Source organism: Trachurus trachurus, assembly GCF_905171665.1.
Source record: "Trachurus trachurus genome assembly, chromosome: 3".
NCBI lineage: Eukaryota > Metazoa > Chordata > Actinopteri > Carangiformes > Carangidae > Trachurus > Trachurus trachurus.
The window spans coordinates 7,830,017-8,118,374 of record NC_139893.1 but is presented as its reverse complement, the minus strand read 5'-3'; the positions used below and the strand labels follow the sequence as shown (position 1 = coordinate 8,118,374).

The following is a 288,358-nucleotide window of genomic DNA, read 5'->3' as shown; positions in this document are numbered from 1 at the left end:
GCAGTCTCGATATACGTCCATTATTACCCCTTCATGTCGACACAAAAGTCTGCTGTTCCCCTTAAAAGTCAGGTTTTAGCTGCAGGACTATCTTCATTTTATTGATTTGTATGTTACCTTTAATCTGGATGAGCACATAGCCCAGATGTGTGTAGTACATGTACTCCCTTTAATCTGTGAAAAACTCAGAATTTTGGAACAAAGTATAAAATAAAACACACACACAGTACTGCAAGAACTGAATGCAAATGAACTTATCTATGCAAGGTGTTTAAAAAACCTTTGGAAAAACTCCTGTATTGGTGCAAAATAATCATTTTACTACCGAATGTTATAAAAACAAAAAAAAACCTACTTGACGGCTGTGACGACAAAAGTCTAATGTGCAAATTTTTAAGGACCCGCTGCATTTAAAACACATTGGAGTTACGTAATGTTACAACGAGACATTTACAATGTTTGCTCTCTCGCATTGATCACCATCAAGTTGACAGTGAAGATTTCCATGTGATATTAGGCTTGCTGTTTAATTTAAGATTGTCAGGATGCATGTAGATGAATAGTGTGGTTAGTAGTAAACCATTCCACGGGCTACTTTTGAGCATACGTTTTTGTTTTGAGGAAAAGAATTTAGCAGAAGAGTTGGGATGTACATAAAAGTTGAAATGTCTTAATATAATGTATAGTTTGTCCCTTGATTGTGTTTTTATCTTACATTAGATATCTAGCTTCACCGATCATGCACCTACACACATGTATAGTAAAATCAGGAGAAAAATAATGTACCGTAATGATGAGACTTGGTATTGATATTGCACAGTCACACTCTCCACTGAATGTCACTGACCATTGTCTAAGTTAGTTGCAAAATTTTGTGAAGTACCTTTCAACTTTCTACCCGTTTTTCCTTGTCTACATATTGGAATGGCCAATAGAGTATTTTTTATAATAGTTTTCTTTTGATATTTTTCTCAATTTTTATAAGTGGTTTTCCTAAAAAATAAATACCAGGAATGATTGGTACTTCCATTTTGACTGTGCACCGCGGCTACATCAGTGGAGCCTCTCAGAAATGCAGCACATTTCAGAACGGGCTCGTTCGATCTCGTCGTGGCCGTACGAAGTTACAGACTTAAAAAAAAGAAAAAAGAAAAAAAGAGAGGAGCCGTCCGACATCAGTGCTTCTTTTCTGAGATCGGAAATTATCTTCTGTTTCTTTTTAGTACCAAGACCAAACTTGCAACATTTGTGAAAATTTTGATAATGCTTTGAAATGTTTTAGTCGGTGCTTGTTTAGGGTTATTAGACTGTAGATCGTAACGTGTTATTTTTGTGTTCTTTGGTTTGTTAACTAATTTTCTGTGTTACATTGATGTGGAATGTAAAAATGTTGTGATGTAGGACTGGAGGCTAAATAAAACAGTGCTTAAATTTATGACTTTTGGAGTCCTCCTTTAAATTCTTTTACACTCACACACATTTGTTTATTTCGGTTTCCTGCTCGGCAACCGATAAAAGCAGTGGGATGGACAGCAACGACGCCGGGAACACCTGGCAGAATAATGTTGTGGTTTCTGGAAGCCATTAATAAGATATGTATAATTCTAGTTTATAGTAAATAGTAAAAATAATCACCATGAATTCCCCTCTGTATTTTTTTAAAGGGATAGTTCACCCAAAATTCAAATTTCACTCATTATCTACTCACCCTCATGTCGAGAATTTTCAGAGTCCTCCATGCCTTCTCGGAGTTACGGGGGGGGGGGGGGGGGTCCGCGCAGCATTATTTGTCCATATAATGGTTGTGAATGTTGTTTTCTTCGTCCAAAAAGACACACCAAAAAACATCCAAATACCTCCATACTGCTCGTCTGTAATGTCCCTCTTGTATTGAAGCCCCGACATGAGAAATAGTTCCGCCGGTGATTTGCACTGACACAGGAAGAGCAGTGAACTGAGACACTGGGAGCTTCCGTTACAAACAAGCTTAAAATATTGACCCCTTGCACGTGACGTCACGTTCCACTCGCGATAGCTCCGGACGCCATGATGGACGGCAAAAGAACAGTGAACGTCAATGTAATTGAATGGGCGCGTTATAGTTTTGTGACATACCGGGGTTGTAGGGTTTCCCCTCCTTTTCCACTGAGCTGGTTCGAGTGCTGGTTCGGAGCCAGAGCCTGACTAGCACTGGTTCTTTGCTTTTCCACCGCTTAAAAACCGGTTATTGGTCCTTAAAACTGGTCTGAAGCACCAACTCCTTGCTGGGCTAGAGCTAAGAACCGGGGGCTGGCCACTGGCGGCGGGGTTACATGAACAACAGGACCAGTGCGAATATATACAGACACGTTATCGATGCTATTATAAGTTAGTTTATCTACAGTGTATAGTCGATGTAAACACAGTTGAAGCTAACTAGCTGAGCTACATGCTGTGGCTAACAACAGCTAACGCTCCTATTAAACATAGCACCGTCACAACGTAGTTGCCGCCGTCGGATCGCGGCGATTACAACGAAGACGGCTTCCTGTTTTCTTTTATTTGTCAGCCGGGTTTAATCAGAGAATGATCACTAATTATACAGACGTCGGGTCAGGTCTTCAACACCCACGGTCGGACCAGGTTTTAATTTCCAGGTCCGTTAACTGTAGTTAGCAGCAGCAAAGACAGCAGCAGCTGCTGTATGGGGAGTGTGGCACTGACTGACGTTAGCTCCTTAGCAGTGGAAAAAGCACAGAAAACTGAGATATTCTACGGCGAATAACAAAAAAACAAACATATATTGCAACGGATGAGTAGATATTCTATTTTAAATAAGTGATAATGCTGTGAGGTTGTAGTGTGAAGTGATCGAGCCACATTGTTGGACGGCACCGTTAATATAATACATCCATGGACGGCACCCATAGACAGTACATTATCACGGAGCACTTTCTGCCGTCCGTCATGGTGTCGCCTCTCGCGTCACGTTCTAATTGTGACGTAGCTGCAAGGGGTCAATAGACTTATTTAATTTTATTCGGAACAATTTCTCATGTCGGGGCTTCAATACAAGAGGGACATTACAGACGAGCACTATGGAGGTATTTGGATGTTTTTTGGTGTGTCTTTTTGGACGAAGAAAAGTGAGCCCCATTCACAACCATTATATGGACAAATACTGGACCCCCCCGTAACTCAGAGAAGGCACGGAGGACTCTGAAACTTCTCCCAGCCCTTAGTCAACATGAAGGTGAGTAGATAATGAGTGAAATTTGAATTTTGGGTGAACTATCCCTTTAAAGTGGTTTCACCCAGATGCATCCCATCACTCTGTGGATGAGAGGAGCTCAGTGGTAGTTCAGGGCTCGTTGCCTGGAACCAAACTGTGCATGTGACAGCGATTCATTAGAGCCGGTTGTTCTCATTACAGCTTGAGACCAGAGCGCAGCTGCTGGTTTTCTTGAGGTGTGTGTGAACCCTTTTCCACTGCAGAGTCTCTCTCTTACGTGTGGATGGTTCACTATGTCTCTTCTGGCAACTGAAATCAATCACACCCAGGAGCAAAAACACAGCAGCAGCACCGGGAGCTGAGGACGAAAGCAGGAGGCCGAACTGGATCAGGAGCCAAATCAGCAGAAGGTGCAAACAAGGAATAAGGATTGATTCATATTGACGTAGTTATAAGACACACACACACACACACACACACACACACACACACACACAGACACGCTGAGTAGTCAGAGAGGAAGAACATTTATAGATCAAACGTTTCTGGTATTACTGAGAGGTGAGAGTTATAAAAGCACAAACTTCTAATCACAACAAGATGTTAATGAATTCTAAAATACATCCAGTGATGTGGAAGAGAAAACTTCCTTAAAAGGACAACATGTAAAGACCTGAATGATCAGACACAATCTGGAGGAAATGACAAAAATGAATCAGACACATCCCTGTTTTAAAAATAGAGGCTATAGGACGGTAGTTCGGATGTATATTGGATCTTTTTACTCTAAAAAAGAACAATTTCATAAATGGAAGAGAAAAAACACAAAACAGTGAAATAGAAATTCAGCAATTTAATGTCATAAATAGAATTATTACATGAAAACCAAGAAATTAAATGGTCAATTTATGAAAATAGCATATCATTGTTTTGTTTTTTTCCCCCCGGTGACAAATACCATGGGGAAAAATGTAAATTAAAAGAATTCCAGAAACAATTAATTAAACTTTTATCCATGACTTACCCATGTGTATACTCTGTCGGTGCACATATTGTTTCATTTTGTGTTCATGAGTGCAGAACAGCACCACAGCATCCTGAAGTCAACTCAACAAACTAAACTAAACATTTCATTATTTAATCCTGATTTCAGCACATTAGCTTGGATTAGTAGCTTTACTCTATACCAGGGCTGTCAAACGTGCGGCACGGCAGTCCAATCCATCCGGCCCTGATGATCTGCCAAGTGTGAAAATTACATATAAGATAAAAGAGGCATAATATTTTTGAAATTGCACATATTTTTATAGAACAATTTCAGGTTGTTCGTATGCTTTGTAAAAGGATCATTATTACATTACAGTTCATTAAGTGTAAACATCTAAATAATGTAAGGCAAGGCAAGTTTATTTGTATAGCACATTTCCGCAACAAGACAACTCAAGGTGCTTTACATATTAGCAAAATAAGAACATAAAAAGCAAACATTATTTAAAAACAGACAAGAGAAATAATTAAAACAGGTATAAAAAGAAGTAAAACAGAAAGGGAGACAGAACAACTAAAACATAGTAAAAAAAAAAAAAGATATAAAATAACAGAATAATGTTACAGTGCAGTTAATGAAAGGCGTCAGCAAACGAGGGTTCTGGCAGACCTGCAGGTTTCTGGGAGTTTGTTCCAGATAGTGGGTGCATAGAAACTAAATGCTGCCTCACCTTGTTTACCTCTGACTCTAGGTATAGATAGAAGACCAGGACCCCAGGAAGAATAGTCCTTACCAAGGTGAGGACTAATGGGGATCCATAATAAAACTAAACTAAACTAATAGTCAGGTACAAATATGACTTGACCCTAAAAAAATTCTAACAAAAGGTTTCTCAGTTGTTTTTTATAGTATTAGATGTCCTTAATAACATACTAAAAGTTTACCAAAATTTGACCACTAGAAAGGTGTTATTTTCAAGATGGCGTCCAAGATGGATAGGAAGCCTGAGGAGACACCACAGGTGAATAGGGTAAAATGTTTAACTAACAGATATCACCATGAAACTTCCCAAGTTTATCACTTACATTAAGACAAATATTTTTTGTATTACAAGTTTTGTCAAATTGTATGTTTAAATATGTAAATTAGGCAATATCTAATTAAATATGCGCTAATTTGCATATCCGAAATCTGAACAATGGATAAAAGCCACTTTCAAAATTCTTGTTTTATTTTGTTGACATACTAGAGTCAGAAGTTTTTACACAGGGGATTTTGGATATCTCTCTTTATCACTCTGTAAATGAGAAAATACTATAGCCCTAAAAATTCAAATTTCGTCGTGTTTTTAGGAGTAAAATGTTGTATAAGAGCCCGAAATCTCCACTTCAGCAGCACTTACAGACACCAAACCTTCCAGTTTGATCCCTTTCTATATTCTGAAGGTTTTTACAGAGGGGATTGTTGATATATCATTCATAGCCTGATTTATACAACATTTTACTCCTAAAAACACGACGATATTTGAATTTTTAGGGCTATAGTATTTTCTCATTTACAGAGTGATAAAGAGAGATATCCAAAATCCCCTCTGTAAAAACTTCTGACTCTAGTATGTCAACAAAATAAAACAAGAATTTTGAAAGTGGCTTTTATCCATTGTTCAGATATGCAAATTAGCGCATATTTAATGAGATATTGCCTAATTTACATATTTAAACATACAATTTGACAAAACTTGTAATACAAAAAATATTTGTCTTAATGTAAGTGATAAACTTGGGAAGTTTCATGGTGATATCTGTTAGTTAAAAATTTTACCCTATTCACCTGTGGTGTCTCCTCAGGCTTCCTATCCATCTTGGACGCCATCTTGAAAATAACACCTTTCTAGTGGTCAAATTTTGGTAAACTTTTAGTATGTTATTAAGGACATCTAATACTATAAAAAACAGTTGAGAAACCTTTTGTTAGAATTTTTTTAGGGTTAGGTGGTTTTTTTTCATATATGTACCCGCCTATAAACCAGTACCAGATGATCTGAGAGGCCTGGATGGCTCATAGTTGAGCAGGAGACCAGAGATGTAGGTATTTTGGCCCTAAACCACTTAATCCTTTGTAAACCATCAGCAGTATTTTGAAATCTATTCTGTGAGAAACTGGAAGCCAGTGCAGAGATCTGAGGACTGGGGTGATATGGTCCACTGCCTTGCTGTTAGTTAAACAAATGTACTAAAACAAAGGGAAAAATTCAAATTTATTTTTATTTATAGGTTATCATGCTATTATTTTACAGGTCCAATTAGTAAAATGAGTTTGACACCCCTGCTCTGTATTGTAATACCCAGTAGGTGTCATATAGACAGTGAACAGCAGGTGTCGCTGTCGCCCCTTGTTGTGCTGCTCATTTAAGCAAACGAAGAAGAAGAAGAAACGGAGGTTACTTCCGTTTCCGGCCGCTGACGCCTCTTCCTTTCTGTCCGCGCTAACCTCCGAGTGAACACGCGTTCGCCTTTCTAGCTCAAGTGAGTGTCTTTTAATAACGAAATTAACACACAGATCACCGAGAGAATAACCATTTTACCTCGAGAAATATGTAAACTTCTTGTCTTGGCAACTGAAAACACCCGATAGAGCGGCTTTCTGGTGATATTTATCATTTTTACACACCGAGCCGTCACCAGCTAACGGCTAGGCTAGCTGACGTTAGCGGCACCAAGCACACCCCGCCACATGGGTGTTGAAACTGCAGATATATTGTTTTTATTAGCCCCATTTTAACAGATTTATTCGAGTACATGTAACTCTGTTTAACAAGTGAGACTAAGTTTAACAGTTATTTACTCTCACACTGAAAAGATGCGGTTTATACGAGCAGCAAATCGGCACTAAACTGTTTTACATGGTCGAAGACAAATGCAAATCAAAACGTTTGATATTATTGGTGACACTTTGTTTTAAGAAATAATGATACAATATGTGTCCTTATGTTATGTAATGGAAAAAATCGAGTTGGCTCACTTGGTTATCCTTTTCAGTTCACCAAGACTTGATTTCACGCCGTTTACATCTTTACCTCTATAATATAATGTACATCTGAGGACCATAACAAAGATATGATCTCCACATGTTTAAAACAAGATGATGCGGCTGTGATAATGAAATCCTGAATGTTTTTACATCTGATAAGAGTTGCTAAGAAATAAAGCCCAAGACTTTTTTCTTCCTTTTGATTCTTGAAGTAGCCTAATTGTTTAGTCCTGAAGCACAAAACCATATTCTGAGAAATGATGTACACAAACCACATTTGTGATTTTAATGTTTTACCTCAGTTAATCTGAGTGAGTAGGAGTGTCAGGTTTGAATTGTCTATTTTCACCATTTTCAGGATGCGTTACGTTGCTGCTTACCTGCTCGCTGCCCTTGGTGGCAATGAAAACCCCGCGTCCAAGGACATCAAGAAGATCCTGGAAAGCGTTGGCATTGAGGCCGACGACACACGCCTGGACAAGGTATGGGCAGCTCCTTGTTTCCAGATGTTGTGGCTGCTGTTTTGCCCAATGGATGGTCATGAAACACTGTGATGCTCATGTTATATATATTGGTTTCTCTTGACAGGTCATCACTGAGCTCCAGGGCAAGAATGTCAACGAGGTGATCACCACAGGTGAGTTTAACACTGTGCCACTGTTCACAGTGTTACTAATGAAACATGGGCATCAGACAGGAGTTGAACACTGTATATTAGTATACAACTCTTGTCTGGTGTCGATGTTTCATCCCTGAATTCTTCCCAAGTAAAAGTTAACTGAGCACTTAATGATAATTTCACAGTAGGTTTAATTACAGAGGGTGGGTGATGCTTTAAACTGCAACTAAACCCCATTAATTTTAGATTATCAATGCATATAATGTTGCATTGATGTGTAGGTGACAGATATCTGATATTTCAAAATTACGTCAAACTTTATGTCGTTTACCACGCACAATGTCCCTTTTTTCATATTTCATTCTATATTTGAACATATTGTTTACACTTTGGATTGATTGGGTCAAGTATCACAAGTTTTGATAGTAGGCCTTAAGTATTGGTAATAAATATTAATACATTTTATTTCTAATGCACTTTACATTTAAACAATCTCAAAGTGCTATATTAAAGTATTTCAGTATCTGTGACATTGTCATGAATATCAGAAATTTCGCTTTCATGGATGTTTTATTTTAGAAATGATACTTTGTGTTATTCTTTTAATGAATTATTCAGTATATGATGGCCCAGCAGACAGAGGCAGTATCACCTTGGCAAAACACTGTAGAATAGAGGTGAAGGTGTTGTCGCTCTAAGACCAGGAAAGATGATGTCTGTACTAGTATTACTGCAGCTAAATTGGCAAATATCCACAAACAGTTTCTGACCTCTATCTTGTTTCTGGCTGCTGACTTGTCCGTGTTTTCACTGGTGCTTGATGTGTGCCAACTCGTGTCTCCTCAGGTTACAGCAAACTGGCCAGCATGCCAGCAGGCGGTGCCGTTGCAGCCGTTGCCAGCTCTGCAGGTGCTGGATCAGGCGGAGCCGCAGCTCCTGCTGCAGGTGAGCATTGCAGCTTAGCACCTTGTTTGTCCGCATCAGTGACACTTGGCACACGGTGCCGTTACCATGACTTTGTATGAAACATATTTGGCTGATAGAGTTAAATGTTACAAAAACGACACAGTTTAACGTGACTTTAATCTTGTCTTCTGAGATTATGTAAGTAATGTAATCTATATGTATAATTTCTATTCAGTTTGCTTGTTTTTAGAGTGGTAGTTTTGGATAAATTTGTTATTTGCCAAGAGTTATCGTGTTGGGGCTGTTGAATAATCTTTGCTCAATATAGCATCATGAAATAATATCCAGTGCTAATAAGAACATATCCTTTTTAGCTGCTGAGGAGAAGAAGGAAGAGAAGAAGGAGGAGTCTGAGGAGTCCGATGACGACATGGGATTCGGCCTGTTCGACTAAACTTTTTCAAAGGCTGAATAAAATTTATAAAAAACAAAACTTCAACTGTGTTAAGCTGTTTCATTGCATAATGTCCTCATGAAAAGAACTCCTAATGGTATTTAGTAGGATAGAGCAGCGGTGACTGTCCGCTTAATTATAAACTGTGTCAAACATTCAAAGTTGCTTTTTGAGTGATCTAGAATTAGTTTGACTAGTTAAATAACAGTCATCCTTAACACCAGACAGATTTTTGTGAATGAACAAAAAGCAATTTAATTTAATGATCCAGTGTTGTAGATATTTAAGCCAAATTCCATCCTTAAAGTAACAATGCAGACTGTATGATTATTTAAATGTATAGCCTAGCTTATTTATCCCCAAGTTAATTCAAGTGTCTCAAGTAACAGTTCATCATTCTCAGTGAGACAAGACATTGGCTGCAGCTATTTCTTTGACCTGCTAGGATGTTGTGTAGAGGGCGGTTGGTGTTGTCAAGAAGTTCTGCATCTCATTGTGTGTCCCTCAACAACAATTCTACGGTCCAGAGTCAGCATTTTAAAAAAGCTGCTTGTTATCACATTGATTCAGGGATGCAAACAGCGCGCCGAAAAGCGAAACTCGCTTTTTTCATGACCAATTAGGTGACTTGTGTGAATCATTCAGATCCGAAGAGTTTTTGTTTTGAGGGGGGGGGGGGTCTCAGCGTCTCAGCTGGGGTCAGTAAAATGTTTTTCTAACAGGCTGACAGTGACAATCACGTGAAACTGAGGCGAACTCATTCATGGTTTCTGATCATACTGATAACTGCCGACCTCCAATGTTGACGCGCGACGTGCGCGCTCGTTACCCAAAGCGGTGCGTATCCGCGTGCAGTCGGTACGTACATTACTGTGTCAGGCAGGTGTCTCCCACGGAGCTCTGCCCCGTTTCAGAGGTGAAGGAGAGACGTCGCCTCCGCGATGTAGAATGTGTTCAATTAAAGTGAAACTAACACATTATATAGGCTATGTCCATTACACACTTTTAGGCCTTAAAATGTCTTAAATTTGTTGAATTATTGTGTTCAAGTCTTAAATAATTTTAGACAGGTCTTAAATTTTCTTATGCCCACCATGGGCGAGCATTTCACTCGCATTTGCCCCTAAAAAAAAAATACATGTGTGAACCAGGAAAATCACAAAAAAGAAAGAGCACAACCTGCGATTGGTCCAAAACTACAAATCCCACAATTCTCTGGCCTCAACAATAACAGTAGTTAGTGTAAGTAAGGGAGAGTGGAGCTGTAGGTGAAAAGAGGAAACAACGCCACGTCTGGTCCTGTTCTATGTTGTTCGTTCACACCGTCACCGTTTATTCGTTACGTCCGCGGTGTAAAAGGCCGTGACGCAAAGACGCGATTAGGCGCGAGACGCGGTATACGCGACTTTTTTTTTTTGCGACGCAATACACGCGATTCTTTTATGGCGATGGGACCCTCGCGTCTTCGTCTATTTCATCGTGTTTGAGTGGGAAGACCCATAGGGGCTTCCCACTCAAACACGAGGAACGCTTTTTTTTCGCGCGAGCTTTTACGCGCAACCAAACGCGAGATACGCGAGAAATGCGATTTATCGCTCGTTTTCACTCGTTTCAAAAAAAAATTCACGAGCCCGCCAACAACTTTTTTTTTTTTTTCAAAGGAGGTTCAACTGGACTTAGTTATTTGTCTAGGAAGACGTTTCACCTCTCATCCATGAGGCTTCATCAGTTCATGTAGCATCTGACCAGGCTGGGACTGGTCCAACTATCTGGTGTGGAGACTCAGTATAAGTCCAGTTGCTTTCGATTTAACCTCCTTTGAAATACTATGACCTGGACAAATGAGAATATGCACAGGCCTACAACAACATTTCTGCTCTCACCAACCATGGTTGAGGTCACAACGCTGCTGTAGCTGCTCTGGAAGTCCGAGACACTGAGGCCAAACGCCGCCGTCGCTTCTGATCCATGACGGCGAGTTCCGGGCTGATGAGCTACAGAGACTTTAGAGTCAACGAGGAGCAGTGCGTCGCTGTGTCGGACTGTTTGTTTGGATTTAATGAAGAAGCTGCACAGAGTCAGGTGAGCAGAAGCTGCCCCCCCCCCCCCCCCCCCCTCTCACCGTGGAGCCGCTGCTGTCTCACAGCCACCACCGACCCCTAGAATAAAACACCACTAAGCCGTGGACGGTCGCTGCGTGGATAAAATGCTGACGACCAAAACAGCCGCCACCAGGTCACTGACTGGAGAGTTTTAAAGTCGGCACATGAACGCAGCTCAGACCGGCCGGTGCCTCAGCGCGGTGATCAGCAGGACGCTATACCCAGTACCGGCCAGCTCAGTACAGAGGGGGGGGGGACGATAACGTGACGCACAGTATACTGTTATGAGACACATTATGCATCCCAACTGTCTTTTTTTTTTAGAGGATTTTTTTTTACCAAGAATGCGCCCAAAAAAATCATGATCCAGGGGCCAAAATTCGAAACAAATATATATTTTTTAATCATAATTCTCATTATTCTCCTGATGTCGGTTTAATGTAAACAGATTGCGCTGATATGCGTCATGTGACAGCGGGGCAGAGCTGCAGCTGCTGTGCTGTGATGGACCTGATCAGACTGGTGGTGGTCCACAGTCAATCAGTCCCAGATCCTCCACCGTCACCAGATCCCCCGAAAGCCCCCGCAAATAATACATCGACAAGAAGTGGCAAGTTGCACCTTTTCGTCGGTTTATTATTTGCGGATTATTTTTTTTATAGCCTATATAACGTCACTGCAACATGCGGCTCTCAGTGCTTGTCGGTGTTGTGTCTATAAATTGTGAAATAACTTTTCCTCGATAGAAATATGAGACTTGGTCGATAGGTTTCATTCATCCATGTTTTGGCAGACAATACAAATAACCAATGATAATGAGATTTCCACCGCGCCGAACCAATCATGTGGCTGGAATAGAGCCAGTCAACAGTAACATGTGCATTTGTTTGGGTTGCTGCAGATGTGCACATCAGCTGACACCGCCGGTAAAAGAGAGAGAGAGAATGAGTGTTGTCTCGAAAAAAAACAGTAAAGGAGAACTTGGACAAGTGACTGAAAAGACGCGTGGTGCGTAATGGGGACACCAGGCTGGAGCGGACCGTGGTCACGGTGCGGCCGCTCTGCTGCTCACCTCAGTGTGTGCGACAACTCATTCATGGTTGTCTCTGATTACACTGGTAACATCCTTCCTATTCACCTCCAATGTAGACGCGACGTGCGCGCTCGTTACCCAAAGCGGCGCGTATCCGCGTGCATTCGGTGCGACGGCGCCGCCGTTTCCCCCCCCATGCATGTCCGTTGCTGTGTCAGGCAGGTGTCTCCCACGGAGCTCTGCCCCGTTTCTACGGTGAAGGAGAGACGTCGCCTCCGCGATGTAGAATGTGTTCAATTAAAGTGAAACTAACACATTTTATAGGCCTATATGTCCATTACACACTGAATGGGATGTTAAATCCCATGTCTTTATTTCTTCTGTTTATTTTAATAGTATATGACTAACATTCAGTGAAGACCTAAAAATCAGTATCTCCAAAATTGAAATATTGCAATGGTTTTTATTTTTTTAAAGCATTTTTAATCTAGAAATGTTGGCCTTCTGAAAACTATGTCCATCTACTGTATATGCACTCAATACTTGGTTGGGGTTGAACTACTGGAAATTGACTTTTCTGTGATATTGTTAATGGTGAGGCCCCCCCCCGCCCGCCCGCCCGCCAGACAATTCCTCTCTTTTTTGGTCCTGACCCGTTTGCATCCCTGTTGATTGATAAAACAAATAGCATCTCGCCACTGAAGTCAAGGCCTCCTGAGTAAAAGGAGCTGGCTGTTCCTTCCAGTAGGTGGCATCAGTCTTCAGGGACCAGTCCACTGCACAACTTCAATCTTCCTCCCCTGAACGACTGGCTGAAGGATGGACCTAGACCTCTGAAAGTTGATGACCATCTCTTTGGTCTTGAGATATTTTCTTTGAATGAGACACATTCTGCAGGATAATTAAAAATCTGAAAGCAAATGTATCAGATGGAAGACCCTGGGACACCCTGTGGTCTGGAGTCTGATGTAGAGGCCTATGGTAGAGGCCCATAGAGGGCCGGAAAGCAACTATCAGCCAGCTGCCTGCTTTTCATGCATCATGTGATTCAACCATTTAATCAGCAGGTGGCGCTGTTAAACATTTCATGGTCCACACTTACATACAGAAGGCCTCATGTCCTCATGTTTGACACTGTGTTAAAAACAGTATTGATCATCCGTGAAGACATGGACACAGTCATGTTGGCTTGAAAGTGAAAAGAACTCATACATCATAATAAAATGAGATGGAGCAGAGAGAAGCCATGGCCATAGATCAGATATATTCAGGTCAGCTCAGATCATTAAATTAAGGTTCAAGGGGTGAACCAGTTCATCCTCCTGAATGTCAATTATTTACAGCAGCTTAATGATCTATAGATTACACAGGAAATTTTAATAGCACCAAGTTCTTATAACCCTGCATGCCCTCACTTTAGATGAACATGACACAATCAGACTGCACATATGGAAACATCAGACCTTTAATCAGGTTTTAAACCTTTGGTCCACGTGCAGCAGCGTGTTCCACTGACACTGAGCACTATGATCTACAGCAACGTACCACACCATGTCCCCAAACATGTCTGTTCTAATAGAGGAAGACTGAATTACTCAAACCACATTTAACTGTGCGTGCTCACAGACCTGATTACATTATCTAGTTGCTCTGTCCTGAAATAAACACAGTGTTGCACACTTATCTTAGCTTCTAAGTTAACATAATATGGCCCCATGTGTTAGTCTGATATTGTTTCAAAAATTATGCTTCTGAATTTACTTATTTATTCATTCACTTCAAATGTTTTGGCACTTCTGTTTCTGAAATTAAATTAACCTAACATTAGAGCGGTGTACTATCTGACTTTAATTTAGGAATATGTGTATCGTAAGTAAAGTATCAGGGCCTAAAATCTGGTAACAAAGCTGAACCTTCATCATTGTCTGTGGAAACAATGACCCGACCTTCAACTGTGGACTTAAATCAATGCAACGTATGTCTTAATCAGCCAATTAGTCATGACCGGATGTGTGACTTTGAGGCCGTTACTTAATCTCCAACTCTCCAACTAACTTCAATTTGCTAATGTGACTGACACAAAAAACACAGAGCTGAGTCATGTGTTGTGAAAGGTGATAGTCAGCAGAAATCTGTCATGTTCCTGTAAGTCCTGTAAGTCCAGTAATTTTAAAAAGGCCAGTAATTTTAGGCCAAAAAAGGGGTCAACGTTAAACAAATTGCAACAGAAGCAAACTCAACTGATTTTGTATCCTCAGCATCTCCTGAGTGAGGGGAAAAAAGCCCCGAAGAATCCCATAGGGAAAAGTTTCGAAAAACACTCAAACATATCCCATTTAGCTTAGCTATACGCATATAAAAAATTGTTTTCACGTGAATAGGGTAACATTTTAAACCTTGTGTTGTGAAAGGTGATAGTCAGCAGAAATCTGTCATGTTCCTTTATTAAGTCCAGTAATTTTGGGCCAAAAAAGGGGTCAACGTTAAACAAATTGCAACAGAAACAAACTCAACTGATTTTGTATCCTCAGCATCTCCTGAGTGAGGGAAAAAAAGCCCCGAAGAATCCCATTAGGCGAAAGTTTCGAAAAACACCCAAACATATCCCATTTATACGCATATAAAAAAATGTTTTCACGTGAATAGGGTAAAATTTGTAACCTTTAGATATCTCCATGAAAATTACTGAGTTGATTACTTACATTAAGACAAACAAAAAATTTATTACAAGTTTTTTCAAATTCTTTGTTAACATGAGCAAATTTGCATACATTTGCATAAATTCCACCGTTTTGACGGCACATGTATATATGAAGTTGCTATGGTGGTACCGGCATGAAAATTGGAATGAATTGACTCCATCGGTCAACCAACAAGTTGACCACTTTAAATTTCAAGATGACTCTGCAATTTTTCAAGACAGCCACATCCTTAGTAGAGCAGGTATGACATTCTCCGTCTCTATTAATGCTCATGGGTAGCCTAAATTGGTTCCATTCCTTAAGTTTTTTAACTGTAATATGTTAACAAGATTGAACAAGACGTTTTCACCTGCTCTACCCAATGTTTAGATCAGGTGTTGTATGTATGCAAATTAGCCATACGTAATTGGATTATGCACTGTTGGCTCATGTCATACCTGCTCTACTAAGGATGTGGCTGTCTTGAAAAATTGCAGTCATCTTGAAATTTAAAATGGTCAACTTGTCGGTTGACCGATGGAGTCAACTCAATCCAATTTTCATGCCGGTACCACCACAGCAACTTCATATACATGTGAAGTCAAAACGGTGGAATTTATGCAAATCTATGCAAATTTGCTCATGTTAACAAAGAATTTCAAAAAACTTGTAATACATTTTTTGTTTGTCTTAATGTAAGTTATCAACTCAGTAATTTTCATGGTGATATCTAAAGGTTAAAAATGTTACCCTATTCACGTGAAAAAATGTTTTTATATGCATATAAATGGGATATGTTTGGGTGTTTTTCGAAACTTTCCCCTCATGTGATTCTTCTGGGCTTTTTTTTTCCCTCACTCAGGAGATGCTGAGGATACAAAATCAGTTGAGTTTGCTTCTGTTGCAATTTGTTTAACCTTTTCTCGTAAAATGACTGGACAGTCTATGGTTCTGAGACTGTTCTCTGCTATCTCTATGTCATTAACTTTTTTATGATTTTGATTTCAGGCTGTAGAATTAAACTTGATGACTTTCTCAAGCTTTTAAATCCTTTTATTTTGAAATATGCTGACAAAACAAGTGGACAGGTTTTACTGATTCATTATCACGGGACCGGTGTGATGCAATTCTGTGTGATGGGGATTTAAATTCTGTCTATGCCACAGAGCTGCATTTTTATCCAAGGACTTAATGTGTAACCACAGGTATATAACTCATTTAACATTATTCCATTTCTCATCTTTCACTCAGAGTGTCTTCAGAAAATAAAATCATGGATCTTTAATGTTGTAGTTATGATTTTGTTCATTAATTCTTAATTTTACTAAAGTATCATTAGTAACAAAATGTATCCTACTGTGCTTGAGGTTTGAGGCTCTTTTCAGTGTTATATATTTTATATCAAAATAAGTGTTTTAATATTATAGCTATTGTCAAGATGGAATTAAATAATTATCTTAAGTAGCCTACTTTGAGATACCTTACTTGAATCTATCACTTGAGCTGATTTTCTGCAACATAAATATATACCTAATACTTAACATTGCATTTAGCATTTGTGTAGGCCTTCCTACTTATGTACATTTTGTAGGACTGTAAATGATGGGCTTTTATACTTAGCTATAATAATAATAATTATTATATAAAGTATTATCTTTATTATTTGGTACTTTTCATTAAATAAAGTAAAGGATTTGTAACTGGTTAAGAGTCACATTAAATAGAAATACTCCTGTACACAAGCAGAAGTAGGTCAGCACCATGCTGCTGTTGGTTAAAGATTCAGAGTAACTTTCCTCCACTGTGGAAAAAAACCCCTCAAAAACAAACTTGAATGGTCGACCATGATCGACGATACTGCGCAGCCTCGTTACGTCTCTTCCTCCTCCTCCTCCTGCGCGGTGACGTCACGACGCACGGCCGCACGTTTATGTGTAGACGTTTGGCCGCGCGCTGCTGCTGCTCAGTTGATCCTCTCGCTAGCGGACAGTGAAGGTTACCTGCTTCAACAGTGCTTGAACGGCAACCTTTCCCACTGTCTTCAGACAACCACAGGACGGAACTCAGAAGCGCCGATCACTCATATTCAGAACCGGCAACAATCAGCTCAAACTTTAATCATCAGCCAGCGCCGTTATCTTTACCACCACATTAGCGTGACAGCTAGCTAACTGTTTGTTTTGCTAACAACGCGAGCCGCTGCTTTTTCAACCTCCTCACGGGAAAAGAAGACTTTGCCACTGAGACTTGGTAAGAAACCTTTTGTTTTTGTCGTGTTTCTGTTTGTATATATATTACAGGCCTGCCTTGACCGCCGCCTTGTCGTACTGTAGTTGTGGTGTTTGTGTAACGGAGTAGTGAAAACCTCTGCTGCGGTTGTTTATCTTCTCCTCGCCACCACCGCCGCTGCCACAAAGTGTGGCCTTGGCGCAGTTGGCTCTCCAACAACCTCTGCGCACATTTTTGTGCCGTTGCCAAGTGTGCTGACTGCACAACAACAACAACAGTCCTGTATCTGCAGAAATAAAACTGTATTTGACTGAGGTGTCGGATAGCTACAATAACAAACGTATTTCTTAGCCCACCCCACCTCCCAGTCCGTACTTGAATGCGACATTGGAGGCATCCGTCTCCTTGAGTGGAGCATGGTGTAGAAACAAGCTGTAAACTAAATGGTTTTCGGGCTATAGCTATTATTTTTTAGTTTTTCAAATCTTCCTTTACAATGTTGAAAGTACAACAGTGAAGTATACAAACAATCAGACATTTCCATATCGCCATATTTAGTGGTAGAAAAACGTAACTAAGGTATTCTGAGTATTTTTTTTCGGGCAATAGTCACTTCCCTGAAAAGAGATTGCGTCACACAAACCCAGTGAACAATGCTGGGTCATGTACAGCTGTCTAAAGTAGGTCCCATCTCTTTTCATGTTTTTCTCCAGTCTCATTTGAAGTGATTAGTCAATTATTACATAAGTACCAAGCTTCAGCTTCTTATTTGGGAGGATTTGTTTCTTTTTTTTTTCTTTCTATGTCTTACTCAATAAAAGTCTGAATTATCCCTTATTTTGGCCTCTTGCCGGGGCAAAGAATCAATGTAATGAGAAAACAACCCGACCCTTATGAAACTGTTTTCACAACATCATAACATTGTGTACACAGTGATAATTTGACAAATGAGGAACAGACATTTAATTAACTGTCACTAAATTATGTTGTGTAATCATTTAAACTTTAATAAAACAAAGGATCTGTAGTTTTTCAGAATAACTCAAATAGTAGTGCTATTTCCCCCCATTGCGAATACTGAATTTTTTATTATTAAGAGTTTGTTGATATTTAAAATACTCCCAGAGCCCAAAGTGTCATCTTAAATGTCTTCTTTGTTCTTCTCTTTATTTTTTTTGATGGTTCGAAAGTCAACAATTTTAATTTCCAACGTTATAACACAGATGAAAGCTGTACAGGTTTTGTTTGTTGAAGGACTAACATGCTTATTGGGCTCCTCCAATTTTCTGCAAACTGATTGATCAGTTACTCAACTCAAGAGCCTGCCCTAATGTAACACACATTTATAATCTGTATCATTTGAGAGTGAGTCCTACTTGTTGTTTCTATTAAGTTTTTTGTTTGCTGTGTTTCAGAACCATGAGTTCCCAGGTGAGACAGAACTTCCACCAGGACTGCGAGGCAGCAATCAACAGGCAGATCAACCTGGAGCTGTACGCCTCATACGTCTACCTGTCTATGGTGAGAGTCCAGTAACTGAATAATAATAATAGTAATGATAATACATTTTATTTATAAAGCACTTTTCGGGGAACTCAAAGTTGCTTTACAGACAATTAAAACAGCAGATAATACAGGTATAAAATAGAGAGAAGTGTTTAGACAATACAGCAGAAATTAGAGGGAAAATCCTGGAGAGGAACAGATTATAATGTAGGTAGAAGTGGTTAGTGTAAAAGGAACTGAATCACTTTATTCTGGGGGTAAATGTTGTTAATGAGAAGTGATTCTAATTCCTTTTTAAATAGATATTATTGTGGTTTTGTAACGTCTGTGCTGGGGCAGGTTTAGTGCGCTAACATTTTTTAGATGGATGAAAAAGCATGTGGGAGGTTTGGACGAGAGCAGTCAAACAACCTACTGCCATTAAAAATAAAACTCATCCTCAGAGTAGCCTTTTTTCAGAATTAACTCATTAAACATTTAATTTTTAAGGTGTCAGCTTGATTTTATGTGCGTGAACTGAGTTGAAGTGAATATTGTATGGTTATAAAACAAAGGTTGAAGTTCATTCTCAGATTGCTGTATGTACAGAGAAGGTCAGGCGGTGCATTGACTGTCCTTAAAAAGGGCCTCATTCACTGTTATCGATCCCACACATCTGTTTATATAAAAGGTTCTTTGCCCTATGAATGCAAGGCACTTCTGAAGGTTTCTAGTAAATTCAAAAAAATATTTAAACAAGGTTTAAATAAAATATTGATGTAGAAGTTGAGATACTTTAAAAGGTTGTGTATTTAGTTTTAAGATTAGTAACGTTTTCATTGTGTTGGCTCTAAAAGAAGAAGTATTAAACATTTCCTTTCCATTTTAAATAAAAGCATCAGTCATGTGACCCCTTTATGCTTTTGAGTCATTGTCAACCACATGATTCTGTGGAAACTCCATACACACATTATTTTGTCAGTGTTTTCGCAATCATGTTTTGTCTTTTATGACAGAATTTTGTAACACATTAACCTCTGCTGCCACTTGTGTTTTCTTGGGGCATTCTTTTTTGTCTGGAAAACACCGACACTCTCCTCTTTCTTCCTTCCAGGCTTACTACTTTGACCGCGATGACCAGGCATTGAACAACTTTGCCAAGTTCTTCCGTAATCAGTCACACGAGGAGCGCGAGCATGCTGAAAAGCTTATGAAAGTCCAGAACCAGAGGGGGGGAAGGATCTTCCTGCAAGATGTCAGGGTATGGGCTCATATTTGATGTCTTGTGTGTGTGTTTAAAGAAAAATGTGCAGTTTAGTATCTGTTTCAACTGGGTGTGGGATGTCTTGTTCTGTCTTATCGTAATCTCCCATGTTGGGAGGGCAACATGAGGCCAGAGAGATAGACTGGGTGTGATTACGCTGTGCCACTTATCTCTCTCTGTCATACAAACACAACCCCCTGCACTCGAGTAAAACGTTAAACCGTGAACCCACTTTTCAGTTTAGTTTTAATCTGAAAGTTTTGCCGTCTGGCTCGGGCCCTTGACCCCTGGTCGGACCTCTCATTAATAAGTGTCTCACTGAGCTCTTGACCTTCTTTGCATTGCAGAAGCCAGAGAGGGACGAGTGGGGCAGCGGCGTGGAGGCCCTCGAATGCGCCCTGCAGCTGGAGAAGAGCGTGAACCAGTCACTGCTCGACATGCACAAACTGTGCTCAGATCACAATGACCCACATGTGAGTATCAGACAGTGGACTTTTTTTTTCTTTTTCTTTTTCTGTTCCACGTCTCATTTTAGTTTCAGAGAGAACCAAGTCCAGTTCTTGAAATAATCTGATCTGAGCACAAGCACCAAAGACACACGCACACACACACACACCGACTGAACACCTGCTCTGTTCATTGCAAGTCGCTGCAAGTTCCCCAAGTTTCCTCTTCATTTCTTTTGCAGGATGTGAAAACACCTGTCAGAGTTTGATGCGGTTTATATGAAATTTAACTTGCACAGCCGAGGTGTTCTCAAGCAAATTACTAACCTAACTTTTTTTTACATTGACATTTCTTTTAAATCCTGTGGATTTTGAACTTTACATTTGCCAAAAAAAAAGTGTAGCGCCAACTTGTGTGTGACATTTGTGGTACAATAAGTACACACTATTAAGCATTAGTTGAGCATTAAATACTGAGCTCGTCATTTATAACACATGAATACTCTTAGTATACTTAGTATGTAGTTTATAAACATAGTTAAAAATGTTTTACTTATCATTGATAAGCACTTACTGTATTTATAAACTACATACTAATGAGTATTCATGCGTTATAAATGAAGAATTCAGTATTTATTAATGCTTAACTTAACTTGTACTTATTATAAAGTGTTTCTACCTCGTATTTATTTAAAAATATTTGAGCAGGTAATTAAAAAGTTGAGTTCAGCGAGTGTGTGTTGCAGCTCTAATGAGATCCAACTCTTCTCTTCTTCCAGTTGTGCGACTTCATCGAGACACACTACCTGGACGAGCAGGTGAAGTCCATCAAAGAGCTGGCCGACTGGGTGACCAACCTGCGCCGCATGGGAGCTCCACAGAACGGCATGGCCGAATACCTGTTCGACAAACACACCCTGGGCAAAGAAAGCAGCTAAATCCCCCCAGATCACATTTACAAAAGCTTCTATATGTGTATATTTGTATCTTGCTTCCAAGTATTTTGAGATTATAAAGCCATCTGCATGTTAGTGGCCAGTCTTTAAACAAGTATATCCATACTCATGTTGTTTATTGCCATTCCCTCCATATTACAAACGTTATCAGCCCCTGCAACGTTCAAATCCCACTATTTTATCTTGCACTTCTCTTTGCTATCGGCTACAACTATGTCATTACTATGTATCTGCTGTTTTATGCCAGGAGCTGTTAGTCAAACCAAATAAATCGAACCCTCTGGATTCTGAACAGTCTCTCTTTTTTTTCAGTGTTTAGTTCAGGAATGAGCTGAACTGAGCTTCATACTGTAGGTGGCAAACCAGAAACTCCACTGCTCACAGTTGTCCTTTTATAGTGCGTTTCACTTCCACTAACATCACTAATACGTAGCTGTTGCAATTATTAAAATTTCTCAAAAATACCAATATTGAGCAGTGAAATGAACATGAAATGAAGCAACTCCTCTACATTAAATTCCAGTGAAACATTTCTGAATAATAAAGAACAAAACCTTCAGTGGCTGACGGAGGCTCCAAAGGATGGTAATCAAGTATACAATAATAATATTTATCTGAATGTGAATACTATAATTACTGTTTTCTGCAGACCTTGTGGTCTCCAGTAAATATATACCAACAACTGAATAAGTGGCCTGATGTGAACTCAACACAGAAGCAAATTGCAGGTGGTTTTATTTTTGCCTGGGACTGTTATTACGTCGTTGAGGTGACAGTTCCTGAAACTAGTTTTGAAGTTACATTAGGTCGATTTTTCTTGACCATCTGGATGATACAAAAAAAAAAACACAAAAAAATGATTCGGTGATCATGGGATTTCCGGCTCAGATGTGTTTAACAGGAAGTGTGAATGAAGTCTAACGTCACCATGAGTTCAGTTTTGCAATCACTGATATTTGTTTTCTGACTCATTGCTATGCCAGAGGTTTAAACTCGAGTCAATGACAGCAATAGCATTGATGTGTTTGTTTTATATTCAGTGAAATATAAACTTAGATCATTTTGTGTTTTCTTTATTTTTGTATGTCTGCCAGCTTTATTGTAGCCTACTGCACACAGACATACTATATACTGAACTAAAGTATGTTTCCTATTTGGGTTTTATCGAGAAAGATGAAAAAAGTTTGCCATCCTTTAAAATTTTTTTAGCTAATAACACATCAAATATATTTAAATTTTACTTCTGCTCCTTACTTGAAGGTATTTCCATCAATGTAGTGAAAATAAAAGTGTTTTAAAGTATTAAGTGTAAAAATATGTTGTACATTGTTTTATGTTTCAGTATGTTTAGATATTAATACTTCTGCATTTCTATGACCGTTATTTAAATTTATTAACAGTTTAGATATTGAGTGTCTTTTTTTATGTGTTACCAGATGTGATATTGTTCTACTACAGGTGTGTTTCACAATAGTGGAAGTAGTAGTAGTAGACAGTTTAACTCCATCCATTCCATTTAAACTTTAGGGAAACTATGAAATCACAAACCACACTGTAATTTATTCCCAGCAAAAGTCATCACAGAGGCAGAATCAGAAGAACAAAGTTTGAGGCACATTTCTGCAGTGAGAAAATCAAACCCTAAAGTGTCTTAAGGAAAATTATTACAAAAATCACCATTTGTTATGAGCAATAATCAGACTGACATTAGAATATATATATATGTGAGTTATCGGTCCCCATCAGGCGGAGGTGTTCATGCTTCCTCCAGCTCCACCAGCACACCGTCACAGTCTTTAGGATGAAGGAACATCACTGGTTTCCCATGAGCACCTATTCTCGGCTCTGAAGACAGAGTTCTGATGTTCCTGGCTTTCAGGTCGGCGATCGCAGCGTTGATGTTGTCAACCTACGACGGGAGAGCAAGTTTACACAAATATGAACAGCAGAAGAAGTTGTGTATTATATTTTTGTATCTTTAAACTTGTGTCCTAAGCAGAAATCAGTGGACATGTGGTTCAATTTAAAATTTAGGAAAATGAAAAAAATCCGCACACCATAGAAGCTCCCTTTAACAAGGATTTGATAGCATCGTGACGTTTCGAGCAAGACGCTCTTTTTCAAATTGCTGTCTTGCTCGAAATGTCATGATGCTATTAAATCCTTGTTAAAGGGAGCTTCTATGGTGTGCGGATTTTTTTCATTTTCCTAGTGTTCCCTCCTTTGATCCAGCACCCATCCCAACTGGGCCTATTTGATGTGCGTGTTTATTCACAGTTTTTCAACTTAAAATTTGCAAATGTGTCTCAAAATTTAAAAAGGCACATGATCTCCTTCAAAACATAAACACACTCATGTGGCACTTGAAGACCATGATGTGGTACGTTTGGATTGAAGTGGTTATTACCATCATGAGAGTGAATTAGAGGCTGGTTGTTACTGGATTTTCAAAGCGTGTATTGGGTGTGACATTTTAAACTTCACAGATACTGTAAAACTGTGTCACTGCACTCTGGTGGACAAACAAAGTAACACTGACACTGTTTTTAATACTGGTCGACGACGACTGCACACATTTCTTTGACGTGTCTGTGACGTAGCTGCGAGTAGACACTTATAGAGGTTTAAAAAAAAAAAGAAAAAGAAAAGAAAAGCCAGTATTAGTTGTTCTCTCGTTTGGGCTCCTGAATAAATGATTGTCTGTGGTGGTTTAGTTTACAAGGAGAAGTAGCTGGCTGATATCTCATCTCATCAAACACAGGTTTACCGTAGCTAATTAGAAATATGCAGTGGGTACAGTACATTCCATTCAGGGGTGTCAGTGCCACCGCGTTGGCCTTGTTGACGGAAAACACTTTGACATGTCAATGTAGGGAAAGCACAGGTGCAAATAAAAAAATAATGGCACGTTGAACTGTCTTCAGCTCCTTTGGTTTCAGGACTGTGGCTGAGTGCACAGCCAGGGGCTCACCGTCGTCACACTGCCGTGGCTTATTGGGACATCCATGAAAGATTTAACACCTGTGCTTGTCCTAGTGTGACAAGTCAAATTTTCTGCTTAACAGAAAAACAAAACAAACAGAGATCTATTGTGCATCCAGGCTCGTTTGCACTCAGACAAAGAGCAGAGTCATCAGTGATTATTATTAGCTACACCCCTGCTTCTCCTCCTCTAATAACATTTGTCTGCTGTGAGAAAGTTATGTTCAACCTGATCTGATGGTGAAAGTGGCTTCTACCTAATAAAAATACAGCTTTGTTTGCCTTTTAAATTTGATCACATCTGACACAGCCACATCAAGTGCATAAAACACAATAAAGAGCTAAAACTGAATCTGAACAGAATCTGAGATGGTGGTACTAGTAGTAGCTTTTTGTCACTTTTGAAGTATTAATTGTAGGATTGGTAGGATCTGACCTGAATCCATCATGCATAAAAACAAAAATAGTGCACATTATTAGCAATCATATTGGTTTGCCTTTTGAAATGGGAAAATATGAAAATACATTTTTTTGTCACATCTGACTCTGCTCTGGAAAGTTTGTGCAGAAACTCATGTGTTTCTCAATGTGCTGCCTGTGCACATCATTACATATTAAACAGACTGGTTTGGCATTTGGATTTGGTGATAAAATCAATAAAGTATTTGTCTCAGTCCAGTTTTGAACTGACAGTTTTCATTGTCAATTTTGCATTTCTTGGTGAAAGATGTGTTACAGTAAATCATATAGACCCACTACCACCTCCTCTAGACACCCTTTCACCACAACGCACCGGAGTAGGAGTGTTGCATTCAGAGTCTACATGACTGAAGGCTTGTGAAATGTGATTTACTTAGGTTTTCTCTGTGTTTTTCTGGTGGGACAACCATAGATTTTGCATATGGGCTGTATGTAGCTGCCATTTGAATAGGCCAACCTTGCGTCATGTGATAAATTCTGTCTCACCTCAATACAAATGTGGTGCATTCCTCCGGACTTGTTCTTCTGTAGGAAACCAGCGATCGGGCTCTTCTCCCCCAGAGGATGGAGAAGCTCCAGCTTAGTGTTGCCCAGCTCCACAAACACCGTGTAGACTCCGTGCTCGGGCAGGGGCACCTTGTCGCTGACCGTGGCCCCCAGCACGTCCCGATACAGAGCCGTGGCCTTCTCTATGTCTGGGACAGCGATGGCGACGTGGTTCAGCCTCCCCAACTTCCACACTGACCCCGGGATGCCCTGGTGGAGCGGTGCTGTCGTTGAATGTGCTCTCAGGAGCGCCAGGCGGGAACATCTGGACACACCTGCCACTGAAGAAGCAGAGCAAAACAGAATGAGAACAGTATAGAGTATAATATAAACACGGTTTTCCTGTAAGATTTAATCTGTGTCCACACTGTCTGACATTATCAGTAGCAACTTTACACTCTTGTTAAGCTTGATGACTCTTACTTAGTGAGCCAAGTTTGGCTGCATCACTCCATCTAATTGCAATACTATACATTGGGGGTCATTTTGCACAAGTTTTTTAATATCTCAAGCTCAGTCTACAACTAGATTTTTCAATTAATATCTTTTTTTGTGGGGTTTCTGGGTGTTCAACTCGCATTTCATATCTCAATTCAAAATAACATCTGTGAATTTGGTTAATTAAAGTCACATTGAGCTGTATTTTGCACAGTTATCTTTGCATGTTCTGAGATTAGAGACATTCATTCACTTTTAAGACAAAAACATGAAAAGTAGCTCGTACCCACACGCTGCTTCTAATGTACCTCAGGGCTCATTATGTAACGCGAACATGGCAGTAGTGTCACAAATGTTCAACACTGCTGCACTTTTAATAACAAGGTACACACAACACAAAAAAATCAGAGGACGAAGGTGGTCCTGAAAACCTTTCAAACATCATTATTATTGACACAAAAACAAACCTGCAACCTTCAGTACGGTGGACGCCATGTTTGTAGCACGGAACCAAAAAGCAGCGGCGGACGGAAGAGTTTCCCGTCGAGCCTGTTTACCTGCGACACACACGGTTACACATGTGGGGAAGACATGGCTAACGGGGATATGAGGAGCGTGCTAGAGGAGTGTGTGGAGAAGATTAACACCAACACAGCTCAGCTAGAAAACTTTCTGAGGTAACCGTCTGTTGTTTGTGAGATGAAGTTGTTAAAAGGGTGAATTAAATTATTTATCTGCGTCGTTAAAGAGAGTTTGAGCAGAAGTTGCTCAGTTAGCTCATAGCTAACTAAAGCTAACATGAACCACTCAGCTCATTCACTCAGGTCAAAGTAGCATTGTCTGACTCTGTTTTAATACTGTATTACAAGTAGACACTGCTTTAAAATCCTACTCAAACACAGACATGTTATCACACTTCTTGTTATTGCACTTTAATGTCAAAGTTATAAAGTAAATTATCATGTGCAATCAGTGTTGCAGCTGCTAAAGGTGGTGATAGTTTTAACTATTTTTATTTATAGTAGTCAGGGGTCATCCCCCTGATAAACCTGAGGGATTAGTGCGATAACACATTATGGAGGAATTAAGAAGAAACGGCCATTATTTCATTGCCTTTTTGGCCCTAAACTAGATGTTCCTCTATTGTAACGTGTCACTTTAGAAGTGGTTAGTAGTGATCAGTGATTTTATTTTGAGATATGTGCATAGCTCATGCTTTTTGTTTAATGCACACTGATAGTGTTACAGCTGTTAAAGCTGTCAGATAAATGTTATCCAGATGTGGCAGAATATAATTATCAAGTAGCTCAGTGTTTGACTCTATCTGTTAGCAACTCATTACAATAACTACATTTATCAACTATTTAGATGGATGTGTAGAAATTACATAAATAAATTGAGTTGGAAAAGGTGAAGTCCTGTTATCCCTATTGTTCTTCATCAAGTGAAGACTTCCAACAACCAGAGAAAACACAGCAATCCTGCATGTACACCTGACCTTTCTGTCAGTGCACTGTATTTAAACATGTCAACTTTGCAATAAATAGCTATGGGAAAATAATAAAATACCAAATGGTTGTTGAAAATAAATACCAGGGATGCAAACAGCGCGCCGAAAAGCGAAACTCGCTTTTTTCATGACCAATTAGGTGACTTGTGTGAATCGTTCAGATCCGAAGAGTTTTTGTTTTTGAGTTGGGGGGGGGGGGGGGGGGGGGGGTCTCAGCGTCTCAGCTGGGGTCAGTAAAATGTTTTTCTAACAGGCTGACAGTGACAATCACGTGAAACTGAGGCAAACTCATTCATGGTTGTCTCTGATTATACTGGTAACAGCCTTCCTATTCACCTCCAATGTAGACGCGACGTGCGCGCTCGTTACCCAAAGCGGCGTCCAGGTACATGTGTGAACCAGGAAAATCACAAAAAAGAAAGAGCACAACCTGCGATTGGTCAAAAACTACAAATCCCACAATCCTCTGGCCTCAACAATAACAGTAGGAGTGTAAGTAAGGGAGAGTGGAGCTGTAGGTGAAAAGAGGAAACAACGCCACGTCTGGTCCTGTTCTATGTTGTTCGTTCACACCGTCACCGTTTATTCGTTACGTCCGCGGTGTAAAAGGCCGTGACGCAAAGACGCGATTAGGCGCGAGACGCGATTAGGCGCGAGACGCGGTATACGCGACTTTTTTTTTTTGCGACGCAATACACGCGATTCTTTTATGGCTACGGGACCTTCGCGTCTTCGTCCTTTTCATCGTGTTTGGTGGGAAGACCCACGAGGGGCCCCACGAGGGGCTTCCCACCAAACACGAGGAACGCTTTTTTTTCGCTCGAGTTGTGACGCGCGACCAAACGCGAGATACGCGATTTATCGCTCCTTTTGACACGTGTCAAAAAAAAAAAATTCACGAGCCCGCCAACTACTTTTTTTTTTTTTCAAAGGAGGTTCAACTGGACTTAGTTATTTGTCTAGGAAGACGTTTCACCTCTCATCCAAGAGGCTTCATCAGTTCATGTAGCATCTGACCAGGCTGGGACTGGTCCAACTATCTGGTGTGGAGACTCAGTATAAGTCCAGTTGCTTTCGATTTAACCTCCTTTGAAATACTATGACCTGGACAAATGAGAATATGCACAGGCCTACAACAACATTTCTGCTCTCACCAACCATGGTTGAGGTCACAACGCTGCTGTAGCTGCTCTGGAAGTCCGAGACACTGAGGCCAATAACGATAACGTGACGCACAGCGGACCGTGGTCACGGTGCGGCCGCTCTGCTGCTCACCTCTGTGTGCGACAACTCATTCATGGTTGTCTCTGATTATACTGGTAACAGCCTTCCTATTCACCTCCAATGTAGACGCGACGTGCGCGCTCGTTACCCAAAGCGGCGCGTATCCGCGTGCAGTCGGTGCGACGGCGCCGCCGTTTTTCCCCCCGTGCATGTCCGTGGCTGTGTCAGGCAGGTGTCTCCCACGGAGCTCTGCCCCGTTTCAGAGGTGAAGGAGAGACGTCGCCTCCGCGATGTAGAATGTGTTCAATTAAAGTGAAACTAACACATTTTATAGGCCAGGCCTATATGTCCATTACACACTGAATGGGATGTTAAATCCCATGTCTTTATTTATTCAGTTTATTTTAATAGTAATAATTATGACTAACATTCAGTGAAGCCCTAAAATTCAGTATCTCCAAAATTGAAATATTGCAATGGTTTTTATTTTTTAAAGCATTTTTAATATAGAAATGTTGGCCTTCTGAAAACTATGTCCATCTACTGTATATGCACTCAATACTTGGCTGGGGTTGAACTACTGGAAATTGACTTTTCTGTGATATTGTGGTGAGCCCCCCCCCGCCAGACAATTCCTCTCTTTTTTGGTCCTGACCCGTTTGCATCCCTGAAATACAATACTCCTTCAGTCCAATAATTAATCCTGTAAGTAATTCTTGGTACTGCTGTAATTGTGACGTATGACAAATTAATGTTACTTTTAGATGGTTATAGCATTGTACCAACTGCAGCATTAAGGATTGAACTACATAATTGTGTGCCTGACTTTAAAGTAGTCATGTAGACAAAAACAAAACAACAAAAGATTTTAATAATCCTCCAGGAATGCTTTACTGATACTGTTTGTCTCCATCTTTTGCAGCCTTCAGGATGGAGTGGCAGCAGATTTTACCTCTGTCACCAAGAACCTGTATGACCTCCTCAAAGAGCAGGAGCCTGCAGATTGTAAAGGCAGCCTGCTGGCACAGCTGGTGGTGGAAAACTTTGACGAAGAGCAGATCTGGCAGGAGCTGGAGCTGCAGAACAACGCCGTACTGAAACACTTTAAAAGTGCTGTCGACGAGGCTTTGTCAGACGAGGCGTTAACGGTGCTGGCAGAGGAAGAGGATGATGATGATGAGGCAGAGGTAGAGACTGGTGATGAAAATGTTGAAGAAGAGGAAGAAGAAGAAGAAGAAGAGGATGAGGAGGAGAAACCAAGCAAACAGTCTAAGAAAATGGCCGAGGACGGAGCAGAGGGTTACACAGACGAGGACTCTGATTTAGATTTTGATGTGGATGCTCTAGAGAAGAGAGAGAAACAGAAAAAGAAGATGGGAAAGAAAGACTCTAAAACAAAAGTGGTTCCCTCTGAGGTTGATGATACGTTCTTCAAACTGTCCGAGATGGAGTCGTTTCTCGACGACATGGACAAGAGAGAGGGGAAGAAGGACGAGGAAGAGGACGGCGTCGACTATTTCCAGGACCTGCCGTCTGATGATGACGATGAACTCGACTTAAATGAAATACTTTCCGCCAAAAAGAAAACAAAAAAATCTGTATGTATCTACTCACTTGTTATCACTTACTCTGTTGTGTCAAGAAAATATGAAATGTATTGATTAGTGTTTTTGTATCGACAGGCGAAGAGCTCCAGGAATCTGAAGTACAAAGACTTCTTTGACGCTGTTGATGGTGAACCAGCCAAAGCAGAAGACCAGTCAGACGATGAGGGTGACAGCATGGACGAAGGTGAAGATGAGATGGATGACGAAGAGGATGATGGTGATGATGGCGAAGAGGAGGATGACGATGAGTAAGTGTGATTAATATTATGCAGTGTGTGTTGGAGAAGCTTGTTTGGTCTTAAATTTGTTCCTGTGCTTTGCCAGGGATGAAGAGAGAAGTCGGTCCAAAGCATCGCACAAGAAAGTGACCTTCGACCTCCTTGGGGACGAGGACAGCGAGGGAGAAGACGTGGCCGACATATTTGGAGGAAAATCATCAACTTCACAAAAGTCTGAAGTGAAATCATCGTTTGAGAAACGACAAGAAAAGGTAACAAGGTTTTAAATTTTACTGATTTAAGATTATTTTTGTCTTTAACAAATGCAAAGTTCTTAGTAATGTGACAATATATTTTTATGTTTCCCCTAATTTGAATTCTACACTTGCAGAAACACACCTGCTGTTATTAGTTACTATATCCTATTGCCGTCTTACCTAAGATATACTAAAACTGTCAATTTGTTAAAATCAGGGTTGAAAACATTATTTGCTGCAGCTTTCACTTAAAGTCAATACATTATTTTAATTGTCTTAATCATTCTAATTATTAACTATTAATATCTTTAAACCCTCTTTTACTGGATTATTTCTCTCTTTTTCTTTTAAATGTACTTTTATTGTTTGTAATTTTAATGTATTTCTATACCTCTGTAAAGAACTTTGAATTGCCGATGTATGAATTGTGCCGTACAAATATCTTTGCCTTGCAGATGTCGGAGAAGATTGACGAGTTGGAGAAAGCTGCTCTGTCAGAGAAGTCCTGGCAGTTGTCTGGAGAGGTATCGGCTCAGGCTCGTCCAGAGAACAGCATGTTGGAGGAACATGTTGAGTTTGAGCAGACGTCCAGGATGGGTGAGTGACTCGTCTGCATTTCTGTGTGTAATTATGGATTTTGGATAATTTCCCTGTAGTTTTGTTCTGTTATATTTCAAATCTGACTGCAAAGTTTTATTTCCTCTCTTCTAGCCCCGGCTATCACAGAGGAAACCACACTACAGCTTGAAGACATTATCAAACAGAGAATCAAAGACCAGGTGAGTCACAAGAGCTTTGTTTTAACTTTAAAGGTCCAGTGTGTTATAATTGTCAAGGTTTATTGGCAAAATCTGAATATACTACCCATGAATATATTTGTATAAGTGTATAATCGCTATAAAATCAAATTTGTTTGGTTTTCGTAGCCTTATAATTATACTTTTATATAAACATTTAGCAAGGGTCTTGCTTTATGGCTGGTACACACCGTTGCAGACGAAAGATGACCATCGTAGAAGAATCATGGCGAAATCTTTGGTCGTGGCTCTAAATCGGCCGTCTTACGTCGCAGTGTGAGACAGGTTCTAGGACGGCCGTTTTCAGCGTCTTGCGACCAAAGACAACCTGCGATTCAGTAGAACGATCATCATACAATCTGCACACGTCAAACTTGACGTCGTACCAAAGATTATTAGATCCATGTCGCATAGAGTGTCATCCAATAGTCTTATAACACTGCTAAAATCGCACAGTGTGTAGAGGCCATTAGAGAGTGTCGCCATCATGTTTGTATGGCGGCAGCCCGAATGGAAAATCCAGCCAGCCAGAGAGCGCGTTTAGCGAGTTTTGCGTTCATAAATAAACCAACAAAGAAGGAGTAGGAAACAGCAGACATATCGTAAAATGATTTAGATCTTCACCTCATCGCTCCATGCTCCTGAAATACTCCCAGTCGTCCCAGTCGAGGTAAACACATTTTTTCGTCTTCGGAGGCCACCGTCACTTTGCAGATGGGAGGAGTGAGCGCTGCAGTCTAGAATCTGAATGCTATATCATGGTTTTCCCCCCATTTTACACACTGGACCTTTAACCATGTTGTTTAAAAAAATATTTTAATCCTCTGATGATAACACAGTGTCCTGTACTTGTGTCTCTGTCAGGCGTTCGATGATGTGGTTCGCAAGGAGAAACCCAAAGAGGAGGTGTTTGAGTACAAGAAGAGGTTAACGCTGGACCACGAGAAGAGCAAACAGAGTTTAGCAGAAATCTATGAGCAGGAATACATCAAGATGAACCAGGTTTGAGTGTTTTTTTTAATCTTCTCACTGCTACTGTAACACAAGGGTTCTCAAAGTGGGGTTCAGGGATCCCCAGGGGTCCTTGAGAGGGTTCAAGGGGATCCCCAACTTTTTCATGAAATTTTACCACTTTTTTCTAGAATTTTTAGAATTTCTAGAACCCTAACCCTTTTTTTTATTATTATTTGGAGAATTTTTAAGTTATTTTATTTTTTAGAAATGTTACCACTTTTTCTAGAATTTTTCAAAAACTTAAAAAAAAAACTTTTTAAATAGAAATTTTACCACTTTTTTCCCCAGAAATTTCTCTACAATATTTCCAAAAAATTCACACCATTGGCCCTAATTTGAATGTGCATTGACTAAAAACGTTCTTCAGTCTCAGAACAAATATCATATGTAAATATTATATGTAGTATATGTATTTCTGGTGTTTGCTTAAAAATTTTGTCCAATGGTGGTCCGTGGTCTAATTTGTGTCAATTTAGGGGTCCTCGATGTAAGAAAGTTTGAGAACCACTGCTGTAACACATTATGAACCTTTTCCTGATCAGTTTTTGTTTTTCTTGTTTCAGCAAAAGACAGAGGAGGAGAACCCAGCTCATGTAGAAATCCAGAAGCTGATGGACACACTCTTCCTAAAGTTGGACGCTCTCTCCAACTTCCACTTCACTCCTAAACCAGTAAGTTTGGCCTAAATAATAACTGAGGCCTAGTCCACACGAGCCCGGGTATTTTTGAAACCGGAGTTTTGCTCCGCGTCCATACGAGTGGTGTAATAAAAACACTGCGTACACACGCAACCGTGGAATCCGCTACCAAGTGACGCAATGCACGTGTGGAAGGCTGTTTTAACCAATCAAAATACAGTGGAAACCGCTTATGGATCAAAAGGCTTGGGACGGAATCATTTCTATACAAATGCTGTTTAAATAATTCGTTATCAAGAAATCCGCTTATAGTGTTCATTTTTGGTCATTTTATGGATGAAAACATGCGCAAAAACAATTTAAAAACTACGTGTAGCCTATTTATTTTAATTTCGGCGGTGTCCCTTTGACGTGCACTGCTGCAGCAGCCTGCACATGTTGCTGCGCTGTGTCTTGACTCTTGTGCTGTGTGTTGTTGTGTGCTGTGTTGTTGTGCTGTGTGCATCACCTGGCTGCTGAGCCACATGACTGTCGGTGCGGCGCAACTCTTTATCACTGGCTGTTGTGTTGTCTGTCAAAACATGGATGAATGAAACATATCCACTTTATATCGACCGCGGACGTCACGTATACATTTTCGGCTTTTGGCTCGTTCCGTTCATCTCCCCCCCCGTCGTACCCGGTCTGACAGTGACATAGGCTTCATGAAAATCATCCCGAAAAACTCTCAATCAAACAAGGTGGGGAATAAGAAACTGCGGCGCTACTGTAGTAGTTCTGTAATTTTTAAAACACACCGGCAGCCCCCGCTGATCTGTAGCGTCACTCCTACTGTAAATGATGCTGTGTGGAAAAGCAGCTGTGGTCTGTGATTGAGGGTGAGTTTGGAGCTGACAAGAGGATCGCCCTGACGACCGTTTCGTTATATTTTTCTCATCGAAAAACTATACAAATAGCATTTAGATGATGTAAAAAGAAAAAAAGAAAAGTGAAATAATAAAAATCCACTTTGTCACCTCCATTTTTGCGAGCTCACGTCAACTTCTGCAAACAACCTCTGCAGCTGGCAGTGTTTACATCAGCACGTGTGCAGCTATGACGTAAACGAGAAAGACAATAACGGTTGCAGTGTCCACACGCACCCGGTGAAACCAACCCCGGCCGAAAACCCCACCCTGGACTCCGGTTTCAAAAAACCACGGTTTCAGGTTTCCAAAAGCACGGTTGCGTGTGGACAGGACATACAACCGGGAACATATGTTCACGGTTTCAAAAAACCCGGGCTCGTGTGGATAAGGCCTAAGACTGGCTGTCCTTCTGAAATCCCAGGGTGTAACTGCTGGTCACTGACATCTTCAATTTCAGCTGTGTTTCCTGTAGAATGAAAAAGTTTTTGGTATCACCTTTAAAAACATGTTATCTATGAATACAGCATAATTGCACAAAATGGAAATCAAGTAAATCTAAACTAATATGTTGCAGCAAACCAGTGCAGTGATTAAAAACTTTCATGTATTTTTCCACAGCCTGTTCCTGAGGTTAAAGTGGTGTCTAACCTGCCAACCATTACAATGGAGGAGGTGGCTCCAGTCAACACTAGTGATGCAACGCTGCTCGCACCGGAGGAGATCAAGGTTTGTCACGCGTGCATGTTCAAAAATATTCATTTTGATCTTGGTATATTTAGTCACACCGCATGTCTAATATTACCCTCCTCTAAACCAAAGGAGAAGAGCAAAGCTGGAGATATACTTGGTGATACGGAGAAGACGTCAACAGACAAGAAACGTGAGAGACGCCACAAGAAAGCGGTGAAACGTCTCAAGATCAAGGAGAAGGAAAAGAGACAGAAGCTTAAAGAGGCCAGTAAAACCGGAGAGAACAGAAAGCCATCAAAGGCTGAAGTCACAGAAACTGTGAAGAAACTCACAAAAGGAGGAAAAGCCACGATCTTAAAGGTGAGCGTTTGTATCACAGTGTGTCTCATGTTGCTCAGATCACGACCTGTACGGTATGTGTCACAGCTCACAGCAGGAAGTCAGAGTCAGCCTGTTCAAAATTCACAGTTGTTAAAACATCAAGCAGATAAACAGAAAAACTGACTGTCCTCCCAATACTGGCTCTTACTTTCTGTTTATTTAAAAAATGATTATGAATACGTTTTTGTTCTTTTTTTGCATTTTTCCTTTAAGCCACTTGCGTAGAGATCTACTAAATGCGCAATTTTACAGATGAAACCTATGAATATTATAAAATATAATGCATTGTTGCAGATCTTATAACCTAAGAATATATAAAATGGTTAAAAGCATCTTCACAGGACTTTCACATTTACTTGTAATTGAGTACTTTATACATATTGGTACTTTTAGTTACTGAAGGTTATGTGTACTCCCTTCACCCATGACTGAATTAAACAAATTTATGAATCAACAAATCAAACCTATTAGATGAATCAACAAATCAAAGCTAATTAGATGAGTCAGTTGAGCTGGTGCTGTCTCCTGGATGAATTGATGTGTTGGCTTCATATTGCCACCATTAAGTAGGTCATCTATTTTTAAGTTGTCAGACCTGTTGCTCAGTAGACTACCACTTCTACGACCCAGGGTCATCACACCTTTTTAAAACCAAAATATACATTATTATGTGTTTCTGAAGTGTGGTATAACGTGTTTTTTCCCCTGTTTCAGGACGAGGGGAAGGACAAGGCCCTGAAGTCGTCTCAAGCCTTCTTCTCTCAGCTGCAGGACCAAGTCAAAAGCCAGATCAAAGGTGCAAAGGATCAGTCTGCAAAGAAGAAGAAGCACAAAGAGGTTTCTGCCAGCAAACTCAAGTTATAATGACTGTGATGGTTTCTTGTGTAAGATCGACTTTTTATTGTACAGATTCTTTTTTTATGAGAAAGCAGAAATATATTAAATCTGAACGTCCTTGTGTTCAAACCCTTTTCCATTTTCATTCAGATAACTCAAGTGTCCAAAGTTGGTTATGTTTGTTTAGTCCTTTTTTCAACTGCAATAATAAATGTTCAGTCACATCAGATCACTGTCCTTTGTGAGAGATGAATATAAAGTGCCTGTCAGAGGAGCCTCCATTGTTCATGACACTTCCTCATTAGAAGATCATAACAAATTATCACATTTCAATGAGCACTAAGCAGCTTGAATTGAATCCACTTAAAAAATATGCTCAAAGACAAGTGATTTTAGGATTGAAATATCTGTTTTAAGTTCAATGTTACACTGTTTGAAATGTAAGTAAAGGTATGAACAAACTCTACAATGCTAATACAATAATACTTCTGCAGCGTTTAATGTCACCGCTGTCTCAAAGTAAGATTGTCACAATTAAATGTAATATCAATCAGGTATAATATAATGCTGCTAGATAAAAAACTGAGCTTGATTTCATTTAATTTGTGTGTGATATTTCTCACCTGTAGAATTGTACGTGAAGGTTTAAGCAGCTCTGGGAAAATTATTCAGGCTGTTCACTTTAAGTGAAAATAAATAAACACAGCAAATGAGAGTTAAAAAAAAAAAAAAAAAAAAAGTTTCTTTTGCATTCACCTGCTCTTCCATGGAAAATCCCTGAGTAAATGAGTTATTTTTAGACTGAACACAAGACATGTAAAAGATCCACCCACAGATCACAGATGTTAAAAGGATAAGGGGAAGAACAGAGTTTAAAGACTTTTGCACACTCTTCAATTATTGTTTTCAGTTTTCAGTTCATTAATTAGTTAATTAGTTGATGAAATAAAAACCAATAAAAACATTATTTATTAAAAAAAAAGGCTCATTATAACAAGAAGACAGTAACCTATGATTCAAACAAAAACAGTATGATTCAAACACCTGTGCCCTGTGACGACACGTGGCCCCGCCTCCCGAGGGAACATTCCCATGACGTCACGTCAGTGACAATCAACACGGAAGTGAGCCAGGCGACGGAAGACGAGACCAGACAGAAACACAAATAAGTTGGTGTGTGTACGCTTGACCGACATTTACAGGTACGTTACAGTCGCTTTGTTTTACTGTGTCTTTCGCTTTTAAATCACATTGTTTTTCTCAGGCTGCTCATTCGTGTTTGATCGAGATTTTTCTTTATTTTGTTTTCTTTTAGCGCCGAGCTAAGGAAGCTAGCTGAAACAGGGACACAACATAAGACTGCTAACAAAGCACTAGTCAGTTTTGACAACTGAAAGGCAGGTTTTTAAATGATCTAAACGAGTCTTTAACACTTTGGTTTACTCAATCATAAAAAAATTAATACTAAAAATGGGTTGAAGTGTGACGTTATAAGTAGCACGCCTCATGTAGCCTCGTTAGCCGTGTGTGTCGTCATGCTAAAGCTAAGTGTGTCAGTGCTGTGTAGTTGTTTTTCCGCTGGCGACGAGGTAACTTCTTGTTTTCGCGTTGTTTATTTATGGGTTTTGTATTTGTTTTGGTGAAATCTGCGGAGTCATTCCGCTGGCGATGGGTTGGTCATGCTCACATGACTCAGTGAGTCACTGGTTCTGACTTCGGGGTGAGGTGAGATGGATCCACGGCTGGTTTCGGTTTAACGTTTCTGCTGCTTCTCTCTCTTGTGTGCACAGGTAGTAAACATATCACCATCATCATGCTGGGAGGAGGATTCAAAGCAGAGAGGCTAAGAGTGAACCTCCGGTTGGTCATCAACCGACTCAAACTCCTTGAGAAAAAGAAAAGTGAGTCCTGACCTGTGTATTAAAACAACCCTCCTCTCCTGCAGCTAATGAGGAATCAGTGGCCTCTTGTTTGCAAGACAAATGTGTTTTCACCCTGTAATGACTCTTAATCTATCTCCACTCCATTCATAATAAAGCCGAGCTTGCTCAGAAGGCCAGAAAGGAGATCGCTGATTACCTGTCATCAGGGAAGGATGAGCGGGCCCGGATCCGTGTGGAGCACATCATCAGAGAGGACTACCTGGTGGAGGCCATGGAGATCCTGGAGCTCTACTGCGACCTGCTGCTAGCTCGCTTTGGCCTCATTCAGTCTATGAAGTGAGTCCTGCACATATTATCATCTCCAGGCCTTGGCATTAACCCTCTGTCTGCTTGCTCAGTCCCATTAACCCCCCTTTTTCTTTCTCCTCTTAGGGAGCTGGATCCAGGGCTACAGGAGGCCGTGTCCACCCTCATCTGGGCAGCGCCTCGTCTCCAGTCGGAGGTTTCTGAACTCAAAATCGTAAGTGCTGTCTAAACATGACAGTGTGCTAGCAGCATAGCCAAAAAATCTGTCTGTTTATGCTTAGTAGGTCATGATTGACAGTCTCATCTCTAAATGTTTCCCGTAGGTATCTGAACAGCTATGTGCAAAATATAGCAAGGAGTACGGCAAGCTGTGCAGGACAAACCAGATTGGCACAGTAAATGACAGGGTAGGATATTTTTCTTCCATTTCTTGGCCAAGAGCCCTTTTTAACAATGAACACGTTTTTGGCTTGTAAAATCATCTGTGACACCTGAACATTTGTCTGTTGTGTTTAAAGCTGATGCACAAACTGAGTGTGGAGGCGCCTCCCAAGATCTTGGTGGAGCGTTACCTGATAGAGATCGCCAAGAACTACAATGTGCCGTATGAACCCGACGCCATGGTTCGGGTGAGCATTTAAAAGTCACTTATGACTAATTATGAAGAATGAAGATGTGTTTACTTTTAATTAACCGCTCGAACCTCCCCTCTCTCTGGACAGCCCGAGGTCGGCCATGGAGAAGAGGCGGATCTGATCGATGTGGACACTGACAGGAAGTCTGGAGGAGGAGGAGGAGGAGGAGGTGGTGGAGGTTTCAGTGCACCTCCTGCTGCTGCTATGCCTATGCCCATGCCCATGCCTATGCCTATGACCATGCCTATGCCAACAGCTTTCAACTATCCACCTCCCAAAGGAGCCGTAAGGAATTTTATAATATTTTTATATATATATATTTTTTTATTTATATATTTTTAATTTTAACTTTCAGGGATGCAAACAGCGCGCCGAAAAGCGAAACTCGCTTTTTTCATGACCAATTAGGTGACTTGTGTGAATCGTTCAGATCCGAAGAGTTTTTGTTTTTGGGAGGGGGGGGGGGTCTCAGCTGGGGTCAGTAAAATGTTTTTCTAACAGGCTGACAGTGACAATCACGTGAAACTGAGGCGAACTCATTCATGGTTGTCTCTGGTTATAGCACATTATATAGGCCTATATGTCCATTACACACTTTTAGGCCTTAAAATGTCTTAAATTTGTTGAATTATTGTGTTCAAGACTTAAATAAGACAGCTCTTAAATTTTCGTATGCCCACCATGGGCGAGCATTTCGCTCGCATTTGCCCCTAAAAAAAAAAAAACATGTGTGAACCAGGAAAATCACAAAAAAGAAAGAGCACAACCTGCGATTGGTCAAAAACTACAAATCCCACAATCCTCTGGCCTCAACAATAACAGTAGTTAGTGTAAGTAAGGGAGAGTGGAGCTGTCGGTGAAAAGAGGAAACAACGCCACGTCTGGTCCTGTTCTATGTTGTTGGTTCACATCGTCACCGTTTATTCGTTACGTCCGCGGTGTAAAAGGCCGTGACGCAAAGACGCGATTAGGCGCGAGACGCGGTAGACGCGACTTTTTTTTTTGCGACGCAATACACCCGATTCTTTTATGGCGACGGGACCCTCGCGTCTTCGTCTATTTCATCGTGTTTGGTGGGAAGTTAATAGGGGCTTCCCACTCAAACACGAGGAACGCTTTTTTTTCGCGCGAGCTTTTACGCGCAACCAAACGCGAGATACGCGAGATAAGCGAATTAGCGCTCGTTTTCACTCGTTTCAAAAAAAATTCACGAGCCCGCCTATTTTCACTACAACAATTTTTTTTTTTTTTTCAAAGGAGGTTAAATCGAAAGCAACTGGACTTAGTTATTTACTTATTATAACTAAGTCCAGTTGCTTTCGATTTAACCTCCTTTGAAAAAAAAGTCTAGGAAGACGTTTCACCTTCATCCAAGAGGCTTCATCAGTTCATGTAGCATCTGACCAGGCTGGGACTGGTCCAACTATCTGGTGTGGAGACTCAGTATAAGTCCAGTTGCTTTCGATTTAACCTCCTTTGAAATACTATGACCTGGACAAATGAGAATATGCACAGGCCTACAACAACATTTCTGCTCTCACCAACCATGGTAACGACGCACAGTATACTGTTATGAGACACATTATGCATCCCAACTGTCTTTTTTTTAGAGGATTTTTTTTTTTTTTTACCAAGAATGCGCCCAAAAAAATCATGATCCAGGGGCCAAAATTCGAAACAAATATATATTTTTTTTAATCATAATTCTCATTATTCTCCTGATGTCGGTTTAATGTAAACAGATTGCGCTGATATGCGTCATGTGACAGCGGGGCAGAGCTGCAGCTGCTGTGCTGTGATGGACCTGATCAGACTGGTGGTGGTCCACAGTCAATCAGTCCCAGAGCCTTCCTATTCACCTCCAATGTAGACGCGACGTGCGCGCTCGTTACCCAAAGCGGCGCGTATCCGCGTGCATTCGGTGCGACGGCGCCGCCGTTTTCCCCCCCGTGCATGTCCGTTGCTGTGTCAGGCAGGTGTCTCCCACGGAGCTCTGCCCCGTTTCAGAGGTGAAGGAGAGACGTCGCCTCCGCGATGTAGAATGTGTTCAATTAAAGTGAAACTAACACATTATATCGGCCTATATGTCCATTACACACTGAATGCGATGTTAAATCCCATAATAATGTAATAATTATGACTAACATTCAGTGAAGACCTAAAAATCAGTATCTCCAAAATTGAAATATTGCAACGGTTTTTATTTTTTTAAAGCATTTTTAATATAGAAATGTTGGCCTTCTGAAAACTGTCCATCTATATGCACTCAATACTTGGTTGGGGTTGAACTACTGGAAATAGACTTTTCTGTGATATTGTTAATGGTGAGCCCCCCCCCCCACGACAATTCCTCTCTTTTTTGGTCCTGACCCGTTTGCATCCCTGAACTTTATACGTTATGATTTTGTGAGTTACGCTTTAGTGTGCGATTCTTCAATTTCAGTATTAAATCATCACGTCAAACCAGTCATTATGTGCAATAACCTTTACATACAACTGCATCCTCAAGTCAAGTAAAAAAAAGATCTCTGTGGATCAGTTTTGGTATTGTAAACAGCCCTTTTCTGTCATTTAAATGAACATACGCTTTAACAGGTGATCACTTATGATGCATGTCTGAAAATGATGTCTTTAAAGAGTTGAAATGTTTGTTTTTCTGCTGCCAGCTGCCTCCCTCTGACTTTCTGCAGGAACCATTTAATGCTCCCATTGGAAACTACAGCAACTTCCAGCACCCCATGGGAGGAGGGCAGCCCCCCCAGCTGCCCACTTCTCCCCCCACATACGAGTCTGTAAGTGACAGAACCCCTCCCATCCATGCACCCTTCCCGTTCCCACAGATGGACAGACGGACAGGGCAGGGCACCAATCAGGGAAGAGCAGTTCATTTAGTTCGCTTGCCGCTTTGTCCATTGTCTAGTGTCTACACTCTGACCCCATTTCTGAACATAGGCCGTAGAGCATAGACTTCATCTGCTTCATCTGTGTTGGTATAGGATGGACGTGCTAACACTGTAACTAACTACGACTTGGTTGATCTTAGTGGGATTTAATTATTTAATTAAGAGATGGTTAACTGCATTTTAACGGGTGCGTAGCCGAGTCAGGTCCTTAATTCTGTCTTACTTGTTCACGTTAACATCTGCACCGTTGAATGTCTTTTTAATTCCTTCTCTCTACTAACATATAATATGATTATTTTTTTTATCACTGTAATTGTGTCATAAACTCCGGACACATCCTGTGTTTCAGATTGATGACGTGACAGATAAATCCTCTGTTCCTTTCCAGGCAATAGGTGAGTTCTGCCCCAGTCACTTATCAATACGTCTGTTGAAGTGTTTTCTTTCTTTCTCTGCTCCATCTGTTGCACTTAATCCAGGTCACATACGTATGTATAGTTTTATTTATAAAAAACAGTTAAATCATTTCTGAAACCAGCTGGGTGTTGTAGTTTTTAACAGAATGTACCTTTATAACATTAACGGTAAATTTCTATATTAGTATTTTTTATACTTTTTATTGAAGTACAAGCAGATTAAAAAATGTAAACTCAACATGTTCATTGTAATAAAGGCACATATCAGCCACTCTAACTGTGGCTTATTGTCAAATGTTTGTGCCAGTGAAGCCTAACGCCCAAAGTCCTAACGTTCCTGTCGGTCCCACTCTCATGATAAAACACTTCAGGAGAGCAGATGTCTATTTAGACTCAGAGATCAACTGGTTGTTGAAGGTCAAAATATCAAAGTTCAGGTTCAAAACCTCTTGAATGTAATTTCTAAAGACCACCTTAAGGGAATTTCTTCAGATTTGGCACAAACAAAAATGATCATGGCAACAACATTTTCTGCAAAAAATATAACATAAAATCTGGACTTTTACAAAGTCTATTTCCCAAACCCCCTTTGTGAGATACTCATTGTTATTTTTCTTGTGCCAAATTTTCCTCTGCAGCTCACGGACCTTCTCAGCCGTTCGACAGCAACGCTCTCCCAGAACTCCCCTCTGTTCCCGACACGCTGCCCACGTCCTCCTTCGGCGGTCACGCCAACACCTCGGACGACATCGACTTTGACGACTTGACACGGCGGTTTGAGGAGCTGAAGAAGAAGACTTAGATGCTTTATCTCCGGTCTATACACACACACACACAGGCCTGTGTCATCACATAACACGGCTCAGAACAGGAAATTTAAAATGTTTAAGGCTCTGTATCAGATTCGGATAGTTCTCCTCCCCTTTCCATGGTGAAATAATCTTACACGGATATTAAACTTGCATATATTCTTACCTCATTTATATAAACATGACCAGTTAACTGAGGGTGTGGTTGCTCACTCGACCTCGTCACTTATTAGAAATCAAATTTCTGTTGGCAGTACCAGTGAGAACCATATGTTTTAATTTCTTTCTATATCACATACAATCATGTCGGTGTCGACCCCTGTTCTTGTTTAAGATCACATCGACTTTTAACTCTGTCCATTTGTCTGTGTGATACATTATATAATCAACCCTAGATTTTAATTGTTTGATTCTTCCCAGGGTTTCGGGTCTGGCTAAATATTTCCAACACATGCCTTGATTCTACTTTGCACATGTCGTGTCGCTGTGATCTTTACCACTGTGTCGCTGAGTCCTGTAAAACGAGCTCAACTGGTCACCCCACTTTGTGTCGGGAAGGGCGCATTCATGCTAAAAAAAATGTTCAGATTGTTTCCAAGGTGAGGCCGCATTACCTAACGCATTGTTTTCTGAAAGGAATCGGGACAGGTCGAAGCCATATCGTCTGTGTTTGCACAGTCATGTGGCGGAGAAAGACGTTTTTGTCAAACACTCATACCAGAAAACACCATGTTAAATCTGTTCTGTTCATCTGTTACAGCAATGATGGGGCGCAGATGTAAAGTGATAAAACCGTGTATGGAAATGTGTAATATAATATTTACAATAACATAGATAGACCTATTAACATGAACGATTTACCTGTATAGCAAGAAGTTTGGTACCGGGCAGTTGTTCATATTTGACAAATCTGTTTTATATACACTATCTCCAAATAAAGTTTGTTTTTTGTTTTTTGAATGTCAATTTTACCAAATAGCTGCACTTTCTTATCTTTGAAGAACCTAATTTGCAAATAAAATGTGTGCAGGCAGAAGCAGCAGTCACACAAACAACCTAATTTGTTTGAAAGAGATGCAAATATTCACCTGAAGGTTATTACATTTGTGTTGTCCTACTACTGTGCATGTGTCTTATTACTGTTTGTGCGCCACTGCATTTGCCTTAGTTGTCATCGCTCGTCATCAGAGGCCTTTCCAGTCTGTACCAGGATTATGTATTTGTCATCCATCTAAGACTGGATACACTGAGTCCCAGCTGTTGAGATTAGACTTTGCTTGATTCGCTTTAACCTGTAAAACGACTTCCTTAAACCTGTTGAGCTGAAATTTGTGTATTGGATGACAAAAACAACAAGTCTGTACTGGAAGTAGAGGTTTCTATTTCCTGTGGAGAAAGAGGGAGGGTGAGGGTTTCTGTTGTTGTGCAGATGTGACGCATTGCTGCAAGCTTAACACACTGAGCTCTGCTTGCGTAGAGAAATGAACAGAGGCCTTGAATTAAAAATGATTCAGCAAGCTCTGGAGAGCAGATAGAAAAGCTGAACGGTTGACGGACAAAAGTTTATTTAGAGGGTTTTTTTGTTGTTGTTTTTTTGTGTGTTGGAGAAAGTAATGAGAGATTGTTAACACTACCGAACCGTGATCTGCTCACTGTCTTTTCCACGTTGGACTGTTCTTTCATTTTAAACCTTGAGACACTAAAATTGTGTCTTGTTGCAAAAAAAATGAGATTTCCCCCACTGTATACTACAATACTGATTTAATAAACAATTATTTGAACTGGACACACCTTTACCCTCACTGTTTCCAACACTTCCTCTATTTTACAATGCTGTAATATCAAGCACCAACCAGCAGAGGGCCTCAGTGTACAGGTGGAGATTTTATTCTAAGGAAACTGAAGTGAGACTAGATAAAATAGAGTATAAATCATTGTGATTTTTAGTCTTATTCATTTCTGAAAAAAGAAAGAGCAGCAAAGAATTTGTCCAAGAGCAGCAGCTGTTAACATTCAGCCTAAATAAACACAAATCGAGAGCTGAGATACATCAGCATCACACAGGCCTCATTGTGTAATGTGAAAAGTAGCTGAGGCATCTGAACCTGAGAACGTAACATGATATTCACTGGCAGTATAGAGCTGAAGAGATGGTGTCATTTTGCAAAAGGGTTGTGTGTGTCTGTGGACAAATTTTCATTTTGTCCAATCCAACATCCAACAAATCAAGAGTTTTAATTTTTGCAGAAGATTGTGCTTTTTATGTGCTCCTTGCTTTAATAAAATAAATCCTTTGAATTATGTGACCTACATTTGACACTTTTGTCCAAACTACTGTGTAACACTGTAAACAGATGTTTTATATAAATGCTTTGGGTCGACTTGGTAACAGTGGTATACAACCCTGTGTTACATCACAGTTGGGTGTGAATGTGGGTTTCCAGTGATGAGGTTCAGGTTAACGTTGAAGTGGGGTGTTCTGCATGTTATGTCACTATAAACAGCACAGAGCAGAGCTGAAAGGAAGAGTGGATGTGGGTCGAGCTGCTCTGCCGTGAAGAAAGAGGGAGGTCGACCCGACCGAGTGTGAGACCTGAACTGTTGCTAACCTTGACTTAGTTTCTCCTCTGCATTTCCAAAGGTTATTGCAGTGAACGGTGAATCCAGGTGAGGCTTACATCACCTGGTGAATCAGGTCAGACACTTTTTCAGTTATGAATATCAATTTTTTTATCTCTTATTTCATTACTAGTGAGGTGTGTACTTGTTGTGAAAATGATTTCATGACATACAATATTCATTAATTAGCATCTCAAGTTGTCCATGCCACACCCAAAAGGTTTTCAATGTAAAGAGAGTTTACACCTATTGATGCTTCAATTCAATTAAGATAGAGAGAGAAAAACTTGGGTATCTATAATTTGCATAATATATATACAGTATAATATATGTTACAAAGAAATGTATTATATTTCTTTGTATAGCAGGTAACAAAATAGACCTTCGAGTTGAAATCAGAACATGATGGATCCAGTTGCCTTCAATTTCAGCACATAATGACTATGATGACCTGGATGACGGAGAACCTTCACAGAGATATATCCGTAACAGTGGGAAATATTCAGCTACAATGGAATATAAAAATCATTTTCAATAGACTGTTTCTTAAAATTTCTTGCATAATTTGTACTCTGGCCTTCTTGCACTGGTTATAATGGCTTTTGTGATGTGATGTCTGTTGAGTTTTGTGGTTGTCATAGAAAGTTGTCAGTGTTTGGATGTGAGAATGGAAGATAGGCTGCGATTCCAGTTTCGATTGATGGTTTTCAGATGCAAAAGTATTTATTCACTATTTCTTTACTCAAGCTCACACATACAATACGTACAACATCAATAGAAGAAAACCAAATAATCTCTGATAAAATAAAAGCACATGAGGATCAAAGGACCTGTGTGTGTGTGTGTGTTTTCAAACCAAGAGCACAAACTTGACTGTAGTTGGGTTTGTTGGTATAAATCATTCAGAGGCAGGACAGACTGAATCCCACAGAAGCCGGCATATACGATGAAAACTCATGACATGCACCTTCAGCATGCGTTACAGTGATGAAGATGAAATGACAAACTGCGATCAATTAATAATCAGCCCCTATATAAAAGCACCTTCCCACCCACCGTGTGGTTGATGATGGTCGGACGCCACACGCTGTGATGAACAGTCATGTTGACACCAGCAGGCTCAGGTGTTTTCAAAAGATCCAAATAGAAAATTACTTTATAGCAACAATAAATATCAGATTTTAATGATATTTGATATAATAATATAATTTAAATGAGGTATAACAGCCTTTGAAGTTACTATGAAAGAACAAAAAAGATCCACGTACACCCAAATTAGCAAAATCTTTCAATATATTATAGCTGTACAGACATTCAATAACTTTATATCATTACTTATTGATTGTGTTTACTAGTTTTCACTCTCAAAATAACTCAGCTCATGATTGTTTTTACAGTTTTTTGACATCTAAACCCACATGAGTGCTTGTTAAAGCTGTAAACAGACAGGAAATAAACGCTGCATGTGAACAGAAGCTGTTTAAAATAAACAACCATAAGGCGTTTTTTTTTTCTGCAGACATACATGGTCATGGAGAGTAAAAATGACTTTGCAAAATTCAAGAGCAACATTTACCCCGGACTCAGTAAACTTTCCTCAGGCATTGAAACGAATTGCAAAACACCACCAGAGTGTGTTGTGCAATTTTATATATTCAGAAAGTAAAACTTCCAATAAGTGCAAAAGAGTGTTTGAGAAGCGGCGAGGGCGCTGTAGATTGAAGCTGCGCCCATTGGAGAAGACAGATGATCCCGCTAAATGCAGCTTGCTCACAGCGTGTGCCTGCCAGAGAATCGCCTACACCTGTCTTGTTGCTCTGTTAAAGGGAGAAGACAATGCAGTGAGACTCACTAAAGGGTCACTGGTTTAGCGTTGTCAAAGCAAAAAAAAGTGTAAACTATTCATAGGCATCATTACATAAGAGCTCTCTGCAGTCAACTTGAAACAAAAATGAATAGATACGCCTGTCTGCTTCATGAAATATGCAGAGCAGTAAACAATTTATGTGTTCAATTAAATTTAGAGGCTTTTTAAAATTTTTATTCCAAATTATACAACCTCCTTTTAACAATATCCTGTGATGTTTATGCTGCTTTTTCAGTCTCTTTATTAGATATTTGATAAAAGCTTTTTGAAGTGAGAAGCTTGAAAAAGATGAATTTATTTTGTAGCCTTGTTTTTGTTTTTTTCCATCTTCATTTTGTTGCCAGTTGCTGGCAGCAGAAAAAGAGCTGAAACACATCACAGATATACTTAATCATTATTATTATTTTTAAATTGATAAGATTAACACGTTGGCACACATTGAGCAGCTACGGAGAAACAGCTGGAGTCATGTTTGTAGCCGGTTGATAAATAGATAAAAGTCCAGTATTTACTCTCCTCCTTTTAGCTCTGATTTGGTCTCCACATCCTCATGTTGAAAATATCTAGTTTGTTAGCTGCTAAATTCTCCAATATATTCACCTGGCAGCTGCTAAACTGCTGTTTGATGCTTCGCAGGTAGTCAATAGCTTTTATTTATTTTTTAAAAGAGAACAGCTGCATCTACATCTGAAGACAACTGTAATGAGAGTTGGAGGTTGGATTGCACCAATACTATCATATTATTAAAAATATAAATTGCACCAACTTTGAGGATGATGAAAAAGAAAACATTAACAAATGATGAAAAGCTACTCTCCTGGATGAATTGCAGCACTAAACAGTGCAGGTAGCAGCTGAACACAGACAACACAGAAGACAAAGAAGAAGAAGAGCTGCAGACTTCTTACATTATGCATGAAACATCGTTCTCAATGATGCTCCCAACGTTGTTCAAGGGCAAACATGATTTTTCTGACTTCCTTACCAGCCGGGAGCTTGTGCACCTCAACCTGCTCTGGTGACAGATAACACAATGTTTTTTGTTTCTTACCCAACAGCACTTGCTCAATTTCCTCGCTCTCCTCCACAGCCACAGGTTTCAGCAGCAGGGCGAAGAACACAGCGATGCCTACCACCTGAGAACCAGAGCAAACCACAGAAAATAAACACAGAAATACAAAAAATACACAAAAATCTGTTAAAGAAAAGAGAAAAAAATACTATTCTGACTTCCAGTACATAGAGTGAGAAATTGGGAAAATACAGCACAGCTTGTAGTCGAAATACTAAATCAGGGGCCTTTTTCAGTAATCACTTTGATGCAGTTACAGTTTCCCATCTCCACCAACCTTGAGAGGCTGCAGTATAAAGATGCTCTGGAAGAGCGACAGGCCCAGAGACATGACCCACTTGATGGACTTTTCTCTGCCGTACTCGAAGCCGTACAGCAGGGTGAAGAAGGTGGACACTCCGCTGATGGAGAGCAACAGGAACCAGCCCAGAAACACACACCACCAGGGCAGCCAGCAGCCCCCAGACCTCTTCTTCTGCATCCTCACAGGAGGCGGGCTGGGCCACGCAACGGCAAAAGAAGGGAGGAGAAAATGAAGACAACATATAAGATAAAAACAACAAATAAGATAAGAACCCATGATATATAGGGCTGCCCCCAAATAGTCGACCAAAATTTCATTGGTTGATTGGTCGCAGGAAAAACAAACAAACATTTGGAGCCCTGTCTTGTCAAAATTAAAAAAAAACAGTGTATGAAAGGCTATAGGGCTTTTAATTTGAAGGGCCAGATACAGGGAGTCGTGACATTCACTTCCCTGTGATATCACAGTTTTGAGCAGTACTTTCCCGCTAAATCTGCCGACTTTCCAAACCCTCTTAAAGCCTTTTTTTTTGTTGCTGTCAAAAGCGACTTTTCCAATGTTGTTACAGATGTTTCTGGTTTGAGACTCCGACATGAAAGCACGTATCACTGCTGTTTTCAACAAGCAGTGGGTGCTGCCGTGAGCCCCGCACCGTCCCAAAGCACTCACCAGCGGTCAGTAGTGATCGATTAGTCGACTAATCGCCCTAAATTACGACTATTGGTCGACCAAGAAAATCTTTGGTCAAGGGCAGCCCTAAATTTAGATACTTTTGTGTGTGTGTCTATGTGTGTGTTGTGCTGACCAGTAGTTCAAGTGGCTGCTGAAAACCATCTCAGCCTTGCGAACCAGCAGGTTGGTGATGTTGAGGGCGTGCTGGTAATCCTCAGAGCCGGGGAAATGTCTCGCATCCAGTTTTTCCAGGTCCATCAGGAGGTGACAGAGACAAGCCAGGAGGAACCTGCTGCAGTGGACCCAGTGGGTGGTGCTCTCAGCCTCCCCTGTGACACCATCACACACACACACTTGCAGGTGATTACATTTCCCTGCACAGCATGGCCTCTCCAGGTCATAAGGTTTCTTTTCTTTGAGGAGAAACGCTGTCGATGAGGCTTTAAAATCCTAAATCATCAGCTCTGGACAATGAACACGGCCACTGAGACTTATTTTAAGCTGAACTCATACACAACATCCTGCTGCTGTAAATTCTCACTACTACACTATAATTCTCTACAAAATCATGCACCATTTGTTTGGGGAAATGATTTGAGAGTATACTGTATATTTGTGATAGACAAAAAAGAGGAAATAACAAAACAGGTTTAAATCCTTTCGACCTTTCTTGCACTACAACAATCAAGTTGAATTTCTATCACAATTTGCTCATCTGTTTAGTTCAAGCACCACTCAACTGCCTTATTCATCCACTTACCCCATGTTAGCCCCTTTGTGTGTTTCCCTCTGCAGCGCTGTTATCGATAATTGTTTCTTTTTCTTTTTTTTAAAATGCTAATGCTAATCTCTTGTGTTGACATTTTGCCCTAGATTCCACAGTACAGACATTCAATTTTGTTTTTATTCTTTTACAAATCATAACACCAGACGGTACGCATGGTTTGTTCATCTGAGTAAAAAAATAAAAAATCAAGGAATAATTCTATATTAAAAAAACCAACCTTGAATTAAGTGGAGCAGTTCATTCACCCTGTCCAGGGTGTAGTTGAGGTCGGTGGTTGACTCCAGCCTGTACGGCCCTGATAACTTGTTCTTCTGACTTTTGCTCACCAAAAACATCATCTCCTCCACGTCCTGGCAGGAACATACAAACAAACATCAAATGCTACATGCACAGTGAACTATTTGACCAAATGCATAGAGAAGAAAGAATGAATATTATATGGTAAATGGTCAAAATGCTGCTGCTACATAAACTGGATGCAAAATATGTGACCAGTGATGAGAAAATATAAAATTATTATATAAAAGAACAACAAAAAACCTTCAGGATAGTTTGTATGTTGACTTGACGAGGTGCCGAGTTCTCCTTGAATTTGTCTTTTTTAGAGTTTGATTTGTTGCGAGGTCGGATGCTTCGGAAGATGGTGATGATGAGGATGTTAATTGGGAACATGAGGAGACCGCTCTGCACCCCCACCATGATTTCTTGCCAGGTGATTTGCAAAGAACCTGGACAGATGCAAAAAGAAAGAAAAAAAAAAAGCACAAGGATAACAGAGGCTTGTTGAAGCAAGCAAGTGAAAACATCTGCAGCACCTGGAAGCTTGGACCAGTTTGAAATGTTTCATTAAAGCTCTGAAGGTTTCAAATATGCTGTCTTTTAATATCATCTATCTAGTGTTACATTATAGACAGATTTTGTATTTGTATCAGAAAACACCTGTGCCCTACCAGTCCAGGACACATTCAAGTTGAATTTCTGCCATAATTTGTTCGTCTGTTTAGTTCAAGCACCACTTCACTGTCTTACTCATCCACTTGCTCCATCTTATCCCTGTTGTGCAGCTCCAGTCGACCAATGACTCCTATTAATGCTTTTAGAATAAATATCCTGTCTTTTAATATAATCTTTGGGTGAGAAAAATAACTATTTTTGAAGTACAGGCAGATTTTGTGAATACTGTAACCATAAACGTTGTGATTGTTGAAAATATTGATATGATGGCTTGTGATGATTTATTCGTATTTATCCACAGGATGGTTTGATGTTTATGATTTAATCATAGCTCACAGGTCGTACAGGTGTAAAATGTAAAATCTCACTATAACAGTGTTAATGTCTTACTCACTATAATAACAACTTTTTTGTTTTCAAGTGGCTTTATCAGTGTTTTATTGCCCCTAATCTGATAATCAGTAATAGCCCCCTCTAGTGGACAATCTGTGAAGTGGCCAGTTATTTTTAGATGCCTAAAAACCCAATTATTATCAACCATCAACAACACTGAACATAAGAAGTAGTTTTGACTCTTGAATGAAACTTTGCTTTGATCTTAGAAAGTGATTCACCTAATTGAAATAGTACAGGTGATTCCTCGTCCACAGGGATGTTCCAGAAGGCGATGTTGATGGCCATGGTGCAGAGGAGGAGGCTCATGCAGCAGGAAACCCTCTGGGCCCGAGTGAACGGACTACGCGAGGGAGGATCCACTATGGACACCCAGATGTGTTCATCCCTAAAGCCGGTCGATGTTCTGCTCTGGAAAATGTTCCTGAGGGGGAAAAAGGAAGAAACTCGTGATGATGACACTAATGACACAAACTCAGTTAATTTGACTTCAACAGGAGCTGAGTTGGTTCATTTCAGCAGTGTGAGTGTGTGAGTCGGACCTGAAGCTGGCGATCTCATTGGTCTTTGCAGCATTGAACGTTTTCTTGGTCATGCCGTCTCCGCGGTCGTTGCTCAGCCAGCAGCCGCAGAAGAACTGAACCACATGGAGATTTTGGAGGTCTTGTACTGTCACCTTGTTTATATACCTTTATATATAAGGGAAAATGAAGGAGAGAGAAACGTTGTGCTACAAATCATCTTGACTCAGAATCAACCCCTTATTCTCAATGTGGCAAAGGAGTCTATTTTGGGATTTTGTTTAAAGGGATAGTTCAACATTTTGGCAAATTGGCACATTGCCATAATCCCTATAGTCATAGCAGTAGGTTTGTTACCTTTAATTGTCAGTGCAAACTACTTTTAGAACGGCAGAGCAGAGCCGCGAGCTGCTCAGAGCTACGCTACGGAGGCTCATGGGATTTCTTGGTTTCCCTCATCTAACTCATCAAATACACAATCCAACAAGTTGTGACCTGCACATTCACAACACTATGAGATAATAACGTAACGTTACAAGGCCGAGGTAAATGCAGAGACTGCTTGTCGAAAAACTGCCCCCGACTGGAACACGCATCAGCGGTTTTGCATGAATTTACCTCTAAAACAACTCTGTCTAGTAACGTTGATTATTATCTCAAAGCGTGGTGAATGTGCAGGTCACAACTTGTCCACCAGAGCGTTTTGGAGTTGTTGGATTGTGTATCTGATGAGTTTGATGAGGGAAACCAAGAAATCCCATGAGCCTCCGTAGCGTAGCTCTGAGCAGCTCGCGGCTCTGCTCCACCGATCTAAAAATACCTTGCACCGACAATTAAAGGGAACGAACCTACTCCTACTGTAAGACTATTATAGGGATTATGGCAACTGGCCAATTTGCCAAAATGTTGAATTATCCCTTTAACACATTTTTTTCCTATAATATTTTAAACTATAATCCAGATCTAGTTACCACTTAAGTGTGTGTGTGCCATCAGGATTGAGGATTTAAAACACAAAATTTCAATATCATAGGTATGAACTAAAAATAACATTAAACTGCCAATAAACTTGAATATATACATCTAAAAACCAATAGAAAGCTTTGGGAAATTAAAATTAGTAAATATCTGAAAGAAAAAACAGTAAGATAGTGTAGTGCTAAATGTATTGATTGCTGCTAAAGTGTGTGTGTCGTCTCAGCCTCTTCTGGTACCATGACGGGTGACCTCCGGAGTTGTCGTGCTGCAGCCTGACGTTTTGCACTTCGCCCAGAGGGAGAGGTGTGGCCAACAGGAACATATCCACAGCTCCTCTCTCGAACACGGGCTTATCAGGGTCTGTGAGGGTGTACGTTTCGCTCTCTCCGTCTACGCCAATCAGCTTCACCGTGACCTATAGGACAACAGCGCTGGTTTGACACATCTGTGGCATGAACCCGGATTGTATAAGGACCACATGTGTGTGCACTTCACACAACTGTCACGACCCTTTTCTGAACCAAACCACGAAACACCATCGCATGAATGCAGTGGAGGAAGACACTGATTATTAAATCCCTTTTTTAATATTAAAATCCTTTCATTTCTAAAAAAAAGTATGAACATATACTGCTTTATATATACCGTTTTTCATTTGGATTATATTATAAAATATATAAATTCAAAATCTTTTAAAGAAGACACTTACATTTGCAGACGTCCCAGCGTTCTTGCGATGGCCGGTTTGGACACCGATCAGATAGTTGTACTGAGCACCTGGGTGGTTGTCCGCCAGCAGAGTCATCTTCCTCTAATAGTTCAACATAAAATCATTGTGAGGGATGGATATGGATATGTTGGCAGGAAAAGACAGTTTCAAAACAAAATTTCCCCCAAAAAAGATATTATGCAGGATATTATGCAGCAACAGTGAGAAAAGAGTATCTGTGTTTCTAATGTAGTGTTTTTCAACCTTGGGGTCAAGACCCCATGTGGGGTCGCCTGGAATTCAAATGGGGTCACCTGAAATGTTCAGTAATTGATAAAAAAAAATACTTATATATATTTTTTTAATTAATTATTACTCTTTTTAAAATTATAATTAAAAACACCACACACAATCTTAAACAACTGTATTCTATGCTTTCACGTTATCAAATATCAAAATCCATGCTCAGTCTGGGTAACGTAATCATATTTAGTCCGAACGTTTGTAATTGTATGTCTTATAACTGATGTGTATGAAACCATGAATCATGTCCAATCCTTCCGCAATCATGTAAATCTACTTATTTAATACTTGTTATTATTGGTCCTCAGTTTTCATGGACTTCTTGTGTGATGAAATCTAGCAACAGTGCTAAGTCCGGTGTATTTACACTGAGTAATCATATACTCAGTGTCCATTAATATGCATTGCCCTGTCTAAATAAACAAATAAAGAATATAAATTGAGTTGTCAAAATGGGGTCACGAGCCAAAAAAGTTTGGGAATCACTGTTCTAATGTGTCCTGATGAGTTTGTGCTGGCTGAATAATTCCTAGCACTGTGTTTTGACTTTGACATTTTACACTGTTGCCCATAAAGTTGGAATAAAATATCTTTCAAATGTCACTCAGTCACTAATATTGAGTATGGCCACTCCTGACATGGATCCATGCGTTAAGATATCATGTCATACTGTCCATAAGCATGAAATCGTTTCACCTGGATAACTGGGTTGGGACTCAGTATGTAATTATTGCACCTGGTCAAAGGTGATAAATAATGTGTATAAATCCGAATAAAAACAGGAATGTGTCTGAAAACAAACTTATTCAGACTTTACGGGCAGCAGTGTATTTAACATGAGAGTGGTGTGGTGTATGACCTTAGAGCTCGCCCTGCGGTCGGCGTAGCAGGCCCACATCAGCGTGATCAGGTAGAGGCCGAAGAAAGCGCAGAGCAGCGACAGCACCACGTAGTTCTGGGACACGGTGGCGAACAGCTCTGCCGTCTTGCTTATGTCCACGTAGTTCGGCATCACAAAGAAGGAGCTCCCGAACAGCGTGAGGTGGTTGCACAGACACTGTGTGCGCTCTGGGGTGCTCAACTTTCCCACCTTAAACAACAGCAGCACATATTAACTGTCTCAAACACATCTGGAGCAGCTGGAATATTTTACAATTCAAGTTCAGAGTTTATCCGACTTAACTCACCCGGCAACCGTCTGAGCTCCACATCTCCATGTCTGTGTCCCAGTAAAGGCACTTGCTGGCAAAAGAGATGATGTTCAGTGTGAAGCCGGTTTCCCATGAGGAATTAAAGAGCTTGGTCTCAATGAACCAAACTCCAGTAGTTTGCTGTAACATCTCTGGGGTGATCATCCAGCGGTAGTCTCCTGTTGCAAGACAAAAAAAGCCAATAATCACTAATACTATCTATCTATTATCTATTTTCTTTTATTTTACTTTTAGTTGCTCTTGCTTTTAACTCTGTTTTTATTCTGTTTTATGCTTCTCTTTTTTTTAAAATGTTTTGTCTTTATGTAAAGCACATTGAGTTGCCTTGGTATGAAATGCGCTATATAAATAAAGATGCCTTGCCTTGCCTTGCCTAATACTGACTGTGACTGTGGCCACAGCAGACCTGGCAACCCCTGGTGTGAGGTGACAATTACCTGTCGGTCTCAAGATGATGGTCGAGGTGAGCGAGGAGATCGGAGGTGACCCATAAGACAGCGTGAGAATCAGTGACACGTTTAAATTGGGAACTGCATTGAAGATGATGGTCACGTTAGGGTCTGTGACGTTGATTCTGTTCACTGCTTTCATGTTTTCCTCCAGTTCAACGGTGGCATTGATCAGCGATGCAGGATTCGGACGAGGCAGAAAGATCTGGAACAAAGAACATCAGAACCTCAGATAGAAAAAGCAGGGAACTGGCCCGGACTCATTTTACCTGTCAGAAAATATTAAAACAACTTTACTCTGAACCGAGAACCATGATTTCTTCTTCTTTTTCATATTAAGATATGGATATAAGTCCAAACTGTAGTCTAAACATATAGTATTATTAGATGTGGGACAAACTGTGATGCATTTTCTTCCCTAAGACAAAAGTAGAGTGATATTAGTACAGTAGAAGTTTGTTTCTTCCTTCCTCATCACTGATTGGCTCATATTTCACACTCTTCCTCCTCTTAGCTGATTCTGTTCACCTTTTTCACACCGATTTTATTGAAACACATCGCTCTGACTGGGAGTGTGTGTTCCTCCTTCAGGTATAGAAATGCAATCTGCAAGGTTTTAAAAATCAACCTTTGTTTAGAGAATTTCTTCTCTGTGGATTCAGACCCACTTCATTCAGATTCACTTTCATTTTGAACCTTATAATCTACATAAGTATAATATTAGTCACTCTTCCTCCTGATTTGGACGGACAGGTTTTGTGTTTTTCCGGCCCAGCTGACGTAGGAAGGATAAACACAGTAATGTGCTAAGTGCTCTGATAAACAAGGTGTCACAAGCTGCTGTTTTATCACCTGCCAGAGAGCAAAGCTTCACTGTCCACGCTCTGACTCACCTTTGTAATAACACCGGCTTTCATAACATCTCAATCTCACCTCTACCACTTTTTAAAAAATTGCACTGAATGGTCGTTAGGCTGTATGTATGTAAGGCACAAATGGCACAGTTTATTTTTTGTTTGCTTGCTAGCTACCTACCTTCAAATTATTTTAGCACTTTAGTTCAGATAACACAAGAGCCAATGTACCTCTATACTCTCTGACAGGTTCATCAGCTTGATCTCGGAGCCTTTATTGTTGAGTAAAAGGTTGCAGACCGTTCCTGTGATGTTGTCTTCAGAGGGATGGGGATTCCCTGAGAATGTGGTCATCTATGAAGGAGGAGAGCTCAGTTAAACACACTGTAGATGACAACAAAAAAACAAGCACTCATAGACACTATAATAACACAAACACACACCTGAGTGGTGACCGAGACTGCATCTCCGAAATGACCCATTAGAGCTGAGTACGAGGGGAGCCTGATGAACTCACCGTCTTTCTCTGAGCCCAGCACTGCGTTGCCAAGCTCGTCAGGTTTGCGGCTGAGGGGAGGAGATAAATGGGATATTTAGCAGTTTCTAATTGCACAAAAGCTGCAAAGTGATCTTCTGAAGAAAAATATTAAAAAGAAAAATACCAACTTGGTCTGGTAGATGGAGCCTGATTGGTGATTGATGACCACGTCTTCGGCACCTGCACTCAGCAGGATGGAGACTGTGCGAAAGATCTCGAAGATCCGCTCAAACAAAGACTGTACGGGGGCGAGAGAGGCAACATCACCTGACCCGAGTGTGCGACTGCTTGTATGTCACAGTATCACACTCTTGTGAACTTACTGTGGGGTTCGGGTTAGACTCGAGGTCGCATTTTTTCGTCGCGAGCAGGTAGATGGCATTACTGCAGTTGATGATGTGACTCATAGTGTCTCTGTTTTCCAAAGCAAATTTTTCAGTCAGTTTTTTGGTGGCCGCCAACAAAGAGTCAATAAATGCGTCCTGTGAAAGAAAAAACATAGATACACCATGACACACTCAGTGTACACAGACTTATTTGTTGTAATTGCGATTATATAATGAGAGTTTTCATAGGTTCCCACCCTGACTTCGTTTGTTGGCTCCCCTGCTGTTTCTTCGATTCGTTTCAGTTCTTTATCTGCTTCCTGTCTCAGGAAAACAAACACAAAAGGTATCTCACTGCACTATTCAATAGCCTTCATGACTCATAGGTCAAACAGTCTGTATATAAAATGACTGAGGGATCTCTCACCTGGAGGAGTAATTCAATATTATCAATATGTGAAGCCATGTCATCTACACTCCTTCTGAGACCTGGAATCAAAGTGTGTGTGTGTGTGTTTGAGGAGAAGATAAAGACTGTGACTGTCGTCCTTCACATTCACATTTATTATTATGACACTTAATGCTTCAGTGTCACTTACGTGAACTGCTTGCATAACTGGGCCCTGACGTATTCTGCAAAGAAAACATGGGAAAATACTAAGAAGAAGATTCAGTCTGTACTGTACAGTATGTTTATTCACCTTGGTACTGACAGTGTGCAGTTATCTCTTACCTTAGTGTTTGATGAAGGCCCTGAATCTTTAAAACAAGAGTCACATTTAACAAACTGCACATTAGATCAAGTTACATTTTTAAGAAATTAAAAAAAATCCAACTGTAATACACTTTGCTAAGTTGCAAGGAATGCAAGAGAAGAAAGGAAGAAGGGAAGACGTCAGGAAAAAGAAAAGTGGTGATTAGGAAGTTCTTGTTACGTACAGTGGGTGCAGACGAAGCTCCGCCTCTGGCTGCAGTCGGACGTCACAAAGAGCTGAAGAGGAGTCAGAGTCATGTACGTGCAGCTCCTCTCAGAAATGACACCATTTTCTGTTTCAGAGAGAAGTGTGTGTGCACATCGAGACAAACGATTGTGTTACCTCAGACATGATGAAGACAAAAAACATTTGGGCAGCAACTATTTATTAATTTGTCAATTATCTTCCAAACAATTTAGCCTCATAAAATGTCCAACAATAATGCAAAATGTCCATCACAAGTTCCCAGAGCCAAGTTACATCTTCTCTCTCTGTTCTTTTTTCCAAACAAACAACACAGATCTAATAATATGATGCTGACAAATTATCATATTTTGCAAGAAGAAAGAGATGATTTCGTATTTTGGCCTGAGAAATGACTTCAGCCAGACGGTAGAGAGTTTTGTATATAACATATGCTGATGAATTTTACCTCATCTAAACCAACAGTGAAGCCTTTGAACAAAACAAGACAAAACTTTTATTGAGGAAAGTTCTCTAAAATTAAATACTTTTATTTTTTGATTTCCTGGTGTAATAAACAGTCTTCAGTCCAGTGTCACCTGGATACAGCTGTGCCTTATTCAAGATAACCATTGTTTTTGTTGTTATTGTCGTCTCTTTTTAGACTGTGCACCTGTATGTTTTTGTTAAATGTAGGATACGACCAACTGTGTTGTTTTTGCTTTTGACTGTTTTAATTACATAATACATAAAAGCCTAACAAGGGACAGGAGTTACGTAAAGGTTTCTTGCCTTGTTTTGAAACTATGTTACATTATATTATCCCTATAAAATAAAAATAAAAAACAAAGTTACTGGGCAAATTATTTAAAACAACATAGTATATTGAATTTAATTTAATATATAAAACAATAATCCAACAGTTATTCAGTGAAATATAATATATCTTTTTACTTATTTTTGAATCTCTAAAGTGCCAATTTTGTATTGTTTCAATTTTATTTACATCTGATTTAATTTTGATATTGATTATATTGATTAACCTCTATCCACAAGGCCACTGACATAAAATCACAGCAGACAACCTACAAGAAAACATTTTTCCTTGACTACATCTGCAGCCTGTGGAAAAGGGTCTCACATAGACGCTGCTTGCTTTCACAGATCATGATGAAGCAGAAGCCCATTAAACAAAAGACAAAATTGTGATTATTACATATATTTTACTCACCCACGGCAGGTTCTCCTTGCACAGCTTCTCCTAGCCACCATGAGAAGTCGTTTCTCTTTCTGCTGTTGTTCTCCAGGAAACTTTTGACCTCGCTGTCCATCACCTTCAGCAGCTCCCCTCCTTGATTTTCACAGCTGCTCTTGGCTTCAAACCAGGTTTTTGAATCCTCGACAAACTCAAAACAGACATTTCTGACAACAAAATCACAGGTGGCAGGGAAAACATCGCCGGGACAGGCCTCAACCTTCTCAGGTAAAAGCAGAAATCCAGCTGAAATCCACAAAAACACAGCAGTTCGCAGCCACACGTCCATGGTTATTATAATGTACAGAGCCAAAGCACATAGTCCTGTAGGAGCTGAGCAGCAGCAAAAGAGTGAAATCCCTTCAGTCTGTCACATGGAAATCAGGGAACTTTCTCTGGAAAAACCTGCATATGTTGTTGATACATTAGGAAAATCTCTGCAGACACTCAAACAAGATGCAAAGTGAACAAGGCACTTGGCATCAGCAAAGGTCACACAAGATTTACCTTTCATCTGCAACTCACCAAGGCAGAGTTTCTGCTAAATATGAGAAAAAAAAGGAAAAACATATTAAATAACTGTTGTGGATCTTTTATTTTACTAATGTAATAAAATAAATATTGTTTTTATAAATTAAATTACACTTAAATACTCATTATGTTCATATTTTACCTCTTGAGAAACACCTCAGCTCAGATGAATCTCCCTGCATTTCAGCTCCCTGACAATCCCGCGCTCTTTGTGGAAATCTCGCGAGAGGACATGGAGGAAGCAGTTACCACATGTGTTTTGTGTAACATCTTCATGCAGTGAAATGCAAGGGCAGACCTGCGTCCATGGCGGGACATCTGAAGGTAAATTCAGTCACAATCTGGTCCTCTTTTGTTTTACGGTGTCAGGTCGTTTGTCACGGCGCCACGAGGCTCGAAGTCACGGCGCGAGCTCCGGTTTGTCTGCTCCGCGTGAACGTGACTTTCAACCAGGAAACACTGAAACTTAGCTCCTCTGTGTCTTTGCATGAAACCAGAGATACTGTGCCCATTGATAACAGAGACAGACGTTATGATAACAAGACTGATGTTTAGGTTTCTGTTTTTATACATTTTCAGCTCTAATTTACTGTTTTGTGTCCCATATATAAACTATTATTATGGGATATCAGGCCTCTCAGATACAGATTAGAAAGGAGTCATAGCATGACCTTAACTTTAAACTATGTCCTGTCTCTGACCACAGTTGTATCCCCCGTCCTGCATGACTCAAACCCCTCAGATTGAAAGAGATCCTGGTGATAATGACTGTTTTATGTCACATTTTGTGTCTCATTGTTTATAACATGAGAGTACATAGGGGCATCTTTTAATGGTCCTGTCTGTGTCATCTCATGGTTGTTTCAATCATCTTTGTGGTTCTTTTGTGTCTCTCTTTGTGTGTCTTTGAGGTTCTTTTGGGTCTTATTGTGGTTATTTTGTTGTATGTTATTGGGTCAAGTATGGAGTGACCGCTTATTACTGGTCAAGGATATCCCAACATAAATGCTGAATCTGATCCTCAGACCAGAGGATTAATTGGGTTGTCTGATTGATACATATTATGAACTATCATTATCGGCAAAAGTATCGGCTCTGATAGTGGCCGATGGCTGTGCCTGATAATCTGTTGATCCCTACTTGTTTTTATCTCTTTGTGATATTGTGTAGACTAGGTTTTCCACAGGTTGGGATATCAGAGTTTTGCCAATATCTTGATGTGCTGATATTTTCCAACTCATTTTGGCCAATTGCAGATGCTGATATAAAGAGGAGAACACAACCAACCTGTTACTCTTATTGTGATGACATACTTTATACAGACATCTCATTACTGGTACTTTAAATAGTACATGTATTGTCCATTTCAGATAATTGCCTATAGCTTGTTTAGTCCACATTAAGCATTGTCATATGTAGTTAACACAGCAGCACAAATTTTCATATCATAATCGGTGGTGTAGTATTTGTTATAGTGGTTACTTTTTTACACTGTTCATACCTGTACCACATACCTATAGTCTATAGTTTTGTTGTAGTGGATATACTGAAATATTAATGCAGGTTCAGTGGGTAGGCCCTATGTGTATCACATAGACTTTTTAATCTTTTGTTTGATACCAATGTCATGCTGTCATGCTCAATGCTTGTGCCTGGCTTGTTTCACTGGCTCAGTTTTCTATTCGTCTCTGTATTCAGACGTACATGATGTGAAGTGTGAAGGCCACACGCAGCCTCACTGGGTATTAACCTGAATATTAAACAAAAAACTGTATTCAAACTCAGGTTCCTGTGGAAACTGGGTCATTGCAAACTACATGAATTAAACTATTACCTGTATCTGTTCACACTGATGAATCTCTGATGTGATGTGTTTTAATTCTTTCACTTTTCACGCTCTGGTCAACAGAAGCAGTTGAAGGAGGCGGTGAAGATCCTCAGCTCAGGTAGCCTCCTGTTTGCCTCCTACCTCACTGCGGTTGGAGATGAGCGTTTCTACACCAACCAGCTCATGCCCGTCCTGCAAAGGATTGTGGGAGCAGAGACGGCGCACGTCTTGTCGGTGAAGATGATCGGTATGGGCGTGGTTCCTCTGAACCGCTACAAGGACCCTGCATCACTGGTAAATAGTTTTATCACCTCACCTTTCTTTAAAGGGATAGTTCAACATTTTGGCAAATTGGCCTATTGCAATAATCCCTATAGTTTTAGGAGTAGGTTCGTTACCTTTAACTGTCGGTGCGATGGGATTTCTTGGTTTCCCTCATCAAACTCATCAAATACACAATCCAACAAGTTGTGACCTGCACATTCACCACCACGCTATGAGATAATAACAGAACGTTACGAGACGAAGTTGTTTTCGTGTTAAATGCAGAGACTGCTTGCTGAAAAACGGCCCCCGACATGAATGCGCATCAGTGGTTTTGCATGAATTTACCTCTAAAACAACTCTTGTCTGGTAACGTTCTGTTATTATCTCATAGCGTGGTGAATGTGCAGGTCACAACTTGTCCACCAGAGCGTTTCAGAGTTGTTGGATTGTGTATTTGATGAGTTTGATGAGGGAAACCAAGAAATCTCATGAGCCTCCGTAGCGTAGCTCTGAGCAGCTCATAGCTCCGCCGTTCTAAAAATAGCTTGCACCGACAATTAAAGGTAACAAACCTACTGCTATGGGATTATTGCAATGGGCCAATTTGCCAAAATGTTGAACTATCCCTTTAACATCACAGTGAAGCTCAGATCCTGTAAATTGTTCTGTCTCTGCAGGAAGTGAACGTCCTGGGACTAAAGTTCAAAAACCCTGTCGGCATCGCGGCAGGCTTCGACAAGAACGGCGAGGCGGTGGACGGTTTGTACAAACTGGGGTTTGGCTTCGTCGAGGTGGGAACCATCACCCCCAAACCTCAGCCTGGGAACCCCAAACCACGCGTGTTTCGACTCCTTGCAGATAAAGCCGTTATTAACAGGTACGTTTTTTAAAGAGGTTTCACTGCTGTCAACATTGCTGGGTTAATTCATTAGTTTTAGTTCAATCCAGCTCATAAACTGTATGTATTGAAGTATTCTGCATAAAATTAGGCATATTATTTTGCCTGCTAAATTAAAACAATTTATTTTCTTAAAATGTTTCATTGTGTAAAATATTTCCTTATATAATTGATGTTGTTAATGATGTTAAAGATGTTAATGATGCTAAAATATGGCAATATAGTCATACCACTAATATTTTGTTATATTACAATGAAATGAATGCATTAGCAAAGAAAGTGTCTCTGCATTGAAAGTGTATAATGGGTAGTTTCCTATAGATTTATATTGGTCGGGTCTTATAGCTAAAGATATATATGTATATAAAATGTCATAGTGCTTCGTCTGTTCAAAGAGATTGTGCCTCCTACAGGTCTGTTCTCTCTATTTTCTTTGTAGTTTTAATTTGTAATGCAGATTAAAATGAGCTAAATGAGGGGAATCTGTTTTCATCGGCTCTTTTAGATTTTCCTTTCTGTCATCATTATACCCAGAGACACTGGTAATTTATGCTAATTTGTCCTCATGAGATGTTGCAGGAGACAATTTCACCAGCATATTAGCAGCTTTGCCTGTTCATCTAAAACAGAATCTGATTTGAATTAATTCATATTCAATACAAAATCTCAAATGAAGTGTTTGTTATTTAGTGCACTTGATTTTTGTAGGATTGGTTTTATTAATAGACTGGCATTTTAACAAGTTCTACTGTGTGTGTTTGTGTGTCTGTGTGTGTGTGTCCAGATATGGCTTCAACAGCTGTGGTTTGGAAGATGCACAGCAGAGGTTGAAGGCCAGGGAAGAAACACAGCAAGAGCAAAGTAAAGGTTAGCAGCCACTTTGTGTATTCTGGACTGTAAATGTGACATGACTCACTGATCCAGCTAAAAAAAACACTAATACAGAGGTTGTGTCCTTTTCAAAGACATAAATAGTTTAATTTGTATAAACAAAGTATTTGCAGTAAATGGGTTTATGGTTAAATGCACTATTCTGTTGTGTTGTTGTGTTTTAACGATCTTGACCCGTCCTTGTCTCACGTTCTGTTGTGTCTGATCCATACCTGCTCTGCTCACAGCCCATTTAGCACATGAGCAGCTGAGTCACATGTCTGATGATGCAACTTGTGTTTGTATTTGTCTGATCTCTATGTGTGTGTGCATGTGTGTGTGTCTGTGTTTATAGCTGGCCTTCCCCTGGGCATCAACCTGGGGAAGAACAAGTTGTCCCAGGACGCAGGGACAGATTACTTGCAGGGGGTGAAAACGCTGGGCCCGCTGGCCGACTACCTGGTGGTCAACGTCAGCAGTCCTAACACGCCGGGGCTCAGGGACCTGCAGGGGAAGGCTGAGCTCCATCAGCTCCTGCACACGGTACGACTGTGTGAATGTTTAATTAAAAATCAAATTACCGTACTGCAATGGGACCCAACAATGATTTGAAAGCATCATCATCTGGCCCTATTGCTCAGCCTCAGAAGCAATTACTTGGTTTTAAATCATTATTACATAGAATATCTCTATTATAAAAAGTGTCCTATTTAATTTAAAGCAGAAGTAAGCGGAATAGTTTTGTTAATATAAGTCTTAAATAGTTATATCTTCCGACGGCAATCACTTATATAGAGTGTTTGGTCTGAAACACGGGTCTGTCAGTCACTCTGCTCTGCTGTAAGCCGAGGAGAAAACTCAATTTTCTTCGTCCAAAAAGACACACCAAAAAACATCCAAATACCTCCATAGTGCTCGTCTGTAATGTCCCTCTTGTATTGAAGCCCCAACATGAGAAATTGTTCCGAAAAAAATTAAATAAGTCTATATTTTAAGCTTGTTTGTAGCAGAAGCTCCCAGCACTGCTCTTCCCGCGCGATTTGCGCCGGCGTCAGTGCAAATTGCGCGGGATTTGTTGAAGTTGCTCTTTAAATGAAGGACTTATTCTGTATTTTTGTTGAGCTGATCATCTGTCAATTCAAATAAAGCTGATTTTTTTTATTCCCACTCACTCTCAAGGTTTCAGATCTTAAAGCACAATACACAGACTTTGTGTTTAAAAGTTGCATCTCCTGACACACACACACTCACACACTCTCATACACACTTCCTGCAGGTGTTGAAGGAGCGCGATGCCCTGCAGGGAGAACACAAACCTCCGGTCCTGGTGAAGATCGCTCCTGACCTCAGCGCACAGGACAAACAAGACATCGCTGACGTCGTCACTGAGGTTGGAAGTTTGTTTCTAAAAGTCATTTAATTTCCTTATTGAGCCTTTGATTTGATTTTCTAGCCTCCTCTTAACTTAATTTCATCAGCATCCAATTTCATTTCTTTCTAATTTCCCTAACAGCTGTGGTTAATTTCTGCTGGGTTTTGCATTCATGGCAAATAAAAATGTCTGTGCAGATTGAGCTCATATACAGATGGTTTGTATCTTTTCCATGTAGGGAACTAGATTTAATTTGTGGTGGTGTTTGTAAATTGTTAAATCATCCTTTGATCACTTCTCAATAATATAGGTAAAAAACATACAAATGTTACAGAGGGAAAAAATGAATTTAATCTCTGTTCCTGTTCTGATGCTTTTAATCATACACGTCACATGGTCTCATAACGATGCAAGAAGGTGCAGCCATGTTCTTGCTTGCGGTTGCATTGCCAGCCATTTAAATGTGACTTTTCAAATATGTTTTAGTTTTAATCCCAAAAATCTTTAATCCTTGTCGTTATGATAATACTAAAACAAAAATATGCATAAAATCTTTCAAAAGAAAGTTACAAAGTGCATCACAAGGCAAAAAATATTTTACTTAAATGATGAAGTAATATGAAACAAAGTGTACTAAATGAATAAAACAGGGTTTCTTTTGATCAGATATCAGTTTTTAAGACACAAATGTGAAAATCGGCTCCACATTTCAGCTGATTGTTTTTATAGTAGTAATAAGTAAGTAATAAGTTGCAAATTTCCAGCCTCATCAGTGTGATTTTCAGTACAACAGCTGCTCACCACTTCAGCAGGTTACTTTCTCTAAAATCCTCCTGGCGGTGAGGAGGAGACGAACCTTAATGGAGGAGAGGAAGCATTTACTTTCACAGCACTCTGTCCTCTATTTGTCACAGTACACTTCACATCGTAGGTCTGTGAAAGTCAAATGGTCTTTACTCACAGCCACCCACACCAGTCAGTCAGTCAGTCAGTCAGTCAGTGCTCCACTTCACCTGCTTCCTCTCCTCCACTCTGTGTCTGCAGCTGGGAGTGGACGGTTTAATGGTGTCCAACACCACCGTGTCTAGACCCGAGACTCTTCAGGATCCTAATAAGACGGAGGTCGGTGGGTTAAGTGGCCAGCCTCTCAGAGACCTCTCCACTAACGCTGTCAGAGAGATGTACAGCCTCACCAAAGGTACTCGTACAAAACGTCCTGTCCATTTCTCATCGGGTTAAAGTGCCCAATTCAGCTTCTTGAGTGTGGAAATTTTGTGTTTTTTTCTACTTTTAACATCACTGAACTGATTGAATATCTGTGGAAGTTGTGTATATGTGTGTATAAAATAGACTCACTCACTGCTTGTTCATGTTATTGTAGGTAAAGTACCAATCGTGGGAATCGGCGGTGTGGCCAGTGGACAGGACGCTATGGATAAGATCCGTGCTGGTGCTTCACTGGTTCAGCTCTACACTGCTATGACGTATCAGGGTCCACCGGTGGTGACGAAGATCAAACGAGAATTGGAGCAACTTCTAAAGTACGTATGGGAAAGATTTAATCAATCAATCAATATCCTTTATTTAACCAGGTATAAAAACTCATAGAGGTTTTAAAACCTCTTTTCCAAGAGTGACCTGGCCAAGACGGCAGCACAAAAGCAGAATGGTTACACCAAACACACAAGACACAAATAAAATATGATCACACATTACAGGAAAACAAGAGTGGGATTACGTGATGACACAATACAATCACAAGATCCGATTGAGCTCCGATTTCCCCGTCTTTTATAATTGACTTGAATTCCCCCAGAGTTACAAGATGTGTCAATTTCAAGTCCTTCTGCACATCGTTCAGTGTAGACAGGGCAGAAAATTTAAATTAGGTATAATGTCCAAAGAACGCAGGCCATATCGGCTGAGGTTTCTACACATGTGTAAACACAAATATAGATTTATAAATAAAAGTCAGCCAGTGAGAGAGTCTACGGACGTACAAAGATGGACAATGTGCGACAGCATATAAGGAACAGTGATGCACACAATAGCTGCAACCAGTAATAAAACCCAAAGTACAGTGTTATACAGTATCCAATTTCTTTAAAAACAAGAAAGAAAGTCTGATGGCTCACTTTTAACAGTTGATAATTCTGGTTTATCACTAATTGGAAGTTATGTATTTATTCTTTGGTCTTTATTTTATTTTCTGGAAAACAGTATTTCATTCACCAGATTAATTATTGACATCTTGGAGCTTAGTTATTTCTCTAAAAGCTCAAAAAACAGCGGCAGTGAGCCAGGACTGACAAACTTAGCTGGAAGAGAGAAAGGTCCCTCAGGTCAAAGTTATAACTGTGCCAACAAATGAAGTGTTTTATAGAGTTTGGCTGAAAAGATGGATTGTCCCGATAGTGACTGTGTTTCTTTCCCTGTGAAGTTCCTTTTGAGTGATGTTATCTCGAGCACAGAGTTATCACAAAGGGTAGATATGATGGGCAAAGTCACAACCTACTAAAGCTGAGTTGTAGTAGTTATTTGGCTGCGAAGCTGCTAACAACAACTTCACAGTGTACGAGACAGTTCAGGTCAAATCGTTACATGCAGCGTGTTTTCAAGAGATGTGGAGAACGTTCCTGAATTCTAATCCGAGATGTTTCTAATTCAGTACCTTTATCCACTTCCACAGAGATCAAGGTTTCAGCAGCGTGTCGGAGGCGGTTGGAGCAGATCACAGAGCGGCAGAGTGGTCGACTCAGAAGCAGAGCAAGCTGAGAGAGATGGTAAACGTTAACACGGGCACTCGGGGCTTAGCAGCACCTGTGGCTGCCAGCTCGTCCAACTAGACAGTGGGGAAGAGAAACTGCAGCCGATCTCAGCTTTAATGGTGAATCTGTTGATGATGATGATGATGATGATGATGATGATGATGCATTTGCTGCTTTGAGACGCTGAGGTCGGTTTGTGACTTTATTTCAAACGTTCGTCCTTTTGTTACAGTGTAACAGCAGTTAGTATTTCTCAGAGTGCACACCGAGACCAAAGTGCTTGGATTTTTCAAACACTTGCTCCAAAACCAATTTTTACAAATTAATACAACTGTTTTTTTTTTTTTCTTTCTTGTGTGTAAAAAAAAAAAGGAAATATAGTCTGACATGGTAAACTGGCAAAACTTGTTTCTCGTCCACGGTTTTCAGTAAATTATACAGACATGGAATCAATACGTTCACATTGTTGGTTTGTAGTATTCACTGCAGTTTAAATATGGATGTTATTGAAGTTGAAAAATGATGTGTTAAGAATCAGGGTATTTATTTTGTGATGTGTGACGATAGAGGACTTGTAGCATAGTGAGTGTTTATTGAGCTTTTTGTTTCAATCTGTCCGTCAGACCTGGTTTACACTCCAACAGGAAAAACAGACTTGAGTTACAAACAACGACAGAGATGGTAAATGTTTAACGCAGACAACTGGTGGACACCACTGGAACTTAATCTGACATTTGTGGATGATAGATTATAAAATGTATTGGAAAAATTGAATGTTTTTTTCAGTTTCACTGCCATCTGAAGGTGACACTAAGGAAAAGTACATATTTTAGCCGATCAATCAATAATATATCTACTATATAAAAGATATTTATTCCAGCGTGGTAGATTCCCAAATGGATTCAAACTGTTTAACACTGATAACAGTAAAAAAAAATCAATAATGGTCATTTTAATCACAAGCCATATTTTATGATATTAAAATGTAATTTCAAGCGATGCTGTGTTTATTCATGAACCCCAGAGGACGAATTATCACTGATGATTGCTAAATATTATTACTATACTATGTATTAATATTACTATATTCTCAAAATATTCACTTTTACATTTTTACAGTTTTCAAAATCTATCTTAGCCAAAACGTAATCAACATTTCATTTGCTGTTTGCAAAAATTCATTTCATACAATTCACTGAGATCATGCACTCAGATTTTTTTTTGGTCAAGGTGAAGTTGGTTCTTTCGAAACCATTTTCTCTTTCCACCACTGAAAAACCCTGAAACATTGAAAATGACAGGAACATGCACCCACAGCAATTCACATTCATGTTACGCTTCCTTTTCTCACCGTTTTTTTTCTGTATAATTAAAACTCATCGGCTGTGGAATGCAATAAACCCCGAGAGAGGAGGGGCAGAAAAGATGCGCTTGTTCAGGATTTGAATGTACCATCTTTAGAAATTCAGCGAACCTGGTTTTTGATCTTGTGAGCATGTGGAGACACGTGTTCAGGAAGAGTCTTTCACACTTCTCAGACTGTACAAAATCTGCTGCAAGCTATAAAACAAATAAATGAAAACACACAACCAAGGTTCAACTGTGGGAAGATCTGAAGCTGTTTTTTTTTTATTTCAAACAAACGCAGAAATCATTTTCCACGGTCCTCCTCCTGGCTGAACAGAGCGTTAGACAACTGATCATCTGCAGCAACAAACACACTGGAGTTGTGTTGATTTATATACAACATCCAGATTTTAAAACTTAATGGGAAGAGCCCTTCAAGTTCTCCTCTCATTAACTCCCCTCGCGTGTGCTCTTATTAGCTGTGGGCTTCACGGTCTCTCAGCCGGACAGTTTTTTTACTGTTATTCTTGGGTCTTTCCCTCGCTCATTGACACATTGCGATGCCTCTCTCCAGCCAATCACAACACCGCCCGCTCATCCCAGAATAGACAGCGGTCATTAGACACAGCCAGGGAAGGCAGCAGCAGCAGCAGCAGCAGCAGCAGCAGCACTGTGAGGATCAGCTGTGAGCCGCCAAGCGCCTCCTTCTCCGTCTCCTGAGGCCAAGTCCAAACTGGCTTGTATCCCATATGTGGTGTCACAAGGAGGGTGGAGGGGTGGAGGGGTAAAAACTGAAGGCCACTTAGATGTACGTTTTCCTCATATAACTTTGATCATAGCTCAGAGGCTGCACTTATCTGTCCCTGAGTTGCTATTTGTGCCACTTTGATACAGTCTGAAAGCCAACAGGAAGAGAGAGTCCATCCATGCTGGTCATATATATATCACTGTGACTGTGCATTAGCCAGATATTCATTACTGCATATAGCAAATAAGGCACATGAAAATGACTTTGCAGTTATTTAGTCACAAAGTTATTCTGTTATTAAGCATATTTTTGTCTGTCATACTAGTGTGACTAATCAAGCATGTTAATAAACAGCAGATGTCTCGGTGAAACCCAGTGAAGAGGAGGGAATTAGACTTTACTCGGCTGCACAGAGAGAGAAAGAAAGAAGGAAAGAAAAACAGCAGTGAATGAAGAGGGAAAAACATTCTGTGTTTGTAAGACCTGTATGTAAATTGTGTAAACAAAACATGAAAGAACAGATGAGGAAAAGAAAAAGAAAGTCTTCACCGTTTGGCTTTCTACCTCATCGCTCCGCTGGAGCTGCAACTAATCATCGTTTTCATCATGGAATTGTTTAGTTTGTAAAATTGTGCTCATGTTTATAGCAAATTGGTCTCTGATTAGTTCATTTTGTCTGGTCAACAGCCCCAAAAAACAAAGATTTTCAATTTGAAGCGATAGAAAACCCAGAAAAACATGAAGGTTGTTACATCGTTTACATCTTAAACAACTGCACCAGGACCCTTGTTTCCTTTTTCTCTCTAACCTGCTGCTCATGTTCCTGAACTCATACGTATTTGATTTGACATTTAGACACTGATGCAGTGTGTCTTTTCTCTATAGATGACATTTACAGACACATGATTTACCGTATGTGTTGTTTGTTGTTACCTTTGTGTTTTTCTGGAACATCAGATGGCGAAGCTAATGAAGCGTTCTTTAAATCAGAGAGACTCCATTGGAGATTTTATTGGTTTGAAGAAGAGGAGGATGCTCGAAGACTGAAAGAGCTGAGAGACGTCTTCTGGGTCGTCGGTCACAAAACTAGTCAACCCTGAATGTTAGAAGGTAAAGCAAAGACAGTTTCTGGATCATTGTTATAGACTTAAAGAACATGGTTTAAAACCTCACCTCAAAGAAATGTTCAAGAATATAGTATACAAACCTAACTAGTGTCCTTAATGCATTTGACTTTTAATATTTAACCTCAGATCTTTAAATATTCAAAGTAATATTTTGTCCTTATACTCAAAATTAAATCAAAGCAAACCAGTGCTGCGTTATGGATAAGTATAGGAGACAAAACAACCATAATACTGATAAATGCAAACATTTAAAATGATAATTACAAAAAACGGTTAAAAAAACAAAACAAAACATGCTTTGTGTTTATAATACAGGGATGCAAACAGCGCGCCGAAAAGCGAAACTCGCTTTTTTCATGACCAATTAGGTGACTTGTGTGAATCGTTCAGATCCGAAGAGTTTTTGTTTTTGGGAGGGGGGGGGGGGGGGGGTCTCAGCGTCTCAGCTGGGGGGGGGGGGGTCTCAGCTGGGGTCAGTAAAATGTTTTTCTAACAGGCTGACAGTGACAATCACGTGAAACTGAGGCGAACTCATTCATGGTTGTCTCTGGTTATAGCACATTATATAGGCCTATATGTCCATTACACACTTTTAGGCCTTAAAATGTCTTAAATTTGTTGAATTATTGTGTTCAAGACTTAAATAAGACAGCTCTTAAATTTTCGTATGCCCACCATGGGCGAGCATTTCGCTCGCATTTGCCCCTAAAGAAAAAAAAACATGTGTGAACCAGGAAAATCACAAAAAAGAAAGAGCACAACCTGCGATTGGTCAAAAACTACAAATCCCACAATCCTCTGGCCTCAACAATAACAGTAGTTAGTGTAAGTAAGGGAGAGTGGAGCTGTCGGTGAAAAGAGGAAACAACGCCACGTCTGGTCCTGTTCTATGTTGGTGGTTCACACCGTCACCGTTTATTCGTTACGTCCGCGGTGTAAAAGGCCGTGACGCAAAGACGCGATTAGGCGCGAGACGCGGTAGACGCGACTTTTTTTTTTTTGCGACGCTACACCCGATTCTTTTATGGCGACGGGACCCTCGCGTCTTCGTCTATTTCATCGTGTTTGGTGGGAAGACCCAAAGGGGCTTCCCACTCAAACACGAGGAACGCTTTTTTTTCGCGCGAGCTTTTACGCGCAACCAAACGCGAGATACGCGAGATAAGCGAATTAGCGCTCGTTTTCACTCGTTTCAAAAAAAAATTCACGAGCCCGCCTATTTTCACTACAACAATTTTTTTTTTTTTTTTTTTTCAAAGGAGGTTAAATCGAAAGCAACTGGACTTAGTTATTTACTTATTATAACTAAGTCCAGTTGCTTTCGATTTAACCTCCTTTGAAAAAAAAGTCTAGGAAGACGTTTCACCTCTCATCCAAGAGGCTTCATCAGTTCATGTAGCATCTGACCAGGCTGGGACTGGTCCAACTATCTGGTGTGGAGACTCAGTATAAGTCCAGTTGCTTTCGATTTAACCTCCTTTGAAATACTATGACCTGGACAAATGAGAATATGCACAGGCCTACAACAACATTTCTGCTCTCACCAACCATGGTAACGACGCACAGTATACTGTTATGAGACACATTATGCATCCCAACTGTCTTTTTTTTAGAGGATTTTTTTTTTTTTTTTTTTTTACCAAGAATGCGCCCAAAAAAATCATGATCCAGGGGCCAAAATTCGAAACAAATATATATTTTTTTTAATCATAATTCTCATTATTCTCCTGATGTCGGTTTAATGTAAACTGATTGCGCTGATATGCGTCATGTGACAGCGGGGCAGAGCTGCAGCTGCTGTGCTGTGATGGACCTGATCAGACTGGTGGTGGTCCACAGTCAATCAGTCCCAGAGCCTTCCTATTCACCTCCAATGTAGACGCGACGTGCGCGCTCGGTACCCAAAGCGGCGCGTATCCGCGTGCATTCGGTGCGACGGCGCCGCCGTTTTCCCCCCCGTGCATGTCCGTTGCTGTGTCAGGCAGGTGTCTCCCACGGAGCTCTGCCCCGTTTCAGAGGTGAAGGAGAGACGTCGCCTCCGCGATGTAGAATGTGTTCAATTAAAGTGAAACTAACACATTATATAGGCCTATATGTCCATTACACACTGAATGGGATGTTAAATCCCATGTCTTTATTTCTTCAGTTTATTTTAATAGTAATAATTATGACTAACATTCAGTGAAGACCTAAAAATCAGTATCTCCAAAATTGAAATATTGCAATGGTTTTTATTTTTTTAAAGCATTTTTAATATAGAAATGTTGGCCTTCTGAAAACTGTCCATCTATATGCACTCAATACTTGGTTGGGGTTGAACTACTGGAAATAGACTTTTCTGTGATATTGTTAATGGTGAGCCCCCCCCCCCCCCCCCCCCCCCCCCCCCCCACGACAATTCCTCTCTTTTTTGGTCCTGACCCGTTTGCATCCCTGATAATAAGTCATCACAGGTGGATGCTATAAATGCGATAAAACTCACTTTGTAAATTCACTTGAAAATAAGAATTTTGTTCTTAATTTGCTTGCCTGGGTAAATAAAGGTTAAAAATGCACACTAGTATAGATTTAGTATTTCAGTCACTAGTTTTTATAACAGCAGGATTTTCCCCTTTAGTTTTTAACTTTTTGGAAAAAAAACAACAACTTTAATTTACTTCTTATAGAAAGGGAAAATCTGTCATTTTCTCCCAACTGTATTAAAATGGAAATCAAGCCGCCTCAGGTGAGTCACATAAACCGTTATCAAACCTAATTTGTGTCTTTTTTGTCAGTAGGCGTAGATCAAGGGAAGCGTATGCAACACGCTCCCCGGTGGGACATCAGAGGACCTAAACATTTAGACGTGAATAAAACATGAGGATATGAAAACCTTTTGCATGTTTAAAACACTGAAGCAATAAAAAAGGCGAGGCACGCACACTTCATAAAGCATGACACAAAGAGGCGATGGGAGTTTGAAAGCAGCTCGTTGCCCCATCTAACACCTTTCTTTTCCCCCCCGCTGGGAAGCGTGTCTGTGGCGGCGTCATCCTTTGGGGGAGGCTTGTAAGAATCAACAGCACAGTGAATTAAGACGAGTACAGGGGAAATTCTTGAGAGGAAACCGGCTTTGGCTTGCCAAAGACTTAAATCGATAAACCTTTCTAACAGGACCGTGACTGCGAACAAAGAGGAGTTATCAAGAGTGGAAAAGCTTCAGAGCAGCTGCGTGAAAAACCCTGCAGAGGCCTGTGCCAAAGATCCGCCTCAAACCAGGGACAGCCAAACTGAGTGAAACCAAATCTGCTAGGAAGGCAGAAAAAAAAAGAAAGAAAAAACCTCTCATCTACTGTATATGCGCTTTAGCAATTCAGATAAGTCTGCTTTGAGTCAAAATAAGATTTTCTGCTAAATGATCATGTGTGCAAAGTGAGGAATTGAATATTGTTTAGAGACTGATTTGTCGCTTTTCCTCGACGGTTTTCACTCCATGTGCAGCTTTGATTGTGGTTTGCCTGAATCTATACAGGATCTATGCGGCACTTTTTAGAGCTGCGTCTTGTTGAAAGTAGTTCTTACAATGTCTTAAAATGACCTACACTGTAACAGCTATTAAGCTAATACTGTAAGCGGAGGCGTCGCAACAGGGCAGGCAACCCAGGCGATTGCCTAACGCACCCGAGCTGGAAGGGGACTGACACTGGTCCGTATCGATGACAACATGATGTTGCAGTGGCTGCGTACACAGAACATTGTGCATAGTATGCAAAATTGAATCATCAATGGTTTGGGATTTTTGGATTTGGGTGAGGGACCTCCGAGGTGCCTCTTGCCCTGGGCCTCCAGAGTGTCTAGAAACGCCCCTGCTGGCCAGTTGTTTCGTTTAATTTAACCTTTAATTTGAAAATGAATAGAAAATGACACATAATCATGAGGCAAGAACAGTCTTTTTAACCCAATACACCAAGTTAAATTTTATTTTATTAAAAAGATTGAGCAGAAATGACACGTCAAGCACAAACCTCCTATTTCTAAGATGTATTATCTCTTCTTAATCTCCCACTAATCTGTCAATACATTTGTAGACTTAATTTCTGTATTATATAAAAGTTTTAAAAAGTTGAAGTGATATTTTAAGTCCAGATATTCAGAGAAATATATCCAGTGGTGTATAGGTGCATTACAAAGAGTAAATTGGATCAGAGATGATGTGAAAAAGCTGGTCAGATGAGACAGAGGAAGCAGAAGTGGACCATAGTTTCCATCAGTATTTCTGTCCACTCGTCTTTGTTCATCTCAACCAAAGTTACTCATCTGTTTTTATTAAGAACACAAAAAGCGTCTGAGCTGAAAACAAACTTTTCCAATTACTTTAAGTAGACTGCTAGTGCTGCTGGAGACTGCAGATGAATTTGGTGTCTTGAATTAACTTTATTTTCAGAACGTAACAAGGGTTAGCCATGCTTTAAATTGCAGTCTATTCCATTCATCTGACGGACTCCTTTGTCCAAAGCGACTTAGCATTCAAAATATGAACCAGCCTGCATCTCCGTGCTGCAGATTGCGAGTCAGTCTACGGAGGAGCAGCATCATTGACTCCTCAGGCGAGAGGTGCACACAGATGCAACAGCTGTTGGCACTTCTCCAGCTCCTCCTTGATTAACATGAAACCCCATTATCACACTATTTGGTTCCCGTGGCACTTGTACACACTGCACTGAATTAATCTTAAAATGCCATATGGTACTGTATATAACTGAGGCACATGGTCGTTGAGATGTTACAGAGTTGAATGAAAGCAGTGAATCGTGTCAGATTGTGTAAAACATTTTAAACTTATCAATGGACAGTATGGCGGATGTCGAGCAGACATGGTTATGTAAGGTGGAGAGCTGCAGGTGCTGTCTGAGGTGTTTGTTTGCTATAAGGAAGAGGAGGAAGAGGAAGAGTGACAGCTGGGAGCCTGTCAGGTCGGGTCAGGTCAGGTCAATGAAGCAGGGATAAATAAATACTCTTCCTGAATCTCCGTGGTGATGCAATGTTCCTTGAATGCTTGTATTTTAGTATCTTCAGGCAAACATCAGGATAAAATTGGTCAATGGATGATGATGTGGGAGTAGATGTAGTATTTTATATCAGGGATGCACCGATTGCACCGAAATTCTGGGCCGATGCTGATTTAATTAATTATTGTATTTTTATTGAATACAATTTATTTTGAACAGTAGGCCTAAAAAGAAACTGACGACTTCACCACCCGCGGGTCGGACTGGGTCACATTTTACTTTTCAGCAGGAGTGAAGCAGCTTAGAAACTGCTCAAGCGGGCGATCGTATGGGCTTTGAGAGGTTTTGTTCATTCACAAGAACTTGTAGAAAACAGAAAAGACTCGGCTTTTATTTGAGAATTTATGGCCTATTAACAAACACTTGTGATTGAATCTTCTCGTTTCAGATCGGTGTCATTTTGCGTTGTGTCATCTGTATTGAAGTGCAGCACCACGCAGCGCTGAGCTCCTGTGGTAACTTTCATTTATTGTTGACTCTGCGGGTCTATTGTCAGTCTCCTGTTACAGTCTCGTAGGCTACTGCACGAAGTTGTGCATTGTGTAGTGACAGTGAAATGCACATTTTCACTGCAAAAAACCCTCTTAGTCCCGACTGCATTTCAGCAGAGTCACATCCCCCCAAAGAGAGAGAGAGAGAAGAAAAAAAGGCTTCTCCTCCGAGTCTGCACAGTGAGTCAGTCAATGAGGCGAATATCGGCCGATACCGATATATCGTATACTGTATAATCATATATAAATATGCTGAAGTCTAACATTTACTGTGTTTTTAAATGTATATTTGAAGTGTAAATAATAATTTTAAAAAAGTTATCCTCAGGAATCGTTATATTTCCTGGTCAACAGTCGGCCTACAAACCTGACAGATCTGTTAATCCTGTTTCTGTATGTATTGTAGCCTTCATCATAGTTGTTTTTTGCTTTTTGTTTTTTCTTCTATCTGTCCATGGCCCTGATCCCGACTATTTACTATTCAAGGAAGCTCTGTAGAATAGGAATATATGTGAAACATGATTGCAAAGCTTCAGAATAGCTCAGTGACAGCCTTGAACTCTGTGTAATCTCCTCCTCAATATGATAAAGAACATGCACAGCATCTATTCAGCCCGCTGCCAGTTCTGCTCCATTCCTTTCTGCTCTAAAATGTGAGTGGATTTAATGATTCATTTTGTTGCGTATATGTGCAGTAGTTGAATTTTGGGCTATTACTTTTTCTTTATTCAAGAAAAATCTTTTAAATAAAACAAACAAAGCCACAATTTTTCACCACAACATCAGCGTTTTATTTGTGGTGGAGACCCTGACACTGGCCATTCGACCCCGTGTGGTTTGTGGATCCTGTAAAAACCACTGGGCTGTTTTTTCACCGCTCTGACCACGACACAACAGAATAAGCACTGTAGCTCCACACTGGGCATCGCTGTTACTTACCACACCTCCTTTGTATTTTATACATCACTGCACTTTATGCAAACGAGAGGCTGAGAGTCACCAAGCAGACCAGCTCCTATTGAGACCACGAGGCACCAACAACAGCTTTTTTCATTCAATATTAAAGTATTTCCTTTTTAGATCTCACTTATCATGAACTCAGAGGATAAACTTGTGTCTTTCCTGGGGATGCACAGAGGGACAGAACAGGAAAATGTTATCTACATGACAATTTAGACCTGCACATATGAGCCAAAGAGAATAAACACCGCAAAGAAAATGAGTCCAATTTTGTGTAATCTCGTGCAAAACACTATAGCTGACCTGTTTCGTATGAGAAAATTGATAAAAAAATATACATTATAGTGGCGTGAGTTTGAAAAAGCCGTAATGCGTGTTGAGACTGAAGCAGCTTGAGTGCTGCGTGTCTGTAGTCCAGTGTGACTGAAGTCTGCAGCCCAATGTCCTTCTGCAGATGGCTGTTATGAAAGCTGGTGAAGCCTCTGGCTACAGGAAGTCACAGGTGTGATGGAGGCAGACAGAGCCATAAACGACACACTACGCTGCCCGAACCGATTACCGCTGATGGGAGGGTGTGTATACATACAAAACACACATACATGGTAGAGAATCAATACTTAAATATACATATTGTGAGTGCATAAAACATATACATTCCATGGTGTTTTTGATCATATTATCTGTCCTGCAGCTTTTGTTCGATAAATGAAAACAAAAACAATCACTTAGTAGTAACAGTAGTGCTTATGCAACATTACGCTGTGTTGAAACCATTCATAAAATATTTATTATATGCTGCTTATAAAACCAAACTGGAGGCAATTAAACATGCCAAGATTAGACTTAACAAGATTATCTGTCATTGTATAATGATCTGTTGGTCCTTGCACATCAGTAAAAGTAGGGAATGGCATGATTTCCATATAATCCTATAGATAATGTCTTTTATAAAATAAAAACAGCAACACCGCTTTAATTGTAAAATTGTCTCATTCCTTCCAATGATACCACTTAAAATGCAAATGTTACCCATATTTGTGACTTAATAAGAATGAACCGATATTCTGATACCTGCAATTTCATTGTTTTTTTGTTTTTTTTTTAGCATTTCCTACAGTCGTTTGAGGGTTTACGTAACTCCAGCTTCTGATAAAGTAAGCAAACACCCACTCACTCTCAGCCATGCAGTAAAGCCATATGGGGCTTCAGCTCTCATTAGCCCAAAACAGCGTGAAACACACATAGGCTTAAAGGCATCAGAGATAACCATCATTCAACCCCGAGAGTGGTTTCACTACACGCCTTTTACATATCAACCCAGCCCTATACATTACACACAGACACATATAAATAGAAAAATAAGGACTGATCCACTCTGTTGAAAAGTAGGGACCTGCAGTAAAGAGATTTCTTTTTTTTTTTAAATGCAACATATCACTTCCTGTTAGCTGCACTATTTATCTTTATTGAGGCTTTAACTTGAGTACGATTGAAAGGCTTAATTAGGCAGGTGCGCAACATTTTAATTGTGTTTATTTATGAGGACGTGACAGATGGGGATTTGTCAGGATTTTGATTTCCAGAGCAATAAGCTGTTGTGTTATAATACCAGCCTCTCCGAAACACAGTAAAAACCGCTCTACGATAAATATTACAGAGCCACCTCTGGCTGAGGGCAGGCTGCAGTGACAGCACCACTCAGGCTAAGTGCAATAGTGAGTTTATTGAGGAGACTTTGGATGAACTGTGCAGGTGCATGTATTTATAGTGGACAACGTCAGCAGGGACTCCAGGTAGTTCTGACACCACCACCACACCGACAGTCTGTACTTGACTGAGGCTCGGTGCGCGGGGCCCCGGTGGCGTCACTGGGGCCACACTCTGATTATGGGTGAATAATCTAGCTGACATATCTGCGAGGTGTGGGACTGAGCAACATGGACAGAGGGTGATGGAGCTTGTGTTTCTGGACTATCAAAGGAGCTTCTGCTCTTTTCTCGAAGGTGGAAACATCCGAACAGAACAGGCTCGGCACAAACTTTTAAATCATAGCCTACCAGCTGCACACTTTTCTAAATCTCCCCAGTACTCCACACACACACACACGCACAGCACTTCAGCTGTAAAATGAGACTGACTTCTTATGTAATATTTACATGCTGGGGAATTCTAGCAAAGAGAAAAACACCACACTTTGCAGAAGTTTGAAAAAACAAATTACAGCTAAGAGGAGAGTGAGAGTTTACAAGGACTTATATTCACCTTATAGGTAGTCAGCCAAAGATTTCAATCCACATGTGCAGGGTTTAGTCTGTGCATGACTCATGAGCCCACTGCAATATACTCTGAGAAAACACATTTGCACTTGAAGAAGTTTCAGTCTTTTTCATTCTTATCGTCAAACCTCAACAAACATGTTATTCCATGAGTCTGCCTGCTTTCTCCGTCTTATAACACTTGGCTTAAACTGTCAGAGAAGGAAATATGTTTTTCCAGCGGTCGATCGGGATAAAGAGGATAAAGAGATAAGTTGCTCAGTATCATCTTGGAGATTGTTTAGACTCCCGTGAACCGGGAGCGGACATGCCTTGTTGTTGCCCCCGTGGAGGAAACACAGCATCACTCCCAAACCCACCCCTCCCTGTCACCCCTCTCAGCCATCTCTGCCTTTGCCCTTTCCTCTGTCGAGCCAAAAACAGACACCAGCCACAGGTGGTCTCTGTGCTTTATCGGTTCTGACACACATCTCTTGCCTTAAGAGCTTAGCGAGACAATTAAAAATTCATTAGGACAATGAAACGCGAGAGGATGAAAAAGAAATAGGACAGACAACAATGCATAACCTTGCTGAGGCTCCAAAGTGCTCTGACCTATCGTCTGCAGTGTCTCTTGCTGGCGGCGTTATTGTGCGTGTGTGTGGTTGTGTTGTGGTGTAGCTATAGAGATACAGAGCCTGTCTAATACAGGAAACAAGGCTTCCCTGCTGTAACCCTAACAAGTCTGGGTCAACGTGTAGCTGAGGCTGGGTCGTGTGTGCTCAGTGTGCAAAATTTGTAGAACCGCTGAAAACAAAATTCAACAAACACATAAGTAAAAAAAAAAAGCTTTGCTGTTTTTTGTTTTTTTAGATGTATTTACTCTATATTGATTTTCTATAAGGGGACCTTTAAAGGAGAATTCCGGTCATTTTTGACCCCTAAATCATTGTCCTGATGGTCATCCAGTGTTGGGGGGAGCAAACAACACACACAGAAACAAACACTTTTTCTTTGTTGTGATGATTTCTTTACAAAAAATAAACGGTCGAGTAGTGCAGTGGCAATGTCTAAAATATCTCAGACCGTTTATTTTTGTAAAGAAATCATCACAACAAGGAAAAAGTGTTTGTTTCTGTGGTGGGGAGAGCAGGCGCTCTGCGATCAGATAGTAATGTCTTTCCAGGACGTTTCAGAGTTCGGCTATCTGAGGTGAGTGACTACATGCAAAAACACAAAGTTTATACTGTTTATACTGTACACTATATGAGTTCAGTGGTGTGTCATAAGGATTCGAGTCATGTACCATAGATATTTGATTGTTTTTTGAGTGTTTGTTGTGGTTGAAAGAATTGCCCCCATGGGTTAGCGTTGTCGCTATCCCGAGCGCCGGGTAGCCATGGTGTAACTCCAGTTTGCCTGCATCAATTTTAGTCGCGTTTTTTGCTCCCCCCAACACTGGGTGACCATCAGGACAACGATTTAGGAGTCAAAAATAACCGGAATTCTCCTTTAAGGTTCATCCAAACGGTTTCTAGATTTGTAGCTAAAGATTTGTCAGCGTAATAGCAGACGTACACACCAAATTATTTTGAATGAGCTGCAGCCAATTGGACAAGTCTGAACCACGGGGATACTTCATCACTCACTCACTCAGGTGTGGGTGTTCACAGAAGTAGCACTGGACTGTGGTTGGTCCTTATCCATCATTTTTTTTACCAGCCCAGTTTAGACGAAGCCGCGCCCACTTCCATCCATGTCCAAACCCTCCACAGAGCGACTGAAGCTCCTGTCCCTGCGCTAATGACTGCGCAACTTTGTTGTTTCAAATCCTGAAATTCACAACCCGTGCATTTGACTGTTGATGATTCATGTCGAAGTTTCTCTGTACAAAATCTCTCCAGGACTGAGGATGAGCAACGTGACTCAAGCAAGCACACTATCCATCTCCAGACATTTGACCAAAATTTAAATGATTCTGACTAGCAAATAACCATCATGCCTGGTTTTTTGTTTACTTGCAAATCAGTCTTTACTGACAGCCTATAGCTCATGAAGCCCTACTGCGTATTTTTCCTTCTTGAATCCTTCAAAACACGTTTCAACATGTTTCCAGTCACAGGCTGTTACGCATGACATTATCTGCAATTTCACACACTTGTTACGACACAGTCATCACCTCACGACAGAGCCGTGGCAGCCTTTTTTGTTTTCCAATTACATTCAGTATGAAAAGTGGCTTTCTAATGCCTCTGAAGTGGCTGTGTAAGTGCTTAACTGGGTTGGAGTTCTGTGCTTTGTGCCCACGAAATTACAAAACAGCACTGTCATATTATCCATGGACAAGTTCTCCTCACGTCTTACTTCAAACCCTTCCCTGCAGCTTCTTACATGAATGCTAAATGTTTCCTCTTGAAATATGTCTGTCTTTAATTCATAGTCAGTCATGTTATCTGAGTTCTTGAATATCCAGAGTGTGCAGACAGTTTTATTGTGATTTTTCTTGCACTAGACACACCTGCCTGTGCTATATGTATATCACCAGTTTTTTTATACCAGGGCTTTACTTTGCTTTATTAGTTCAGATAGCAGCATAGTTACTCAGGCACATTATGCTAAAACTACCATATGGAGTTTGACCACTAGTAGTGCTATTTAACTATGTTTTTACAAGCAGGTTTCCATCTGTTTGCATTTTGCACACATGTGCAGGAGAACCTGGACATGGAGTCACAACCTGCTTCTGGTTTTAAATGGAGACATGCTGCAAACTGAGATCAAGAGATGAGTTCTGCAGAGTCTGATGTCAGATGTGTATTTGGGCAAGAGAGGTAAATCCAACAGGCCCCGTTCATATGATCATATACTGACCTCATACACTGTAGATATATTGCAATGTATCAATGAACTTGATCATTCATAGTGATCACCGACATTTTGTGTGGTGCCTGGTGCAAAATGGAAATGTTAGAGCTGCTGGTGTGTCTGACAGATGGATGATGTCGGAGGTGGATTCAGCTGGTGCATGAGCAAACAAACAGAATTCAAACTGTTTGATATTGTGTCATTTATATTCATAAACAGTAAATTGCTACCTACAGTTTACCGAACAGGGAAATGAAACATTTTTTTTTCAAATATAACAGCAGCTGCTTCATCATAATCATTGTATCTTTTAATGGCTGGCAGCGTGTGACTAATGCAGGCTCAAACATGTGTATAGCTTTGTCAGGTTGCCCGACTGTAAAAAAAAGAAAAGAAAAAGAAATACGACAAAATATAGAAAGAAAAATAACAATAACTACAGAGGGACTTTGATGGTTTAACACAAATACCCAGACGTGCATGCACGATAAATCTGGGAAAGTTGCCACCGCCCTGCAGCAAAAATTTCAACGCTGTGTGAGTCAGTCTACTACCACAGTGGCTGTGTATGAACGCCTTCAGACAGAGAACAATGCTGTCAGCCATTATTGTCCAGAAGTTCAACAGTGGAGTGTATGATTCATAGGCCTGTTAATGAGAGGTTATAATGTACTGATTCGTGATATTGCCCATACAATAAGGTCGCTGAGATGTGTGCATGAATATATATAGTAATTATAAGTGACGCATAAGATCACTGGTCACATAACTCTATAAGAGGATCCATGATGTGTTCTCTGTCCCTCGTGGTCTCCGTCCCCTCTCCTCTCGTTCTTGGAGGAGGCAAGTGTCAGATCATTTATTTCATGGCGGGGCTGGAGGTGGAGAACGCTTTTATCACATCGCTGCTGACATTAGCCGTCAGCCCTCCATCTAGCTCTCTCCCCGATGTCTTCTCAGGCTCCAACGGAGTAATTGTAAAACACAAACTCTTTCCTCATCCCTGCAAACACACGCACGGTCTCTCCTACTCAATTACAATTTGGGTCACTAGGTCTCAAGATCCTCTCCTCTGTGTCTTTAGGCTTTTAGCTGTGTTTCTTGTTTTAGATTTAGTCTCTGTGAGGAGATAAGACCTCGCTCTGCTTTTCTTACCTGCAGACTATCAAAAGATCCCCACATTCTGGGTATCCAGTGGTATTACTGTAGCTGCTGCTCTCCTTATATTACATAATCCCAGTGGGATCAAGTCAATACTACAGCAGAGTAAATGGAGGAACGCTGAAGTGGTGCTCCTGCAGCTTGTGCAACTGCTGAGGCTGTGAATATTACAGCAGTGAGCCGAGTGCATTACTGTCACACCAAACCCCATTAAACTCACAAATGAAATGTTCCCAAACACATTTATTATTACCAAATCTGATGCAGTCACCATTAATGAATTATGCACTACTGATACAACTCTGTACAGTGATTCAATATCAGCACAATAATAATCATTTGTTTTCTTACACGGAGGCAACGATGATTAGGATGCTGAAGAGTTCAACCTTTTCCATGATTGTGACCGTTTTTTTGTTTTTCTTTTTTGGTGGAAAATGCCAAATGGCTGAAAGTTTGTACAAGATATTCATTCATTCATTCATTCATTCATTCATTCATTCATTCATTCATTCATTCATTCATTCATTCAGTGAAGTTCACACATAATATAAGAGATTTGTTTTCTTCTTGTTGACCATTAAATTCCCTGATGTTTGTTATTGGATCAACTTTGCAGTGCATCACAGCACCTTTTGATATAGAAAAATTACTCCATGAACATGCACTGGATTGTCGATTAGTTGGCTTTAGAGGAATAATTTGACATTTTGGGAATTAATCTTATTTATAGTGTTACTGAGTCGTGTATGATTAATTAATATTATGATTAATATTATGATTAATATGATGTCTGGCAAATACAAACCTGCAGCCAGTGTACAAAAAAGCCAATCTTCTCATGTGACCCTCGGCAAGACAACTAATAAGAGCCATTTCCAAAATGTCAAACTACACCTTTAACGGGCACTTCATGGTAAAAAGGACAACATGTTTTAGTCTTTTAGTGTCACATTGATTGAGCTTTAGGAATAATGTTTGTATATTCACAAAATACATCTGGAAACAATTTAGTAATTCAATGCAAAAAAGAAAAGAAAAACATCTATAATTATTTCCCCCTCTCTATTGTTGATGCATTTGAAGAGTTATTAAAATACTCTCAATGATAGAACTCAATTAAAGCAAAAACATTGTTATGATGAATGAAAATTTAACCATTTAATGCTCTTGAATGCTCCTCATCTTCATTCATATATATATATCATTATACTGTCAAATTGTACAATACAGAATTCCAAACAATACACAAGACTTCTATAGCTGACGCACTGATGAGATCATTTTATGTCACAAATACATTATACCCTGAAAAGATAAGCCGGCACAGTTTGAGGGTCTGCTGTGTGTTGGCATCCCATTCATTAAGTCTATACAGATTTAATAAATACTCAAATCATTCTCTTTAATCTACATTTGCTCAGACACAAAAATGACCAAGATTATGAAATAAAACTTGTACAAAATTAACCTTGTCTGACAAATGGCAGAATGCAAATGGCTCCCTTAGTAACTGATAAAGTGCATTTCTGATACTTGAGGCAGATTATTATCACAAAAGATCGAAATTAGAAGCTCAAAAATAAATATATGTAACACACAATCAAATATATGGTATGAACTGTTTCCTTCACTGAAACATTTGTAATCCGTATTATCCCAAAGAGGAGGCAGTAGCAAGATTTCTAAACACATGATTGCACATAAACATCCCTTGTTAATGAATAGATGACAAACCAAGCACTGACACACTGAAACACAAACTGTGTGGTCGTTGTGGTTGCCAGTGAAGCCCCTGCAGACAGTAGATAAGATCCTGAAGTTATTGAGAGGCTCATAAAAGTTGTCTCATGTGTAAAAAGCTTCAGGAAAGAGGTTTGACGATGGAGGCAGGCGAGACGATGAGAGACCAGAGGAGAGGATGCGGATTGTTGCGGCAGTAGAGTAGCTACAAAGATCTTCAGTTTATTTCAATAACGGCCCTTTTCCTTCAAGACCTGCACCATGTGTGTTTGGTCCGATCCCAGAAGCTGTTCTCATGCATAGATATAGGTTTGTTTGTCCAAATATGACTGTGGATAGAGGTCAAATACTTTAAGTAACACAATTCTCATTTGCAAAGATTTGCAATCCTTTAATTTCTGAATGATCTATTTTAGTTAACTCCACATGTAGTATAAATAGTTGGGACTTTCAAAAGATTGAAACCATTTTCACTGATATAGGCCCTATAGTAAATTTGAACTTGACCCCAACAGAGGTAAGCTTAGCTAGCTTAGCTTAGCACAAAAACTGAAATCAGCTTGAACTGCATAAGTCGACAATCTTTTCCCTCGTCTATTTTTGCAAGAAAGTGAAAGAGCCTAATTCCTTTAAAGTCAATTTACTGGAGTGCAGCCACACACCACATGCCCTTTGCTCCTGAATGAATGAAAGTATCCCTCAAGTCTTCTCGCCATGCGGTGGGGACTGGTCTCGCTGAAAGAGCAGGGTCACACCCTTCCTGAAGCGGTGGTCCCTGACGCTGTAGATGATGACATTACAGCAGCTGTTTCCCGTCAGGATCCAGAAGGCAAAAAAGGAAAAGTTACACCAGGTGTATCCCACCACGTTCCCGAGCACAAACACCGCGATGGGGGAGAAGGATGCTGTGAAGGCGAATGTGAGGATGCCGATTGTCTTGGCGGCTTTAATGTCTGAGAAGGAGGGCCTGTGGGGGCAGCCTCCCCCTCCTCCTCCTCCCCCCGCATCACTCAGACTCCCCTCTGAGAGCAGTTTGCGTTTTCGGGAGTACCTTCGAATGCTAGTGAAAGACACAATGTTAACCGCCAACGTGCCACCGAGCAGCGTGAAGTCAAACGCTGGGAATAACAACAAAATGTTGGCGTCGGGCGGCAGCTGGCTTCCAAACAGCAGCGGGGTGTAGTTGCACATGCGACTGCACTCATTGTACTCCAAAGTGAAGTTCCTGCTGAAGATGAGAGGCGCAAGAGCCAGGAGGAAGCTGGCCGCCCAAGAGAGCAGGATGAGGAGCAGAGTTCGTCGACGGGTCACCAGGGCGTCCTTGTGGAGCGGCCGTAGGATGGCCACGCTTCGCTCCAGCGTCATGAGGAAGATGGTGCTTATGGAGACAAAAGTGCATCCGGCGAACACTGGACCAATCAGCATGCAGGGCTGCCAGGGGCTCACCAGTCCGCCGAGGGAGGAGGAGGAGGCCGGCGAAGTGGAACTACCCTGGTACCAAATGGGAGGAGCGTTCGTCACCATCAGGGATATCTCGGTGTAGACGGAGAAAGGGACGACGAGGACACCGACCATCATGTCTGCTATGGCGAGGGACACTGTCCAAGAGAGAAGAGACAACAGGAATTTATGTTTATATATATATATATTTAAATGGAGCAAAGCCTGCAAGCTAGTTCAGGCAGCCAACTCGAGCACACACCCTCTCAATTTGGTGGTCTATTTAAGATGGGTGACTTATCCATCGTCCTCTTTGCTTGTCTATGACACAGCAGCATCTCACAGCTTTACCCTATTTTCAGCCCCACCACCACCCCAGCATCCACCTGTAGGCTCCGGGTTAAGATAGTCGCTCGTCACCAGAGATGGACAGAGTACTCGACCCCAGTACTTGAGTAAGAGTACAAATACTACTGGTCAAAATTTACTCCGTTACAAGTAAAAGTAGCTCAGTCGACATGTTACTTGAGTAAGAGTAAAAAAGTACTTGCTTTTTAAGGTACTTAAGTATCCAAAAGTACATGCTTTTAAATTTACTTTAAGTAAAAGAAAGAGTAAATTTTTCACATGAATTAATTACTATAATTTTTTCTAAATTAATTTAAGGACCTTTTAACTCTTGTTTCTGAGAATTAACTATTTGAAACCAGCTGCACTGGTGTGCTGCTTTTAGGGGTTAGGGTTTCCTTCTTTGACAAACACAGCTTGCAATAGTATTTTAGAAAAAAAAAAGAGCAGACTGAAAGTAACGAGTACTTTTCAGACTTCCTAGAAGTTAACTCGAGTAAAAGTAAAAATATTTGTCTTGGAAATGTATTCAAGTAAGAGTAGTAAGTGCCAAAGAAATCTAATACTCAAGTACAGTGTTGGGAATGTTACTTTTAAAAAGTAATTAGTTATAGTTACTAATTACTTCTCCCGATAAGTAACTGAGTTAGTAACTCCACTACTTCACTATAATAGTAACTAGTTACCAGGGAAAGTAACTATTGCGTTACTTTTTCTTTCTTTTTTTAAAGTTTAAATATGTCGAAGAATTTGGATTTTTTTTCTCTCATTTTTAAATTGTATTTTATTGTTTTCATATATTTCACTGATCGCAATTATGGAATGCGAGTGTGTGTTTTATTGAAAGCGAGGCTGGTGTGCCTATGAAAATAGGTTACAGTGGGTTTTTTAAGTGCTGTGGCTACAAGCAAATCTCATATTGTCTCTGTACAAAGACAACAAAGACCTTTTTAAATGTGAAAACAGCGGAGACCTATTCAAGATTTGCGTTTAATAACAGGCGAAACATCGAAATTAATTTATTCATGGCCACATTAAGTGAAATTATTAACTTTACCGATTATCCATCTGATTATCTGTCCTGCTGCGAGCGCACAACAGGGTATCTGCGGATCCTTAAAAAGTCTTAAATTCATGTATCTAAAATTAAGGCCTTAAAAAGTATTAAATTTATTAGAAAATTCTAAGATGGTCTTAAATATATAATACACAGCATCATAAAATATGTATGCACTTAAACTTTTATATGAAATAACAGGGTATGCGCGCGGGGTCTTAAAAAGTCTAAAATGTGAAAATCTAAATTTTAGGTCTTAAAATGTCTTAAAGCAGATATCAGCTTCACGGTCGTTTCGGCTAATGCTGCGTTCAAGGCAGGCTTTTGAAACCGTAAGTTACAGCTTCAAGTCACAACTACGACTTGGTAGCGTTCCAGGTAACCCGTAGCTCGTGTTTTTACCATCCTGTTGTCTGTGAAAGTTCCCTATAACGGCCACTCGTAACTTCCGACCCGTGAACTCGTACCAGATCGAACTGGTATGACTTCACAGGAAGGAAAAACACAAAGTACGAGTTTCTTTGAACGCACCATGAGTTAGCAGCCCCCGCCCTTGTCAGGCATCAATTGGTCCTCGTGCTACGTCACCACATTCACGCGCATCCCTTGGCTGCACACACAGCCCTTCATGCCGTTCTCTCTCCTCATTGGATAACACTTGTATCCCACAAGGAAAATTTTCTCCTCGGGTTACAGCAGAGCAGAGTGACGGAGAGACTCGTGTTTAGGCTGAAATACTTCATGTAAGTGATTGCTGACGGAAAATAGGACTATTTAGGACTTATATTAACAAAAACATTCCACTATCTGCTTTAAATTTGTTGAATTGTGTTCAAGTCTTAATAATTTTAGACAGGTCTTACATTTTCTTATGCCCACCATGGGCGAGCATTTCACTTGCATTTGCCCCTAAAAAAAACAAACATGTGTGAACCGGAAAAATCACAAAAAGAAAGAGCACACGATTGGTCAAAAACTACAAATCCCACAATTATCTGGCCTCAACAATAACAGTAGTTAGTGTGAGTAAGGGAGAGTGGAGCTGTAGGTGAAAAGAGGAAACAACGCCACGTCTGGTCCTGTTCTATGTTGTTCGTTCACACCGTCACCGTTTATTGGTTACGTCCGCGGTGTAAAAGGCCGTGACGCAAAGACGCGATTAGGCGCGAGACGCGGTAGACGCAACTTTTTTTTTTTTGCGACGCTACACCCGATTCTTTTATGGCGACGGGACCTTCGCGTCTTCGTCCTTTTCCTTTTCAAAAAAAGCGTTCCTCGTGTTTGGTGGGAAGCCCCTTGCGGGTCTTCCCACCAAACACGAGGAACGCTTTTTTTTCGCTCGAGTTTATACGCGCGACCAAACGCGAGATACGCGAGAAATGCGATTTATCGCTCGTTTTGACTTTGTGTAAATTCGCGTCTTCACGAGCCCGCCCATTTTCACTACAACAACAACATTTCTGCTCTCACCAACCATGGTTGAGGTCACAACGCTGCTGTAGCTGCTCTGGAAGAGTTCCAGCTGATGAGCTACAGAGACTTTGGGGTCAAAGAGGAGCAGTGCGTCGCTGTGTCGGACTGTTTGGATTTAATGAAGAAGCTGCACAGAGTCAGGTGAGCAGAAGCTCAGGACAAACACTTCGCTCCGGGACATAATGTAGCTACACCTCACATGTTCTTGTCTTTTACCTCAGGGAGATTAAAGTAGTGTCTGTTTCCACTTTCCCTCCGATCTCGGCAGCTTCCCTCTGCTAGTCTGTGTGTGTGAGGCTAAACTGCGTGCGTGTGTGGTTTGTGTACAAACTGAACACTGCCTCTGATTGGCTTAGCATGAAACCTTACTCTGCCTCAACCAATCATCATCACTTATGCGGTTGTCTCGTCCCTCCCTCCTCCCCCCTCCCCTCACCAAAGGAGAGGAGGAAAAAACAACAGTTTAGCAGCTTCTGTGTCTGAGATGAGATGAGCCAAGTCGGAGGACAACGGCTTCAAAGTAGTTTGTAACGCGCCTCATTTAATTGTCGGTAACGGTAACGGCGTTGTAACGGTGGAAATAGTAATTAGTTAGATTACTCGTTACTGAAAAAGATAACGCCGTTAGTAACGCCGTTTATTTTAACGCTGTTATTCCCATCACTGCTCAAGTAAAATACAAATCCTCTGGATGTGTATTTAAGTACAGTACTCAAGTAAATTTACTCCGTTACTGTCCACCACTGCTCATCACTCCCCTACTTAAATGAAATCCTATTCTTCCTAGAGTGATGAAGTCGGAGCCTTGACGCCAAACTCAAATGTATAATGAAGCTACAATAAACATTTTAATTGTGAGTTGTCTGACTGAAATAGATAAGTTTGATAATGTGATAAAATGGCTCAGAGCATTTACCTTTCAGGTATCCCTGTGGTGTTCTCGATTGCCTTGTTTGCACAAAGACCGTGAGCGTGACCACATTTCCAACCACGATGGCAAATGCCAGGCTGACCATGAACACCACCGCCAAGGTGCGATTGAGAACGCCACAGCAGCAGAGGGTGCACAGAGGGGCTAGTGACTGACCCGACGCGAGTCCTGCCTGAGTGGCTGCACTAAGGTTAAATGAACAGTCGGTGGTCGGCAGCAGGACCGCCGAACTCCCCAGGACGCTGATGTTGGAAAACAGAGCAGTCATGGCCCAGGATGGACTGGTTTTAAGCTTGTGACGTGTCGGTGGTGGAGCTGCTCAGGAGACCATGTCCTGGACCGAGGATCTGTTCTGTAGAAAAACACAAGGAAATGCATTTAAAATCATCATGAGAGAAATGTAGTGAACACTAGCGTGTCAAACAGGCTTAGCAAATACAGTCAGTCATGCTGTTCTTACAAAGACAAATCCACTGTTATCGACAACCATGTAGGTAAAGCACTGGTCCAAGAAGAACAGCCACTCTGATGGCACAGTTGTCTGCATCCATCACACCCGAGCTACTAACTGTCTTGTCATGACGTCCATCAAAGTCTTTAATTTCATAACCATCATGGACATAGCGAGCGAAAATTGCACATCGACACCGTTGACATGCAAAAGAAAATCCATTATCTTCGTCCCCTTTTCAAGAAACACACTCTGTGGTTTCCTTTCTCCTTCTTTCCTTTTATCCTTTTGTGTTTCATCTTTCACCCCACGTTTGGGTGTGACAGGGTTTTGTCAGTGCTTGAAGAGACAAACCTCTTTGCATAATCAAACTTCACAGTTACATTATCAATCCACACAAAGTTGAAAAACCTCAAAATACTCTTGCAGAAAATGATATAATGGGAGTTGATTACACTTAACAATCTGGGCCCACTAAATATCTGTCTGCTTTTAGCATTTAGCTAGAAAATCCTCAATTATTGGAGAGAATATAGTGTAAAGATCCACATGTATTGATCTACATATCCACAATTAAGAATATCATACATTCTTTATGTAGCCGATGTCAATCTGGCCCTCTGCGTTGGGTTTCTCGGCAGGTGGGGTTCGAACCCCAGTGCTCAATGAGCGTCTGACAGCCAGTTTGCACGTCCTCTATGGGTGAGTGAGTGCACCTCCGTTACATTTACATCTACCTGTTAAAACATATAGCTTTTTTTGGCTGAACGATGATAATCTTTTGGAAATTACATGATTGTTTTGCTGTAATATTGTGCTGGACATCAAGACAAGCATGTAATTGCTTAAAAGGAAGAAAAAAGCAAAGCATACGAAGGGTAGAAAGTCTTTTATTTCCAGCTGAAGTGATGGACAAGTTCTTTTTTTCTTTTTCTTTTTTTTTTGCTTGTGTGTTCTGGTTACATGCTTTTTTTTGTGCCCTGACACTGTTGGAAGCACCTCGATGCTGTCAGAGCCCATGCTCAAACTCTGAGTTCAGTACCAAATGTCTCTCTCAGCTGACAACTAAATACACGGGTCCTTCAATCATTTATGCTGTTCACTGGACTGGAGAGCAGGAAGGTACACACATCTAAGAAAACAAAGGGTAACAGGAATGGACATATTCAGACCAGAGCAAAACCAAACTGAATCCCATGTTCTCACCACGGCCTTGAGCACAGAAAACACAGTCGACGAAACATCACAGCTGTGAGACTTGAAATCCTTAAAACTGTTATCAACAGTGAATAATGAGAGGCAGAAAGAAAACACTTGTTCTTCCTACGACCTGCTTATTGTTCACGGTTTAATTAAGGAATTACATATAAAAGGATGACGAATCATTGTTTGTCCTCACAAATTGTTCACACGTTGGATTGCTTTAACATCCCTTCCACGCATTAAATTCTGTATTTTTAGTCAACTGTAGAAAAGGCTAGCTCAAATTCTTTAATAATAAACCTTTTTAAAATGGTTAGCTTTAAAACTTGACAAATGTGCATTTGTATTTAAACAAAGTGTCAACACCATAGACTGTAAATATTTTAACATGAGACTCTATTGACTTTTTGGTCGGCCATTCAAATAAATGCAGCTTCTGATATACTTCTATATTGGCTTCAAAGAATTTTTTTCAATCATTGTATCGAACCCTAAATAAAAGGCCAATGGCTCACCTTTAACACAGATCAATACGTCAATTATTTCCAAATTTGACTCTGCTTGTAACGGCATCAGTCCTACCACTAGGTGTCACTGTTTGTACCATCAACGCTTACACCAAAGCATTGATTCACAGTCCCCTAGTGGCCACAACCAGCAGGGGCGAGTTAACGCAAAGTGTTTTGTCGTGTTAATATACTGTATGGCACTAGCTTGACTTTACATATAACCAGGTCCAGTTCTGCTCATTCAACATTAAAGTATGAATGTATTTCTATTGAATGGCAATGTCAGTATTTAAATCTGAGGCTGCACTGATTGTGCAAATAGCTGAGGGGTGAGACAACAACACTGCTGAGCAGCATTATGAGGTTTAACCAACAGAAACTGGTGCAGAGATAGAGGACATTGTGAGTTAAACACTAAGATCTTTTGGTTTCTTAAAGAGAAATGTGCCATTGATATGCAGTGTAAAACTAAAGTTAGCTAACACTAATACACATGCAATTAATGAGCTGACTGCTACAGATACAAGGTGATTGCTTATAACTGACAATAGTTAATTCCTTGAATGGGCTTTATGCACAGCTCCACTACTTCCTGAAATACGCCAGTTCCTTTATTTCCTGTTTTACATAATTGGACCAACTGATTAATCCAGGTGTGCCTGACCATTGTTGTGAGGTCAGACACTGGTCCAATAATGTAAGACGGGAAATTAAGGAGCTGGCTTATTTCAGGAAGTAATGGAGCTGTGCATAAAGCCCATTGAAACATGAAAGTGGCCAAATGAATCAACCAGATGTTGAGATTCATTGACTAAATCTAAAGCCAGGATATAGTAGATACTCTCATCATCAGTGTTGGATGTGGGCACCTGGTTTGTACTGAAGTGAGATGATAGTGATGTAATTGCTCTGGTTACAACATGGCCAAGGCGACCAATCATGTGACTATGATCTATTGAGTCTGGGGATGAGTGGATCAGTTTGATGGGGCCGTTTTAGCACTTGTTGGGCTATTCCCACAGGACCTGTGTGGCCATGGCGCTTCTAAATCCAGCCTGGTCACACTCAACGGTTTAAGGTTTTGCAATAAACACACGGTGTGAATGTCAGTCGGCCATGTTTGAAGGAGAAAGTGGCTTGGGGCAGTGATGCTGTCGAATGACTGCCTGATTGATACTATTGTTTGCTGGCTCTGTGCCGTTCTACACGTCGCTGCACTGGCTTGTTATTTACTTGCTCATCATAGTAGCTTTCAGAGCGGACGGCATGAAATTATGTCTTGGATTTTTGTCCAACAGGCTGAGACATCTGTGTACAGTACTATCTTATGTCTGAAGAAGCATATGCTTCAACAGGCACAGCCAAGGCTCCCAAGGAATTAACCGTTTTTAATGGATTTTCTACTTGTACTTCTTCATTATTGGTGCTCACATGGACACTGTCTGAAAATAATAATGAAAATAATTGCAAAATCAATAACCCCCCACCCCCTTAAAATACTGTTTCCTTTCTTTCTGATGTTATAAAACAACTCAGGACAGATTTGAGGTGTTAATCCTCTCTCCTGTCATACATACGACCTCTACCTTTGACGATGGAAGTCATTTTTCTTACATCTGAGATCTAACGTCTTCTCCATCTAGATTAATTTGGAATATGAATGAGATGAGTGCATATAGGTTTAGCGTGTCTCCCATACCAATCCTGAATGAACATCTTTAGCTGTTAAATGCTCCACTATACCGGCTATCAGCCACTAACTGTGGGTTTTAAGAGCTTTGCTGCAAGCAGAAGGTTGCTGCAGCGAAAAATATATATCATGAGACTTAAGTTGTTGCCAAATAGCAAAAAGAAATGAGCTGCCATGCCACACTCTGTGCTGTAGATACAGTTGATGACCATGTGCGGGTTCATCACCTTTCACAATTTCACATCTTTCAAGTAGCTCCAGCTGCATGACCTCAACTAAACATTAACCCTGACTCACTTGCCATGCACATATATTTCCAGGAGTCATTCATTTAACATTTGTATATTCAGATATGCAGTAAATACACATAATCTAGGGGTTTGCCTTCACAATTTTCTATAGTTTTTGAATGTCAGACTGTCAGAGAAACCACCTGCATTCAAGCTTCTTGCTGCTCCTCAGAGTTTACTTTACACCTATTAAATACAGACTCAGTTGCTGCAACACTGACTGAATACAGATTTTTTACCTCTCATAGTAATCAAGGCCAAGCTTCACAACAGAGAAGTCTGTTGATTGTTAACAATATGAAAGAATCTTGTTAATACCTGAAATACTGGGTGAGAGGGAAAGTTGAGATTTTTTCCACATCTTACATAGTTTATCTTTGACTCTGCTTCCTTTCAATTAGTAGATTCTGTTTATCTGACTGATGATTTACTAAATTATTAGGATGATTAAAAACACACAGAGTGAGTGGGCATAAACCTTAATGTTTAAAATCTACACTTGCAAAAAGGGCTGTATTTTTTAAAGCTAACCAGTGGTGCTGGTGATAAAACAAAAGAAAATGTATTTTGGGGGAGGACGGAGGACGAACCTCATTAAAGGGGCTTTTTGCCTTTACCTTGAGTGAAGATGACAGGCGGAAGTCTTCCCTGTGGCAAGACCTCAGGCGCAGAGAGACAAGCAGCTGACAGCAAAGATAGTGCACACACACACACACACACACGCATGCACAGACACACACACAAGGAGACACAATCCCAGCATCTTTGCAATCAGTACAAATTAAGAGATCTACCAGTGGTCTGAGAGAGGCAAGACAAAGTTAAATACCAAGCAGCTCAACATGTCCTACGTCTGTATATTGTCATCTCTGGAATAACAATAGAAAGCAAAGGGCTGAATGACAGTTTATCATTTTTGTGTGTGTGAAAGCTTTTGTGCTTCCATTTGCGTCACAATTTGCGATTCCGTAATAACAAGAAAAAGACGTCTTAATGTTTTCAGATGATAAAGAGGATAGTGTTGCTCTGGAGTCAGTTAATTTCTTGTGTGCTGCAATTTGACCTTTATTAAATCACATTTGTCGATATGTTGGTAAATTGTGTGCCCATTGATGTGGGGAAAAAACACTAGATTTTTAACAGTGAAGAAAATGTAAAAGTGTGATTATTTCAGACATGTTGTGGTGTCATTAGGAGCTTTTCTCACAGTCACATCACTGGATAATCATTGGCCAACAATGGTGGCATTAAAACACTGTGTTTTGGTCAAATACTGTGAATCTGCCTCTGCCAGATTTGGCAAATATGTTAAACAAGTGAGAAAAGAAAACAGGATGATTTATTAAATGTTTTTTTTTTTGTGAGTGATTATGAAACTAGTGTTAAACAAAGCCTGCTGAGACACCTCTATCTTTAAAGAGCCAAAATAAAGTCTGGTGACCATGACTGTATCTACTAAGTTTATTGGGAGTCCATCTAATTGGTATCAAGATAAAAAACAACACATTTTGGCTCAAGAGGAAGAATCAGATGGCATTTAGTATTGATTCCCTGTCTGCAATCCATGTAATAGTTGTCATGATATATCACTCTCAAACTCAAATGCCAACATCAGAGGAAGGGGATCCCCAAAGTATTCACCACCTTGGGACTGTTGATATTCAAGAGATTCAAGATTTGATGGCAGGCGAGATATATCTGTCTTGAACACTGACATCCCTAGAGCCATTTTTGACAATATTTAGCCAGTATGCAGACGTGCACATACAAATCTTACTTCCAACAGGCCTTTCTTTACTGCTTTAGTTATGCTTTCTGTTTGTTGGTCTCTGGAGACCGCTGCACTGGAATAGCTGTGTTTAGGTTTACATTGTTGTACGTGCATGCAGTGAATTCCCTTTGACAGGGCCGTGTCCCTGAGTGACAGGTCAGGCATATGTAGGAAGACTCTGGGGGCTCGGTCAGGGCTCTCAGGCCAGGTCGCCTCATGCACAGAGGGGTCATGTGCAGTAATAACGGACAGGCTGGCTCAGAGCCGCCCCAGGCCGACTGCCATAGCACATGAGCAGAAAGACGACTTTCTCTTCACATCTTGGCCTGTCATTCTGTCTGTGTTTGTTTCCTTTGTGGTTGTCAGAGAAGTGCACCAGCAACACATTCATATACACATACACAAGCAAAAAATGCAAACTTACTTACTTCTGTCTGTTGTTTTACACGTTCACAACATTTATTCTTAGTTCGCCTCCCATGATAGTTTTACTTTATCTATCACTCCAGTTTTAAAATGTATTGCAATTTCAGTACGTTATAACATTGAAACATCACTGATTCCAATTAAAATACTTTCTAAGTCAGGATGTAAGTATTATAAAGGCAACTATTTTCATCATTTTATCACATCTTCGTAAAATTTTAAATTATTCTAGATTATGGATTAGATTACAGTGTCCACATTGTTGTATATTGTATGTGTGAGTGGTGCCAAAGAAATACCATTAGTAAATCAAGAAGTATAGGGAACAAGGAGGCGATAAATCCCCATTTAGCGGAAATTTACTAAAAACTACTTTTTAAATTATCCAGTATGTATTGAAAAGACAGGTTACCAGTGAACTGACCAAGAAACATCAATATAAACTTTAATATACATTGGATATGTTTTATAAATGTTTATATATAACCACAATACTACAGTTCAGAGAGGTTAAACAGTGGAACAGTCTAGTTTACAACCCACATGCTCATTAACTCCACTAAAAAGGTGATGAAGATCAGCGAGGTGAACAACAGAACATTATTTAACAACCCATTGTTTAAAAAACATGAATAAACTTCCCCGTGGGCTGAGTCTCATTGATTGTTCTGTACCTACATGTAGGAATCCATTAAGTATTTCACTGATGCAGAGGTTGCACTGAATAATTGCAGAGGAGCTCACAGGCGGAAATACTAGCAGGTTAGTGTTGAATCGATCGCTGACTCTACTGTATGTGTGTGGGTGTGTGAGTGTATGTGTGGTCTGGTCTCCAATGACTCCCAGTCCAAATTACACACTGCTAATAGACGTCACACCCACCTCGCTTTACTCAGTCAACAGCTGCTGCATGCCTGAATGATCAGGCGCTAATGACAAATACTCTTCACAGTTAAGTGCTGATTTGATTTCTGACTCAGAAATATGAATTTCCTCTTTTTCTGTCGTTTAAACGATCTTAAGTTTAAGAAAAAACTGTTTCTCTAAACTGTGATTTCAAACTTTGAGTTAAATGGTCAGAATATTAAACATTGTTAGTTTTGAAACACTTGTCGTGCACAATTGTTTCAAATAATTTCAAAATGAACAGACCTTCATGGTTTTCAAAATGCACAACGCCAACAGCTGCAACAACTGCTATGAAAACCGAAATTCAACAGCACAGTATCCATGTGCATAGAGGACCGAGAGAGTCGATGTGTGAGTGCGTCAAAAGAGAACAAAATGAAAAATATCCAATCATGTACAGTAGCATTTAGAGAGGAAAGTCATAAATAATATTTTTCCCATTGCGCTCCCACTCATAAGCAAATATGGTTTTCCCATCATTATTACTGAATATGAGTCACTTAATTTAAACATTTTGATGGCCTGAAGTATTTGATTATAATTACATTTGTTTAACTTGACTGGAAAAATGAGGCAGTCAGCTTAAAGCACTTATAGAAACCATTTCCTACAGAAATGCACAGCACTTGCCATTTTAAAATGCCACCAATCACTAATTAATTTAACTCAGGAGAGCACAATGACTTTCAAACAAATCAATTATTCATATGCAAATGAATACGTAAACACAGTCTCACACGTTTTCTGTCAGCGTTCAAACAGAAGTTTAGCAATAAAAACAAACAGATGTTGAAATGTTTTCCCTCCATGTGTGGTGTTTATTGTAGAAACACACACACACTGTGCATCCACAAACATACACACAAATTAAAATAAAGAAAAAGAAAGAGAAGAAATAAAATCTTACCAGCATTTCCACTGTCATGGACCAGAGAGCTCTGTATACAGAGGTTGAGAGCAGGAACACAATCCAGTGTTACAGCTGTGATTTAGAGGAAGTAAAATCCGGTTAGAAATCCTCCAGTGGTGAAGAAGCAGAAGAAGAAAGTGGAGCTGTAGTCCTCTCATCATTCTTCCTCCTGAGCAGCACACATTAAGCACAAAAGCATCTCACTCTCTCTAGCTCTCTGTCCCTGTGATTCAGCCTCTCCCCTCTCTCCCTCGTTCTGTGGAGGACTCCCCCGCTCCTCACCTCCCCCTCCCCCTCTCCCTCTCCATCCCTCTCCCCTCGCCCTCTGCACGGCTTGCAGTCCTTATCACATGCACACGCGCTTCCCCTAGAGCCTCAAGGTAAAGTCCACAGCAGCACTTTACTGTCCTCTTCCATCCTTTTTCCTCCCACGTTCGCCTTCTGACGTCTCTGCTCCATCCTTCTGCTCATCTTCTCCTTTGTTCCTCACCTCTCCAAACATCTCGCATGCTATGTGTCTTGCAGTTTCTCTCTCAGTCCACTCTTCATTATTTAGATGGAATTGAGTTTAAGTATTTTTTCTACTTATTTATATATATATTGTAACCATTTTGTTGAGCTACTTCACAAGATATTTGCTCTTCACTTATACGTACGTCTCATAGAAAAGCCAATAAAAGAGACACACCATGAGTGAAAGAGACAGATGGAAATAGACTAGGCTGCACTGTAATGAATGGTGACTCTATAATGTACAGTATGAGAGGATGTAAAAAAAAATGCATCCATCCACTCGTGGGCATTCGTCTGGCTTTGCCCCCGATGACCTTGGCCCCATGTTGCACTGCTTTGGCACATGGGTCCCCTGCCCTCAGATTTAATTGGAAACCACTGGACAACACAACGTTGCACTGCAGGATGCATCACTTGTTTATTTACAGTTGCCTTGACCCAACCTTTGTAGAACAACAACAATTACAACAACAAAATCTCCCTGAATAAGGTTCAAGCTGTTCATCGATCCATCGTCCATTCGTTCGTCTATCCAGTCCTCCCATTAAGATGGCCTGCTCTCCCTGCCTCCCTTGCCTAACAGAAGCTTCCTCCTTCAGCTGTTGTTAACATTTCCATGTTTGTCACATTCTCTGTTGTAAATTGTTTTCTTCTCTGTAACAACATCTATTGCACGTCTGTCCGTCCTGGGTGAGGGATCCCTCCTCTGTTGCTCACCCTGAGATTTCTCCAATTTTTCCCTGTTAAAGCAGAAGTAAGCGATTGTTTTGGCTAACTTCTTGTCAGCCGATGGAGTTAGCAGTCCCTGCCCTCGTCCCTACGTCACCACATTCACGCGCATCCCTTGGCTGCACACACAGAGAGGACCGCCCCTTTATGCCATTCTCTCTCCTCATTGGATAAAGGTTGTAGGATACAAGGAAAGTTTTCTCCTCGGCTTACAGCAGAGCAGAGTGACTGACAGACCCGTGTTTCAGTCCAAACACTCTATGTAAGTGATTGCTGTCGGAAGATATAACTATTTAAGACTTATATTAACACAAACATTCCGCTTACTTCTGCTTTAAAAGGGTTTTCTATGGAGTTTTTCCTCAGTCGATGTGAGGGTCTAAGGACAGAGGATGTTGTTATGATGCCCATGTGAAGCCCTTTGAGACAAACTGTTTGTAAAAACGGGCTATACAAATAAAATTGCCTTGCCTTGCCTTGCCTTGCCTTGCCTTGCCTTGCCTTGTTCAACATCAAACGCCAGTGCGATTGAAATGGAAAGTTTACATTCCCATAAAAGTGAAAGAAGTGAAAAGTGATGCACATGCTGAGCAGAATTGTATAACTTAATCCTCCAAACCTGATAAATAAATATGAGACATCTTCAATGTTACAGTAGGGGCCATACACATCATTATGCTTGACTCTGCTCCCTGGTGAGACATGACCTAGGTTCTGGTCGATTACATACTAAGGACCCAGTATAGCCTGAGTTACTGGTCTTGTAATGCGTCAGCACGGTCAGATCAATATATGTATAGCCTGCTGCCAAATACTGTGGCATAAGCTCTGACAGAGGCCATGCTGTGAATAGTAACACACAAAAGAAGCAGCATTTACCTGAATGATCTCTCACTGACAGTGACAGAGGTTGCATCATTTATCATGTGAACAGCATGTGTTGTGCAGTGCTCGCTGTGTTCGATGTTGCAGAATTGTGTCCGTGCAGTTTGACAGTAGGAGGTTGTTCAATCTGCTGGAGCCAGGAGAAGTTTTGTCTGTGCTCAGACCTGCAAACACACAACTTTGAAACACCACAATTTGTCTGAAGTGTAGCCTACTGTGGAAACAATTGGTGTGTAAATGAAAAGATGTTGCATATTAATAGACTCTGGTCTTTGGAGGGAGGAAGAAAGGGAATAAGGAAGCACATAAGTCATTTTAGAATTTCTTACTGGGTAACTGAACTTCTTTTAACGCGAAAAACCATATCAGTCACAAATTAATATTCAAAGTGGAGTCTTGCGACAAGGTGGAGGTCGTCTTTAAATATTTAATAGAAATCTACAGCCCATCTGTGAGTGTTATAGATTCAGGGACTTCTGCGCCTGTAGCTGTTGCTGGTCAGCATGCTAACAAGTTCACAACATCAATGCTAACTTGCTGTTGTCTTTATTAATGATTAATGTTACCCATGTTCACCATATGAGGTTTGCACATTAGCATGTTAGCATCAGGGCTAAACACAAAGACATCTTAGTTATGAGAGGAATAGTAAGAAATGTGTTAGTAAAAGTGAATACTATATGAAAAAATTCATCCTCTGGGGAACATGAATTGTGAAAGCTGTGCTTTAGGCTAACATTTGTAGGTTATTGTTGGACAAGCTCAAGAAGTCGACATAAAATTCCATGTTCAATATTAACAGTAGCTATTAATGTGTCTTTGTGTATTTTAAATTAGCAATGACTCTAAGGTCAAAGTGTCAACTATCAGGAGAAAATTAGCCTCTGTTTCAGATAAGGGTGCAGTTGCCTCAGGTCACTAAAGCTTTAGATCTTTAGCTGCCACCATGAAATCACCGTATTTAAATCAGTGTTTGGTTTTCTGGACTCTCATAGTTATGTGCTTAAACTGATTTCCCTCAGGAGATCATAATTTCACAAGAACCCATGTTAAATCCTCCTGCATAATTAAACCCACTTTAAAGTGCGAGATATGAATCTGAAATCTACAAAGTCAGGCTTGTTACATGTGAGCACGTGTCAGTAGTGGAAGTAGTAGTACATATTGTTACAGTATAAAAACACACTCTGCACACACATATTTGTATTTTATCATGTTTTCTAATGAGATTTTTCATGATCATCTGCCCTTTTTTCATGTTTTAATCAGTCACATAGGCCACTTTGTCACTTTGGAACTTAGGTCGTTTCATTATAATCACTGGGAGCTGTTTAAATGGGACCATGCCTATTATGTAACTAATAGTAATATAGCCTACTACCAAAGATTAAACAAAACACTGTCGGTTGTAAGATTGTACTTTAAGCAGTAAATGTAGACACAGAAACATGTGCATACCACTGTTCCTTATGGTAGCACTTTGGTGTAAAATGGTAACTGGTGTTTCACTTCAAACGGGAAAGCAAAAATCTTAATATATATTTATTTTGATGATGATGAAACAAATGTTTCTAAACTCTCTGAGACCTCTTGTAAATACCCAGGGCAGTAATACTGGACTTTCTACCCTGCAGCACATATCTGACTTACTGCTGTTAGCTGCCAGGAATTTGATGAAATGTTGTTTGTTTGTTCCCTGCAGGTTGAGGCAATGTGTGCCCTATTTTCTGTAATAACAAATAAAAAAGCACAGTGTATTACAATGTCAATACCGTCTTGTCCACTAGAGATAAAAACGTTAGAATGACTCAGCAAAGTTTACTGTTTGTAAATTATGATGCAAAACCATGCAAACAGTGCAAGCTGCCTGTGACCATCTTACGTCATATATATTAAAAAACAGCTGAATTGAGCAGAACCTAACTCATGAACATGAACAAGATTTTTCTTTTACAGCACATGTTCAAACTGTTGAATCAGTAGCAAGAAATCTCACAGTTGTTTTGCTGTCATAGGCGGGTTTTTTTATGTCGCTGGGCAATTTTGCAGACCGAGCTGCGTTCACTGTATCAGACGAGAAACCTGTGCCGAATGCTGAGATTTCGCAATCGATTCATTTCAGATTCCAGGAATCAACGTTTTTGTGCCATGCAGGAATTTCCAGGACTCAGCAGATATAAAAGCTCCCGGCTCCAAAATGCACAACACACTGAAGAGCAAAGATTATAAACTCCATCACTGCAGAAGATGAATGCTTCTAACAAAATGTGGTAAGTTGAAATATTCTTTTGTTAGTCATTTCCACATCTCTCTGAACACAGTGAGCCGAGAAGAAAAGGGTTACAGTCTGTAAATCTACAATATTTTATAATATTGTTATAAAAGGTCTCATCTGACATCTTTTCAGACACCTTGCAAACTTGAATTTTCCAGTAATGTTGTGTAAGCTGTTGTACATGAGGTGTCTAAGTGTCTAACTCTACAATTAAGAAACTTAATCCTCAAGTGGACCCAGTTTTATTGTCTCAATTGATGCTGAAGAACAGAGATGTTTCATGTTTATTCATCATGTGTCTCTTGTTATTTGAAGGTTTTCTCTGGCCGTGCTCCTCATGGCTGTGTCGGCCTGTATCGGAGAAGTGTCTCACTCTGGAGACAGGATGAAACACTCGGCATCAGGTAAAACTAACACACACTGACATACAGTATACAGACATGACCATGTTTAAAATGCTGACCATGGAGCCAGTTTCCAGTTTTTCCATTAATATTTGGACATGACCAAAATTCGGCCCTCTAGAGAATATGTGTTGGTACCAGCAAAGCACAACTGGTAGAAATCAACAGCCTGCTAGTCTGCTGGCAGCTGTGGATCGCTCCCCTGCCATGTTTTTTTTTCTATGCTAATATTAGCATGCTGACATACTGACAGTGTCAATGTGCTGATGTTCAGCAGGTACAATGTTCCCCATGTTCACCACCGGCTTATTTTGTGAGTTTGCAAGCTGCAAATTGTGGGAGCTTCATTTATTTTGCAGGTGTTACATCATAAGTTTATTTATTTATGTTTATTTAGCACCTTAAGAAAGTTGCAAAGTGTTGCACAGTAATTACTGGAATAAGCTGAGGGGTAAAAAAAAAAAAAAAAAACCTGTAAAATATACAATTATGTAAATAGCTGTAAGATTAAATCAAGGTGCTGATTTTGGCTCAATTAAATCATTTTACTGGATGGAAAATTAGGAAGTTTTCAGTTTTTACATACTATATGCACTTGAGAGAATTCACTTACCTTTTCTATGGTAACACATTTAATAACTGAGTATAAGAGATCATTAAAGTTTTAGTGGCACATTTTCTGGGAACCATGAATGTTTGATAGATACGTAGATATATTCTAGATATATATTGTATATTTCTATGGCAAGGTGTTTATCGTTTGGTCTTTTACTTAGTAGCTAAATTAATAGAGGAGGCTACTCTGAAATTTGCAAAAACATATCAGAGTGAAAGAATCAGACCTTGAACACATCTGCACATTTGCCCATCCAAACAGCAGCCTTTTACTACAGGACACATTCAAGTGACCAGGGGATCCAATTATCTGATGTTCGCTGCTGTTTTACAATAATACCTCCTTGACGGCCGCCGTTCAGAAAGATAAGTCCTGTGTGTAATGACAGAGGCTTTCCTGCAGGATCTGAAGTCTTGGCTACTATAGGTGATTTAAGATAGTGTTCCCCATCCGTAGCTGTGCTGTATGTCACTGAACTGACTGGAGGCAGGATGAAAAATCATTTGCTGATAAGAGAAGGTTATTCTAAAAAGAAAAGGGAAATGTTAATGTAACAGAGGTAAATAATCACTTTCAATGCCGTCTCTGTAGTGGAACAAATTAATTTTATCATTCTAATTCTAACAGTCGGTTGTTACATTTGCAGAAAGTAGCCATCCCTACTTTGAAGAGATGATCACTTGAAGTACTGTAGCTCTCATGATATCTCAGCCACACAAAAGAACATGGATCAAAGCTTTACAACGAACAAATTAGAGGCCACTGTTTCTGCAGGGAGCCCTAAGAGCATGAAAGCAGCACATTCAGATGACAAAGATCCATTTAACAGCCGATCTCTGGAGGGATATAGACATTACGCTTCGATGGCTCCAATGCATCAACTTCATTGTGAAACCGTGGCGTCAAGAAAATCATGTTTTATAAAATATGTTAAAGTTCTACTAGAGGGAAAACGTGGAAGAGCATATATGCTGTCAACAATGTTTAACACACAGATAAAGGATATTGAAAAGGAATCGGTAATATAAGAGGACAAATTACACATGTACCGGAGAAAAACAAGATGATCCACCCACATCAAGACCCAGATGAACTTACTAAGGCAATCATTAATAATATTTCCAGTGTGTGCTTTTTAAACAGGCATAAACACTGATTCATTCATGTATTGAGTAAAAAGTAGGGGCACTAATATTGATCCCTGTGGGACACACTTCCATCCACATCCATTCAGACGACTTCATTACATCGTGCTACATTCATTTCCCAGGATCCAGGTCAGCGTCACTCCGTGCCAGGCGAATGGTTGGGGGGACCCCGGCCCCTCATGTCCCCTGGCAGGCCATGGTCTTCCTTGCTGACAGTATACTGGACGGAGGCTATGCAGGCGGCGCTCTCATCTCCGACCGCTGGGTTTTGACGGCCGGCAGGAACCTTTTTGTCAGGAAGAGCCGACAGGACATTCAGGGAAAAGAACCCGTAATCCCGAAAGTGTATCTGGGAATCTCTCGACGGGCAGAAGCTAATGCGACAACAGAGGTCGCAGTAGAAAGGGTAAGAAAAAAAAAGGCTAATTAATCTTTACAAACCATCAGCGTCAGTCAATCCCCATCTGCACCATTAATCCAATTTGAAAGAAAATGGGTATCTAGTTGATCACTGACAGTAACTTCCATTTTCTGTTCAATACAATATGACACAACTGTGCTGAAATGTTGAATGGCTCTGCTAAGTATGTAGAATATTATAGAAAATTTGGTTTGTTTCATTTTATCAGGCTTTTCTCTTACCTTTTCTAATGGCTTTAGAAATTCTTTGGATCCTTTGATCTCTTGTAAAACTATGATGAGTGAGGAAAGTCACTCCTCGATCAACCTTCTCACGATTCATGAGAAGCTTTAAGAAACACATGAAACAGTTAGATGAAAAGAAAATATCCACTTTAAAAGAAAGAAATTCTTCCTCCAGAAGATTAAAAGATCTTAACTCTTTCCTTCCTCTCCTGCAGGTGGTTCTCCATCCCGGCTTTCAGAATCACTCAGACTGGGACAACGACCTGGCTCTGATCCAGCTGAAGAAGCCCGTGGTGATGAGTGATAAAGTGACCCCCATCCCGCTGCCTGAGGCCGGTCAGGACTTGGCCGACGTCGCGGGCGGGTTAGGAGTCATCACGGGTTGGGGCTGGGGGATCTTTCTCACCCCTGCTAAGTCACTCAAATACCTTGTACTCCCTCTGGCCGATCACGCGGCATGTAAAGCAGAATATCAACGCACTCCTTTCACGCCAGACGTAGACGACAACATGTTCTGCGTAGGATCTACAAAGTATGAGGAAAACGTTTGTCACGGTGATGCAGGAGGCGCTCTGGCCGTCAGAGATGCTGCAACTGGGGACATTTACGCTGCAGGGATCCTTTCCTATGACAAATCCTGCAACAGGTACAAATATGGAGTCTACATGAAGCTCTCCTCTTATTTACCCTGGATCCACAGCGTCATCAGGGGAGACAGAGAAAACTCATCTGCTCTGCGCTCAAGTACAATGTCTACGATGTATTCCTGGCAGCAGTAGCACTTCAGCCTCTGTTCCTTTAATTTTGCAGAGAAAATCATTGTAGTGTATGGACTCTGAATGTTAATAAATGTTTTCATTGCAACAAAGAGCACAGTCTGGTGTGTTGTGATTGATTGAAGTGCACTTGGATGATTCAGGTAAATAAATCCAGTTTTTGCAGTTCCTGTTTGACGTTACATATGCAAATGGTCCTTATGATTAAGAACAGTGTCGTCAGATGCTTCAGCAAATGGACAAAAATGACATTACGTTTACATTTTAGAAAGAGGGAGTAGTTGAATGTTTTTCTACAGCTTCCTCTTCCATTCTGTATACAACCGTCTCTGGTAATTTTCATGTTTATGAGTGAGTGCAACAGGAGAGAGTGAAAGTGTGCACTATTAACATAGGTTAGCTCCTCATTATCTCCTCACAGTCAGTCAGTTGTTTCTCTTAACCTTGACCATCATTGTTCCCTAATCTTTATTCCAAGCTTAGTTTTTCCAGATTTTTTTTTGTGTGTCAGTTTTGGAGGGCACTGAGAAAAGCTGTCAAAATCTGAGGACAAAAACACATTTTGTCCTCGAATTTGGAGGAGCAAATCTCTGTGCCTCCTGTGTGACTTTTCACAAGAGGAACATGAGAGCTTCAAAGGTTGAGGCTAGGGGCGTATTCACTCGTTTGGTTCAGTTACATGCTACATCCCACCACTCCGACATACCACCATTTAGACATACCACCATTTAGACATCCCACCATTTAGACATACCACCATTCCGACAAGGCTTTCAATATAAGGAAATGTGCGTTACTCAAGAGGTGACTCCCTTCTTTAAGACATTATGATAGAGGAATACCCACATTTGGTTGTGCGTTATTACGCAGCAAAGTGCAGACAGGGACTAAGTAACAGATATCCTAAGCAGCTGTGGGTGGAAGAAGGTATTGGTAAGAATACTTATCTGGACTCTCTCTATCTACAGTATCTAGCCTGTCTAGCCTCTACCTGGTCTTTTTACTAAACTTAACCAACTCCTTTCTTCATTGCATAAACCCAACCAGGGAAAAAATATTTGGGGGAAAAAATAGGCTATTATAGGAATTTTCTGAAAGGCAGAATGTTTAAAAAAAGAAAAAAAATACTGTCATTCCAACCATAGTAGGCAAGAATTGTCGGAATGACGGGACGTTTGATAGAAAATTAAGTGTTGCCATTTAGACAATTAGAGGCCTACGTCGGACTCGTAGGATGTCGGTTTCCCCCTGTTTAGTTTACTGAAATGGACTTTCTCCTTGCTGCAGACCTTTTGGGTAGGTGTGACAAACTACCGGACTCTGTGCGGACCAAACAGGTAAACTGATACCACCTCTTCAGCTGGGACTCGGTTCACTTGTTTGGTCCGCACCAGAGTCCAAAACAAACCCTGGTAGGCTACTATTTGTTTGTGGTGTGAATGCAATCCGAACCTTTTCCGAACCAAATGCAAAATCCAACCGCTGTTTTTGGATTCAACAGGCTTCCATTGTTATCAAAAAATTGGGAAATCATCACTCGTTAGCAACGTGCCAGCCAAAATGAGCTGTGGGTCAACATGGAGCACAGAAGAGACACGCTGCCTCCTCGATATCTGGTCAGTGGAAAGCATTTATCAGATGCTGGAGAGGATCGACTCACCCGTAGCTGTCTTACGCATCTTTGTCCTTGACGATGTACTACAGTCAGAAGGTTGCGCAAGTGACGGTTATCCATCTGTCGCTCATGTTTGAAGAACATTGTGTACTTTTTATGCAAGATCCCGCAGATAATTTTTAATTCAATAATTAATGATTGAGTGACTGTGGGACACGCGTGCTTCTGTTTACAAAGTTGGTCTCCTTGTAAAAAAAGAAAAAGCAATGCGAAAACAAACCAGTTAAAAAAAGTAGCACCAAGTTAAAAAAAAAAAAAATTGGTCTTCACCAAAGCAAGTGAACTATCAGATTCTTGGAGACCCTAGATTTCATCGGTCATTGACGTGAAAGCAACGGATGATGGAACACTCACAATTTGTCGTGTGTTTTTTTGTTTTGGATCAATAGCAGCAAGTGTGTCCATTCTGACACAAATCGAACTGTCTAAACAACAAATATTGCTTCTCTCCATGACAGAGCTATGACAGCTGCCTGTCTTGCTGCTACTGTAGGCTACAAAATGAGAAGGAGGATGTGAGGGAAAGAAAAATCAAAGTGCAAAGTCAAGACTGGCTTTATTTCTTTTTCTAACTCAAATTAGAATTTCTTACCGGTGTTAACCTTTCCTGCTCAGCTCTCTGACCGTGATCCGAGAGCACAGGGGAAATTTATTTTAGGCTACTCCAGGGCCGAAGTTCTCTGGGTTAACTCCTTGGTGGGGGAAGCATCAGACAGAACGTGACTGTCTCAGCAAGCAGCAGCAGCAGCAGGGTTTTTATTGACAACGAACGGTTCAAGTTCACTATGCAGTTTTCTCGTCGTCCAGTAGGCTACTCTCACACTCACATCTACCACCCTCACTTGCTCTGCCACACACACAAAACGCACACACATCACACACTGCCTTGTTCCTTAAAGGGGAACTATGCAAGTCCGCTCGCTTTTCCGCTGTTTTGGTTATGCTCCTCTCTGTTTACAACGAAGCCGGCGAAAACTTGGTCCTTCTAAAGGTGCGTTCACACCGGACCTTTTATTTTTGTCGCTGTCACTCGTGTCGATCCAAAAAAAAATCGCTCTGTCACTCAGCTGCAGTTGCTCGTCAGTTTGAAACAATTCAACAGATTGATGCTCTGATGACGTCATTCAAGCAATTCCAGTGAATTTCACCTCGCTCAGAGTCGCTCTTTTCTTCCCGTTTGTATTGGTCCAGCACGGCTGACATTGTACCTGCTGCCGCTGTTTACCAGTCAACGTCAAGCCGGCTTTGCTCTACCGGACCGGTGGAGTTGTATTATGTTTCCATGATTTCAGTAGTTGTTAGTTACGTGTGACAGTTGAGGGTCCTGTCACTATGCCTCCAATTGATCATGCGCCCTGGCTACTTGGCCAAGGGGACGTCCCTTTGGCCCACACATTGGCACACATTAGTAGGCTACATATATTTTAGATTTTTCATGATAATCTGCCCTTTTTTCATGTTTTTATCAGTCACATAGGCCACTTTGTCACTTTGGGACTTAGATTATTTCATTATAATCGCTTGGAGCTGTTTAAATGACACCATGCTAATTATGTTACAATAATAGTAATGTAAATAAATAAAGTACTGTAAGTAGGCTAATACAGCTCTGGAAAAAATTAAGAGACCACTCCCAAAATGATCAGTTTCTCTGTTTTACTATTTATAGGTATGTGTTTTTTTTGTTTTTGTTTTATTCTATCAACTACCGACAACATTTCTCCCAAAATTGAAATAAAAAAATCTCATTTAGAGCTTTTATTGGCTGAAAATGACAACAAGTCTAAATAACAAAAATATCAAGTCTTTTCAGACCTTGAATAATAATAATAATGCAAAGAAAACATGTTCAAATTTATTCCTAAACAACACAGCAAGAATATTTTAACTCGGGAAGAGTTTATAAATCAGTTTTTGTGGGATAATGTCAATGTTTAATCCCAGCAGTGGTCTTGTAAATGTAATACTGGACTTTTCATCCTGCAGCACATCTTCCAAAGTAAACTGAGTTCTCCATAATCCCCATAGAAAACTGTACCATATTACCATTTTTGTTCACCACCTCCCACTTCCTCTTCTCTATATCCTGAAAATATATTATTTTAAAACATTTTCTTCAACTGTGTATGATAGATCCGCTTCCTTTGATTTCATCATCTAACCAATCAACAAGGTCACGCCACAAAATGAAATGCACATACAGTATACTCTTCTAATTAGTACAGATACAGCCTTTCTTAAGGTTGAGGCAACGTGTGCCCAATTTTCTGTAATAGCAAATAGAAGAGCACAGGGTACTATTGCAATGTCAATACTTTCTTGTCCACTAGAGATAAACGTATTAGAATGAAGTTTACTGGAGGGTTTTTTTCTTCTTTACAGCACATGTTCAAACTGTTGAATCAGTAGCAAGAAATCTCACAGTTGTTTTGCTGTCATAGGCCGTTTTTTAAATTTCACTGGGCAATTTTGCAGACTAAGCTGCGTCCACTGTATCAGACGAGAAACCTGTGCTGGATGCTGAGATTTTGCAATCGATTCATTTCAGATTCCAGGAATCAACGTTTTTCTGCTGTGCATGAATTTCCAGGACTCAGCAGATATAAAAGCTCCCGGCTCCAAAATGCACAACACACCAAAGAGCAGAGATTGTAAACTCCATCACTGCAGAAGATGTATGTTAGAAATGTGGTAAGTTGAAATAATCTTTTGTTAGTCATTTCCACATCTCTCTGAACACAGTGAGCCGAGAAGAAAATGGTTACAATCTGTAAATCTAGAATATTTTATGATATTATTATAAAAAAGTCTCATCTGACATCTTTTCAGACACCTTGCAAACTTGAATTTTCCAGTAATGTTGTAAGCTGTTGTACATGAAGTGTGTCTAACTCTACTTAATCCTCAAGTGGACCCGGTTTTATTGTCTCAATTGATGCTGAAGAACAGAGATGAGAGAGATTCCATGTTTATTCATCATGTGTCTCTTGTTATTTGAAGGTTTTCTCTGGCCGTGCTCCTCATGGCTGTGTCGGCCTGTATCGGAGAAGTGTCTCACTCTGGAGACAGGATGAAACGCTCGGCATCAGGTAAAACTAACACACACTGACATATACAAACATGAACATGTTCAAAATGCTGACCATGGTGTCTCAATTCAAAGCCAGTTTCAAATTTTTCCATTAATATTTGGACATGACCAAAATTCGGCCCTCTAGAGAATATGTGTTGGTACCAGCAAAGCACAACTGGTAGAAATCGACAGGCTGCTAGTCTGCTGGCAGCTGTGGATCGCTCCTCTGCCATGTTTTTTTTTCTATGCTAATATTAGCATGCTGACATACTGACAGTGTCAATGTGCTGATGTTCAGCAGGTACAATGCTCCCCATGTTCACCACCAGCTTATATTGTGAGTTTGCAAGCTGCAAATTGTGGGAGTTTGATTTATTTTGCAGGTGTTACATCATATGTTTGTTTATTTAGCACCTTTAAAAACATTTTGCACAGTAATTACTGGAAAAATTTTGGGGGAAAAAATAAAAAAAACAAACAAAAAAGATAAAACTATGAAAAAAGCTGTAAGATGAAATCAAGATGCTGCTTTGGTTCAAAAATCATGATACTGACTGGAAAATATGGAAATTTAAAGTTTTTACATATGCACTTGAGAGGACTGACAGTAAATGTACCATTTTCTATGGTAACACAGTTACTACCTGAGTATTAGAGGGAAAAGTCAGAGATCATTAAAGTTTTAGTGGCACATTTTCTGGGAACTATGGATGTTTGACAGATACGTAGATATATATATATATATATATATATATATATATATATATATATATATATATATATATATATATATATATATATATGTATATATATATATATATATATATATATGTATATATATATATATATATATATATATATATATATATATATATATATATATATATATATATATATATATATATATATATATATCCATCCAAACAGCAGCCTTTTACTGCAGGACCAGGGCCGTTGCTAGGAATTCTGGGCCCCCTGAAAGAATACCAAAGTGGGCCCCTGACTTTTCCACTTTTTTTTCTTAGACTACGTATGTATTATCATTTTTTATTTAACCTATTTTGTTTTAATGGTAAATGGTAAATGGTCTTGTATTTATAGAGCGCTTTACTATACCTGAACGATACCCAAAGCGCTTTACAGTACATCACATTCACCCATTCACACACACATTCACACACTGACAGCGGAAGCTGCCATGCAAGGCGCTAACCACGACCCGTTTTAATGCTAATGCAGCAGTATTAGTCAGGGTCATATGCAGAATAATTCAGTCATTCAAAGATTAGACTACTGGGGTTTTTTGTGGGCCCTACTGGGCGCTGGGCCCCTAGAATTATCATCACCTTCCTCCCCTATACAACGGGCCTGTGCAGGACACATTCAAGTGACCACGGACTCCAATTCTCTGATGTTCACTGCTGTTCAGAAAGATAAGTCCTGTGTGTAATGACAGAGGCTTTCCTGCAGGATCTTAAGTCTTGGCTACTATAGGTGATTTAAGATAGTGTTCCCCGTTTGGCTGAGGCTGTAGTATCTGTAGCTGTCTTCCCCCGCTTCTTTTTTTTCCTACTCAATCAGAGTCAGGTGAGATATGTCACTGAGCTGACTGAGGGCAGGATGAAAAGTCATTTGTTGATAAGAGAAGGTTATTCTTAGTACATTAATGTAACAGAGGCAATCTGTCTCTATTAAACAAGAAACCCTACAGATTTCAGATTTCATCATTGTCATATTTTGTCATAATTGTGTACAAAAACATCTGCCTGGTTTAAAAGATCTTGAATGGTTCAGCTCCTCCTCCTTTATCTGGTTTCATAAACCTCGGATCTTCTGTCAACAGGGCTATTAGAGGCACAGCAAGGGGAGACTGCACAATTCCCTTAAGAAAATCCACCTTCAGTCTGACTTTCTTCTCCTTTAGGGCATCACATCAGTGAAATACAGTTCCACTATCAATCAGTGTCTCCATCATATCATTCAAGCTCAATGCCAAGAAATGGCTTGTTAACAAACAAAAATGTGAACATTGATACATATTTTTTGTAATATTTTTGTGGAATTGTGTTATTGTCTTTCAATTGTGTATATAATAATGTGTATAAAATGTGTTACCTTATTTTATTGTTGCTGTCTTTTTCAATGGATGCCCTTTAACATCAGGCAGAGGGACCACCGATGAAAATTAGCCTTTTCGCTAACTAGGGCACATTTACATTTGTTTTTACAATGTTTCATCCATGTATACTGTCTCTTTTCAAATAAACTAATAAATAAGTAATGAATCAGTTTCAATGCCATCTCTGTAGAGCAACAAATTAATTCAATCATTTGTTCAACTTCACTTGTAAACCATATACTATGCTGAATAATACACTGATTGAAGAGGGCATTCCTGATAAATAAAATAAGGTTAATGATCGTGAACAGTCGGTTGTTACATGTGCAGAAAGTAGCCATCCCTACTTTGAAGAGATGATCACTTGAAGTAGCTCTCATGATATCCCAGCCACACAAAAGAACATGGATCAAAGCTTTACAATGAATAAATTAGCGGCCACTGTTTCTGGAGGGAGCCCTAAGAGCATGAAAGCACCACATTCAGATGACAAAGATCCATTTAACAGCCGATCTCTGGAGGGATATAGACATTACGCTTCGATGGTTCCAATGCATCAACTTCATTGTGAAACCGTGGCGTCAAGAAAATCACGTTTTATAAAATATGTTAAAGTTCTACTAGAGGGAAAACGTGGAAGAGCAAATATGCTGTCAACAATGTTTAACACACAGATAAAGGATATTGAAAAGGAATCGGTAATATAAGATTTAAATATTCAGGAGGTCTCATTAAGCTCAGGAGAGGACAAATTACACATGTACCAGAGAAAAACATGATGATCCACCCACATCAAGACCCAGATGAACTTACTAAGGCAATCATTAATAATATTTCCAGTGTGTGCTTTTTAAACAGGCATAAACACTGATTCATTCATGTATTGAGTAAAATGTAGGGGCACTAATATTGATCCCTGTAGGACACACTTCCGTCCGCATCCATTCAGACGACTTCATTTCATCGTGCTACATTAATTTCAAAGCGAAGCTTTTACCAAGTTGTTAATCTTTACAAACCATCAATGGTCATCATTCCACTTCTTGTTGTTTGTCTTGAACTCTTCAAGGTTCTCAACTGCAGGTTTTATTTGAAGGCAAGATTCAAGGTTCTGCATTCCACAGACAACACATTTTTATTGGTGTACCAATAAAAAATAGTTGATTACTGACGGTAAATTCTTTTTATTTATTATAGAAAATTTGGTTTGTTTCATTTTATCAGGCTTTTCTCTTACCTTTTCTAATGGCTTTAGAAATTCTTTGGATCCTTTGATTCCTCTCGGTGTGCGCGGCCCCCAAAGGTAGCTTCTTCCTCACCTCAGATCTCGGTGCCCAGCCATGTCTCCTCAGCGACAGATAGTGTACAGTATGTGTGTGGGTGTGTGTATGTTTGTGTGTGTGTGTATGTATGTCTGTCCGTATGTCTACATTATGTATGTGCGTGAGTGTGTATGTAATTGTGTATCTGTATGTATATTTGTGGGGGTGGGAGGTTTGGGGTTTTCACAGTGTTTTGTATTGTTTTGTTTTGTTTTGTTTTTATCCTCTGTGAGGCACTTTGTGTTACAACGTATGAAAAGTGCCATATAAATAAAGTTGATTTGATTTGATTTGATTTGATTTGATCTTTTGTAAAACTATGATGAGTGAGGAAAGTCACTGCTCGATCGACCTTCTAAGGAACACAGCACCTGTGGCAAAGCTTTAAGAAACGAGGGGCATTAAACACAGAAACCATACATTTTAAAAGACGGACATTCTTCTTCCAGAAGATTAAAGATCTTAACTCGTACCTTCCTCTCCTGCTCCGACCTCTGATCCAGCTGAAGAAGCCCGTGGTGATGAGTGATCAAGTGACCCCCATCCCGCTGCCTGAGGCCGGTCAGGACTTGGCCGACGTCGCGGGCGAGTTAGGGGTCATCACGGGTTTCGGGCCCGACCCAAAACAGCTCAGATACCTTGTATTCCCCTGGCCAATCACTCGACATGTAAAGCAGAATATAAACACAACCAGACGTAGACGACAACATGTTCTGCGTAGGATCTACAAAGTATGAGGAAAACGTTTGTCGCGGTGATGCAGGAGGCGCTCTGGCCGTCAAAGATGCTGCAACTGGGGACATTTACGCTGCAGGGATCCTTTCCTATGACAAATCCTGCAACAGGTACAAATATGGAGTCTACATGAAGCTCTCCTCTTATTTACCCTGGATCCACAGCGTCATCAGGGGAGACAGAGAAAACTCATCTGCTCTGCGCTCAAGTACAATGTCTACGATGTATTCCTGGCAGCAGTAGAACTTCAGCCTCTGTTCCTTTAATTTTGCAGAGAAAATGATTGTAGTGTATGGACTCTGAATGGTAATAAATGTTTTCATTGCAACAAAGAGCACAGTCTGGTGTGTTGTAATTGATTGAAGTGCACTTGGATGATTCAGGTAAATAAATCCAGTTTTTGCAGTTCCTGTTTGATGTCACATAAGCAAATGATCCTTATGATTAAGAACAGTGTCGTCAGATGCTTCAGCAAATGGACAAAAATGACATTATGTTTACATTTTAGAAGGAGGGAGTTGAATGTTTTTTTTTTACAGCTTCCTCTTCCATTCTTTATACAACCGTCTCCGGTATTTTTCATGTTTATGAGTGAGTGCAACAGGAGAGAGTGAAAGTCTGCACTATCAGCTCCTCATTATCTCCTCAGTCAGTCAGTCAGTTGTTTCTCTTAACCTTGACCATCATTGTTCCCTAATCTTTATTCCAAGCCTCGTTTTTCCAGTTCTTTTTTGTGTGACAGTTTTGGAGGGTATTGACAAGGGCCGCCCGTCGTCCTCCCAAAAGAGGCCTCAAATAAGAAAACCTGTCAAAATACAGGACAAAAACACATTTTGTCCTCGAGTTTGGAGGACTTGTTGCTTTAAAAGCAAACCTCTGTGCCCCCTGTGTGTATTTTCACTGTTAACTTTGAAAAGAGGAACACAAGAGCTTCAGAGGTTGAGGCTACATTTCATCATGTGCAGTCATCGGCGTGAAAGCAAGGATGATGATGGAATATGTGAATGACACACACTCAGAAGTTCGGTTTCTCTAAGTGTTGCCCGCAGATGTTTTGGTTTGGTGTTTTTTTGTTTTGGACCAATAGCGGCAGGACCCGAAAGATATTTTGGTCTGGCAGGTGTGTCCATTCTGCCACAAATCATGAACTGTCTAAACAACAAATGCTTTTCTCCATGACGGAGAAGTGGGATGATGACAGCTGCCTGTCCAGCTGCTACAACATGAGAAGGGAGGATGTGAGGGAAAGAAAAATCAAAGTGCAAAGTCAAGTCTACTGGCTTTATTCCTTTTTCTGTGATAACGTGAGGGGAAATCAAACTCAAAGGTTGAGCAGATGTGAATAAGGCAACTGACATTTCTTACTTACTTATCTCATAAATGAGTTATTCAACTTAATAATCGTAAAGACTCAGCAGACAACTGCCGACATAAACTAATAAACCTACTGCTAAAATGAAACATCTTGATTCCCTGCAGGACATCAGATCATGGTCTCCTCTGACCAGCTGCTAACTGAACACATGGTGCTGAACAGTATCCGTCAACATATGTTGATTTTCTTTCATTAAGTTCTTTTTCCATGAAAGGAAGAGCTGAACGTGATAAAAATCTGCTATAATTCATTCATGTGTCACAGATTTTTGTGCAACTTTATGAGAAAGATAATAATATGGAAAAACAAACAGTGTCCGCACACTGCTATAATCGAGCTCCCAAAAATGTATTAGGACAACGTTTCGACCACTTGGGTCTTCATCAGGTCATCTGATGTGTAGGGGGTGGGGCACATAAATAGGGGGAGGTTGCCAATGATAATAATAATATGTAGTACAGTTTTTAAAACATCTGTAAATCTGTATAATTCATCTATTGCAGTCATTTTCACTGATCTTGAGCACAAAAGTGAGTTTGCTTTTTATTAGTTATTCAAATGTAAAGCTGTAAACTGGCAAAAAAAAAAGAAGTTGAATTTCCACAAAGAAGAATTAATAGTTGTAAAGTGAAGGTACAGTTTAGGTTCTGACTCTGTGCAACTTCTGAATTGACTATCAGACACACTCTCCTACATCTTTGACCATTAAGATGGTTCAAATTTTTACATCCTTTAATTCAGTTTTGCACAAAAACCTGCCTTTTGTCCAGAGGTAACCCCAGCAAATACTCAGCAAATGGCCCCCAGAGGTAAGGAGGTCCCTCATGGTCCATCATATTGGCACATTCTGCAGTGACAGCTATAAAACCTGTCAAATCACTATCAGGGTGCTAGTTTGAACCTGTTGTCTGCATGTGAGGCATTCGGGGAACATCTGTAAATTTTGCATGAGAGGTGTTTAGGGGACATCTGTATTTACTGGGCTTTGATGCCCCCCCCTCCCCAGAGCAGCACTCTGTACACATCATCAGTCCATCACGGTCCACTGCTCACATGAGCATGCTTTGGTTTCCAGCCACTGATATAATATTGGCAGCAGAAAGGCATTTTGAGTAAAACTGTGTCTTCAGGTGTTTAGTGGAGTGTATTCAGACATTTAGTGTTTTTAGGTAAAAAAATGGAGCTGTTGGGGGGGGCGGGTGGAGGGTAAGAAGTACTTTTTAGCAGATCTGCTGCAGGGTGCAGGAGGCTCCTCCATGGCTTCTAAAATATTAATATCCCTGTCAAGGACCATTACTCTCTACCAGTCTCAGAGTGTACTCTCGCTGGCTCCATCACTCCTGCAGAGCACTGACTGAGGTCACGACACCTCCGTCACAATTGTCTCTTACTGCAGTTTAAACCAGAATTAGCATGGACCATGAATATTGTCTGTGCATGTTGTGTGCAAACTCAGTTACATTTTTTTATAGTAAGTGTTAGACTGCATGTGTTTGCCCTAAACCTAATCCCATCATGCTGCTTTTCTCACTTTCTTTTTGAGAAGCAATAAACCTTCTAGTTCATTCTCCACTGAAGATAATTTGTATTAAATGTTAAGTTATATGGTAAAGTGCAATTCAGCTTTTGCTCTGCTGTTAAATTATAAAAAACATTTCTTATTTTGTACCAACTAAAGGCAAATTTGACAACATTTTTATATAATTGACATGTTCACATGCCAAATAATTAAATATAATTAATCTTTATTATGTAATTAAAAGTTTTAGCTTCTCTACAGTACGTCTGGCACCATCGAAAATGTGTGTCTGCGTGTGTGTGTGTGATGGAGGAAGGAAACTGCACTGCTGGTGAATCGCTGTCCACACAAGGACAGATGGCGCTAAAGTGTCCATGAACGATTACTACTCCATTTAATACTGCTACTACTGAAAGTGGAGTGATTTATCATAATCAATACTAGTATTAGTATTAGAATTAGTATTAGCATTGATCATTGTAGCCATTATTAGAAATACAAAGACAACCCAGAGCACGTCTAATAAATGTCATGCTTTTTCTTCTGACACATATACAGTTACTATTGATTGTGTCACTCATTAAACAAACACATGGTCATAAGTGAATGTTCTGCTGATACCGACTGTGCATAGATTCAATCATCAAACATAAGAACGGGCCTCAGAGATAGGGATGATCAATAGTATTTTCTGAGTCAACTGCTGGAGGAAGCATGGTGTGTACTCAGCTGTCAGGTTACGTACCCACTCCTCACATGTAACTGGGAAACTGAAGCTTTTTGAGCATCATCGCCCCAATCCTCTTATTTACTGTACTTGCTCCACACACCAAGCTTTTCACTAGGCAGCAACACAACAGGTGCGAGCTCCACTGTTAACCAGAGCAGGATTTGCTCTGTCTTTCATGAGTCATGAATACACTTTATTTATAATAGATATGCTTGTTTGGCGATGAATGACACCTCTGATCAAATATTAAACAGATGTCATCAGCAAACAGAAGAGTCAAGCATCAAAACAGCGAAAAGCTCAAAATATGACGACAATCTGTCTGTGCTGATCATAGTGTTTATTCACCTCCATTTCTTAAATTATTAGTACATTGAAGAGATACAGAAGAAGACTGCAGATTTCATCATGTTGACTGCAGATCAGACGCATCCACATGTCCATATCAAGATATTACATGACTTTTGTTTGTGAATATTTTCTTAAAGAGCAAATAGTAAATGCACAAAAACTAGAATTACTGCCTCACAGTGTTTACGCCTCAGGCACTACATCCCTGTTTATTCTGAATCATATGAATGTAATATAAACCATTCATGAGTTGCACTCACTGTGACCTTGACCTTTGACCCAAAATCTGTTAATTTTCACACTTCACCACTAGTAAGTGTATACATTTTATTCATGTAGCATTTCTCACAGGTTTAGGTTTGTGCTAAAAACAATAAATACAAAGGTCATACAAAATGCCAAATACATTACCAAAAACATACAGAAAAATAGAAAATATTTAATTTCATTTAACCTTATTTAAATGTAGTACTGATGGTAGACCGTCATTTTCAATTATGTTGACAGCAGGGAGACAAATTAAAATACTTGAAACACAATCCATAAACAAAAAATACAGCAGAATAAAAAGACAAGGAGCACAATCCAAAACAAAAGCACATTCAGACATCAACAACACTGAACATAGCATGTTAGCAGACATCATTAAAAGCAGCTGGGTTCAAAAGGTAAAGATGTTTTTCATCATTTTCTTAAACAGGTAGATGCAGCAGAAAAACTAAAAGCAGATTTACCGAATTTGGAGTTTGGAGTGCAGGTAATCGCTTGAAAGGGTTGGGCAATTTCTGTGTGACCAGTTTAATAAATGAATACAATACAGTCAAAAAGTGCTCATAAAAATCACTGCTGAAAACAACTGAAAATGTCCACAGAGGTTGAATATGTCTCAAATGAATGTGAGATGTATGTGGATGTTTATTAAAGACCAAACAAAACAAAGTACTCATAAAGGCCATGTGATTGGCTAAACTGTTACTCAAACAAAATATAAGACAGGAATTTGTAAGAGAAACACCAAACATTTTGAACTTTATTGACATTGGTTGCAGAACTTTAATCCGGTCAAAAAGCCTCCAAGTCTTATCGTAATCCAACTTCCCAGATAAAAACTCCTCTATCTCAGTTGGAGAGTTTATTTCAGCCTCAGTGGGTGTACAGTAGCTCACTGAACAGCTCCACAGTGGATGTGCTGCTGTTTTGCCACAGACTGTTACAGCGATGATTTAGGAGAGAAGTAAAGAGCAAAGTAAAAAAAAATTCAAGGTTAGGTCTGTCCATTGGCAGCAACAATGGCAAAAAAAAAATCAGTGGTTAAAAAGGAAAGTTTTGTCACTTTTAAAAAAAAAAGCAATTTCATGCAAATGATTGAATCTCAAATTATCATTTCTTTCTCACCCTCAACCCCCTCTTCCCTCCCTACACCCTTCATGGTGAACATCGTGTTCATCTTTGATACCCATGCACATAAATCACTGTGTGTGAACCTTTCTACTTTGCATCCTCTGCAGCTGTTAGGTGCCTGCTCAGGTTCTGACACAATGGGGGAAGCTGATGGTGCTGACAGGCATTAAATGCCATGCAAATGCCACGACTGTCACACCTTCTCTTGTCCAGGGCATGGCCGCATGCCACGACTCCCTTCAGATATCCTGGTGTCATAACCATTGTACAAATGCTTGTCAGTGTTAATGCGACTCGGATGTTTATAATTAAAACTTTTTGCCATTTCAGTAAAAAAAAACTGCGGGGCAATTTCATCCATTCACAGAAACACATATGGAGATATTAAAAAAAAAAAAAAAAAAACATACAGTTGCCACAGTAAAGCTTTTCCAGTTGTACATATGGGAATGAATATATCAAGAAAACATTTGGCCAGATAAAAAGCATCTATAATTAGGTTTAAGATAAGCACGTTCAGCTGCCTCATAAATTAGGTGATAGGTGCTCTTCCTTATAGTTGAGAGGTTCTGCTCTGTGATTTTCCCATGAGGGAAGATTTTTGAAGAAATTATTTGAAGGAAGAGTGCAGACACTGTATCATTTCTGTGCTCTCATGGCCAATCTGGTGTCATGAATGGAGGTTTATTGTGTGCACATCTTAGACCAACAGTATCTCCTCATTGTCAGTCAGGTAATCATACTTGAGCAAAACAGAAAAGGTGTGCACAAGCAGCTCTATAGAGAAGCAGCCTTCCTCCCCTTTCATCTACATAATCAACAACATACACAAGGACTGTGAACTTTACAGAGCTGGTCCAAAGCTGCAGACAGATGGAGTCCTTCTATTGAGCAGGAGAAGCTTCATTTTCAATCTGTAAAAAGATTAAAGTATAAACACTTTTTTTTTAAAATCCTCACAATAAAGTTGAGATCAACACTCCTACCGCTCAAGGATCCAGTTTACATAAAGCTTCATAGAAACATTGCCCAACTGAAGACAGTGGGTTTTCCTAAATGCCTTCACCAGAGAAGTGCGCACTGGTTAAATAAGGCCACCCAGTGGTCAGATGAGGCACTAACATAAATTCTTCTTTTACTCTTGTGTGCATGGAGCTGAACAGAAAAACAAAAACTGGATGCTCAGCGGGAAGGCTACTGTTGAGCAGAGGTAGAGACTTTTTTTCTCCGTCTAATATTGTCTGTTTGGAGTTGAGCTATGATTTATCAACCCTTTCTTTTGAAAGTCTGTTTATAAATGTCTGAAAACATATTTTTCCAGTTTTGAGCACAATATGCTCTTGTTTGATCTGCAGCAATTAACACTGACAGCAGCTTTACCCTTCACCCTCCTTCCCCTCAGCAGAGTCAGATATAAGAGGTGTGAAGTGGCTTCTCACTTGGCCGAACTGTGAGTGTGAGTGCACAGCAAAGAATGCAATCATCACGTGTGTGTGTGTGCGTGCGTGCGTGCGTGCGTGCGTGTGTGTGTGTGTGTGGACTTTATTAGCAGCTGATTCAACAGCTCATCAGAGCCCTTGTCAATTTGATTACTCTTTACATATTTAACAGAAATCAAACAGATCAGTGACAGAAGGTGAAAGAGAAAAAAAAACCTGAATTACTCATGTATAAAAAAAAAGGAGCTTGATACTACAAACACATTAAATATAACATGTTCCTCAAACTAAACTCTTTCTCAACATGTCTGTCAGCTCGTCCTCCTGACTTTCTAAACAGCAAAAATCCACTTTGCAGTTGCACACATCCATCTGGTCTTTAAGAAAATCTTTGATGGAATAATCTTTTATCAAACTTTTATGAAGCGTGCATGTCAAATTTCGATAATGCTTTGGATAGACAAGAGACAACACTGTTTGAACATTAGTTTAAATGTTACTCTCAAATGTGGTTGGAGGACGTCACTGTTAAAATACACAGCACATGCACACCCCACATGTGATGCAAATAAATCCACAAACACATGAGTGAAATACACAAGTTGCACGCAGATCCTAGCACACAAACATGAACTACACAAAGACGAGCGCAATTTTAAAACCTGGTGTTTACATTTTTGCCCACAGAGTTGACAGTTCGGCGTAGCCTCTAGCACAGCTGAGGAATGAGCTCCCCAATCTTCATCGCCTGGCATCCAGATATTTTTTAATTTCAAAAATGTCGTCACAATTTATCAGATCTCCTCCAGCTCCCCCTGAAGCTGAAAGGCCTTTAAAAAAAAGTGTTTTTTCCTATAGACAGTAGTAGCCTACACTCCAACGCCTGTGGACAGACTTCAGTGTGTGGTGGAGCTTCACTTTCATCACAGTCACATCATTTGAACCATATTTGTTCTGTGATGTACATAAAAGCTGTTTTTATTACCGGTGTATCTTTTGATTTTAACAATCTGCCAACACAGCCCCATAGCTGTTGTGTTTATGTGTTTTGATTAAGCTATCAGCTTGACAAAATCAATGGCCAAGCAGTGTCAGCTTAGTATTTTCTTTTGTTTAGCTTCAACACGACTCGGTTTAAACACACACCATTTGAGTGCACCAGCCCAAATGCAACATAAAAGGGTTTCTGCTCCCCAGCAGGCTTTACCCCTGCTTGATTTAAAAGGTAATTCCTTAAAGTTTACAACCAGTAAAAAAGGTATTTAAGGCCTGTACAACCTTTTATGTGGAAAATACCTTGGAGTCATACAGTAGCTTCCTGGTTGGATCCTAAAATGCTTTGCACTGACAGAAGGACTTGAAGCTGTTGTGCGTTACTCTTACAGTACATGTCAGTTAAATGTCAATTACATTTCATTTCGTTTCAAACCTTTATTTATTCAGGGAACGCCTGATTACAAAGATAAGAACAACTACTACAGCAACACCGACCAACCAAACAAGCACAGAAACAAGCAAACAAACAGTACACAGTATGATAAACAAGTTGGTAATGTCAGAATTTGAAGTACATTGAGCAGACACAAGGAGAACAGCATATACTGTAATTAAGGGTCTCAGCTTCAGGGAAGGCATGTACACGCAGTATGAAAGACAAAGTCTAAAAGGCTCCTGAAGGACTCCACTGAAATAAACAGTTTCAGTTTTAGCGAGTCCTGCAGTTTATTCCACTTGTCTGAGGCAAAGAAACTAAAAGCTTTCTTTCCTCGCTCTGTATTTTAACGTGGAATGTCTAATCTAATAAATGATGCTGAGCGGGTGGACTGAAGTACAAGCCATTACTAGATGAGATAACACAACATAGATTAAAGCCATCAGCTCAGTGACAGTCCTGCGCTGGCCCACAGGTAATGATGCCTTTTAGTTACCCTGGCGACTCAGGCAGGGAGGGGGAGGAGGAGGAGCAGTGAGTCTCCTAGCAACAGCACCCTAAACATGGTTCAGAAGTGGATTGTACTACAAAGAGAAATCCTGGTTGTTCAGCAGAAGGAATACAGTCAAAGAAAGAAAGTCAGACAAAAGCACATTTACACTGGTGTGGTTTTTCTTTGATGGAGAGCCTTGAATTAGACCAAGCAAATGTTGGAAATAGTGCTATGGCCATTAAGTAACTTTGAACATGGCCGCGCGACTGATGTTTGTGGTGGCTTCACTCAGTGAAAATACAGTGCTTTTGTGTCACTGAAAAGTGTTTGAATGGAAAGTGTGTGTGAATGTACGACAGTAGGACAGTGGGACAGATATTGTTAGCTAAGCTTCCTGTTACCAGAAACACCTGCGAAGCTTGCTGCTGCTGGGCGAGGCTGTGAAGCACTACCGGGATAGACCGTTGAGGCGTTACCGGAGGCAGTGTGCATTGTTGGATACATTACTTTTAAAAAGTAATAAGTTATGGTTACTTGTTACCTTCTTCAAAAAGTAACTGAGTTAGTAACTGAAATACTACATTATAAAGGTAGCTATACCAGGAAAAGTAACTATTGCATTAGTTTTTTATAAAATGCTCAAATATGGCATGCACAATCGGGAGTGTTGGCAGATGTAATCATGGTGAATCATGGTGAATAATATGATCATAGAAGGCTAAAAATCACAGGTCATGTCTGTTCTGATGATACAAGTTGTAAAACATGTGGGTCCCACCCACACAGGCACGTGCACACATAGGGCCCAAAGGGTGCTTGAGCCCCTGCCCTTTTTGCCTCGTATTAAAAAGTGCCCTTTTTTTAATTTTTTTTTTTCAATAAATGCATTCCTGTTGTGCATGAGGATGTAAACAACCGCGCTGTAAAAATGCCACGGTTATCTACCGTACGCATTTCCTTCCTAATATACACGGTATTGTGTATGTCTACGTTAGTGTGTGTGTGTGTGTGTGTGTGTGTGTGTGTGTGTGTGTGTGTGTGTGTGTGTGTTGTCCGCTGCTGCTCCGCTCTGTCCCTCACTGAGGGGCGGGGCTGCCCCGCGCAGTGCGCGCTCCCTCACATGCACGTCCAGAGAGAGAGAGAGAAGCAGAAGCTGCTGCCTCATCGATAACTCTGTGTTATCCAGATGAGACGCGACAGTGGAGAGACTTGTGTCGAATCTTGTGAGTTATAAATCCACCAACATCACTTCCTTGTCGGTTCTGACAAGTCGCCGTCCACTTATTCAACGATCTTAATATGAGTCATATTTCAGAAAAGCGCCCATTTGTGTTTGTTTAGCTGACTGCTTGTTAAGAGTTAAGCCCTACCCCGTCCTCTGTCTAACATCACCTGAATGTAGTGAACAACAACAGCAACAGGAGGAATCACTCACTCAGCTTGATTTCACTGACTATTTGAATTTGTTTCCAGATATTGAGTTACTGGTAATTGTGACTTTGCTGTTGTAAATATTGTTGCTGTTCTGAAATATGCACAGTAGCAGTCACAGTGGTCATTTCTTGGTTGTGTGTGTGTAGCCTGTAGGCTTAGGCTAGCCTACTTCTATTTTGCACTTGCACTCACATGATTTTTTTTTCCTGCAATGTTAATGTGCACCCAATACCATATTAGCCTTAGCCTACCAGTTCAGAAGTCATGACTCTGTTTCGGGAAGTTGGGAAATTGGTCCAGCATGTTGACTGCAGTCCTGAAGGCGTGCAGGCTTTCTCTACCGACTAAATAGTGACTGTAATTTATTTTAATTTATTTATTTTGATATTAAGGCCTGAAAAAATTGTACATAGCATACTGCCCTTTTCTGATGTTGAGCCCCTGCCCCTCTATAGTCATGTGCACGTCCCTGCACCCACATGTGTCATGAGACTCCCTTTGGTGGGATGTATTGTAGTGAAAGGTCAACAAAAGCACAACCTCTTTCACAAATTAAAATGGTATCACTTCCATAATTTCATTTCCTCTTTCACCTGATGTCGTTAAATATAGGTAATTTCACAACCAGACAATGATTAATTGTCTTCTGATGTGAGAACAGCCCAAAACTCAACTGTTTGTTGTATACTACTTATGGCCACTTCCAGCAGGATGATGCACCATGACACCAAGAAAAACCTTCTCTCACACTGGTTCATCAACTCTCACACAGTCTATAGACATGCACATTAACTCTAGAGAGTTCCCTTATGTATGAATATGAGTGTATTAGGTTTGTCTATACTGCCGTGCAAAGGCAAAAGACCGTAACTCAATTTTTGGCGAAAATGAGTTATTGTCATTTTTGGGACAATAAGCATCAGTTTTATCATGTGAACAAATATTATGGGTCAATTTTGTTGTTTTTTGGAAAAAATAAGATGTTGTCTTTGCCGTAACTTCTAAAAGTCAAGGGAAAACCAAGGCAGAAGCCCGTAACATCAGTTAAGGTACTCTGCCTTTGTTTTGCGGCACTAATGGAACGTTCCGATCATGGTTCCGATGAGTTACGGCGGAGTTACGGTAGTCTGCCTTTGTTTTTCAAAGCACCAAAATGAAGTTATTTACCGCGCTTGTAGTTACGGTATGCCTGTGTATTATGGAATTGAAGGACGTCTCACACACCTTCAGTAAGGATGCCGGGGCCGGTAGCCTTGTTAGCTAGCTAGCTAGCTAGGCTATTTGACAAACAAAACACAACTGCTCCTATATGATCCGCAAATTATAAGTGAATAAGCAACAGCTGGCTTGCCAGCTGCAAGAGATCGTAAATCAAAGTCATACTGAATAGTTTTCTCGTGCCACACAGGCTAGTTAGCCTCCTGCCTGCCTAATGCTGACAGCCCACTGACAGAAAACAAACAACGCGACTCGCGAGTGGGTTGGGGACGTGCACACACACCTACACTCACGCACACACACACACACACACACACACACACACACAACTCAGCAGCGAGCTGGAATTTAGATTGCAGCCTACCTTGTCTTAAAACCTGGTCAAAATCCATGGCATACAAATATCCACTGAGAAGACATGATTGTTGACAATCCATTTTTTAAATCCACCACGAGTTTTCAGCATTAGCCCAAAACAATCTGTTGTTTACAGATACTTGCTTCATACTTTCCATGTCATCTGTCTCTGAACTCTGTCTTAGTGTGGCTTAGTAACGAAGATGTTGCCCTCTAGCTTTTGGAAGTAATAACAACTCCTATCTGATGTCTTGAAATGTCAAGAAAAATAAAAACAGTCATGTCGATGTCATAGGCTGTGTTGGCCAGAAAAAAAAATATCAGTGGGTGTGGCCATTGTTTGGCATGGAAAACATTATTTATTTTTATTAGGCCTATATAATTATTGTAATTATGAATTATAAACTGGTATAAAATCTATGAATCTACAAGTTGCACCTGCATTTAATGTCACAAAAATAATGAACATGGGGTACAAATTGTTTCATATGAGTTTGGATTAACTCATTCATCCATCCATTCATTCATTCATTCATCATCTGTGGCTATTTATTTCCCATTTTATTCAGGAAAATGTATTAGTATTTTATTCATCAATTCTAGAAAACTTAAACAGTGTCATCAAACATACTGACAAAACAAAAGTATATTCTGTTATTAAAATAGAAGTTAAGGTCTTTTGCCTTTGCATGATCCACTATTGTTCTTTGGATAATGCAAAGGCAGAATACAGTAACTTCCGAATAAGGGTCAAAGGTCAAGTTTAAGATTAATTTTTTTTGGTGGATAAATAACTTCATTTATTAATAGTAAAATGCCAAATTTTCAGTGTTCTACCTACAACTAATTTGGCAGGACACCAAAATAACTTTAAAGTCATTTTTCTCAGTTTTACACTCTGGTGAGTTAAGGTCTTTTGCCTTTGTAGGGCAGTATACATGTCGGCCCTGTGATAGATTGGCAACCTGCCCAGTGTCTGCTGGGATTAGCTCCAGCTCCCCATGACCAAGCGTGGATAAGCTGTATTGCCGATGATTGGATCGATGATTGTATGATCATGAAGCATGTTCAGTGAACTTAAGTGTTGCTCTCCTGTCTCCAGATATGAAGCCTGTGGGAGGTTGTACAGCATGAGACTGGGAAGATTAATGTGCAGCGGACAAAAGTGCAGAAATAATGCCAGAAACCATGTCAATGTGAACTAGAATCTCAGAGGTGAGAGTCCAACATCTTGTCAAGTTCATACCTCATAGAACTGAGTCTCTGTCCAGAGACAACAGAGAACAAGGTAAATACTGAGTGTTTTAGCAGTGTTGAGTAACAACATATACACATTACAACATAGCATCTTACAACACTGTTTGTGCAACAGGATAAAATATGATCTGTTTTACAACATGGTAAAACCCTTGTACTGAGCTGAGCTGAGTTCACCACCCATCACTCTGATCTGAGAGTCACTGGCCTGAATCTCTACTGCAACTATTCATCTTTCTCCAATGGTTTTCAACTTCTTCTAGTGATGCACAGACAAGACTTCATGTTGCAGCACATGTGTTTCATCGTCAGTAGCTGTAGCTGTGAATACAATGCTCTGCACAGATCGAATCAGGAACCTTAAAGCTTTCTGACAGTGTATTGTTTGTCAAGGTTGTGTAAAGACTGTGTGGTATTGACCAAACACTCTTACGGTGTTTTCCAAGGCCAAATTGTGGGGGAGGTGGTGTAATATGATGTAAGCTAAAGCGACTTGTGTTGGTCAAAGATGACGATGGAAATGTTTCCTTCATTTCATTTCCTCTTTCATTGACTTTGTTAAATATAGTAATGAGACTTTATGACTAGACAGTGATTCATTTCAGTATGTATCACAGTGGGAAATAGCCATGTGAGAGCTGCTCCGATCAGTGGTAATTCCCCCAACAGCTGTTTGTTCCTTTATTATTTAGGAACACCTGTGCACCTGCTCATTCACACATTATCCAGTTATAAGACTGTTGTGTTGCAGAAGATGGAGATATGTTTTTCTTTGTAGGTATTGTGGCTTCAGCATTATGTTTTCTTTTTCCTTAAAGCCCTCTTTTTTAATCGTCAAGTCCTATTTCTTCGTTTTAATTTCTCATAAGTTTAACAGGGTGTATTCTCAGCATTAACAACACGTTCTTTTCTTTTCTTTTTTTTTTGTTATAAACTTTTATTTGATTAAACCACAGTTCTGCTCCCAAAACCATTCTACTTTACTATTTGGCCAGAGGTTGTTTCTAGCTGTTGACAAGACTATAACAAACAATTTCTTTAATTACAACAATGGAATTAGAGGTGAAAATGGAGAAGATAGTGATTAAGATCAATTCTCCCACACTGAAACAGCAAAATGTGATCCTGAGGACTTCAGCAACAGTTACCCGACCAAATAAAAAAATAAGAAAAGAATAAAAGCAGTTAAACAGTTATGCAGTGAAAACTCTTTATGTTTTTTTTATATCTATATTTTCCCACACAGCTAGTGTAACCGATGTCATATCTGGCCCTCTGCGTTGTGTTTCTCACGGCCTGCCCTAGGTGGGGTTCGATCCCACGACCTCCCGCACCGGAGGCGACGATGCTAACCTCTTCGCCAAGAGGTTGACAACCACTTGGCAGGTTGGTTAGCACGTCTTTTATGGGTGGAGTGAGTGCACATCCGCTACACTAGACCCACATACAAATCATTTTAGATTAACATAATAATCAGTAGCACCTGGGACTTGAATTTCATCTTTTTGCTATATTGTCAGTTTTATCACACAACCTGGAACGCCTCAGATTTTAAGCATCTTTTCATCCCAGTTATCAGAGTTCATCCTTGTAGTCACAGAGCACAATGTGTCCTGCAGTCTTTGTAGCCTACTGTTTATTCGGGCATATATATATATATATAAGTCACTCAATAGGATTAGAAGCACTCCGGTGTGTGGAAACGGGTGTGACAACACCTTCCTCTGCCTGTGACAGGATGCACAAGGACGACTCAGCCCCCTGGATGTGCAGCTTTTTATTAAAACCTTTGACCCGTCCTTCCCCCTCGTTGTGCTGCTTACATGACAGACGATTTCTGTGCTTGTATAGCACATTTGCAACCTTGAACTTTTTTTTTTTTGCAACCTTGATTTTGTTCATGGTTATCCATCAAAAGATGTTGAGATGGACGTGATCTGTTTTCATACATTCATGACATTGATCACATACATGCATACATACAAAGCAAAAACAACACAAAAGGTATAGAAGCTTACTACTCAAAAATGAATGAATTAAAATGTCCCGTTATCTACAACTATGAAATTACTTTATGTGTAATAGCTGTGCGTATATCATATACAGTACAATCAAATATATGTCTAACAGCCGGCAACATGATTCCCAACCTCATTAACTTCACTTTTTTCGGAGTTCTGTGTTCTCCCCTGGGATTCGCCATCCAAAGTGAAGTCCTGCATTTTGGACTTGAAGATGGTGTCAAAATATCGATTCTGCTCCTCTGTGAACATGGTTTTCCAGTCTCCAGTTTTACCTGGATTGTAGGAAGTGAACATGAAATGAAGCAAAACATGTGCTACAGGTAAATGTACACATGTATACAGCTGAACTGAATAACTGACCATGATTCAACATATAGGCCTGTTGACAGAGTGAAGTGACACTTCAGCTGTATATCTATTTGTTAAAGGAAGTATTTTTGCACACTTCCTGAGAATGAACTACTCTGACCTCTATACATACTATACTCTATACATATGAAACTTAAGCCGGAAGCTAGTGAACTTAGCGTGACAATAAGACTGTAACAGACAAGCCACTATAGGTTATGGTCTTGACCTTGGGATATTCTGGGCAGTTCTGACTCTGACTTTTTTTTACATTTGGACCCATGTTGTCAGACATAGGACGTAATCAGTGATTCATGTTTGATGCTTCTGCACATAATAGCACAGAACCTCACCTTTCCTCATGAAGGAGCCCTTGCTGTGGTCCATTATCTCCTCAGAGACGAGCGTGTAGTTGACCATGTTGTTATTTTTCATGCTGCTGAAGCTGCAGTACTGCACACAGTTGTTGAGCTCATCCTCCTCCAGAGGACACTGCATGAAAGAGCTCACCCTCTTTATGGCGCCACGTAGGTCCTGACAGCAGGAAGTTGAGGAACAATAATATTAAAATGTATTCAAAAAAGGAATGGAAATTCAAAACTGCATGACTTCAGTGTCTGTACTGTGGTGAGCTCTTTTGACTAGTTGACTGCAGAGTAAATAGCATTTACTAAACTGCATTTGAGCCTTTGTGATTGAGGAACAAGATAAGCACTTTATAAGAAACTGTACTGTTTTTTCAGTATCATATATGGTGTGAATCGCTTCTCTCTTTTACCAGTGACAGCTCTTCATACGTGACGTGAAGCAGATTGTCCATAGTTGCTGTCTGACTGGTCCAGCCTTTGATGTGGTCGAACCAGGAGCCAAAGTCCACTAATACAAGTGAGTGTGGGGAAAAAATATGTTTGTTCAGGTTAAATACTTTTGGTTGTAAAATATTAAATAAACAAAGAAAATGACATGTCAACTCACGTGTGCCCTCCAGGAATCGATCTATAAACTCTGGAAATGTTCCCGCCTCGGGGAGAAAGTTGGCCATCTTGTGAAAGTGGTAAAAGGACACCACCACGTCTTTAGGATTCCTGCTAATGTAAATGACCTGGGATAACAAAGAGCAACGCTGTCATGATGTTGAACAGGATATTTCACTTTTGACTTTTACACCAGGTAACTTCAGTAAACTGATATCACTCTGTACTGGTTCTTACTACATTTGGGCCTAGGCACGCCACAACTATGTCACAAACAGCCTTGACCTGACGTTGACCTCTTAATTTTAACTGTGGAGTTCCTCTTCTCCCTATGGTGCAGGTTAGTAAGTGCAGGGTGGACAGCATGCCGATCACCAAGCCAGAACGCAGTAACTACACAGGCAAAGTGCAGATACTGTATTTTGTGGTCTGCTATTGGGACACAGCAGTCTGGTGTTCTTGTCTGTATGCAACATCTATTGCACGTCATGGGTGGGGGATCCCTCCTCTATTGCTCATATTTTTCCCTGTTAAAAATTTTTACTCAGCCGTTAAGGGCGGATGTTGTTATGATGCAGTGTAAAGCCCTTTGAGACAAACTGTTTGTAAAAATGAGTTAAACAGATGAATTTGCTTTGCCTTGCCTAGTGACACTGTAAACAAGGAAAAAGCAGGAAGTACACACAAAGTACCAAATTACTAGTGACTGCATTTTACATTTGTGGTGATGTGTGTATCCATTCTTGAAAAAAAACTTTGTGGTCTAAATATTTTTATAAACATGTAAATCTGACCTTGGCTTTAGAGCCCTGGAGTGCAGGGCCCAGTAGGTGATAAGGTAGATGTGTGGTGATGACTCGAGGTTTGGTCGGCGAGGCCTCCAAAACCGCAGCAAAGTAAAATTGCTCCAGCCATGGGGCCCGGGTCCAGTTTGGGACAGTCTGGGTCAGGTGTGGGTCCCCTCTGCTGGATATGAGGGTCACAATTTCCTGCATCCATGTAGTACCTATTGAGAGGAAAGAGACGTGTGTGTTTGTCATGTCCTCATTAACTGGAGCACTTCTCATGTGATTTTATTGATTAAAGGGATAATTGAGCATTTTTGGCAAATTGGCCCATTGCCATAATCCCTATAGTCATACCAGTAGGTTCGTTACCTTTAATTGTCGGTGCAAGCTATTTTTAGAACGGCGGAGCAGAGCCGCGAGCTGCTCAGAGCTACGCTACGGAGGCTAATGGGATTTCTTGGTTTTCCTCATCAAACTCATCAAATACACAATCCAACAACTCCAAAACGCTCTGGTGGACAAGTTGTGACCTGCACATTCACCACGTTATGAGATAATAACATGAGTTTCATGAGGGAAACCAAGAAATACCATTAGCCTCCGTAGCGTAGCTCTGAGCAGCTCACGGCTCTGCTCCGCCGTTCTAAAAATAGCTTGCACCGACACAATTAAAGGTAACGAACCAACTGCTAAGACTATAGGGATTATAGCAATGGGCCAATTTAACAAAATGTTGAACTATCGCTTTAATATGATCAATTCAATATAACAATAACCTGTGAATTTATTCTTCATTTGCACTGGCAATGGCCCAGAATCAAATATTTTGCACAACCCCACCCCATTTTTACACAATGAATCGCACTGAGGTCTAATCTCTAAAGGATTTCACAGGTTCACATGTCCAGTATTCAAGTTCGTTCATTTATACAAATGGGTCTCTTTGGATTAAACTGATACGATGCCCACAAACGAAACATGACCCCATAACCCTTAGTCGGGAACCTAAGCGGGTATTGTTGCCGTCTGGCAGCAGTGCTCTCATGGGGATTGGGGACGTCTCCTGTTACCATGGTGACTGCTAACCGGTTGGTCTGTTAGTGACAGAAGGATCCTTTGTCTGTTTTCTCCCAGTTTGTTTGTTTTGTCATTGTGACAAATGTAAATCACATTTGTTAGGCAAGGCAAGGCAAGGCAATTTTATTTGTATAGCCCGTTTTTACAAACAGTTTGTCTCAAAGGGCTTCACATGGCATCGTAGCAACATCCTCTGTCCTTAGACCCTCACATCGACTGAGGAAAAACTCCATGGAAAACCCTTTTAACAGGGAAAAATCGGAGAAACCTCAAGGTTAGTTTTTTTTTAGTTCATTACTCTGCATGTCCTCACTGTAACCAGATCAGCCACACCTTCTGCTTAAATGTCCATTAAAAAACCCAAAAGGAACCTTAAAAAAGTAAAAAAAAAAAAAAAAAAAAAAAAAAGAAGAAGCTCACACCGCAAAGTTATCAGTCAGGATGTAAATGCCAGTCAAAATGTTACCGTGCAGTTTCAGCAATGAGCTTCTTATCACACGAATGTGGTTACTTGCACTACATTTCAAGGTACAGCTTCTGTCATATGGTTGTCATCACTTACCTGACTTTGGATAGGAGGCGATGAGGATATCCGTGTCCTGAAATGGAAATTTAAGAGCAAGTTTTAAGGATTCCTGTGTGTGCAGATGTCCAGGGAATGAAATCCCATGAAACATCTCTGTAACATCCAGTCTGGCCATATCCAACCCTCTTGTAAGTACACACTGCTGCTCTCTCTTTTCTAGTTTCCTCTTGTTCGTGTTGTTCTCCTTTGGTGTGTACCTCTCTGTGGCCCTACTGATGAATACCGTCTGGCAGCAGGAAATGAAAAAAACAGTGGGTGTTTCTTGCACTACAACACAGATTAGATTGATTTGTGCATGAGCTAGTGAGCTATGTGAACAGGAAAGACATAAATGTTGCAATTACGTGTGTAATGGTCTGTCTGGTGTTGGGCGGGGGGGGGGGGGGGGGGTTGCAGTATATATTTGCTGGTCACAATCTGTGGTCCTTAATGTGTCGTCTGTCGTTAAATGGTCGCTCTTATATTTCCACCTACACCAAGTATCAGGCACTTCTACAACTTTACAACTTTGTTATGACTTGTTTGGCTAAAATGCACTTTAATGGGAAAAACAAAATGTAATTAAATCTTCAAATTGTGGGAGCTTCTGCTACAAACAAGCTTAAAATATAGACTTATTTAATTTTTTTCAGAACAATTTCTCATGTCGGGGCTTCAATACAAGAGGGACATTACACACGAGCAGTATGGAGGTATTTGGATGTTTTTTGGTGTGTCTTTTTGGACGAAGAAAGTTGGTATCCATTGACAACCATTATATGGACAAATACTGCTGCACGGAGCCCCCGTAACTCAGAGAAGGCACGGAGGACTCTGAAAATTCTCACAGCTCTTTGTCGGCATGAGGGTGAGTAGATAATGAGTGAAATTTGAATTTTGGGTGAACTATCCCTTTAATAAAACATGCCGTATAAATAAACTTTACTATTTTGAGGGAGTCGCCCTTGCTGAGGATTAGATTAGATTAGATATCTTTAGATATTAACTCATTAGGGTCACTTTTATCAGCCACCACAATATGCTGGCTGATAAAAGCAGAAGTAAGCGGAATGTTTGTGTTAATATAAGTCTTAAATAGTTATATCTTCCGACGGGAATCACTTATATAGAGTGTTTGGACCGAAACACGGGTCTGTCAGTCACTCTGCTCTGCTGTAAGCCGAGGAGAAAACTTTCCTTGTATCCTACAAGCTTTATCCAATGAGGAGAGAGAACGGCATGAAGGGCTGTGTGTGCAGCCAAGGGATGCGCGTAAATGTGGTGACGTAGGGACGAGGACCAATAGATCCATGACGAGGGCGGGGACTGCTAACTCCATCGGCTGACAAGAAGTTAGCCAAAACGACCGGATCGCTTACTTCTGCTTTAAAATGCACTTTAATGGGAAAAACTAAATGTAATTAAATCTTCATTTTACTTAATCAAACATGCCGTATAAATAAACTTAACTATTTTGAGGGAGTCGCCCTTGCTGAGGATTAACTCATTAGGGTCACTTTTATCAGCCACCACAATATGCTGGCTGATTAAGTCATTGTAATAATCATTAAGTACAAGTAGAAAAGTGACTCTTTGTTTTAGAGTTGTTTTATTTCTTCAGATATTTACAAAATATCAAACATGACTTACTCTTGTCAATCAATCAATCAATCAATCAATCAATCAATCAATCAATCAATCAATCAATCAATCAATCAATCAATCAATCAATATCCTTTATTTAACCAGGTAAAAAACTCATTGAGATTTAAAACCTCTTTTCCAAGAGTGACCTGGCCAAGACGGCAGCACACAACAGCTCAGCTTTAAAAGTACAGTAGAACTTATGTCGCTCTTCATTTTCTCACTCGCTTTCTCAGCTACTCAGTTTGGTTTTATAAACCTCATCAATACTATTTTGGTTCACACGGCTGCAGAATAAGAAGCTTTTCTTGGCCTTAGGGTTGCTGTAAAACCAGCTGAACGAAACAGACGCAGCTAAATCTATTACTGACTCAGGTCAGCCCCGACTGTATAAGCACTTTTAAATCCAGGTTAAAAACATTTCTCTTTTCATGTGCTTATAGCTGAGCTCTTTTTAAGAACTTTAAACGTAATACTTTTTTATTCTTCTTTGCTCTTGCTTTTAACTCTATGTTTAATGTTTACAATTTTTTTCCTTTTAAAAAAAATTGTTTTTATGCTGTTCTTTTTAAATGTTTTGTCTTTATCTAAAGCACATTGAGTTGCCTTGGTATGAAATGCGCTATATAAATAAAGATGCCTTGCCTTGCCTGAAAGAGTCACACTTCTCCTTCAGGAGTTGGTGGAAGTGAAAATGTAAATATTGGACCTTTATGCGTTGTTGTGGTCAGTGACACAATGTTAATGTTGCTCTGTGTGTGTTTGCTATGTGTGTGTAAACAATTGGTAACACTGAAGTTAGCAACCACTGAGGTTTGCTGTAACAACTGTTGCCTATATCAGTGTGTTGGAAACATGTGAGTGTAAGAAGAACACATTTTGGGAACTGAGCTTACGACTTATTTTCTTTATCAGCATTTATGTGCAAAAAATACAAATTTTAACTAACTTTTCCATCTGGTCTTAACTTATTTAATATGACATAAAGATATAACCTACAGTTTTTACTGTGAGTTTTTCTTTTCAGGATGCACCTAAAATATTTTAAATGGTGTTTGATGGGTGAACAAAGCTTCACTTCAGTCTTAAAGGGGAACTATGCTGTTGCTAACCCTCCTCCTGGCCATGTGCATTTGTTTACAACGAAGCCAGTGAGAAATCAATCAATAGAGTGGTAGATAATGTTATACAATGTTAATGTATTTTGAGTAGTTTAATTAGTCATAAACAAGAGATTATGGGTTACGTAGCACGTTTGTGCAAAGCCCAGAGACGCAAGGCAGAGAGCCTCCATTCTCTCTCGTAACAAGTTACATGTCATTTATTAAACCATCGCAATTACCCCAAAGCTGTTTAATTAAAGGTGTACAGAAAAGAAAATTGAATTTGAGCCCACTTTGGGTCATAAAATTAATGTGATAACTCATCTATCAGACGATGTAGGCCAAACTCTGTGCAAAATTCTATTTTTGAGTAAATCCGGGATGAAAGTGTGTATTTTTTTTTCGCATTGGATAATGCAGGCGCACAGATTATACGTCAGCCTGCACACGATTCACCAGCCACTGATATTGGATCCGTCATCCGTCATTCAAACGTCTGAGACACGCACACACACACGGAGCTCGGGCTCGCCCCAAGCTTTGAATATCCCGCCCGCTCGATAACGACCAATCAAATTCGTTTTCCTCACTCGGGTAAACTCGTGTTGCAGCTCGTGACAACTCGGCGCGACAAACAGGACAAACGGCCATTTCTGTACACCTTTAAGGTAAAAATGTAGCATAGTTAAGATTTTAAAAAATCCTGCATAGTTCCTCTTTTAAGGTTAGTAGCGGTTGAAGGACATGCACAGTAGATACTGAACTGATCAGCACGGCTGTGAATCGATTATTCTACACTAAACATTGACCAGACAGGACATAACAGGAGATTTCCTGAATATGTACAGTATGGAAGACTGGAAAGAGAAACAAAATAACAACACAGATCACTAACAGAAAATCAAATAAAAAAATAAAACACTGACTCAGACTGATGAACTGCAGAAGTTATTTAAGAATTTATTCCGCTGTGCCAACAAAATAGTACCACAACTGGACTGTTGCTAAGCCACCACAAAAACAGAAACAGGGCACACACCAGTGCTGTTCTCCTAAACATCATCATTGTTTAATCAAATTATTGGTGTAGTGTTTTTGGCTGAATATTGAACCAGTTACCTGTGCGTCATTTACTGGGGAACATGATCTTTATTGTATGATTAGAAGAGCAGCCTTGAAGATAAGGCTGTTGTGTTGGTATAGGAGCAATAAACCAGTACTTTCACAGGTGATGTCTCACACAAGGTTTCTGTATCTTAATCATTATCAAGTTGTTATCAACTGAACTTGTGAAATTGTCCCTGAAACGCTAAAACATACTGGAGCGGGATTCTTCAAATACGAGAAACATTTTCTCAATACATCCAATTCCACCAAGGTGAAAGTGAACGCAACATGAAAAACAACTATGACATACTTTTCTTTTTCAAACAAGCTGTCCCAATTTGTAAGAGCACAACTCTCTTTTTCTTCTTGTCTCTCAAGTTCAGAGGATTATGTTTACGTAATATTATAGTACACTAGTACAAAGTCAGTTGAGCAATAACAGGAGTGAAAAATAGTGAAAGACATATAGAGAAGTAAAGTGAACACACATTCATAAAACAGAAGAGTTGACATTAATTGCACGTTTGCATCGTATTGTAAAAAGCTGCAAGTCTTAACACCATCAATATGTTGCCCAGAATCTCCTGAAGAATATATAAATGTGGGAAAATGCTGAATCATGCTGTTAAAGAACAAAATTCCTGGATCTCCTTTAAACTGGATCAGCACCAGAACGTTTTGCAAAATGAACAGCTGAGTGAAAGCATGACATCATCAGTGGAGGAAAGTCAGTGCTGAGTTATGTGTCGTTTGGTTTGTTGTATGGACTTTTGCCTTAATACAGGTGGATATTGGCATTTATTCTATTTTATTTCTAATCATCTTACGGTGTGTTGAAATGATCACTGCAGCTGTCTAAAGGTAAGATAAGAGACCTGGCGGGGCACAAATATCTTGTTAATCAAGAACACAGGATGTGTGACGGTCGAGCATTGGTCCTGACGGTAGACTTTTTGAGCTGATAGTGTTGCATCGTCAGAGTGTGGTATGAATTTGACATCAGTATTAGTCAACAGCTGTCAACATGTGGCCTAGTTCGAAGGATGCAATTGGTTGTTTCCTCCATGTTTCATGTCAACAAAACCTCACAGTGCGCAAGTCTTCTTCAGTGACTTCCTCAGCTTATGTGACACATCAAACCCCAAACCTGCTAAAAACAAACTGTATTTAATCTGGAGTGAACTGAATATTTGCTAGGTTTATTTTTTATTGACTCATAATATCATGTGCAACTGATTGCAACACTGTGAGTCACTGACATATTTTTAATAGTCAGCAGTTTAGTTTTGCACCAAAGATTTTTTTTTGACAATAAGAATAAAGATAAACATACACAATATTGTACTTTCCTATTGTACTGGATCTCCTAAAGCAACTAAATTTCAGGGATTATTGTATAAATCTCTCCCACATTTCCATTCTAACTTTATAAGAAACTCCAAGTCATTCTCCTTCACAGTGGAGATGGTTAAACGGCTCCAGATCACTGTGCCGTGTGAGAGTGTTTACAAGTCTGCACTGAGCTTCTCAAGGGCACTGACTCTAACAGTGAGCAATAATATTGTCCAAAGCAGAAGTTGTAAACTTTAGTCAAACTGTCATAAGGTGTATTATACATTAACTAACATGCGTTGGCTAAACATTACAGATACTATAAGTTCAAGCTACTGTGCTGCGTTTATGACCCCCTGTCACTGTAATGAGAAACAGACTAAAGATTAGAGGAGGAGCGATGAGCAGAGACGATATTCAAGGGCATAAGTGAACAGACAGAAATGTGGAGTGGGAGTCTGATGGAATCTGCACAGATATAAACATTAAACAAAACCAAAGGACTAGAAACATCAGAGAGAAGCATTTGTTCCAGGAGCAGCTGGTACCATCAGGAGTGTCATCCTTGAGATTGAGCTAAGAGAGAGGACAGTTTCAGGGACAGAGAGCAACGTATTTAAAAGAGTGTAAGAGTTTCAGAAATGCCGTCCCAGGTTATCTCTGCTGTGTGTTTAGCTCTGTGGGTCGGCGCCTGCACCTTCACCTTCACCTCGGCCGAGGACACTCACATGGCCAGAGCTCTGAAGCTGATGTCTGAGACGCCGCTCATCGACGGGTAAGTGGAAACGCCTTGCGTGCTCTCTGTGATGGTTTTAATTATGGTGGGTGGTTTGCCACAGAGCCACAGCAGCACTAAATGTCCTGAATTCTTGTGTAAAATCTGAACTCTGTCTGCAACGAGCACTTTTACCCCCGCCACCCCCAGGCTGTCAAATCACTTGATTTTTGAGAAAAGTGTCTGAGTCTCAGTGACGTCTTCCTCTCTTGTGTTTCAGTCATAACGACCTGCCTTGGCAGCTTCGAAAGCAGTTCAACAATCAGCTCAACAAAGTGGATCTTAACACACTGGGCACTACACACACCAACATCCCTAAGATCAAGGAGGGACGGCTGGGAGCTCAGGTACAGTACATCCAGAACAAAATGTACTGGGAACTAGAGGGAACTGTACTCACTATAGGCCAGAGGACACTCTGGAGTATCTCTCAAATGATCCATGCTCGAAGAGTTTCTACTCTCCAAAAGCTTTGATTTAGTAAAAACTCTATAGATAATAGTAAGAATAAGTGCACGTGAACATGTCGGTCCAAACTTTAGGCCCCTGACATTTTTTGACTGGCATTAATTCAAGAACAATTTGTGGTTAAATGATTCACAAATTTCTTAAGATTTAAAGAGTTTGTTCCCATGTTATCCTGTGGTTTTATTCAGTCACTGCCCTCTGGTCTGACGTAGCCTCACAGACATAGATTTGTGTCATTTCCCAATAATGAAGTATACTCATTTTATATATGGGGAACCGATGACATCAGTTCTCCAACACCCTGATCTGGGATCCGTGCATCCTTAGCTGTGAGGCTACGGTGGCCCTGGGAGCTCAGAAGAGACATTCAAATAGTCAAAACACAAACAAATTTAAGTAAAAAAGTAAAAAAGAAAAGAAAACATGCAGTGCAAACACTGACAGCATGTGCCAGATTCAGGACTACGGTACTCTGGTTTTATGTTTTATTTTGAATCACACACTCATGACCTGATAATCAACTAGACCACAGTGAGGACACAGAAAAAAAGAGTTGATCAGCTGGTCCTGAAAATGTCCTGAAATGGCCTCTGCGAGGTATTTTTTCTTTTCTTTTTTACACTCATCCATTCATGAAAACAGCCCCTGAGGGGTGAGTTTTTTTTGGCGAGGATGTACATTTTTTCTGCACAAACCAAGAGAGACAGGTGATTTTTAAAAACTCTTTCTTTTTCTCTCTCTCAGTTAACTAATGGTCACCAACAGGAAATTAAAGAATGACAGAAAAGATCATATTAAATATCACACAACAGACACACACCAATAGGTGCTGGTCTCAATCTGGTACAAATGAAGCACTGTCATACTGTATGTGTAAGTTAGCTATATAGTTAAATGTATGCATGATGTATAATGTACAAAATGATTGTTTTGCCTAAGAAGTTATACAAAAGCCCTAGTCTTTAGGTTTTTTAAAATCTTTTTTTGATTAGAAAAATGATTCTGTCAAAATAGATAAATACAAAAAAGAAAAAAGAAATGTCTTTCAGGTCTTCCATTGAAAGAATAGTATGATTTCTTATTGTAAGTGTGATTACTTCCATGTGATTTAAAGGGGGCATATCATGAAAATATCACTTTTTAAAGGCTCTTTAACATATATTTGGGTGTTTGTCTTGCCTTCCGGCCCCAAAATGTGAGAATTTGACAAAACAATCTGTAATGTGCAGGCTCCCTAGGTTGAAATCCACATGGTTTTACGAGCTGTTCCCTCAGTTGTCTTCCACTGACTGTAACTAGGTTTTGAATTTGCATAACCCCACCCCTACCTGGTACCAGTAGAAGCAGTGGTTCATTTGCATTTAAAGGGACAAGCACTGAAACCAGCCATTCTGAACAGGGCTGTTTTAAGCGGATGAAAAGAGCTGTGATGTTTGATCCTTGGGGTATTTTGACCAAAGCATGTCACAGATATGTTTTTAAGACACCTGGGAACTGTTTTTAATTTGTGGAAAGGGGGCAGAATATGTCTCCTTTAAATAAATGCATTTCACTTCATGTTCTCCTCTGCTCTGCTCTCAGTTCTGGTCGGCCTACGTTCCCTGTGAGTCTCAGTACAAAGACGCAGTCAGACAAACTCTGGAGCAGATAGACGTGGTGCACAGGATGTGTCAGAAATACCCAGAAACCTTCATGTTTGCCACCAGCAGCCAAGGTGAGACTTTAAACTCTTACAGTAACATCACACACATTTATAACAGTTTGTTGCCACCTGCCTGTGTTTCCTGCTGAATCACCTGCCCTCCCTCTCTCCCTCTCTTGTCTGCACTGCTCAGACATCATAGAAGCCTTCACCATGAACAAGACAGCCAGTCTCATCGGAGTGGAGGGGGGTCATTCGATAGACAGCAGCCTGGGCACCCTGCGCACCATGTACCACCTGGGGGTGCGTTACCTCACCCTCACACACTCCTGCAACACACCGTGGTAAGAACCAGGAGCACGGCAGCTCCATGCCTTCACATACCCTACACAACACACACACACACACACACACACACACACACACACACACACACACACACACACACACACACACACACACACACACACACACACACACACACACACACACATGTGACCTTACAACAGTTAGTAAACTTGTAGTAGTAAACTCTCACATCTCTACCTTCTCATCTTTGGCGACACCTGTGGTGATACCTGGTACCTACAGGTTTGTTTGTTATCAATCTGATAAAGTAATGCAAGTTTAAATGGTTGATGGTATAGTTAGTAAGTAGATAATTAGAGTTTTTTCAGGTTTGTTTCATAATAATAATAATAATAATAATAATAATAATAATAATAATAGTAGTAGCAATAAGACATTTATTTATAGGCACCTTTTAAGGCACCCAAGGTAAGAGTTAAAGGTACAGTGAGGCCAGAAGAAAAACAATCAGACTACATGGGCCACTTTACTTAGATGTGTTTTATTTGTATAATGTACACAAATGAATGTGCTCATGTTATCTGTAGAAAAGTCCCACTGTCCCTACAGGATGCAGCAGGATGAGGGGGACAGTGCATGTGGCTTAGGTCTTTATGTATCTTTATATATACTGTACATATATATGTATGTATTACTGTAATGCATGATGCAGCCATGTGTTTGTCTATATCTCATGCTGTTGGTCATAATTTTCACGGTCTGTGTCCATTTCTTTGTTCTATAATAAGAATAGACTGACTGACTGACGGTCTGAGGCCCGTCCCCATCATTGGTCAATAACTTCCTCGTAATTTATTTAAAAGTCCATCAGAGTCTATGACAAGTGTTTTTACAGTGCAGACACAAATCGTACCAGACATCCAGATGATAATACTGTGAAGTGCAGACCTTGTTTATATCGTATTCAGGGAGTCACAGACTCAATCACTACTGTCAATAGAGAGAGATTTTAAAGACATGTTTAAATCAAAATGTTTGAGGTTGCTACTTTAAGAATAACATAGTGAAGTGAGCAAATGGCTCCCCAAATAGTTTTAGTTTTACTTTCATGAACTAACGTATCATTTCAGCTATAATTACATATCCTGCTTGATAGATGAATGTATAACAGTGCAGTATAGTTATATGTTCTTTATACAACATCTTGATTTGTAAATTAACCAGTTTCTGTTTTTGCCAAGTACAAAGTACAAAGTAGCCTAAATTTAAGTATACACACTGCAACTTAGATGCACTAATTAATGAATTAATTCTCACTCAGTTGCAGCTGTGCCCTCTCTCACAGTCAGTTGAGTTCGTGTAGCAGAGAGTTTGGGGGTTTCCTTCAGGCCTCCTGTGGCTCTGGAGGCAGAAGGTGTCAGACTCTCTGGCGCTGAGATACTGTTTGTAGTGTTTGTGATAATATTTCCAAAGTGCTGTGTGTTTGAATAAAGTCCCTCATCTAGAAACATGATACCTGGTTGTTATTTGGAAATCCAAAGAGGAAAATCAAATCCCATTGATCTCTGTGATGTTTTACAGTAATGGTGTTTTGTCTGGTTTTCTTTTTGTCTTATCAGGGCAGATAACTGGCTTGTTGACACTGGATCAGAGCCGTCTGAACACAACGGTCTGTCTCCATTTGGAAAGGTACGATTGCAAACAACACAGCTTTCAGTTTAATAGGTTAAAAATTACTGTCTTACAATGTCATACAATCATTGCATGGCAAAGGTTTCATCAAACATTACCGCGTGTAAAACAATTGAAATTGCACAACTGCAATTATACATTCCTGGTAACAATCAAAATGACATTGACACTGTACTTGTACTGTGTTATACAAAAGATAAAACAAGATAATGTGTCTATAAAATGTGTTAATTGTCCATGTTTTATTGTCTTACAACAGAGTCAGTAAAGATTTAAAGTAATATTTTTGATACTGATCAACAGAGAAAGACAATGTCACTATGTCAAGGTGAACAGTTCATTTAAACGTGACTTGCCGTCAAACTACTGAAAATGATGGTAGAAAGTAAAGAAATAACGTTTTCCACAGGTTTTATGTATCTAAGTATTTATTTATCTGTTTATTTTTGGCACAGTGACCTATTTAAACTGGTGTTTTCCTTCAACAGCAACTGATTAAGGAAATGAACCGTCTGGGGATGTTGATCGACTTGGCTCATGTCACTGTTGAGGTCATGAAACAGGTGCTGGACATGTCCAAAGCTCCGGTGATCTTCAGCCACTCGTCCGCCTACACAATCTGTAAACACAAACGCAACGTGCCCGATGATATTCTCAGGAGAGTTGTGAGTCTATGTGTGTGTGTGTGTGTCAGTGTGTGAGTTAGACTGAAGGAGGTGCAGAGAGAGTGGGTGAACTTGTGTAATCACAAGGCGAAGAAGTAAAGACAAACAAACAGTAAACAGCAGTGGAGGACGTGTTCAGACCCTTTGTTAAAAAAAAAAATACTAGTACATTCATTTAAGAATATGACACTCGAAGTCAAGTAAAGACAAACACTTGAAGTCCTACATTAATTCATTCACTGTCAGGAGATTTTCTTTTGTCAATTGTCATATTTGTGATATTATTTACATGATTTCCATGGGATGACATTATTGGTAATGCTATGTGAAGAGGGTCCTTTGGTGGGTGAGTAGTTCAAGAGCACGCCCCAAGCAGTAGCTTATTTGTTTGACTCCCAACTAAGTCAGTCATTAGCTGTGTGTCTGTCCCCTCAGTGTCTCTCTTTTCCTGTCCTGTGTCTCCACTGTCCTAACTAATAACGGCCAAAATACCTGAAGAGTAACTAAAAAACAGCATCTCATTGTGGTAGCTGGTTGAGGTGGAGCTATCCGTAAAAATGTATTAATTAATATACACATTTAATGCATCGTTCCCAACATGCAATGAAGTGTTCTTATATTTTATACACAAATTAGTGCTCTTTTTTTTGTCCTTTTCTGTGATCTATTTGAAAATACTGGATAAAAGACCTCAGCTTCAAATGAAATCATCTGAAAAGTTTAGAGGGTAAATATCTTTTTATTGGAGCTGGTGCCCAAACTGGATGTTGCCAGAATGGTCAGGAACCACTTAGCTCATGATAACATATTATGTGTTCCTTTATGATCATTGAGAAATGGATACTGGAATATTAAAATACCAAATTTCCCCCTGGTGGAAGAAGAAATATGAGCATATGACTAAATGTCACAGATCTTTTTTAGACGTTGATATTGGACGTGGAAAAGCTGAATGTGTCAGATGTCCTCCTTCCTACTGAAGCTGTTAAACAACCATGAAAACACTTCCTCTGTTCCTGCTCACTATCTCAGATGACTGACACACCCTGAACATCTTTATGTCTTTATGGCACCAAAGGGATCCAAGTGACTGCACTTCAACTGATGCATGAGCAATGGCAGTTTCCCATCTAACGGTTATGAAACTAGAAGATTATTGTTCTGCAAAGTGAAATAACAAACAGATAAAGAATACAGCTCCGTCCAGGAAACAGGCATTGTGATAGATAAGACAGTGGAGGTCAATACCCCGGTGTACTCGGGTTATTGCAGGGTTGAGCAGATCTCTTGGCTCAGGTTATGTCTCTTCCTGTCCTGCGCTCGGTGGGTTCAGCGTGTCTCCAGTGTAATAAAGCAGAAATTACAGTGTCTCCTTCCATGGATCAGAGTTTCCAGGTCAGTACTTGATGTGTTTTCGCTGCCATGTAACAGCTTGTCTGTCTCTGCAGAATGAAACTGGGGGAATAGTCATGGTGAACTTCTACAATGACTATGTGACCTGCAGCAAGACGGCAAAACTCTCTGATGTTGCAGGTAAAACACAGTTCAATCGAAAAAACGACTTTCAATCTGGTTAAATATTATCATCAGTGGTTATTATTATGCATAAAACTGTCCATTTTATTCCCTGTAGATCACTTTGACCATATAAAGAAGGTGGCCGGGGCCGGTATCATTGGCTTTGGTGGAGACTATGATGGAGTTACCAGGTTTGAACGAATGACTCATCAACTTTTAATAAAACAACAGTGTTTTCAATGAACGGTGCGATTTCACATGAATATGAATTGTTTACCAAATTAGTTTTTTAGTTTTGTCCTTTTTTTCTTTGCTTTTCTTTTTTCTGTCACATATTTTTGACTTAAATATTGAAATAAAAAAACAAATAGTAATTGTCAAACTCTTCAACAACAGCAGATAATAATTAAAGGATTTAGATCTTTGTTTTTTTAACCTAAAATAATATAATTGGGGACGTCTAATTAGGGAAAAACTTAAAAAAGAAATATATGCAGAAATAAAAAAACTCATAATCAGCTTGGCATCACCTGTCCTGCTTGTCGTCCTCTCAGACTACCGGAGGGTTTGGAGGACGTGTCCAAGGTGCCCAACTTGGTGGCCGAGCTGCTGAGGAGAGGATGGAGTGATGAGGAGGTGAAAGCTGCTCTGGGAGACAACCTGCTCAGGGTCATGAAAGAGGTCGAGAAGGTGAGGAACACACACACAACACACACAAACAACACACAGTTTCTCCCAGTGTTTGCCGCTCTGATATCAGTCTGAGCACCGTGCAAAAGAAAAGAAAGAGAAAAACACCTGCTCTGTTTTTGTATTTTATTTCTGGACAAAGAGGCACTCAACTCAGAGTTTACACCCTGGGAATATAAAATAAACTGCAGCACGATCTCACAAAGTTATTTATCTGTTTTTTTTATAACAGAGGAGGTTTTGGTGCTTTGGTAGCAGGAGACATAGGGAAGAGAGACACACACGTGGTTTTCATACACTGAGATTCTCTTTCATGTGAAACTACATACGATCAGCTTGTCGGCCTCTTTGCTTCCTGTCGTCTCTCCACGGTGGGTTAACGCCCATCAAAGGCCTCAATCAGGTTGCCTTGTTGCCACAGGCTAAAGTCAAACCGGAGAGGCTAAAGTTTAGCCATTTCAGGGTCAGCGACAGTGACAACAGTCTGACTCGCATGACTATATCAAGACAATGTCTTCATGTATTTGTATTTGTTCTGCTCACTGTGAGAGCAGAACTTTCAGATAATAAAACATAATTACAAAAAATTGCTCAAGGCCTTCAATCGATAAAACTTAAGTATGGATGTATCCGGTAATGAGAAATACACTACTCACAAAAAGTTAGGGATGTTTGGCTTTTGGATGAAATTTCAGAATGCACCTACAGTAAAATGCACTATAACCTTTACAGGTGAACTTAATTTAACAAAAAGGGAGATCCTCCACGCTTCAGCTTGACAAACTCTGGACCGGTGCGTCTCAGGGCTGGAGACAGATGAGCAGTAGAGACAAAGGGAGGGCGGGGCTGGAGCACACGGTCGATTACGTAATATAGATTTATTGAGGTGCGGTCACATCTCAATAAATCTATATTAATCGACCGTGTGCTCCAGCCCCGTCCTCCCTTTGTCCGAACTTAATTTAACCTTCCCTAAACTCTTGAATGCACATGTCCAATTGTTCTGTGTTTCAGTACTTATTGAATAACATGCTGTTCTCTAACATGGTGATTAACCACAAACATCACAAGCACCGTCTGATTTATTGGTTCAGTTCTCATTGAACCACTAAATGTTCTGGTTCAGTGACAGTTTGTGGACAGTCCTCTTCTCTCTCCCTCTCCTCTCCACCATGTTCAAATCTTGACATCATGAGACCAAGACAACACTTTGATCAAGTTATCAAGACATTGAGATTTTTGTTGTGCTATAGCCACCACTGTTGTTAGCTTTTGTTTGATATAGAGAAATTACCAAGGTCTGCTTTCATGATAGAATATCACTGTAACATGAACTTTTTATAGGGATATTCTTCGAGTAGTGTAGTTTTGACAGTCATATCTTTGTGTGTGTGTGTGTGTCAGGTCCGTGACAGTCTGAACACCACGAGTCCAGACGATGTTCCTATCCCATACGAGGAGGTGAAGAACCCGTGCAGGACGAGTGTAGGGTATCCCGACGTCGACAACGGAGCCGCCCGCTCACTGAGTTCACTCACTCTGCTGCTTCCTCTGGCTCTTCAGGCTCTCGTCACACTAACGGCTTAGTGACCCGATTATCAGTTATAATAATCAATACAAGGGTTTGTCAATGAATTTTTCTAATTTGTATGTTTTTAAATGTCAATGTCATGTAAATTTTTTATCCTCTGTGCTGACAGAGACAATAAAGAACTGCAGTTCAAATTGTGTCAAACATTTTGTTTCTTGTCTTTTTTGTTTACAGTTTTGTGACAAGTTCACTGAGTTTCACACATACAAGACTTCCTTGTATGTGTGACTTCCTGTATCATAGTTACAACAACAAAGACAGAGGCACAAGTTCGTTTACCTTCTTCACACCTGAGTCAGTTTTTTTTTATCTCTTTGGGCTAAGACGACGAGGACCAACAGACAATGTGACGTGACAACGTGATCTGAAAATAATAAAACACATGGAAAAACAGTCCTGACATCAGTTTGTCCAACATATTTGTAGAAGTCATCCATCTAGTGTTGAGCGGAGGTAACACACCTGAAGCTTCTCTACTTTACTGTAGGAATTTAACTTGTTTTTTTCTTTAAAGTGAAGGCACAATGGTGAAGACAAAAATGTGACAATAATTTTTAGTGACTAAGGATTTGACATTTAAAAAAAAATACATTGTGATACAAGTTTTCATGTCCAAACTGTAATAATTTCAAATACAAAACTTGTTTGTCCACTGAAGGTAAAAATATAAAATCTGACTCTGAAAATGTCACATAATAACATCTGTTTAAGGCTGATCAAGTAGTGTGTTTGTCTCAAAACACACATGTACACACATACACACAAGAAGTAATTACATTCATTTTACAAGCTGTAAAGCCACAAAAATGCAGAAAGTTATACCCCAACATAAAATACAGAGAAACCTGTAAAGAGACTCAGAGGTTAAAGGTTGAAAATATGCAATGACCTTCATTTAAATCGGCTTCACTAAACTTTGTAGCCTCTTCATTCCAGTGTGTCGTGTTCGACTCCTCCAAGGACACAGATCCTCCAGTGGTTTGTACGTTTGAAAGTTCAGTTTTTGAACAAAGAGAAAATTATATTTCTTTTTAAATAGCACCACTTTTTAAACAGTTGGTAACTTCATCAAGTGGTTTAAAGAGTAAACAAACTCATCAGCCAAAGAAAAAATTCCTCATCAACTGGTTTGTAGTTTGCACTCGATCCGTCTCCTCGGTGCATCATCAGCGCCCTCGTGTGTGCGTTGCCAGTATGACACGGCTCCTCTCAGCACCGAGAGAGACGCAGCTGGTGAATCAGACGCACGTACTTAATGAAAAGTGCATGAGTTGTTAATAAATGGACAAAGGGCTGCAGCTCACATGATCCCCCAGCGGCTGCACGGTCGACTCAGCTTCACTGGTGAAACTAATGTCTAAAAAATCTGGTTTGAATGCCTCCACACAGACAGGACACGCAATGTCACAGTTCAAATAGGACTTTTTTTCTTTTTTTCTTCTAGTCCTCATAAGTTTGAACGAACAAAATAACAAAACAAATGAAGTCACTGTTTTTAAACTCATTACCTGGATCCAAATGAGAAAATACCATCACACAGTAACGGCTTCAAGTGTTTATAAAATATAACAAATACACTGCAGAAAAAAACAGATCTGAAGTGCACTGTTCTGCCCAGCCAGTGCCTCAGACAACTAGTCAATAAAAAAAAGATGATGGTGGAGGGTTAGAGGTATGTAAGCAGAGGGAGAGGAGGGATAATCCAAGTCTTTACTGAGGAAGAGGAGGAGGATGAGGAGGAGGAGGCTTCCTAAGATGTGACTTCCCTCCGCGTCTCCCCCTCCGCTCCCTGTGTTTCACTGTCTGACAGCAGCGGGGAGTGCGTGGGCACAGCGATCCTGTACGGCAGGGTGTCTTTAGTCAACATCCTCCTGGTGGCAGAGACCAAGCGGGAGTAGTTGTCCGGGTTGTACTCCGACAGCGGGGGCCGGGTGCGGAGCAGCGGCAGGTTGTCCCTGTCGGGCCGGGACAGGAAGAGAGGAGGCCGCCGCTGGCTCTCGCCCTCCTTCAGGGAGTCCGGCAGCGGCTTGCGTTTGCTCTCGGGCAGGAGCATGATGCAGAGGACGGAGAGGACGGCGAAGGAGGCGAAGATGACGTGGTGGAGGAAGTAGCCGCTGTTGTTCTGGAGCTCCATCAGGGAGGAGGCCGCCATGCCGACGCAGCCTGCTGCCAGGACCAGGCCCAGGCAACCGCCGCTGAGACAGAGAGAGAGAGAGAGATGGACAAGAGATAGAAAAATCATCAAGGTGTCAGGATCAGACAACACTTTCCTTTTGATGAATGTTGCACTCTGACCCACTCACAAATGGGCAACTTGGTCTATGATGTGATGCACATGGTGTAACCAGCATTTTTTCATTAAAAAAATCTGACTATATACACAGGAAAATAAATCTGGACTCAAGTGTGGAGTAAATGACATTCACTTTAGCAATGCAACACTATGTTTCTTTACAAATTTTACATAATTTGCCACACTATTTAGAAGAAAAGTTGTGTTTTTTAGGATATGTCCTACTAAGAATAGCCAAAATGCATTAAAGTTTCAATATACAACCACAACAAAAAAATCTATTTCTGTTCAATGCTTTCAGAAAAAAGTATCTTCTACTTTTAGTTAAAAAATACCAACATGAATACAAAATGTACATTTTAACAAATCTGATGCATGCTTTAAAACATTTTTTTTTAAAGATATTTCTGGATTGCTCATCTTGCCAACCCCTATTTGTCATTGACCCTCCTATGGTGACATTAAGAATCTTTAAAAAGGATAAATACATTTCTAAAACTGCTGTAGTTTTTAGCGAACATAACTCAAACAAGAGCAAATTGTGCATTTGTAGGGGATTTTTTGCATCGGTCTCATGTTCATTCAGAAAAAGCAACATCAGGCATTTGTCAAACTTCTCAGTCGGAATAATCAATTAGTTGTTATTGTCTTTTCATGGACTTTGGTGACTCTGCAAAGGTGTTACTGATACTTCAGGTTGTTGTCAGGGAGGAGGAAATGTGAAAACCTGCAGTCGTGTGCGAAGGAGAACTGGTGCAAGGTCAAAATGTGATCACACCAAAAAAAAAAAAATTCAGTTTACAGCACTTTCAGTCAAAGAATTAAAACTATTCATAACATTTCACTGAAACTCGTCACTTACCGAACCACAGTCGGCATCACCTCACAGGCGAAGAAGACGCTGAGCATGGCCAGAGCCTGAGAGAAGAGCAGGCCGACGACAGAGAGCACCAGCACCAGGCCTCCATGCAGGTCTGACACACACACAGAGAGAAAACACAAACACAACTGAACCGTGTCCGTATCAACACTGTCGACATGTCCTGGTGAACCAACGTTGTCATGTCGTGTTGTTACGGCCCAATCCCAGTAAAACCACCAGGTTTTAGTGCCATCGTCCCTCTGTCAAACCATTTCATATTCACAGTCTGTTGGTCAATTATCTGCAGACTTTGCCTGAGGAAATTACACACAATTCACTGGGCTCAGACATTAAACACAGGAGCTGATGATGGCAAATTCCAAACATGCTTTCACCAGATCTTATCCAACACTGCATTACTCACTACTCTGTTTACAAACAGGAAGTAGAAAGGACCCGTTCCCATTCTGTGACGCCCAATTTCAGCTCCTCTGATACGAAACCTCAGTCACGTGTGCTGCTGATTGCGAAACTGCTGAATTGTTGTTTTACTTTTTTATAGCTCCAGAATAACATCAAATTTTGTGACTCAGTCTTGAGGAGCAGTTTGAGAGACGAGGCTCCTTGTGAGAGAAGGAATGAAGTTTGATGCTAAGCTGCTAATAAATAAACAGATGTGGATGTAACATACATGGAGTGAGGGCCAGAAGCAGCAGCGACGACAGCCCGGTGATGATGGCCGACAGCAGGAGAATGCCACGACGACCGAAGTGATTGACAGTCAGACAGATGAAGATGCAGGCCAGCGCTCCGGTTACAACCCGGAGGAAGTAGCCGAAGTAGAAGTTGGTGGAGTAGCTGTGCAGGTTTCTGGTGAAACAGTACTGGATGCCGGTTCCAATGAACCTGGACAGGAGAGAAGACGGAGTTATAGGAAACAGACAACAGGCATGTAAAGGGTTTGAAGATCATTCCTTAATCTCTCTGCTCATCTTCCTCCACATTTCACTTCCTTATCATAAAATCATTAAATAGAAATTTCACAAGGAACTCACAGAGTGAAGCTGAGGATGAGGCAGTTCTTCCAGATGATACGAGTCCGATGCAGCTCCAGAACTGAGTGGTACCTCGGCGGACAGTCGTCTCCATAAGCTGCATCTATGTCTATAAATAATAATAATAATAATATTTAAAAAACTGTCAAGAATTCAACCTATTCCCAAATATTGAGTGCTCGTCTTTCCAGCAGGTTTTCATGGAAAACCTACATAAAACAAATCTGTTTAACATATTTACAAAGCTATTGGTTGGTTGAAGCATGAAAACTTCAAGAGATGAGGAACAATTACACCGATTCCTCAAATTATAATGAGATTGTAGTGGAACATATCATTCATCTCGTCCTACCTCTGTGCCACTGATATGTTAAAAAGTGAGGATTTACTATTGAAGATGCTGAAATCAAAATGAAACATTAAAAATAAAGGCTGTACAGCAGTGGTTCCCAAACGGTGTGCCGCGGCACACTGGTGTGCCATGAGGCAAGTCCAGGTGTGCCGTGGGATTTTGTGACAACCATACATTATTATTGCAATATACAACTACACAAAAAATAATTATTTTTAATTTACTATCAGTACTTTGTATGCGCTCATTTCATAATACAGAGGCAAACTCTATACCTAAAAACAATTCTTAAAAAAAAGATCCTCAAAGAGAACCCCATATTTCGCACAATATGTTTCAATGCTGATCAATCTGTAGGACCATGGACGGTTATTGTGACCTGTCTGGTTTAAATGGTTGTATTGCTGCTTTGATGAAGCCTAATTTGATAAAGTTTCAAATTAATCTTTGAAATATTTCGTTAATAAATATGATTTTGTGAGTAATGTAGCCTAGTTTTCCTTGTCACATTTTATTTGGCATTATTAAATAATTATGCACATTTACAGATATTTTACATGATATAAGTGATAACACGTGTTATGAAGGCTATTTTGAACAATAGGTGTGCCTTGAGATTTTTACTTGTCCTTTGGTGTGCCTTGGCCACAAAAGGTTTGGGAACCACTGCTGTACAGAGACACGAGGTTAAACTGGGACACACTGATCCAGATCTACTGAAACAGAGACGAGCATTCAGCAGAGACAACGTGTCCTGATGTCACACCAGGCTGGACGTGTTACTTCTGCACAGAGACGAGCAGAAATAATTGTATTTTCCCGGACGGATAAAAAAAATTAAACACGTCCTCCGGTAAAACAAGAACAGGAGGGAAATGATGACAAACAACTCTACAGCTGAGTTACTTAGAATAAAACTGAAACAAATAAACTTACCTTGTCTTGACTAATCAAGACAAGGTAAGTTTATTTGTATAGCTCATTTTTACAAACAGTTTGTCTCAAAGGGATTTACACAGCAGCGTAACAACATCCTCTGCCTTTAGACTGTTGTTGTTGTTTGACTAAAGTTGTCTGGGAGTTTTTCCTTAGTCAGTGTGAGAGTCTAAGTTCGGTTTCTTTTTAAAATTTATTTAAAGCTTCTTTCATTTTTTTAAATTTTTTTTTAAAGGTGTACAGAAAAGAAAATTGAATTTGAGCCCACTCTGGATCATAAAATTAGTGTAATAACTCATCTATCAGACGATGTAGGTCAAACTTTGTGCAAAATTCTATTTTTGAGTAAATCCGGGATGAAAGTGTGTATTTTTTTTTTCGCATTGGATAATGCAGGCGCACGGATTATACGTCAGCCTGTACACGATTCACCAGCCACTGATATTGGATCCGTCATCCGTCATTCAAACGTCTGAGACAACACACACACACGGAGCTCGGTCTCGCCCCAAGCTTTGAATATCCCGCCCGCTCGATAACAACCAATCAAATTCGTTTTCCTCACTCGGGTAAACTCGTGTTGCAGCTCGTGACAACTCGGCGCGACAAACAGGACAAACGGCCATTTCTGTACACCTTTAAACACAAGAATGTCAGAAATGTACTGGTCTCTGTTGAGTGTATTGACATTGTAAACTGAACGACGTTTGGCTTTGGACAGATGGTCAGACAGAACAAGACCCTGTTTGAGGAACTATGATGGTAGTTTTCAGTAATTTCTGACATTTTTATAGATTTAACCCTCTTGCGGTATTAGCGCCAAAAACATCCACTAGGGGTCACTTTTTCCTCTTAATTTGACCATAACTTTCACTGTATTGCAGCAAATGGCATGATTTTTGCTGACAAACCTTATTTTTACATACAATTTGAAAATATGATTTTGAAATTTTCAAAAGGTCAATATTACACTGTCTGCAAATTTACTACCCTTTAACGGTATTAGTGGCTGTTTTCATCCACTAACTTTGACTGCTGTAAAAATATATCAGATAAATATTTTTTTCAAATTTTTTTTGCATAAATCTGTTAATCAACTTCAGTCTTGATCAAAACTACAATTTTTTTTTTTTTAATTCAAAATTTTAACCCTTTGCATGCCATTTGAAAAAACAAAGTCACTGATATGGGAAAAAATACACACAAAATGAGCTATTTTCAATATAAAAAGTGATTGGACAAATACATTTTTTTTCATGCTATCACAGTCTTGGATATGTCAAAGATTAGTAACATAATTGGTTTTGATGCATATTTAGTTTTTGTGCAGCAACAGATTTTCAAAAAAACTTCCTTTAGCGGTATTAGTGGCTGTTTTCAGCCACTAACTTTGACTGCTGTAAAAATATATCAGATAAATATTTTTTTCAAATGTTTTTGCATAAATCTCTTAATCAACTTCAGTCTTGATCAAAACTACTAAAACTTTTTTTTTAATTCTAAATTGTAACCCTTTGAATGCCAATTGAAAAAACAAAGTCACTCATATGGGAAAAAATACACACAAAATGTGCTATTTTCAATATAAAAAGTGATTGGACAAAGACATTTTTTTTCATGCTATCACAGTCTTGGACATGTCTTAGATTAGTAACATCAATGACTTTTATGCATATTTAGTTTTCGTGCAGCAACAGATTTTCTAAAAAAAAATCCTTAGTGGCTGTTTTTGCCCCATTGACTCCCATTATAACCACATGTTTTGAATGCAGAGACATGACACTATATATAAATATAATTTTTACAGTCAGGGTGATCAACCCTGTTCAGAAGGGATCAAATTAGGTAATTTTACTGTTGATCACCTGGTTCACCCATTTACCCATTACATAGGCCTGTTGTATTACTAGCCTAGTTTCTGTATCTGTATAATAGTGTTTATGAGCATATTTGTGTGTGTGTGTGTGTGTCAGGGATGCAAACGGGTCAGGACCAAAAAAGAGAGGAATTGTCGTGGGGGGGGGGGGGGGGGGCTCACCATTAACAATATCACAGAAAAGTCTATTTCCAGTAGTTCAACCCCAACCAAGTATTGAGTGCATATAGATGGACAGTTTTCAGAAGGCCAACATTTCTATATTAAAAATGCTTTAAAAAAATAAAAACCATTGCAATATTTCAATTTTGGAGATACTGATTTTTAGGTCTTCACTGAATGTTAGTCATAATTATTACTATTAAAATAAACTGAAGAAATAAAGACATGGGATTTAACATCCCATTCAGTGTGTAATGGACATATAGGCCTATATAATGTGTTAGTTTCACTTTAATTGAACACATTCTACATCGCGGAGGCGACGTCTCTCCTTCACCTCTGAAACGGGGCAGAGCTCCGTGGGAGACACCTGCCTGACACAGCAACGGACATGCACGGGGGGAAAAACGGCGGCGCCGTCGCACCGAATGCACGCGGATACGCGCCGCTTTGGGTACCGAGCGCGCACGTCGCGTCTACATTGGAGGTGAATAGGAAGGCTCTGGGACTGATTGACTGTGGACCACCACCAGTCTGATCAGGTCCATCACAGCACAGCAGCTGCAGCTCTGCCCCGCTGTCACATGACGCATATCAGCGCAATCTGTTTACATTAAACCGACATCAGGAGAATAATGAGAATTATGATTAAAAAAAATATATATTTGTTTCGAATTTTGGCCCCTGGATCATGATTTTTTTGGGCGCATTCTTGGTAGAAAAAAAAAAATCCTCTAAAAAAAAGACAGTTGGGATGCATAATGTGTCTCATAACAGTATACTGTGCGTCGTTACCATGGTTGGTGAGAGCAGAAATGTTGTTGTAGGCCTGTGCATACTCTCATTTGTCCAGGTCATAGTATTTCAAAGGAGGTTAAATCGAAAGCAACTGGACTTATACTGAGTCTCCACACCAGATAGTTGGACCAGTCCCAGCCTGGTCAGATGCTACATGAACTGATGAAGCCTCTTGGATGAGAGGTGAAACGTCTTCCTAGACTTTTTTTTCAAAGGAGGTTAAATCGAAAGCAACTGGACTTAGTTATAATAAGTAAATAACTAAGTCCAGTTGCTTTCGATTTAACCTCCTTTGAAAAAAAAAAAAAAAAATTGTTGTAGTGAAAATGGGCGGGCTCGTGAATTTTTTTTTGAAACGAGTGAAAACGAGCGCTAATTCGCTTATCTCGCGTATCTCGCGTTTGGTTGCGCGTAAAAGCTCGCGCGAAAAAAAAGCGTTCCTCGTGTTTGATTTTCAAACACGATGAAATAGACGAAGACGCGAGGGTCCCGTCGCCATAAAAGAATCGGGTGTAGCGTCGCAAAAAAAAAAAAGTCGCGTCTACCGCGTCTCGCGCCTAATCGCGTCTTTGCGTCACGGCCTTTTACACCGCGGACGTAACGAATAAACGGTGACGGTGTGAACCAACAACATAGAACAGGACCAGACGTGGCGTTGTTTCCTCTTTTCACCGACAGCTCCACTCTCCCTTACTTACACTAACTACTGTTATTGTTGAGGCCAGAGGATTGTGGGATTTGTAGTTTTTGACCAATCGCAGGTTGTGCTCTTTCTTTTTTGTGATTTTCCTGGTTCACACATGTTTTTTTTTTTTTTAGGGGCAAATGCGAGCGAAATGCTCGCCCATGGTGGGCATACGAAAATTTAAGAGCTGTCTTATTTAAGTCTTGAACACAATAATTCAACAAATTTAAGACATTTTAAGGCCTAAAAGTGTGTAATGGACATATAGGCCTATATAATGTGCTATAACCAGAGACAACCATGAATGAGTTCGCCTCAGTTTCACGTGATTGTCACTGTCAGCCTGTTAGAAAAACATTTTACTGACCCCAGCTGAGACCCCCCCCCCCCAGCTGAGACGCTGAGACCCCCCCCCCCTCCCCCCCTCCCAAAAACAAAAACTCTTCGGATCTGAACGATTCACACAAGTCACCTAATTGGTCATGAAAAAAGCGAGTTTCGCTTTTCGGCGCGCTGTTTGCATCCCTGGTGTGTGTGTGAGTGAAGTTCTGAGTGCCAAGGCTCCTCTTCTCAAGATCAAAAGGCCACCTGGCCAGCAGGCGCATGATCACACTTACACTTTGTTTTTGTTTACTGTATGTAGACTCTTTGTAGTTCTGAGAGCCGGGGTGCATGTTTTGATTTTTTAGCTATATCAAGGTCGGTGCACAAAGGTCACACACCTAATTGAACATACACTAGAGGTCAGTCCTGCAGTTACATACCCTCTATTTTAACCCTGTACTCTCCACCCAACACACACACACACACACACACACACACACACACACACACACACACACACACACACACACACACACACACACACACACACACACACACACACACACACACAAATATGCTCATAAACACTATTATACAGATACAGAAACTAGGCTAGTAATACAACAGGCCTATGTAATGGGTAAATGGGTGAACCAGGTGATCAACAGCAAAATTACCTAATTTGATCCCTTCTGAACAGGGTTGATCACCCTGACTGTAAAAATTATATTTATATATAGTGTCATGTCTCTGCATTCAAAAAATGTGTTTATAATGGGAGTCAATGGGGCAAAAACAGCCACTAAGGATTTTTTTTAGAAAATCTGTTGCTGCACGAAAACTAAATATGCATAAAAGTCATTGATGTTACTAATCTAAGACATGTCCAAGACTGTGATAGCATGAAAAAAAATTTCTTTGTCCAATCACTTTTTATATTGAAAATAGCACATTTTGTGTGTATTTTTTCCCATATGAGTGACTTTGTTTTTTCAATTGGCATTCAAAGGGTTAAAATTTTTAATTTTTTATTTTTTTTAGTAGTTTTGATCAAGACTGAAGTTGATTAACAGATTTATGCAAAAAAATTTGAAATAAATATTTATCTGATATATTTTTACAGCAGTCAAAGTTAGTGGCTGAAAACAGCCACCAATACCGCAAAAGGAAGTTTTTTTGAAAATCTGTTGCTGCACAAAAACTAAATATGCATCAAAACCAATTATGTAACTAATCTTTGACATATCCAAGACTGTGATAGCATGAAAAAAATTGTCTTTGTCCAATCACTTTTTATATTGAAAATAGCTCATTTTGTGTGTATTTTTTCCCATATCAGTTACTTTGTTTTTTCAAATGGCATGCAAAGGGTTAAAATTTTGAATTAAAAATTTTTTTTTTTTTGTTTTTATCAAGACTGAAGTTGATTAACAGATTTATGCAAAAAAATTTGAAAAAAATATTTATCTGATATATTTTTTACAGCAGTCAAAGTTAGTGGATGAAAACAGCCACTAATACCGCTAAAGGAACGTTTTTTTAACGCTGTATGAGGGTTAATGATTAATCAAGACGTTATTTGGCATCTTAATGGATCGATAATGAAGATTATTGTAAGTTGGAGTCTTAATTTAGACTTGTTCGGCCACAATAACACACACAGGAGTGGTTTACCGTACAAGATTTACTGTTTTCATCATGAACCAACATACAGTATGACGGATCCTATCTTTTCAAGTTTCCTGAAAAAACCTTTTTACGTCTTAAAGAAGGTCAAACATTTTTCCTTTGCCTTCATATTGTTATAGATGGATAACAGTGGCGTTCTTGCTTCTTTCACCATTATTTTAATGGTTCACATTAAACATTACATGAGTTACAACACTGAATAGGTTCATATAGGACAGAGTTGGGTGGGGTAGAGGTGTTGGTGTGTATATGTACATACTGATGACGGTGGTGTACGTCTGAGTCATACATGTGTGAGTGTGAGTACCTGAGAGCAGCGTTTCTCCGGGGTAGATCTCGTCCTGCTGACAGGCGCCGTTCCTGGTGGAGAATTCCTGGAGACTCTTCTTGGCCTGAGGGATCTGAGCCGTGGCCAGGAGCCAGCGAGGAGACTCAGGAAACACTGACGCACAGCTGAGGAAAACAACCGCTGTTATCAGACTTTCTAACCTCAACACAGTGGGAGGAAAAAAAAATAAAAAATCACACTAGACACTCTGTTCTTGCCAAGAAGTTGTACCAGTTATTTTTAAAACAAAGAAAAGGTATTTGATAAAAGTTTATCACTGAAACCTAGAAGTATCAACCTGCCTGTGTTTCTAAAGATATTTAACTATTGACTTTTAATATCTTAAAGTTAACGTGTTCATGCTTCGCCTGAGGAACACACTTTATTACTGCAGTGACAAACACACTGTAGTTAGAGACAATCACTCCTCTGAGCTTCCTCTTAACTTGTTCATGCTTTAATTAACTGTTCCTCTGTTTGTGTGAATGCACCGTCTTGTTCTAGTCTTGTATATCTGTAATTTGTTCTCAGGCGTCTCTGGTAAAACAGTTTGGGGTTATTCCTGAACACATAAATTAAGTGTTTTTTCCACAGGTTGTTGTGTTTATATGTGAGTTCAGGTGAGACTGAAACAGGAGCAAATGTGTCAAACAAACAGAATCAAATTACGTCGCTGCTACAAAACAATAAACTGTTAATGCTTCTTCAAATACACACATGGTGCGTCCACCACCTCAAACACAACCACCCGACTCACCACCAATAGGAGAGCAGCAGCAGAAGAGGCAGAGTGGCCACGGCCTGGAGGACGGGCCAATCCCGGCACAGCACGGCGACGCCGGGCAGCAGCAGCTCGGCGAACACGGCGAAGAAGCCGCTCACCATGGCAACCATGAGGCGGTGGGGAGGGTCACACAGCTCCAACCCTGAGAGAGAGAGAGATGGGAACACAGATAAACATCACAACACAGCTCAAGTGGTGCGACTAATACGTTTGTCCAAAACCAATGGATTTCCTGATTTCCTGACTGGACTTGAACCTCACACTAAAGACGCTGATGCTGCTTGTTGTTGTTGTTGTTGTAGTTGTAGGTGTTTTCATTGAGTGAGTCGCTCCATGTCAGCACAGTTAAATGTTGTTTCCTATTGAAGACTGAGGTCGATATCACTCCCACCTGCTGACAGCACTGCTACAACATCCTACTAATGTATTTATCTTTGTTCACACAGTTTCAAGGCCTGATGTTCCTGATGTTCTGTTTCACTATGAATAGAGTTAATGGAGTCTTTTTCATCAGATCTAGAAGTGTTTAATTTCCTTTCTTACATCTTAAGTGTGAAAGAAATTCTACAAATTACTTAAAAAACAAACATTATTTGTTGTTACACCTGTAAAACCATATGAAAGATATGAAAACAAACAACATCGGGAGTAAAACTGGAGATATAAATCTTTCTTTTCATTTTTTTCTGTCAAAGTTTAAGTTCATAATTTAAGTTTACTATTTAAAAAATGTATAAATATAAAGATTTAACACACATTTTATATTTATTGAAATCTTTCTGGTTGGATAAAAAGTTAAAATGTTGCTGATTCACTGACACATAAAATCACCATGTACAACATATTAACCTTTAACTGTACTTTGTTTAATTCAAACATGAAGCTTGATCCTTTTCTCTAATGTTAAAATGTTGATTAATATATATAAATGTTATTTAGAAATGAGACTGTGGATAAAGTTATATTATTATTAGCTCAGTGAGACATTTTTCCTTTCTGTGGCATTCTTACGTTTACTTCACTTAAAGTATTTTTCCCCAAACACCAAAGACACTGTTGTTCTCCTTATTGGAGGATTTTCCCATCAGCTCACAGATGTTTGACCTTCGTGTGAAACCTCCGAGCAGGGAATTTAAATCTATCTGCTGGTTCAAAGCAAAGAAGAAGAAGAAGAAGGGAAAAACAACAACCATGAAATTGTCCAACATGTTAGATAAGGCCTCTGGGATGTGATAACGTCCTCTAAACCTCAGGTACTGACGTAAACTGGTGTGGGAGTGTGTCCAGCTGTGTGAGTCTTCAGCTGAACTCTAACTTCCCGCCCACAACGAGCGCTGACCCCGTTTCCATCTGCTCAGGGGAAGAAAACGAGGAGCTCACTTCCTGTTCGCTTCCTCTCCTTCGGTTCCGTCCTACTATTGTTTTCTCCACTCCAACATTTCCCACAGGCCTCAGCTCCACGTCCAACTCACAGAAACCCACCCCCCTAAAAAGAATCTGGACTTAATCAGACCTCGACCTCTCAGGAATGTGGGAGGATATTTGTATGTCAAAAAAACAGGCAAAAATCTGTATGTGTGTGTTTTAGGTGGGCCCACTTTCACACTCTGCTGTGGCCTCCTCCCAGGCAGGAATGTGCACTATTTCTACAAATGCTCACATAATCACATTCCCATGCTGCTTCATTCATGTCCTAGAGAAATCCACGCTGTCTTTAACACACTATGTATCTGTAGTTATCTGTATCTGTACCAGCCGGAGTCATTTCATCCGACACACACACAGATGTCGCCATTTGTATCAAATTTGATACATGAGTTTTTGAGACCTCTACATCCTCACTGTGATTTTTGTCCCCCTGAAAACCTAATGTAACCAGATAGATGCAATGATCACATGCAATGATCAGATAATCCACCAGGCTGCAGTTATTTATGCACCAGCAGGCCTTCACTTGGGACATCCAATATGGCCGCTGTCAGTCAGTGACCCAAAAACCCGAAACTTACTGAAACTTCAGTAGGAATAGTTACTGCATTGATGCAAAGTAAAACTACTTTCATAACTCATTTTATAGTAGAGCCGTGTTGAAAATGTGTGTATCAAAATAGATACCACAGGTATGCAAGGTAATTTTCTATGCAAATCTGATATGCATTTTTCTCTTTTTATTAATTTTTCTTAAATTATTTGTCAGAAGGTCCATTAAAGGGTCCAATTTCTGACAATTATTTCATGGTTCAGGCTTTACAGGGTTAAGACTGAAGTCAGGAGAGGTTTAGATTCGTCACAGAGAGAAGAGGTGGTTCACCACAGAGATCCCCTAAAAAACAGCTGAGAGGCGGAGGTAAAGAAAACCCTCCAGCCAGCTGCCTCCTGTCAATCACAGCTCAAACGCACTGAAAAGTCCCGCACAACAACTGTGCTGCACAGTCACACACACACACACCTGTGCAAAGTAATCCAAGTTGGCATCTTTCATTTTACGAGGGCGGTTAAAACATGTCGCCTGTGGCTGTGGTTGCACGACTGGTGACTAAAAAAAAACCCAGAAAAACACTGTGTCCCACTTTCAGTCTGAGGACGATCTGAGCAACTTCTGTTATCCAGAGTCTCACTGGCATTTATTTGGTACTTTTTCTCTTTGGAAATAATGATTTCTCAGCACTATTTGTTAAAATTTGTGATGCATGCTGCAGTGTTTAAGATGTTTTTTGTTGAAATGAAACTGCACAAGCAAATAAAAATTGCAAAAATAAAAAGATCTGCTCAGTTGTGGGTGTTGGCCACAAAATAATCTTTATATGTGAATGAGAAATTGAACCCCAAAGTGAAATCTTTTTTCGACTTTCAAACTCTGTCAAAACAGCAGAAAAAACTTTTAAAATACATCATCATCATCATAAGTCACTGATGAAATGTCACTAAAACCAAATCAAGATATAATCGTCATTATTAAATCTTATGCTTTAGCAATAGTTATTCCAGCAGTAGTGTTTACCATCTGTTTCCTCCAACTGAACAGAGGATTCACAGGAAACATTACTGTATTTTATTTTAGAAAACCAACTGTTGCTGTAAGCAGCCTGACCTCAGGTCAGTTTTGCTTTGTTGTTACGATGCCATGTAAAGCCCTTTGAGACAAACTGTTTGTAAAAACGGGCTATACAAATAAAATTGCCTTGACTTGCCCTTTCTTACTGGAGTCGCCCTTAAAACAACATGAGCAACATATGTTTGGTTGCTCAGAGTTCATCGCACTTATTGTTTCTGTGACGTCGAGTGTCACGTCCACCAGGACTCAAACAACTTTACAGGACACAAATAAGACGTCACAATGTTTTTCTATGGATAGAATAGATTATTTTCTCTTGTACCAAAGGGGACATATTATGGAATATCATTTTTTGAAGGCTCTATGACATATATTTGGGTGTTTGTCTTGCCTTACGGCCCCCAAAATGTGAGAATTGACAAAAAAAATCTATAATGTGCAGGCTCTCTAGGTTGAAATTCACATGGTTTTAGGAGCTGTTCCCTCAGTTGTCTCCCAGTGATGTAACTAGGTTTCTAATTTGCGTAATATCACCCCTATCTTGTACCTGTAGAAGCAGTGGTTCATTTGCATTTAAAGGGACAGGCGCTGAAACCAGCCGTTCTGAACAGGGCTGTTTTCAGAGTATGAAAAGAGCTGTGATGTTTGATCCTTGGGGTTTAAGACACCTGGGAACTATTTTAATTTGTGGAAATGTGGCATGATGTGTCTCCTTTAACAACATTGACAATTTGTTGGAACTGCTCATTGTATTTTTTTTTTTTTGCAGTTCTGTTTCCCATTTAAACTGAAGCAAGGAGCAAAACTGTGATGAGGATTATTTTGAACTGAAGTTCAGTTGTGCTGAACATTTCAGTCTAGTCACACAGGAAGCATTTACTTTCATTCTCATCTTGATCTGCAGCTCAGTGTGTTTTACCCTGCAGTGTTTCCTCCAAGTTATTAAAAATATTTCTCCCATGAGAGGAGCTCGTTACAGAGACTGACAATCAGACTCAACCGCCATGTTGATTATCTCTGAACAAATCAGAGACACAGGCAACGATCCAAACGCCAAGGAAAAGAGTAGAGGTTACAAAAGTTCAGCTGAAACAATAACTGCAGAAACAGGCTTAATGCTGCAGGAATGATATTTGTTGCTGAGGCATTCAGACTGCTTTTATTAACAGGGATGCAAACGGGTCAGGACCAAAAAAGAGAGGAATTGTCGTGGGGGGGGGGGGGGCTCACCATTAACAATATCACAGAAAAGTCTATTTCCAGTAGTTCAACCCCAACCAAGTATTGAGTGCATATAGATGGACAGTTTTCAGAAGGCCAACATTTCTATATTAAAAATGCTTTAAAAAAATAAAAACCATTGCAATATTTCAATTTTGGAGATACTGATTTTTAGGTCTTCACTGAATGTTAGTCATAATTATTACTATTAAAATAAACTGAAGAAATAAAGACATGGGATTTAACATCCCATTCAGTGTGTAATGGACATATAGGCCTATATAATGTGTTAGTTTCACTTTAATTGAACACATTCTACATCGCGGAGGCGACGTCTCTCCTTCACCTCTGAAACGGGGCAGAGCTCCGTGGGAGACACCTGCCTGACACAGCAACGGACATGCACGGGGGGGAAAACGGCGGCGCCGTCGCACCGAATGCACGCGGATACGCGCCGCTTTGGGTACCGAGCGCGCACGTCGCGTCTACATTGGAGGTGAATAGGAAGGCTCTGGGACTGATTGACTGTGGACCACCACCAGTCTGATCAGGTCCATCACAGCACAGCAGCTGCAGCTCTGCCCCGCTGTCACATGACGCATATCAGCGCAATCTGTTTACATTAAACCGACATCAGGAGAATAATGAGAATTATGATTAAAAAATATATATATTTGTTTCGAATTTTGGCCCCTGGATCATGATTTTTTTGGGCGCATTCTTGGTAAAAAAAAAAAAAAAAAAATCCTCTAAAAAAAAGACAGTTGGGATGCATAATGTGTCTCATAACAGTATACTGTGCGTCGTTACCATGGTTGGTGAGAGCAGAAATGTTGTTGTAGGCCTGTGCATATTCTCATTTGTCCAGGTCATAGTATTTCAAAGGAGGTTAAATCGAAAGCAACTGGACTTATACTGAGTCTCCACACCAGATAGTTGGACCAGTCCCAGCCTGGTCAGATGCTACATGAACTGATGAAGCCTCTTGGATGAGAGGTGAAACGTCTTCCTAGACTTTTTTTTCAAAGGAGGTTAAATCGAAAGCAACTGGACTTAGTTATAATAAGTAAATAACTAAGTCCAGTTGCTTTCGATTTAACCTCCTTTGAAAAAAAAAAAAAAAAAATTGTTGTAGTGAAAATAGGCGGGCTCGTGAATTTTTTTTTGAAACGAGTGAAAACGAGCGCTAATTCGCTTATCTCGCGTATCTCGCGTTTGGTTGCGCGTAAAAGCTCGCGCGAAAAAAAAGCGTTCCTCGTGTTTGAGTGGGAAGCCCCTTTGGGTCTTCCCACCGTAGCTGAGCTACGTTCTCCTGACTGGAATATTTCTTTGTTATATCATCACTTTTTGGTTTGGTGGGAAGCCCCTTTGGGTCTTCCCACCAAACACGATGAAATAGACGAAGACGCGAGGGTCCCGTCGCCATAAAAGAATCGGGTGTAGCGTCGCAAAAAAAAAAAAGTCGCGTCTACCGCGTCTCGCGCCTAATCGCGTCTTTGCGTCACGGCCTTTTACACCGCGGACGTAACGAATAAACGGTGACGGTGTGAACCAACAACATAGAACAGGACCAGACGTGGCGTTGTTTCCTCTTTTCACCGACAGCTCCACTCTCCCTTACTTACACTAACTACTGTTATTGTTGAGGCCAGAGGATTGTGGGATTTGTAGTTTTTGACCAATCGCAGGTTGTGCTCTTTCTTTTTTGTGATTTTCCTGGTTCACACATGTTTTTTTTTTTTTTAGGGGCAAATGCGAGCGAAATGCTCGCCCATGGTGGGCATACGAAAATTTAAGAGCTGTCTTATTTAAGTCTTGAACACAATAATTCAACAAACTTAAGACATTTTAAGGCCTAAAAGTGTGTAATGGACATATAGGCCTATATAATGTGCTATAACCAGAGACAACCATGAATGAGTTCGCCTCAGTTTCACGTGATTGTCACTGTCAGCCTGTTAGAAAAACATTTTACTGACCCCAGCTGAGACCCCCCCCCCCCCCCCCCCCCAGCTGAGACGCTGAGACCCCCCCCCCCTCCCAAAAACAAAAACTCTTCGGATCTGAACGATTCACACAAGTCACCTAATTGGTCATGAAAAAAGCGAGTTTCGCTTTTCGGCGCGCTGTTTGCATCCCTGTATTAAACAGATCACCACAATCTCCATTTTACTTTTCCTTAGAGACATTTTCAAGTTTATGCAAGACGCCTGAAAAATGTCCGATAGTCAATAAATACGAAGACGGTTACATTGAATCAAGTTAATCTGGATTTTTCACCCAACCACAAAAAACATTGTGTCCACCCACCACATTGTTGTTCAAGTACTTTCATGTCATAAACAGAGCATTTGTCTGTGACTTGTTAATATGATCTTGTGAAAGTAATTAAATCAGTTCTGTTTGGTTCGGACAATGACTGATGGAAGCTGCAGAGACGATGTGCATAATGTGTTTTGTCATGAGATCAGAAGATAAAATAAGACGTCACATGAAAAGAGATGAGAGTTGGTGCTTCACCCAACACCATGTGGTTCCATTCATCTGCAGTTCCTCTTCACAGCATATACTGTACTGATCAATTAATATCAACAAATACACTCGATAGTGACGAGACGACTTTCATAGTCTGTTACAGACTGTGTCTTGTTGCTAAACTTCATTAGTCCTTTTAAAGGGATAGTTCAACATTTTGGCAAATTGGCCCATTGCCATAATCCCTATAGTCATAGCAGTAGGTTTGTTACCTTTAATTGTCGGTTCGTTACCTTTAATTGTCGGTGCAAGCTATTTTTAGAACGGCGGAGCAGAGCCGCGAGCTGCTCAGAGCTACGCTACGGAGGCTCATGGGATTTCTTGGTTTGTTTCCCTCATCAAAGTCATCAAATACACAATCCAACAACTCCGAAACGCTCTCATGGACAAGTTGTGACCTGCACATTCCCCACGCTATGAGATAATAATGGAGCATTATGAGACAGGGTTGTTTTAGAGGTTAATTCAGAGACTGCTTGCCGGAAAACTGCCCCAGACGGAAACTCTCGTAACGTTCTGTTATTATCTCACAGCCTGGTGAATGTGCAGATCACAACTTGTCCATCAGAGCGTTTTGGAGTTGTTGGATTGTGTATTTGATGAGTTTGATGAGGGAAAATCCCAAGAAATCCCATGAGCCTCCGCAGCGTAGCTCTGAGCAGCTCGCGGCTCTGCTCCGCTGTTCTAAAAATAGCTTGCACCGACAATTAAAGGTAACGAACCCACTGCTATGACTATAAGGATTATGGCAGTGGACCAGTTTGCCAAAATGTTGAACTATCCCTTTAAAGACTAAGATGAAATCATGAACTGGTGATTTAACAGAGACTTGGTTACAGCAACATCTACAATAAACTGACCGTTCAGTTCTTGTTCTTGACATTCAGACATCAGAAATAATAAAAGAGTCAAGTTTGACTCCAGTTGTTTGTGTTTCCTGGTGTAAAGATAAGACGTTGAAACAGAGATACGCAGGATTTCTAATGTGCTTCTCTCAGTCAGTGGGACTTTTCTTATCTCTGCCTGATAAGATGCAGGAGCTCAGCAGGAAGCAGCTCCAACTCAGACCGGCAGCACATTTTAACAAGCCAAATGAAGCTGAGTGAATGTGCATGTACGAAAGCAGCGTGACTGCAGCACACTGTGCACGGGGAGTCAGCCACATGTGCACAGTTTATAACATTAGCATTACGTAACATTTACACAACATTAGATTTTCTGGAAGAAACGCATATAGTGTTTAATATGAATGGCCTACATACGTCTGTATTTGCCTCATGGCCTCATGACAGAGTACTGCGGATTTGTTCATTTTCACACAAACACATGGCTGCATGAAATGATAAATCTGATTATTTAAATGAAGCTCTGATCAATGACACACAACAATAACACCAAGACATGTCTGATTACAGGGTATTTTCACAAATGAGTCCTCGACATTTACAGTGAATTTACAGTTGTGTTTGTGTCCAACCTCCTGATTATCACCCACTTCTTATTATCTGTTGTGATGTAATAAATGGTAGTTGTTGTTTTTTAAATAAAAGACAAGTAAAATGAGATGTAACAAAAACATGACATTCATATAAACAGTGTGCCAGTGGATGAGTCAGAGTGAAGAGCAGGAATCTGAGAGTGCTCTGTAAAGTAAACACAGGAGTGAAGTGTGTGTCTGAGTGTGGACGAGCTGAAGTCGCTCTTTTTCCACAGAGGCTGATTACTGAATAAGGCTGCAGGAAGCTGCACCGCACTCCAGTGTGTGTGTGTGTGTGTGTGCAGGATACTCACTGATAATGTACGAGGACACAAACACTCCGGCGAGCATGGCGCCTTGGCAGAGACGCAGCAGCAGAAACACGACGGCGCTGCTCGACAAACACACGGCAACTCCCAACAAACTGGACAAACTGATGGAGAAGAGGAAACTTCGTCGACGACCCAACCTTCACACACACACAAACACACAACCCACAAAACATACACAACTGAAATTATTCAAGAACGAAAGTGTTAAGTGTGCGAGACTAATAAAAAGTCATATAGTGATTGGTCAAAACGTACACACCAATAATCAATGACATTTCAAAAACTCTACTCATTCTCATTTCAATAATATAATTTTATAGGAGTTTGTTTTTATTAATTATCATTTCTATTTCATTATTATTACGTTTTCTAAAGTTGTTGTTTTATTTCTTTATTTCCCTTTTAATGATGGTGACATTTTCAACCCCCTCTGCTCTTTCAACAAATTGCACATCTCTTATTTGTCAAGTTACAACAACATCTTTGAGCTGCAGAAACTTAAACATGATGAATGATGAAATAACATTTTGTAGTGACTCATTTAACGAATATATCACGGTTAACAACCAATCAGATTGCCAGATTTCACCTTTCCGTTTTATAATCAGATTTAATTAGTTCTTATTTTACAGTTGGTTAGAGGTATATTTAACCTGTCATGATGTTTTTTTATTTTATTTATTTACTTATTGGATATGAACGACCTTAGGGTTTCAAATAAAATGTGGTTTTTCTACCTACCAGTCGCACAGAGTACCAAGGAGGACGTATCCCAGAATCCACCCCGTCATGAAGCAGATGTGCTGCAGAGGGATTTTCCAGTAGTCACTGCAAACCAGGTTCCACTGCAGAGGAAGACAAAGACACACTTTGACACATTCACAGACCAGAACAAAAGCACAGTAATAACTTGGACCAAGGAAATGAACCAGAAATAGAGAAAGTTGTAATCGGATCAGGACTCAGAGGAAGACCAACTGTTGTACACTTCATGAACTGTAAATGAAGATGCTCCATACGGTTCATCACGGGTGATGAACAGTGATTTGACGTATTGTTTTTTAATGTTTTATCTAATTTCATTCATGAGGTCTGTTTTAACCAGGTTTCAAGTCTCTGCAAAATTAAATGGATCCATCTCTTTCCTGAAACCAGAGGAGCAGGAAATGAAACTAAAAACTTGTAGCGTGCTTCAGTGTTTGAGCCGTCGGTTCAAAAACCAGATTAAGAAAAACAAAACAAACAAAAACACATTGAACGTCCTTCAGTTTACTCAACTAATCCTAAATATGTGTCTCTATTTCTGTATAAAATATGATTTATACGAGCAGAAGCTTAAAAAGGGAACAAGAACAAATTGTCACCAACATAATAATTGGACTACATAACATGCAGAGAATAGCAGGCGAGCGAGCGGGCGAATCAGAAACAGAGAGAGATTCTGTGCGGGAGCAGGAATGTAGATCATGTCCCTCCTAACTGAGTTAACGTGTCTGCTGACAGTCTGATTACATTAGAACAAAGTAGAGCTCAAAGTAGAGCAGCCTGCAGCTCTGCTCCTGCTTCAGTACCAGTCGCTGCCTGGAAGAAGATCTTCTTCTCCTCCTCCTCCTCCTCTTTTATCGTCTCCTCTGCTTCACTGTGATTCATGACAGGTTCACTGGGTTTTAGGAAAAATAAACTATTTCATTGCATCATACAGAGGAGTGTTTCTGATATTCAGCCTGGGCTTGTTGATATAAATGGAGTGGACAATATAATAGAAACACTTCAGAAATGTGTTCCTAATAACGGTGTCAATGTGGTTAGGGTAAAAAAAAAGAGAAAGGATTGTTTATATAATATTTAGCACAATGAGAATCAGGGGCATTTATTAAAAAAAACATTGGTGCTAGTTTGTTTTGCTTTGTTATTTGTGTAATTACTTTTTATAGGTGAGGTTTAAAGATAGGCTCAGAGTTAAGAGTTGTTTGTTGATTCTACAGTTGTGCAAATAAAGCTAAAAAAAAAGAAAAGAAATGTCTGTGTCTAGTCTGAGGGACGACATGAGCTGGGAAAAACAAAAATCAATGATAATGACAGAAAAGTAAACACACAGAGGTGTCGATCAGGTGATGAGGAACCCACTTGCATCAGCTGCTGCTTTACTAACGTGTTTCTGTTGCTCTTGGTCGATCATCGTGATCTCTGACACTTTGTCTCTGTCACATAATCCAGAGGGGTTCCCCCAGTAGAAGCCCCTGATATATTCAGGGAGCGACTACGACACAGTGAGTCACTGAACCAAAATGGCTGCACAGGCAGAACAAAAACTGAAAACTGATTCAGTGCCTAAGGGGATCTCACAAATGACTATGCTCGAAAGTGAGTTTTGAACGCAGCGTGACACAAATTAGAGACGTGGTCAGATTCCTTTGTTACAAGTTTGGAAAACAAACTTGAACTGCTGGACACCCGTTCATCAGAGCAGTGCATTGTGGGACAATTTCACCTACTTTAAGCTGTACTATGTAGGTCAAGCTGTTGTAATGACAAATGACAGTGTGCTGTATAGTTGTTGTGAGGTTCCACCACAACCAATAAACAATCAAGTGAACAATGTGAGGCCTTCAAGGTCCTTTGGGAGTCTGGAGTTTCTCTGATCACAGAGGAACCAGCAGGAGAAATGGTTGTCAGCGGTGACAAAATCCTGCACCAATGTGATGATGTATCCAGAAAACCATGACAACACAAACACCAACGCTATAAACCAATCACCACTGAGGTGATAATCCAGGTAAACCTGCACCTGGCTCACTGAAAGCCCCCTGTGCTGTTCCTCAGGCTGATGAGCCGTGAGTGGAGATGATTCAAGTTTTCCTTTGTCCCCGTGGTGACGTCAGAGCCACAGGAAAACTGTTGCTGGTGAAGGAGGCGTTCAGGGTCTCAGGAAGGAACTCACAGGAATCGTATTTCCAAGCGCCTTCGTTTTGTCATGAGAGGAAGAGGAGGAAGAACCAGGGTCTCCTCCTCGCTGCCTTCATCTACTTCGCCTACTGACGCCACAGTGCTCTGATAATATTCAGAGGAGAAGTTTAGGAGCCATTACCCATAATGACTTGGAGCTGCTGGGTTACAAAACCCTGCACAGACATGTTGAAAGGCATTTTTTGTTGCACCCTGTTATCAATATTTGCAGACTGGGATGGATCCCTGAGCAACAGGAGACCAAAGAAACAGACTGAAGAGCAGATTAACACCTTTCTGCTGCTTATTTACACTTGTTGCACAACAACATGTGAACCTGTTGTTTGTGTTCAGGCTCTGTCTGGTTGGAGACATGATAGATTATAGATCGTAAAACACAAACACCAGGCTACACTTTACTTTTACTTTTCACACCCTGAGAAACAGAAGCGCTCATGATAAAGTGGATGCAAACACACACACACAGGGCGCGTCCTGATGAGAGATGAGAAACCACAGAGAAAGAAAGAAAAAAGCTGAAGAGTTTGTCTTCACATCTGCACAGTTTCCTGCAGAGGTGATTCGTTACACCAAAGACGGTTTAGCGGAAACGGTGGCACTGTGCACATCATCATGACTGAGATCTATAGAAGTTTGTTTCTCTGGACTCTGATCCAAACTGCAGAAACTGTAGCACTGAGCTGAAAAACTACATCTGTTTTCAATGCAGAGCAGTGGATCAGTTTGTCCCCCATGGCTCCCACAGTCACACACCACAGTGATGCCCTGAGTGATGGACAGACAGTCAGTGTCTCTGTCTCTTACCTCGGTGACAAAGTTGCTGTGGAGCCCCGCCGCGGAGGAGAACTCCCACCCCCGGGTGCAGGACACCTTCTCCCGGGGCACATTCCCGGAGAAGACGGAGCTGTTGGCCGGGTACTTGAAGAGCTCGCAGTGGCTGAGGCCGGAGCCGTCCACCCAGGGGATGGTGAGGTTGAGGTATCCCTGTCTGGAGAAGTTGCTGAGCAGGAAGGCGGAGGGCAGCAGCTGCGGGTCCGGCTTGCAGTGGTAGTTGTCCGGGATCAGGGTGTAGAAAACGTCGCTGATGAGATTGAGCATGACCGCTAAGTTGGGGAACCAGCTGAACACGATCACGACTCGGTTGTAGCGTCCGTATCCGCCGCACTGAGGGAAGATCTTGGTCTCGTAGTCCATCTGGAGCGGAGCGAGAGCGGGTCCAGCCGCGTCCGTGGCCATGGCGCAGAGAGTGCGCACAAGCGTGAAGGGAGAGAGGAGGCGGCAGGTAAAGCATGAGGAGGAGGAGGAGGGAGGAGAGAGGAGGAGGAGGAGGAGGAGGCTCAGACAGCACGAGGGGTTTTGGGACCGACCGATAGGCTGATACACCTGATGTCTCGGTGACTCATGTGTGGGAGTCCCTCCATGGGTACACAACTATTTTTACTCGGTCACCAAAAGCAGCGCAGTGACCGGTGGCTGCCGGGAAAAGACATGACCTAGGGTCAGAGGAGAGTTCAATGAAACACATACAGTTTATTTATCAGGCATAAAAAACAAAAACAAAAAAAACTGTGTGTGTGTCTTCGCTCCAAAACCACCGAATCCTACATTTCCCATAATGCAATTTGACAGCATGTTTCATTCCCATAAAATATCTGCAAAATTTCCACATTTCCTCCTTCACCTTACTTGATACTCAATTTCCCACTCTATTCATGTCAAACATTACACAAAAGACTGTTTAATAAAAGCACTGGTTGTCTATTTAACTGACCTGAAATCCATGTGATTATACGACTCTAAGTCTTTTTTTAATGTTTAATATGTCTCTATTTGCATTGCTTTGTGTTTCCTTTTTGTAGGCTACATTAAAAATAGTTGGATTTCTGGCCCTGAAATCTTATCTTCTTAGATCTTATTGTTTCTTATATTTTATGTTTATTTTATTGTGCTTTTATCTGATGTATTTAACTGTAATTGTATTTGTTTTTAATTGTAAAGCACCTTGCTATATAAATAAACCTTGACTTGAAAAGTATTATGTTTTATTATTATTATTACAATCTGTTTTATGCAGCTCTGTGTGATGTGTATAGACTTGGATGTTTATTGGCTGCAGTGTAAAATGTGATTAGACACTATCAGCTGTGCGATCAGTGGACTGAATGAGGGTGAAGATGAAGAAAGACTTGGCACAGAGCGTCTTCAGTTCAGCAGATGACTGTCGTGCTGTCGTGTGTTCGTGTCATCTGACTCTGATGTGAAACATGACATCTCAAATGACACCGAAAACAGACACTTGTGATCACAGACTGTCAGAGATGACGAGGAGCTTTTTTTTTTTTTTTTTTAAACCTCATGACCATGATGTTTATAATGTCATGTTATAATGTGAAATGAAGCAAATAAGTTTGGTTAAGTCATGTCATACGTCTGCAAACAGGACTTGGCACGAGTTATAGAAAAATAATATTGAAGTTGAATATTCTGCTGAGTCATGTTTCAGGGAACAGATTTACCCCAACGTACTAAAGCCTGAAGATATTTCTGACATTTAAAGTGTGAAAACATCAAACATCCTCCTGTCAACAAGAACCAATCAATATTATTCCCACCTACTCTTTGTCATAAGTGGCGACTTAATGATACAATACAAACACAAAGCCAAAAAGAAGTAATATTTCAAAATTTTATTAACGAACATAATCTCTGAGGAACAACAGCAGTTCTCGCGCTCTCTGTACATGCAACTGTAGAAAATAACAATTTAGAATTTTTACTTTTCAGTTTTAGTCTTTTTTTTTGCCATCCATCCTCGTTTTCAAGGTTTCTCTCGTTTTTTATTTTTTTATGTCTTTTTTTTCTTTATTTTTTTTTGCAGGAAATCAACAACAGCTAGAGGTGAAAGTACTGGATTTCTGTTACAGCACTGACGATAGCATCAACAACCCCCTCCCGCCCCCACGCCCACCCCAACCCCCTCATATACCTGCCCCCTCGCCCTCCCCACCCCCTTAGCTGCTCCATCAATATGTACACAAATAAACTACATTGTACAAATAAAAAAATGTTACATTGTTACATCATAATCACCGGCAGCGAGCGCACGCAGCTCGTTGCTGTTAGAACCCCACATTCTACGCAATTTTTCAGACTAGTACAAAGAGGAGGGTGCAAAACGTCCTGGGAGGTTTTATTTACAGAGCTATGTACAGTATGTCTCTTTCACGCATTACAAGGAGGAAAATTTACACAGCGGAGACCAACTTCAACTCAAAACATACCACAGGTGTCAGAAAAAACAAAAAGATAATAAATAGGTTATTTCTCACCATTTAAAGAGTAGTTCTCCATGCTTTTTATTAGTCATTTTCCATTCTAAAAAAAAAAAAAGGAACAAAAACAAAAAAAAAAGAAACAGCTACAGTCTGGGTTTTAATTAAAAAAACAAAACAAACTAGAAAAAAAGGCTTGAAATCGTGATTCTATATAATGAAAAAATAGCAATTATGTATATTTATGTCCAGTAAGAAAAAGAAAACAACAAATAACAAGTCTAAAATAAACATGAATGCGAGGAGAGTAGAGGTAATATGTTGCTGACTGAGGTGGTGTCAGGCTAGTTTCTGTATCACCACGGCCAAGTGCTCTACTGTGCATCTGAGGATGTGTGTGTGTGTGTGTGTTTGTGTATTTGTGTTCAATTTATCCAGAAATCGCTCGTTAATAGTTCGCTGAATGTTCACACTGTGGATGGATGTGTTTTAGTCTATTGCTCTTATGCAGCGGTGTACCGCAGACCAGGGGAGGAAACCACCTGTCAGTTGTGTCGACCATCACCATTTCAAGCCTTTGTGGTTCAAATAAATGACTGATTACAGAAGTAAAAACAAAAGGTAGGGCTTAAACCGTTAAAAAAAAGAAAAGAAAAGAAAAAACAAAGAAAAACAAAACAGGTGACACATGAAACGGAAACACACTTGATGCCTTGTAAACAATAGTGAGAGGGTGTTGTCGGTCAGGGCATAGTATAACGGTATACATTCTGCTCGATAAGCAACGTGATTGACATGCCACTGGTGTTTATGCTTTTAATTAGGAACAAAAAACAAAAAAAAAAACCCTATGATAAACACAACATTCAAAACTACATACACTGAGCTAAAAAAAAAAACACACGCACACACAAGGATTCTGTGAACAAAAGACACGCACTGCCCTCTTCCCAAAAACTGTAAGAAACAAAACGACAAAAATGAAACAAAAATCAAGACAAACAGGGGTTTAAAAAAAAAGAAAAAATCTGGCTATTTGTATCCAAATATGTTTGTATGTGTAGAACAACCAGGATGTGTGTGTATCTCTTCTCTCAAAAATATCCAGGACTATACATCTAGCCACCTTGTCTGCACAGTGTAATAGCAACAACCATTGCACTTGACTAGACATACCATACACCGCTATGCTGACTGACTGACTGACAGTGTGTGTGTGTGTGTGTGTGTGTGTGTGTGTGTGTGTAAATAACTTAAAAAGAGTTTCAGATACTATTGCCATCAGGATACATGAGCAGCTCTCACACACAGACAGACAGGCAGCCTATGTGGCAGGTTGGGAAAGCTTTTCAAAACCAAAGACCCACTAAAAAAAATAAAAAATAAAATAAAATAAGAGACTCAATACAGGTCATCACAAATCAACATGTCGAATGGGATGTTGAACTGAGGAGAAAAAGAAAAAAAAGAAAGAAAATTTAAAAAAACATTTTTTACACTATTCAACTATTCAGCATTAAGCTCGTTTCTTTCCCCTCCACTGTTTCTGTTAATGTCTGTTCACTTTTTGGTTCATTCTGAGAAGGTTTAAGTCTCGTTAACTGTCCGCTTGGGCCTGACACAAGAACACGATTTATGGCAAAAATGTCACCACACAACAACAGAGTCATATGAGGAAGTAACCTAACATTTAAAATCCCTGACAACACAGGCCGAACCCCCTTTTGTAGATTAAACATTGATAAAACGAAACAAAACGAAAAAAAATTAGATGGCTGATTTGAGTGGAGATAAAAGTTTTTTTTTGTTTGTTTTGTTGTTGTTGTCGTTGTTGTTGAGCCTATTGTGATTTCAACAGAGGGAATCAAACTCCACGTGGGGGCTGTAATAAAATTTAAATAGATTTAAAAACACCCATTCAAGTGAAAAGGCCACAGGTCTCATGCAAAGCCAAAAGGTTCTTGAGTTTTTCTGATGCACCGAGCCATGGCGCCATCCAGTGAGTAAAGTTGGAACAGCACCAGGAAAATAAGCTGCTCTCCAATATTGGACAGTGGGAGTGGGAGTTGAGGGGGGGGGGGCAGAGACAGACTGACTGACGGGACAATGTTAAAAGTCAGTGTGGAATGAAACCTTTGAGAGGCTGATTCAACTCTTCAGTGTTGTTAACTGTGAAAAAAGCAGACGAGCTGGGAGAACAGAACGCTGAAAACGACCCGTGTCTTGTTGGTCAATGACGATTTTGGGGAAAAAAAAAAAAAGATTTGAAGTCCAATTTTTGTAAATTTAAAAACTAAAAAAAACAAACAAGGAAAATGATTTTGAAAACCATACTACATTAACGTGATGGAATCGCTTGCGAATGACATCTCTCTCTAACTTTCATCCCACCGATATATATCTATGTGACTTTGCCCAACAATGAGTACATTTTTTTTTTTTTCACTGAAAAAGGCATTTTCTTGGTTCGAAATTTTTCAGATATAATTGTGTAGTAAAGCAATGAATAATAATCCTCTGTCTATTCTTTAAATAAATCCTCAACAATTATTCTGCTACATCTGAGGGACTATATGGTCGACCTTGTGGGAAAGGTCCGGGTTCATCCAGAAAGTGATCGCTGTCAGCTATTTGTGTGTTTGTGGTGGATCCGCGTCCAGGTGAGATGCCTTTACCTAACCCCGGAGCGGACCGACAGATGGGATCATACACCTGTGCACTGGAGTCTTTCAAATACTGACAGAATCGTGTACACATTTTGGCCCATGGATATGAAGGGGGGAAAGTGCTGCCCGAAAGTGAACTGTACATAAAAAGATAATTTTTATTTCTTTTATGTTTTTTCTTTACACTTAACTGAGTGATATTACAGTACATAGGTTATTTACAACTGTGCAGTAATGTGTGGCAAAATAAATTATCTAGAAGGCAGCAAGAATACATTGGTTAACGAATATAAAAACTGTACATAATTTACGGAATACAACTTTTTTTCAGTTTTCTTTTTTTTTTTTCCATTAAACTAATATTGGCTCTGTAGTGTTTCAAGTCACTTCCTCAGAAACAATGAAATGCCCAAGTAAAGAAATAGACAAAAACAATATTTCTCTCCTCCTGCCAAACCACAATTTCTCAATAGTCTCTTTGAATCTCAACATTCGTTATGTTTGTTTCTTCTGGTTGTCCTGTGGTGTTTTTTTTTTTCTTTTTGAAGGTTTTTTTTTTTTTTTGCAGTCCACGGCGGTCTGATGTGTTTGTGTCGGAGCAAGCGGCGGGGGGTGGCAGCGGCGGCGGCTGAGGAACACTCCGGTCTGTCCTCAGCGATCGATCCGTGCCTTTGTCCTCTTCGGTTTGGGCCAGGCTGAGAGGCTGCAGCGGCGTCACAGTCTCTTCCTCTCAGACACTGGGATCCCTGGCTCCAGCTCCAACACATCGCTCCTCACCCTCTGCTGTGTTTTCCGACATTGCTGCAGGGTGTACTGTATCGTCGCGTAGCCCCAAAACCATCTGGGCGGCTGGTTCTAGCTCTTCCTGGGTCTGTCCCGTTTCCCCCAGCTTGTTCTTTGCTGCAGATAACACACTGCAGATCCACATGATGCACCACAAACTCTGTTGACTTCCTCCTCCGGGTCAGCGCTGGACTCAGTTCTCCTGGGTCAACAGGGGGGAGTCTTCTTCTCCTCAGGCACCACACTGCTGCTGGGGGAGAGCTCTTTTCCCCGATACCTCCTCCGCCCAGTGGTGGTGGTGGTGTCGGTTGTAGGTCTATTGAAGCAGGGACCAAAAAACGAACGCAGAAAATATATCTCTGTCCCCCGGTCTCACCGTAACTGAGCACTGAGGAGTTGTGCCCCGTCGTCAGAGCCTCAAAGCAAAAAACTGTTTCTGCTTCTCGCAACTCTGATCAAACAAAAGCGTAAAAACTTTTTTGAGGATGAAAGTGCAAGTTGTGTATTTTCTTTTTCCCCAGTAAAAACATTGTTTCCTTCTTCATGGAAGGGAATTGAGAGCAAGTTTTTCATCTTTAACTTTTTCTATAGAATATAATTTTTTCTTATCTAAAGTCCTCTGTCAAACTTGCTAGCCCTTTCCATTCGTTCTGTTCAACGAAGTCTCTTTGAGAAGAAGTGATTCAGACGAAGTTTTTTGCTCTCTATCTGTGAGCACAGGTGTGTCACGCAGGCAACAGGACAAAGTCGTCATTGACATCGACCATTGGCACGTAGAAGGACGGCACTTCGTTGACGCAGAGGGACTTGTGCCCCGCCGGGTCCAGCTCTTGGACCTTCAACTGCCACTCCATCCTCTGCACTGCGTTGAGCGCCGCCGCCTCGTGCTGCTGCCGCATCAACAAACACGTCTGGGGAGGGAGGAGAGGCAAAGCGTTAATACATGCTTGGTGCATACACAGATCGTGGTGGAGAAGTCTTTACGTGGAGAAATGACCACCTGCAGCGGGAGGACTTACCTTCATGCGGTCATATTTATCATCCACGTCCTGGATCCAGGAAATGAACTGACGAGCGTTGAAGCGATCTCTCACAGATTTGTTCTCATCACCCTGAGAACAAACACAAGTTGTAATGTTGACTACATAACTGCATAAATGTTTCTTAATAAAAATATGCTACTTGTCACTCGACTTGCGATTTCACATACAGTATTTCCTACCTGGCTCTCCGATGGCATGTTATACACTTCAGAGTCCAGCAGCATCGTGCAGGCACTGAATGGCACAGCCTGATTGGCTATCGTCCTGGCTGCTCTGCAATGGACCCGTAAAACCTCCTGTTCACATGAAACTATCAGCTTCTCCTGTGAAGAGAGAGAGAGAGAGAGAGAGAAAAACAAATTAATATTAGATGTGAAGTTGGACCAGAGGACTGGCTGGTGAGTTTTAATAGAACAGACTCTTCATCAACAAAGCTGCGACATGCTTTGCTGAACTGGTTGTCACTTAATTAGAGGGAGATGAAATGAACTTGTGTCTGCAGTTTTCTTTAGCTCGGCCGAAGAGGGGGGGTGGGGGTGGGGGGGTATGCAGACTCCAGTCGCACTTCTATTAAAATCCCACTTTGATCTTTTATCAAAGTGGGGCTCATATCGTTCAGTGCACATGCATGTAGCTGTATGTGTGAAAGATGGGGACGCGAATGAGCATTAAGTGAGCGATGGATAAAGAATAACGGCAGAGAATGTTTTTTTCTAATGTGTGCTGAAAAAAAAACGTGCACATGTCCAGAGAGAGTGTTTCTTACCCGCTCTATGCTGTGTTGCAACCTGAGCTTTCCTCTTACTGCCTCCTGTTGTCTGAATAGCTCCTTCAGAGGTTCTGACAGCGATGGAGGTGGAGCGATCTGATGAGAAAAGATGCAGCGAGTTTTATTTATATTCATACAGCAACATATTGTCTAGAAGTCTACAAAAAAACAACATCCTTGTCATGCAATTGCAAACAGCTGACAAAATGACCAGAATCAGACATTTTTTCAAGCTGATTTAAACAAACTAACTCTTTTGTATCATTAAGGGGAATGGTAAAGACAGTAACTGACCACGGGGATGTGGAGCTTGCTGAGCGGTTTGCCGTCCAACAGGTAGGAGCCGGTGTAGGTCACGTACTCGGCGTAACACTGCGGGGCCTGTGGGGTGATGTAGCACAGGATCTTCCTCTTCTCCTCGATCTTCTTCCTGATCTGCAGGTACTCGAAGTACGGGTTGGAGCGGTCGCTGTGGTAGGGCTCGATGTCGTCCAGCTTGATGGCGTTCACGACCACGGCCAAGGTTTGCTGGATCATCTCCCTGGTCTGCTGCATCGCCGTGTTGACCAGCTGGACCTGCACCTGCTGCCCGGCGGAGCGAGGAAACTTCCTCTTCCGCGGGTGCTGGGTCTGAGACTCCTCTTCGTCCGCGGGGACGGGACGACCTTTCGCCGTCTTACTGAGAACCACCGTCGCGGAGGCCGTGACGGACGCAGGTACGGACACGGCCGGGGTTGAAATAGACGCAGCGGAGGAGACGCTGATCACAGACTCTTTGTCTTTCTTCAGAGCGGAGAAGGAGGCGGCCGAGGTGGGCGTCGGGGTTCTGGTGGGAATCGGGTTGATGCACACGGCTGGACTGGCGGCGGTTACGGGGGTGGCAGTGGCGGTCGAGGTTAGTACACTACAGGTAGGAGGGACAGCAGCAGCAACAGCAGCGGCAGCGGCGGCGGCGGGGGGATTGTTCTTGGCGCGATTGCGGGTCATCCGTTGAGGGATCTCATCCACCTTCTTGAGGATGTCCACGGTGGCGGACACAGCGGCGGTCAGGGCGGCCGGTGTGAGCTTGGACGTGATCTCCTGAGCGTCCGGGAGCTCCACTGTGCTGGACAGGGCGACGGCCACCGGGGGCTGAGGGAGGGGGCTGCACGCCACGGGTTCTGCTACGGGCTCGGACATCTCCTCCTGCCTCACGTCCGGCTTGATGACAGACACCGGGTCCAGGGGCAACTGCAGCGACTCGGCGAGGGAGTGGATCTGTATGTGGTGGTGTTGCTGAACGACGTCTGGTTTCACAGGCGTGTACAACAGACTGGGTTCTGACTCCTCGGGTGCTGCGTAGGGTCCTTTCCTCTCCAGCTGCTGATGCGTCAGAGCGCTGCTGACGGGCACGCTCTGAGGCTCGGGCTCCATTTCTGGCTGGAAGTTGGCGTGTGGCGACGGTACGACTAAATCCTGCGTGCTCGGTTCTGCCAAACTCAGGTCTGCAACGGGGCACGGCGTCTTGGCCATGCTGGGCAGGTCCACCTCCATGATGTCCGGGTCGTCTCTCTCCGTGATCGCCGTGTGCCTGATGTGCGTCGTCACCACAGGTTTGCTGTGGTCGGCCAGTTCGGTGTCTCGAGGCTCGGCTTCTTCCGACTTGTCTGGCAGCGGCAGGTCGGGCAGGGAGAAGGGTCCCAGGTCGTCCAGTTCGTCCGTGTCAGCCGAGAACGGGTCGGCCCAGGGCACCACGGGCTCGGGGCCCACGGCTGGAGCCATGTGGGCCTCGGTGGTGGTGGCGGCGAAGCTGTGCACGCTGTGTGCGCTGTGCACGCTGTGTGCGCTGTGCACGCTGTGTGCGCTGTGCACGCTGTGCACACTATGCACGCTATGCACGCTGTGTGTGCTGTGCACGCTGTGTGTGCTGTGCGCGCTGTGCCTGCTGTCCGACTCCACACACTCTGCCTCCGCGTCCATCTGGTGACTCTCCTCTATGCTCGTCTGCTTGTTGCAGTCCTGAAAGAAAGACTCGAGCCTGTTAGAGGACGACGAGGTGTTCAGATAGTTGGGCTCCCCGTCCATGGCCGTGTCGTGCCTCTCTGGAGATGGGATGTCGGCCACGGCCTCCTTCTGCTCATCGAAGTCCTCCTCCGGGTCCTCCTTGTGCCACCTGTTCCAGGTAGCGTAGGGAGGAGTGACGGAGGGGTGTCCAGACAGGTGCTGCATGTCGCTGTCCGAGTGCGAGTAAGGACTGGTTATCTTGGAGACGGCAGCTTCGATCTCTCCGTAAGTCCTGTGGGGAGATTTGAGGTCCATGTCTGCGTTCCAGCCCAAACTGTGGTCGAAACAGTTCTCGCCCTGGTTCGGAGCCGAGTGCGTCGGGGAGATCTGGTGGACTTCCGGGTCCTGTCGGTCTGGAGACTCTGCGGGCCAGCTCTTCCTCAGAGGGTCCTCAACTTGAGGAGGGGAGAAGGAACAAGGCTCCCTCGTCTGCTCCGGCTCCTCCACCGCACAGTGATCTCCGTCGGCTCCGTCGGCTCCGTCGTCCATGTCGACCTCCTCCTCCTCCTCTTCCTCCTCCTCCTCTTCTTCGTCCTCCTCTTCCAGCTCCGGCTCCAGCTCCGGCTCCAGCTCCTGCTCCTGCTCCTGCTCCTGCTCCTCCGTGACAGAGGGCAGATCTGACAGGACCAGGTTCGGCTCGCTGTGGTGAGGCTCGGAGATGTCGTCGATGTCCAGAGGAGGCAGGGCGGCGGGAGCTGGAGTTGGCGGCGCGGCGATGTCGAAGCAGGGCTCCTGGGGGTCGGGCCGGTGGACCGGCGTGGAGGGTTTGGGCAGGAAGCTGTACACGCTTTCAGGAAGGTGGTCGTTGCCCTCGGTGCTCGTAAGAACCGGCGCTGCCACATCTGGAGACGGATGAGCTGGCTCCCGCGGCGGCGACAATATCGGGGAGAAGTAGGGAGAAGACATGCACTCCAGTCTGTCCACTGTCGCCGTCTTGTCCTCCAGAGTTTGGGAGGACGCCGACGGGTCAAAATCGGCCTCTGCTTCGGCCTGCTGCCGGAGGAACTTCTCGGCCTCGGCCTTGAACTCGTCTTCCAGAGGCCTGCGGACGTCCGACGAAGCAGAGCGGCTAACCAGTGGCAGCTGGAGGTTCTTCGCAGGCGTGGGACAGGTGCCCTCCTGGAAACTCTGGGAGTTTGAGTACCTGCTGGGTGGACGACAGAGACACATTAAGAATATACCAGGTTCGACAGAGGAAAAAACATTCAAATGGTTGAAACTAGAGCACATTTGTCCGTTTAAATACCTTTCGAAGAAGGATGGGGAGCAGGCGTTCATCGACATCGTCATGGCTGATGAGTTCTGACAGTCCAACGCATCCAGAATGATGTCGGGGTAATCTTCTGCGCTGCAGGACGGCGTACGGGGAGTCTGCATCACTTCCTCGTAGCTGGGCCCGGAGATGACGGACGTCGGTGTGGGGACGCCGGTGGGTCTGTTCTGATCCGGTCTGGGAGAGGCAGGGAGGTGCTCCTTCATCTGGTGGCCGCCCAGCCAGTCCTTTGAGTTCTGACTGTCCGACGGCTGGAACTTCCTGCCGGGAGACATCATCTGGGCCGGGAGACCCACGTCCTTCAGCTTCTTCTCCTTCAGACCAGACTCCAAGCTGTTGGATTTCTTTGTCGACAGCTCGCTGCGGTTTTTCCGTACTTCCTCCGTGGACTTGGTTTTGTCCTTGAGTTTGGGATCCCCCGACTTGGGCCGGAGCTTCTCCATCTGCTTCATCCGTTCTTTGTGTCTCTTGTGGCGCTCTTCGATCTCCTGGTCTTTCAGACTCAACATCTGGCCAAAACTCGTCATCTGGTAATCGTCGTCCACCAGCAGTTTTTCACGCGGACGGTTGTCTTTCCGCGCCGAGTCTTTGGACGACTGAGTGATCTTTTCGTTTTCGTCCTTGACCTTGGATTTACTGTGGTCCATCCTGTTGTCTTTGTCCAGTGCGTCCCGATTTCTCTCCTTTTTAATCTCAAATTTAGGACTGTCTTCTTTCGACCTGTCTTTGAGGACGGTGACCTGCGGGCTGTCTTTCAAGCCCGACTTCACATCCTCTTTGGAGTGTTTGAATGACCCAAAGCCATCGATGTACTTATTCTTCTCCTCCTTAATTTTTTCCTTGTGTTTCTCTTTTTTCTTCTTGTCCTTCATCCTGTCACTGATGACGCCACTCGCTTTGTCTTTATCCTTTTTGGACATCTCCTTTTCAAACTCCAATGTTTTGTCAAAGTCGTCCTCCCCGTCTCCCTTACCTCCGCAGGGGAAAGTGTACGGGTCGGCCTCTAGAGGCATGGGCTCCTTCTCAAACGGGAGGCTCTCTCTGCGGCTGTACGACTCCCTGATCTCCTCCGTCTTGTCGCGTTTGTCTCCTTTGTCCTTCTTGACCTTTTCCTTCTCTTTGTCGTGGCTTTTCTTCGACGAAGACGAGGATGAATGTCGATGTCTCTCTTTCTCCCTGAACTTGTCCTGGGGCGTAGATATGGACAGGGAGTCTCTCCTGTCCTCGGACACGTCAGTCAGACTGATGGAGTCGTAGTAACTGGCGAGGACGGGGTCGTGGCCTCTGTCGGTGAAACTATCGGAGGAGATTTCACTGTTCTTGTCGTTGGAGTCGTCCTTGTAGTCGTTCATGGCCTCCTCCTCCAACTTTTCCAAGAGAGACTTTTCGTTCTCGCCGCTGCCTTTGGAGGGTTTCCTTTCCTTAGAGTGCTCCAGCTTGTCTTTATATTTGCTTTTTGTCTTTTCCTCGCTGGTGTCCCTTTTGTCCAGCAGCTTCTGCTTGTTTTTCTTGTCTTGGTTTGAGTCCACTGACATTCTGTCTTTGCGCTCCTTATGTTTCGCATCCACAGAGTCTTTCTTGTCTTTGTTGTGTTTCTCCAGGGAGCCCTTCCTCTCTTTACCGGTGTCAAATGCAGCCTTTTCCTTCTTCTTTTCTTTATGTTCCTTGTCTTTTGCCTTCTCCGTGTTGTGTTTAGCGTCGGCAGAAGACTTCCTCATTTTTTCCGAGGGGAAGTGATCCAGCTCATCCTGATCGGGCGTCAAGTCTTTTCTGATGGAGTCGGACACGAGCACGCCGCCGTTGTAGCTGTCCTCGTCATCGTCGCTCTCATCTGTGAATATGTCCGCTATCGTCAACCACGTCTTCTCCCGGATTTTGTCTGGTTTTCTCTCCTCTTTCTTTATCTCCAAGAAATCTTTCTCCCTCTCAGCGTGTTTGTCTTGAAAGGCCTTTTCTTTCTTGTCCTTAGTCTGATCTGAAGACATTTTCCGATCTTTGTCTTTGCCATGAGACTCTTTATGTTTGTCTTTGGCTCCCTCCTTCTTGTCTTTCGTGCCCCGATCTGCATCTTTGTCTTTGACAGGTTTTTCAGTGGAGCTTTTCTCGCTCTTCTCCTTCTCCTGATCAGCTCCTCTGTCTTTTGTTTTGTCTTTGTGCTTGTCGGCTTTCGTCTTTTCTCGCTTTTCTGTCCCCTCTCCCTTCTTTTCCTTCTCCTTTCCAGAGTGGTTTCTTTCTCTGATGTCGCACGATTTTCCTGCATCAATGTCTTTGAACAGAGTATCACTGCCATATTCGTCTCTTAAAGACTCCTGTTTGATTTTGATGTCCTTCCTTTCCTTCGTGGACTCGTATGAGTCTTTGCGGTCTCGACTGTTGTCTAGAGAGTCTTTGTCTTTTTTGTCTTTGACTACTTCTGTGGACTCCTTCCGCTTCTTCTCTTTTTCGACCGAATGGCTTGAGTTTAATTTTTGTTGTTTTTCCGACCAGTCTTTTTTCTTTTCATTTGTCTTTTCAGAGGAGTCTTTATCTTTCTTCCTTGATGTTGCTTCTTTGTCTGATCTTTTCTCGTTATGATCCGATTTCTTGTCCTTGACTTTGTTTTCTTTCCTCCTCGTCTCTTCCTTAACGGTCTCGACGATGAGTTTAACGGAGTTGTTTGCTTTGTATTCCTTGTATTCTTTAACGGGAGCATCCCAACTGTCGTCTCCGTAGAGGGACGAGTCGGAGGACATCTCGGAGCCCCATCTGTCAAGATGGTCATCGGAGGCACTGAGCTTTGTGTCCTCGAGACTGAGGAACCGGTTGTTGACGTCGTAGCCTTCATACTCAGACTCTTCCTTCGGTACTTTGTCTTTTTTACATTTCTCCTTCTCCTCCTTGGTGTTTTTCTCCTTGTCCACTTTTAGATGCTTCTCCTCCTTTTGTTCACTTTTTCGGTCTGCCTTCGAGGAGGACTTCTCCTTGGACTTTTTCTTCTTCTCCTCTTTGTGAACTTTTTGTTTTTCCTCCTTGGGTTTCTCCTTCTCTTTGACATTTCTGTCTTTGTCAGATTTCACAGGCTTCTCCCTCTCCTCCTTATTTGTCTTGTCCTTGGTGGAGTCCTTAGTTTTCTTGTTTTTCTCCTCCTTTGCCGTTCGATGCAGGTCTTTGCCAGACGACCATTCCTTATCCTCCGATTTGCTTTTCGATAGCCTGTCCTCCTTTTTTGAATGGTCTTTTTCGTGTTTGGATAACTTGACTTTGCTCTCGGCTGGTGATTCAGACTCGACAATTAGGGACTTCTGCCTTGAATCATCAAAATCAAAAGAATAGCTCTTGACAAATTTCTCATTCATGTCTTGATTAAGCACTAGACTGGGAGCTTTGTCCTTCTCCTTATTTTTATGCTTGTGCTTCACTTTATGCTTTTTCAGCACTTTGCCATCTACATCAGTTTTGGAGACCGCGCTGTCTGCACTGGGGGTTTTATAGAGCTCTGAATTTTTCTTGTCTACTGTGTTACTGTGCGCGTTGTTATTCTTCTTTTTGTTCTCCTGTGCTTTCCTCTTCACTTGTTTTATCGACTCAACGCTGGAATCTGCAGAGGAGTAGTCGGACTCGCTTGACAGTCTCGTTCTGACCGAATCTGACAGAGAACTGACGTCCGAGTCCCACGTCGGAGACGACACGGTCTTCCATCCATCGGTCCTCCACTGCTTTGGATGTTGTTCTGCTAATGACGGCGCTTGTTTCTGGGAGTTCAAGTTTCCGTGGGAAGAGGAGGAGGATGCGTTAAAGCCGGGGGAGTCTTTCAGGCTCTGTGCAGAAGAGTCCTTTATACTATTTGAGCCCTTGTCATCCTCACTCTCCATATCTCCACAATCAGAGTCTGACGTACAGAATTTGTCGTTGACTTTGCCGAACCGGACCTCTTTACTGACGTTATTCTTGCTCTCCTTCTTCCGCTTCTTTTTGACTTTATTCTTGTCTTTCTGTTGTTTAGAGCTCATGCTCCCAGAGTCTCTGGCCTTGGTATTTGTTTGCTGGGCTTGTTGCCGTGGCGTAGGCGCTGGCGTGAAACACAACGTCCTATCGTCCTCGTCTGAACTGTTACTGTCAGAGACGATCCGCCTGACAGTTTTCTTTGGTGTGAGCGAGTTGCTTTTGGAATAGGTTTTGACCTCCATCTTGGGTATGGAGATGAAGCTGTTGGCCTTGGTGACCGGATCCTTGCGGAAGTCTTTTTTCAAGAGGTGCTTGTCGTCCACAGGGGGGACGCGTTCCTCCTCGTCGTCCTCATCAAATTCGTATTCGTCTTTGACGGGCGTGACAGCAGATTTCGGAGGGTCGGCGGTTTTCCCTTTCAGCTTCAGGCCCTTCTCAAACTCTGAGTCTGTGTTATTGCCATCGACAGAGCTGGACGGGGCAAACGAGGGGGCGTCCTCCTCTTCTGAAGATTCTGTGGGAGGAAATAAAAAAGAGACGTCCAATTAAAACACAATTAATTGAAATGCTTAGAGCTACAGTTACATGAATAAATACATTTGAAGTGATTTATTTGGGTGACTCTTTTACACACCTGATGAACTTTCTTCACTCGAAGTGTAAGTGCCTTTCCCCAGCAATAGATTCAGCATAGTTGGAGAATTGGCAACCTTCAGCGCTGTTTCACCTCTCCTGTTGCTTTGACGTGGATCCCCTCCATACCGTAAAAGCAGCTTCACAACCTGAAATAAAATCAAAACAAAACCATTTAATTAATATACATTCTATAAGTAGTAGTATTACCAAAGTTTTAAATTTTTTTTAGTTGGTTAAAGTGGCAACTTGAAAGATTTATATACAAGTAAATGTCTGTTAAGTCAGAGTCTATCTGTGAATGGGTGATTGAGCCTCTGGCCCACTGATGAAAATACTGCAATATCTTTGCATTGCCAAACTGGGTGTCTGTTGCCATATTCCCAGGGGGAAAAAGGCCCTATTAAGCAGCTTTGAATGCAAACAGAACATTTCCTACTGCCGCAGCTCATAGTTGACTTTTATTATAGGAAGCAGAGCGGACGCTTCAGAAAGTGTTGGAGCTGCAAACCACCGTGTGCACATCTCCAACTTCTCAGCCAGATAAACAGCTCCTTTCACTGTGGCCTAATGTCTGCAGACTCTGCTGTTACTCACAGAATGATGGAAACTACTCAACTTTTATTTTGCTTCCCCCAGAAAATCTGAGACTTATAATAAACTGCATTTGCTGTTGCCAAGTCAACCAAGTTTTTATGCACAATTACTATTTACTCATATACTTGAGCCAAAAATAAGCAATTGATACTTCTGTTCTATTCAGAATCTAAAAATATTTCAATATACAGAGTACATTCAGATGTGAGCTGCATTTACTGACTATGTGCTTTTTTCCTTTACCTTGAAATGTCCATTGTTGGATGCGTCGTGTAGAGGGGTGTCATCATCCAGACCCTTGGTGTTGACCTCTGCTCCGGCTGCCAGCAGCTGCTTGGCCACATCATAGTACCCCCTATTGCACGCTTCATGCAATGCAGTCCAGCCTAGACACGATAAGAATAATTGTGTGAGCGAAGAGTACGCAGCGTAAGACTGAATATATACTGCGTCACGTACAAAGTGGAAAACGGTCTGTAAAAGAGATTCTCACCTGCAAAGTCTTTTACATTCACATCAGCTCCCTCGCTGATGAGCTCCTTGATGCGGCGTACCTCTCCACGGATCGCTGCTCTGTGCAGCCGAGTCTCTCCTCTCTCGTTCCGTTTATTCACTTTGTCTTTGGTTTTAGATGCAGAGTTTGGCGTTCCCTTCTGACCCAGACTGGACTGTGACTGATGCTTTGGTGTTGTGTCTGTTGGGGCAGGAGATGGACACCTCACTTTAACACTCAGACAGTTATGTATTGCACATTTTACTCTCATGTGCACACTTTATCATTTGTTATTACTTTCCCTGTGAATACTGAGGTTTATTTGAACTGCTTACAGCCAGAAGGGGGCAGTCTTACTCCAACAGTGACTAGGAAAGTGGTAGGACCTACTTCACTTGAGCTCATTTCATCACATTTACAAGATTAACCCAAGCCTTAATCACATTTACATTATTGAGTTTGCATAGCTATTGTCCCAAATGATATTTGAAACACACTCACTTAATCTATGTCCATGCCTTCAGGCATGCAACAAAGGAATTAACATATAAATAAAACTGTCTATGCATTGGTCTTCACCAACCTAATTCCATCTCAAATGTCAACAGCAAGACAAGAAGTACAGTGTTGCCACCTTAATACTATTTTAGGCATCTAATACATTTACGCCTAAATGACTGTTTGCCAAGAATAATAATGGCATAAGGAGGTTGTAAATTCAGTGAATAATCCAACAGTAGAGACGATGTAATGGACAGAAATAGGAGCGTGCAGGCCCTTTGCATCGGGATGTGTGCAATGATTCGACTCAAATGCTGAGATTGCACCATCAGACTAACGCAATACCAACGGGGAAGTTTCATTTCCTTGGTGATCCCCATGCTGCATTTTAGAAAAATAACTCCACTACTGTAGTTGAACCATCATGTAACCATTATATCTGCCGAGACAAAAACAACACATTCACTCACAGCATGGGTTTACATTACAGCTGTGATGATAATTACTGTAGATAAGCTTATATGACCGGATCCGAATACAGCGACCGGTCAACCGAGAAGATAAACAAAAAAAAAAACAATCAGTCCCATTCTCCTGCTGTTGTCTCTTTAAGCCCACCTTCATTGCTCATCCCCACACACACACACAAACACCGTCTACATATTAAGCTCCCTCCCATCCCTCTTCCCTTGTGCACGAGCCATCCACAGAAGACGTGGTCTCCATGATAAGCACGCACCTGGACTGTTGACGGACTCCTCAGCTGTCATTTGCATGAGCAAGGCCACCTGCTGCCGCTCAGAGAGGGGGTACCCGGCCCGGATCCCTGGCATCCCCATTCCAAACGGCAAGCCCGCCTTCCGGGTGTTGGTGGGCTCCTTTTTAATGCGCTTCCGCTCTGGACCTGGTTTCTCTGTAACGGGGAGAAAAAAAAGTGATAGGAGAGAAGAGAAGCGAGGTTAATTTAATTGGGCTGCACAGACACAAATACACGTTTATTCACACACACAAATCTAATTTATAGAGCCTTTTGGAAGAGGAGCGTATTAAGTGTGTTATTAGTGTTACACAAATAACAGACATTAATTATTATAGCACAATTATTCATTGGGTAAACTGATTATCTCTCCCTCTCTTCAGATATTTCCTGTACCTCACAAGCTTTCACCATTAATTTTCAAAAGGACATTCAATACATCTCAACAATGAGGCTACTGTCGTGAAAAAAAGACCTTAAACTATTTTATAGTTTGTCAGAAGAGAAGACAGTGAAGCAAAAAACATTGAATAAAAAATGATTTTTATAAAAAAAAAAATAGAGCTGGCATTTCTACCCACACTTTGCCCTCTAGGATTTCTACAGCAAAAAAAACTCTTCTTTTCATGTCGACCATCCCAGCTCATATACTACAAACTGGATATGTCTCTGTGTCTGTGAGGGATTTGGTGGTAGCAAAGGAGGGGGTGACTTTTGTATTATTACCCAGCTGCCCCAGAGGAAGGGAGGGGCCAGTGGGCAGTGTGTTCATGTGTCTGTCTGTCTCCAAGCCAATCACCCCCGAATTGAGAAGAGAGAGCGAAGAGGGTGTGACTTGGCCGAGCCACAGTTATTACGAAATAGTCGGTGTACATTTCAATTCAACATGGCCTTGCCAAGGTCACCACATGCCTGCCTGCGTGCCTGCCAGGCTTTACTGGAGACACGGTGCTACTGGACAAAAGCAGCTGCTCCGCTAAGACACACCCAGCAATTATTTTCAGGGGCAACATACCATTTGATGACCCTTAAGGAGGGTAGAGAAGCTGCACATGACTGTAACATTTCATCACAGTTCCCACAGCCCACAGTGCAACACACGCTCTTACAGCAAAAAGAGAGAGAAACAGCACAGTCAAATGAGCATGTACAAAGAAAAAAAAAACACAACAGAGGAGTCGTGGGTGAAAGTCTCTGCGTGATTTTTCTGTGGCTCTCGTTCCAAATCTGGCCTCGTTGCTCAAGGCCACAACAACACGAGTAAATAAGGCGAGGAGGAAGCATGGCGGCTCGTGCTTCCGGTGGCTAAAAGCTTTCCAGGAAAATATTTTTCCAGTCACAAGTACAGAGAGCTGATGAACTTTCGCTAACATCTGTGAACACTTACAGCTAATGTGCCCCCACCCCTCTTTTGATACACTCTCACGTTCTCCGAGGCATTTGCCATTTAGACACATTCCTTCTGCTAAGGCTTTAACAGCGGGAACCACAGAAGCAGTCCAAACATGTTTTTTGAGCAGCACAACAGAGAAAGTGCTACGCTTGCCTTTCCATACTATGTTTACAAGACTGGGAACCAGGAAGGCAGTTATTAAGCTGATGCACCCATGCAGAGGCATGCTACTAAACTACACACAGGGCCAGAGTCTCTAATACAAGATTCATCACCGGTGGCACTGAGCAGCCTGCTCGGGGATCAGACTCACACAGAAATCAATATTTAAAAAGGAAATAAAAAAACATCTTGGGATTTCATACCTGTGAGATATGTGCACATATGCATGCACATACACATATTAGATGGGGTTTTATGTAGGGTTATGTAGGTTTTCCTGTTGCCACTTTGATTTGTTTTGCTTTATTTTATAACCACCGTGCATTATCTTATATATGTTCTTTGCGTTAGGATGATGATACATACCTATTGTAAAGATTTAATGTAAGTTTTTGTTGATTTGTCTTAGTCATGTTGTGATTGTAAATGTATCTTTTAAAGGGATAGTTCAACATTTTGGAAAAATTGCCCATTGCCATAATCCCTATAGTCTTAGCAGTAGGTTTGTTACCTTTAACTGTCGGTGCAAGCTGTTTTTAGAACGGCAGAGCAGAGCCGCAAGCTGCTCAGAGCTACGCTACGGAGGCTCATGGGATTTCTTGGTTTCCCTCATCAAACTCATCAAATACACAATCCGACAACTCCAAAACGCTCTCATGGGCAAGTTGTGACCTGCACATTCACCACGCTATGAGATAATAACAGAACGTTACCAGACAGAGTTGTTTTAGAGGGAAATGCAGAGACTGCTTGATGAAAAACTGCCCCCAACAGCAACTGTACTGTTTCTAAATGTGGACCCCAGTAAGACTAGAGCACAGCTAACGGGGATCCTCACAAATAAACGTAAACACTGAACTCCTGGCTGCACCAAAAAAATAAATGCAGATGGGGCAGTTGGTTTATAATTTCACACACATGAGGAGCAGTGATGGTGATCACAGATTCAAACTGACTTTTAAACAACACCAGTGCTGCAAAAAATGACAACTTCTTAACCTTGGCAACTGCTGCCAGGGCAATAAAAAAAAGAAGTATGATTTTAATTTGATGGGATTCTGTGGGAACAGAGCTTCATAGAAAATATGTTCCACATGCTTATAAAGAAAAAAGGGGATATGATTTCGCTTTCATAAGGTTTGTGTTTGGTTAATCACCATGAGAACTCAAGGACAGACACAAAATGGGAAGATTCGTTTAAATGGGCTCTGAAATTATCCAACATCACGTGAACTAGAAATATGCATCACATGTGGATTGTACTGTACAACACCGGTGATCAGTTACACAACGCTGTGTGCCTGCTCCTATACTGTGTCTTTCTGTTGGATGTCTATTTAGGGAACGTTTGCTGGAGCCTTTATGTGTCTCAGTAAAATGATATTACTCAGCTTACAGACAGGGTTGAAACCTTACTCTTCTTTGCTGCTTGAAACTTGAGCAACAAGATAAGAGACAAGGAGAATATAAAAAAAAGAGAAGAGGAACACAAGCTAGCTAAGGGATCGTCGCCCAATGAATAGACTGTCTACCTGAGCCACGGGAGGGGACCACATCAAACGCAAATGTCAAGTCATAATACAGGTAGATTTTGATATGGCAGGCAGACAATACGACAGTGTAAGCTCACAGCAAAACAAATACTGTCTGGTTCAGCCAGGCAACACACACACACACACACACATACAAACACACACTTCATGACAAGACGAACCACTCTAACCAGTCTGACCAGGTATTGTTGACCACAACAAGTAAGGCCAAAAAAAAAAAGTGCTCTGCTCAGGGACTCATAAACATTGCATAAACAGGAAGTCAGGGGAGAAGAGGCAGGAAGTGGCCAACAGGATGTTTTGTCAATGCTTTGTATTGAGCAAGAGAGACTCCTAAATATATGGTATGAACATGGTATGGTGTACAATGCTCTGTCTGTCGCCTCTGTCCAGCTGGCACGTTTGTTACATATTGCTTTAATCAGCGAGGCAGCTTCTGTCTGCTGGTTTTTATTCAGAGCCAGTCAGAGTCTGGGAGACTGAAAGACAAATCTGTGCGAGTGTGTGAAAAAACCTGCCGAGGGGGAAAAGATGTGTGGGCTGAAGGTCTGTGCGCACACACCACTTTCTCCTTCTTCTTTTTTTTTTTTTTTTTTTTCAATCCACTCTGCATGGCTCAGCTCACACCTTCCGTCAAAGTTCACAGAACCTGGCCGTCATTACTGTGCCGCAAAACTGACCCGATGGGAATTGCATGGCTGCAAGTTCAATTAATATGCTCGAAGGCTGCCAAAAGGATAGAATGACTCAGTACGAGCACATTAAAGTACGCTGAAATATTCACAAAGACAACAAAGAGGGTGCCTCACTTACACCACGCAGCAGTGATTTGGCTAAATGTATTAAAGGCTGTATGTTTTGACCTTCTGTACATTGTTAGTGGGAATTTTCACACCTAAAGATATTTGATTGTTTTTCCAAAAAGACAAACCACAGTGTATTAAAGAGGAACTATGCATGTCTGGTCACTTTTCCGCTGTTTTGCCAACCCTCCGCCTGGCCATGTGCATTTGTTTACAACAAAGCCGTCGACAAATCAATACATGGAGCGGTGGATAACGTTATGCAACATATACGAAATTACGACGTGTATATTTGTGTAGTCTTAACTGTCATAAAAAAAAGATTGCAGGTTACGGAGCATGTTTGTATTGCGGTGCCACAGAGACGAGATGTTGCAAGGTTGGTTGTCAGCCCTGAGACGCCAGGTGGAAGGCAGAGAGCCTCCGTTCTCACTCGAAACAAGTCAAAAGTCATGTAGTTAACATCACAATTACTCTGGAGCTGTTTAATTAAGGTAAAAATGTAGCATAGAATAAAATAGAATAAAATCCTGCTTAGTTCCTCTTTAAGTACAACCTGCTCGGACGCAGCATCGTGCTGTGTGGAAGTAATGAAGGCTGATAAAGCTGCTGCTGTTGAGCAACAGATTTATTTTGGCTTATGCTTTCCAGTGTTATTGCCTGAACTGCCTAATTAACAATCGTAAATTTATTCTCACTTTGGGTAACATGTACAACTTTCAGCCACAGTTAAATCACTGTCTGACACAGACACATAAAAATCTATGGCCTGCAACTAATTATTAATTTCATTATTGATTACTCAATTAGTCAATAAAATCTCATCAAATTTCTCGTCTGACCAACGGTCCAAAACCTTGTGACAGATAATCCTCACATTTAAGAAACCTGACACTTTTAATTAGTTTTGTGGCAGCCGACTAATTGATTAATCCTCAAACACAACAAAAAGTATTTGCTCAGCTGCAGCCAGACACAGTATAAACAATCATAAAGAGCAACATGATGTGACAGCGTTAAAATACTGGGCTACGTTCGGTTCGCCTCATTCTCTGTAAGTGATGGTTGTAGTTTTTGCAGACTGAAAGAGGCAGAACAGGAAGAATAGACTCGAGTGTTTTCCTTTTGTTTTGGTGCTCTAGTGAGGATGGAGGTCTACACAAAAATGACCTGAAAACACAAGTTGTTGTTTTTTTTTCTCCAACATGTAAACATCGTTTTCAGAATTATCCTTCTTCGTGTGGGTGTAGTCGTGATCTGGCAAGATTGTTCTACCATCTATCCCTGAAGTCTGACTGCTGCTGTGATAGTGGTGGTGGTGGTGGTGGTGGTGGTGAGGAGGAAGAGGGAAGGAGGAGAGCAGAAGAAAGATGACCTCAGGAAGGAGGAATGCTGCTGTCTAGTGCTTCTCAGGAGGAGGTCAAGGGAGGCTTGGCGATTCTGTGACCGGGGGTTTGAGCGTTGAAGTTTTGAGGGGGGCTCTGACTAACTGTACATCTTTAATGACCTGCAACGTGCGATACACTCAGCACACACTAATACACACACACCCCTCATCTACCTTACTTACTGCCTGGCCTTAGTGGTATCTGTACACAGTAAGCAGGCAAGTACTGGTTGGTAGCAATGCAAACATGCAACATCAGCATTATTGCAAAAGTCTCTTCTGCCATTAAGAAATCAGGAAAACTACTTATTATATCTTGCATTAAGAAAGCGGTTGGATATAACATTGATTGTGGAAGTTTCACATGACATAGCAAAATATCTAAAGTCCATAGAGTCCATCGGACATGATTTGGAAAGACGCCGGAGACTGTATATAAGGTCTAACAGCTGATACATGCATATCAGAGCATGAGGTGGAAGGAACTGGCTGCAACTCCCAAACCTCCAGAGGAACAAACCATCCAATCTAGGCTGTATAGAAAACACAGATGGGCTCCAATCAAAGTGTCGAGCCTTCTCAAAGATGATTACAAGAATCGAAACATGGGAATGGGTCTGACTAATATGTCAATGTGACATTTCGGTTATTTTTTTCCCTTTTTAATAACATTTCAAAGAATCACTGTGTGGCATGAGGCTGCACCATAACAAAATACGAAAAAATTAAAGTGGTCTGCAGATGCACTGTACATGTATTAATCAGGCTCAGGCTGGAGCAGATCTTTTCATTTGTTATTCCTAGGAAAATTATTTCCACCGGTGTATTTGAAAGCACCTACAAAGAACACAACTGAGGCATTTTCAAAGGGAGAAGAAAGAAAGCCTGATATAATAGAAACTCGTTGAATTGGATTTATGAGTTGCACAGTAGGGAATCTGCCTGTGGTGTCTTAAAATAATGCATCGCAGCTCTGACACAAAGAGAATTACTTGATTTGATAAGTTTCCCTTTTTACCTGGTAGTTATTATGAATCAAACGGGAATCTAAAATATTAACAAAAACAGCCAATTTAAAAATTAAAGGCTCCAGAAAACAGAAAGATATTTTAAACATCAATGTTTTTTAGTTTAATTAGTTGAAGCCGCGGACAAGGCCAGTATATTTTGGTGCACAGTAGTGAACCACATGGTTATAAAGCCACAGGGAAATGAAGGCTGGTAATAGGGTAGGGTAGGGTGAGGGGGGCTGGGTGCTGTGATGTGTCAGAGGTGTAAAATTTTGCAGAGAGGCTAGACACTGACCCAGCAGGGTCAGCACTTGAAAGGCAAAGCAACAAAGTCAGACTATAAAACACAGATATGCAGAAACAACTGAATATACAGTTGTGAAAGACATGCAGACGCATCAGTCCAGGCCACAACGTGCACACACACACTCACACATAGATGACAGAGGAAATACAGCTCTCCAAACAACACATTGAGCTCACCACCCCTAAGACGACATGAGGTGAAACAATACTTCCTAATAAAACTGAAAGCACCACGGTGACAGATAGATATGAACCACTCAATTGTAAAAACTATGTGAACAGTGTAATGGCAGTAGCTCTGGAAACTTCCAGACTTTTGTGGTTTGTAAACACAAGAAACTATGAAGAGACTGTTGAGTTCAGAAAACACTGACAAGAAAAAACTACATGAACCGTCTGAAACTCTATTTATCTATAAATTTGTCCTTAATACTAACAGATCTTCATCCAAGCTACAAATTATGACCCTACACAATCTATTTTAACAACACAAATCACAGTTTGTTCTTGTCCATATTGAAAACATCATTCAAACATTCACAAAGCTGGAAAACCTAAGTGAACATTAACATTAACAATAGATAATTGGAGGTTTTGGCAGATTTCTGAGCAGATACCTTGTTAAAAACAGATCTCAGGGCCTTAAAATCAAGAGTTGGTGGTTTTCAGAAAGCTATAAGCGGTTAATAAGTTTAAATATTTATCAGCCCAGAGAGAGACAAACTGTCTCGGGGAGCCCTGCTATGATGACTCCAAACACACAACGCAGATTGCTCGGCAGTGAAACAAAGAACCTTGGAGTTACAGCTTCGGGCTTTAACGACTCATTGGAGCTGGTTAACATCTCTGTTAATGAATGGACCCCACATGCAAATCATGGTGCACGGCTGCATGGCCCATTGGGAGGCAGACAGGCAGGCCCTGCTCTCCAAAAGAAAAAATCACTACTGTGCCTCTGATGAAACCGAGGTTGAACTGAAAAAGTGCACAACCTGCGGACATTTCCAAGTTCATCAAGGTATTGTACAGGATAATGTCAGAGCGGATGTCAACCTGACGACGACCTGATGATGCAGCAGGACAATGACCCTAAATGTCAAAACGAATGACTTCCAACAAAGAAAAGGGAATTCACCTTCTGGAGTGACCCGGCTACTGCAGATACTCAAAGTGCTTGTTTGGTTGGTGAAGCCAAATGAGGTTTAAACAATCTAATAAATCCAAGGTTTCGCTTTACTGCACCAGCACTGATATCAGCTCGGAGGATGACTGTCGACATTTGTGACCTAGATGGAAATCAGATCTTGTTTTAGGATCAATCAAAGCAGAAAACCAGGGAACTCCAAAGGGTTCACATACTTAGCAAGCTGAGAGTCAAGGGCTGAAAGACCATACAGCTCCATCCAACGACAGATCAAGCTATTAACATATTCACAGACTGTCCCGCTATTGTTCCTGAGATGAGAGTTCGCACCTCCCCTCACCAAAGGGGGGGTGGGGTGGGGCTGGCCACTTTCTTGCAAGAGCTTTGGAAAGCATCGTAAGAATAGTATGAAACCAGTGGATGAGACAATGACAAAAACAAAATCAATAAGAATACAATATTCCTGCAGAAACAGAGCCCTAAACCTTGCACCACGAGTGAACGCGTGCAGAAGACGTAAACACAAACACTACAGGGATTCAAGAGTGCCAATCAACGTCAGGAAGCGAGCGAGAGCTTCTGAATCCAACATCTCACTTGTTCATAATTCCCTTGGGCTACACAGTAATTACACACAAACTCACATGTCAAAAAATAACATCCCCAATCTTACTCAACTTGACCCCGCAACCATAACAGTCATCTGTTGCAACACGCACACTTTTAGCTTTTCCACTCCTGCCTGGAATGGAAAAGCCTGTTTCGAGTCTAATCACTGAACATAAACCAATGTAGCGACTCAGCCGGCGCTGATGATGAAGTCTGTTACCAAAGCCTCTGAGTTGGACCATTATCAACAAACTAAATCCTGAACCCTTAAAGCCCAAAGTCAAACAAGCATGAGCAGTAGTCCTTCTCTCCCTAATTAAAGAAAACACAAAGCCGGAGCCTTACCAAAGCCAGACCTGGTCAGGCCTGTACGTTATACAAATCCCCTCTTAATTGGATCATGATTTTATGTGGTCTTCCTCTCCTTTCTGACTGTGATTGCAGGAACAAACTCCTTGGTCCTGCTGCAGATGCAGAGCTGACTTCAAGCTAGAGCCGGGAGTCCTTTCACTTCACAAAGCCCCACCCCCCCTCCATCACACAGCACAGCTACCTACTTCCTGCTAGTTTCAGACGACGTGATGCAATGACTCCCATTCCTTTTTCATTCCCACTTTTAAGTCCCATTGAGGTGGAGATGTCAAATCACACGAGGAAATGCGTCTCAGCAGCAGTCTCTTACCCGAGTCAGAATCTTTCTGGTCTCCATTAGCTCCAGCAGTGAAGGGCAGCTTCCTTTTAGGGGCCTTTTCTTTCATCTCTTTGACCCCATCACTGCGATCCAATTTGGGAGTCTTGTTTGACAACACTTTATCCTGTGGATGAAACAAATTACAACAAAATAAACGTGATTATTGTGAGCTTTGATCAAAACAGACACACACGGCTCTGTAATTTCAACAACATTTACGTGTCATTTTCGGCCTCGACTCTTTTTGCCATTATGGGCTTTTGCGAAGTGAAAAAACTGTTCAATGAGAGTTTCCTCCTACATTCCTGGCTCCCTGGCCGCAGCACAAAGAGCCAGGCGCAGGGAGAGGAGGCTGTGCTGACGCCGACTCAGCTTTGTGGTCTACAGCTGCTGGAAACAATCACAAGTCCAAGTGGATGTGCTATCAGCAGATGTAAATACTTATGTGTTTGTTCACTATGTTTCGGGATCTGATTGTGCAGCCGTCTTTCTTGTCCTGACAAGGAGCTTTATGACTGTCAGAGTTTGAAAAACAATAAAATATCTGAAATGTCTATCACATGTTACTACAGGGCTCAGAGTAACTTCTTAACAAGTAAAAGTCTGAAGTTTTACTGTATATTATATTAGTTATATTATTAATTTATTTAAACTTACATTTTTCTGATAATTGTGGAGAGAACTGATGTATTATTGAGGAAACAACAAAGTTTGTTTTGATTAAATAGCAGAACTGACTCTGGGTCTTGGGAAACATCTGGGTAAAAATGAAATAAAAAACAACACAAAAAAACTTCACATAAATAACAGCTGCAAAGTCCCCTGATTTGTTTGAAACAACAGAAACTCAAAATGAAAGTAAGTACAAATGGGGGAAGCCAGTATGGTACAAATCGAAGCAGCATGGACTCATTCCACTTTACATCAGTAATGCCAGTGATCCAGATGTGTGCATTTAAAGGATCTTAATCACCAAAACAGACAGTGGCTTGGTTTTTTTTTTCCACCCACCACTTAAATTAGACATATCTGATGCACTCTCTGAACTGCTAAAATTGTGACCACAGAGCTGGTGGGAGGCAATAAAGTTAAAGTAAGAAAGCATCAATAATGATTAAAAGGTTATTATTCTGTAAAAATAGTGTTGTGCCTTTTTCAGCTGCGATACAACTAACACTGTTTTTTTTTGACACTGTGGTTTCCTCCACATCTGTGGTAAACTCTGCAGGAAGCAAACATTACAGGATTAATGTCTCAATAAAAGAATTTCCACCAGGGATGGATTCAGCCCGTTGTGAAACCCTGATAAATATATCAAATTGCTCAACCCTATAGAAAGCATCTCATAACATGAGCAATGTGAGTATGTTGATTTATGGTCAAGATGAGTTTCATCATTGTGCTTCATATACAGAGGGTTTAAGGTCTCATAATGGAGACGGAGGAAAAGGCCAGATGTCATGTAAACACACACTCATTCTATTTCACTTAATTTCTCAATCCTTCCTTCTGTCCCCTGCTCATCTCTTTCCATCCTCGGGGCAGGTTTTCTATTATGTGTCGACTCTTTGAACTCCTCCCCCTGCCCTGCCCCAGTCATAAGACTATGATGTCATGGTACAGTAGAGACAAACAGTGTCAGCTACAGTTAGCTGATCTCTCTCTCTCTCTCTCTCTCTCTCTCTCTCTCTCTCTCTCTCTCTCTCTCTCTCTCTCTCTCTCTCTCTCTCTCTCTCTCTCTCTCTCTCTCTCTCTCTCTCTCTCTCTCTCTCTCTCTCTCTCTCTCTCTCTCTCTCTCTCTCTCTCTCTCTCTCTCTCTCTCTCTCTCTCTCTCTCTCTCTCTCTCTCTCTCTCTCTCTCTCTCCCTCCGTCTGCATCTCCGCTCACCTACACAAAGGCTTTTTCAAGAGAACCCACAATTCATGTGACAACATGATGCACATCTGGCTTGTGCAAAAGCTACGGTACGAAACTGAAAAGTGAGGAAGTGATTTCTCTGAGAGAGCAGAGAGAGAGAGAGAGAAAAAAAAAAACATGTCACATCCCACAGAGCTTGGTTCTACTTGGCACCAGTTGCACTGGCAGAAATGGTCAAATCGCCCAAAAGCTTATCACCAGAGTCAGACTGGGCTGTTATTTGCCGAATCAAATTCAAAGAAGGCTTTGACATCTAGAGACTTTCCTCAGATCTACCTCCATAAGACTCCCTGTTTGGTGGTCTCCTAGCAATGCCTGCTCTTTTCGTCTCACTCCGTTTTCCACCCACCCCTGTGCGCTTCACTCCCTCTCCCTCCCTCCCTCCCTCCCTCCTCCCTCCCTCCCTCCCTCCATGCCAGAGTCTGATGCAATCCTTTGCAGAGGGCTGTAAATCCATGCCTGCATAAGCTGTACCTCTCCTCTCCTCGCCTCTTGGTGCTGCTGCTGCTGGTTAGCTGAACAGTTGGCACATACCATGACATCATCAAGCTGCGCCTTACACTTTGTTCCCACTGCAAACAAAACATGACTGTACCTGTGTCAAATTAAGGAGACGCTTCCCTCTCGTAACCTGCGCTTCAAGACCAAACATACAGTATGCCTCCACAGGCCAACGGGGCTACAGGTGATTCTGAGTGTGGCTGAGGAATAACAATCCATTACACCACATTACGCTGTGTACGTGTGCCAGAAGGCGGTCTGGGAAAACCTGGACGACATAAATAACTACACTTTATTATGAGAATTACTAAAATTAGCCTTGATGTGGTCGTCAGCCATAGGTTATTACATTACACTAATGCGACTACTAGGAAGAGTTAATGTAAATAATAGAAGGCAAACAGCACCCTGTTTGTTCTTGATAGCCAAGGAGGCTGTTAATCACTATACACTGAAAACACAAACGTTTGGTTCCTCCACATGTGATGAGTAAATTATATTAGCCTGACTTACACTGAGGCTAAGCAAAGAAGGCATCCACACTAATACTATACTTATTCATGCTACCTGCCATTAGCTGGTATTTGTTACCAGGTGGTATCATACTATCACCACAGCTGACAGGCCTAATGCACATTTAGATTTGAATTTTGGAGTCCTGTTTGGTGTTTGTACAACCTTGTCAATAAAAGCTGCACTTTCTAGTTCTAGCATGTGAACAACATTGCAACAAGGGGCAAATCCCAAAGCCCACCTACGACATAGACAATGGGAAACTTTCATTAAGCTCCCCTCAGGGATCAGGACCAACTGCAGAGCTGCACTGGTGAAACTAGTAAAACGCCCAGAACGATACTGAAAGACCCTTTGGGGGGGCGGGCAATATTGTCTGCTGTAGGGTTTGTAATGGAAAGTCTATCCACGAGATCAAAAACAACATTTTTCCTCTTCCTTTAAGCTTAAAGAGGAACTATGCAAGTCTGGTCGCTTTTACGCTATTTTGCTAACCCTCCTCTCGGCCATGTGCATTTGTTTATAACGAAGCCGGCGAGAAATCAATCAACAGAGCGGTACATAACATTATATATCATATACGATGTTACAATGTGTATATTTGTGTAGTTTTATCTGTCACAAACAAGATATTACGGGTTACAGGGCACGTTTGTTTGTGTGTTAGCCATTTATTAAACCATCATAATAACTCCAAAGCTGTTTGATTAAGGTAAAAATGTAGCATAGTTAAGCTACAAATCATGCATAGTCCCTCTTTAATGTCAAGTCTGTTCTGCAAGACTATGGTTTTATTGTTTATCAGATGCAGCGGTTTAGTGTCGGGTTTCAAGGACAAAAAGACACCGAAACTGGGATTATGGGCTGTATAAAGACATGTGTGTGTGTATGTGTGTGTGTGTGTGTGTGTGTGTGTGTGTGTAAGTATTTTTCCAGTCTTACCTTCTTCCCACCCTGCTTTTCCACCATGTCGGTGTTGAGTGGGAAGTGGTCCAGCTGGGGGGTTTTAGAACCCCCACCTTTGGGCATCGTTCAGCTCTCCCCACGCCAAGCTTCATTCACGCTGCCATTGCATCGTCATCAACCGTCTGGAACAAAGAGGAGGGGGGGGGGGAGAGAGATGGGTGGGGGGAGGTTAGCACCTGGCCACTATGTGTCTTTGAAAACACATTTACACACTGCCAGACAATGCAGCCATTAGCGGTACATCAAGCACTCTATTTCCAACCATTACACCCCGGCTCTGGAGCGAGAGCAGTTGAGAGGGAGAGGACAGCAGGCTGGTTTGAAGCTGTGTCAGGTTAAAAAAAAGCAAAAAAAAAAAAAGCTTGTAGAGCAAGGTCTGTGCAAAATTCCAACAAAAATGCTTGGAAATATCTCATAGTTTCTCAACAAGAGGGCCCAGTGTTGGGATCCGCTATACGACAATTAAAGCATTCATGAAATGCAATTTAAAAACAACAGCAGGGAGGGGGGTGCAAGTAAGATATTGCATAACCCCAATGTTATGGGTTACTGAGTGCACTAGGAACAGCTGAGGAATGCCTTTAGGAACGTGACTGGCACGTCTCAACAAAAACCCAAACAGCTTTTTTTTACCATCACAGCCAGCAGCCACCCTCTTGTAACTCTGGGCTTTACCCTGTACTGTCCCCCCAATCCATATCAGCCCTCCCACAGTCAGTTTAAAGAGGATGGACGGACCTTTAACGGCAACAACAACAACAACGACTCCAAATCTCTCCGGTAAAAGTGATTGTTTTTTTTCCCACTGTGAACTCGTGGACAGGGATTTACTTTGTCCTTTGTGCATGTACGTACGTCTATCTGTGTGCGTTACTAGTATCCACTGCCTTCTTTCATGAAGAGAGGCCTTCAGCTTCACGGGGCTATGAATTAATCATACATTCCTCCCCTCCGATTCTCCCCTTCCATAATGCACTTTTCTCTTCTGAGTGCGTCCAAGTATGATCATCCTTGTGACTGAGTGAGTGAACAGATGAGACCATGGCTGCATTATTTTTCCTCCACTGTGAGAGACACTGGCACTCCTATCTTCCCTGGCGCCACTTCCATCTCCCGGCCCCCCTCCCCTCCCCCCACACACACTCCTTCCTTTCCCTCCGCAGTTATCCTGCTCAAAGACTGCTATTTATATCCCTCCAGTCAAGTCAGTCAAGTCAAGTCAAGACAGCCAGCCAGCCAGCCAGTCAGCCAGCCAACCAGAGAGGCACACAGCTACAGAGGATGTGCTGCTCCCCTTTCGCTGGTGTATGGAAAGACCCACGAGAGACACGGCGAACCACAGCCCCCTTCCCTTCCCTTCCCTTCCCTTCCTCCCTCGTACGGCTCATTGTTACTCCCTCTCTGCTACTGCGAGCGATCGAGGCGCTCACATCAATGTTCCCCAAACTCCCACCTCTCACCACACCAAACAAAAGTGGCAGGAAGGTCGACTACTCTCAGAAATAAACAAACCTTGCAGCAACATACACACACACACGCACACACACACACACATACACACTAACACACACCTCAAACTGGGTCAGCTGGGCTTCTAGAACAATAATCTCGACACTATTTTGGGACTACTATGACGGGCGGTTATAGCAACTGAGCATTTCGCTGACATGTGAAATAGAGGAAAATGATGTTTGCAAGCTCGCAGTCACACACACACAAAGGTACACACACACACACACACACATACACATGGAGAGGAAACCCTGTTCAGACCACAGGCCTCATTTCCTTTGTAATTCCATCCCAATCAGGAGATACATAACATCTGCTGACAATGTGTGTGTGAGTGTGGGTTTCACACAGTCAAGTCTTGTTGCAGCTAAACAGTTGATTGATTCCAAATGTGGATTTGTGTACATGAGTGTGGGTGTTTTAATACATTTGTACATGTAAACCTTAAGTGTATCCACAGTAGAAAACAATATATTAATAACTCAGGATGCAGTTATGAGCTTTTCTTCAAAGCTTTAGTTTTCAAATCTGAACCACAGCTGATGCAGTGAAGTTGGAGCAAAAACAGCAGGAGGATAAACAGATCCAAAAGGTTGAAAACACTAAAGCGGGCGCAGAGGATCCTGTGCTTTGGGGATAATGAACATAACAATAAGGCTGGAGAAATATAACATCATTAACTAGAACAGTCCTCGGTATAACACATCCCTCCGCCAAAGCCAAGCAAGTCTACACATCAGCACAGAAACGTAGAAAAACGTAGATCTCAAGCTCTGATTTTTCTTACATTTAGAGTCCCCACGTCAAAAACAAAACATGTCTCACAATGACTATGTTTACATGCCGTCAATAACCCTTTCATAACCACAATATTAGCATTAACTGGTTGCACACAGCCATGTAAACACCAATAACCCTTTTGAAAAACCCCAAAATGACCCCTGGGTTACTCCTTTTCCAACCCGAATATTTGGTCATGTGCCTATCGGGATTTCCCCATTGAAAGGAACATTAATTTGTGTTCTGCGTGTGTTTTATTCGCAATGAATCTTGGTGTTTTGAGTACAGGAACTACTTGTTGTAAACATGGAGAAACACAAGATAACTTTTGGAGCGAGTAGGAAACAAATCACTTCATAAGTGGTGAAAGACATGAACATCATGTCTTTGTAGACAGTAGAAAGTACCGGGATAACGAGATCGTGCTGCTGTTGTTGTTGTTTTTGAATACAGGAAGAAGAAGCAGAAATGACACGCACTGCGTCGAGACGTTGTCCGTGTGTCGCTGTTTTGATCGGGATATCCCAATTGATTACAAATACCATGTATGCAGGAATAACCCTGTTTGCTCACGCATGTAAACGGGTTATTCCGCTGTATTGACCTTAACCTGAATATTAACTGCATGAACGTAGTCAGAGTTGAGAGGGGAAGTGAAAAAAGCCCTGCCCTCCAGCAGGTTCAGTGGGAAAGAATCAGTTCAGTACGACGTCAAAACAATGATGGATGTCCCTGCTGCTCATCATGCAGGTTCACCTTCACATAAACGTTTCACCAGAGTCAAGAAGGAATATTCTGCTGAATGTCCTCTGACACTTGGTAGACTTGGTTTATATGTATATAAAATTAGCAAAGTGTGTTTCCCTTATGTTCATCCAGCAGCAGCGTCAGCCACAGCTAGATTATCAGCGCTGTCACTAAAACTTAACAGGATCATTAATATCAGCGGGCTACTAATGATTTTCACACACGCACACAAACACACACACTGTGTGAGCATGATAACACCCAGTGTTGTCTTGGATTTGTTTTGAGTCCTCAAGTCGAGCATCAAAACCTCCCAGACCACCTCTATCCCATCGTTCTCCAGAGGATTTCTACGTAAACGGTGATGTTAGAGCAGCAGAGCTCCTTCAGGGAGGAGGCAGCATGAAACAAGCCAGCAACAGGAAAGTGAAGGTGAAGCTGTGTGTGAGTTGTCGGTGTGGTGGTTAATAAACACTATGGGCTGCAGTGAGTCAGTCAGTACGTTTACATGACACTTGAAAAAAACGAAATATTGCCTTAATCCGACTATAACTGGACAACATTAGTGCAAGTAAACGCGTTAGTCCGACTACCATCGGAGTTCTCCAACTCCGATTAAGACACCCAGATAATGCGACTGGAAATCGATTTCCTCCGGCATGTATACAACTTAATCAGAGTTTAACAGGACAACGCATAGCCACGAGGGATAGCGTGCACCTTAGCTGCACAATAAGTAACCCACACATTACGTACGAGATGAACAAAGCTGTACGATTAACCATCTGGCTGTTGTTCGAAAATGCCAGTCTGCCGCCTGGTGCCTGGCTCCAGTTGTTTATTATGTGATGTAATAGGTCAACTGGAAACAGGGCCGTATTAACCCGCTGAAACGACGCCTATCACCACCTAGTGTTTAGGAGGAGGACACGTTCCTGTCAGTTATTCGATTTACTCAGTTGCATGTAAACTCGGACAAGGACAGAAGTCTGATAAGACGCCAAAATCGAATTTTGAGCATAGCTCGATTAAGCTGTGCATACTGAGTTAATCAAAGCTGCGGCTTCTAAAGACCAAGAGAAGTTGTATGTTGTTTCCCAACTGATGGAAAAGTGCAGGGAGTTACTCCTTGCAAACATCTCCCTCAGAGAGTGTTATGTCATGTTAGATACTTTCATAGTAAGTCATGTTAATTGCTTGTGGAAGATTTATTAGATTGACATTTTTTAGGTAAATATTTGCACAGGGTGTTGAAGTATAAAGATACAAATGACCTACTGACTACTGTCTGCTGATTATTGGATCACCTGGTTATGCTCATGCCCCAGGATCATAAAAACAACAAAAAACAAAGAGAAGGAGGAGTGGCCCTGGCGAGTTTTAATGTTTTCTCTGTGACGTCAATCAAGTTAAACTTGGCCATGGAGTCGACTGCAGAAAGGAGCCGGGGAGAGGTGAGCCAGAGAAGCAATCTCTCCCAAATGAAGGACAGGACCTGCCACTGCTACTCTCCATCCCCTCTCCCCCCTTGCATAAAAACACACACACCCACACACACTCACACCTTTCTTTCTATGTCCCCCATTACTTTCCCTCTTCCTCCTCCTGTAGCATCCTCTCTATCCTTTCTGAGCCACTCCCTCTGCGGTCAGATAGAGGCCAACACTCCAGCATATTGCAGCATATTGTGTGCACACTAGCAAGTGCACTAAAAAACACACACACACCACAAGCACAATTACATCGGGATGTCAAAGTACAAGCTCACTTGATCTGGGAAACACACATCACGTCTGACTTCGAGACGGACAGAGTGTTAGCTCGTCTGCGTCTAACAATTTCACACCTAGTGAAACTGTCATGCAAAGTGAGTGCTATTCATTTGATTAAGAACAAATTACTTCTGCAGCTGAATAGTTCCAGTGCACGACGCGATGTGTCCGGCCAACTCCGAAGATTTAACAGTGCAGCATCAGTCTTCATAGACTTTATGAATGGATACAAATGCAGCCAAATTTAGTTATTGCTGATGCAGCAATTGATTTATTAAGTTTTTAAAAGAATACAACAGTACATTCTTGTAGCCTGTTCATAACTCAATGTTAAAATCACATAAAAACTAATGTTGTGGTGCAGTGTAAATCCTGGATGCCACATTCACTAAGAGAAAACAGTCCATCATATTAGGCTTACTCTGTTTTCATTAAAAACTTCACTGGACTGTTTTCAACCCTACAAGTTTTAGCACAGCAAGCAACTCTGGTTCAACATGCACTCGTTATTATTATATACGCGAGGGACAATATATCCAGCAATGGGGGGACATAAAGATGTTAACACACACTGCTGGGAGGAGAAGTGAAAGTGCAGGTGCAGAGATGAAAAGCAGTTGTTTGCTCCAACCCTGTGCCACTCCTAACTCTCATTGTACACACACACACACAGAAAAAAAAAACACACCTCAAATTTTCCACACTGACAGCTGAACGACACAGCAGCTGCTGCACACAGGGATGGGCGCGTTGTTGCTCTGTCTGGTCTCTACGCGTGTGTTGTGTGTGCATGCACGCAGACACACCATCGCCTCTTGCACAATCAGATACAAATCAGCGGCAGACTCCCTGCTAGTCGGTCAACTGATATCTCTGTGCTGGTGAACAAATATCCTATGGATTACATGTAGGAGCATCAGTGGAGAGAGAAACAGTTGTTGGACAAGTCACACATGCCAGACATACTTATGAATCACACCATCCTTTGTAAAGTCGAAACCCCGCCACAGCAAGACTGTCCAAGTTATATGGGGCCTGCAACAGAACTAAGGTACATGGACAGTATTTATATGAATAAATTACAATTTTCAAAAGTGTAACACAATCATAAAGAAACAGCTTCTGATGAAGAAAACAACTGTAGCCGTCTGGATTAAATATGTACCTGTCAGAGAAAACAATAAACAATAATCTGCACTGCAAACCTGCCACAAATATATCCGTTTGTTAAATCAAACTTACACCGCTTTTACTAAAATAATGAACATCTAACACACATTATGGTGCAACAAGATTTTCCATAGCATTAATTTGCTAGCAGCTAAAAACACAAGGACATTCAAAATGCAGGAGAATTCAATTTTTCCAGTCTGCACACAACAGTGTTGTGTTTACACCACTGTCTTTCAAGTCTCTTAAACCAAAGGCAACAAACCTGTAACCACACACACACTGACACAGCTTGTTGTACTTTACCACCCACTATCACACACACCATGATGAGTTAGATGGATTACATCTTCTCACCCAAACATCCCATGAGACAGTCCGTTTCTTTATTATTTTTTTATACGTGCTGCTAGTGATGACAGCCTCTGTAATCATATTTTATATATAAATAACAGCCTGAACATCTTTAAAGGTCTTCTGCTTATTGTGATGTTTAAATTGGACCATATTGTCCAGTTCCCTGCGGCGCCCGTGGCCCGTCTATTGACATGTCACGCAGGAGAGCGGTCTATAGAAGGACGGCAGCAGCTAGCTAGCCCTGTTTGGTGTGCAAATAAAGCCAGCCGGGCTCGGCTGCTGTATCCTGGCAACCGGAGCCCAGCTTGGCTGCTCAGTCCCTGACCTGGGCCCATTCACTTCATTATAAACCTGTGTAGAGAAAAAAGAAGAGACCGACACATAAACGCACACACACACTCTCACACAAACATGTGCTAACACATACACAAGCGCTGAGAGCGGGGATGCATTATGCCACAGCAGAACTGTGTGCTCACAAAAGGAGTAAGAAAGAAGCAGAATGACTGTGTGCATAGTGTTGTATTAAAGAACAGTGATTATCTGCACTTCTTGAAGAGTGAAGGTTGAGACCGAGTTTCCACAGTCACACTGTCAACACTGATGTATTCTTATTTGGTCTTTAGCAAAGTTAAAGTTTTGGGATTAAATAAAAACACTAATACATCTCTATCTTTCACTTCTACATGATAATAACAAAAAAGGCCCTCATGCTTTAGATGTTGTTATGAGCAGCAGGTGATGCACAAGGGCATCTGGAAATGACTAAATATATTTGAAATGTGACTGAGTGGGAGTGGTTCCATTATCCATAAGGCTGTAGGAGTAGGGAGAGCCAGAGAGCAAGTCGGAGTGAGATGTGGGGAGGAATCCAATCACTTGGTCTGATTTCCTATTCTGAGCACGTCCACTCTCCCTTACACCTCTCTGTTCCATCCAATAACAGCTCAGTGCTCGCTGCCTGCCTGCCTGCCAGTCTGGTAAATCATACTGTCTTTGCCAGTGACCTCGCTAAAATAGTTGCAGGCCCGTATACATATACATATATATATTCAGCTAGGATACAGGAAAGGCCAGAGACAATCTAGTGCTTTTTTGGCTCTCTCCTCTCCCTCAGCTTCATCAGCGCTCTGACTCATTCTCATTTCTTCCCCCTCTCCTCTCTGAGTACTTCTCTCTCATCTGCCTTTCTCTCTATTCTCAATATCTCTCGCTCGCTCTCCTCTCACAGGCAAAAGCCTGACATTGCCACAGCAACGTGTCAGTGTGCATGCGCTCACACACATATATACACACACACACACACACATTAAGCCTGTTGCCTAGCAACTCAAGGATGAGACAGATGCAGGCCTATCAGAGGAGCTAGTGAAAGAGCTATGAACGGAGAGAGGGAACCTATTGATAGAAGAGTGCCTCTGCATATCAACCTCAAGCTATGAGGGATTCAAACACTTTCCTGACCTTTGGATCACCGTCTGACCAAACAGCTGTTTCTCTCATTCACAGGCTCCGATGTGCTGACAAATGTCATTTCATACACACAGACTACACAGGAGTACAGAGCTAGCCGTGGACACTCGACACAAGTGTTTACACGCCGCACAGCAGTCGGGACAATGACAGAAGAGGATCTGCACTAAAGCTGTTCTCCTCTTGAAAAACATTAAAGCCAGCTACAGTGAACACATTACACAGCAACACAACCAATTTAAGATTGCCAAACAGCCGCCACTTGAAAAAAACAACAACAACAAAGAAAAAGGCACTTTAAAAAACATCAGCAGAAACCATAATATCTGCTCCGATTCCCAGGATAGCTTGCTCTTATTTTCACATGGCCAAGCCCGGGCCAGAGCAGGACTGATGGAAAGAACAACATATTTTGTGGACCCGTCTTCTCATGTAGGGAATGTACCCAGGCTGATAAGGATCGTAGTCACACTGACTGAACCAGGCACAAAATGCAGTAAAATCACAACAACCATGAAGGTGTCCTGCTGTTCATTTTATCTATATACTGCACATAGATAGACATATTATAATAATGTATTTATTTCATCTTATAAGCACTGAACAGCTCGTTGAATTCATGTCCCAGAATCTAAATTCTTTCACCAACACTTACACACTAGCTCCGTTTCTTGTGTTGAATCACACATTGTCAAAATAGCATAGACTATCCAAGGGAAAAGAAATATGTATTGACACAACCACAAATACGACCTACTTCTGCCATAAATTACCCAAAATATTCCAAACCGAAAGGGAAAGGCCAGTTCACACAGGATGAACGTCTTAAATTGGAAATACACACTCTTCTTTTGTATTGCATTGCATATGCTAACTGGTCTTGCTTGTGTAGATACGCCTTATATATTTTTTGGACAACTAAAAGGATAAAGTTTGGCTATGTTTAAGTGAGAATTTGTCAAAGTACCACAAGAAGTGTAAGAAAAACCTTGTGCAAAGACAAAGTATCTGAAACATAATGAAACATTTTGCTCCAGCATGGCAGGAGCATACAACAATAAACCTTTTAATGTGTTGCAGACGTCTGGAGGGATTAAAGGCACGACCAGTGGTAGCTCTTCGGATTACAACACACACGGAAACAGACAACAACCAGCTTTTATATTGCACTTTGAAATGGAGGTATATATAGAAAAAAGAATAATTCACTGTTTCACCAGCAACCAGACTCATGTCACATAAAAACGTGGCAATTATGTTATGCAACTAAGCTGTGTAGTATGTGGAACTTGACCCTTCATACACAAATAAACAAACTTACTGATGGATGAACTGCAAACCAAGAAAGCTGAAAACTATTTTCCAACATATGAAATGTTTCTGTGTCCCTCACAAAAAGAAACTGCAGAAACAGATGGTTATTATGGGAACACAGACCAGTGTATAGGTGTTGCCTACGCCTGAAATAAAGATCACATCATCCTCTTATTCAGCCTTCAATCACAATCATGTTAACAAGTTTGTACTGGAGGCAAAACTCAACAAAAACTAAAGCCGATGTGCAATATTGTGCAGACAGAATTAAAACAACATTCATCACTGCAAATAGCCAGTTGATGACAAGTCAAGCTGCTGTGCATTACATCATGAAAACACCTACACAACATTATTCACAGAGCAACAGAGATACCATCCACCAGACTGTGAGACATACAGATTCAGATAGTTGTTCAAATGACCGTAGTTCCCTGGTGTGATTATGGGGACACGATCTATAGAAAAGGAACACAAAAAGCTTGACACAGATAATAAATCTGATACTCTCCTCCACTTCAATACACTTCACTGTTTTCCGTGATTCTCTCTTCGAACGGCCCTCTCTGCATACTGGCTGTAACGTACACTGATATGCACTAATTTACAAATCTCTTCTTGGACACTCATCCCCTGTCCGAGTCGGTCATTGCATTATTACGTACTGAAAACCGAAATGACTGTAGTACATCTAGATCTAATTTAGGCCATCATCAGAGCCGGGATGAGGGGCGGCCACCGCCACCACCGCCTCCGCCACGGCCTGACGTGCTGTCCCATCCGTCATACAGCGTTCGCAGCCTCTTGCACTCAGGCTTTTACACTAATCATAGTGGTGACGTCAACTAGAGACCGACAGTTCGGTGCTTATGGCTTACAGGAGGGTGGACGCTCAGCTTTGAAACACCGCCATTCATACACATAGGAGATGCTGCTTCCACCGGCTAACACAACCCTTCATTAAAAAACACTTGACACAGATTATCGCCACTTAAATGAGCATAAAACTTCAGAAAACAACAAGGCAATCCATGAAGATGTGCTGTGTGGGTGTGTTGTGGTAAATGAGAGCAATTCTGTTATGTGTTAAGATGTTTTTCCACTTTTTTTTTTTTTAAAGAAAAGTTGTTTTTTATTCGGTTGACCAGTGCAGAAAAGGGTCAATTAATCCCCTGTGAGGAAATAACACACTGTAACACTGTAAGAACCAAATTCTCTCGCTCCACGTGAAGCTTTAATATATTAAATCAAGACTACGTCAGAAGCTAGTATATGGCCGGACTGCGTCAAAGGCTATTTGCATTCTGCCAGGGGTCAGTCAGTTTCTGCCCTCTATCCGTTTCCGTCTCTCCTACTTTCCCCCCTTGCTCACATTTACAGTATTTTTAACACAGCCAAATTCCCAATAAAGCTGCTCTCATTTACACAGTTCTGTGAGTTAGCAGACAGTTGCTGTTTGATGTATTCCTTCTATATTAGGAGATGTACAGTAGTTATTTCCTCAGACCAAACCGCTACTCGTCCACCATCCTGCTGTCGTTACCGGCGGGCCACGTTTCATTCAGTGTTTTGCAAGCAGTTAAATGCAACAGCAGGTGATCTGCCGATGGCACGGCTTTAAAAAAAACCCACACAATGGTAAAAGGAGAAGCAAACCCTGTTGCTAATCAAATATTTACAGTAGCTGCATATGTAAGGCTTGTTTTAAATGAGCATCTGAAATGTAAATAAGTACATGTGTACAAAAAAAGCCACCAATAACAGGTCAGTAAACCTTCTTCTGTTGATTTTAAATAATTTAGCGCAGCTGCAGAATGAGGGATGGGATGGCATGCATCAGGAGTCCCAGTCCAGAATTGAACTGGGTGCACGATGGTTTTATGGTATGTGTGCTTTAGCTCACTGAGCAATGAGGCCACTCCAGCTGCCTATTATTGTAAAGTGTGCAACATGTTAAGATGTGTGTGTGTGAGTGTGTGATCTAGATCATTATGCTGCTGCAAGAGACCGGCAGAGAAGATAAATGATTGAATGTGTGTGCGCCCGCTCCGGAGAACATGAATGAGTGTGTATGCGTTCAAGTAAAGTGTGTATGGTCGTAGAATGTGAGGCACGGTGACTGGATCTACATTAATTAAGGATTACGTGAGGAGGTAAAAATAAATGCAGAGCAGAGGGAGAAAGCCTGGATGGATAATGAACAGAGTGAGAGAGGGAGGCAAGGGAGGAGAGGCACAGAGGGTGGATATGACCTTTTCACAGATGAGCATCATAATGCCTCTCTCTCTCACACACACACACACACAGATGTAAAAACTGCCAACATATAAAAAGCGCCCCACTTTTGAAGTAGACTGTAGAACCATGATACAATTGAGTCCGTTTTGGTTATAAACCACACCACTTTCATACAGAAGGATGGATGAGAAATGTTTTTCACAGCTATTTGATCTGCCTGTAGTGGAGCTAGATATATACGATGCACATTCTTTAACTCATCTTCTGTTTTGCAGGATGGTTTCTATTTATTCAGTTAGATTTCTGTCCAATCAAGACACATTTCACAGGGTTTCGCTTGCACCTATCTGAGTCTGCAGTTCCGCGATACCCGTCTTCATCACAGTAAAAGCCACGATGGGAGAGACCCCTTGTTCGTTATGTTTAAACATGGAGGAACCACGGATTTTACATCAATACAGTGGCCACAATAATGATGAATGTATTAGAAAAATACACACGGTTTTGTAGTGTTGTGTGATGAAACACAAATTCTCATTTTAATAACAGACATAACCCATAATCCAGATGTAAACAAAAGGAGAAGTCCCTCAGCCATACAACATTTCTTTAAATGATGTATTTCTGTTACATGAAAGCATTCTTGTGTTGTACTGAATATTGATTAAATTCACTTTCCATAAATTTGAATTTGTGCACCAAAGCTCTGACTTGAATAAGCAAATATTTCCTGTTGGAAACTGCAATAGCATTGGGTTTACTGTAGTCTGGTGAAGGCCCCTCTGAGACAGAAACAGCCAATACATCATAAAATGCTCTTAGACATTCTGCCGCACTGGTTTCTGTTAGTACACAGCAACCAGAAGGTGGGACAGGCAGCTGACTTGGCACATACGAAGACAGTGGAGAAGGAGAACCAACCAACCAACCAACCAACCAACCAACCAACCAACGGCAGAGACCAGCAGCAGACAGACAGACAGACAGACCGCCAGACAAGCAACCCGATCTCTACAATGACAGAGGAACGCAGGCAGAGCCAGAACAGAGTGAGCACACAGAGCTACAGTAACAACCACTCCAAATGGAGCCTCACTGGCTGGGCCGAGGAATCATTCCTCTCTCTCACACACACACACACACACACACACACACACACACACACGTGGGTACAGAGTAGCTGGGGACCAAACAGAATGTTAATGCTGTCCTGGTGCAGAGGGGTGGAGGGAGGCAGGATCCCAGATGAATTATAAATCACTGGGCAGGGCCGGATGGAGGGATGGAGGGATGAAAGGCCTGCTACTGCAGAGCACAGCCAGCTGAGGGCTGGGGCGGTGCCTGCTTATAGAGGGGGCAGGGAACTGATGCCAGACTGAGGCGGCGGTGAGGGCATGTGCATATTTCCTAATAAGAATATTATGCACATGGAGATTTTTTTTCACGGAGGTCTGCACACATTTAAGTGCAGGATCCAGAAAGTGCGTGCATGCTACTACGAAGTTTTAAAGAGGAACTATGCTGGATTATTATCTTAACTATGCTACATTTTTACCTAAATTAAACAGCTTGATGGTTCAATAAACGACTTGTAACTTGTTACAGGGAGAATGGAGGCTCTCTCCGTTCCACCTAGCGTCCCAACTCTCATCTCTGCAGCACAGCGACACAAACGCGCCCCGTAACCCGCAATCTCTTGTTTTTAACACATAAAACTACACAAATATACACGTCGTAATTAAGCAATATCACACGAGAGGGAGTGCTGTTGTACTGTATATCAGCACGGCTGTGATTCGGTCGTAGGCACGAGGCCGCAGGCCGAGTGCCGCAGATAATCACACCGTGCTGATATACAGTACAACAGCACGACCTCGAGTGTGATATTGCTTTTATACAACAGTGCTACGAGCGCATTTTAAAACAGTAATAAACTACAAGAGATTATGATTTGTTTGTTTATTTATGCTGCGTTCAAGACAACTCGGAAGTCGGAAAAAAACGAGCTCCGAGTTGTAAAAAATGAATTGAACGGTGTCGAACTCGGAAATTACAGGTCGGGAACTCGGGTATCATATCAGAGCTCCGACTTTCCGACTTGACGTCACGACAGCATCAAAACATGGCAGCCCTCGTCGCTAAAACGGTTAGAATTTAGACATTTTAAGTTATTTGTTGAGGTTTTAATGCATATTTTTGTGTATTATTGCAGTAACCTATATGAAATACGTTTATATTAAGCTGTGATTGTTGTATGGTGTGAAATTGTGGTCCTCGTATGTGACGGAAATAACGTAATAACTGTTATCAAGGCTGTAACGTTATATGTGCACTCATCTGCGGCGTCTCCTCTCCTCCAAAATAAACATAATTTACTGCTGCATTTATTTTTCGTATTCAGCTATGAGCCACAATACGCAAAACTTCCTTCAGGTATCCATGTTTTTTTTTCTCCCGAGTTCCTGCAGCGTGAACGCAATGATGTCGGAAGTCGGAAATTTCCGAGTTGGGAATCCCGACCTCCGAGTTGTTATGAACGCAGCATTAATCATTTATTTGGCTCCGCCAACAGAAATAGTTCCGCAACTGGAAGGGAGACAAGGCTGTTGCCAGGCAACACATAAACATTTCATACTAGCTTGCTACTAGCTACAAGCTTTTCCACCGAGCTGCTTCCAGTGCTGGTTCTGGTTCGGAGCCCGTGTCTGATTAGCACCGGAGCAACAGGACCAGCGTGAAGACATACAGAGACGTTATCGATACCGTATTACATTTGTTTATCTGCTATGTAATCAATATAAACACAGTTGAAGCTAAGTAGCTGAGCTACGTAGCTAACAACAGCTAACGCTAATATCAAAACATATCGCCGTCAAAACGTAGTTGCCCCCGCGGCGATTTTTTTTCCAGTCGGGTTTAGTAGAGATTAAAAAAAATTAGACGGCCCAGGTCAGGTCCAGGTTTTAATGTTCAGGTCCGTTTCTAACTGTAGTAGCAGCAGAGAGATAGGGCAGCTCCTGTATGGGGAGCGTGGCTCTGACTTAGCTCCTGTCCACTGCTGAACAGCGGAGTGATAACGTCCGTAAAAAGTCGCAGTGCTGTTATACTGTATATCAGCACTCATGGAACGTCTCTTGTCCAATCAAATTGCTCGGTTGGGACCGGTCGGAACTAACTGTTGTATAACATCGTATATGATATACAATGTTATGTACCGCTCTATTGACTGATTTCTCGCTGGCTTCGTTGTAAACAAATGCACATGGCCAAGAGGAGGGTTAGCAACACAGCGGTAGAGCGACCAGACTTGCATAGTTCTCCTTTAAAACAAACAAAAAATGATTCACAATCAGGCGGAGAAGATGAAAGTTCACTTCCTTTACAAGTTCCAGTTAAGTTTTTGCAGAGCAGCTTATAAATGTGTCCTGGCTTTGTTTATTCAGGTGTGGCAGGAATCCTTGGGTGGATTCTCCCACATCCTAATGCCATCAATAGCTTTGGATTCAAAATTATCCAAGTGTAACTATCAATTGCTAATCAATTTAGTCTGCAATGGCACAATCAGATGCAGAATTTAAGAGTAAAATAAAAATATAGTGGGTTTGCATGAACATGAAAATATCTCAGTATGTTAACCCTTTAGGCTTTTACAGGGACACCCACTGTGAACAGTCGATGGAAAGATGCCAGATCTGTAATTGCTTGTGTAGCGCTAGTTGAACCTGTTGGCTGATTGTCAGTCATTACACATTATAGGCAACTTAAAACTATGTAAAGAGTGCTGTGAGTCACAGGAATGAAGACGTAAGTGAGACATGCTAGTGTTTGCGCCCTCAGGTCAGGATATAATACACCTGTAACCAAAGTGTTCCAAAGACGTCGTTGGTGTGTGTGCAACCCATTGTCTCACACACACACACACACACACTGAGTGCACACATGAATACGCTGTCCGTGTTGTATTTTAGCTGACCTCAGCCGCACGAACCCTAACCTTAACCGCAGTAGAGTGAATACTGATGCAGAGCAGATACACCACACAGGTAGGCAGACAAACAAACAAGTGACCATGTAGGGTCTGCGGCAGGCCACACACACTCATTATTATGGAACAATCAATAGACTCCTGAGATTGGACAGAAGGAGTCGCAATTAGTGGTTTGAGGAAGTGTTGTTCAGGATACCTTCAATGGTCATCAGTGAAGCCACAGAGCAGCAAAACGTCTATATTCCTTCACTAGCGCCGCCGATGCTTGAAGCTAAAGACACCTCTGAACTCTCCAACGACTCAATGTTTATTGAACGTACAAAACACTTTTCTGATAACACAGAAAAAAACTTATTCATCTAAACGAGTAAACGTGAGATTAACATTTACCATAAAATTTTGAATATTCAATGGCTCCGGACCGGCCCTAAAATTTGAGACAGTGGCAGTGCAAGTAAATCTTTCATCTACTTGCACATGAGCAACCAGTAAATTTGCTGTTTTTATACATTGGTGAAACGTGGAAGGGGCGACTCAAAGAATCTGGTATCTGTCATTACAGACGGCAGGCCACTGTGTGTGAGGATCATGAATTAAAAGGAAATATGAATATTTGCTTTGCAAGTTGATTTACGGTGTGCGCCCCTACATTTTCTGCTTGCACTCGCTAAAGTTAGTCTGGAGCCCTGATACTGCAGTAAATACCACAACAAATCAAGGAATGCAATGCTTTGATAAGTGGAAATGCAGATTAAATATATGTCCATTTAACCCCCATTAATGTGGGATATCTGAAGTTATGACACTGGTTCAGAGCATTCATGGCATCAACTTGAAACACAGCCTGCTCAGTTAAAGAGCAACACATGCTTGTTTGCGAGCGCATATCACCGGGTTCCAGGGTCAAACCCAGATAAGAAGTCAACCTTATGATCCCCCCCCCGCACTCGTGCCTTTAACTTTTGCCATATAAAGGGGTGCTCGAACCCAGCTGGGGAGTAGTGCAAGTGGAGAACAAAGATAATATCACTCACCCTGAACTATAAAAAGACTGGTTGCCAAATACTTCTCACCCCGAACCAACAACTTGATCAAAAGACTCTAACAAGGCAACTATGGCTCGTATCCATTCGCAAGATCTAAGGATCTGACGCTTAAGCCAACCAGCACAACACAACCAGTTTGCAAGCTGTTTTGAATTAGCATATGTTTATCTCTTGGTATAAGTGTGTGTCTAAGTATATGTGTATGTGTGAATGCGTAGAGACTCTCTATTTTTGTCTGGAATGGAAACTGCAATAACTGAATGAGGCACTACCCTCAGGGAATAATTCTTCCGGTGTTCACAAGGTATCACTTCTTAGCATCTGAGCCTGCACGCACATGTACACAAACACACGCGCACGCACGCACACACACACACACACACACACTACTAGACAACGGCTATCAACATATGTATGCAATTTAGCCAATTAAAGCTTTAACCCATAACCCGGTGCAGCCCTACCGCAGAGGTAGCACATACTGTTTTCATGTGAGACGAGAGAAGACAAGAAAAAAAAAAAAGGATATAATAGAATAAGCAAATGTAGACGGTGAGAATCATGTTATTAGAGAACAGCAGTGGTTTGCACTGCTTGGGTCGTTTCCCCTTTCAATTCCTCATTTTTCAAGGCCACCGCCGATACAAAACTTTGATATGAATTAAAGCACAAATGCAGTTTTGTTGTGTATGATGTCATCGTCAGTCAACATCGCTTGTTTTCTTTGCTACAACCTCTCCTGTACACATAAACCAATATCATCTTCTGGTTTTTCAGGCGAATATGTAATTTTGGGAACATGCAAACGCTCTCTAAGAAATAATTTGCAAGTTATGGAGAGATGGTCGTATTCATCACCATCATATTTCCCTGAAGCCGAACCACCAGGCAGCAGTAGAGTTATAGGTGTGTGCCATCTCGCTCCATATGATATTCTTCAGTTTTTCCAGTTTTGTTTTTCACCTCGTCGTACAAGGCTCTTGAGACCTGGCACTGTTTGGTTGATGAGTGCTGTACAATGAAGTAATACTATGGAAATCCCAGCAGAGTTGCTTCCTGTCAGCTTTCCAGGGTAGCTAGCAGTCGTACGGCTCCGGCTAATGCCTCGCTACCAGCCCCAGTGGCTCGCAGCAGCTCCCAGTACAGCGAAGAAAGCGGCACAACAGACATCACAACAGCTGCAGAAGTACATCTATTTTAAATTTCAGCTGTGCTGATGCAGCTATGATACCAATGTTAGTCTTTAAGGACAAGCCGTGTTTTACACAGGCTTCAGACACGGTGGAAACAGAAGACCAAAGTGGTAATGTCACAGCTTCAGTTTACAGTACATACGGCATTGTCAACAAAATCAGTTCACCCTATTTTATATAATGAAAGGCAACTACTCTTGGCTACATCCATTTCACAACAAGAATATTGTGAGGCTTTAACGGATGTCGAAAATCGATTCTGCTTTTAAAAATCGATCTTAATTTGAATATCCCGATATAGATTCAAACCTGAGATTCATGTTTTTAATGTCTTTTACACTCTCCTGTGCACAAGTGAAGCTGTCACAACAGCATCTGGACAGCTGGATGTCCAGATGCTCCATCATCAGAGAGCTAAAAGTCAAATGATCCAAGTTGTCATTTTGACATCAAAGGTGTACTGACTGATTTCCAAATATCAATCATGCATTGAGTGATACTCTAGAAAAAGTAGCCAGTGGGATCTGAGCTGAGCGGTGAATTAAATCTTTAGTTTGTCAAGGTGAAAACACTTGAAACTTCATTATCAGTCTTCTGACCATTTCTTTATCTGCGACACATTCACAGAAACATGATAAAATCAGTTTCTTACACTTGAAATCAAAGCTAGCTTACTTATGTTTTCATGGCCTAGCCTGTTAGCTTGGCTCGATCTCTGCCTGCACTGCAGCTTTTCCTCTGAATGGATGTTTCGAATGCAACTTTATTTGGCCAACACAAGTAACCAGTGTTTATATGACCTTTAAAACAAGGCATAGCTTGACACTATACATGTACATATATACTATAGGTGCATTATGGTATGCAAACAGCACTTTACAGGGTAAGGGTTAGCACTCCACTTCTGCTTTAGAGGCAAAAACATGACAGTTAAGATCCCAGTGAAGCTTACTCAGGCTAGGGATGTCTCGACTGATTTGCCATTGATCAATGATCATTATTGGCTGATTTCTATAATGAAATATGTGATCTGCAGGTTGGGATCAATGCTTCTTGCCACAAATCACTTGTGGTAAATACTCTGCTGTCTGTGGCTGTGGCAGTGCAGTCACACCTCCGACCTTGTTCAATGTGATTGCACGCAACTGGCTACCAAAACAAAACAAACCAGCGTGTCAGCCGTGGAGAACTTTTTTACAAAGTGTGTGAACCTGAGATTACGTATGCCATCTGCAATGCAGGGGTAAAGTCCACGGTTCGGTCAGGTCAGTGTATCAACAAGAACAGGAACAATGATGAAGCAGAACAAAGAATTTGGGCACAAATAACACAAGCATGTTATGTGGAAAATGAAGAGATGGAAATAATTTTAGTATGGTGGAGGGGTAATTATAGCCAAAAAAAAACATGCACACACACACTTAAGTGGAGAGCTGAGGTTTGAAAACAAAATAAAGCAGAAAAAAGAGTCAAAGGTTGAGCAGAGTCAACTAGAAAACAATGTGGACAATGTTGGTTTTTATTTCCCGCTCAACTGACCAGAGGGAGCTCTCATGCAGACCAAATAAGTCCGAGACCTTTGGGTGCTCTCAAGCTGCCAAGCAAAGTCCTGATCTTCCTCACTTCTCTCTCAGCCGTCCCCCTACCCCCACACTCCAAGACTGGAATTTCCTGTTGATGGCCCAGTGCAAACGCCCACTCTTATGGAAAAGTTACTTTGAAGATGTGCACGAGAGACAGAAGGAGAAGAAGACTACCAAATAGAAATGCATGTCATGATGCTGCCTTCTGGCAAAATCTGGAGAGTTTACACTGCTGACACACTTAGCTATTTACCCATGCCAGGGAGACAGACTACGACTAAAATTACTCCAATGGAAAATGCACAAATGCAACTAGGGTGCAGAGACGTTGTTGATCAGACTATAAAAACAGAGGCTGATGGTAGTGATATAATAGAGGACAGGGAGATTAAACTGGACTGTGTGACACTGCACTGGACACAATAACAGGACTCACTCTCTCACTAGTTGTGTTTCCATTACGCCTAGAAATGAGCAAAACCTAAACATCGCAATAAAAAACAGGAAAGGGAAACACCTACGTTTCGAAAAACCTCTCAAATATCGCCAAAACATTTTTACTCTCTCATAAGTTGGTATTTTTAGACATGTCGCTATCAAAGTGTAACGGAAACACTTTTTTCGCATTTACACGTCAATCCAGGACTGATCAGATATGATCCCGTTGGTTATTTTCTCTGTTTCCCTTCACTCTCCCTCTCTGCCGTCTGTTTTGAACGCCCATCTTCCTTAAAATTATGAAAAAGTATGGGATGTCGGCGTCGCTGTTAAAAGAGTAGCTACACACTTTGTACCGTTTCCACCCAACCAGGTTATTGTAATAAAACTCAAGCGTGTGAGGTTCAGTCTGATAACTCAGGCGGTGTCACACAATAACATGTCCGTGTGAATAACCAAACAATAGTTCCTACAGTGGCTTTACGAGAATACGGCTCATTCGCAAAACTCCTTTCAATGGAAACACCTGTAACTCGAAACTGTACTCGAAATTTTAGAAATATCGCTTTTATTTTGTGAAAACCTGTAATAGAAACTCAACTAGTCTTGAGTTTTCTGTGCCTAATGATTCATGGACAATGTATCAAGGCCTGGTTTCTGGACTCGCTAGTACAAGAGCGGCTGCAAGGAGGTCCGCTGTGGTGGGACAGGTCAGAATCCAAGGATTCATTGAGGCTAGGAAAAAAGGGGATAAGTGATACAGGTGTGTGAATGTAGAGTCCCTTAACCCAGTCTCCTCAGGTTTCCTCCCACAAAGCTTTCCATTTTACCATGGCACACCCACCCAACCCCCCCTCCTCATCTTGCACACAGATGCACATGCCTCCCTCAGCTTCATGCCCTATTGTGCTCGCCTGACGATTTTGAAATTTTGCTCTCAGCATGTCCTTTTATGATGGTGGTATAATGTGGGATGTATCGGTTGACCGCCATTAGGACTACTAGATTCACTCTTAGCTGTCAGTGTGCTCGGTGCATGTGATGTAATATTGGAGTGTTTTCAGGGAGAACTGGAGGGGGCAGGGTTGCAGAGCATTGTATTCTCTCTCTAACCCCTCCTTCTGTTTTTGTTCGGTTGAGTGACTCATCAAAAAAAAAAAAAAAAAAAAAAGCCCCTGTGCACTCTCTTTCTATCCATCCAAGGTCTGGCCAATATGAAAGCAGCCCCGGAGAGAGGAGGACAAAAGGACACACATGTCACACGCTAAGGCCTTTTGGGATCTGGGTCAGGATAGTGAGCTGGTCCTCAAAGCCTGGCTCACACTAGTGAAGGTCTCTGACAGACTGGAGCCCCTGGCACTTTCACCATAGCATTTAAACACACATACACACACACACAAGCAGATGATGTTGATATAGTCAACAAAGTTTCACCTCATCTGCTAACTTCAAATACACACTTCCAAAGAAACATACATCCAGTTTGACAGTGCAGAGACACACGCGTGTATGTTATGTGCACATATAGGCCCGGCCCCCGGTGTTAAACGGGGGGTGGTTCTTCAGCGGCGAAGCTGAGAGGCAGAAGGCAGCATTCATATGCAGATAACTCCTCCATGTGTGGAAGGGGCACAGAAGAAAAGGGGCTTCCCTCCGTACGAGAACAACCCCTAAACAACCCCGCACAAGGATGAGACGCATAAGCTCACAGTAAGCTGACCAGTCAACAGGTAGCGGGGGCTAAAAGACTAGTAGAAGCAAGCACCAGTAAGGGGATGTGTTGTGCGTTGTGTGTGCACTGGCCTGGATTTGACCCAACTGGATTGTGAACATGGTCACGCAATAGGCTGGGGCTTAAAACCAGAGAGCATATGTAAAATCAATCTACAAGAGTACACGTTATAAAGACCCTAAATAATAATCTTAAGGGCGAACAGCTACTTTTAAAAGTAGAGGAAGCAAATGAGGGGAGTGAGAAAATGTTCAACTGTCACTGATAAAAAAAGAAACAACAAAAAAAAATTAAATCTTAGACCCAAATCTGGAAATAGGCCTAAGCATTTTATTTCTGAAACAATGCTAAATCTGCCTGCTGCAGCTGATGTCTGAACACTGCATTCACTCTGACCTAGATGCTGAACACAGGAGGAGAGGCACAAACAGGACTGGTTGTTATAATGCACATTTGTTGTCGTTTTTTTCCCTCTTAGTATAAAATATAATGCAGCAAAAAAAAAAAAGAAAGCCATGTCCACAACTAGCACACCAAAACAACAAAAGAATTAACACTCATAACAATCCGGGGTATATGGATCGAGCAGAAAACCAATTTCAAACATAAAATGGTCGTCGGTAGCTTCCCTTTGCCTGCACACTCTGTCAAACACACTTTTCTTACACAACGATGAACGTGAGAGGGCTCAAGATAGAGCAACTGAGCAGGGATCCGGCTTTTAAGGCATAAAGGAGTGAGTCATGATGACCTACATAGGCTGTGGGGAGAGAGTGAGAGAGAACGAGAAGGGGGTGGGGGGGTGGGAGAGGGAAAGAGATTCCTTCTGCATATCAAAGTGTTTACTTGGCTCTGCATGTGTCTTCTCTCTGGGAGGGAGGGAAGGGGAAAAAAGGAAAAGCAAGAGGGGGGTAGATAACATTAGGATGGAAAAGAAAATGAGAGGACAGGAAAGAGAGCGTTAAATAATACAATGGCTGTTACTGTTGTTGCCTTCCTTGATCTATTGCACTTCATCACACACACAGAGAAAGACCGGCCATCGAATTTCAACCACATCTACATTTAAAAGCAAAATGCACCGGGACAAACAGGAGACAAATGCCGAGGGACGGTCCAATATCTGTATAGGTGGACTGGCACACAGGAAAACACCGATTCAAGCAGCATAATAGCTCCTAAAGAAAGTGATTTAAATGCATATGCAGGGAGGGAATGCAGTGTCACCGTGATATCTCAGCTAGGATTCACTCCCAATACCGAGGAGAGCAGAAACATTCCTGGTTGATCAATAAGCACTGCAGAGGGATCCAGTTCCCTTTGAAGCCGGGCTCTGGATCTGGTTTCCTAATCACCTTCCAACACTCCACCCTGTTCCTCCACCTCCTCCTCCTCCTCTTTTGTCTCACCCACAAATTTTCCAATACAATGGAGCAGTTTTCACACTACATGTGGGCCCTGAGCTGGGTCGGCCTGTCCGGGAAAAAAGAGAGCGAGAGAGGGGGAGTAGTGGCTTCAGTGAGAGAGAGAGAGAGAGAGAGAGAGAGAGAGAGAGAGAGAGAGAGAGAGGCACCGAGGGAAAGCGAAGGGGAACAAGGAGAAGTGGTAACGCGGACGGGGGGAAAAGCTATCTTTCTGAAAATGGAGCATCACAGGAGTGTGTAGCGTTCAAACATCATTTGCAGCTGAAATAGTTGTCAGATCAGACTCTATGAGCTTTTATTAGTGCTCTGTGTTGAGGCCCCTCGCTTCACAGTGACTGGAATAAAGCCTTGGGGACTTTACTTTGGGATTAAAGCAGTGCCACTTGAAAAGAAATTATTATTTTTTTCCACAGAAATCTTTACAGTAGCGACTGTACTGGCTATAGCAGAAACTATAAGTAGTAAGTGAGTTCACATGACAAATGATTATTGTGTTAGAGACATGAGTGTTTTGTTTGGGCCACTGCGGTAACTCGCTTTTAAGGAATTACATTGCTACTGATTCATCTAAGTAAATGCTGAATAAAATAACAAGATAAGATCACTGGAAAAACACAGTTCTGTGACGAGGAGAGAGGCCAAACTCCCTCTCTCTCTCTCCCCTCTCTTTTTTCTTTCCGTTTTGTGCTGCATCACCATTAAATGCAGCCACGGGAGCTCTGCCAAAGAGCTGTAAGACTGCCATCCACAAGAGGATGGCTGCAACCAAAACAACCAACTACGTCATCTCTCTGAATACACTTTCATCCGCTAGCCCTCACTCACACACAAACAGGGGGATTATGTTGGGATATGTCCCTATTATGAATCCCGGACCGTAAACCAGATAATATAAACTACAGAAATATCGCAAAGTAGTGGGGGGGCGGGGAGAGCGTGGACGTAGGTACCAGCTAGAGACATCATAGTGGAGGATAGGGTGAAGAGTATGTTGAGTAATGAAGGGTGTGGTGGTGTGTGTGTATGTGTGTGTGTGTGTGTGTTTTCGGGGGGGTGTTTTGGGAGACGAGGTTAGGGCAAAGAGGGGAGGACAGATGGGGGGAGGGGATGCAAGGAGGAGGGGAGACGCACTAAAAGGACTTGTGAATTATTGATGAGAGCCAGCAGGCTGGCCCTTAGTACTAATGCACACACACACTAAAGGTGCACACAGGCATTTACACAGAGCATGGATTCTGTTACACATTACATCAGCTGAGCCTCCTCTTCCTCTTCCTCCTCCTCTTCCTCCTCCAGCCACCACCCACAACAACCTGAGCCTCAATTTAGCCTGTCTGTCCTCTTGTCTCTTTACCTCAACCTGTCTCCTGTCCTCTGGAAAGCCTCCACCCCCCCCCCCCCCCATTATATCACTCACCCTCCCCCCTCGGGGCAACCCTATAGCACATAACCTGCAGTACGATTATTAGAAACTTCCATTAACTCTGTGTCACTTCTGCTTCTGAAATTTCAAATCGCACACCAAGCAAAAGTACAGACTTGTGATAATTTGAACAGAAAAAAAGAAAAAAAATATATATATAAATCATAGTGAAAAACGTAGGTGCCGGCGTTTGGAAAAGTGCTAACCACAAGATGTGAGTTCATATGGAGGCTAGGAGCCATGCAGAGTAACCCCTCCAACAATGCTGTGTGCAGGCCAAGCACAGCACAGCGCTGGTGGACAAATCCATTCCACACAAACACAAAGGGGGGGTGGGTGGGTGGGAGTGGGAGGGGGGGTAGTGGTGGGACTGAACCAATATGACGCCACCCCTGCTCTCAGCTCTGTGTGTGTGTCATTGTGTGTGTGTGTGTGTGTGTGTGCGTGCGTGAGAAACAGAGGGAGAGAGTGTGTGTCATGGGGCCTGCAGGAAATGTTGTGTCTGAGACTGGTGAGCGAGGGAAAGTATCAGGCTGAAGCCGGATGAGGAGGTAAGGAGGAAAAATCAGGAGACTAAGAATGGTAATGGCCAACGAGTGTTTAGTCTGCCCCTGATTTTATTATATTCATGATAAAAATGAAGCAGATTATTCTTTGATAGCACAATCTTTGACTAAAATAGATTCCATAATAGCCTAAACAAGCAGTCAAGTGGTCAAAAAAAACCTTAGATACCAGTTAGTGACAAATAAAACAAACACGTCTATTTTTACATGCATAATTTCTCATTATAGCACCTTTCTTGGTACGAGATGAAGGAGAAAAGAAAACAACAAGAACAAGCCGTGGTGGTACATGGCTGGTATGTTCTCGGACCAAAACAAAAATAGGTATTTTGTAACCATAATAAAATCAGATTTTCTCAATATTCCTAAAGTAGGGCGTCACAATCTTCCTCTTTGTATTATTATTATTATGTAAGTTTATGTAATTCAGGATCACAATTAGCCACTGAAATAGAAACCTCTCTTTTGTGTGGGTCTGGCAAAGACAAGACGGTCGCTACTATCTGTAAATATTCTGCAGATGATACTGGTGCACAGGCATATTTTTTGTGTGTGTGTGTGTGTGTGTGTGTGTGGGGGGGGGGGGGGGGGGGGGGGTTGGGTTTGTGCATGCGCGTATGCAAGCAGAGCGCTGCGTGCTGAACTGAGCAGAGCAGAGCAGAGCAAAGCTGAGCTGCATACAAAGCTGCCTAGCTCTGTCTCAACATTGTTGTTGCCTCTAGAGCTCCGGTCTGCCCTTCCCCCCATTCCTCTCTCTCTCTCTCTCTCTCTCTCTCTCTGTATGCTCTCTCTCTCTCTCTCTCTTTCCCCTCCCCCTGACTGCGGCAGGCAGGCAAGCAGGGCAGATGGTATCCTAGCAAGCAGAATGACCCTGGTGTTCCTGCCCCTTGTTTTGATCCTGCAGTCCTGATTGTCCAAGCCTAATCCTACACTAGCCAGAGCTGCTGGAGCGCTGCCAGAAATCTTATTAAGCACACAAAGGCTTTTCATTCCAGCTAGGGTGCTAGCTAGCTCATCAGCCTACACACACACACACACTAACACACAAACTACACCTCTGTGGCGTTCACTCGGCTGCTTTCCTCCCATCCTCATTCTCTCCGGCTCGCCTCCTGTATTGCTCACCGACTTGCTCTTTACTTAGCCACGTCTCCACCTCTTCTATCCCTCTGCTTTCATGTTCGGCCTGCCTCAACACGGCCCTCCAACACTCGCCTCACTTCTTTTTCTTTCCACTAATTTTGATAAGCCTGTGGAATGGAAACACAATTCAACTGTGGACACTGTGGAGATTGTGATATGTTGGTATAGTGGTAACACAGTAACTATGACAGATAATATACTGTGTTTAAAACCCTGGGAAATTAGATTGAAACAGCATTAGGTATTGAATGCGGTGTGGCCGTAATGCTTTAAGCACATGCAGTATCAAGCTACAAATGAGACCAGTGTAAACAAGGCAGAATAATGCTCAGACGATAGGGACTGAAAGTAGACACTTTGTGGAATTTCTCAGCTAATCAAAATGTGACTGGGAGCAACCTGATCTGTGATGATGGAGGAGGAAGAGATTTTCACTCTCCCGCATGAGTGCATTTATTCTTAAAAGAGATTACTACAGAATAAAACCAAATTACTAAACCCGGCATGCTCTACATATCGGGGCGACACAACTAAAACTCCACTTCCTCTGAGAGTAATTACCGTTATTTCATGTCCCTTCTGACTCAACGTAGGACACGCATTTCTGAATTCCCCCTGTGTAGAAGAGAAGCTGTGGGTCACAACAACCTGAGAGCACGGCTTTCTTCTACGACCACTTCTGATCCTGCAGAATAAACAACCAATTTGATCCCACTTTGTACATTTCATATACATATATATATATAAAAAACAACTCAAGTGCAGCTCCACTTAGATGACGAGGCTACAAACTAAAATTTTAAAAGCCACCGTTAATGCAGTGCGACCACAGTGAGAGGGCCGCGGCGGCTTGTTAAGGAAGTGAATGTGTTTCTGCGATGGCTCTGAAACACCCGTTCATTCTTGCTTCCTCCTCCTCCTCCACTCGCTCGTCTCCGACTCTCTGAGCTAAAATCAAAGATTATGACTGAGAATTCAGCAGCACGTTGCCTAGCAACCCACACAAGAAAGCCACACTACATCAGATCACATGAGGGACATGTGCAAGGCCCATACACACCCACACACACACACACTCGCTCACACACAATAACACAGGGTTTATGCTTCCCTATAAAGCCAAATCCAGGACGACTTGGAAATAGAAACATTTCAGATCTATTTTCATATCAGAAGAAAAATTATAAATCTGTTACACTTGAATGAAAAAAACAATATTCATTTTGAATCAGTAACAACTCCCAACTACAAAGTGCAAATTGCTATGAGTGACATTCAAGTCTTTAAAAAACACAATGTTGTTTGGAAAATACATGGTTGTAAGATCCCTTTGTCTTTTACAGCACTGCATTTGTGTAACTTATGTGAAGAAAATATACAAGCGAAGGACAGATACTTGGTTAAAATATTACTGACAGCGCCTAAAAAAGCCATTAAGAGGAAATGGGGAAAGGAGGACAGGACACCCCAACACAGGATCAATGGACACGGATTGTAGAGGAAATCAACATAATGGAAAAAGATGACGCACCGCCGAAGACTAGAGGAAGAGAAATGGATGAGATGGACAATATTTAAAGGGATAATTGAACATTTTGGCAAATTAGCCCATTGCCATAATCCCTATAGTTTTAGGAGTACGTTCATTACCTTTAATTGTCGGTGCAAGCTGTTTTTAGAAGCTGCTCAGAGCTACGCTACGGAGGCTAATGGGATTTCTTGGTTTCCCTCATCGAACTCATCAAAATACACAATCCAGCAACTCCAAAACGCTCTGGTGGACAAGTTGTGACCTGCACATTCACCACGCTATGAGATAATAACATTACGTGACAAGAGTTGTTTTGCCGAAAAACTGCCCCCGACAGGAACGCACATCAGCAGTTTTGCATGAATTTTCCTCGAATACAACTAAAAATAGCTTGCACCGACAATTAAAGGTAACAAACCTACTCCTAAAACTATAGGGATTATGGCAATCGGCCAATTTGCCAAACATGTTGAACTATCCCTTTAAGACCGAACAGCGACAAAGCACAAGACTTGATTGATGTGTCCATGTGTGTTTTTGTATTTACATGTAAACTTTGGTTTTACATCTGTATAAAAGAAAAAATCTCAATAAAAACTGAAGTGACAGCAAAACAAAACAATGTTGGTTGGCTGAGACAACTGTTGCACTACAGTGTGTTGCTAGGTGAAGGGCAACAACTCATATAATGTATGACTAAAAAAAAAAAAAAGGATCAACAACAGAGATGGAAAGAGAAAGGGAGTCATTGTGAGGCAGACACTCCTCGGTTTTAAAGACGGGCCATAAAGAGGGCCAACTTTACACTTTTACTGCCTTGATGCTTACCAACACAAAAGGGTCAGAGCAGAGTCCAGTTCAGTGTTGACTGGCTCAACCATGCACACCCAGATCTATCCAACCTCAAATGTACACACTTATTTAAAACAAAAACAAAACAACCTTTTTTCTATAGTTTTTAGTCTTATTCTGCTGGTGGACTGACTGTAGAGAGTCTCTGAAGGCAGCCGGCTTATCAGCATGAGCAGGTTGAGTCAATGCAGATGATGTAAGACAGCTCCAACCAGACTAGCCAACCTTCTGTACTTAAGAATCCATCAGGCTTAGCGATCAATAGGAATAGGCCCTGGCTTTGTGCTGCAGCTGCCGCATTGCAATAAAAGCCTCGCTGGGCCTGACCCGGCAAAAGCTAACACTGATAAAAAAAAAATGAATTAAAAAAAAGGCTGTGTTCGATTACCAGCGAACCCTGTCTCCACTCCTCCCACCACTGTAACACACACCTTTTTAGTGTGAATTTCAGTCACATGCTAATAGTCACTGTGTTGTTGTACACTTCATTTGTATACAGCGATGCGATGCTACAGTAGCAGAGGAAAAGCCTCATCGTACGTGTGCACATCCACATAGATCTTGCCGCAGTACACCAAGCTCTCCTCCACATTTCCTCTGACTGCAGCCCATTACAGATGCTTTCACATATTCACAGCTATCACTTGCTCGAGATCTGAGAGGATTACATATTAGTGCTGTGCAGCAAAGGTAGCCTCCTTGATACGGTAGGTAGCTGTGTGTGTGTGTGTGTGTGGGACTGTCACATTAAATATGCAAGTCAACAAACAAGGACTGTGCCATATTCAACTCATTTCTATACTTTCTGTTCCTACAAGACTGCGAGTGAGAAGCCAAGATCATTATAATGCACAGAAAATGATTCCCCCCTCCCACACAAACACACACACATCCAGGATAAGACATAGTGCCTATCAATACTGAATGTGTAACATTTTGCCAAAAGCCTGGCGTCAGCTCAGTTCTCACCGCTGCAGCTCTACAACATAACACATGATACACCACCTACTCGGGCTTAAATGCCATAAAAAAAAGTCTCAAAGTGTAATTCAAAAGACATTTCTATTCTGTGCTCTGACATAATAGTACAGTAACCTCAAATTGGTACATTCTGCTTTAATGATACGTGTTCTGCTTTAGGTGAAATAACGAGAGCCGAGCCTCAACTGTCAACCTGTGAATGTGACTGCTGCCTCCAAGTCTTGCAGTGTTTCTTTCTTTCTTTCTACCCTGTTTGCCTCTCTCCTCCTCTCTCTCCGGCCTGTGACATCATCACCGCTCCAAAGAGGCGCTCTATATTTAGCTGCTCACACCCGTGCTGGGTCTCTCTCTATCTCTCTCTCTCTCTCTCTTCTCTCTCTCTACTCTGTCAATGCCTCGGCCGAGCTCAATCTCCCTCCCCTCCTTCCCTGCTTCAGATGCCTCATCTCTCCCTGTTAGCCAGGGAGGTTGAATGCTATGCTTACTAAAAAAAAAAATACAAAAAACAGGAATGAGGGGGGAAAAGGAAAAGGGACAGGGCTGGAGAGAGAAGACAAGAGAGAGAAAGAGGACGATGCTCATTGAGAAAGACGGAGGGGAGGGTTTGAAGGAAGGAGCAGGATGGTGTGAATAGCTGTGCTGTAAATCAGCCTCTCTCCATAAAGTCTCCCTGTGAGAACGGCTCACGTGTTGCCTCGTTACGCCACACTGTCACAATGTGTGCCGGCACGCTCACACACTTAAAAAAAAAAAAAAACACACAAAAAAATAAGCCCTGCAGAGCTCTGCAATACTACACTGCACTCTTCCACTGCTGCTGCTGCTGCTCAACGGTACATTATAAAAGACTGTGTGTGTGTGGGAGAGAGAGAGGAGAGAGGATGGGTGTGGGGGGGTGGGAGGGTGGGTGGGTGCAGCAGTGTGTCTGTGACTGGCATTTCAAACATCCTCCCTGCACAAAATAACATCCTGGGAAGATAATCTGTGAGCGTGTGACAATTTATTCAGGCTCACGTTTCTGCGGAGTGTGAAAGCCGCCGAGCGGTAGAGGGGAAGTGCAGGAGACCAACAACCAGTGTGTGTGCTGCTGCTGGTTACTTCTGTCTAGAGACCCAGCTGACAGTTTCAGCACACAGGCCACACTGAAGGGAAAGGACGCCACGGCGGCTTCATCTCATTTGCTCTCCCACACTTGGTCTCTCTCACTTGTTCATTTTTCTAACCCAATGCCTTTTTTTCTTTCTGTAATCAACATCACAGCCCACTCCTCCAGCTCCTGTGCTGCTGTTGAGGCACCTCAGTTTAAAAACACAAGGTGTGGCAGCACCGTTTGTAGAATAAAGTCGAAGCGTGATGATGATGCAGATACAGGGGGTTTGTGATGTTTTGGATGAGTGAGCAGGAATGTGATGTGTGGCCTTATTTACGGTTTCCTTCCTCTGAGCCCATAATAAAAATCTCTGTCAGAAAAAAATGGACCAAGGCTGAGAAGGAACAAGAATCACCAGAATCAAATGGGTCACCACCGTCTTTCGACTCTGCTCTCCCGGGCCTAACTAGCTGCAAATCTGTATAAGCTGTTTGTTGTTGTTTTTTTGGTCAGCATCCATTCATCACAACACAGACTTTGAAAACAGCCATACTCTATTATTCAGGTAGTTTCATGCAATAAATTGTGCCATATTTCAGCTGTGTATAGCTTGCAGAGGTGGCCATGAATCTAGCGGAGAGCTTGTACTGCGGCAAGATCCACCAACCACCTCAACCCCCCCCTCCCACCCCTACTGTCCTTTTTTAAAGCGATAGTTCAAAATTTTGGCAAATTGGCCCATTGCCATAATCCCTATAGTCATAGCAGTAGGTTTGTTACCCTTAATTGTCGGTGCAAGCTATTTTTAGAACGGCGGAGCAGAGCCGTGAGCTGCTCAGAGCTACGCTACGGAGGCTAATGGGATTTCTTGGTTTCCCTCATCAAACTCATCAAATACACAATCCAACAGTTGTTTTAGAGGTAAATTCATGCAAAACCCCTGATGTGCGTTCCCGTCGGGGGCGGTTTTTGGGCAAGCAGTCTCTGCATTTGCCTTGAAAACAGCTGCATCACTACATTAGGTATTGCCAACATGGGACGTGCTCTTAAAACCACTTGACCACCAAGCACCCCACATATAGGCTGTTGTTTTACATAGGGATACCTCCAATGCTGATCATCTGTAAGTGAGATTTGCGAGTTGTTTTAGAGGTAAATTCATGCAAAACCGCTAATGAACGTTGCCTTCAGGGACAGTTTTTCCTCAAGCAGTCTCTGTATTTACCTTTAAAAGAAATCTGTCTCGTAACGTTCTGTTATTATCTCATAACGTGGTGAACGTGCAGGTCACAACTTGTACACGAAAGCGTTTTGGAGTTTTTGGATTGTGTACAAATAAAGGTAACGAACCTACTGCTATGACTATAGCGATTATGGCAATGGGCCAATTTGCCAAAATGTTGAACTATCCCTTTAAGCTGGGTTGTGACAACCAGCTTTCCTGAAGAGGACGGAGGAGAAGCAGCTGGTCAGCAAAACCATCTTCTACACTCAACAGCTGTCAGCCATGCTTATTATCAGCCACCGTGATGATTAATTTATACAACTCGGTGTTTAAAACCAGCGCCAAACAACAGGCGTTAAGAGCCGACTGGTTTTGTGTCGTGTTGTTGTGGAGTTACAACAACAGTAGCTGGTTAAGTAGCATTCCTGAGAAGCGGCAGCAGTCGGTAATCTGCTGCTCAGGGGTTTGGGCTGCTCTCGCTGTTGTACACAGCACCGTGGCAAAGAACTGGAGGGTTGTTTGGTCTTATGAACACTATAACTCCTTGTTCATAACTCAACCACACATGCTTCTTTAATCCCCTCACCCCAACATGGATCTGGCTGCAGCGAGCTTCGAGCAAAAAGCAGCCTATGTACCAACAGCACACGTTTAACCACAAATCTCGAATCGTATTTTTAGTTACCGGTTAAGTGTTAACTGGCTTTACATTCCTAGAGCCACACTTGCACACTCATCCACACAAAATCACACTATTACACCCACCCCTTCAGTAATGTGGTAGTGATTGAAGTGGGAACTAGGGGCTGTACTAACAGGTGGGCACACATGCTGCTAGGGAGATTCATCAGATTATCCAGCCAGCACTCAGGGGAGGCTTGCCTTGATTTACCATGAGTGTGTGTATGTGTATGTCTATGCATGCCTGGGTGTGTGTGCGTGTGTGTCAGTGTGCGTTACCCCTCTCTACAGGACAGGTGAGAAGCAGATCTGCCTCATCTCATTCCTGATCACGTACAGATCCAGCTCCATTAGGACAAACCACCCCCAGCTCCCCCATCCACCCACTCACTCACTCACACACAAACACACACCGCCCTCCCCGTCTCAAACTATGAAAGTGAGCTAAACAACAGGGCCGCCTTTATCAGCAGCAGCAAGGAGATGCTCCACTGCAATTTTGCCTTTTTTATAAACTTCCTGTCTGCAGCAGCACTGGCTGAGATTAGCTCACATCTAAAGTGACCATCTTTGACATTCATTCAACAGTTGTTGCAAGACAAAATTTCATTTACTGTACATTATAATGCATCGTATGGCACATATAGGGATGCCAAACTGATCTCCAATCATTATCAGCCAAAAATACATAATCAGTAGATTGGAATTAATGCTTTTATCACCAGTCCCCTTAAGAGTGAACACCTAGTCTGGCGTCTGTGATCAAGAAAAGCTCTCTGTGTACATGTTGGTCCCACTTCCCACCTATTTCAATGCACCTGAATAACATGGCACCAAAACAAAGTGTGGAGAATGTGATACATGGTAAAAATGATCAGCATTGGCAAATCTCACTTACAGATGATCAGCATTGGAGGTATCCCTATGTAAAACAATAGCCTATATGTGGGGTGCTTGGTGGTCAAGTGGTTTTAAGAGCACGTCCCATGTTGGCAATGCCTAATGTAGTGATGCAGCTGTTTTCAAGGCAAATGCAGAGACTGCTTGCCCAAAAACCGCCCCCGACGGGAACGCACATCAGGGGTTTTGCATGAATTTACCTTGAAAACAACTCTGTCTCGTAACGTTCTGTTATTATCTCATAGTATGGTGAATGTGCAGGTCACAACTTGTCCACCAGAGCGTTTTAGAGTTGTTGGATTGTGTATTTGATGTGTTTGATGAGGGAAACCAAGAAATCCCATTAGCCTCCGTAGCGTAGCTCTGAGCAGCTTGCGGCTCTGCTCCGCCATTCTAAAAATATCTTGCACCGACAGTTAAAGGTAACAAACCTACTCCTAAAACTATAGGGATTATGGAAAGGGGCCAATTTGCAAAAAAAATGTCATGAACTACCCCTTTAAGGCAAAAATGCCCCCCCAAGACAACAAAAAACACAATATATCAATCTCAAATGTGCATGCAAAACATGTGTAGGCTATCACTTCATACACAGAAAGTGTATCATACAAACATCTGTAGCAGAGACAGTGAAGCTCATAAAGTGCGAGAACCAAAATATTGATAAGCTAATGGTTAAATATGATGCATGCGACAGTCTAATCATCTTGTTGCTGCTACATTATTATGTGTTGCCCATCTTTCCAAGTAGCTATATGCGCACTTGCTCTGAGTCACAACTCTTAACACGTGAACCTCCATCTGGAGAGGGTTTGTTATTTTCCAGAGAAGCTACCACATGTAGACAGACAGCCAGCGGTCCAGATCACACAAACATGACTTCTCAAACTTCCCACTGAACAGCAATTAAGAAAAATATGCCGTGATCCCCGTCTAAACAAATAGATACATCACTGTCAATGGGAAAGTCTAGCTGCAAAATAATGCCAGAGCGGCACAACCGAAAGGCCCTTATTCATCTATCACTGCTGTCTTCATTATTTTGATTATACCAAAGAATGATAAAACCACGAGACACGTGTTTTCATTTATTTCAAAGAGCAGTATTGTATTAAAACTGGTACCTCTACAAAACAGATACAAGTAAAACCCAATCCCTTCACTATAACCTGACAATTAATGGTGACGTTAAGAGCTAACACAGAGGGAGAGACATTCAGAGAGCACTGCTGGTATAGCACTGTCCTCTCTGTCCCCTCAGGCTTGTGTGACAGGTGCAGTGTTTTTTTTGTTTTTTTCCTCCTCGCTGCTATGCAGGACCTCGTTTCTCTGCAGCTCACCCCAGTTGGCTACGTGAGCCACAGCACTGGAAAGTTGAAGAACACAATGCCAACTGGGGCACAGGTGAACCGAGCATGAGGTCACCAACATTTCTGGAGGAGGGAGGAAAAAAAAAAAAAAAGTGCAGCTCGATGATGAAACTGGAGATTAACTGGTCTGAAAGAGAAACAATAAGCCGGTCGGTGCGACTGTCTGATACCTACACCTTGGCTGAACTCAATGAACTCAAAGTGCGTGGGCAGAAAACACACAAACACACACGTACAACCGAAGAAAACCGACTATAGCAGCTTTGCCACGTCCAATTCATGATTGTTCGGGGAGGAGGCAGCCATGTTGCCGATGCCAAAATTTGGCATCCCACTTTGCTCCGGGCTAAACACGGGACTGTAAAACTCGAAGGAGGGAGAGACGGGGAAGAGATTAGACCTGCTATTGTTTATTTCAGCCTATTCAGGGTCCAGTGCTCCACATCACACCAGTGCTAGAGGGACAGCTGAGACAGGCTTAAGAACAACACAACAGCGAAGCCAACGGAGAACAAGCACACAAGTCTCCAATAGGCGCCGATGTGAAATAACATTTTCCATCATACGAACACGGTGAAAAATGGTCGCGGTTGAAAATAAATTCAGAATTTATCGTTTCTTGGGAATGGAGTGTAGATCCATCCATTTCCATGTTTTGTCAAGTCACTTGTTTGTTTATGTGAGAGCATAAATTCCTTCCCCTGCTTTTTTACTGTGTGTGTGTGTGTGTGTTTGTGTGCGTGTGACAGGCATAAGCAGGATAATTTACTGTTCCAATTCTGGCATTCAACCACATCAGAGTGACAATTTTAGCAGCATCCATAGCAACATCCACTGCCTTTCTATTTTCACAGAATAATAGAGGATTTCATGCAATCCATACTTCAAAATGTAATTTCCATATCAAAGCCGAATTGCGCCGAATTATAAATTGGAATTGTGGGTCACATCGAGATAAATATGGAAGAAAAAAAAGAAAAAAGGAGGGAAAATCTGAGATGGAATTGCTCATGATCAACTGAAACGGAGAGAAAACGAGTCTGTGGAGATGATTTGACTCAATATGGGCAGAGAAAAATTCCCTCTTGACACTTTCTTCTCCTTTTGGCTTTGATAAAAATCACCAAACATTTCAAAATAAAAATCCCACAAAAGCCAACTACATACAGTATATATAGTATATATAGACCGTCTTAGTTTGGATGACACCAGCCACAATCATCCTCACTATCAGTGCGTTTACATGGACTTGAGTATCCGTGTTATGACACAATATCCCGGTTATGATCATAATCGGGACACTGCGTTTACATGAACATAGAGAAACCTGGTTATTTATATCCCTGTTAACATGATTCTGACGATTGCATCTTATTTGCGCAGGTGCTTGTGGTGTTTACAACACAAACCATGGCAATTTTGACATTGGTCAAAATGAGACCACTGTGGCTTCTTTCGGGGTTGCCCCTTCTAAATTTTAAAATCGCGTTGCAAATACGGCTTCAACTTATTTATAACAACGGAAGAAGGCAGCGACAACAAATCTACAAGTCCTCACCTCACCTCTGGTCATGGGATTTTTGAGTATCCCGTTAAAGATTCCCTGAAAGTTTTCCCTACACTTGAAATCTATAAACTGCATTAACACAATCCTGTACCACCATTCACGGCTGCGTATTTGACCCTATCCCTCCATCCTGTGCGGTGGCAGTGACAGGAAGACAGCGGTAAGAGGTGAGACCATGTAGGCCTGCATTTATTGTTGCTCTCTTTTTCTGTTGCTATTTACAAGAATGAGCCATATCTTCAACACGATCTTAGCGTTTAACAAACGCCGAACCAGCAAGAACAGATTTCAGAATTGACGCAGTTTGTTGTAAAAACTAAACATCACAGGCGCCTGCGCTAATAGGATGCAGTTATCAGAGACAGGGATACTGGAATTCATCATGTAAACAGGAATATGAATGACCAGGTTTCTCTGTGTGCAATGTAAACGCAGTATCTAGAATATGATCATAAACGGGATATTGCTTAAGGGTTAGTCAAGTCTATGTAAACGTTCCACCCCATGAGTACTCAGTAGTCATACTAGATTGTTTATATATTACTTAATGAAGACTTAGCTCTCGTGGGCCGGAGCACACCCATTTTCAAACTAGGCCTTCATTATGATCCCAACTATCACCACTGTTATGTTGGTCAAGTCCTGCTACATGGCAATAGATTGTGTGTGAAATTAAGTGAATAGTTAAAATGACATTGCAAAGAGAGATGAACAAAAGACATCAGATTGAAGAGATCTGAAAACTTTCATAAAAAGGCAGGTACAAAGAGTTTTTGAACAATTTGACAAATGCAAAGTCAGTTTTGTTCGCCAGCTTTAGTGTGGTCTTACAATGAGATTCTAATGGTGTTTTGTTCTGTCGACAATTTTGAAAGATGAAAAGCAAACGCTTCAACACCACAAAGGAGAGCTTCAACATCGCTGAGACACAGTATAAACAAAAAAACAAAAAACTGTACGTCACAAGTTTTGCCACGCTGGCTCCGGGGCAATCTGCCAGTTTTAGTCGTTTTCAACACCGATACACAGACACTGGTGTGTGAGCGCTAAATGTGGACCCTGGAGTTTATATTTCCATTCTTTTAGACAACCTACACTACCAGCACATATGCACTTGTTCACACACAAACAGCCCTCTTATTCAATAATATACTGACACTGGTAACTAAATCAAAAATCCTTATTATATGGCAAGAAGTACATTGCAACAATCAAGAATAAAATATTTAAAAGGTTATAAAGTATGGGAATACTCAACTGTGCATCCAGCTTTCTGTCTGCGTTTTGTAATATTTTATATAAACAAAGCAATAATGCTCTTACAGTATATTGTGCCTCTGTCTGGGGGCATTTCAGGTGCGTTGACGGAGAGAGTTGCAAAGACTCTTATGTCAGTAGTATTGAAATAATGAATATATAACAGTATAAGCTGATAATACAGCAAAGTTGGAGGGGGAAAAAAAGCGATTACACAACAAAACTGACGGCTTGAACACTCGGTTTGCACCTGGTCGACTTCATCAATCTACACAGCGTCGGGTGTTGTTGTTTTTTTTAAAGACTGTTGTAGCGGGTCTCCACCTGACAAACCAAAACAAAAGGACACAATATAACCTAGCATGTTCAGTGGGTGAGTTTCAAGCGCTGTGTTGTGGCCAGGAGCAGCAGATAAAGATGCAGGACAGAAAATAGACAGTCACCACACCTCTGATGTCTTATCTGAACACATCACTGTCACACAAACAAGCCGCTCGCTCCTCACAAGCACACTAACTCTCTGAATGTGAGGGCGGATGAGAGTGAGTCACTCTCCCTTCTGGCCATGAAAAAAAGAAAAAAAGAAAACACACACAGACACACACACAAAACAGCAATCTGTGGCAGCAATACAGGGCCTTAACAAATCTCCATTAAATACATAGTAATTGAATTTTTCCAAATGCTTGTGCAACCAATAATACGTTCGAATAAATCCTAATTAATCAATTAATTAACAGAAGGTAACCCAAACAATGACATGACAAGCTCACTGTGACTTAGAGCTAGTAGTTGTTATCACAGTGTGTGCTGCTATCAGTGACAATGACACTATGTTGGCCATAAAACCGGGAAGAAACAAACACAGAGCGACGAAAAAGACAAGACAGAAAGAGAAACCAGCTCTAAACCCGGCTGACGCAGTCTAATGGATCTTCATACCATGTGTGGCCGATGCCCAAGACTGCCAGTTACAGCGATGTCCACACTTGGACCACTAAATCTGAAAAGGCATCTGCTTTTATGTCCCCACCCTCCAGGTTCTGGTCAAAGTGTTTTCACACACATCACGGTGTGTTTTGAAAATAATCTCCAGAGTGGATTGATCTTAAAATGCTAGTTTTGCACTGTGGCGTGGATGAAAAAAAAAAAATCAAAGCTCCTCAAAAAATGATGACAAAAATGTCTTCAGAGCCGCCTGGGTGTTGTCTCTCAGCAATATGAAGAAACCAACTCTCTCGCCTCCAGCTCTCTGTGATCTCTTCTGCTTAATGCTGACGAAGCCAATACCACAATAAAGACCTTCTAATCAACTTGCATTTGTGTTTTTAGTCAACTTTAAGGATATAAATTGCAGAAGCACAGGAACTACCTCAGTTTTTTTAATAAACAAACTTATAAAAATGCTAAAACCAATGATGACGTTTTTCCTGCTCTGGTGCCACAGCCTGAAATGGCCTGTACCTTCACTTCACAGCCCTGCACCGTCATGTACAAACAAATACCACGGCCGTACTGTACTACAGGCCAGTATGCTCTATTCACAACTACCACAAGCTGAGAGAACTGTACAGATACACTTGCATAGGATTTACTTGGACTGTCATTCAACATCCATGTTGTAATGACAACAGGCCACGCTGCCCCGGCAAGTCCAAGACGAAAACATGATAATAAAAAGGGAGGTGGATAATGAGCGAGGCAATTATGGTTTTCTGTGGTACCATGGTGAAAATCAGGTGCAGAAACGGCAAGACAGCAACTCGTGAAACATTTGGACATGCAAAAAAACAAAAAACACTAAAGCTTTACTGAAGTAGCCGCTTTGTGGAAGCAAATGATAATGGAGCGCTATTTTAATGGGCAAATGAATCAGTGAACACCGGCTGTGTAGGTAGAGATGGGTGTCAGACCAAAAGAGTGAAGAGGAGGGAGACAAGACGACGAGAGAAACAGACAATGGATGAGACAGGGAAATTGACATAAACAGTGGCAGGACAGCAGTGATTAAAACCAAGGCCTAGCTGTAATTTCTGAGGTGCCCTGTGCTGCAACATCTGAGGAGCAAACCGACGACTACCCTTGGTTTCACCGCAGCACGAAATGTTGACACATCAGACGCAGACGTGTAATAATGAGGGAGGAAGGCATTGCTTACAATATCTCCGTGTCCCTCTTATTTCTTTATCATTTCCTGTGAAATCTCGGCTGTAGGTCGAGTAGAGAGAAAAAGAAGAAGAAGAAGAAAACCTGCTCATGTGCTCCAGTTTCGGTGTAAAAAGTGTACGAGGTTGGTGAAAGGTCATCTAGCGGCCTCTGATGTGCCATGTGGGGGAAAACCGGGGGTTTTCTCAGTCATCATGCACGTAGTACAACCAAAGTATCTGACCAACCATCTGTCACATTTTTCGGAAGAGGAAAATACTCCATACGCTATATTGAGAAAAATGTGAATGGAAGCACTCATGATTTTTACAGATGATACAAAAACATTTGTGACAGATTACATAAAGGAGGACGGTTTCTTATTAATGCAAGCTGAAAAGATGGCAACCCCAGATGACACTGAAGGAAGTTTACAACATTTTCCAACACCAACATTTGGTGACTGACTTATAGCTGCAGCTCTCGATGACCTCTCAGTCATACTGTTGCATAACAACCACACAACCCCCTCTCCCCACCACACACACAAAAAAACACTTTGTTAACTGTGGAGAAGTTGGAAAACAGGTTGTAACTTTAATTATTTTCCTATTTAACAGCTTCTTAAAAGGACGTGAGACTTATGAGGCCATCAGCGCGGAGCCATTAAGTTTTGGCCAAAGGTCACGAAGGAGGCGACCTTTGCCCTGAAAGCAAAGAGCGCCAAAATAAGAAGCGTGATGATCCCGGCAGAACTCTTCTCTGCGTCCATGGGAGTTTGTTCGTTTGTTGGTTGGTGGGGGACAATGATAAGAGACAGAAACCAGAGGATGAACTTTACTGACTGAATATGTCTTTGAGATCAGAGGTCAGTTCCACCAAAACCCCATCTTCCCATCCCCCCCCGAACCTCCATCCCATAAAACATCCACACTACAGGCTTGACGCTTTTTTTCTTCTTCCTATAAACAAAAGCTGCCCCTCACTGCTCCTCCCCTTTGCCCCCTTTCTCTCGACTGGACTGCAGCTCTCCTGCTCTCCTTCTGTTATGGTTCTCCACATCCCTGAGAACAATAAGGCCGAGGCAGTAGAGCCCAGAGAGGGTCGGACAGAGGGCCACAGATGTCCGTCCTTCCACCCACCCCCTCCCCATTCCTACATTCAGTTTTCTATTCTGTTGGGAGAAGGCAATAGGGGAGAGAGGAGGAGGTGAATTGTAGTCCGTCGGTATTGGTAATGGTGGTGGTAATGGATGGGTGGTTGGAAGGAATTGGAAGAGGAACTCACGCTATTGTCACCACATAGCATCATTTCACTGGCCCACAGCTGCCTCACGCCTCTGGTCCATAAAGATGTGCAGCAAAGAGTGCGTTATAGAGAGGTGAGAATAAAAGTCAGTGCATTGCTGCCATCCTCAAAGAATCTGACATTAACTTGGAAGCTAAAAAATAATAAAGACAAAAGCGCAAAACTACCCAACCGCTCATAACAAGGGGAAAGGATGGTGCCATGTTTTGGATACCATGTGGGCTCCTTTAGTCCATAAAGCATGCCGTGCATTTCTTTCACACAGTGAGCTTCCCCCTTCATCAACAGGCAGAGTTGGTATTGATCTTCCCTCGGGGGTTTTCTATTTACAGTCTGCTGGTTAGCAGGGAGGGTGTCTTCCAGAAACTTCACTCAGCAACCGCTGATTTGCAATTAAACCGGGACCCTGGATTCCTGCGCCAAATCTGTGACTATCAAACACCTCAGATTGAGGGCATGCATGCGCATCAAATATTAATGTGCTTCTACGGACAAGGGGCTTGAACATGTATCTAGACACCAAATGTGACACAAGTCTACCCTGACTCCTGCAAGTCAGGAAAAGTTAGTTAGATAATCTTGCTTTAATTATCGCTTCGCTTGTACAATTCAATGAACATCAACTTTTTTGTCATATTATGTCATTACGTTGCCAGTCACTCTCACTGAGAGAAAAAAAAAAGAGAAATGGTCATTAAAGTGCACCATATATATAGCGGTGGGGAAAAGGGATTTTACCATGGACCCAATAGCAATTATATGTTTGCAGGTGAAACCTCGACCACTGAAAGACAGCCACAGCAAGAGAGCGGGAGCCCGAGTGGCTAAAAAAAGTCGGCAGACGGCCCAGTGGATCTCACAGGGTGTGGTGACTCTGTATCCCAGAAAAGGCAAGGCATTCCCGGGACAAACAAGCAAAGTGCTGGTTTGGCCGTGGCAGCAGACAGTGGAGTGCAGCAGAGGGGAAAAAGAGTTGAAAAGAGGCAGCGGAGGACCAGAGCGGTTCGTCCGTGGCAGTAGTAGCCATATGTCAGCATAATTCAGCAGCATACACAGGCTCTGGATGGAAAAGGTCTGCGGAGGCAAAGTCTCCCTTGCTTCTCTTTGGTTTCCGTCTGTCTTCCTGCTTTTCTCTGCTTGGTGCTAGTGGCTTTATATGCACCCCAACCCCCACCACCTAACACACACACACACATACACATACACACAGCCTCCCTTCATTTCACCCTGTAGAGGAGTGCAGGTCGGAAGAGGAGGGCGAGGAGGATGAAGTGGCGTGGGAAGGGTTAAGTCCAAACACATCCATCTGCTTCCTTGTCTGTCCTCCTGGTTGGCTATTGGCCCCGGCCCAACTTTTACACAGCCTACAGCCCGACACACAGCACATATACACACACACACAACTGGACTGCACACATCAAAAACCACAATGCTGACAGGTTTGCGTATTTTTTGCAAAGCTTTTCTGTATAGAGGCAAAGGTTTTCCAGATGGCCTTCAACCAGATCCTCATGCCCTGGGCCAAAGACGTGGCCAATAAATTCAAGTCAACATCTGAGAATGTCTTTAGCATTTCACAACACTATACACACACACACACACACATACATACACACAAATACCTGTATGTTTTTTTTTATTATAACCCTTGACAGAAAAGGGAAACATCTACTGTATGTGTTTACTGTAATACCACTTGTTTATATGACTTGGTGAATACTTCAACTTGAGAGCAAGATGTGCAGCTCCTCCTTACGTCCTCTATAAACTTATCCGGTCATCAGTGCCTAAAAAAGGTCAAAAATATATTAGTACTTGGTCTAATCAAAGGTAACTGCTGTCTGCCTGTGCCCACAGTCCTTAGTGTGAAGATATATGGCTGACCTCTCGGTCTGTAAGCATGGACGTATAATTGGTGTTTTTACTTTGCCGGTAGCAAACAAATAAACCCCAGGGAAGGAACATCCACCAGATATTCAGCTAGTTGTCGACTGTTCAGCTGCATCCACATCTTACTGTACCTGCAAATATCAAATGCTCCTCAAAGTTTTGAAATTGTATGGGTCATTTTTTGACAAGCTGCAGTTATCAGCCAGTTTGTTTCCGTGCAGCTGTGGGCTCAGCTGTCAGTCAAACATCAACGCTGAAGCACCAACTCAGAGGCCCTGAGGTCAAAGGAGCGTTTCTGATGCATCTCTGGGAACATTTTCCCTCCTTCTGACTTGACTTGACTTAAAGTGTAAATATACACGTCAGCTTTTGTTTATGTGTATATATGGTGCAAGTGAAATGCGGGCCGTTACGTAAGCTCATCTTTACCGTCGGTCCCACGCGAGATGGACGACTGAGGAACCTAGCTGACGTGCCTCCGGTGCTTTAGTATTTAAGCATTTCAGACAGCATCATGGGTAAATTGAAAGATTGAGCTTCGCTTTGGCTGATAATGACGTGACATAACATACAACAACCTGTTGCCATGTTTACAAAACACTGTCAATAACTGGATGTTTCTTTCTCTGATTATAATCACCCTGGGTGCACGTAAACACCGATCATACACTTCTAATTTGCTTTCCGTACCACTTCCTGCAACGACAGCAATACTTGTCCCCTCTAATTTCACCTATACCTGCGACACTGAAACATCCGTGAGAGGGCCACAACAGAAGCGATAACGCCTGACGGATGGAAGACTGGGTGCATGTGAGCTCCATTTCGGTGAAGAGTGAAATGGATATAGTACATGCCGAGACACATCCATGCACTGTGCACAGCTGGACAGCTGCAGGAAATCAAAGGTAGGAGCATAAAGGCAGGGGACAACAGTGTGCGCTGCTGCAAACACCACCATAAAGGAGTGTGTTGTCACAGAGAGGAGAGATTGTGCGATGAAGGAACACCTGGCAAGGGAGAAGCCCAAACCTGCTGAACAACACTATAAAGGCTCCTGCTTCTATACAACACAGTGCACCAGACTGGCAATGGTGAGGTTCACACAAAGGGACTTGTTTAGACTGCTGATGTTGAGGTGCGTATGAGTGAATAAGGGAGAGAGACAGAGAGGGGCGTGCAGACTTACAGTGTGTCAGACAACAAGGTCAGCCCATCCCGGGAGAGGTGTTGGCTTTCTAACAGAGCACAGCTACTTGAAACCAAGGTCACTGCTCTGTGGCTGCGAGAGGGACAGGAGAGTGGGGCCAGACAGGGACAGCTCTGCCACATGGCCTGTGTGTTGCTTTGACGTGCTCTGCAGGCTGTTTAGGTGCGTAACTGCATGTTTTTATGGGTGTGTGTGTGTGTGTGTGCATGCACAATTTCAAATTGATGGAATTTGGATCACTGGCAGAAAATAAATAAATAAATGAACGAATAACATATCCACAACCATTCAGGGCCGAATTTCCTTGAAACCAGATGCCCTTCTGACATAAACAAATCAGAAGAGAGTCCATTATCGCTGCCATTACGGCCAGAAACAGTAGAGCGCGGGGGGGGGGGGGGGGGGGGGGGTGATCTTAGCCGCTCTCTGCACTCATTCAACCTTTAATAGCCCTTTGCATGGTCGTGACTCCTGACTGCCTTCCTAGAAAAAGGGGCCTTTTCACCAGCGTTGCACTCTAATACAGCAAAAGATAAGAGCAGACTTTCCAGTAGAAACTCGACACAGTCAAAAACATTGCTAATTTTAGCAATCCAAACTAGCTGCTAATCCAGGCTGAGCTCTTAAACGCTGAAGTGGAGACATATAAGGCAGTTAGTTAGTGTGTGTCTCTTTGTGTTATCTTCCCATTGTTTTCGGTGGTAGACATGAGTGTAACTAACAATAGAAATGTCAATTTCTTCTATGACAGGAGGTGGTTGTGTGATTTTCTGCTGGGAAAACTGGAATAAAATTTGCACACACACACATACGATCGATGGCGTCCAACATTTTTATCCACGGGGGCGAAATGAGGGCTGCTGGATGATGCTGGATGAGGATTATTGGTTAGACAATCAAAACCAAACTGTGTAAAGGAGGGAGGGCTACTTCAATGTTATCTTATCCTCCCCCACCTTGGACAAGGGCCTAGCAGCTCTAAAATTAGCAGTCACATCTAAACACAGTCTTTGGTGTAGCAGCTACTCTTTGATGGGAACTTGGCTCATGGCTGACGCACTGAGAGCCCATCTCCAAATGCAGCGGTGAAGCCAAGATAGTACACAAATTCAAACTAGAGACGCACAGCCCTCGACCGTCTCCATTTTTACATTTAGAGTGGGAGCGCTACGGACGTGGCTTTTTATCAGAAGTGACACCGAACTGGCCCAGAACAACGGTAGCATAAATTCTACATTATAGATGACCATCCATCAAAATGATGTCATCAAATTATGTATATGAAATGAGTACATACATAATCAGATAATAGTGACTGCATGTATTTACAAAATCGGTATTATTTTGAAAGTGAGAGATTCTGTGTTGTAAAAATGTACATCAACCAACCAAATTTCTCCCTTTAGCAATTACAAGAAACTGAAAAAGCACAAGTGAAGGAGTGGTACGACGTTTACCACAAGTTCCCATGAATATAACCTGATCTTCTGGTCTCAAAAATAAGGAAGAAGAAAGAAAAAGTTAGAGCTGCTGCAGAGCTGCGGTAGATATAAAAGTGAAGTTTAAGATTAATGTGAATTTCAAGAATAGAAGAAGAAAGGGGATATGACTCAACAGGCAGACTAACATAAAAATGTCTTCTTTTTCTCCCCCAAAAATACAGGGTTTCTGTCACTGAAGGAATAAGTAGACGGTAAAATTCACGGCAATTCATAGACCACCAACATTATAAAAGCTGCAGAGAGTCTAAATCAGTCTAACCATCAGGTACAGATCCTGTTTGTGCGTGCGTGTATTAACGTGTACTTAAGCTTGTGGAAAACAGTGTCTGGGAAGTAACCATGACCTCCCAGCGAGAGCAGATGAAAGCAAACCAACCGTCGACATCCTGCGCTCGCTCATGGAGGAGATACAGCTGCACAGATACTACTATTTTTAACCACATTTATTAAGCGGCATTAATTGTGTTTATATTTGGACAGAGAGAGGGGGGGAGGGGCGTGCATGTAAAATGACATGTTTACAACATTAAAACTGGTTGGCTGTTCTTTCGCTTTGTAAACAATGCCAACATGTTTCGCAATGATAGATGACTCTCATGACCCATATACACATCCTTAGATATAAATAACCGAAAGCCTAAAGAACCACAAATAAGAAAGATATGCTCAAACTAATTCACCACATGGAACGACATAATGAATTACATTAACTTTAGCCACAATGTGTGATAGGCAAACAGAGAGATAAAAGACTAGACACGTGTAATATGCTCCTCCCATGATTATACTTACTGTATTACAACCACTTTGCAAATGTGGATTAAAATAACAGGGAACATATATGTGTGTTAAAAGCAGACATTGCGACTCCTCATAATCCTAACACCAGGTGTCTTAATGTATTGAGTCACTTTCCGTCACTACTTAAGTCATGTGTCATCACTTAGCTGCAAAAATCCCCGACTCCATAGAAGGACAAATGCAGAAATGAGGAGTGAGCCAAGTAAAGGACTCGGTGCTGCAAGATGCTGTACGTGAGGCCGCCGACGCCGTGCTCTGCTATTTATCCTGCTCCCTCTCACACCTACCAGTTACTTCTACTCGCCCAGAGTGCTAACTGGTCTGAACCTCCATTACACCGAGCACGCTGGCCTCCCACTCCCACCCTACTAACACAGTGGCAGGCTGCCAGGTTGGGGACGAGCCATGTGTACGCATACATGCACGCGTGTGTGTGTGGTCGAATGAACTACACAGGACAGAGGCACACAAACAAGGATTTTGGGAATAAGTTACAGACCGTCTCAAACCCGTCAGCCCTGAGAAATTCTGCAGAGCTCTAAACACTCCTCAGAAGGGCTCTAACCCTCTGTGTAAACACTGGGCATGCTGATGTGGAACCCCTGGGCAGACAGTAAAGCATAGTGCTGCATTCCCCTTTGCTTCCCATCTCCCTGAAACTGTATGACCTATGGCAGACCTCAAATTCCTCTGCATAAGATGCGAGCTCGCTGCCATTCAACTCGCTATTAGCGTATTTCTCTGCACTCCACGCCACAGTGGCTCGCCTGTTCCCTGCAAACAGACTCCTTCTATAAGGCATCAGTATGCAGCCTGCCCGAGGGGGAAGAGGAGGAGCAGCAGAGGGGAGGAAGAAGGGAAGGTTGGGAAAACAAAGCCTCTATAGTCGTCTCTCCAGCCGGGCCAGGCCGAGCCGCACTAGCGGGGGCGAGTTATGTAATGTGACTGGCAGGGCCCACTTCCCTGTTCAGAGCTGCCGCACACACTAATCCCCACTGAGGAACAAGCCCTGCTTTGGAGGAAGAGGAGGAGGAGGAGGAGGAGGTAGAAGGGGAGCTGTGAGGGAAACAGTGGAGAAGGTGTGATTACAAGAATTTCAGCCTTTCATCTGAACCAAATTGAACACAGACATCTCCCCTCTGAGCTCATCTGCTGAAAGATAACAGTCAGAGAGATATCAGCGCTGCTGCCGACTGCAGCACAGACAGGACATCACGTCTACACACAACGCCTGTGTGTGACATGCAAAAAAACGAACACCGACTTCTCACAGCAGACTATTTCTAACAGGTAAACAGAAAAGTGTTCACAGTTCACACAAAGCTTCGGGTCCACAGCCGTGTGCTCCAACACACACAGACACACACACACACACACACAGACAGACATCTCTACCTACACGATTGATACCAGATATTTATAACGATGCTCTGTGCTAAACATGGTTGACACATTTGTAGTATTCAATTTCTTCTGGAGATCTGATAGAGCAGCCGGTGCAGATGCTGAGCTCTAGTGTGGCAGGACTTCATTATTCAGTCATGTTATAAAAATTTGATGCTTATTATGCAACAGTTTCTGCTCTACAATCTCATTCAAGTATAGCAGCAATACAGCACAGAAGAATGTGAATGCAAAAAAAAAAAAAGGGTTTCTTCTAGTCACTGGTTTCAAGTGTTCTGCATTAGTACATCTCTGAATTCATTCTCCTCAAAATAATGCAAGGCACTGTCAGAAACGCAGGTAGGGAGCGGGTCGGTACACGGATATGATGGCATGTGGCGTCGTGAGGCTGGAAGGAAGTGACACTATGACAGGCACATAGTGAAACAGAGAGAAAGAGAGAGAGAGAGAGTGAGAGTGAGAGAAGAAAGGGATGAGTGATCACCAGACACCTCAGTCAGTTCTGCTAACCATGGAGACCAGGTGGAGGATTTAAAGCAGTTAAAAATAAAAGTCTGATTCTGATTTACTGAGCTGCTTGCCTGGAAACCATGTGACTGGCATCACATGAGGAGAGAGAGGGGGGAGGGAGAGGGGGAGGTGGGGGAGAGTGGCAGAGGGTTTGTGTGTGCCTGTGTGTGTGTGTGTGTGTGTGTTTGTGTGCACTTCCATCTTTGTGAGGACCAGACCTCACTGGGGTGAGGACATTTTGGGAAAGTGAGGACATTTTGACCAGTCGTCACATCTTCAGAGAGGTTTATGAGGATTAAGACCTGGTTCTGGAGTTCAGGTTAGATTTAGGTTTGGATGAGGTTTAGGCATTTAGTTGTGATGAATTATGTCAACAAATGTCCTTACAAAGTGTGTGTGTGTGCGTGTGTGTTGTGTGTGTCTACCCCCCCAATAGGCACATATGCACAGTGTGTACTCCACTCCCTGGCACCATAATAAGCTTTGTGATCAGTTTCCTTGGTTTCCTCTGACAGTAAGCAGATATAGGCAGCGCGCAGAGGTAAACAGTAGCTGCTCTTGCTGGTGCCACAGCCACAGGCACAGAGACACAGAGGGGTGGGAGGGAGGGAGGGAGGGTGGGAGGAGTGTTAGAGTCAGACACAGAGATGAATTTGCGCAGAAGAAGAGGGGGATGAGACAGTGTTGCAGCTGCTGGTCGAGGCCAGGGGCAGTCCAGATAACGATCATTATAGGGCCGCTGACTTCATAACAACACATATTCACTCGTTTGGTGACTTTCCTTACCACATTTCAACGTGTTATTTCACACATTTTAATAACGCCACTGAAGAATATATTCTCAAATTTTTTTGCAACGTCACTGTGAAATTTATAACGTCCTGAAAAAAACCCTCAAGGACTCATGTGCCTCCACACTGAGTGCACTCTATGATCACATCTTTCAAGTAAAAAAGCTTTAAATCGTATCTATAAATCATATTTCAACGCTGCCAGGGCCATTTAACTCCCTGCTAGCAGGGGTGAGAAGCGTAAATGTCCTTCCTCAAGCTGCGGCATGTAGACAATACCACGACTCTGATTGGTGTAGAAACTTGCTTGCGTGGCAGGAACGACGGATATTTGTGACATGAAGATATACGACAACAGTGGGGTTATGTGCTTATAGTATTGAATTTCATATGACCGGGGCCATGGATGTCAAAATATCAGAAATTTGTGTCAGCGCCAATGTTCCTCAATTCTCAATACCATATTCAACATCACAGGAAATGCATAAATAAAATTCTGCACGCGCAGTTTGCAAACACACACACACATAATCAGTGTCCAAGCAGTAGTTTAAAGGTAGAGTCTGGAGTTTTGTTCGGTGCAGTTTGTAAACAAAACATTTCAACTGGGCCCCTCCTCTCGGGCTCAACGGTGTAGCCTCCTGCCCCTGACAGCAGCGGTTATCAGGACCGCAAAGGAAAGGAAATGCAGTCTGAGTGAAGCGCTGGAGCCGTGGGCCGATTAGCCGACCGTCACCAACACCGGGAGCCTCCGGTGTTATGTTGTTATGCCGTTGTGGTGAGCTGGGAAGCGGGTGTTAGCGGCGGATGCTAACCGCTACCGCTAGCCGGAGATAGCCTTGAGCTAGCTCACCACAACAGCCATAATACTTGTTACCAGTCGAGGCTTTAGCTGTCGGTGACGGTCGGGAATCGGTCCACAGCTCCAGCGCTTCACTCAGACTGTATTTCTATTTCTTTGCAGTCCTGCCTGCTGCTGCTGAGAGGGAGAGAGGAGCATCAGGGACAGCTAGTGCGGCTAGCGGCCCTGAGCCTCCTACTCTGCTGCACGTAGCTCTGTCACTGGCTGGAGAGAAAACACAGACTCTCTCGCTCTCCCCCCAAAAACGTCCCTGTGCACAACAAAACAGAGCAAAAGACCAAAATACAGGCAGGGGGAGGGGGCGCTGCAGACACAGCCACCACCACACAGGACTAGAAGCCCATAGGTGATGATTAAGACAGATTTCATTTGTATAAGTCTAATGTTTATTTTTGGGCACAAAACTTCAGACCCAACCTTTAAATACAGTATGGTAAAAGAGTTCAAATATTCACCTAAAAGTGTATTGTTATATTTTGATAGCAAGGTCATGATTGAAGCTAAGTAGTGTTGTCAGGACACAGCTCATGTTCTGAGTTGTTAGCTGAGACTTTAGCCTCTGTGAACATTGTGTGTAGCTTTGATGACAGCCAGTGCGAAAGGCAAACAGGAACATTTCAGGACATTGAAAACACATTTTTGACAACACACTGTTTATATGAAGTTGTAGGAGACAGTTTAAAGTTTGTGTAAACAAACAAGTGCTGGCAGAACCATCAGGATTTTGCCATGGGCATGGTGCCATAATATTGGTTTCTGTGATATCCCTTATCAGGACTTTACCAGTTTAATGCATGAAAACCGACATGTTTTTTAGCTGTTGTTGTTTTTGTGATTGCAATGCATTGCGAGTCAAACAGACAGAGGGTAATGGACGGCTTTTGTTGGACACATGCTAGTTCTGCACTACAGAGGCTGTGACCTACTTTTCACTGTCTCTAACACACGCGCACACACAGACACAGACACACAGCCCCTGACAAAGGGACAGGAAAGCAGAGGTTAGGCATGCACTAAGCCCTGTTCTTAATACATGCATTCCAGTGGATAGAGCTCAATGCTGCTGCGCTTTCAGCTTGCCTGTTGGTACAAGCAACTCCTGCACACACAGTCTCCTGCATGACTGACAATAAAGGGTAGAGCCTGATGCTTGTAATATGTATACAAGTACACTCACGTACAGACAGTCTCTCTTTATACTGTCTGTAAAAAAAAAAAAACTACAGTTTTTTTGGCGAAACAAGAGGCTTTCAAGCCGAGCCACCTTTCTATTACAACGATGATGTTTATGAGACTAAATACACGTCGCCTTCACATGTCACACGGTTGACACCAGCATAAAACCTCCAGGACTCAAACAGACGAAGGATGATTAAAATGACAGAGGTGCAAATGTAGTGTTTCTATTCATTGCTCTCAAGTTGCTTTGTTCACAAAAATACCCCCCCACACACACACACACACACACCACCACATAGCATGTATTATGATGCCACCACAAAAAAAGAAAGGAATCCAAAGACATCATCTTCAGGAATAAGCAATTAACAAACTGTTTTCAGTGACAGCAGCCTAGAGGACTGAGCGTCAGCCTGATGATTATATTTTCAACATACCGATTCCATGGCTGTGGGAGAATGTCAGTGGGCTAAAATCCAACGAGAAACACCTGCTGCCGCAGAATCCACAGAATCCTGAAAAATAAGAAGAAAACAAAACCCAGCATTAATTACATGCACAGCACAGCGCAGGCAGTTTCACATTCTTTACGGAGGATAGGTACTGAGGTGGATGTGCACGGGGGTCATGTTTCTCCTCCCAGGATCAGTTCTCCCACAATGCTTTGGCAAGCTGAGAAAGGCCTGCAATATGCACTGAGGTATTTGGTCCCCTATTCTTATTCAAGCAAAGACAATTAGGTATAGACAGACTATCGGTTTGCAAATATTCATGGCATGATGATTTTTTTTTTTTTTTTAATTTCTGTTATAACCCATGGACAGTTTCAATGGATCATGAATGCACATGACAAATATGCTAATGAAGTGCCTGTAATTTTGTGGTGTGTGGGCAAAGAGATGGAAACACATTATTTCAGTGAAGCCAATAAACCATTTCGCATGGAAAAATGGCAAAGGCTACAGGTACGACTGTAGCAATTACATGTTATCATCAATCTGTACAGGATAGCTAACGCTAACTCATGGTTCATTTGGAAAACTTTGATGACACGGCATGTCCCCATGCACTCTTATTCAGTTGGTTATCGACTGAATCCTGCACCCAAATCTCTTCTACCTTGGACTGTTGGCATCTCCCAACACAGTAGTTAGAAGATCAACCTACTCTTAAGCTTTATGAATCAAGGTAAAGGGAAGCAACATCTCATATCTGGGAACCTTTGCTGTTTGAGACAAACATTCACAACCTTTGAGGGAGCCGAGTGTCTGCAGAAGACATTTCTATGTGATACGATGCTGTAGCCTAAAACACAGTTAACAGATCCAGTTTTCTATTGTTTTTATGGCGAGTTTCTCAGACTTTCTCCCTCAGCCAATTCCCAGAATTAGGATATCTACCAATACCGAGCCACTACAACTATAATTGGAAATGTTTGTACACCAACAACCTTTTAAAGTGCAATTCTAATTATGGTATTTAGAAGATTTATGTAACAATATTGTCATAACAAATCTTCCTCAAACAACAATCATTATTTGTCATGATTATTATGGTGTGAATGATGATTCATCATTCACACTATGCGTCATTATGTTTAACGGACTGTATAGACAGTCTAAGCGGAAGCAGGAAGTAACGCTCGCCATGGGACCTCAATTCGGAAAAAATCTCCATGTAAGTGAACGGGACTCAAAATTTTATTTTGTGATCTGATTGAATTGTACCATGAGAAAAATATGACCTCTACCTATTTAAAACATCACGTTTCATGCCAAGAAATCAGCAGTTTGTTGTCAAACTATTATAAAATAAAATTCCGAAAATCCGTAACCAGAAAGACTACAGGTGGCGTAGGTGACATCACACACCACATCCCGCCCTTTCCCGTGTCAGCTACTCCACTGCCTGTTCTTCCATTGCCGTTTTACAACAAACTGCTGACTTACTGGCATGACATGTGATGTTTTAAATAGGTAGAGGTCATATATTTTTCTCATGACATAATTCAATCGGATCACTTTTGACTTTTGACTCCCATTCACTTACATGGAGATTTTTCCCAAATTGAGGTCCCATGGCGAGCGTCTCTTCTGCTTCCGCTTAGGCTGTCTATAGAGGAATCCAAATTGGATCAATGCCTTTTCTACACCAAAATTAGCACGTATGAGCAGGTTTATTGAACACACACACACACACACACACACACACACACACACACACACACACACACACACACACACACACACACACACACACACACACACACACACACACACACACACACACACACACACACACACACACACACACACACACACACACACACACACACACACACACACACACACACACACACACACACACACACACACACACACACACGTTGGAGGGGTGGTCGGTCTGTTTACAGTGTGTGTGTGCTCTAAAAGATGTCAAAAGGGTGAAAATTAGCGCGTTCACTCGGGTGTTGTGTTTACATCACCGCCAATCAGAGCCGGAGCCAACAATTACCTGCAACTACTGCCGTCATTTGACCCCAGACTGAGTGCAGATTGTACTCTTTCCCTTCGCCGACACAAAAAGCCTCAAGTTAGTGGGTCTTGATGGGTTTCTGGACCGGTGTTAAAGGGGCTTTAAAGATGTTAGTTACACTGTAATTTTGTAGCTATATAAGAAAGCTGACGTTAAAAATAAAAGTGAGAGTATACTGAGCATGGCTGCCTTTTGAAAATGTCCACAGTAGAAAGCCAAGCAGAGAACAAAACAACACAGCATAACCAGCCAGAGCCCCGGGACCCGAGCCCCGCTAATGTTCCTAACCTGCCTGCATGGTGGCCCTTCCCCCAGTCCCCTCCCAACTATGAGGACAAGGATTTATCAGGATTTAAGAGGCGGGACATGGGAGGGTATTTAACAGTGGTCCATTGTCAGGCTGCACTGGTAGCATTCCAGTGATTATTGGACCCACCGCCACCCCCCCCCTCCCCAATTTGAACCCACATTTGTTCCATCAATCTGGTTTTAGGGCATCACAACGGGGTTGAAGGCCAACAGTCAATAGCGACCAGTTGTCAGATTTTATACCACTTAAAAAGACATAGTGCTTCCAAGTCCCTGTGTGAGCTGCATTGTTCATCACGATCTACATCTCTACCCGTGCTTATCTATCTGCGTTTATTCATCACTGGTGCAGGATTATGTTGAGGAGAACCTGTGTGGAGGGTTTTACAGGATACAAGCACAAAGGCTAATAGTACAGACAGCGTGGCAGTTGGGTACGAGGGACAGGATTAAGGCCAGACCTCACTGGGATGGCCTAAGTGATAAGGAGGAGGAGGAGGAGGAGGAGGATGATGGTTAGATGCGTATTTGTGTTTGTTCTGAAGTGGAACCTGTGGGGATTTCCCAGCGGGAATCACAGGATTGACAGATTGTAATAATCCAGCCAGGAAGGAGAACACAACCCTCCCAACAGAGTTTTGGATACGGCATGACATTCCTCTTGATAATCTCCGACAAAAACTGACAAGAGACACAGCTCTTACAGTGAATTGTATACTATTATAAGCATGGCTACACCAACGAACAAGACGTTGAAAGACGATCCTAAAAACCACTGGTAGACCAAGATTAGTTTAAATGATAGGGAATATAAACAGTAAATTGTAATTTTGCACTACCATACTTATGGTATACAATTTTCTAACATAAAGGCATGCTAGCAAAATAAAAAACACATCAACCTAAAAGTTTAGAAGGCTGGTATTACTGCCAACAGAAATTTCTACGCCAGCATGTAAAGAAAGTTGAGCCATTCGAGTATGAAAACTGAACCTTATTGTCCATTTCCTTTGAATTTCACAGGTGTACCATGCCTAGATGGGATATTTTGTTGGTGCAGAGAATGAGAGGCTATGTTTGTCTTCTGTCAGTTTTCTTCCGACAGCAGATCCAAAACATTACAGGACAAACTATAACACACTTCAGAAAACATTTCCTTTTGTAGGGACAGGAAGACAACAAATGGGTCACATTCCTCTGGCGACAAGAAATGAGATACAAAAGATACCATTTCTGATAGTCAAAGAAATACAGACTGGAAACTGGCTGAACCAGTTCTTCACAAGTTGAAATGTAATCTAGTCAAAACTTTCGGTTTTACTTTGGTGCACATGTGGGAAATGGGGAGGACTGCATCTAACCACTTCTATTACTTCATCAAACCAAGACTGACCGACTGCAGAGGTGAGAAACAAGTCAGGGTCTGACCTTTTCCCCTCAGCTCATTGTTTGACATTATTGATCGGACTATTTCTGTGACCTCTCTAATCAGTCTTTATCTCCATATTCAGAATGATATGGTATCTACTCGTCCTTTGCAGCAACACAAAAACCCGGGAAGCAAACACCTCAAACTGAGCAGCTCAATACCAGGCATTCGGATGTGTAGGCAGAATTACGGTAACAACATGTCGTTGAAATGTTTTTGTTCTTTATGTTTGAGTTATTGTTAGTGAATCGTAGCAGCTAGCAACTGTTTGGACGGATATTGGACCAATGCTCAAAACACCAACAAGCTAAAGGTGTGAGATGGGTGTTCACAACATTACATTGACAAAAATGATCACTGTTATTGCTTTTTGAACATTCCGTGTGATGAAACTGATAAAACACAACCTGAAATCATTTCATCAAGTGAATGTTTATCCATCAAAACAAAGCCTATGTCATAAGGGACCAGTAGCAGGACTGGATTTACCTGCTGACTGCCTAATTTTAACCAGAGAATAGCAAATGCATCATTTCTGTGCTGCACCGTCTCTCATACACCGACACTGTAGACGCACCTGTCACCTGCCCAGTGTGCTGCTGTTAAACCAGAAGCACCAGCAGCTACACTGTGCTGAGGAGCGACAGAGAGCTGCAGCCTTTTTTTAAGAAAACACAATCACCACCGACACGAAGCTTCGTCTCACACGGAGCCTCGGCGGCTTCAGCCTCACTCTCCCTCTGCTGCGTTGCTGTGTGCTCTGTGGTCATGGGACGTTTCTTGGAAACAGAAAGGCCACCTCATCTGGCAGCGTATGAGAGTGAATTGCCGTTTTTAGCAGATTACTCACTTGGAAAAAAAAAAAAGAGTCCATTTATTCCAACTGTCTTTTGATGTATAAAGGTTTTAGAAGGGTGAAAAATGCACATGCATCTGGGAGCCTGTCGCCGGTTGATGCCGTGCAGAAGCTAACGTGAGTCAAACTAACCACAGTTACTGGCCACAGTTACAGTGATAATTAAAATTTAAAACAGTAATACTAACCGTCTGGCATTTCTACCGTGATACAGCGTGGAGCCAGTAAGTGTTTCATCTCTACCGTTCAGTCTGTCAAAATAAAAGCGTCGTTCAGAGGCACACAGTATGCAGCAGCCTGTGTTGTTTACTGTGTATGTTTTTGCTGTGCCATTGGATTTTGTGCCACAAATCATTGAATTTCAATGCTATGGGCTTTGACGAACACATTTCTGATATCGTGACATCCCCAAGTAACCCAATAATCTTATCGGGCTGGCGTGGTTACACACTGGGTGGCACTGACAGGCTCCTTAGTAATGGTTGCTTCCTATCTAATTAGCTTTGACTCAACTCCACCAGGAGAGAATGAGAGGATGACACATGTGTGTAGCACAGTCATAAAAACTGCTGCAAAAAATTATATCCCCAATCTGTCACTGGAAATCACTCGGCGAGACAAGATGCACAATGCGACCGTGTGTGTATGAAATCTAATCTGTGTGTGCAGTGTTAAACGTAAGCACACGACTAAGGCAGTGGAGCTGATGGAAACAGATGTGGAAAGACCAAACCCCTGCTTCAAGTTGGCTTCAATTTAACCTAGCCTCGAGTAAAAAAACAAAAAATCCAGCCCCCACACTGTCGAGGAGCAGCCAAACATTCAGCATTATCATGTGTAATTACACCAAATTTCTACTTCTGCATCACCATGACAACATGACTGCATATTTAATTCTTCTTCTAAAAAAAAAAAAAAAGAAAGAAATTCACTGTACATGCCCCTGTTATCTAACAGCGAAAATATATGCTGTGCATTTTTACAGTGCTGCTCATCACAGAGCTGTAGGTGCTGCCATGTATCGGCGAGGAACAGAGCGGTTTGTGAGCAAATGGGGCGGTGGAGCTTATAGCACATGTGTGTGTCGTCGAGGCAGCTGCGCTACGAGCTCTTCAAAAACACTGCTGTAAGTGAGAGAGCTAGTGAGACCAACCCTGGTTTTTAACAGTGACCTTCAACAAGAATCAGAGGCTGTCTTTGATGCTGACAGCCTATGACTGCAGATAAGGATAAATCTCTTCACTGGAGCCCAGGGAACGGCATCACAATAGAGTGAGTGAAACATTTAGTTGCAGTAAAAACAGGGTGGTTTCACATTTAACCGGTAAATATCCATCTATCGTAGCCGACCCCCTCTGCGCTGAAATGTCCAGCATTGACGGTTATGCATCTGGTTTATGAGGTGAGGCCACATCTGGGATTACTGGGATTAGAATTAAAGTGAAATACAATGGAAAAGTGTAATTGGTGTCACACACTGTGCAGACAGGCAACAAGACCTCCTGATGGGTAAAAAAACAATTGAACACTGCTGAGAGACCGCTGGCTCCATGTGCACGACCGCTGGTGACACTTGACGTTTTGTGTTTTGTGTGCGCGCAAAAGAGGCATAACTCCCCCGGGTGCCGTGGAGACAGGGGCTCTAATGCTGGCTTCAGGAAACAGACATCTGTCAATTGGCATCTGATTACAGGAAAAAAGCTCCCATTCCCGCAATCTGGGAGCTCGTGGAAATGGAAGCAACATTACCGCTGCTCCTATATGTGAAAACCATGGCTACGTAACAGAAACCAAGACCGGCGTGGCTGCCCGGCCGGCCCCCTCAGGGCTGCAGAGCACCTCTCCAGTCAGTCCTGTGTCTGGCTGTCCTATCAGAGAACATATCAGAGCTAGCTGAAAGGCGACCTGGAACAACGGCGCTGACCTCTGTCTGATTTCATAAAGTGTGTCACAGGCTTCGTGTAACGCGTCATGCAGGGACATTCATTCGCGCTCACGCTGCAATCTTCGCAGCACAGTAAACCATCGTGGACAAAGATTCACAAGCAAAGCTGGATTCTGCAGAGTTCATATGCAGGACACTAAGTAATGTTTGCACAGAGACTTGGCGAGGTAAAACTAACAATTAGTGGTGTTGTTAGGTAGGATTAAATAAACCAGGAGCAGCCTGGTGATTCACTGCTGAATATTACATTAATCTGAAGTGGTGTCGTTGGGCATTTTATCAATGATAATGTGAGAATAACAAATGGGTAAACTGAGCTGAGTCTAAGCTTGGGTTCAGTCTGACTTTAGCACTGTGCAAGAAAAAAAAAAAAAAAACACAGCCTCCTTATTGATTTGAATGAGGGCACTCTGTCGATTCAGTGAAGGTGCCAATGCAGAGGAGAAAAATGCAGGAACCGCCTGGCATTGAAATTAAACATGGCTCAGCTGTTGCACTCAGCAAGGTGCTGCATCGGACCATCAAATATGTACAAGTTCACACTGCTGGCAGATTACTTTGTGCTGCTGGTACTACCACATCATTTGCAGTTGTTGCTGAATAAAACATAAAACCTTCTGCTGCTAACGTTTCAGAGCTGTAGAAATCGGCAGATCCGGATTAATGCTTCCAGTCCCCGGTCACATTAAAAACTGATCACCGCTATGCAGTCTGCAGCTGAAAGACACTCGGTGTGCCGTGTGGTGAAGTCCCACCTCCCACCTTGTTCGATGCGCCACCAAAACAAAACGACATGTTGGCTGTGTGGAAGCAAAACCCATCAGGGCATCCCTACTTGCGAGTCTTCTTCTTCCTAATATTATTAACATCTGCACCTCCTGCAACTCAGGATGGATTTCCCAGATCATATTTTACCGTCTCACCAGTGCCTGAAACAACTCCCTCTCATCGACACTGTTAAATACATTGACTTCCCTTCTGTGTATTACAACACAACAGCCATGTCCATTGCTAAGATTAGGAAATTAGATCAATATAAACACAATAATGTGCTCATAATATGTTTTTGATTCATTAAAATATTTCAATTAAACTTCAATAATTGGCATTTAAACTATATTTATGAGACTGAGTACTCACTTGGACTTGAAGCAGATATCAGCTTCACGGCCGTTTCGGCTAATGCTGCGTTCAAGGCAGGCTTTTGAAACCGTAAGTTACAGCTTCAAGTCACAACTACGACTTGGTAGCGTTCCAGGTAACCCGTAGCTCGTGTTTTTACCATCCTGTTGTCTGTGAAAGTTCCCTGTAACGGCCACTCGTAACTTCCGACCCGTGAACTCGTACCAGATCGAACTGGTATGACTTCACAGGAAGGAAAAACACAAAGTACGAGTTTCTTTGAACGCACCATGAGTTAGCAGCCCCCGCCCTTGTCAGGCATCAATTGGTCCTCGTGCTACGTCACCACATTCACGCGCATCCCTTGGCTGCACACACAGCCCTTCATGCCGTTCTCTCTCCTCATTGGATAACACTTGTATCCCACAAGGAAAATTTTCTCCTCGGGTTACAGCAGAGCAGAGTGACGGAGAGACTCGTGTTTAGGCTGAAATACTTCATGTAAGTGATTGCTGACGGAAAATAGGACTATTTAGGACTTATATTAACAAAAACATTCCACTGATATCTGCTTTAAAAAGGAAACGGAAAGGAGTCGGCGAGGAAGAGAGACAAGTTTGTAAAGCTGGTCTTTGTAACAAAATATATGTTATGTCATACGTCGAGCATGTTTCCTGATTGGTCTAAACCGTGACAAAGCTCGAAATGTAAAATACGTAATACTGTACTATCGTGTATTAAATAAAAATGGGAGGACCCACTGTATATAATATCTGAAAGAAGACCTATATCATGTCTGAGCCCTAAACCAAAACACACAATAGGATGCAACAGCAGCTTAATATAACAGCCTGGGTTCGGCCTGCAGGATGTCAAAGCATCAGGTATCAGAGCTTATTGTAATATCTTCACTAATTAGATTCAGTCAGTCATCTGCTCTTCTATGCGCAAACACTGGAGGGGAAACCTGACACTGGAGGGTGTGGGGAGACAGCTGGGGGGGTGGGGGGGTAGTTAGGCCAAGGGGGAGGAGAGAGAAAAAGAGATACACACCACACCTCTCCTCCCCTCAAAAAAAACATCTACATTATTGATAAGGCTTCTGCAGGGAGCGACCACGGCACACCGAACCTCAATATCTTCCAGCACGAGCGAGCGAGTAAGAGCAACACAACACAACACAAACAGCATCAGCTCTCCGCATCAATTTGAGACCAAACAGATAAAAGCGTCGGCGCAGGAGAGACGGCAATGAGGGGTAATGGGAAGCAAATGCAGAGAGAGAAAAGGATGAGATGAGAAGGGGTGAAAGATGGAGCGGGGAAGTTGGGAAAGAAAACAACAATCTACACAGAAAACTAAGATTAATAAAAAAAAAAAAAAACAGGTGAGTTTGTCAGATGACAGGGATGGGTGGAAACCAGCTCAACAACAAGCCAGCTAAATAAAAGCCTGATATTAAATTAAGGCAGAGAAGTGATGGGAGGAGGAGGTGGAGGAGGAGAAGGGAGTGGAGGATGAGGGCTGCAATGAGACGGCAGCAGCAGCAGCAGCAGCAGCACTCGTGACACAGTTAGCGACAGCGCTTGTTTGTTCAGCACAGCCATGCCGCGGCAAGCTCGGCTCACACGCTCACTCACTCAGCTCCCCTTGCTACGAATCTTCTGCTGTTGTCAAGGTAACAAGCTCTCTTGACTGGGGAAGGAAAAAAAAAAAAAACCTTCACATTCAAAAGATGTTTTTTTTTTTTTTTTCCTTTTTTCTCTTTCTTTTTTTTTCAAATGCTGGCCTCAACCTGAAACTTGCATGTGTTCTCAATATACAGCCTCTGCAGCTGAAGGTATCTTCAGCTTTGGCTGTGCAACAAAGGCACAAACACTTCTTTTTCCCATTTTCCATGGAATTCAAACATTTCCAGTCCCGTACTGTAACACCGTCACCCGTTTTCTCGGATGTGGCTGGAATGGAAAGGAACAACAACAACGAGGATGATGATGACAACGTGGTGCTTGTTGGAGCATTTATAGTAATGTTGTTCAGAGCTGCTTCATTAAAATTAATCAATGAAATTAATCCCGGGCCTCATCATACAAGACAAACGCTAAAGCAATAAGTCTGTTGCCTGTTAAGTACAATCCTTTCTGACAAGGTGAAACGTCCATGGGATTGCAGCTGTTTGCATACAAACGAAATAAATAAATAAATAGGTATAAACTGAAAAGCATGAAGTGGGCTGTGTCCTTAAATTGATCGTTTGGCACAGGATTGTGTGCAGCACACCTGCAGTAGATTGGGATCGACCAGCTCCCAGCACAATGTACTGCTGTGGACAGGGTCAGCAGAAAAAAAGGGAATATCAGTCGAGGTTGGCTCTTTATTTTGAATTTTTCCATCAATTCATCCTGTCAACAACCAGCTGCTTACCTCTGGAAACATGGTTAAACGACCACATCGCTGCATCCAAATGCACTCAGTCAAACAGCTCATCTGCACCATGTTTTTTGTTTGCTTTAAAGATCATAAACCAGTAATTTTCCACACAACAATTGCTCTCCAGCATCTCAATCTACTGTTGCACTCAATCACATCGTATGTCCAAACTAAGGTGCTCATGTGGCTTTAAAGGGATAGTTCAACATTTTGGCAAATTGGCCCATTGCCATAATCCCTATGGGGCTAATAGGATTTTTTGGTTTCCCTCATCAAACTCATCAAATACACAATCCTACAACTCCAAAACGCTCTCGTGGACAAGCTGTGACCTGCACATTCACCACGCTGTGAGATAATAACAGAACGTTACAACACAGAGTTGTTTTCTAGGTAAATCTGTGCAAAATTTACGGGTGGCAACGAAAAACACTGCATATCTCCAAAATCAGGCAAGTGCCAAGTAGCCTACTCATTTTAATGTAACAATTGCCGATGAGAACCGTGTCAAAAAGGAAAAAAGGAAAAAAAAAACAAAAAAAACAATCGATCACGGACTTCATGATTACCATGGCAACGAACAAAGCTTCAATTTTTTTGGGTCAGCCCTACTCTTAACGTTCCGTTATTATCTCATAGCGTGGTGAATGTGCAGGTCACAACTTGTCCACCAGAGCGTTGTGGAGTTGTTGGATTGTGTATTTGATGAGTTTGATAAGGGAAACCAAGAAATCCCATTAGCTTCCGTAGTGTAGCTCTGAGCAGCTCGTGACTCTGCTCCGCCGTTCTAAAAATAGCTTGCACCAACAAATAAAGGTAATGAACCTACTGCTAAGACTATTAGCTTCAACACACTGTTCACAAAATACCATGATGTGCTATGAGCCACCTTAAATCTTATCTAAAAAGCACAATATCTGGAATCACAAATTTGCCTCATGGGGCTTAACAATCTGTACAGCAGTACGACACCATCTGTCCAGGACGCTCAGACTGGACACGGTATAACACGACTCTTTAAATGACTGTTGTCGGCTTCAATAGCCTCTGTCCCTTTAGATCCAAACTTAATGTGCTTCTTTCAGAAATTACAGTGGGCAGACATCAAACATACATCTCTTTTTTTTTTGAATGATAACAGTAATTTGACCCCCTACTGCTGCGAGACCACTTTTCTGTGTTTGAAATGAATATGAATAGCCAGCGTCTTCTCCTCTCTGCGCTGTGAAACATTATTATATATGATGATTATACACGTTGTGCATGAACAAGTACAACAGTGTTACAGCATAAGCGCTGCTACATGGACAAAGCATGGGAATGCAGAGGGGCCCGAGCAAGGAGTGTGGTTTTGGATGTATTATGTAATTCATGTCGCTGACTGAACACACACGGATGTTAAGACAAATCAGGTCTGTATTTGCCAAACCACATCAGCAGGCGATCTATAAGCTATTAGTTCCACCAATTACAACTACCAAAGTTTTTTTCATAGTCTGTAATAAAATCAGTCTATATCATTCATTGAGTAAAAATGGGGGGAAAAAAAAAACAATGACACTGCCAATCACATGTCTCCAGCGCCCAAAACGAACTGCTTATTCTGTCAAAAGTCCAAAAGCTACTCAATTTACAATCATATGAAAATGAGAGGAGCAATCAAATCTTCAGTTTCGATGCTTCAGATGCATTCTCACACCAAAATTAGGTTGAAAATACACATTTTTATGTCAACAGACTTTTCAATACAGCAATGGTCACGTGTGTCCATTTCTGACACTGAAACTTCTAATCTGCAGGTTAAATACATGTGTACAGTCCAAATCAAACCAGCCTAATATTATTTCCTATTTTAAGACTACAGAGCAGTGTTATGGGCTGGTGGCAGGAGTCTAGCCTTACATTGCATCGACTTTATGAGAAATGTGGGGTTGACTGCTATCGAGGCCACAGTTCGTACACTTTGCACACAACATGAGCGTTACCCTCACACCGCAACCACAGTCACTGAGTTAGCCCGGTTTCTCTGCGCGTCTCTATCTGCACCTACAACCTGGTGAAAGGATCGGTATTCATTCTGACTGATTCAGTGACAGAAAGAAGAAAACAACTTGCAAACTGACTACAATGCAATACATGCAGGGCACCGACACAAACACACAGTCTTGTTGTTGCCAAAAGAATCTACTTGGAAATATACATGTCCTCCTGTATAATGAAAATTAGCAAAAGGCACTATAGGTTTGATATATTTCTGAAATGTACTTAGAACACTTGGTTACATAACTTAATAACGTACAGCCAAAGTAGTTTCACCTAGCTTGCTCTGTAACCAAGATTTTCAGCTTTTCTTCCTTTGTGGCCATCAACAAAATATCCCTAGGTGCGTTCCAGTACATAAACAAGCAGGTTGGATGTGAATCTCATTAATATCAGAGTAAAACTCATATGGTCACTGATTTATCTCCAGTGTGACTCAATAAAATCAGGAAATCTGTGCTAAAACCCAGCCCTAATTCTTGGTGATGCCAATACCTGCTGATTTATGAGTCAAGTCAAGTGCAAATACTGCCAGAAACCTGATCATATTATTGCACAACACTGAGACGAGGACTAGGATGCAGCATCTTGACCTCAGATTCTCATTTGCCAAATGTCGGCAAGAAAAAACCCAGAAACAACCCCGAGCACGTGTGATTATACTTTTAGTATTAAAATTTCCCTCAGTCATCTTGCAATTGAATATACAGTGTTTCTGACAATGGCATTATACAGTAAGTGAAGTCCAGCCGGCCTTTTCACTGACACTCTGCTTTGATTTTCTATCAAGAAAGCTTGCTCTGCCATTCAGCCTCACACACAAACACACACATACACACACAACCTGAGCGTTTCCACAGTTCTGCCATTTGTCATTTTCTGTTGCCATGGTTGCAGTGAAAGACAGAGCTCTATGAATATTGGAAATGGAGGAGTAGCAGCAGCACATGGTACATTATCGACATAAACACCCGCACATGCTCCGGCACCACGGAACAAGTCGACTGTGTTGGTTCTGAGAGCCCGCGGCCATCCCTTCACCCACACCATTCTCTTCCAGTTGAAAAGTAGGCATTTAATAAATATCTGCAGCTGACACACATTGTCTCCACACACGTACACTAAATCATATATCCAGCTTCAAAGACAGCTCTGGCAACATCACACTAAGGCCCCGTCCAGACGAATTCGTTTTTTTCGAATCCGGATAAATACTTTATCGGATTGGCCTCGCGTCCACACGGATGCGGGTTTTCAGGGGGTGAAAACGGTATTTTTTGAAAACGGGTCCCAGAGTGGGAAAATTTGAAAACGCCGCCCCAGCGTATCCGTCTGGACGGCCAATACGGACTTTTTCAGAAACGATGATGTCATGCCCCCCGCCGCTCTACCTGTAACCTGAGACACACACACACACACACACACACCGCTGCAGCAGCTGCTGCACACTGACAGTCTATGCACGTAACAACATCAACGGCCGACTAACGTCGCGTCGCTCAGACGCTGCGGCTGAATCACGTCTGTTTAATCATCACTGATCATCATATTTACTCTGACACGACTCCCTGTCAACATTTAATCCCATGTTTGAGTTTGAATACAGCGGGGAACTTCTTCTTCTATTGAATTACAGCGGGGACTTCCCGTCTTCTTCAGCTGTTTTAAGTGTTTATGTGTGGCAGGCAGCGCTGCAGCGACACACACACTCCACACACACGCCTGCAGTATGTAGGTACTACAGCGTTTTGGGTCGTTTTCACTGGATCAGTGTGGACGCAGATATTTCTGAAAACGATGCCGTGTTTACGGAGATTTTTTTCAAAACGATTAAGAAAAAGATCGGATTCAGTGAAGCCGCGTTTTCGTGTGGATGGGGCCTAAGATGTCTAACTATATCAAATGCAAATTCTGTATCTTCTTCACAAGTGATCAGTGTGGGTGATGCAAAGGGTTTTGTTTTTTACTTGACATGCAGACACATGGGCAGGAAAATATCTTGATCACAGAAACTACTTGCCACACCAAACCCAAGTCTGTTTCATGTGTGCAATGTGCATCATGCGCGATGCCAGGAGCTATTTCAGACCTTCCTTGTACTCATCATAACCCTCTTCTCACTCCTGACAGGCTCATGCCACACAGAAACACTGCGTTCCCCTCTTAAGATTCGTCATTGCACCCTCATTGGAAACCTGTCTAAATACCAGAGAGGTGTGCATGCATTAAGGGAGTGTGAAACTGCTGCAAAGCACACAGAGTGAGAAAACTGCTCCAGCAGCCTGTGCTTGTATGCATGTATGTGTTAAGACTATATAACCCACTTAAGAGCTGTAACTGATAATAAACATGCTATGTTACGACACTATCTGATGCTATCGGAGTTTACTTCAGCTACTATTCCCAACACTGATTGCCAGTGAGGCTGTAAAACATGAACATACACACGCACGCCCACGCAGTATGAGTGTTGTGTATGTTTTCTCCACTCACTCCTAAGAGGGGAAAACAAGGGCCTGCTGCAGGGGGGGTTTGATCCCTTAGAAGAGAAGCTGGTGCTATTTTTCCAGCTTTCTTGTACGGAGGTGTGACTGAAGCTATGAGCACGCCGGCAGAAAAATACAATGCAGACAGCAGCCATCAAATACAAATACTGATGTTTTTAAAGCCAAATAGCATAATACGAGCACGCATCTGATCATATATCGTTCAAAAACAACAAAACAACGATTTAACCTCCACCTGATACATAGAAATTTGCTTCCTTATTGAATCTATAGGAATATTTAAATCTAAAAAACACAAAAAGAGCTTTCTCATCCTCAGTATTAGAAAAGAAAAACAAGGAAAGCACATCCTGGTGCACACCTGCAGGAAGAGAAATGCATCTGTCTGTGAGGCAGACGACTGACTGACACCCCAAAATACACTAGAAACAGATTTTTGTATGAATTGATCTTTATGTTCAAGTGATCAGAAGCCACAGTGTTGTTACCTCACATGATTTATGACTCGCTGCCATGCAGTCAGGTGTAGAGAGTCTCATTTAAGAAAGGAAAGAGCACCGGTATCATATTAGCACTCGTGTTAGTCAACATGTTCAGATTAGGCATCAGAGGCAGAGGGGGAAAAAAATAAAAACAGGATGACTATAAATATGCATATTTGCATGTGGAGGTTAGGAATCGAGATGCATTGAACACAAAATGCAGCAGAGCAGATGCAGGAAGAACGCGAAGGCTGCCGGTGTGTGCGCATAATTTACTATAATTTTTTGTCAAAGAAGGAAACAAGGCAACCAGTTATGTCCAACGCCCTTAGCTTCCTGCAAGCACTGCTTCCTGAGGAACCAGGGCTACTGCATAGAGGTGGAGATGGGGGAGGAGACTGTCAGAGAGTGTGGGGAGAGGGGGGAGAAGAGCATGAGAGGATGCAGTATGCGAGTATACTGCTGGGTTTCTGAGACGTGAAGATGAGAGGGAGAGGGAGGAGGTGGCGGAGACTAAATGGAAGCAGAAGAGGAGTGACGACGGAGGTGTTGGGGTGTGGAAGGAGAGAGGACAGGGGGAGAGTCGAGCCAAGTGTGTGAGAGAGCAGCATAACAGTGCAGCACGGGGCTGAGTGAGTTCAGCAGATGATAGGATCTATCCAACAACCACAGAGGGTGATATCAGGAAGTTTATTAGACATGTACAACACAATTAACGTGTGTGTTTGTGCAGCTATGTGCATGCAGAGTGCAGTAGTTTGTCTACTGCCACAACCACACCTACATAATAAATCTACACAGACCTGCAGAAAAGTATGCCGGGCTGGCACGGCAGACGAAAAGTGCAATTGACCCAAAATCCAAAGTCCCGTTGCTCTATCAACCAGCCACTCCAAATTTAGCCTCTTATGACTAAATAATTCAATAGGAAAAACATTCATAATAGAAGAGTTGTAGCTTTAAATAGAACTCAATTCTGAGCCCTTCTGCAAAAAAAAAAGAGAAGAGGTTCACATGGTCCACAACTTGGCTGATAACAACACTGGGAGACTCGGGAGGTATCAGCTAAATCACAGCCTCTGACAAATACCATGTGCTTCAGGCAGAATACGTACACAACAAAAACGAAGGCCATTTCTAATGCAGTATGTCGTCCAATTCAATATTCTGTTATGTTGTGGTTGTGACTGTTATGTCAGCGACCTGTTTGTCTTTCAGATGTGATTTTCTGACACCACCAGTGTTTTCCCTACCGTTGTACGAGCCCCCGCCCCCTTGAAAAACGGGAAATCTAGGAGCCAGTCGCGGTCAGAGCGGACCTGTTGGTCTGATAAAACTGTTGGACCGCTCCACCTGAAGCACCCAAGCTGCCCAAGCTACCAAACAGCGCTATTCTCCCTCTGCCATCTGATTTTTAAATGCCAGCGCTCACGCCGGGTACACACCGGACGAGGAAGCGCCACGAATAACCGAGAACCACTGCTGTGTTGTTCACATCAGATGCACCGCGGCGTGCACCTCTGCGACCGACTCGCGCCCTGCACGGATCGTTTTGGCGTCTGGTTTATTTTGTGCCCGAGCCGCAGGCGATCGCGTCAAGCCGGGAAGGAAGTCAAACAAATAAACACGAGAGAATCCGGTCAATTTTCAAACCCTTTTCAAAATAAAACACCGCGATTAACAAATACTAGAGGCCAATGTGTGTGCGTTTTTTAGCCTATTTGTGTTTATTTAATCTAAACAGAGCGATGAACGATGAACGTCACACATACACTATTTAAGCAGCTGATTCTCAGTCAGTTTCCTCCAAGCAAGTCCAAACCAATATAATAGACCTCCCGAAACACCCACCTATAGTGATGTGAAGACTAGAGCTGGGTGATAAATAGATTTTATCAGTTAATTCGTATTAATGCTTATGGACGATACTTGAAAATTAAAACTGAATTTATATATATATATATATAATAATATATATATATATATATAATACTGGGGTATTTCTAGCGCGGAGCCGGCACCGCTTCCCTGCAGCTTCCGTAAGTTCGTAGTAACGCAACATAAAAGCAGCACAACAACTCATTTATTTCCACATTTCAAACAAGAGGCAGCAGCTGAGTAGGGGGAGTGTGTGTGTGTGGGGGGGGGGGGTGAGGGCACAACAGCGAGTCGCAGCCCTGACACTTCTGCTAACAAGCAGCTAACATTAGCAGCATCATTTCCCCACAGGATCCAGTTTGAGAAAATGGTGCTGGTGGCACAGCACTGCAGATGTGCTGGTGTTTTACATCTCCAATCGACATGCTGACCTTATATACATAAGAATATACAGTTTAAAAGCCGGGGGTCATCAACACGTCGAAGACAATCAACCCCAAACACAAGATACTGAGCCTCGTCTTTTGTAGTTTGTTTTTATGGGGAGGAAAAAAAACAAAACAATTAAAATCGTAAATCGCCTGTGGTGTGAGAGAAGCCATACTGCCCAGCTCTAGTAAAGACTCTACAAAGTTATTTTATATTGCACTGAGATGAAAATAAATACATGCTACCAAAACTCAAGTTAAATGTATTGGAAATAAAAGCACAACAAAGTATACGTGATTCGTAGTACATGCACTAAAAGATGCAAAAACACCAGTGAGATGCTTCACTTCTCACCTTTTTTTTTCTTAGAAAACTGTACATTCAAACAGGCTATGCAGTGATTGTGGGTGAGAAATGGCTTTGCATAAGTAATGAGGAGGAATAAAAGGCTGTCCTACATCCACGCCAGAGATTACACTGCTGGCTGCTGTTTCTATAAAAAGATTCACTGCAGGGAGTATGAGTGGCACAAGCACACATGCAACCACGCACACACACACATACACACACTCCCTCACAAACACACAGATGGGCACAAAAACAAGGCAAGTGTATTTATAGGGAAGAAGGTTCTAGCATCAAAAGAACTTTAAAGATCAGTGTCTGGTTAACTCACCCAATCACAGATCTGTGACTGATCCAAGCCTTGGCAGACTAACAGTGAAATGCTGGAAAGATTATTGGTAGCTCCAGGCCAAGCCAACTTAAAATGTCTTCTATATTTCCTGTTCTCCTATTTTCCACTTCTCATTTAGACTGCTTCCTTTCTGGGTAAAACAAATAAGTCGGTGTTACAATGTGGCTTCACAACGTGTGACACGGGGATACGATGTGAACGTACACGTCTCAATACGGTGGTGGGGGGGGGGGGGGACTAAACGCATACTGGCCTGTAGCTTTAAGAAGTGCTCTGTGCTGCCACATATTCAGGAGGGAAAGTCCCTGTGCAGGCTGACTGAAGATGATGTGATTTTCCACTCCCTGCTGACTGCTCTGGTTAAACACACTAGCTAATTCCTATCCCTGCCCCCAAAAAACAGACATTTCCTTCTCACCATCTCTGCGACTTCTGTGTGAATATTCTAGACAATATCAAATATCAAAGGGCGGTACATTTCTATTATTTTTGGTTCAATTTAGATTGTTTTTTTTAGACCAATCCAGGCCTTGTTGGTGAGAGACAGTCGTCAGAAAAAACAGTAGCAAACTCAAGAGATATTCAAGTAACAATGAAATACAATAGAGGGCCCAAAACAGTGATTATTTTTGACATTTCTGCTTAAAGGCCAAGGGACTGAATGTGATGTTTGTGCAATTTTGCTATATTTTGCTAACACGTTGTTAGTGGTATTGGATAATTTAGATACTGTGTAAAAATACAGTATCACTGACTTGGACTACAATACTACAGTCAGTTGTGTTGAAGGGATTTAGGTCTTGTCCACACCAGTCCAGGTTATCTTTACTGTTCTATCCAGAAGCAAACGAGCTTTTGGAACCAGAGTCCAGGGGAAAGTTTTCGGCCTATTCGGGTTTCAGCGTTTGCGTGTGTATATGACAACCATTGTTTACGTCAGAGCCAAGCGTGTGCTGATGTAAATAGTGCCCGTCCGTAGAGGTTGTTAGCTAGAGTTAACGTTAGCATGTTAGCTAAAAGCGACGTAACAAAGTTGTTGTTGTTGTTGTTTATTGGCTGTCGGCTGTATTTGGTCGTCATATCCAGTTGCTCAACCTAATTCAACAACGGGGGCGCCTGGACGAGCTTTGGTTGCAAAATAACCCGGGTTGGTGTGTGACAAGGCCTTAAATGCATCTTGGATCAGTTTACAATTTAAACTCAGTTCTTCAATCTATTTGACAAATGGGATTATCTCATCGCAAATCACCTACTTGATTCCAAAGTAAACAGAAGCATCACACAAGTTTTGCAGAGAAGTATTTTGACAGGCTATAACAATGTATGAAACAGGTGAGCTAAAATTGGTAACACTTGAAGCGTTGCCACGTTGCTCCTACAGATTTTTCACCGGCTTGCAAGTTCACAACATTAATTTTGGTATTTTTATTTTCGCTCTAACAACCTGTCAAGCTTTTTTTCCAACTGTCGACTGCAGAAACCACCTCTACAGCACCATTAGGAGTATAAAGTGCAGTTACAACAGAGAAGTTGAGTTAAAGGGATAGTTCAACATTTTGGCAAATTGGCCCATTGCCATAATCGCTATAGTCATAGCAGTAGGTTCGTTACCTTTAATTGTCGGTGTAAGCTATTTTTAGAACGGAGGAGCGGAGCGTCAGGCTGCTCAGGGCTACGCTATGGAGGCTAATGGAATTTCTTGGTTTTCCTCATCAAACTCATCAAATACACAACCCAACAACTCCAAAACGCTTTCGTGGACAAGTTGTGACCTGCGCAATCACCACGCTATGAGATAATAATGGAACGTTACGAAACGGAGCCGTTTTCGAGGTAAATACAGGGTAAATACAGAGTCTGCTTGCTGAAAAACTGTCCCTGAACGCAACGCGCATCAGCGGTTTTGCATGAATTTACCTCTAAAACGGCTCCGTCTCTTAACGTTCCATTATTATCTCATAGCGTGGTGATTGTGCAGCTCACAACTTGTCCACCACAGCCTTTTGGAGTTGTTGGGTTGTGTATTTGATGAGTTTGATGAGGAAAACCAAGAAATTCCATTAGCCTCCATAGCGTAGCCCTGAGCAGCCTGACGCTCCGCTCCTCCGTTCTAAAAATAGCTTACACCGACAATTAAATGTAACGAACCTACTGCTATGACTATAGCGATTATGGCAATGGGCCAATTTGCCAAAATGTTGAACTATCCCTTTAAGAAAAATATAGGCTTCTGACTGATACTGGTTAGACACTGTGAAAACACAACTTTAATATCTCAGTGGTTGTCACAAATCCACCAGGTAACTCTATCATATTGCATGCATTTTAAGATTATGTATCAAACATAGAAAAAGGTGGACACCTGGTGTGAACGAGGCCTTGGAGCGCCTTCGCTCAGTGTCAAAACAAAACCTTTGCTGAATGTGAGATGGTTTCCAACAAAGCAGCTTCTACTCCGTGTCCAACCGTTAGCTTGGTGCTTCAGGGTTTGATAAATGATCCTGACTTAGAGGTTACCCTGTGCACATAAGACCCAACACAAAACATGCCAAGCAAAACCATTAGCTCACACTAGCAGTGTTGTGATGTGCATTGTTCTACAAATGAAATTCTGCTTTGTCCACTGACACTTGTCCACTGCGACCGGCCATGTGAATGACATCGACGGAGCTGGTAGAGACACCGACGCAGCCAGTAAAATCTTTAAAAACTTTATGGATGTTTTGAAGGAGGCCTCTTTAGACTTCAGTGACTTTCTTCAGGGAAGGAAAGGAAAATATGGAAGGGGCCTTTAACCAAACGCTGCTCACTGCACTGTACCATTTTGTGCGTGGGCGGTCCCCTGTGTGTTTATAAATGGAGGGAGGGCCAATGGTTTAACAAGGTGGGATTCACAAGCATAACATGCACATGTACATGTGCTAGCATGCACGCGCTGCCGACCCGAGGACCAAAACACAGGACAGAGAGGCTCAGATTTCAACATACATGGAGAGGCCGTTACTCCCCCTTCAGCTGTACATATTGCTGTTCAAAATGTTCAGCAAATCTTTAAGTTATCTGACATTTGGGGTGAAAAAAAAACACTGTTCATGTGGCCGTTTACTAGTACCACTTAAAATATCAAGTGTGAGTACTTTCCAAATGATAGAGACTGTAGTATAGATGAGTATGAGAGCACAGGGTGTGCATATTGATATTAGATTACATTTTACATTTCCCTTAGGTGCTCACAGTACCAATCATTTTTCTTCCATCTCAGTCATTTCTACCTAGAATGAGAACTCAAAGCCAGTGTAGTTTTTTTTGCTTCATCATGATGCACTGTGCTGTAGCACGTACAGCCAGGTTTTAGTTTTCTGTGCATGTCTTTCTACAGCCCTTTAGCTGAGGTGCCAGTGCACTTTGTCTGACTGAAATAAATGAAAAGGCTGCAGTTTGTGTTGCAGTGTGTAGGTCTGTACGTGGCTTTAGCACATTTCCAAAGATGATTCTCAATCACTGTCGTATGCACACCTTCTGAAGACATCCAAGTTATCCTGGAAAGCTGGTTGAACTCTGAAAAAATGACACACTGGCCTCATTCGACTGAACTACAGTTTGTGTCTAAAGCCCCTAATGAGAGCAGGCGTCTTCTACCAGTGTGACCTCCATTACAGCAAAACCAGGGGAGAAGAACCCAAAACCCCACAAGCCTCACACACAAGACCTCGATGAAGAGCGTGCACAGGTAAATCCTCCATCTGACGGCAATTACCCCCCAACCAAAATATGAAGAAGGCAGAGTCGAAAAAGAATCACTAACAACAGGTATAACATCAGAGTGCTGCTGAAACAGACAGTGGGATGAATCACAACCTCTTTATAGCCACCAGCCCTGGCTGTAAAGACAGAAAAGAGCTGAGTGCTGAAAATGCATGCACTGGTCAAAGGGGTGCTTTAGATCCTTTGTGTTAGGTATACTGCCCCTCAGCATGCTGGCCGAAAAAAACAAAGTATGGCTGCACGTATTGGTGAGCAGGGTTTGTGGGCCCAGACTGATGGACCTCCTCTCTTTGGTATTTAGGTATGCCCTTGCCTTTCATTCACATCCCACTCTCACAAGCGCAGAGGCCCATCTCCCCTCAGTTTTCCCCCTCCCCCCTTCCTGTTGTTGCATTTCAATGTAAATGGGTGGATGAATGGCTGCAGCTGGCCCATCAAAAGGCCAGCCCCGCTGAAGGGCCTTGGTGATTGAGATTCAGCCAGGCCACACCACCTCGACCCTCCCCCCCACCCAACACTTTGTCCTAACACCCTTTACCCCCTGTCTCAGCTTATAGCTTATGTCCTACACGAGGAGGACGGCTGGGCATAAGAGGGCTTAAAGAAAACTGATATAGCCGTTTGCCTCCGAGCACAACAGAAGTCGGGCATCAAGCAATTTCCTCAAAGTGGCAATAAATCGCAGACATATTTTATTTATCTCAGGGTGACAAAGGTTGGTTATGGACAAGGCTCCAAATTCTGCTCCATCTCTGCAACGATGTTCAACAAAAAATAGGACAAAAATGCTTTCACATTTATCACGTCTCCCATCAATCTGACATCATCCTGTCATACAGGAAGAGGCTGCTGACACTACAATGGCGAAAAGTCAAGTCATGGTGATTTGATTTCTCAGGAAAAGCTTTTGCTTCAGTTCTGTAACAGAAAGGCGTTGACCTACCACAGACAGGATAAGGTATTTCTGTCACAAAAACAGAAGTAACGTGATCTCAAATGGAAAGGTGGGTCAACATGTATGTCCCACCATGAGATGAATTTTTACTTATCTGGAGATAATGTTATTGCATTAAATCTAAAAGATCTATGTGAAATAAATGTTGTCAGCTTTGTTTCACGAATGATCGTAAAGGATATAGTCAAAAGACAGTGTGAAAAAAGTATTTATTTTCTATTTCCTTCAAATGCTTTCAAAAAATACAACCACCCTCTCCCCCTAGAAAACCCACGCAGCAACTAAGACCTCTGAAAACCTAGGGGAAATCCTGCTGTTTAACATTAACGCTATTGCGTAACGCTAGGACAAACAAGGCCTCCGATTTCCAGTATAATTACTTCAGCTTTGGTGGTGTTGTATACCACAATCAGTATATTCCACTAGCTCTGCAGAAACCGGCTGCCCGACTTCAAATAAGTATCTGCAGCTCTTTGCCAAACCAGTTCACCGTGTAAAACCGATCTAACAACAATGGATCCAGAGCAGCTTCTAACCTCAGTAACATTCACCTAACCTAATCTATGATTCTGCCAGGAAGAACTGAAATGCTTTGTTCACAATAAAAAGCTTTTTCCAAATTCTATTCACTGAAGGCTTGAACTGAAAAACAGGTTCCATAAACAATGAGCTGGATCTTATTCTCTCACTTTCACTCTTGCTCTTTTAACCAATATGATGTGTATTGTGTTTTATCACGGCATGTTTGAAGGTTTAGAAAACAGACGTGGGCCACATTAGCTTTACATGAAAATGGAAATACATTTTATTTTAGAAAAGCTTTAAGATTCATGAGGAGAAACACCAACCAAGACAGCCTCGTCTTGCCTTCTTCCCTGTGCGTCAACTGCAGTCTGAATAGACCAAAACAGTGAGGCCTAGAGGGACACATCACACTGAGTGTCTCTGCCATCAGCTCCCAGACCTGGCCGACTAACCCCAGAACATTTCCAATGCCACGTATGGATAATAAATCATCCCATGCAACCTCCTGTACAGCAGCACATCCAATCAAAACACCAACTGTAGTCTCCGGATTTGCTCCACCCGTAATTCATGCATGCCCAGACTGAGGGACTCAGCCATTTGTCTAATGGCGTTACATACTCAGGTTCACAATGTGCAATGGTTGCTTTTTATAGTCAAGACTTTTACACATTATCTTTCTTCCTTTGGGTTACTCTTTTGAGTCATTCATACCATGTCTTTAACAAAGCTATTGATTTATAAAACTACTAAGAAGATGTGTTGGTGTGAGAGACATAAATAAATCAGGAATTCATACAGAATTAAAACAGAATTGGAGTTAACAGTGTGAGAAGTGTGACTTTAACTAAATAATTTGGGTTAACTCATAATAAAACTCATTGTGTAATATAATGACACTATGAGCCTACACAGACATCTCGGTAAGACTTCACACTGTGATCCTAGCTGTCTTGCAAACCAATTTTTGCACACAAAAATCCATCACATCTTCTGTTCTGCAGTAGCGCTTCTAACGATCTTCAAGTACACAGAATTATTTGCCTTTTTCTGTCATAAATATTTATTATGTCATAAGATTTTAAACCCTTTCAATTAATATCGCAAACTAACAACGCTGCTGGCCGACCCATGTCATAATGTATCTATGAAAGAATGGCAAGACCGATAAAAACCACCCAAGGGCCCGACTCTGGTGCGATACAAGTTTAGAAATTTTCTGCATACCTGAAATTGTGATCAAGCATATCGGTAACTTTTCCTTTTAAAAATAGGAGCACAAAATATTCCTTCTTCAAGCTCCGATCAGAAAGATCAAAAGCCATGTCTGTAAAAAGCACATTTCTGGAGAAGCAGCAGCGTGCCAGAATAGAGAACCTCTCCCTTTGATGTACAAGAGACTCAGGGAAGAGAAAATATTATCAAGAGTGGTGCAGCGGAAGGCTAGCACGTAAGCACAACCTAACACGAGTTAAGACTCCGTCAACCATCAGGACCTCCTAAACGCCAAAATTGAGGCTCTACAGTCCCCGAGGGAAACAGCAGGATTGGGGCCCGCCATTTTGTTCCATTTCGCTTCGAGGATAGAGGAGGGGGCAAAGGACTAGACTGAATTTCAAAGGGCTTCAGATGCCATTTGAGTATCCGCTGAGATTGTGCTGGTAGAACAGCAGCTATAAAAGATTTACACAATTTGAACAGGGGAGGAAGAGAGGGGGAGTGAGGGAGAAACAGAAACATAGAGGGAAAGAAGAGGCAGAGACAGACAGAGAGAGAGAGAGGCAAGAAACAGGAGTAGCCATGCTTGTTTACCTAAAAGGACCACACTCTCAGCACAAGAGGGGGAGGGGAGAGCTTGCATAGACAGAGGACAGGCAGAGTGAGTGCTGGAGCTGCAGCTAAAGGCTTCATTTCCCTCTTACATCCAGCACAACGAGCTGTTACATTTTTCCCTTTTGAACCTCAAGATAAAGACTTCTTGGCAATATTCGGGGGAGAAACTGCACAATGAACCGCGCACCATGTCAGCCACCTACGCATTTCATTATTATATAACACATCTTATAGGAGCAGGAAAAGGGCCTCCTATTTTCCCCCCATAACAACCGCTGTATAAACAAAATTACTAGGGTTTGTGTTTGTGTAATGTCGTTGTCATTTCAGCAAATATGCCTCTTTATTTATGCATTATGATTGCCATGTACAAACAAACAAATAGAAAATACCAATCATGACATGGGATGGAGAATTACTGTGGACAGACATGGTCGTTTTACTGGACCGGCTATTTATTGACACTATATGACATAACATTTTGGATAATTTCATTTTGGCTAACAACATCCGACACCTTGAATATACGACCTAGCACTGTCACAATTAACATCCAGTTGTTTCTTCAACAACAAAACAGATCAGTCAGAATAATTTAAATACCAATTTTCACACATTATGTCCATAAGCAAACCAACACAGCTATACTACTATAGCTGTTCATTTCAGGGTATATTTTCAAGATGTGCTCTCAGTTGCTATTGCTGGAATAGTAAGCTAGGCTAACTGTTAGACGGCGTGCAAACAATAAGCAAAACCCTCAGTAACAAGGCTTTTCAGATTGCTCCGAGTGCAACTACACTGCGTCTTCGGTCGAGTTGGGTTGCGACCTCTCGACCACCACTACCACTGACCTGTTGTTGAGTTATTTGCTCGTTTCAGCTTGACCTACATTTCAATTTCAATCAATAAAAATGACGTTGTGTGACTCCTGCCCGTCATACAGTGCATTCAGTGCAGCAGCCGGAGGCCCACGCCAATTAGTTAGGACAGACAGTTGCGGTAGCGCTGCTTTTTGTTGTCACAGATATTCATTTTTCACAAATTGGCATCTGATTTTTTTAAACATTTGTTATTTTGAATTTACAATATTTGTCAACAGGAAAATACACTCTGATTCACTGAGTGGAAAAATTAACAGTACAATATGCTGATAAATTAATTAATATCTGGTATGTTGACTTGAAATACTTGAAACCTGCCTTCCCTTTAAAAAAAAGGGCAGGCATAGGGCTGACAAGTATTTTCTTCATTAATTAACTTATCAATTGTGTTTTCAGCTGACTAATTAGCCACTGAGATCATAAACTGTTAGAAGTACTCATTAGTGACATATCCCTGTATTAGATCTCACACTAACGTCTTAGAATTGCCTATCTTGTTGGACTAATATCAAATAATTCAAAAGGTATTGTAATAGTAAGAAGGTAACACACCAATATTTTCATATTTGAAGATCTGGAACCAAAGGCTCTGGCATTTTTACTCGAGAAATTACGAATGTGACTGATCAAAACTGTGACAAACAGATGAGACTCATCTCATCAAACCACTCTAAATAAATATAAATATAAGCCCTATAAGATTTCAAATGTCAAAATTAAATACCTATCCTCAATATAACTGCGTACATCCATAAAAACTCAAACACTGACATTTAAACTAATGAGTGGCACAAGTAAAAAAAACTTCCCTCTACAAAACCATCTGACCTCTCAGTTGTCATCTTTTAAAATGATTTATTGAGACTCAGCTAAAGAGCAATGGATTCATACATGGGCATCTGCCATTAAAACAAAAATGAAGCGATGGAAAAAATCCATATAAAATATAAAAAAGGCCAGTGCTAAACAACTGCCAGGCTGGCTACCAGCAATCAGCTTTTGGTTGCCAAGGATGACATATTGGTTGCCATATTGTAATCACGTTAAACTGGATTATAGTGTTCCTGCTGTGTAAATTATAAGCCAATTTCCACTGATAAATGTTACTATGAGTGCATTAAAAGTTAGCCAGGTACATATGCAATGTATCTCAGGACATGTGGCCTAGTTTTGCTAAAGGGCCACAATAAAACTTTCAACAGAAGATTTAATTCATTTACAGAATAACTGGTAACCCCCAAAAGGCAGAGAATAACATGCAAGCCACTCTGCAGATTGATCACTGTGGTTATTTAACAACAGAGCAAACTGTGTTGAAGAAAAGTTGATATGCAGACTGCAGAGTCATTTTTTTGTATTCTTCCTTCTATGCAACTGCAGTCTCCTCTCATTTATCATCATTTGGGATTCATGTCTTGATGACGTTTCTTCTTTTGTTATACTTTTTCACTAAATCAATACGTGTGGGGATAGCTGTGCTGCTCAATGATGAACTGTGTCATAGAAATAGTCTGCATCATCCTATGCAACTGTTACTGCCGAGTCACCCAAACACAGCAATCAGATGCATCTTGTTCTCTCGCCATCGCTCTTGTTATGGTTTGGCCAGGAGTCTTTTACTCAGCATTTTAGTCAGGTGATACAAAAATACACGGTAAGCCATCTGAGCACCATATTAACAAGAAAAACAAAGACAGTAGAGGAGCAGAAACATAGAAATGCTGCCGGCCTTCCTATTACACAAAACCCACAACCCCAAGCTACAATCACGTCTCGTGACCTTTCTGACCCCAGCCGAACTCCATTTCCTGTTGCACACAGATCTGGCCTTTACTAATGGGAACCAGGTGGAGCGTAGTTCAGGAGTGTCAAGTAACATGTCAACAGTTAACTACAGGCTTTATTTTGATTTAGTATAAAACAAACATAAGAAAACTAAGAAAAAAAGACAACAGCATGAGAGTTTCATTATTCCTGATTTTGACGTCCTCAATACTGTCTACACGAGGTGCCTACAAATATCGAATTCAACCCTTGTAAATACTTCCAAAAGCCAATAAATAAAAAGGTAAACAAGCACAACTTCACTGCAGACCTGTGGTAACTGCGTTACAGAAGATAATAAAAGAGAGTAAAAAATATTCTACTACAAAACTGATGTTCAGGCCAAGAAACACGATGACATCACTTCATATGTTTAAGAGAAACTGGAATGCAAATGAGACTTTCAATCAGTATGCGGGTTAACATACTTTCACTATGTAAACACATCAGTGATGTATGGATATGTACATATCAGATCTGCTCAAATTCTGCAAAAAAAAAAATCCTTGTTTACATTCATATCCCACACATGATAATCTCCATCTAAAACAGAATAGGGGGTTTGATACCATTTGAATTGAGGGCTTTAACTAAAGCACTGAGAAATAGGACCTACGCAAGCTCAAGGGAGACAGAGATATGCATCACTGCCTCTGCAGTGTAGTCAACATGAACGCCCCAACAAACTAAAACACTCTCAGTATCTTGGTGGAAAACACCACCAGCGGCACTGCAGTGTTTTCCTCAGCATTGGTACTGCACCAAAGTGGAGAGGTTCTCTTCCACGTTCTGTTTCCTTCCACAGCTCGTCTTAGATTCAGGCACGTTATGCCACTCCTTTACATGTTATTTACCATGGAAAACACAGGCACTCCAACTGAACCAACTGGGTTAATTGTGACACTGATCTATCCATACAAGCCCCACTGTTAGTCAGCTAGGTATTTACACACACACACTTCCTGATAAGTCAACTGAGCCTGTGGACATTTCAAAGACCTGTTATTTAAATAGTCCTAAAAAGCATATAGAGTATATTTTCTTCCCAAGAGTTTTACTTTTAACAATCTAGTTCATTGATTATCTTGCAGACAGGGTTTTTAAAGCACATCCATTTTGCTGTGGGGCTGGAACAGACTGGCAAATTGACAAGACATAGTGCTTCATGACAGGAATTTATGACGATGTGCATACTAACTGGATGTACAGATAGACCAGCGTTATAGCACTTAAGGAATACCATTTAGACAATCAAAAGCAACATTTGGATGTTGTTAGTGTAATCCCCTGAGAAATGTAAACATAATTGTTGCTTTTGATATTACAATTGCCCCTTGGTGTTATTTTTGAGAGGGTGCCAAAAAAGCAAAACGTTGCTCAAAAACTTACTGTACGTGGACACTACAGTGCAAGTGATTCTTTTCTTTTTTTTAACTTCCATTATAAACCTTAGATTAGACACATGCACAAGGCTGAGTCTGTTATCTTGCAAGTACGTTTACGTGCATGCATGGCACGAAGGAATGCAGCACATTTGCTCACTATAACATTTTAAATTTTGGTCTTAAAATATCAACACACAGTCCTGTCCGGGTCACACATGGGCAGTGATTCGCCACAGCTATTTCTACGTTTGCCGAAACAACTTCACATGGCTCACGTTACCAAATTGTGCAACACGCATAGAGAATTACACATTTGATCCAGACTGTCATCATTAAATAAAACACAACCAAGTAAGAAAATCGAGGCTAAGCTAAAAAAAAATATGGTTTTAAAAGGGTGAATTTCCAGTGAAAACAACGCAAAACCAATGCATATAGCACATGTTTGGGTTTCTTAGTAAATGAAAATACTGCACGTTGACCTTTGTCGCAACACACACACACACAACAGCCATGGAGTTAACCACGGGGGTTAGCAATAGTCGGTTTGTTGTTGTTAACGCGTTAGCTTTGCAGGAGTAGTAAGAAGGGAAAAAAAGCGACTTACCTCTGTTTGAATTTTTCCACAAAGTCTAATATATAAGAGAATCTTTTAATGGTTATTAGTCTACGCCACGATGTTTTCGGCCGATGCTGGATGGTCCCATTTGTTGCCGTCGGTTCAGTACAGACTGGCCCGCAGACATCCGCATAAACTCGCGACGACCATCGCAGCTCAGCGGCAGCAGCAGCAGCTCGGTGAGATCGAGGCTAGAAGCTGGTAGGTAGCTAGCTTGTTAAAACCGTGGAGACCGACAAACAGACGTCCAAAGAGAGAGGGGGGAAAAAAAGACTAAAAAATATCCACGAAAACGCGTTTACAGCATAGCTATTTCATCTTCACTACACACTAAGAAGCTTTAACAGTCCATGTGCACAACGGTAGGCTTGCCTTGGTGGACGTATACCATCAAAATAGCATATTTTGTTTCGGTTTAATCCTCTCCGCCAACCCCATTCGAGCGGTTTTCGAGCGGCCTTTGACTTCGGTTGTGTGTGTGGACGACCGACGTACGGGACGGAAATGCTTCGGGAATCAAACGAGCGTCCTGATTGGCTCAAGCACTGTGGGCGGATACCGTTTCCACAGGCTATGAAACTGACGCCATTTTGGATCCACGTAGCATCCTGTCCCCCGCTTCAAAACAAAAACAAGCTCGGCTCCAATATGGCCGCCCACGATTCGCAGTTTCAAACGCAAGGGACCACACTCCATTATATAGTTGGAGACGAAGAAAAGGAAATGGAGTACAAACGCTAGGGTTCACTTGTTTTCCACATCCGTAGAGACCTCACAGTTTGTTTATTTATGACATATCGTTTACACATTAAGATTTTTCATAGGTAAATTAAAAGTGAATATTGATGTTAACCTCTAAAATGACTACTTTAGATTTGTAAGACTGTTGCAAATCTACTAACAAGAACGGTGACGAAACTATCTATTAACTCTTCGTAATGGTTAAACAATTTCTCGAATATAAAAAACACAGATATCAGCCTTCTCCAGATATTTAGTTATGTTATCTGGGTGTAAGTTTTATTTTCCATGGATTGGGTCAGACCTCTTATACGGGGTGTAGGTCAAAGGACAGCAAGTAAACGGGGCGTGCCGGTGAAAAACACTAAGCGCACCCTGTGGTCAGACTGAAACGCAAGATGATGAAACGAAGGCTCTCATTGGCTCAAAGAAAGATCACTGCGCTCTCATTGGGTGGCTTGAAATGTCACTCAAACTGACCTGTACACGTCGCTGTTCATGACGGAGACGAGGATATGAGGACTGGAGAGCTGCCGTGGTCCTCATAAACAGTTGCAGTAGCCCCACAGCAATTTTCAATCTCGTTGGATTGTACTCCTTCAAATTATGACTAAATGCTAAGGTGACGATTCGCAAGAAAAACATACAGACTGTGTATGACGCCTCCACGCATCTATTACATGTGTTAAAAGTCAATTTAATCTGCTAAACCCAGTTCACCGAGGTCTGAATCCGGAGCTCCTATCACTCCTCCTGGCTAATAGCGCACTCTGCTGGTCTGCTGCTACTGCGCATCTAAACAGCCTTCCATTATTGGAATAACATGCACATTTATTTTTGTTTCGTTGCTTTGTTATTGTGTCAATATTATACATCATAAAGTAAATTTTTGCCACCAAAGGCTCAAGTATTATAGTTGTGTAAACCAAATGACCATTGATAATAGAGATTATTTTAAGAAAGTAGACAAAAATTAAAACAGACATTAGAACTGTTATTGAACAGATATTATGGTATAGATTATGGTATAGATTAAAGAACAACAACAAACAAATGAAATTATATTCTGAATTTAATGAACTAAATCAAAACACACAAAGCCGCCATTCAAGAGAAACAAAATACAGAATACCAACACTGGGAATATACCTTTGTCAATATGGATCTTAAATTATTTCATATATTTGGTGTGTATATTGAGTCTTAATCACTTATAGTGT

The 288,358-nt window shown here is 41.6% G+C and overlaps 13 protein-coding genes across 16 annotated transcripts in view; 8 read left to right on the top strand and 5 right to left on the bottom strand.

The window, feature by feature from the left end:
- lin7c (lin-7 homolog C (C. elegans)) overlaps positions 1 to 1,435 on the top strand; it is a 9,537-nt gene extending 8,102 nt beyond the window's left edge. Inside the window, exon 5 of the mRNA XM_083969228.1 lies at positions 1 to 1,435. This exon is cut by the window's left edge and continues 3,127 nt beyond it. The gene's annotated coding sequence lies outside the window, so the exon portion shown is untranslated.
- A 5,219-nt stretch (positions 1,436 to 6,654) lies between these two features.
- On the top strand, positions 6,655 to 9,247 carry LOC311005783 (large ribosomal subunit protein P2-like). The gene is made up of 5 exons (XM_083998345.1): positions 6,655 to 6,724; positions 7,588 to 7,711; positions 7,818 to 7,866; positions 8,695 to 8,793; positions 9,129 to 9,247. Exons 2-5 carry the CDS (start codon positions 7,589 to 7,591, stop codon positions 9,206 to 9,208), a joined length of 351 nt encoding a protein of 116 aa, XP_083854471.1. The 5' UTR covers positions 6,655 to 6,724; position 7,588; the 3' UTR covers positions 9,209 to 9,247.
- Positions 9,248 to 16,957: 7,710 nt separating this feature from the next.
- fth1a (ferritin, heavy polypeptide 1a) lies at positions 16,958 to 21,696 on the top strand. Its single transcript, XM_083994288.1, has 5 exons — positions 16,958 to 17,274; positions 18,669 to 18,774; positions 19,853 to 19,999; positions 20,350 to 20,475; positions 21,228 to 21,696. The coding sequence occupies exons 2-5, from the start codon at positions 18,673 to 18,675 to the stop codon at positions 21,384 to 21,386; spliced, it is 534 nt and encodes a 177-aa protein (XP_083850414.1). The 5' UTR covers positions 16,958 to 17,274; positions 18,669 to 18,672; the 3' UTR covers positions 21,387 to 21,696.
- Positions 21,697 to 22,944: 1,248 nt separating this feature from the next.
- mcee (methylmalonyl CoA epimerase) lies at positions 22,945 to 26,388 on the bottom strand. The gene is made up of 3 exons (XM_083969239.1): positions 26,318 to 26,388; positions 25,353 to 25,693; positions 22,945 to 23,313 (listed from the first exon to the last, which is right to left on the bottom strand). The coding sequence occupies exons 1-3, from the start codon at positions 26,343 to 26,345 to the stop codon at positions 23,161 to 23,163; spliced, it is 522 nt and encodes a 173-aa protein (XP_083825365.1). The 5' UTR covers positions 26,346 to 26,388; the 3' UTR covers positions 22,945 to 23,160.
- Positions 26,344 to 36,399, top strand: mphosph10 (M-phase phosphoprotein 10 (U3 small nucleolar ribonucleoprotein); the record flags this gene model as incomplete). Its single annotated transcript, XM_083969238.1, is given in 13 exon segments — positions 26,344 to 26,376; positions 26,378 to 26,430; positions 26,432 to 26,527; positions 29,507 to 30,182; positions 30,267 to 30,439; positions 30,516 to 30,681; positions 31,122 to 31,263; positions 31,378 to 31,445; positions 32,328 to 32,465; positions 33,041 to 33,148; positions 34,642 to 34,749; positions 34,843 to 35,073; positions 35,809 to 36,399. Coding segments are annotated over 13 exon segments (2,142 nt in total). The 3' UTR covers positions 35,959 to 36,399.
- Positions 36,400 to 37,008: 609 nt separating this feature from the next.
- Positions 37,009 to 44,669, top strand: ist1 (IST1 factor associated with ESCRT-III). Of its 3 annotated transcripts, none has more exons than XM_083995177.1 (10): positions 37,009 to 37,130; positions 37,718 to 37,832; positions 37,970 to 38,150; positions 38,247 to 38,334; positions 38,444 to 38,527; positions 38,639 to 38,749; positions 38,843 to 39,040; positions 41,422 to 41,547; positions 42,008 to 42,053; positions 42,713 to 44,669. In XM_083995177.1, exons 2-10 carry the CDS (start codon positions 37,745 to 37,747, stop codon positions 42,874 to 42,876), a joined length of 1,086 nt encoding a protein of 361 aa, XP_083851303.1. In that variant the 5' UTR covers positions 37,009 to 37,130; positions 37,718 to 37,744; the 3' UTR covers positions 42,877 to 44,669. The 3 variants fall into 3 exon arrangements, with proteins under 3 accessions (XP_083851303.1, XP_083851304.1, XP_083851302.1); XM_083995178.1 differs by having other exon boundaries at positions 37,038 to 37,133; positions 37,722 to 37,832; positions 41,446 to 41,547; XM_083995176.1 differs by having other exon boundaries at positions 37,038 to 37,133; positions 37,722 to 37,832.
- Positions 44,670 to 60,395: 15,726 nt separating this feature from the next.
- Positions 60,396 to 69,020, top strand: dhodh (dihydroorotate dehydrogenase). Its single transcript, XM_083996370.1, has 9 exons — positions 60,396 to 60,488; positions 62,074 to 62,286; positions 62,937 to 63,136; positions 63,942 to 64,024; positions 64,383 to 64,570; positions 65,304 to 65,417; positions 66,444 to 66,597; positions 66,781 to 66,940; positions 68,089 to 69,020. The coding sequence occupies exons 1-9, from the start codon at positions 60,471 to 60,473 to the stop codon at positions 68,243 to 68,245; spliced, it is 1,287 nt and encodes a 428-aa protein (XP_083852496.1). The 5' UTR covers positions 60,396 to 60,470; the 3' UTR covers positions 68,246 to 69,020.
- A 17,591-nt stretch (positions 69,021 to 86,611) lies between these two features.
- Positions 86,612 to 91,429, bottom strand: LOC311006530 (trace amine-associated receptor 13c; the record flags this gene model as incomplete). Its single annotated transcript, XM_083999377.1, has 2 exons — positions 86,612 to 87,510; positions 91,147 to 91,429. The coding sequence occupies 2 exons, from the start codon at positions 91,427 to 91,429 to the stop codon at positions 86,612 to 86,614; spliced, it is 1,182 nt and encodes a 393-aa protein (XP_083855503.1).
- Positions 91,430 to 103,510: 12,081 nt separating this feature from the next.
- hp (haptoglobin) lies at positions 103,511 to 107,405 on the top strand. Its single transcript, XM_083999387.1, has 4 exons — positions 103,511 to 103,717; positions 104,038 to 104,126; positions 106,013 to 106,296; positions 106,751 to 107,405. Exons 1-4 carry the CDS (start codon positions 103,695 to 103,697, stop codon positions 107,312 to 107,314), a joined length of 960 nt encoding a protein of 319 aa, XP_083855513.1. The 5' UTR covers positions 103,511 to 103,694; the 3' UTR covers positions 107,315 to 107,405.
- Positions 107,406 to 111,202: 3,797 nt separating this feature from the next.
- dpep1 (dipeptidase 1) lies at positions 111,203 to 149,637 on the top strand. Its single transcript, XM_083999366.1, has 12 exons — positions 111,203 to 111,677; positions 111,987 to 112,075; positions 140,879 to 140,978; positions 141,199 to 141,325; positions 143,028 to 143,160; positions 143,282 to 143,432; positions 145,017 to 145,086; positions 145,578 to 145,754; positions 147,203 to 147,287; positions 147,388 to 147,463; positions 147,827 to 147,962; positions 149,367 to 149,637. Exons 1-12 carry the CDS (start codon positions 111,565 to 111,567, stop codon positions 149,547 to 149,549), a joined length of 1,440 nt encoding a protein of 479 aa, XP_083855492.1. The 5' UTR covers positions 111,203 to 111,564; the 3' UTR covers positions 149,550 to 149,637.
- Positions 130,711 to 135,185, bottom strand: sult5a1 (sulfotransferase family 5A, member 1). Its single transcript, XM_083999398.1, has 6 exons — positions 135,015 to 135,185; positions 133,382 to 133,593; positions 132,589 to 132,715; positions 132,392 to 132,489; positions 131,967 to 132,147; positions 130,711 to 131,537 (listed from the first exon to the last, which is right to left on the bottom strand). Exons 1-6 carry the CDS (start codon positions 135,151 to 135,153, stop codon positions 131,365 to 131,367), a joined length of 930 nt encoding a protein of 309 aa, XP_083855524.1. The 5' UTR covers positions 135,154 to 135,185; the 3' UTR covers positions 130,711 to 131,364.
- Positions 149,638 to 149,774: 137 nt separating the features above from the next.
- slc22a31 (solute carrier family 22 member 31) lies at positions 149,775 to 174,528 on the bottom strand. Its single transcript, XM_083999355.1, has 9 exons — positions 174,089 to 174,528; positions 171,059 to 171,162; positions 170,300 to 170,454; positions 161,671 to 161,839; positions 160,893 to 161,038; positions 153,764 to 153,872; positions 153,400 to 153,614; positions 152,709 to 152,820; positions 149,775 to 151,748 (listed from the first exon to the last, which is right to left on the bottom strand). Exons 1-9 carry the CDS (start codon positions 174,518 to 174,520, stop codon positions 151,304 to 151,306), a joined length of 1,887 nt encoding a protein of 628 aa, XP_083855481.1. The 5' UTR covers positions 174,521 to 174,528; the 3' UTR covers positions 149,775 to 151,303.
- A 1,779-nt stretch (positions 174,529 to 176,307) lies between these two features.
- Positions 176,308 to 286,849, bottom strand: ankrd11 (ankyrin repeat domain 11). 2 transcript variants are annotated; one of them, XM_083999336.1, is made up of 14 exons: positions 286,386 to 286,849; positions 256,386 to 256,463; positions 204,970 to 205,115; positions 201,088 to 201,220; positions 192,021 to 192,194; positions 190,781 to 190,981; positions 190,531 to 190,673; positions 189,692 to 189,839; positions 185,107 to 189,571; positions 182,112 to 185,007; positions 181,815 to 181,913; positions 181,228 to 181,371; positions 181,025 to 181,117; positions 176,308 to 180,916 (listed from the first exon to the last, which is right to left on the bottom strand). In XM_083999336.1, exons 3-14 carry the CDS (start codon positions 205,054 to 205,056, stop codon positions 180,731 to 180,733), a joined length of 8,769 nt encoding a protein of 2,922 aa, XP_083855462.1. In that variant the 5' UTR covers positions 205,057 to 205,115; positions 256,386 to 256,463; positions 286,386 to 286,849; the 3' UTR covers positions 176,308 to 180,730. The 2 variants fall into 2 exon arrangements, with proteins under 2 accessions (XP_083855462.1, XP_083855463.1); XM_083999337.1 differs by having other exon boundaries at positions 182,112 to 185,004.
- Positions 286,850 to 288,358: the final 1,509 nt, after the last annotated feature.

Coding starts and splice junctions, on each gene's coding strand:
- LOC311005783 (XM_083998345.1), top strand. CDS start 7,589: ATGCGTTACGTTGCTGCTTACCTGCTCGCTGCCCTTGGTGGCAATGAA. Junction 7,867..8,694: donor CAACGAGGTGATCACCACAG/GTGAGTTTAACA, acceptor GTGTCTCCTCAG/GTTACAGCAAACTGGCCAGC. Junction 8,794..9,128: donor AGCCGCAGCTCCTGCTGCAG/GTGAGCATTGCA, acceptor TATCCTTTTTAG/CTGCTGAGGAGAAGAAGGAA.
- slc22a31 (XM_083999355.1), bottom strand. CDS start 174,520: ATGGCCACGGACGCGGCTGGACCCGCTCTCGCTCCGCTCCAGATGGAC. Junction 170,455..171,058: donor CTTGGTACTCTGTGCGACTG/GTAGGTAGAAAA, acceptor GTGTGTGTGAAG/GTTGGGTCGTCGACGAAGTT. Junction 161,840..170,299: donor TGTGTCCTCGTACATTATCA/GTGAGTATCCTG, acceptor TCTCTCTCTCAG/GGTTGGAGCTGTGTGACCCT.
- sult5a1 (XM_083999398.1), bottom strand. CDS start 135,153: ATGGCCAGACTGGATGTTACAGAGATGTTTCATGGGATTTCATTCCCT. Junction 133,594..135,014: donor CGCCTCCTATCCAAAGTCAG/GTAAGTGATGAC, acceptor TCCTCTCAATAG/GTACTACATGGATGCAGGAA. Junction 132,490..132,588: donor TCGATTCCTGGAGGGCACAC/GTGAGTTGACAT, acceptor CACTTGTATTAG/TGGACTTTGGCTCCTGGTTC.
- ist1 (XM_083995177.1), top strand. CDS start 37,745: ATGCTGGGAGGAGGATTCAAAGCAGAGAGGCTAAGAGTGAACCTCCGG. Junction 37,833..37,969: donor ACTCCTTGAGAAAAAGAAAA/GTGAGTCCTGAC, acceptor TTCATAATAAAG/CCGAGCTTGCTCAGAAGGCC. Junction 41,548..42,007: donor CTCCCCCCACATACGAGTCT/GTAAGTGACAGA, acceptor CCTGTGTTTCAG/ATTGATGACGTGACAGATAA.
- fth1a (XM_083994288.1), top strand. CDS start 18,673: ATGAGTTCCCAGGTGAGACAGAACTTCCACCAGGACTGCGAGGCAGCA. Junction 18,775..19,852: donor CATACGTCTACCTGTCTATG/GTGAGAGTCCAG, acceptor TCTTCCTTCCAG/GCTTACTACTTTGACCGCGA. Junction 20,000..20,349: donor TCTTCCTGCAAGATGTCAGG/GTATGGGCTCAT, acceptor TTTGCATTGCAG/AAGCCAGAGAGGGACGAGTG.
- mcee (XM_083969239.1), bottom strand. CDS start 26,345: ATGGCGTCCACCGTACTGAAGGTTGCAG. Junction 25,694..26,317: donor CACCGTACTGAAGGTTGCAG/GTTTGTTTTTGT, acceptor CTGCTTCTTCAG/TGGCAGGTGTGTCCAGATGT. Junction 23,314..25,352: donor TGCACCACATTTGTATTGAG/GTGAGACAGAAT, acceptor CTCCCGTCGTAG/GTTGACAACATCAACGCTGC.
- ankrd11 (XM_083999336.1), bottom strand. CDS start 205,056: ATGCCCAAAGGTGGGGGTTCTAAAACCCCCCAGCTGGACCACTTCCCA. Junction 189,572..189,691: donor GAGTGAAGAAAGTTCATCAG/GTGTGTAAAAGA, acceptor TTCCTCCCACAG/AATCTTCAGAAGAGGAGGAC. Junction 181,914..182,111: donor GCAAGCTCCACATCCCCGTG/GTCAGTTACTGT, acceptor TTTTCTCATCAG/ATCGCTCCACCTCCATCGCT.
- dhodh (XM_083996370.1), top strand. Junction 64,025..64,382: donor ACAGCAAGAGCAAAGTAAAG/GTTAGCAGCCAC, acceptor CTGTGTTTATAG/CTGGCCTTCCCCTGGGCATC. Junction 65,418..66,443: donor TCGCTGACGTCGTCACTGAG/GTTGGAAGTTTG, acceptor CTGTGTCTGCAG/CTGGGAGTGGACGGTTTAAT.
- dpep1 (XM_083999366.1), top strand. CDS start 111,565: ATGAATTTCCAGGACTCAGCAGATATAAAAGCTCCCGGCTCCAAAATG. Junction 112,076..140,878: donor GATGAAACGCTCGGCATCAG/GTAAAACTAACA, acceptor CTGTGTGTTTAG/CTCTGTGGGTCGGCGCCTGC. Junction 141,326..143,027: donor AGGGACGGCTGGGAGCTCAG/GTACAGTACATC, acceptor CTCTGCTCTCAG/TTCTGGTCGGCCTACGTTCC.
- hp (XM_083999387.1), top strand. CDS start 103,695: ATGAATGCTTCTAACAAAATGTG. Junction 103,718..104,037: donor AATGCTTCTAACAAAATGTG/GTAAGTTGAAAT, acceptor TGTTATTTGAAG/GTTTTCTCTGGCCGTGCTCC. Junction 106,297..106,750: donor CAGAGGTCGCAGTAGAAAGG/GTAAGAAAAAAA, acceptor CCTCTCCTGCAG/GTGGTTCTCCATCCCGGCTT.